Source organism: Solea senegalensis, linkage group LG8 (assembly GCF_019176455.1).
Source record: "Solea senegalensis isolate Sse05_10M linkage group LG8, IFAPA_SoseM_1, whole genome shotgun sequence".
In the NCBI taxonomy this organism is placed as follows: Eukaryota; Metazoa; Chordata; class Actinopteri; order Pleuronectiformes; family Soleidae; genus Solea; species Solea senegalensis.
Genome location: NC_058028.1, coordinates 10,743,236 through 11,031,593, shown reverse-complemented (window position 1 = coordinate 11,031,593; position 288,358 = coordinate 10,743,236). Strand labels below are relative to the sequence as shown.

At 40.8% G+C, this 288,358-nt stretch overlaps 13 protein-coding genes across 25 annotated transcripts in view; 9 read left to right on the top strand and 4 right to left on the bottom strand.

Annotated features, from left to right (window-relative positions):
* The window catches only part of ece2b (endothelin converting enzyme 2b), a 20,159-nt gene extending 4,605 nt beyond the window's left edge, over nucleotides 1-15,554 (top strand). The window contains exons 2-20 of one of the 2 annotated variants that reach the window (XM_044032463.1): nucleotides 2,457-2,543; nucleotides 3,762-3,897; nucleotides 4,458-4,673; nucleotides 4,901-5,025; nucleotides 5,715-5,861; nucleotides 6,002-6,067; nucleotides 6,157-6,345; nucleotides 9,296-9,438; nucleotides 9,707-9,821; nucleotides 10,084-10,089; nucleotides 10,881-10,991; nucleotides 11,107-11,205; nucleotides 11,411-11,488; nucleotides 11,580-11,683; nucleotides 11,819-11,929; nucleotides 12,208-12,275; nucleotides 12,459-12,649; nucleotides 12,729-12,824; nucleotides 13,586-15,554. In XM_044032463.1, coding sequence (XP_043888398.1) covers nucleotides 2,457-2,543; nucleotides 3,762-3,897; nucleotides 4,458-4,673; nucleotides 4,901-5,025; nucleotides 5,715-5,861; nucleotides 6,002-6,067; nucleotides 6,157-6,345; nucleotides 9,296-9,438; nucleotides 9,707-9,821; nucleotides 10,084-10,089; nucleotides 10,881-10,991; nucleotides 11,107-11,205; nucleotides 11,411-11,488; nucleotides 11,580-11,683; nucleotides 11,819-11,929; nucleotides 12,208-12,275; nucleotides 12,459-12,649; nucleotides 12,729-12,824; nucleotides 13,586-13,762 — 2,265 coding nt within the window. In that variant the 3' untranslated portion in view covers nucleotides 13,763-15,554. The remainder of the gene's footprint in view (nucleotides 1-2,456; nucleotides 2,544-3,761; nucleotides 3,898-4,457; nucleotides 4,674-4,900; nucleotides 5,026-5,714; nucleotides 5,862-6,001; nucleotides 6,068-6,156; nucleotides 6,346-9,295; nucleotides 9,439-9,706; nucleotides 9,822-10,083; nucleotides 10,090-10,880; nucleotides 10,992-11,106; nucleotides 11,206-11,410; nucleotides 11,489-11,579; nucleotides 11,684-11,818; nucleotides 11,930-12,207; nucleotides 12,276-12,458; nucleotides 12,650-12,728; nucleotides 12,825-13,585) is intronic. The other variant, XM_044032464.1, reaches the window with a different exon arrangement.
* Nucleotides 15,555-19,960: 4,406 nt separating this feature from the next.
* On the top strand, nucleotides 19,961-35,027 carry ano7 (anoctamin 7). The gene is made up of 24 exons (XM_044032462.1): nucleotides 19,961-20,023; nucleotides 20,819-20,918; nucleotides 21,981-22,038; nucleotides 22,257-22,384; nucleotides 23,522-23,629; nucleotides 23,714-23,850; nucleotides 24,720-24,777; nucleotides 27,046-27,156; nucleotides 27,240-27,405; nucleotides 27,612-27,702; nucleotides 27,974-28,070; nucleotides 28,190-28,333; nucleotides 28,477-28,614; nucleotides 29,298-29,396; nucleotides 29,575-29,677; nucleotides 29,784-29,895; nucleotides 30,408-30,462; nucleotides 30,552-30,649; nucleotides 31,095-31,264; nucleotides 32,072-32,277; nucleotides 32,366-32,511; nucleotides 33,231-33,321; nucleotides 33,486-33,605; nucleotides 33,724-35,027. The coding sequence occupies exons 2-24, from the start codon at nucleotides 20,847-20,849 to the stop codon at nucleotides 33,850-33,852; spliced, it is 2,637 nt and encodes an 878-aa protein (XP_043888397.1). The 5' UTR covers nucleotides 19,961-20,023; nucleotides 20,819-20,846; the 3' UTR covers nucleotides 33,853-35,027.
* Nucleotides 35,028-36,123: 1,096 nt separating this feature from the next.
* eif4h (eukaryotic translation initiation factor 4h) lies at nucleotides 36,124-47,034 on the top strand. 4 transcript variants are annotated; one of them, XM_044032484.1, is made up of 8 exons: nucleotides 36,126-36,230; nucleotides 41,614-41,804; nucleotides 41,975-42,039; nucleotides 42,244-42,337; nucleotides 43,014-43,109; nucleotides 43,685-43,858; nucleotides 44,489-44,604; nucleotides 46,567-47,034. In XM_044032484.1, exons 1-8 carry the CDS (start codon nucleotides 36,166-36,168, stop codon nucleotides 46,570-46,572), a joined length of 807 nt encoding a protein of 268 aa, XP_043888419.1. In that variant the 5' UTR covers nucleotides 36,126-36,165; the 3' UTR covers nucleotides 46,573-47,034. The 4 variants fall into 4 exon arrangements, with proteins under 4 accessions (XP_043888420.1, XP_043888418.1, XP_043888419.1 ...); XM_044032483.1 differs by lacking the exon at nucleotides 46,567-47,034 and having other exon boundaries at nucleotides 36,125-36,230; nucleotides 44,489-44,649; XM_044032487.1 differs by lacking the exon at nucleotides 43,014-43,109.
* A 946-nt stretch (nucleotides 47,035-47,980) lies between these two features.
* Nucleotides 47,981-55,661, top strand: rffl (ring finger and FYVE-like domain containing E3 ubiquitin protein ligase). Of its 3 annotated transcripts, none has more exons than XM_044032476.1 (8): nucleotides 47,981-48,204; nucleotides 49,337-49,518; nucleotides 50,756-50,953; nucleotides 51,600-51,857; nucleotides 52,315-52,519; nucleotides 52,608-52,631; nucleotides 52,813-53,012; nucleotides 54,989-55,661. In XM_044032476.1, the coding sequence occupies exons 2-7, from the start codon at nucleotides 49,339-49,341 to the stop codon at nucleotides 53,004-53,006; spliced, it is 1,059 nt and encodes a 352-aa protein (XP_043888411.1). In that variant the 5' UTR covers nucleotides 47,981-48,204; nucleotides 49,337-49,338; the 3' UTR covers nucleotides 53,007-53,012; nucleotides 54,989-55,661. The 3 variants fall into 3 exon arrangements, with proteins under 3 accessions (XP_043888411.1, XP_043888410.1, XP_043888409.1); XM_044032475.1 differs by lacking the exon at nucleotides 54,989-55,661 and adding an exon at nucleotides 53,100-54,756; XM_044032474.1 differs by lacking the exon at nucleotides 54,989-55,661 and having other exon boundaries at nucleotides 52,813-54,756.
* Nucleotides 55,662-57,483: 1,822 nt separating this feature from the next.
* wdr62 (WD repeat domain 62) lies at nucleotides 57,484-73,864 on the top strand. 4 transcript variants are annotated; one of them, XM_044032460.1, is made up of 34 exons: nucleotides 57,484-57,810; nucleotides 59,308-59,399; nucleotides 59,516-59,578; nucleotides 59,655-59,712; nucleotides 60,504-60,671; nucleotides 60,832-60,969; nucleotides 61,075-61,257; nucleotides 61,422-61,582; nucleotides 61,667-61,853; nucleotides 62,678-62,821; nucleotides 62,920-63,083; nucleotides 63,457-63,548; nucleotides 63,688-63,813; nucleotides 64,368-64,438; nucleotides 64,558-64,682; nucleotides 64,774-64,849; nucleotides 65,034-65,145; nucleotides 65,245-65,308; nucleotides 65,850-65,963; nucleotides 66,050-66,165; nucleotides 67,485-67,537; nucleotides 67,631-67,924; nucleotides 68,183-68,253; nucleotides 68,328-68,485; nucleotides 69,399-69,512; nucleotides 69,841-69,952; nucleotides 70,059-70,134; nucleotides 70,250-70,313; nucleotides 70,665-70,790; nucleotides 71,742-71,937; nucleotides 72,257-72,525; nucleotides 72,740-72,820; nucleotides 72,906-73,006; nucleotides 73,442-73,864. In XM_044032460.1, the coding sequence occupies exons 1-34, from the start codon at nucleotides 57,706-57,708 to the stop codon at nucleotides 73,667-73,669; spliced, it is 4,302 nt and encodes a 1,433-aa protein (XP_043888395.1). In that variant the 5' UTR covers nucleotides 57,484-57,705; the 3' UTR covers nucleotides 73,670-73,864. The 4 variants fall into 4 exon arrangements, with proteins under 4 accessions (XP_043888395.1, XP_043888393.1, XP_043888392.1 ...); XM_044032458.1 differs by having other exon boundaries at nucleotides 61,664-61,853; nucleotides 64,561-64,682; XM_044032457.1 differs by having other exon boundaries at nucleotides 61,664-61,853.
* Nucleotides 73,865-76,629: 2,765 nt separating this feature from the next.
* LOC122773646 (protein Atg16l2-like) lies at nucleotides 76,630-87,134 on the top strand. 2 transcript variants are annotated; one of them, XM_044032465.1, is made up of 18 exons: nucleotides 76,631-76,973; nucleotides 79,443-79,500; nucleotides 79,949-80,024; nucleotides 80,500-80,573; nucleotides 80,742-80,993; nucleotides 81,118-81,183; nucleotides 81,351-81,437; nucleotides 81,548-81,601; nucleotides 81,686-81,791; nucleotides 82,274-82,379; nucleotides 82,461-82,531; nucleotides 82,619-82,690; nucleotides 82,963-83,083; nucleotides 83,165-83,270; nucleotides 84,536-84,685; nucleotides 84,765-84,812; nucleotides 85,377-85,478; nucleotides 86,725-87,134. In XM_044032465.1, the coding sequence occupies exons 1-18, from the start codon at nucleotides 76,823-76,825 to the stop codon at nucleotides 86,816-86,818; spliced, it is 1,794 nt and encodes a 597-aa protein (XP_043888400.1). In that variant the 5' UTR covers nucleotides 76,631-76,822; the 3' UTR covers nucleotides 86,819-87,134. The 2 variants fall into 2 exon arrangements, with proteins under 2 accessions (XP_043888401.1, XP_043888400.1); XM_044032466.1 differs by lacking the exon at nucleotides 81,548-81,601 and having other exon boundaries at nucleotides 76,630-76,973.
* Nucleotides 87,135-87,366: 232 nt separating this feature from the next.
* arrb1 (arrestin, beta 1) lies at nucleotides 87,367-104,497 on the top strand. 2 transcript variants are annotated; one of them, XM_044032471.1, is made up of 16 exons: nucleotides 87,367-88,891; nucleotides 92,974-93,004; nucleotides 93,102-93,162; nucleotides 93,260-93,304; nucleotides 93,852-94,048; nucleotides 95,756-95,815; nucleotides 95,920-95,987; nucleotides 96,281-96,416; nucleotides 97,179-97,263; nucleotides 97,335-97,407; nucleotides 98,512-98,649; nucleotides 98,740-98,823; nucleotides 101,189-101,212; nucleotides 101,333-101,403; nucleotides 102,151-102,199; nucleotides 103,004-104,497. In XM_044032471.1, exons 1-16 carry the CDS (start codon nucleotides 88,872-88,874, stop codon nucleotides 103,110-103,112), a joined length of 1,251 nt encoding a protein of 416 aa, XP_043888406.1. In that variant the 5' UTR covers nucleotides 87,367-88,871; the 3' UTR covers nucleotides 103,113-104,497. The 2 variants fall into 2 exon arrangements, with proteins under 2 accessions (XP_043888406.1, XP_043888407.1); XM_044032472.1 differs by lacking the exon at nucleotides 102,151-102,199 and having other exon boundaries at nucleotides 103,004-103,121.
* A 519-nt stretch (nucleotides 104,498-105,016) lies between these two features.
* On the bottom strand, nucleotides 105,017-108,928 carry LOC122773651 (olfactory receptor 51E2-like). The gene is made up of 2 exons (XM_044032473.1): nucleotides 108,560-108,928; nucleotides 105,017-106,376 (listed from the first exon to the last, which is right to left on the bottom strand). The coding sequence occupies exons 1-2, from the start codon at nucleotides 108,585-108,587 to the stop codon at nucleotides 105,325-105,327; spliced, it is 1,080 nt and encodes a 359-aa protein (XP_043888408.1). The 5' UTR covers nucleotides 108,588-108,928; the 3' UTR covers nucleotides 105,017-105,324.
* Nucleotides 108,929-119,066: 10,138 nt separating this feature from the next.
* Nucleotides 119,067-130,708, bottom strand: LOC122773647 (serine/threonine-protein phosphatase 2A 65 kDa regulatory subunit A beta isoform). Its single transcript, XM_044032467.1, has 15 exons — nucleotides 130,586-130,708; nucleotides 129,195-129,285; nucleotides 128,890-128,990; nucleotides 128,308-128,540; nucleotides 128,033-128,180; nucleotides 127,783-127,938; nucleotides 127,219-127,333; nucleotides 127,046-127,116; nucleotides 125,638-125,772; nucleotides 124,230-124,403; nucleotides 123,994-124,054; nucleotides 121,766-121,920; nucleotides 120,885-121,027; nucleotides 120,660-120,751; nucleotides 119,067-120,558 (listed from the first exon to the last, which is right to left on the bottom strand). The coding sequence occupies exons 1-15, from the start codon at nucleotides 130,661-130,663 to the stop codon at nucleotides 120,542-120,544; spliced, it is 1,770 nt and encodes a 589-aa protein (XP_043888402.1). The 5' UTR covers nucleotides 130,664-130,708; the 3' UTR covers nucleotides 119,067-120,541.
* Nucleotides 130,709-132,189: 1,481 nt separating this feature from the next.
* On the top strand, nucleotides 132,190-134,094 carry med29 (mediator complex subunit 29). Its single transcript, XM_044032489.1, has 4 exons — nucleotides 132,190-132,376; nucleotides 132,477-132,535; nucleotides 133,009-133,093; nucleotides 133,593-134,094. The coding sequence occupies exons 1-4, from the start codon at nucleotides 132,212-132,214 to the stop codon at nucleotides 133,818-133,820; spliced, it is 537 nt and encodes a 178-aa protein (XP_043888424.1). The 5' UTR covers nucleotides 132,190-132,211; the 3' UTR covers nucleotides 133,821-134,094.
* A 1,912-nt stretch (nucleotides 134,095-136,006) lies between these two features.
* mlf1 (myeloid leukemia factor 1) lies at nucleotides 136,007-148,187 on the bottom strand. The gene is made up of 7 exons (XM_044032488.1): nucleotides 147,669-148,187; nucleotides 146,572-146,734; nucleotides 139,296-139,379; nucleotides 139,070-139,198; nucleotides 138,203-138,362; nucleotides 137,595-137,733; nucleotides 136,007-137,413 (listed from the first exon to the last, which is right to left on the bottom strand). Exons 1-7 carry the CDS (start codon nucleotides 147,713-147,715, stop codon nucleotides 137,353-137,355), a joined length of 783 nt encoding a protein of 260 aa, XP_043888423.1. The 5' UTR covers nucleotides 147,716-148,187; the 3' UTR covers nucleotides 136,007-137,352.
* A 607-nt stretch (nucleotides 148,188-148,794) lies between these two features.
* rsrc1 (arginine/serine-rich coiled-coil 1) lies at nucleotides 148,795-254,621 on the bottom strand. Its single transcript, XM_044032478.1, has 10 exons — nucleotides 254,560-254,621; nucleotides 252,853-253,044; nucleotides 250,493-250,615; nucleotides 231,686-231,919; nucleotides 214,262-214,298; nucleotides 203,362-203,413; nucleotides 170,130-170,201; nucleotides 154,655-154,761; nucleotides 151,740-151,847; nucleotides 148,795-149,121 (listed from the first exon to the last, which is right to left on the bottom strand). The coding sequence occupies exons 2-10, from the start codon at nucleotides 253,026-253,028 to the stop codon at nucleotides 149,029-149,031; spliced, it is 1,002 nt and encodes a 333-aa protein (XP_043888413.1). The 5' UTR covers nucleotides 253,029-253,044; nucleotides 254,560-254,621; the 3' UTR covers nucleotides 148,795-149,028.
* A 2,131-nt stretch (nucleotides 254,622-256,752) lies between these two features.
* Nucleotides 256,753-264,257, top strand: shox2 (short stature homeobox 2). 2 transcript variants are annotated; one of them, XM_044032480.1, is made up of 5 exons: nucleotides 256,753-257,291; nucleotides 258,744-258,952; nucleotides 261,075-261,132; nucleotides 261,341-261,429; nucleotides 263,189-264,257. In XM_044032480.1, exons 1-5 carry the CDS (start codon nucleotides 257,036-257,038, stop codon nucleotides 263,444-263,446), a joined length of 870 nt encoding a protein of 289 aa, XP_043888415.1. In that variant the 5' UTR covers nucleotides 256,753-257,035; the 3' UTR covers nucleotides 263,447-264,257. The 2 variants fall into 2 exon arrangements, with proteins under 2 accessions (XP_043888415.1, XP_043888414.1); XM_044032479.1 differs by having other exon boundaries at nucleotides 263,153-264,257.
* Nucleotides 264,258-288,358: the final 24,101 nt, after the last annotated feature.

Here is a 288,358-nt window from a genome sequence, read left to right as displayed (position 1 = left end):
ATTAACACTAATACCTTGTTAGGACTCAGTGCAGTGTGTGTGTGTGTGTTGTCGCAGGTGTCTGCTGCTGTACAGATACATTTGAATTGAACAGGATGTGTTGATGTCAGCTCCACCCTCTGCCTCTGTTTGCTGTAAACAGAGGCGCTGGCTCCAGTCGTCAGTGTTAATATAACATGACACGAGGTTTGTCTGTATGAGCTCAGTGAGGCTGCAAACACGAACACACACACTCACTGTGTCTGTTCATTTGATCTGTTGTTCATTGTAATGTGACATTTACCTGTTACAGTGGAAGATTCCTATTTAGATTCAGGTTCCCGTGTTTTACTGAATGACAGAGCTTTTGCTATTTTCAAGAAACTTTAAAGGTGATGACTGTGAATTTATCTGCAACAGCGTTGCTCCTTTTTTGTGTTGATTACTGCATTAATCCCATTTCAAAGCATTGCGTGAGTGTGGTGCAAGTAGGCAGAGCCAGACCTGAAAATGTATGCAAATAAGATGCTGCATATACAGACATCTATAATAAGTTGTCTGTTTTATTTTTATTAACATTGAACTTATTTGGTTATTTTTTGCACGTTAGCAACAGCTGGAGATTTAAAGTGTGTCTGGGTGGATAGGTAGTAGATAATTTGATAACCATGGACATAAAGACAATTAGTGGCCTACATGCATAAGACAACACCACTGACTGTAATTGATTAGATTAGATAAAATATTTGACCTCAAGGTAAAGTTGTGCAGTAGGGCTGCAAAGGGGCGGACAATGCCTGGAAAAGTCATATACCAACATAAATATAAACATTTTGTTTTGTCCTGTAGATTTTTAGGTTCAGTTCTTGGGCTGCAGCTCAGAACTGATGGAATATATCCATCTGGTTAGTGTTTACCTCAGCCTCATGCTTTACAGCCACAGTAGCAGCATCTATGTACTGTACATACTGTAGCTAGTGTCTCCTTTCAGATGCTCTGACTGTACATAAAGGGAAACTTGTACATCCACAAGACAGAAGGACACGTGTGGTCAACATGTCCTCATACTGTTTACATTGTGTGTGTGTTTGTTTTCGACAAGCTACACCAGCAGTTCCCACTCACACTGACGTCGGTTGTGGAAGAACAGATGATGTTCTGCTTGTTTAACTCTTTCTGCAAAGGCATTTGTCTGAGCCCAGTGTTTAGATTACAGACACTGTGAGGGTACAAAAGACAGAGAGACACAGAGAGAGAGAGAGAAAGACAGGCAGACAGACAGACAGACAGACAGAGGCACACAGAGAGAGACAGATCTTACATAAGCTAGTAAACTCCATTAGAGCTGAATAGAGATGATTCACACACATTATCTAATTACACACACACACACAGTGACATCACTCTCTACAGAAAGATATAACACATTCCCATTGCCTAGCAACCTTACTTGCCCACTCTCCCCTCTCTCTCTCCCCCTTTGTGCATCATCAATTAAAGACAACAGAGCCGACTGAGAGACACTGACTGACTGAAACAAAGGAGAGAGAGAGGTTTCAGAGGGTGTTGAGGAAGGAAACAGTTGGAAACCTCTGGTTTCCTGCAGGACAGAGACTCTGAGGACAGACAGGAAGACGTGTCCACCCTCCTGAGTATGACTGACACTGAGACCCAAGGTTACTTTAGACCAGGATATGAGGTAATTTCAGACCAGAAAGTTCACTGTTCACTGAAGCTGTACTGAACCTGCTTCAGACCAGGACCTGAAGCTGCAGCTGAAGAAGGCTGTCTTATATTTGAGTCCTGGAAGGATACTGAGATGCAGAGTGACTTGTCTTCATGTTAAAACTCTTGTCTCCTTGTTTATGTTTTAATTCCCAATTGATTTGGGGTTTGACTCTGACTTATTGGCCTTTAGACTCACTGTGTGGACAGAGGTACAGTTCAGTGTACGTTGGACCATGTCAGTGCTGGTTTCAAGAGGAAACCAGACGCAGCATACCCGGGGTTGAAGTGGTGAAAAGATATGAGCTCTGCTGAGAAAGCTTGTGTTTGTCTCTGCAGGGTGGAGCTGCACTGTTTATGTTTCTGCCTCACAATGAGCGAGGGAGGGAGGGAGTGAATACGGGGGGAGGGGGTGCAAACACAGTAAAAGGGAGATTTATTTGATCACAGTGAAACAAGTCCTCATGCTGAGATGCTTCTCACGTCCCTGTCTCATGAGATTAAAGCAGCTCAATAAAACCAAGCTGGGATAAACCAACACCATATCCCAGCATGCACCTGCTCCAGGTCAGATTCATGCAGATGTTTTCTCATGAACCTCTGTAAGTGTGGACATCACTGACATCAGGGACACCATTGACAGCCTCTCTCTCTCTCTCTCTCTCTCTCTCTCTCCCTCTCGCTCTCTCTCTCTCGGTCTGTCCCTCTCTCTCTCTGTCTCTGTCTGTCTATCTCTCTCTCTGTCCCTGCAGATGTCCAGCTATAAGCGAGCTACTTTGGAGGAGGAGGAAGTTTCCGATGCTCCAGCTGATGCAGCTTCGTCTCCTGACGGAGTGGAGGTCAGTGAACACAGTCACACAGTTGTTTAAGGGACAGTTCAGGTTAGTTTGCGTTAGTTTAAGTCTCCATGCAACATCTCAAGGATATGTTTGCAGCTTTTTTCAACAAGAAACTGAAGATTGCATTGCTGTGTAAATCGCTCACTCCCTTCCCACCAAAAGTCTGCAGAGAAGAGAGAGAGGCATTTTTATATAATCGCACATGGGAGTTGTTTCTGTGACTTTGGTGTTTCAGATCTTTTAATCAGGTATACAGATTATATCTTAAGAGCATGTCCGGGGCAGCCCAGAGCGAAGCGGAAAGAGAACTTGGCTTGTGACCAGGTCAACGGCTGGGGTGCCCCTGAGCAAGGTACCCAATCCCCATTGCTCACTATTAATTGGACACTTAAACTGACCACAGCCACAGGGAGAACTCCTTGTGCCAAAGTGACAGTTGCATCAGGAAGGGCATCTGGCCGTAAAGATTTCATATGTGGATCATCCGCTATGGTGACCCCCAGAGAAATCTGAAAGACAAAATATAAAATAAAACTAAAGAAATAATAAAAAAGAGCATGTTTACTGCTTTATCTTACAGCTCGACAGACATTTAAACTGCATATTCTCCTGCACCAAAACACTCCTGACCCAGAGGCTGCAGCTCTACTGTTGATTATTGTTGGAAAAAAAAGTTTACAATCTTTAAAACACCCAGTGTAAGTTACAGGCGATAATGAGTTTGTCAGTGAAACTGAGAGTGGACAGAGACTGAGTAAATGTACTTCCTGTGTCTAACTGGTCCCAGATGAAGTTTTGAATTTGAAAAAAAAGCAGGGGCCTCCTTCATGTGGGTCTACCGCACAGAGAGGAGCAGGAGCAGCAGGGGGCCTGAAGAAAATGCTGGACTTTGTACAACAGCATTAGTCAGCTGTGTATGGTGGGATGAGAGGGAGGAGGAGGCACTTTAATAAAGCTGGAGCACACTGACCTGAGGACAGAGACTGAAGCCTTGTTTATGCTTGTGTGAGGCACAGACCTCAGCAGACAGTTCACAAAGAGGCATTGAAAATACTGAATATAATTACACTGCAGTGCAGACATAACATGTAGATTGCAGAGGCTGAGCATTTGTGTTGTTCAATAGCTCCACAATTAGATAGATAGGTAAGTAGGTAGGTGGGTAGGACTTTTCTTGTCCCACTGTTCATTCCCTTCCTGTGTCTCTTCATGTCTCAGGTGGGCTTCAGAAAAGGGGGCGTGGACATCCTGGGCAGGAGGACACAGCTGGAGGTCATCCTATCTGTCCTGCTGCTCGCCACCCTGCTCGCTCTGACGGCGTGTCTGCTGGTGCTGGGACTGAGCTTTAGTTCAGGTACACACACACACACACACACACACACACCTGAGTCCTCATCTACTCCTCTGTTTCTTTCTGCTCTTTGTTTGTTTCCCTATCTCCTATCTCCATTTCTCTGCCTCCTCCTGTACACCCTTCACTAGTATGTCCTTCTTGTATCCTTTCCCACCACTTTCTTCCATTCCCTTCCTCCCATCCCTTTAATTTACCACCTCCACCTCCTTTTTCATTTTAGACCTTTGTTTCTTCCCCTTAAACCGTCTGCACCTCTCCTTTCCTATCTTCTCCTCTAAGCTCTGTGCTTACATTTCCATTGCTTTCATTTCCTCTTCTCTCCTACCATCCTGAACTCCTCCTTTCCTTCTCAGCCCATCCCTTCCTTCCCTTCACCCATTCCTTTCTTTTTGTTACCCGTCCTTTCCTTCCCCCACCCATCTGTCTCTACCATCCTTGCCTCCTCTTGTCTTTTACTCTGTCCATGGTCCACCCTCATAAGAGGTGCTGGGACGTTGGACAGGATGGGAGTCGGTGCATTAGACATGTGTCCATTCCTCTTGCCCCATTGTTTTGTGCAGACAGTGGGCGTGGCCTGTGCCTGTCAGAGGCGTGCATCACAGTGGCCAGTCAGATAGTGGAGGCAATGGACCGCAGCGTCGACCCCTGTCACGACTTCTACCAGTTCGCCTGCGGTGGCTGGATGAGGAAGAACCCACTGCCAGACGGACGCTCACGCTGGTCCACGTTCAACAGCATCTGGGAACAGAACCAAGCGCTCCTCAAACACCTGCTGGGTAAGACAGGCTGGGTGGGAGCACAGAGGGCTGGAGCCAGATAGGTGAGAGAGAGACAGGGAGACAGATGGGTAGAGACCAAGAGCTGGAGAAAGACAGGTGACTTCAGATGGGTAGAGACAGAGGTGGAGAGAGATAGGGGATAGATGAGTGTCCTTAACCTGTCCTCCATCTGTCCCCCACCTGTCCTGATATATCCTCCATCTGTATTGACACCCTATTTTTAGAGAATGGCACGTTTAACGGCAGCAGCGAAGCGGAGAAGAAGACTCAGTCCTACTACTTGTCGTGTCTCAACACACCGAGGATCGAAGAGCTGGGAGCTCAGCCTCTCACAGACCTCATCGCCAAGGTAACCCCTCACTATGCCTCGTCACCATGGCAACTCCATCGCCCAGGTAGAACACTTTCGCAGCAGGCGCCAGGGAGACTAAATAGAGGATTATCTAACCTGTTGGTCCTGACACATCCAGTGTGGGCAAACATCATACCAGAGAAACTTGCGACCGATTTGTTGAAAGATTACATACAAATGTAAACACTCTGGGTAATGGAAGACAAACAAAATGACACAAATCATGTGAAGAACTAAATTTGCATAAGTATTCGGCTAATTTTACTTTAAATATTTGAAATTAGATTCCAGTGATGCAGTGTTGCGAAAGCCAGTCAGCATTGACTCTGTATCATGTTGCTGTGTAAGTGCAACTCGAGCGAACAACACGTACTTTACTATGAACCCAGTTAGTATTTAATGCTACGTGACATTTACTATGCGTTTGGTGTGAATGCACTGTTGCAGATTTGCAGTTTCCGAGATGATTGTCCAGGAATCTGTTTGTTTTATTTCTTATAAAGCTGATGCAGTGAAATATGGTTAAAATGATAATTCTTGACTCTGCAGTTTAGGAAATAAAGTGTCAGCATCATTAAACTGATCACAGTGACAAATCACTGTTAAACTGCTGTAGCCAAACTGTGCTCTGTCATGGCGTCTGGGTGTGATCACGAACAAACACATAATATATGAACTTTGTGCAGATTGGCGGCTGGAACATGACGGGTCCCTGGGACAAAGACAACTTCATGGAGGTTCTGAAGGTAGTTTCTGGTCCATACAGAGCTCAGCCTTTCTTCAGCGTTGGAGTCAGTGCTGACCCGAAAAACTCTAACAGCAACATCATCCAAGTGAGTCGCACCATGACCCAGATCCACATCACCCAACTCTGAAATAAAACCAGACCCACACTCTGAACCACATTCAGAACTCAGAGGTCTATGATTGCTCCAAAAGTAGTAATCACTGGTTGCTTTAATCCCTTCTGCAGGTGGACCAATCAGGGCTCTTCCTGCCATCCAGGGACTATTACCTCAATAAGACAGCCAATGAGAAGGTGAGACTTTTTCCCATCAATTGTTTCAGATAATGACATCACAAAGTCTGTAGACCTGGATTGATTGCTGTGCTTCCTGCTGGTCACAGGTGCTGGTGGCGTACCTGGAGTACATGGTGGAGCTGGGGATGCTGCTGGGTGGGGAGAGGAGCACCACCCAGCACCAGATGCAACAGATTCTTGACTTTGAAACAGCGCTCGCTAACATCACCGTCCCGCAAGACCAGCGGCGGGATGAAGAGAAGATCTACCACAAGGTTACCATCTCTGAACTGCAGGTGAGCTTAACAGCGTCTGCGGGTGAGGGTGGGGTGATGTAGCTGCACATCAGCTTAAAAACAATATCATGCCTGGGCCAAACTGGATGTGTGCGCAGATGGTTGTGCTGCTGATCTCTGTTGTTTACACTGGAGGTGTATCTGCTGCAGAGCTGCCTTTGAAAACTGCCATATACAGTATATATATATACTTTAAACGTCCTGTTGTACCAGCAACCAGTACTCTGCAGCATGATGCCATCTGCTATTCCTGCAAATATTTCACATTAAAAGAAAGAAAAGAATGGATTTAGGGAAGAAAAACACAAGATTGCATTTACACAAACAAATGCAGATTATTATGTGGTTGTGACATCATGTAGACATTGAAACTGTGGTCAAAGATCATTCTCTATTTTGCTGTGGACCGAACCACAGCTCACGGAGTAAATTGCCCCTGGTGACAGTTTATGAATGTGAGTGTGAATGGGTGACCGGCAAAATTGTAGTGTTTTGAAAGGTGCTCAAGAACAGAAAGACCATTTCCTCTCACGTCCAGTGTGGCCCAGACCTCAAGTGCAGCTCAAAGGCCAAGATGGCCAACACAAATATTTGTCCAGTCTGTCTACAGGGAAAAAATGTATCACAAACAAACAGTATGAGTCTTCTTGGCTCAGCCACTGTGTTTGTGTTGGACTGGGTGTGTGTACGTGTGTGTGGATGGATGTTATGTCGTCTCTGTCCCTGCTGCAGCTCTCTGTCCTTCAGGGCTGCAGATGCTTTTGGGGTCCCCATGGCAACTGTTGCCATGAGCTGTTGCTACGTGCCTGTATCTGAGAGAGAGAGAGAGAGAGAGAGAGAGAGCGAGACAGAGGGAGAGAGGGGGAGATTAGATAACAGGTTATTATATAAACATGGAAAAGACCAATCCTGATCTTTAATTTAATTTGATTTGCTTTTCACCTGTGCTCCAGTAAAGTAAATGACAGTAAACCGATTCATATGTGATGAAAACAAAACAAAGAAGCATCAGCTGTTGTGTTAGAGGTTCTGGCTCAGAGCAACATTTATCTGCAGCCAGTGCAGGGTCTCATGCTCACGAGCAAAACTGGAGAATTTATTAAATAATCAACAATTCATTAATCAAATCACCTGTAAACACAAAAAACACACGAGAAAATTGATTAAAAACAAAGAAAACTAAAACGAGAAAGAGACACACATTATGTAAGAAGTAACTAAATACAGGTCCTTGGATACATTACTTATTTACTGGAGATAGAGCCACTTCAAATATCATCTCCACTGAATGACTTTGACAATCAATCAATAAATAATGATGTTTCCTATATTCTTTTAAGACTTTATTGATCTCTGTGGGAAGATTCACAGTAAAGATGCAACATTAAAGTGATCAATAAATGAATGCATCAGTAATATGACACTATGTTTTATATAACATCACGTGTGTTTCAAGTTGTTTTCATCTCTGTTTTATTCTATTAGCTCTTATGGACCACATATTAGCTCAAAATGTTATTGATTGTTTTAATGTTTATAGCTCAAAGTACATTGGATGCATTTCTCATTTATTTATTTATTTATTTAAGTTATTCATCCGGGGCGTTAACACAGTTAACACAGTATGTGTTATTAGTGCTTTTTCTCAAGTAATAGTTTACTTCATATTAAGCTGTCACATCTCATTAATATTCACACAGCATAAGGTTACATTAAGTGACATAACAGGTTTGATTTCTCTGCTCTTGATGTCACAGTGCGCCCTCTGCTGGATCCTCACAGGCATTAACTCTCTCACAGATGCTGTCGCCCTGTGTTTATGGCCCTTTGTGTAGCGACCTCAAGAGAGTCTGAGAGGCTGAGGTTGGGCCCGATTGTCCGACGTCAGTCAGTCAGTCATCATCTACCGCTTTATCCTCCACCAGAGGGTCGCCAATCTCAGCTACATCGGGAGATAGGCGGTGTACACCCTGGACAGTCCATCGCAGGGCCACACACAGATAGAGACAAACAACCATTCACTGATAGAGACAAACAACCATTCACTCTCACACTCACTCCTACGGTCAATTTAGAGTGTCCAAATCACCTAATACCCACATTGCATGTTTTTGGACTGTGGGAGGAAGCCGGAGAACCCGGAGAGAACCCACGCACACACGGGGAGAACATGCAAACTCCATGCACACACGGGGAGAACATGCAAACTCCATGCAGAAAGGCCCTTGTTCCAACTGGGGCTCGAACCCGGGTCTTCTTGCTGCAAGGCGAGAGTGCTAACCACTACACCACCGTGTGACCCGATAGCCCGACGTGCTCATCAAAAATAATTCGATTGGATCAAGGCATAAACTCATAATCAAAATAATCACCGTAATGAAAGAACCAACCAAAAATAGTGTGATCACAATCAAATAATTCCAAAGTGTTAATACATTGAGTTGTAAAAATGCATGCAATTTAAAACAAGATGTCCTCTGCGTTGAAACGTTTAGTTTTCAGGCTTTGGGCTAGACTACTCGTTTCCAGTGAAGAACAATCTTAAAACTTCAGCATACCAAGACATTTTGAAATTTCTTTTCTCACCCTTCTTACTTTTTCTTTCAGCTATTTGCAGCCTGAAACAGTTGTTGGGATGTGGGTGGGGGTGTGCTTTCTTTGATTATGGTTCTATCTTGTCTATCCTTGAATACGTCATTACAGGCCTTGTTCGTGTGATGTCAGGTGTCGTAGATAGTGTATGTCTCATAGGTTTTCATTCTTCTGGTTAACCTCAAAATATCAGCTTCTTTAATTTAAAACATTTTAAAACAAACATATCTTTTCCATGTATGTCACCACACCAACAGCACCTATGGATCATGGGGAATGTAGTATTTGGATTTGACCCTGTATTCCTAGGCTAGTGTCTTTGACCATTCTGTCTCTCTGTTGTGACGTCCTCTTGCAGCTCCTGGCTCCATCCGTGGACTGGTTGGACTTCCTGCTGTCCTCGCTGTCCCCATTGGAGCTGAACGACACCGAACACGTTGTCCTGTATGCCAAAGAGTACCTGCAGCAGGTGTCAGACCTCATCAACAAGACAGAACGCAGGTCAGAATCATACAGTGCAGCACTTTAACAAGGAGGCCACCTCCACATTGCTCGCCCGCCTGGCTGTCCTCATTTTCATAGTCTCAGTGGTCTTTGTCAAAGTCTGCTTAACCAGAACCAGGTCCTGACCAGGTTCAAGGTCAACCACCATCCAGTCTAATGTCCAAACACCAGCTAAAGTTCCCTGTCCCTCAGCTGGACTGTGTGCTTATATTGCTAATGTTTGCATGCTAACAGGCTAAGCTAATGTGTTTGTGCGTGTGTTCAGTCTGTTGAATAACTACATGATATGGACGCTGGTTCAGAAGAGTGTGACCAGTCTAGATCAGCGCTTCGAGAACGCTCAGGACAAACTGCTGGAGAGTCTCTTTGGAACCAAGAAGGTAGTTACACCTCAGATACTGCACTGTTAATGCTAATGTAGAGTTCATGCTAATGTTAGCACTATGTCGCTGTTGTTAGTATCACTGCTGCTATTAAAGAGATAGTTCACGTGTTTCAAGCAGTCTCTCAACACAGGGGACTAATGTTAGTATGGATACACATGTTAACTCTGTCATTACTCTTTATAGTGTTAAAAGTAGTTGTTAATGTTGTTGTTAGCACTGCTGTTATTGCTTCTCATACATTTATTTTCTGTCACAGCAGCAGGTAAATACTCCTGACAGTCACTGTGATTGGTAATCACCCTCCTTGTGTCAGAGGTTCTCAGATTTTCAGTCCTGTTGGTGAAAATGTGAACTGATGCAGCTTTAATGGGTTCTTTAATATCCCTTTCCCACTGAGTTTGGAGCCTAGTCCTAACTTGTACTAACTACTGTTGATTAGGTCTAGTTTGGATGCTGGTTCTTGATAAATATCTGCAAATCTTCTGCAACCACCTGGCTGGTTCTTCCTTGCTATGGGTATCTGGCTGTTACTGGCTCTGACTGGTTCTATCTGGATATTACTGCTTTTGGACTCCAGGAGGCTTACTGTGTTGACGATTAAAAAATACTAAGAAATAAACCTGCTGGAACTGGTTCTAACCAACTCAAAACCAAAACACATAAACCGTTCGACGCAACTATGTGGTGCACCAGCAGCACAGGCACTATAATGTCTGTGAAGGTTCTTATGTTCACAGACATTTCACAGCTACCTAGTGAAAATAAAGGAACTAAAACACTATTAAGTACTCATACCGTATTGTGACATTATTAGTGGGCAACTGGCTCTTAGTTTGATAAAACTAACAGTAACTAAACTGTTACTAAACTGTAACAGATCCTAACTGGTTCCTATAGGGTGACACTGGCTCCAGCAGGTTGTAGATGTGAAATCTATAAAAAAAAGGAACCTTTCGGTGTGAATGGGTACCTGGTCTGTTTCAATTACATTCTAACTGCCTCTCAATGGTCATCCAATTGCTTAACCTAACTTCCTGTAACTGTTTGCTGTAGTCCTGCACGCCACGCTGGCAGACCTGTATTGGGAACACTGACGACACACTGGGCTTCGCTCTTGGAGCGCTCTTTGTTAAGGCGACATTCGACAAACACAGCAAAGACATTGTGAGTCACCGTCTTTACTGCGCATGTTTACACGTGCAGAAATACGGATTTACTACAACAGGGACAGGTACACCTTCACCTAAATAATGTCTGTCTCTCTATTTTTATACTTCAGGCTGAGGAGATGATCAACGAGATCCGCTCAGCATTTAAAGAAGCTCTGGACCGACTAAGTTGGATGGACGACCAAACCAGACAGGCTGCAAAAGACAAGGTATGCACACAGGTGGACGTGTGGACATGTAAAGGTGCATTCACACCAAACATGACTACTATGAATGTTTCTAGCATTAGCTTCAGGAGAGAAGTGATTGGTTGTATCTACTTGTGTGACTGTGGTCATGTCACATTTTGCGTGAACACACCTTACAGCAAATGTCTGAACAAATCTCTTACTGTCCCTGTTTGTCCTTCGCTAGGCAGATGCGATCTATGATATGATCGGATTCCCAGAATTCATCCTGGACCCCAAAGAGTTGGACGATGTTTATGACGGGGTAAGTGGAGGCGATTGGTGTTTACTTATGCACCTGCAGACAGTGAAGCATGCCTATGATGCTGATAAGCGGCGGGTTCTGTATGTTTCAGTATGAAGTGTCAGACGACAGCTTCTTCCAGAACATGATGAGCTTCTACAACTTTTCAGCGCGAGTGATGGCCGACCAGCTGAGAAAGACACCCAACAAAGACCAGTAACTGACACACACCAAGTATTGGTGGACCGATAGGACCACAGATTAACTCCTCCTCCTCTTCCTCCTCTTGTTTTCTCACCTCTCCTACTCTCCTTGTTTCCTCTCCACCTCCCCTTGTTTTCTGTCCTCCAGGTGGAGTATGACACCTCCTACAGTTAACGCCTACTACATGCCCACAAAAAATGGCATAGTCTTTCCTGCTGGAATCCTTCAAGCTCCGTTCTATGCCCACAACCATCCCAAGTTGGTTCTCCACTAAGTCTAGCTGTCTGTCTGTCTGTCTGTCTTCCTGTTTGTTTGTCTGTACACCTGCTTGTATGTCTATACAATAGATATGTTGTTGTTTTTTTGTGAATTTATGCTTAAACTTAAAATGAATCATGATTTAATGTCATCATATGGACAAACCTTACATGCCAACTCCAGTATATGTTATGTCTTTTTGGATTGGCTGTAATGAAGACAGCAGCCTCTAGGGGGGGTCAAGAGGACTTTCTCACGTATACATTGTGTGTTTTTAGGTCACTGAACTTTGGTGGGATCGGAGTGGTGATGGGTCACGAGCTTACTCACGCCTTTGACGATCAGGGTAAGTCTGGGTCATTGGTTCTGACTTTTGTCAATTATGACGTTCTCATCCTGATTTGTCTTATTGATCATGACAAACAGTTTTGACTCATCCCTGCTCTTACATTTCATCATTCCTAATCCCTTTAATGATCCCTAATGAACCAAGTGCTTCCTTTTTACACCTCCTACTTCTACACATCAGGTCGTGAGTATGATAAAGAGGGAAACTTGAGGCCATGGTGGCAGAACTCGTCTGTGGAGGCATTTCGTCAGAGGACAGAGTGTATGGTGGACCAGTATAGCCACTACACTGTCAATGGAGAACATATTAATGGAAAACAGACACTGGGAGAAAATATTGCTGACAACGGAGGCCTGAAGGCTGCATACCATGTAAGTACCAACATTTGACCACATGACCTATGTTGGTCTGAGGTAACAAAGCATCACACCATGTTTTTCTTGTCTTCAGGCCTATCAGTCATGGGTCCAGAAAAATGGAGACGAAAAGAGACTTCCTGCTGTCAACCTGACCAATGACCAGCTCTTCTTTGTGGGATTTGCCCAGGTAAACGAACAATAGTGTGGCATTCACAGGGATCTGTACTTGGCTCACTTCTGATTCTAGTGACCCTGGTTCTCAAGCCATAAGCTGACGACTGATGATTTATATTCATGTTGTGAAATGACTCCATCGTTTAAGTCAAATCTTTTCCACTACCCAGTTTCAGCACTGTACGACTCAGCACAGCGCGACTTGTCGTCCGACACAAGAATCAAACTGAACAATACCAAACTGTAGATCAGTTAAAAAGACTTAAAAATCCTGAAGATGTGTGTTAATCTCCAACATATAGCAAAGCAATTTCTAAAATCTCAATATTTAACAGAGGAGTCTGGTATATTTAAAGACAGGACTGCTGAAAGCCGCAATCACGAGCAGCGAACCACATCACAACTGCTTTCGCTGTATTGCAGTTCAGTGGCTGTGTCAGACGACTCCGCCTATGTTGAGGAGGTACTATAGTAAAGAAAAACCATACCAAACCAGAGTAGAGTCATGCCGTGCCAAGCCGTACTGTAACTGGGTAGCAGAAAAGCGCCATGACTTTTGTGTCAAAAATGATTCCTTCAGATTCCCAAACTTAAACAAAGGTGGCAGCAGTAGCCCGTCGTCTCCTGTGTTCTCACAAATTACACTATAGAGTTTTTGTCTATGAACTTTGGCGTGAGAGAGTGAGCTGTATACAAAGGTGCTGCAGGACTTACTTTTCTTGTCTGCAGTCCTGAGTGAAACCCATAGCTCTGACTCTGTCGTGTTCCCTTCAGGTGTGGTGTTCAGTTCGGACACCCGAGAGTGCTCATGAGAGCCTGGTGACCGATCCTCACAGCCCTCCCAGGTACAGAGTCATTGGCACACTTGCCAACTCCCCAGACTTCAGTCGACACTTCAACTGTCCCACGGGGACACCAATGAACACTGGGAGACGCTGTGTGGTCTGGTAGACAGACTGAGGCTGTCTGGAATCTGTCATCGATCAACAGGTTATTTATCAGGAGTTGTACAGGGGGATACTCAGTGGACTTCACACAGGGACATGAAGGACTGATGACGACAAAGAAGCCACGTGAGGAGTTGCTGATTTCTGCTTCATCACTGTTATTGTTTTCGTTATTATTAGTGGGCTGTGGTGTGTGTGTGTGTGTGTGTGTGTGTGTGTGTGTGTTTGTGGTTGTGTTTGTGTTTGTGTTTGTGTGTGCGCGTGCGTGTGCGTGTGTCTGTGTGTTGTCAAACATGAAAGTCTCTCCGATCTGATAACATCACTGTGATGACATCTTAGAAAGTTTAATTATTACATCATAGATTGTGGTCCTGGATATGATTATGGTATGGATCTAGACTTCTCCATCGGTTATTCCAAGAATTATTCCAGTTCTCTGAAACATGAGTGAGGCAGTGAGATATTATGATGAATGTTGAAAGAGAACTGTCAGAAAATGGACCTAGATTTGTCCTTTCAGAAAGCTCTGCAGGCTTACCTGAGGCGTGGGGCACTTTTTGAGGTGTAGCGATGATTAGTTTTGTTTTTGTGACTGAAGTTAAACACTGGAACTTTCCAAAGTGGATCATTTCAGAGCAATGGAAAACATAATTTATGGTGACGACATCACACCAGAGGCAAAGGGTATTATTTTCCTGTGATGAGATTTGATACAAAGTCAGTACAAAGTTAACACAAATGATCCTGTGTCCGTACTTTTTAATAATTTGTGAAAAGTCACGTTAAATGTTAGTGTACCATGAGACACATTTGAAGGTGTGAAGTCAAACCTCAGCCAATAAGAATCCAGCTGCACTGCTGCCATGTGCCTTGTTCCATGTTTTTAAGTCACTTCTCTCCTTTTTAAACACCATTTCCCATAATTGTCAGATGCTCTGAGCTCATGTTGCCTTCAAATTCACAAGAATACATCCATCATGTGGCATTCACAAAAGCTCAGACTTCATGAGTTGTGGCCCGTTTGCTGACGTTGTCAGAAATGATAGATGTATTCCCTCTAACTTTTATACGAGCCTGCTAAATTGTTAGTCAAAGTCTTTTCTCCTTTGCCCGGTCCCGACTTCAAATGTTTCAACTGAAGCCAACAACATGTCTTCATGGATGGGATTAGCAAGATCTGCGTCACCTGGCACATTTAACATGACTAACATGACATTTGGGTCAAGTCCTGTCTTTGCACTGACTTTGTGTGTAATCACATTGTGCAAAACAATTTCATTGTACAATAAATATGGGACGTTTTGACTGAGAAAGTGCAAACCTCCACTGAGGCTGTTCAGTTTCTGTCTGTGTTAATACTCTCTAAAAAGACATTCTCATCTAAATTGGCAGTTGGTGAAGGAGGCACTGCATCTCCACCAAAATCACATCATCATTTCTTCCTCAGGCCATCGCATGCATCCCCAGAAAATTCATCAAAATGTATTTTAAACTTTGAGTCATGCTGCTCACAGACAAACTCGATCAAATCCTAACCTCAAAAAACAAACAAATAGCTATACAATATAAACAGGACTGAATTTCAATGTAAAGTTTCATTTCAGTTGATTAATAAACTGAAGTTGTAATAGATTAACTTTTTTAAATTTGATCAAAACGTAACTTTTTTAAACATTAACCTCAAAGTGATTAACCAAAAATGTGGACGTGTTTTATTCTGAGATCATTAGTTTGTGTGCACATCAAACCTACTGTAACCACCACTATACTAGTCTTATCATGTTAACCAGGAACAAGTGCGACAAAAAAACACAGGCCTTGTTAAAAAAAAAATATGGTCGTAAAAAGTGAATTTGGATAAGTTGCCTTAAAATTTTTAAGAAAAAGCCTTAAAATGTGAGTTTCAAGTGCTGATGTCACCTATTGCCATGAGAGTATAATCATTTTTTTTATAGGGTAACCTCAGAGGCTGATTTGACCTGACAGACATGGTGCAGTCAGATTAAAATGAACAGCATTTCAGAGTGAATCAAGTTTTTGTTTTGTTTTGTTTTCTAAAATACTAAAATTAGATTTTACTCTTAGGTTTGCGACTAAAACTAAAAGAAGTTTGTTTTATGGTTCATCTCTTTCATCTTGTTTTAGAATGCGTAGAAATGCGATAATTGAATTAAAGAAATAGTTTTTGTCATTTAATTCTCAGCCTCAGCCTTCGTTACCCATGATCCTTTACGCTGGACTCACATGTTCATGTTCATGTTCACTCTGAATGGAGTAGCACCAAGCGTCGCCAAACTACATTGTGGATTTGTTGCTTCACTACACTCACATTGTGTGCGGCAGAAGTTCCGAAATATTCAACTTTCTTCATGTCATCTTGAGCGTGAACCAGAAGTTGAGAAATGTTGAACTTTCCTCGCATCAGCACGGGTGCCTGCCAATCAAATCACCTGCAACACTAGCAAACACCATACAGTACAAACAGAGCTCACAGACAGGGTTGTTCTCCTCGTTATCAATGTTTTTTGCTGGACAAAATGTGCCAAACGATGGTGAATATTGCATCACCTTCACTTAGCATTAGCAACTCTTGCTACATAGTTAGCCATGGCAGATTCTGGTCTGCTAACCTCTGATAGCTACCTCCAGGGACATTCTAAGACGCTTAACATAGCTTAATGTCCGAGAACAGCAACCTATCATCACCAAATTTCTCATTGACTCATGTCAACTTTACAGACAAAACAGAAAACCCAGTATTAAAAAAGCTTAATGTCCGAGTGTGTCTGTAAGAAACAAAGATTCACAGATACTTATCCTAGAGAGCATCCATAATATTGTGAATTCCGTTTTGATTTTTGGAGAGGTGAAAGTGGACATGACTGGAGACGTCCATGAGAAATCTGGCGATGATTGATCGCTGTTTGCACGCGTTAAGCTACGTTAAGCTTTGTCACATTAAGTCCCTACCTCCAGCACCAAGAGTCACACCTGCTCACCGTCAAACGTTGACATGACATGTACATGTGAGTCCAGTGTTACGGCCTGTACATACTCATTATCTGTGTGTGTCCTTATGACAGGGGTCATGGGCATGGTCAGGATAAAAATAAAAGCAATTGGTCAGTAGGGGATATTAGCTTAAATTTATATCACAATATTTCACAACAATTCAAAATTAGTTTTGCTCTGGAACGGATGCAAAGGGTACAAAATGAATGAAAAAATACATTTTTAAAAAACCACATGTAATAACTCATAACTTGATATTAAGTTGCGGGACGCATGAAATGGATTGTGGGGCCGCATCGTGAGTTTGAGACCCCTGCTCTTTAGGAGTTCTTTCTTCTGAAGTATAAAATGTCCTGACTAGAACTAACTTTGTTAAATGTCTCTGTTCTTGCCGAGTATGTACAGGCCTTAAGTGTTCAATTCTGACAGTTGGTGGAGCTCTCAGCCTCATCTGGACTTCATCATCTAAAACAAACATTAAAGTGGGTATTGTGACAACACTGCACACTGTATGTGTGTGCGTATGTGATGTTTTTTTGTTCAGAAGAAGCTGCTTCCTGCCAAAGATGTTTCTCTGTGTGTGTGTGTGTGTTGTAGGCGATATCGTCGGTCCTAATCATGAGATTAAACCTGGCTGTAAAGTAGAGGCCTGACAGTGTGTTATGTTCGTAGAGGTCCTCACAAGTATGGAAAGACAAACATGTACGTGTGTGTGCGCTATGGGTGTCAAAGATCTGTGTTTGTCCTGTCCAGTAGACGACAGTAGATCTAGACAGGGCTTGTTGGAAGTGCCATCTCTCTGTCCTGAAGGGCCTAAGCTGCTCTGCTTGTCCAATCAGAGAGCTGTGCCGTCGACAGCTGCCTTCAGAGGTTTAATCAAATTGTGTAAAGAAAGCATGACTTGGATGTTTTCTGCAGATTTACAGAAATACTTAAAACATTAAAGATTATATGATTCACAACATGTGATTGTGTCCATTGTGTGCTTTCCTTCCAAATGTCCAAAGACCTGATGATGTGAATAAATACTCCTTCATTCATTAATCTGTATGTATACTGTAGAAAGAAATCTACATATTAAATATATTGTTAATGTTGTTGAGTAAACACATGCAAAGCATCGTTGTTAAATGGTTTTGTTTTTTTCCTATGTCTATGACAACTCAATGTGTCCATGAACTAAAACACTGACACATCATACAGTAGTTTAACATAACTGGGCACTGACGTGCATTTAATTAAACTATTGTCCTCGTCCCAGTATACAAGCATTGGCTGAAGTGTGTTCACATTTGCTCCGTGAGGACGTGAAACACTACCTTCCAGCTAGTTAGTATTAGGTGGTTTCTAGTTTAAATGATTCTTCCTACCATCTGAGAACTTAAAAATATTCAATTATCTCCTTGGAAGTCCAAAACAAGGAGACTGAGACAGGTTCTGACAGACTGAGGAGCTCACAGGGGTGTTGAGGGACATTTTTAACATCTCACTCTCCCAAGCTGTTGTATCTGTTTCTCTCGAGATGTGCACTTTTGTTCCACTTATCAAAACCTCACCTACAGTAGATGATAGCAGGTACGACTATGTGACTAGTGGTCATGAAGTGCTTTGAATGGCTGATTTTGGTCCACATAAAGAACATTATCAACGTCAAGCCGAACTCCCCTCAGTATTACAGTAAGAACTGGTCTGTGTCTGACACAGTGTCAGCTGTTGTTCACTCAGCTTTTACTTACCTGGAGAGCATGGAATTCATGAAGTTCTGCTTTTAACACCATCGTCCTGCAGACTTCAGTCGGTAAACTGCTCCAGTTTGGACCAAAACCATCTCCCTACATCTGGGTCCTTCATTGCTTGACAAACAGGCCACAGTCTGTTCAGATCCATGGCATCTTATCTTCCACCATCTAACTGAACAACACCAGCTCCCCACAAGGATGTCCTGTACATGCTACATGCTGTACATGCCTTAAGGAGACGGTCATAGACTATTTGCTGCTCTTCCACTGCTCCTCATTGGCGGAGCAGCTGGCTCTGTCAGAGATTTCTTCCTGTTAAAAGACAGTTTTTTCTCTCCACTGACGTCTAGTTCTTGCTCAAACTGTTGGAAACACTCTCCTGCACTGGTGTTCACTGAGTGTTTGGTGCTGCATTTCATGACTGACATTCTAGACGTAGACGTATGTCAGTAACTCCCGATATTTCCTTTAAATCTGCTCTAAAATAACCAGCAGCAGCCTCGCTTCCTTGGAGAACAACAAGTCTGAAGTGCAGCTTCTCCACAGAGGCTGTCAGACACATCAACTACTGCGACTGTGCACTTAGTTATGTGCAACTATGTGCTCTTTTTAAGATGAGGTTTTAGGTTATTTATTTATTCATAGAGTCTATTTTAGCAATTGTATTACTTTTGTTTAGAAACGTTAGTTCTAATGCTGCTGGACCTGGGGAACAGCTCTCATTCCTTCATGTTTTTAACGTATTTGAATTATAATAAATCTGAATCCAATTGGTCTGGATTTTGTCATTTCTCTTGCTGTTGTCCGCTTCTTCTGTTATTTCTAGGTCAAAGCCGAGCAATTCAACTCGCCATCGAATTACCCAGATGTGTCAGACTGTACATATCTAGTACAATTTGAGTTGTTTACATGTCTTTGGTTTTATCTAGACGAACACATGTAAACATACTGACTCATAACCGCTGCTATAGTAACGTCTGGCATCCACACAATTCCGGAGCATTCACACGCATAAAAACAGGACCGCTGAGGAGCTGCTGCTGCTTTGGTTTGAAAACACTGGACTTGTGAAACCAAAACAAACATCTCCATTTCTGTTCACCCAGTAGTAGAAAGTGAGACTTTTATTTATTAGGGACAAAACAAGTAACGTCTTCTAGTTTTCTAGAGAAGTTCTAGACTCCTTAAATGTATTAGTCTTTGTCTCACAGTCTTCACATTGGTGCATCTCATCTGATGTGTGGTTACCTGAGTCACCTCATGCTCACTGGATACAGTCAGTGTTGTACAAAGTAGCAGAAGCAGAAAACAAATAAACACTGAAAATAAATGAAGTCTGTGCTGTTTGTTGACCAAACTACTGTATATCAACATGAACTTTCAGAGCACGGACTGGGAGGGCGGGGCTAAGCTCTCTCTCTCTCCCTCACACACACACATACACAGCGACACACACGCAGACAGCTGTTGCGCCCCTGAACTCACCTGAGTCCCGTCATCGTCTACAAGAACAGGTGAGTGCGACTGATCCATCAGCTGTTTTTTGGTGAATCATTAAGTTCTTTAATCTGCGCGTGAGATTTAGAGTTATTTTGTTTCATAAGTTTGGAGCGCGGGCATCGAGAAGACGGTTGATACTACTGCTGCGGCGTGTGTGTGCGTGTTAAATTAATGGCCTTTTTAAGACCATTTCTGGCATAAACACGGACCTTCTCAGGACCACTAGTCCTCATGGAGACCAAAACCTGGTCCTAAGAACCTCATTTCTAAGGAACTGGTGGATTTTAGGGCTACAATTTGAGTTGTGGTTAGGCTAAGGGGTTAGGGGTTAGGATTACCCATATGCAGCTTTTAAGGCTACCCAAATGAATAGAAATCAGTAAGAGTCCGTAAGTATAGATAGCTGCATGTATGGGGGGATTGGCTCTGATCTGGCAACACAAATCTGCTGTTATGACCTTTAAAATGAAATGGTGAAATGTCAGTTTTAAACAAATGATAATAAAAAGCAAATATGATGATGATATGAGTGATTTCCATTTAGAACAGGTTAAACGACATTCTGCTTTTAAATAAACACTCTGTGAGTGTGTGTGTGAATACAATTAAGAACAAGTGAGGACATTTTGTTTGTTCCTCATACATTTAAAGGGCTTCTGAGGGTAAATGGTTGGTTAAGAATTGGGGAATTGTTTTAGAACATAGAGTATTCATAAAAACAGAATAATTGTTGCACAAAAATTCGGAAAAGTGTCAAATTAAGAAGGAAAGTCTGAAATTGAACTTGTGTGTGTGTGTTTATGCTGCAGAGGGACAGTGAGAAAGGTGGGGGGGCAAATGGAGGACGACGGCAGCTTGCTCATCGGCATGGACACCAAGCCGGGGAACAGCTACGGCAGTGTCACCACGGTAACTGCTTTCAGCTTATTCACTGCAACACTCTGACTGACTGTTGGACAACACAATCAGAAAAGATGCCAGATAAAAAGGATAGTGTGTGTGTAGACGATACTGACACACAGTTAGCAGTCGGTGTGCCGTGTGCACCCCTTGTGCTGAGAACCATCCTGACTCTCAGTCAAAACAGTAGCTCTAACAGCTTAAACAGTGGCATAAATTACACAGCAGCGCTTTCCGAGTTCTTGTCTCTAATCAGAGTTTTTGATGGCCATTGAAGGAAACAGGAAGAGTGAACTTGCACAGAACTTTATACAACACAAGATGTTTGTTCCTGGTTGCTCCTCTCATCAGTGTGCCTGTCAGAAATCTCATCAACAGCAGAAAGAGTAAAAGTCATGAAAATCACGTCTGTTGAAATGATGAGTGATGTTGAAGGAAAAAAATGTTGTGTAAGGATAATTTAAAATTCAAATGACAATAACATTCTTATTGTTCTCTCAGTAACAGGGTGGGGCACTGCCTGAGGGCCGCTGAGAGCCGCTTTGCATTGCTGCATGTGCATACATGTCTGATTTCATACTTAAACAAGCATTCTGCTCATCAGAATCAGAAACAGTTTTATTGCCAAGTTAGTGACTAACATTAGCAAAAAAAAAATTGCTTTGGCGCTCTGGAGACAACACAATATAACACTGTATAAAGACAACACATACAAAGACAACACAATAAAAAATACATCCGTACTCAAACCGTTTGAGTGGCAGCAATTTCTCACCAGGAAATCACCCTCATTTGTGTTTCCTCTCATTCTTTGAGTGCTGAGTGTGGTTACCAGCAGACCTTTCTCTTTTGACCAAAACGAGAATTTGTCTGGACTAGAAAGTGTTATGCTACAGATGGGTACACCCTGGACAGGTCGCCAGTCCATCACAGGACAATTTAGAGTGTCTAATTTGCCTAAGCCCCAAATAAGTTGGAGAACCCGGGAAAACCTACAAACACACGGGGAGAACATGCAAACTCCAGGCCTGTAAATATATTACCTGTGCTAAATCCGTTATTATTTTTCAGAATGCACCTGCTCAACCTTTAGACAGGAACGTGTTCAGTGACGGGTCGACTCGAATTGGTGAGTAAAACCAGAGACAGAGGGGACAGAAAGTTGGGTGGAGAGGATGTGTCATCAGACTTTTGTGTAAACGTAAATCTGGAGAACATATGACTGTATTAGTGATGAAATATGTGAGATTTTAATTCACTAGTTAGCTAACTTGACAGAGGTCAAAGGTCAGACTGGAGTAGAAATGTTGTCCAGATGGCATGAAGGCTGTGCTTTTCTTTGATTAGATTTCGTGCTGGTGTGGGAGGAGCCTCGCAGCTCACAGAAGGAAGGTGCAGGTGTTAACCCTGCCCACCAGAGGTGGAGAGATGAATTTCTAAGCAGACTGAGTCGCTCTGGACTGCTGCAGGAACAGGTACGCAAAACAAACAGCACCTAGAGACTGAGGGCAAGAAAATCAAGCAGTCTTAACACAATGTGATAAATTCTGTAAATCAACACGACAATGACGTTTCACTTTTCTAATGCAAGTGAAAGTTTGAGTCAGCAACTATTTTAATATTAATATTGTGACTCCAGATTATTTGTTTATTCGGGTGGAGACGGGGCCAAAATGGCTCTTTTAGTACTAAAGGTTGCAGACCCCTGCACTACACCAATTGTGTGGCCTTTTCAATAAAAAAATAAAACAAGCGAAGTGTCAAGCTTCAACAGATCAACTAGCACACAACAAAAATGTAAAAAAACAAAAAACAATGTGTTGACTTCAGGGAACAAATACTCAAATATCTCAGTTTTTGTGTGATTTTGGCAATCATTTTCCAGAGTTGTCAAGAGTTTGCATTATGCAGTCTGTTAATGTCACATGAAAGGTAAACACCAGCAAGATCCACAACAAAATCCACACATAAAAGTACATCCACACTAAATGCACACATTTAACCCACATCAGTAAACAAACTGCCAATATGCCTGGGGCAAATACAAAAGCTAACTGTAGTTATAGCATAGTGTGAGGACCATTTTAAACAAGTAACACACATATTTTTGGTGTGAGAGATGTTGCTGAGGTGAAATTATACCCCATTTAATCCAGAAAACACTGTAAGATTATCAGTGAAGGCTAGAGTTGTTTTTTCCTTCCCCTGACTTGTTTGTTTCCGGTCCATCCGTGATATCACCTCTCAAGCATGGGTGAAATAAAACCAAACACAACAGGGCAGAGAAACCCCTGTTGTCGTTTTTTTTGGTAGCTTCATTCAGATTTAGATGTTTGTGTCACCTGAAAACAATATACAGTAACTCAGGGATGAACTGTTTGGTATCATATGTTTTGCTTATGTTACCATGGTTACAGTAGATTAAAGTGTGAAACAAACAAGCTTTTGTGAATTGCTGTATGTCCTCACAATGTCGTCATATTTGACCAAGGGGAGGAGTAAAAAAAAAAGAGACAGTGAGAGGGCCAAGTATGGAGCCCTGTGGGACTCCACAGTGCAGAAGCTGACCTGGTGGACAAACATGATTTCCTTTGTTTGCCTTCTCCCCGCAGAAGAAAGTCTCTCATGCGAAGAAGAATATCTGCTTTGTCCTGCTCAGTGCTCCATGGAATGTCCTCTGTTACTACGCTGAGGACATCAGCCTGAGAGTCCCCCTGCAGGTAAAGCACATGGCTGTCTCAGCAAAGATTATTGTCCTGTGTCCTCAGCCATATCCTGACCCGTTTCTATCGTTGCTTGTGCAGGTGGTCAACTCTCCAAACATTACTGGGTCTGAACAGCTCCTGTTGAAGCTGTCCCTCCCCAACCCCATGGCCCAGGATGTACCCAACCCACCAGTTTGTTACTACACCTGTCAGTTTAGGAATAACAAGCTGGAACGGTATTACTCCATCCTTTTTACAGTATAACTTTTTAGACTAAGTTTAATTGTATGAGGTACGAAAGACTGTGCTTTCTGCATAATTTCACTATGTAAGATTTTTTAAGTGGCTCAAATCAGTTTTGCCATGTTTCCACTAAGAGACACATGCAACACAATAAGCTCTGATTATGTGTCCATAGCTATGGTTACATGGACACAAGTTAATGGAAATAAAAATATGTCATGGAAACATGCCAATCCAAAAACTCTGATCTGATGCAGCCCCTTAGGAAATGAGAGAGCTGGTACATGTATATGCCGATCATCATTTGGATCAGTGGATGTGATTATGGCTCACTGGTTTGGTGCTATCATGTGCCTGATTCTCGTAAACGTGACCTATTTCTATTTTGTTACTCCTGCTGTATTTCCATTCCAAAAGGAAACGCTAGAGGAGGGAAATAAGACGGATAACAGACAGGGCGGGGAAGTGAAACTTCTTCTGCTGCTCCTACTTCTGGGGAATTATGTCAAAACACATCATAATCAGATCATTTAATTTGAACAATACAATTGTAAATTCCCATCAAATCTTTTCGTAGTGAAGACATTTTGCACATGTGAATATAGTTAGTGCCTCATACAGCCACACTTCAATATACATGTGCTCACTAATGAGCACATCACTATGTTCAACATTTCAAAAGCTAAAAGGAGTTGAGAATAGAGAGGACAGAGCTAAGGTCTGAATTTAACTGGAAAGTCTTAGTAATTTGTGCACAATCAATGAAAGTTGTATGACTCAAATTGTATGAGTGTCAGTTGCAGAATGAGAGCAGGGAGCAGTTGAAGTGTCTAAAACAATTAATCCAGTTTGTGTTTCGCAGGTTTTTAGGCAGCAATGACAAAGAGACGTTTTTTAAAACAACTCAAAGACACCAGGTGGTGAGTTCACAAACACACAGCACGATGAACACATCGCAGGACAAATGAGCTCAGGAAACAACACAACCTGACCAGAACCAGTTAGAATAACACCATGTGACATCCATGTGATCACATGAACATATTCCCATGTTCTATTTTCTTCACAATCTTAAAATGTCCGGATATCACTCACTCTGTCCCCTGTCACACGCAGAGGTGGAAAGAGTACTGAAATATTCTACTCAAATAAAAGTATCACTATTTTTGATAAAAGTTTACTTAAGTAAAAGTACTGATCTAAAAATGCAAAGTTACCTAGGTACTTTTTTTTCAAGGTTTTTCTTGTGTTGGGCAAAAAAAAGCAAATTAAAGTGCTGACAAAATAAAATACAAATGCTTTAACTTTCTCACTCACTCAGGAACCTTAATTAGGGCCAATTCACCTGTCCTCATCACTCACCTGGCCTCGTCCTTCACCTGTCCTCGTCATTCACCAGTCCTCATCACTCACCTCTCCTCATAATCATTCACCTGTCCTCATCATCATTCACTTGTCCTCATCATTCACCTGTCCTCATCATCATTCACCTAGCCACATCATTCACCTGTCCTCTTCACTCAACTGTCCTCATCATTCACCTGTCCTCATCATTCACCTGTCCTCATCATTCACTGCAAAGGTTTCTGGTGCATGAATGTATTATTATTTTTTAATTCAGGTTGGGTTTTTTTTTACACAGTAACTGATTTAAAATGTAGCAAAATACAGTACTTGTGTCTGACTGTTGGTTAAAAAAATGTCCTTAAGTAAAAGTAAAATTAAAAAATGACTTTAAGAAGTACAAAAAACTCTCTACTCTACTAGATTTTAATTATTTACTTTTTCATTTAGTTTTTTAAAAAGACGTTATTGTTCCGATCCACACTCTCAACCTGAAAGTGACGTTAGTGCAAGCTGCCATTAAAAAAAAGGAAAAGAAAGTCTGTTAAAAACTTTCTTTAGTTTGTCAAGTGTGATAACAACATCGGTCAACAGTGTGCTGCTAATGATAGATAATCCCTTAGCGCTGACATAGCCTAATTAGCTTAAGTAAAGTGAAGAATGTGTTGTTATAAACCATGTCTTCATCTTCAGTTCTGACCTAGTTTCTTAACAACTGCATCTTTCTGCTCCAGTATTAGTTAAAAATATTCCCAGATCCTGGTCCTGGTCTTAACAGGGTGTAGGCTCCATCCTCACATTAGGTCAAAGATAAGCTTCTTTGGCGTGCAGGAAGCTTCAGTCAACATACGGACGCTGCCAACGCCTGCTCCTCAAACATACTCTAGTTAGAAAGTGCACACATCTACAAACACAACTTTGCGGCTTAAGCAGTTTTGTAAATGTTTCCGGAATACAACTGAACTACAAACTAGTGTGCAATAGAATTCAGATATAATTGTTTTACATACAAGAGTCAGTGACAGCTTGGACCAACAGGGTGGTGTGTGAAGGTGGTGTTTCCTGTGCACAGTGGAGGTTATTATACTAATAAAATAACAGAAACTAAAATTGAAAAAACATTTAAAAGTTTTAAAAATAAATAAATAAATTTAAAAAAAGCTAACCAGCTGAAACTGAAGAACAGAATAGAATAGCAGCTTTGTCATTGTTGCAAGAACAGTGAAAAACAATTTAGCACCATCTCTCTCAGCAGCACATTCAAACATAATCCTTCTGGGTTCGTATGAAGTGTATTTATTTCTTCTCTCCCGGGATTTTGACAGGTTAAAATTATAAGACACTATTGTGTCATGATATCAGTAAAGATATTCATGATCTTATTCCACAGAATTTCAAACTTAAAGTGCTTGTTTTGATGTTTCACAATAGTAACATATATACTGTATGGTGCTAAATAAATCTACTAATTGCAAAAACTGAGAACTAAATCGAAACTAAGTAAAAACTACTGTGCTAAACTGCTGTTCTTCATCCTTATTTTTATTTAAAATGTGTATTTTGCATGTTCTTTTAAAGGGTTTTATGTTAGACTGTTCCAAAATTTAACCCCCGAGAAACATGCATCATTTTTAAATTTAGTTTCCCTCTTAAATATATAGAAATGTCATGTTAGTAACTCACAAAGTCCCTCAGAGAAGCATACTGGGCCTGATTCTGTTGATATTGGACCAGGAATAACAATTACTACCAAGCAGGAAGCGCCTAGCAGAACATATATAGGACAGTATGAGTATGCACCATGCAGAGTTGTCCCTGCAGTGACAGTGTCGTTGTCCCCACAGTTGTATGAGATTCTGGCCAGGACTCCGTATGGTTCTGCGAAGAGGGGACAGGTGGGAATTGACCGAATGCTGAATGAGCAGGTCTTCACTGCCGCCTACCCGCTGCATGAGGTGAGTTTCTCACCAGAAAACAAACCCATGAAACACATGTAAATATGTAATGACCACATAACTGTAAAAATCTGTCTTTGCAGGGTGATTATATGCAGCCCACGCCCACAGTGTCCCCTCAGTCTTTGAGTACAAGACAGATACTGCACACGTACTGGGCCAAGTGGTCCTGCTGGAAAAGCTACCAACCATTGGACCACATTAGGGAGTACTTTGGAGAGAAGATAGCACTTTACTTTGCCTGGCTTGGTAATTATGACATTTTTTGGACAGACTGTGGGTTTACATTGTAACTGCATGTATCTGACTACAGGTTTCAATAGTCACGTCTGTCTGACTGTGAGTTCAAAGGATAACTATGCCTTGCTGTAGGTTACCATGGCAGCTGCGTCTGACCACAGAGTTTTTATGATGTCTGACTGAATGTTTCCATGGTAACTGTGTCTGACTTCTAGGTTTCTACACTGCTTGGCTGTTGCCAGCGTCTCTCATTGGGACTGTGATCTTCCTGAATGGATTGTGGCTCATGGCAACTGATGTTCCGGTGTAAGTAATTAGCTGTTTCATATCTAATGATATATAAAACATTGTATATATTATATATTGTGTATTTAAATGCAGTATATTTCAATAATTATGACCAACACCTTATGACTAAATACCTGTAATTCTCAATACATTTTAATAGCAAGAACAGAGGTTCCGGGATGCTTCCTTGAGGGACTCCACGTGTTACTGATTTAGCTACATGATTTAAAACTTGCTGTGTGTGTGTGTGTGTGTGTGTGTGTGTGTGTGTGTGTGTGTCTGTGTGTAGGAAGGAGGTGTGTGATACTAGAAACAACTTCCTCATGTGTCCAGCATGTAACATCTGCACTTACTGGAACTACTCCAGCATCTGTGTTACCTACAAGGTAACATGTCCCCCCAATTGACTACTCTGTCCTCTGTGTGTGTGTGTGTGTGTATTTTCTGGCATGCAGTGACCTAAGAAGAATAGCTGTGCAAACCTGTATGTGTGTGTGTGTCTCAGTTGGGCATCCTGTTTGATAATGGAGGGACAGTCTTCTTCAGTGTCTTCATGTCTCTATGGGCCGTCACCTTCCTCGAGTATTGGAAGAGAACCTGTTCAACTCTGTCTCACCGCTGGAACTGCTCCGACTTCGAGGAGATTGAGGTGACTGCCGCGCCGCGTGAACCTGTCACAAAATCTCTGACTTACTGTGAATTGCTTCATCGACAGTGAGACGCATTCACGGGCAAACTGCAGGAAACCCACCCTCTCCCTCTCTCTCTCTCTCTCTCTTCCATCATCCACAGGAGCGACCTCGCCCTGAGTTCACAGCCATGGCGCCAATGACCATGAGGAACCCTGTGACTGGAGCAGAGGAACCATATTTCCCTGAAAACAAACGGTTCAAAAGGATTTTGAGTGGCTGTATTGTCATCATAGTCTTGGTGAGTCACTCTGTGTCTTACCTTTTTAGTAAGTAAGTGTAGTAAATGTAGTTGTGTTACATAGTGACAGATAGTTAGCACTGTACCTGCAACGAGATTCATGGAGCACAACACTTCCCCGTGCAGTTGTTTGTGCTCTCATGTTTTGGCCAACGAAGAAGACTATAACCATGGATGGTTATGTGTGAGGGCCACTGGTACCCGCACTTGTACAATGCATCGCTCCGAGAATACCGAAGAAGAAGGACATACAATTGGGAGTGACCTCTTGGGGTAGAATTGTTCCTACTGAAGACACCTTTATCCATTCACTCTCTCACCCCAAAGTCGATTGAGAAAATCATTTTCATACATTTTTTGTGTCATACATCCATTGTCCACATATCCATAGAGGTCCATTATGACCTGTGCGATCAAGAACACCCGTGTTGTATGATGGAAAATTGCTACTCTTTTTGCATCTTTGTTGTGGGTGAGTGTGTTGTTTACGAACGTTCAAATTCAAATATAAAGCAGTGAATAGAATAGTTTGTGTTTCTTTGTGATCATTTGTTTGTCATTGCATTTTTAAAAAAGTGTGAGTTCTGATGGTGAAGTGCTGGCACAGAGGCCTGTACTGAAGTACATATGTGTAAGGTGGGACACAGTGGTCCTGTTTAGTGAGACATTCTCTGTGCGTGCAGATCTTTCTTGTGCTAATGTGCCTCATCGCCATCATCCTGTATCGTACCATCGTCAGCATCCTCATCCAGAAGTCTAACCTCGGCTTCATCAGCTCGTCTGTGAGTACAACACAAAAATGAAATAACGCACACAGGATGACACAATAACAGCGAAACGTGAGATGGGCCAATCATGACAAATCAGAACACGATACAGTTCATGTAAATCTCAAGCCAAGGCTACAGGCTTTTTATCCACATGATTTGTTAATGTGTGTTTGTGTGTGTTTGTGTTCAGGCTAAAAGGATAGCCAGTATTACTGGGTCAGTGCTAAACCTGTTGGTCATCCTCATTTTGTCCAGGCTCTACACCACACTGGCCCAAATCCTCACTCGCTGGGGTAAGTCACACCTTTAGTAATTGATTTGTTTAAGTAGTTAATAATGGATTTAGTGTGTGTTGCAGTGATGTTTCAGTCTCTGTCTTTCTCTGTGTGTGACTCACAGAGATGCATCGCACCCAGAATAAGTATGAGGACATGTTCATCCTCAAAGTTTTCGTCTTCCAGTTTGTCAACTTCTACTCATCTCCTATTTACATCGCCTTCTTCAAAGGAAGGTGAGAACTCCGCCAGACATTATGAGAGCGAAGGCCTTTTGTGGAGACACTCAGTTTTCAAAATTGTATTATTTTTATTTGTAAGTGTGGTATAGGAGTGAATAGCAAGAGGAGAGCAGCCACAGGGCCTCCTGCAGGCTGACAGTCATTAAAAGACAGATTTTAGACAATCATTCAGTCATAGCCTTAGTCTGACTAAATCGAGCTAGTCTTAGTCAGACTAACATACCTGAATAATGAGATTCATTGTCTGATCATAGTCTGCTCCTGCATGCATACGCTTAGTCAGACTGGAGTCAGACTTGGTGCTCTGTGCATGCACCAGAATTCCCTCCCCGACCTTTGACCCGCAGACGACGTATAGACTATAGTACCGTTGCCTGAAATCATACAGCAACCACAAGAGCCATGCTCCGTCTAATTTGTATTACAATTAACATGTACAGCAGGTAGGAAACATACCGAACCACCGAAGTTTATCTTTCTTATGCTTACTTATAATGTCTCTTCAGGTTTGTTGGTTTCCCTGGACACTACAACACACTGTTTGGAATTCGCAATGAAGATGTAAGTTATCACAAAGTATATTAGGATTGACACGTAGGGTGTAGATAAGGGGAAACGGGGGTTTATCTGTGGTTGTTTGGACGTTTCAGTGTGGAGCAGGTGGATGTCTTATTGAACTGGCTCAGGAGCTGCTCGTCATCATGGTGGGAAAACAGCTGATCAACAACATCCAGGAGTTCCTTGTCCCGTAAATACTGTTGCACAAACACACATATTTAAACTCACAGCCCAGAAGAGTAAACTCAATGTTTGGATTTTTTTGGCTACAATCTACAACGACGAAAATGCCGCCCCCTGATGGTTGGCTGCAGTATAGGTTTTACACTCCATCTCCTGGTGGATGGCTACTGGATAGTTGATAGATCTTGCCCCCTGGTGGTTGGAGTATAGGCTTCAACCTCCAGTTATTTCTCACTCACTCACTCATTCACTCACTCATTCACTCATCTCCTACCGCTTAATCCTCCATCAGAGGGTCCTGGGGGCGATGGTGCCAATCCAGAATACCAGAATAATGTTACCCAAAGTGGTAATGTCAGTCAGTAATGAACACACAGTCACACACAGTCATGTGACATGTACTGTATGACAGATGATGTTATGTCACTCTGACTGTCCCCATTCTTTGGCAGGAAGTTTAAGTCTTGGATGCAGAAGAGGAAGATGAATCCACAGCAGCAGAAGGAGAAGAATAAGGAGGAGGGAAAAGACGAGGGTCAGAAGAAGGAAGACCTTTCTCCCTGGGAGGCAGACTACCAGCTGCTGATGTGTGAGGGTCTCCTCAGCGAGTACCTGGAAATGGGTGAGTGTCTCTTTGTGGATGGGCTTGTGTGGAAAGGGTACTGACGTATTGTACTCTAAGTAAAATACCACTAAGTCACTAAAAATGTACTCAAGTTAAAGTAAAAAAGTAGCTTCTTTAAAATGTACTCAGAGTAAAAGTTACTAACAAGGATGGGGTTCTTTCTTGTGTCACAAATCCCACATGAATTGTTTTTAATAAAAGGCAAATCTTTACAAATTAAAGTGCCGACAAAAGAAAAATATGTCAACACATAATCTATCAATCAGTCAAAATGGGTCAAAGGTCACAAATGCTTTCACTTTCTCACTCACTCAAGGACCATAAATAAGTGCCAATTCACGGTGTGTGATTTTTTAAAAATGTATTTATTCATTGAATTACATTTTTAAATGTAATTCATTACTTTCCACCTCTGGTCGCAGAGGCAATAAAGAGGATTTCTGTTTTTCTCTCACGCCTGCTTCACAATTTTCAACCCACTCCACTTAACTCACTCACTGCTCACCCCAAAAAACAAAGTGGGCAACTTCCAGCACTATAATCACCAGTTGATCACCAGCTGAACATTGCAGGTGTTAATGTAATACAATTAATACAATTTAATTCACATCATACTTCATACAGTTGTTGTTGTCTCTTCCACTTGGACCTATAAGAGCAAAGTTTCTCGCTCATCCTCCTCTTCCTCACACATGCTTCAGAAGCATGGTATAAGCGAAGATGGAGCGAGTTACAGAGAGAGATAAGGTGACGCTAATGTATGCTGCTCCACACTCCAGCTGAAACCCTTCCATTCCTCCTCAGTTATTCAGTTTGGCTTCATCACCATCTTTGTGGCGGCGTGCCCTCTCGCTCCGCTCTTCTCTCTCATTAATAACTGGGTGGAGATTCGACTGGACGCTCAGAAGTTTGTGACTGAATACCGTCGCCCTGTGGTGGAGCGAGCGCAGGACATTGGTATTTGGCTCCTGATCCTGCAGTTCATCACACAGGTGGCCGTCCTAATCAATGTAAGACTCTTAATACAGAATAATGATCCTCATGAGGAGCAGTGATTTATCATCAGCCAATAGGATCTGACCTTTTCTGATCTTTTAGGCTTTCCTTATTGCGTTCACCTCGTCCTTCCTGCCTCGCCTATACTATCGCTACACCAGAGACAGCACCCTGAAAGGGTACATCAACTTCACGCTGGCCACATCTCCACAGAACTTCACCCATCACGACGAGAACACACCCTGCAGGTAGGCAACATTTCTGCAACAATACCAACATATATCCTGCAGGTCATTTACATACCGATAATATTGATACTGCTGGTATTGCTGATGCAGTGAAAGGTCGTCTTTATCCTGTCCAGTGGGAGAACTCTGTCAGTCATGAGACTTGAGCTGCTATGAGACCAGCTCCAAAGTTTATACATTTTTGTGAAACTGTTAGTTGGAAGGATCTGTTTGTGTGAGAATGCAAATGTCAATAAAACGTCTCCTCCCAGATCCCTTGTCAAATCTCCAGATAATAATGATAATGTGAGAAATGTGAGAACCCAGGAGGAAGAGCTCCAGTGAGCGGGTGACCTCCCTCTTGCAGCTTGGTGCTTGGTCTCTGCCCCTCACCTTGATTTTCTGGAGATTCTTACCCATTGACTTAACTTACATTAGACTGAACATATGCAGGTAATTAGGTTAAGTCTTCTTTGTCGTTTTTCGGTTCCTCCCTTTAGGGGTTGCCACAGCGGATCATCTGCCTCCATTTTGTCCTATCCCATGTGTCCTTTTCGGTCACACCAACTGTCCACATGTCCTCCTTCACAACATCTATTAACATTTTCTGTGGTCTTGACATATCCATTCATCCATCTATTCATCTTCTACCACTGTATCCTCCACATGAGGGTCGTGGGGGGAGATCTTAACATATAATTAAGTTAAATAATAATATACATTTATGTTGTTCTCTGCAGGTATGTGGGTTTCCGGGATGATAATGGTGACTACATCCAAGAGTACTATCACCTCCTCGCCATACGACTTTGTTTTGTCATAATCTTCGAGGTCAGTGTTACACATGTTTACTGAAGCATTTCATGCAGTGTGAAAGGTTCACCCTGTTCAACTGCTTCACCTGTGGTTAGAAACCGAATGACTGTTTGATGACAAGTCATTTGGCAAGTTTACGCTGGGACTTGATCAATGCTTCCGTTGTGTTTCTTCCTAAGCATGTAGTCTTCCTCGTTGGCCGCTTGATCGACATGATGGTCCCCGACATTCCCGAGGAGGTGGAGCTAAGGATTAAGCGGGAGCACTACATGGCCAAAGCAGCTTTAGCTGAGAATCGGGTACAGTGACAGTCATAATAACTGCCATACTTTTATGTAATTGTGATTTACTATGATGTCACTTCTACTTGGTTGTGTTTGTATTCTAGTTTGTCACAATTGTGTTCTGTGCTTCCAGTCCATGGGGAAAAACCTAATTCCTGAGCAGGATGACCAGACTACCAGCCTGCGAAGGCGTGCCGCTGAACCCTCAAAGCAAAGCAAATTCCCACCACCAGTCCTGAATAGGATCCCCAAAGGCAACTGACTGATTGGGAAAGGTGAAGCACAACGAAACTCTGTCCTGAATGATTAACAGCATGATTTTTGCAAAGATATTCAGATGCTACTATATGGTGCAGACTCTGACAGCTGTACTAGAGTTGCATGATCTCTGATAGTCATGTACAAGACCCCTGCTGGAAATCTACAAGAACTGTGCTTCAAGAACTCTGCAAGACCCTTCAGATGTTCAGGGAAGGCTTTGTTAGTTATTTTAGGTTAGTTAGACCTAAATTGTCAAGACACTCATAAGATCTCTGCAGATGGATTTCTATAATATGTCTAGTGGACAGCCACAAGTTTAATTACATTGTACAGAATCTCCACAGGTTCTAAAACCGCACTGCAAGAGGTCAGGTGTTAAGCCCATCAAGGCTTAAGCCCGTCTTACAGAAGCATCAAACCTGGATGTATGCTGGCATGACCAGAATTGTGTGAGACTACTGCCAAATGTACATGAAAAACAGTCTCCGTACAAATCTGCAGGAATTGTAACAGAACCTTGCAAGATCTGCAGAGGTAAAATTGAACCTTTAAAAACGTCCAAGTGGTGTGTAAAAATGTTTTGTACACACTGTCACTGTCAAAAATCAATCTAAATTGTCTTTCATTCGATAGTAGTGACTCAATATCAACCTTCCCATATCTATTGAACATTGTCCTATTTTGGCGTATTTTATCTTTTCTGTACATACATAAACGTTTAATTTATACTAAAATTAGGATTCATGTTTTGTTGTTGTGACCATGCTAGTCCACATTCCATTTCACTATTGTCTTCCTGGAGCATGTGCAGTCAGTGCATATGATCTGCACGGTCCTAAACATTTTGCCACGTTGTTGTTAAGAATAATCCAGTGTATCAACTGCAAAAGAATCTTCAACAAGATTTACTCCACCTATTTTTCTATTCAGAATTAGTATTATATGAGTGGTAGCTGCTGATAATAGTTACAATGTATTTTTGTTGCCATCATTTATTTCATAATACTATTTTATTTTCAGTAATCTAAAATAAAATGATTTTGTAAGTTTAATTCAATTTCTAATACAATATGTAGATGATAACAGGTATGATGTTACTGAAAATTGCTGTATGCGCTCCGTGATCGATAACTGTTGTTGAAAATAATGGAAAATAAAACTACATACTCGTGTAAATATTTAGATTTCTTCAAAGCCATATCTGATTATGCACATCTACTGTATAGAGAGTTTATTTCTTTTACAGTCCTCTTTATAGACTTTTATGGGAATTACATACACATTCCCACATTGCAAGTCGATGACATTGACGTCAAAGATAATATGAGGCAATAGACAACCTTTGTATCCTCTGCACTTTCTGTTTGGTTACTGCCATAAAGACACAGTCAAAGCTGGCAGGGACTCTGATGCTTTACCTCAGAGCTGGTGTTGTATAATGAATGGAATTATAATATAATAATATAAATGTTGCATTGTAATGTGTTTAAGACATGCACAGCATGCATTTTCTGCTGTTAAAAGTTTCTCTCATTCAAAACCATAACAAAAGACCTTGCTTGACATCAGGGAGTAATGTGGGTGCACTTTGGTCCACTGTAGTTGTAGTGCTTTACAAATAAAGTTGCTTTAGATTGGATCACAAGCTTCGGTTTACTTCTGACCATCTCTGTTTCCCTAAGTTGCTTTGTATTACATCCTTTTTGAAACTTGCATATGCTGCACAAGGATCAGTTGTTGGATTATAAGGCAAACCAAATGTAAAATATAGCAGCAACTCTGCAAAGAGGATGAATTAATGAATAAAATTGCCATTGCCTTCAAAGTAAAAATTGATTTCTATAGATTTAAAGAGAGCTGGGAACATAATGGCTAATGTAAGCAAACCACTATTCAACTTTTCTTATTTCTTTTCATTTTAATTCAGAAATGTTACATAACATCTTTTAATTAATTTTTAAAATAATTTTTGTTGATTTTTGGAAGACTGGGTGTGGGACAAACATGATATTCAGGTCAATGAGGATGTTTTAAAAGGTACAAAAACTGTTTTAGTTCTTATAGAACTGTAAAAAATTATAACTACAGAATATTTTATTGTTGTGGTTTGTTTGACAGCTAAATGAACGTGAATAAAAGGATATTAAAGCGATGAAGTTCCAACAATATATTAATCAGTTCCATTTTATGAAGTGAACCATTTAAGAACTTTTACAGCGTGTCAGTTTTCCCGGTCAGGCGCTATGTGGGCACCTAAACCCGCCTCGTGTGTGACGTGTAGGACCTCCTCCTCCTCCGACACACAGCAGCAGCAATGGCGGATTACGATAGCTACGATGATCGAGACCGGGCCTATGGCAGCTTCGGCGGCGGTAAAGGGTGAGTCTCCGCTCCGCAGTGTACTTTAACCTCATACACCGGCGGTACCGTTGCGGTGTTTGTTGTCGCTGTCTGCCTCCAGCGTGTGTGCAGGGGGTATAGGCCACGATTCCCGACCCGATAGGTGCCTGCTGAGTGTTGCGGGCCGGTAGTGAGGGGAGGCCCCGGATGCCGTCTGGGAAACACCGCGGACCCGCGGCTAAGAGGCTAAAAGATAGCCAATAGTTAGCAGGGCGCTAGCTGCGTACAAACCGCAAAACTGACTGAGCCCGGTGGGGTCGCCCACGAAGCTCCGTTGCACAGTACGTAATGTGATCAGTGCGTGGATGAACAGACCATGGCCGGAGTGAGATGGGACGCAGCGGGACAAGAGGCCTCATTCTTGTTGTAGCGGAGCCGCACCTGCAGACAGTCCGCATGGCTCCATCATGTGTCTGCAGCTCCACATTCATCCACGTTGTACACTGACAAGAGGCATCGATCAGGACCTTTGTTTATTGACGTTTTTTGACGGTGGTCGCATGTAAAGTTAGAGTCTGTGTAGCTTTCTTATCATGTGCTATTCGCTGTGTCTGTGATTGTGGTGATGATGATAATTTACCACTGCAGTTTAAGGTTCACGCCGTTTGATCAGAGCCTGCTGATGATCTACCGACCGCTCATCGTTAACCTGATTATTCCATATTTGTTTTGTATCATCACGTGTCAGTCATCACTAATCAACAAGCACAATTTTTCTGAATCTCTATCATAACAGCTTCTCTATAATGACATCGTTTGGTGCTTCTCTTACGCGCATACAGATATTACTGGGCAACAGCCCAATGTGTTTACAGCACTACACGTTCATTGCTTAGTAAACCAGTCTCTAACTATGAAGATAATGGTGAAGTAATACTGAAATGTCTGTTATATTGTCATTTGCACCTTAATGAGAGTGGAACTAAACATCAACAAACCTTTGTTTGAGGTTTGTTGAAAAACTGATCAATTATTTTGTGGATCATACAACTGTTTCATAGTCCAAATTAGGGCTGTTTTTAAGAACTACTTTTATTATCACTTAATCTCTCAATTTCTTCAATTCATTAATTTTTTTTCCTTCTTTTACCTCAAATGACGGAAGCAGAAGGCTGCACATCTTTTAGTCTGGTTCTATTTGAGACTATTAAAAGAGGTCATTGTGTGAACTGTTGGGGTTCCCCTTCTCCCAGACTCTATGTAAATGAATTCATTGTCAGTCATCATCTAACCGCTTTATCCTCCACCAGAGGGTCGCGGGGGGTGCTGTGCCAATCTCAGCTACATCGGGCTATAGGCGGGGTACACCCTGGACAGTTCGCCAGTCCATCGCAGGGCCACATACAACTAGAGACAAACAACCATTCACTCTCACACTCACTCCTACGGTCAATTTAGAGTGTCCAATTCACCTAATCCCCACATTGCATGTTTTTGGACTGTGGGAGGAAGCCGGAGAACCCGGAGAGAACCCACGCACACACGGGGAGAACATGCAAACTCCATGCAGAAAGGCCCTCGTTCCAACCGGGGCTCGAACCCGGGTCTTCTCGCTGCAAGGCGAGAGTGCTAACCACTACACCACCGTGTGGCCCATGAATTCATTGTTTTAATTAAAAATATGGTGAAAGAGCACTAGCATTAGCATCTAAAATAACACTCATCAAATCACCAGTATTAGCCAAACCTCATACTTTCAGGAAATCTATTTTGATCAATATGAGATTGATAACAATGTGTTGTGATCACATGTTTTGCCATTGCGCCTAGCCTAAGTTTAATGGGGAAAGGTTTACTTAGGTTTTTTTGTCAAAGTCAGTGTGAAGGTGCATCTGCAGGTGAACCTAAATATTTGTAGATGTTACACATTTAAGTCAGTGTTAATTGATTTGTTGATAACAACAGTGTGACTTTAGTACAATGTTTATTCACCTACTTGTTCACAAAGTGAACAGTGTGTACGCACACAGAGTAAGTATATTTAACCAAGTATAAACTTCAGCTAGTGTGTGTAAGTTGCCTCTTTTGGACATTTTCTTATATCTTTAGGTTCAAGCAGTTTTTTGGTTAGGCTACGCAGATGAATAGAAGTATCATCCTCCGTTTACAAAGGGTCAATATTGAAGGAGCAAAGTAACATTTAAGATGCTCAAACCACAGAAACACTGAAAACGTACTCATCCTATATCAAAATGGTTGCTGACGAGTAGATTGTATTTGATTTGATTTATTGTTGCTGTGTGGTAAATCTTTATGTTTTTTATCACAGTAACTGTTACACTGACAGCTAACTTTGGTAGGTGGTATGATGTCACACTGTACTGTGTGTAACTGCAAAGATAAATACTGCAGTAGGGAAAAACCAACTGCAGAGGACGATGATGATGCATTAACTTCACAGACTGCAAATGACAGGAACTTGCCTCTTTTGATAATAAAAGGTTAAACCCAGGGTTTTATGAATCAATATTGTATATTCCAAGCAAAAATATTTTTCTCTTAACCAAGCCCTATTATGTTTGCGTTTGTACATTATTGAGGAAGATGGGAAAAGCCTGAGTTTTAACTACAAAAATGAATGGCCATTGTCACAGAAATGTGAAACTGCAGTTGGCAAATGGACTAAATGGAAGAAACGGGGGTAGATATATTTATTCAATAAACATTTGAATGCTGCAAGAAGTGAACTACAGACAGCAAGATGTCTGAAACTATTAGTGATCGGTCAGTATGTAGACCTTGATGACCACTCTCTTTCCATGGTGGAAGACTTACTATTTTGTCAGCTAATGACACATCGAACCACGTTGCACTCTCAGGATATCCCTACCTGCCCTGTGTGGTGATGTCACCACACACTTTCTTTATAGGCTTGATGCATTGGTGACACATTTCTACCACAGATTTAAGGACTAGCTCAGTGACTGGATGAAGGCTTTAATGTCAAAATGTGTTGCTGCACAGCATGAACAGTGATTTGGGAAGCTTTTGAAACCATGTTTGGACATTGGGGAATAACAATGGAGAGACAGTTGTAATTATCACATTTAGTCCAATATGCCTTCTCAGTCACAGTTTGGTCATGGTTTTTATCTGCAGATGAAGCAGCCACAGGCTGTTCTGTAAAGGCTTAATATACCACGATGATGTCCATGAGTTTGTTTATAAGTTAAAGGGTTTGTTAATTTTTGTGATGTACTTTCATGTCTTTGTGCTTCACAAGAAAAATAGAGTTGTGTGTAATATGCTTGTTAGGGCAGAGTTTTACAATGTTGAATCATTAGTCTGAGCATGAACCTAAGGTCATATGGCAAAACTTACGTGTTTTTATGTGTGAAATATTAAGTTATTGTAATGTCAAGCTGTGACACTATCACTTGAACAGAGTTTTGCTACAGCTGTGTCTAGTTGGAGCGCAGTAATGAGAAATAGAATAAACTTTGTCTGTCAAAGTAAAGGCACAACATTTGCATCATCATCTGAATTTAGCACTTGTGATTGGATTGTTGTTAATATCAGTAAACTGATCTTTTTTTGAACCACACAACTAATAGAAAAACTAAGTGAAAGATCAGTTCATTTTGAAAAGGATTGTTACTGGCAGCCATAGAAGAAGTTAATTGATTAAACCAGTTTGTTGTTTGTGTGACCTGTTTGTGCTGTAAATAAATCATCAGCCTCACTGGTCATTACTCGGACCTTGATACAGATATGTTGCAGATGTAGCTTGAATTGAGGGATGCACAATATTGGACTTTTTGCTAATATCCGATGTGCTGATATATCAGGAGCGCTTGGTACGATACCATTATGTTTATATGCTTTTCCCTGTGCCCAATTGCGGAGGTCATTTAGTCTATTCTGTAAATAACATGATATTTTATACTCCTGTCGCAACAGATATAGATATTCTTTATTGTGCACAATAAAAAACTAGTTGTAGAGGGCACTAGGCAGCATAGAAGTCAAGGCTCTAGCAGCCTATTCAGCTGTATTTGACATATCGGTGATCTAGGCGTGTTTGTCTATCTGATGTGATAATACATTTTAAAGCCATTAACAGCCGTTGATGTTGTGCATTCCTTGTGACTGTGCATTAAATTGTATTGTGTGTGTTCACAGAGCAAACACTCCACCATCCACACAGACAACTACAGAAGGAAGGAATTGTTTAATTCAAGAGCCTGAAATTGATCATTTTTATCGAATATTTTGAGTTTACTTAGTTATTTCTATGGTAAACAATACTGGTGTTGTCTTTTACATTACCACCACCTGGTGGACCTGACTGGAAGTGCTTGTTGTAGCAGTATCTGTATTTGCACATGATTATGCTACTTTGCATCATCTTCACTGGTCTTTCACATTGGTGTAAACAAATACAAGAGCAATCTGCAGGAACCATTTATGGCACTTTTCCATGATTCAGTTCCAGCACTACTTGAATCGATTCCACTCGGTTTGGTATCAGTCCCTTCGTTATCCATTACTTCATAGTACCTCCTCAGTGCAGGCGGGTTGTCATAGTGTGGCTGTGCCGTTACGTTGTTTCATATGCAACACAAAAACACAATTGTAAAGCGGTTGTTTTTGGTGTACTGAATCAGTTAAAAAGATTTGCTCATCAAATTGTTCTGTACTTCCTAAAGCAAACTCAGTCAGACACAATCACTGAACTGAAATACGGCTGAACAGGTTGTGATTTGTGATGCGGCTCATGATCGCCGGCTTTCAGCAGTGCTATCACTGAATACACTAGACTCCTCGGTTAAATATTGAGATTTCAGACATGTTGCTAAATGATGGCGATGAAAGCATGTTTTCAGGATTTTTTAGATTTTATTTTCACTTTTTTAAATCTTTTACAAAAATAAGGAAAAAAAATGTAAAAAAAAGTCTTTTAACTGATCTACAAGTTTAAGTGATTAAACAGACTCAACTAATTGCCCATAATTTCCTGATTGAAGGATGTTAAAAAAATAAGAAAATAATTCTCAGTATTGCTGCACCTACTATTAACAAAAATTAAAGTGTGAATGTGAAATTTCATATTCAGTCCCAGCTTGTTCTCAAATTCATTCTGTTTCAAGGAGGCACATATCTGAATTTGGGAAGCCATTACAGAGGTGATTTATCCAAGTTCTTAATAAAGACTGCTTAAATTTCCGACTGTTTTTTCCTTGTACCACTGCTACCCACATTTAGATGATGCCATTTCAAATGAGTTATATTTGACGCTTGGCATATTTTGAAAATATCTGAAAATTTGTTCGAGGTGAATACATGTACCATTACACCCCTAAATATGAGGCCCCCATGTTACCGTTTCTCCTGATCCTCTCCGTGTCTCTGCCCTTCTCAGACCCCGTGGTGGTAGTGGCAGCGCCGGAGGCGCCAGGAAGCAGAGAGAGCTGCCAACAGAGCCGCCGTACACGGCATATGTAGGGAACCTGCCACCCTACGCTGTGCAAGGTGACATCGACGACATCTTCAAAGAACTCAAGATCCGCAGTGTCCGATTGGTCAGAGACAAAGAGACAGACAAGTTCAAAGGTCAGAGCATTTGAAAAGAGACATGGACACTTTCACAGTCATGTGTCATGAGTTAAAGCTCTAGAGCTGCTCCTTAATGGGCCTTTCTTTTTTTTCTTGAACTTGACATTCTCTTGTGGTGTCATCACTGAGAATCAGGTCATGTGATCTCTGTAAATGTTGTCTTTCAGGTTTTTGTTATGTGGAGTTTGATGATTTGGAATCTCTAAAAGAAGCTTTGTTGTATGATGGCGCCGTGAGTATTTCACCTGCATTTTGACTGGGGCTCGGGGTTTCAATAAAGTGAGCGTTCATTTTTACAACAACTTTATCCTCCACATGAGGGTTGCAGGGGACTGGAGCCAGTCCCAGCTGACATAGACATTAACAAAGAAAGCAAACTCTTTGAGAGTTGACAAGAAATATCTTGTGATGTGTAACGTGACCTTTGACCCTGCAGCTCCTTGGTGAGAAGACACTGAGGGTCGACATCGCAGAGGGGAGGAGGCAAGAACGAGGCGGCTTCAGCTTTAAGAAAGATGAAGGCAGAGGAGGTACGAGCGTCGACACGCTAACAGGACGTAGTCCCTGAGCATGTGTGTCCAAGTGAGACATTTGAATAAGCTTCACCATTCATCCATTTATCATTTCACTCCCCCACACTACACACACACACACACACAGGTAGGATGAGGTTGTTTTTTTTTTTTAAGTCTGACTGCTTCGTCTCTAACATCTCGTCTCTAATTGACTGGTGGACGACTAACAAGCTCCGCCTCTTCAGTGCTGTGCTTCCAGCTCCTTCCACCTAGAGGTGTCGCTACCTCCTCCTCTGTTTCCTCCTTGCCTTGTTTCCTTTCCTTTTTGTCTACACCCCCTCCTTGCCTACTATCTGTTCCCTCTCTCCTTGCCCCCCTTCTCCTCTCCTATGGTCTTCTCTTCTTGTTTTCTCCTCCCTTCCCCTGCGTCCTCTACTCTTTCCACTTCTCTCACATCTCTCTCCTTCATCATCTCCCTTCCTTCTTCTCCCCTCCTCTCCCCTCTGTGTTAAACTCCCCTGTCCCATCTCTACCCTTTCCCTCCTCATCTTCTCACCTTTTCCTCTCCACCTTTCTCATTTCCTCTCTCTCGTCCTCTCCTCCTGTCTCCCCCCTCCTTTTCCTCCTCTTTTGTCTTCCTTCCCCTCCCCTCATTCCTCCTCAGCGTTAAAATCCCCCTGTCCCTCTACAGGACGAGGTTTTCGAGGTAGTCGAGGAGGAGGACGTGACTCTCGGGAGGACTTTGACCGACAAGGAGGACGTGCGGTCGGAGAGTTCAGCGGCTCAGGTTGGACAACAGCAGATGGCAGCCGGCCACTCAGAACACTGCTGGCTGGGCTTCAGCCAATCAGACAGCAGAATAATGTTTTTGAACTGAAACTTGGTTCTAGAATTAACATTCTAGAACTTTGAGACAGACCTCAGTGTGCAGCAGGCTGCCTGAAGGACTTACCTGTCAGTTTGTCCTGCCGCCACAATGTTAGCATTAGTCCTTAGCTATTAGAAACAGCACCAATAGCTCTGTTGACATTAAGAGTGTTTTTTGCCACGTGCTGAGATGAAATCACAGGATTAACAAAAACTACACCATGTTTCTGAGTTGATCTTACCTTGTTTAATACGGATGACACACAAACCCTTGCTCATTTGTTTTATAGGTGTCTTGCTTCTTGTTTGTTTTTAAAATCACACAACTGTAACAGGCAGCCGCCTGCTCTGCCATGCCCCCTTTTTCCCTTCATGACTTTCACCTCAACCATCTCATGCTGTGAGTCACCTCCCAGGATCCAGATGCTGCAGGACACTGAGGGCACGTTTTCTCACCCACCTGTTTCCTCTGTGTGCACCTGTCTGTCCCTGCAGGTTTTAGAGATGATGACTACGGGCGTGGTCGGGTTGGTGGCAGTCGCCCTGGTGACAGAAGGGGAGCAGCAGCAGCAGGGGGAGGAGGAGGAGGAGGAGGTGGAGCAGGAATGGGCCGCTTTAGAGACGGACCCCCACGTGGAGGAAGTACTGATTTCCGGGAACCTTCTGAAGGTGATATCACTTCCTGTTAGCCTTCCTGTCATTCATGTTAAAGGGATAGATCCAGGTTTTCAAGTGTGGCTGTACGAGGCCCTGGCACATGTCAGTGTGAGTGCCGACTGTTCCGTGTTGGCCCTCTCCACCAGGAACTCTGAGGCTACTTCTTACTGAAAATATGGCTGTCAACCTAGTTTGCCGGGACTCAGGAGCAGCTGATCTACTGCTGTCTCATTTGGTTTGTGTTAGTAAGTTTGTGTTACTGAGGTAAATCTGAACAAAGCATTTCAAACACTGGAGTCACAGAGTAACACCTTCTTACAGAGGCAGCTGTGGATCAGCAGCTTCTGTGTGCTATGAACTTTGATGTGGCAGAGTAAGCAGCAGAGCGAAAAATTTCAGTCTCTTCAGTTGGAAAAGGCTGTCTAACAGCCAACCTGAGCTGTCCCTTTAATGTTGTTTGTGTCATTAGTCTCAGACATTGGTTAATTTTTATTTATTTTTTGATAGTTTATTGTTTTTATCCTTCTATGTATGGTATAATGCATCACGTTTTCAACTGTTGCATCAAACCTGAAGCTGCTTCAGTCCTGATGTCTCTTGTTTATTTGTTTGTTTGCTTTTTGCTCGTTGACTTTATCACAGAGGAGCGTGCACAGCGTCCTCGGCTGCAGCTGAAGCCCCGTACTGTCTCTGAGCCGCTCAACCAGGTCGCCAACCCGAACTCTGCCATCTTCGGTGGAGCCAAGCCACGAGAGGAGGTGATCTCGAGACAAACCATAAGAGACTAAAGCCTGCATGGGCTGGGGGAAAGGGGAGGGGCCAGGAGGGAAGGCGGGAGGGGATGATGGGGACGAAACAGGGTGAGGTTAATATCTACAGTTAGCATTCCTTCATGTCAGACAGACGGTAAGCGAATGGGCACTGCCCTCCTCTTCCTCCCTCACTTAGTGCTCTTCTTCCTGTTTGATTTAATTTCGAGCAGAATATTTATTCTTAGTCAGAATAAGGACGAAACACTATAAATAACAAAAACCTGTAAACACAAGCAGCTTGTGAATGCATGTCCAACCTTTAGCCCTGCCCCCTCATTGCCGCTTACTGTGATGTCACACCCATTTCATCCAGTAGCTATATCCCCTCCCTCCCTTCTTCCGTCTTTCTCCTCTGGGTGGAAGATCACCCAAAAATTGTCCCCCAGCAAAACGAAGGTGAAAGAAGCTGTAAAATTATTATTTTTATTTGTATTTTGTAGGCGTTTAGCTGAACCCCGCCCCCCCTCCCGGTTGAATTTGATTAATATTTGTTCATTTGTGCTTGTTGCCGTGGTGACTCATCAGTCATGGTTTTATTGAGCCTGAGTTTCACCTATTTTAGGGTAAACTGCCCTACTGCTCCCCCAATATTTTCAAAATGCGATGCTGGCGCCTGAAGCTTTATCATGACATCCCAGTAATGCACCAGTGAAAGCAGGTGACATGATCTGTTAAGTGCTACGGTCAGTGTCTATTGGATTTTCTTCATCACTTGGTGAACTGTGGTTATATTGCCGAGTTCAGGGGCTGAGGGCAAAACAAAATTCCTAACTAACAGGAAATTATGTCTCAGTGAAAAAGAAAGTAACGACAAAGAAAAACCTACTGTGATGGAGTCTGACGCACCCTGAATGAAGCACTGTCTCATAGCTGTCACTCTTTTGATTGGCTGTCTCTAAGACAAGGCTGTGATTGGATGTCAGTTGTTTGTCATGTTGTTATAGAGCCCAAACTGTCCTGTCCAATCTGATAAGTCTGTTCACACTGAAGGAAGTTTTCTTTTGGTCCACCCCGAGAAAGTTGAGAGACATGGAAGAAATAAAGGAAATGGCACGTTTTTATTTGAGCTGTTTCCTTGACAATGTGTGTCATCCGTGAACATAACAGCCACAAACATAAATATAGATGTCACATTTTCCCCCTGCGTTGTGAATTATCTTCACAGCCATGTTGCCACAGTTTTCCTGAATAAAAACCACTGTTGGACTTATATTCCTCAAATACTTTTTTGTTTCAAGTGACAAATTGGGGTATTTGAAGTGTGGTTGGAGAAACTGTACAAGTGTTTTGTCCTTCTATTCCCCAATAGTCTTCTTTGAGATCCATTTTGTCCCTCATCCTTTTTCTTTTCAGTTTGCTGAAAAGAAAGGGTCTTGCATTTTCACTTGTCCTTTCACTTTAATTCTCCACATTTTCATTAGTGTAAAGGTTTGACATAAATGTATGTATATATATGTGTATGTGTATATGTATGTGTGTATATATATGTTGATATATGTGTGTATATATATGTGTGTGTGTGTGTATGTATGTATGTATGTATATATATATATATATATATATATATATGTATATATATATATGTATATATATATATGTACATGTATGTATATATATATATATATATATATATATGTATTTATGTGTATATATATATATATATATGTATATATATATATATATATATATATATATATATATATATATATATACATACATATATATAGTGGTAAGGAACATCAGAATAGAAAATGAGGGAAAATGTAGAAAAGTAAAACGGTATGAAAAATGTTTATATTTCCTGAATCTTTTTAATTTACTTTTGTCCCATTGGTTTTTTGCTCCCATTTCTTCACCTTTTTGTTTCCAACTCTCCGCTCTTCTTCCTCCATCTGTCTTTGTTCACAGCACTGAGACACTTAAACACCCGACACTCTCCCGGCCAGATGATGGTGATACAACAGAAAAGAAGAAGTTTTGATTTTTTTTTTCATGCTCTCTTTCCTTCAGTGTGGATTATGTGGAGAAAATTCAGCTAAAGTGATGAAAATGTTTGAATGAACTTCAAAGCAAAAAATAATAATTGTACAAAGTTGTTGTTTTTGGTTCTAGTTTCCTGTAGTTTTCATCTTTAACCTATAGGGGGACTGTGGCCCGACACTGTCTGAATGTGAATCAGAATCATGTCTGGGTCTGTAGTGGATTTAAAGCTTCAGTGTTATGGGTCTGCATCGCTATGACAACAGTTAAACATTATGTTTATGTACCAGAATTCTCACCCGGAAACATTTTCTTATTGTACCATAGAAGAAAAACAAACAGCTGTTTTAACTTCCCCCCCAACAATGTTTATGGCAATAAAACTGTATGATCGTCCAGTGTCCACAAAATGTGTTTAATTGCAGGGGGGTTTCAGGGTTGTTGTTTTTTTCAGCTAATAATACACACAAAGAAGCTTGGTCTGTTAGCCCAGTTCATTTATTTTTATGGGACACAACATATGAAGGTGTTTTTTGTTTACCTACAGTTATCAAACTCTGGGTTCAATTTAAAAATCAAAACAATCAAACATGAATAAAATATTAGTATTTTAGTTACTTTTCTACAGTAATATTTGTACTTACCCCACCACAACTGTATCCTCTATCTTTAGCTGTATGTAGAATGGAAGAATCTCAGACTGGCTCATGAGAGGGCTCTTCATTTTCTTGAGTCCCTTGAAAGCCCACTAGTTTCCTTAGATATACTTGAATGGTACCATCCATCCGTTGCCTACCACTTTATCCTCAACATGAGGGTTGCAGGGCCAGCATGTAGAGATAAAACCATGCAAACTCCATGCAAAAATGCAATTTTACTGACTTGACTGGGTCTCAAACCTGGATCTTTTTGCTGCAGGGCAACAGCACTAACCACTGTCAATTGAGTGGTAAGGCAAATGGGCATCAGATGTCTGCTATGTGCAGTTTGACCACTAGGTGCTACTAAATCTTACAGTGGAAATTTGAAATGTAACTCAAAATATTACAACATTTAAACAAAAATATATTTAGAACTTTTGCTACTGGAGTAGAATATGTGTCGTCTGCAATTGTCGTGGTTTGACAGTTCTGATCTGATGTAGTTTTAGTCTCTTCAAGTTGAGAAACTAGCTTGTATTTTGGTATAGGGAGACATGACAGTGTGTAGACAATTATATGTATCTCCATAGGACACTGAACTTGTCAGGACCAACTTTTTGTGTCTATGGGGTAAAGAGGACCCCTTATCTGTATGTATTCCAATTCATTGTCCAATAGCTTCGCATACCTGTGCGTGCGTGCGTGCGTGCGTGTTTGTGTTTTAACACTTCCTGGTTCGCCACTCTTCCGATCTTAACTTCACTGTGAATCCAGTATCTGTACGTTTCTCCAATTTGAGAAAAACATGCTTGCAAATGCTGGTTAACCGTACGGGACCTTTAACCCGCTAGTTAGTGTGTCTTGACTAGCAGCGCCTCAGTGGTGAGTTAGCCGACTGCTAGCCGGAGGAGCACTGAAAGCACAGGTAAGACGCTGTGTTGTGTTGTTTATCGAGTTGGTGGCTCGTCAGTTAACCTCTAATGTAGTTAGTTCAACCCGACGGAACTTTGGCCATTGTTCTTTACGTTTTGAGTTTGTGTTTGTTAGTTTCTGTAAACTTACGTTTGATGTTAGCTTAGCCTGTCGTCTGTTAGCAGCACAGGATAATTCGAACACCAAACTCCATTAACATTTTACTGAATTTTAAGTCACTGTCTTCAGCGGTAAACTGACACTACTGCTGAAAGTTAATGTATTCTTTCTTACGTAGAACACATTAACCACGTTGCCATTCTGTCAACACTTCACCCATAATAGTGCATAATGTAACAATCGCAGTTAAAGTAGACTGAAGTCAACAGTTGTGGTGCTTCCACCACGGTCTTCGTCAAACCGGTTGTTGTTCTCGGTTCATAAAAGTCAGTCAGTCAGTCATCATCTAACCGCTTTATCGTCCACCAGAGGGTCGCGGGGGGTGCTGTGCCAATCTCAGCTACATCGGGCGATAGGCGGGGTACACCCTGGACAGTTCGCCAGTCCATCGCAGGGCCACACACAACTAGAGACAAACAACCATTCACTCTCACACACACGGGGAGAACATGCAAACTCCATGCAGAAAGGCCCTTGTTCCAACCGGGGCTCGAACCCGGGTCTTCTCGCTGCAAGGCGAGAGTGCTAACCACTACACCACTGTGTGTCACGGTTCATAAAAGTGTATGGCCAAAATATGTTATGCAAACAAGGTAATGTAATCTGGTCATTTTCCGTTCAAATGTCAACATATGGGAAAGAAAGTGAAACTTGTTGGATTGCACTCTGCCTTTTGGTCCTCATGGGGATATAAACACCCTTCCTGCTTCGTCATTCACATAATAACAGGAACACAAATAGTAGTTTTAACCATTAAAATACGTAGGTCTACAGTCTTTTATAGTGACATAATATTTTACAGACAGACTTCAAAACAACAAAAAGCACATTTTAACTCTGAAATTGCATATTTTGAATGCTGAAGCTTGAAACTTATGTCTGTATGTGACATACTTGTAGATGTAGATTAATTACTGATTATCAAGTGTGTCACTCTGCTTGGATGCTTTTTCTGTGACGGGCAGGTATGTGGGCTTCCTGTTGTAACGGGCTGTGTATGGACTCGGCTGATGTTGAACAGGCCGGTGAAAGTGAGTGGCGGCGCAATCAATCCTACACCAACTCTGCCTTCAACAGGCAGCCCTCTTCTCCACCTGAACATTCCTGTAAGACCTGTGGGGGGTGCCTCGACACACCTGCCAAGAAGGTAACCATTGACCATCAGATCTCCACCTGTCTGCGGGGGTCAAAGTTCACTCTCTGCTACTGACCAGAGTCATTATGCAGTGCGTTTACAATCTTTATCAATAAATCTTTTAGGAGACAGACTGTTGTCTGTTGCACACACACACATGCATTGTCCTGACTTTGGTCACATGATCAAGGTGGAGGAAATTCTCTTTGTGTTTCTCCAAAGCCATCAGACAGCTGGGCCCTCATTTACAACAGGTTAACAGGTAAAACGTGCATAAGCATCTTTTACCACAAACATCGGAATATATACGTTTGTATATATGTGTGTGTGTATATATATGTATGTATGTGTTTGTGTATATATATATATATATATATATATATATATATATATATATATATATATTTATATATATATATATATATATATATATATATATATACATATATATATATATATATATATATATATATATATATATATATATATATATATATATGTATATATATATATATATATATATATATATATATATATATATATATATATATATATATATATACATATATACATATATATATATATATATATATATATATATACATATATACAGCTTGCTCTTTGCTCCCAACACAGCATCTGAAGTAATCACTGTGTCGTCCTGCAGAGGGCGCAGTGAGTGCAGCTTGGCCTTAGTTAACACCATACTGAGTGTCACACGGAATTAATTTGCCAGTGGAGTTGAATGCTGCAGACATTTCTTTATATTTAAATGTTACACACTACAGCTTTAAGTGAATTATGGGATAAATTCTGTTTTAACTCAGTTTTTGATGTAGAAGCATGTAGGTTTATATTACATTAATTGCATAAAACTTTTTTGTTGCAGGTTTTTTAAGTTCATACATGCATATGGGGTGAGATTTACTTTCATTAAGTGCATTATATATAAAATCTGAATATTGTCAGTCACAACACAATGTATGGAAAATAACACCATTACATATAGTTACACTTGTATTGTACAGTTTATGTCACATTAAACAAGGGTTGAGGTGCCGTGGAGAGGCAGTCAGCTCAGCTGTAGTTGATCTGTATGGATCACAGCATTTTATATCTTATAATCTTTAATGTAAGATAAACAAAATTAAATTGGTGTGAAACATTTACTCAAGCTATTTGAATTAATCAGTGAGAAGGTCATCCCGTTAAGACATCACAGCTGACTCCCCACCTTTTTGTCTCTCAGCATGTGTGTGTGGATTGTAAGAAGAACTTCTGCAGTCGCTGCTCTGCCCAGCTCGAGCTCCGGCCCCGCCTCTGCCACACCTGTCAGCGTTTCTATGGCAACCTGTTGGAGCGAGCAGAGCTCATGAAGCTCAAAGTAAAGGAGCTAAGAGACTACTTGCATCTGCATGAGGTCTCCACCCACCTGTGTAGGGAGAAGGTGAGGTCCTTTTTATCTGTTTGCTCAAATCATCTCTAATGTAAAGCCAAAATTCACAGTTTATGTGCTCCCACTGTACAGTCTCATCATCAAACTACAATCCAAGTGATCACTGTTGTGCTGTTTACAGTTGTCTTAAAATATTCATTTTGAAAGCTCCCAGAAAACAAGTGAAATGTCTAACAAGGCAGGAGTGTGCTGCCTTGTTTATGTGTGCTATTTAGTGTGCCGGAACCTCAAGAAGAGGCGCTCAGTCTTCTGTATGTCAGTGTCTCGCTCCCTCTCACACACACAACATCCTGGCCTCCAGACTTATCATCCAACATTTTGTCGCCATGATTTTCAGATGCTCTGGCAGTTGTAGTGAGATAAAAGGCATGACTATGCCACAGCTGTGTCAGAGCGTGGTAGTGGCTGACCTAAATTTCTGACATGTATGTCAGAAATTCCATCTGACCATCCAGTGGCCAAACAGATGACTAGTCCTCGCTCCCCCTCTATACTGTGCAAAAATGAATGCCCAATGATTCTGAATTCAGTAAAATGAGTCAAGCCAACTCAAAGTTGGGTAAATGAACAGGCTTAAACTGTACAGCGTATACTCAGGTTTACCTGACAGTACCTGTCTGTGTTTCTTGTTCCTCAGGAGGAGTTGGTGGAGCTGGTCATTAGTCAGCAGTCATCACCATCCAGTGAATCCCCCCCGGACACTCTGACCTCTGACCTTCCGACAGTGACCACTGATCAACCGGACATCTCCACCTTGAACCCTGACCCACCTACACCCACCTTGAATTTGACCTCTGACCCTCCACCTACACAGCCTGACTCCCTGCCCCCTCCCTCAGAGACAACTCCCTCAGAGACCCCTGCTAGTGAGCAGGATGCTCAGGAAGATGACCAGGTAAAAACAGAATTCTAGTCTATTCACACTGAACGCGACACAAATGCTTGCTGGGACATGGAATTTGTGAGACATGGGGCCGTTGCTGTTTGTGTGCACCTTTAGCGGGTGAGATCAGGCGACGAAGGAGAGTGTGAGGCTAAAAGTTACTAAGTTAGTTGGAATAGCAATAGCAAGGTAACCTCTGAAAATATGTCTGACACTAATCAGTGCAATCACTGTCGTTGGTTGTCAGTAGTCTGTTAGTGCTAGCATGATCCCCAGGTAAGTTAGTCACAGGTTGTGTTTACCTGCGTGAGTAAATACAAATAATCCAGTGACCACAACCCCATGATTAACACGACTCATACAGTATGGTCTTGTGGTCATTATGAATGTATCTTTATACATCTGCAATCCTCAAGCAAGTCCTCAAAACCAGACCTGGATCTCTGATTATGTTGTATCCCCAATTCAGGCCTCAGACAGTGAGGAGCTCTCTGTACCAGGTCGCAGGGCATCTTTGTCTGACCTGAGCTGCATGGACGACATTGAGGCGCTCAGCGTCCGTCAGCTGAAGGAAATCCTTGCTAGGAACTTTGTGAACTACAAGGGCTGCTGTGAGAAGTGGGAGCTGATGGAGCGAGTGACCCGGTTATACCAGGATCACCTGAACCTTCGGGGTGAGAATTGACATGGAAACAAGCCATTTCACCATTACATTCCACCTGTTAACGCTCTCATTTTAATGGTTTGCTTTGTGTTTTTCAGCTGCAAATGCCATCAACACCTCAGGTCAGTATCCCATTTCCTCTCTAACAATGTGTGACATTGTTTTGAAAGAAAATGAGATGAATGATGTGAGTTCACACTTCATTTCTAAAGCTGAAAAGGTAATCTTTGAAACTATTTAGCCTTGTCTGAGGACTCTGAGTACCTGACGTTGCTGGATCTTTGTCTCAATGTGTCCCTGTAGAGTCCGGTGGGGGAAGCAGTGATGCCCCAAGCCCAGAAGAAAACCTCTGTAAGATTTGTATGGACTCCCCAATTGACTGTGTTCTGCTGGAATGTGGTCACATGATCACCTGCACCAAGTGCGGAAAGAGGATGAGCGAATGTCCCATCTGCCGCCAGTATGTTGTCCGAGCTGTCCATGTCTTCAGGTCCTGAACACAGGTAAAACAGAGCCAGTGTTTATCTGAGCAGCTGGTTATTTACTGTTCACAAAGAAGACGCATTACTAGTCTCTCCGTCTGTCTGTAGGACAAGAAACTTGTCTTCTTGAAGGGATCGTCTACAAACAGAAGCTTTTATTTTGGGATTTGTATTTTTGTAGTGTAAATATGTAGAAGAAGTGACCTCATGTGACCTGCTGGTCGGACACAGACGTGGATGATCTCATCTACTAATCAAAAACCAGGAAAAGTCAGAACCAAAGAGTAAAATGGCTTTCCCTTTTGAAGGTGTTTGGGGTAGTCTAAACAATACAGAGTGTGCAGGTGAAAGAGTGCATAAATGTCACTGACTCAGCAAACACATCGCTGACTCAGGAGGACCCCCCACTCAAATAAAGCCTCAGGTGACCGCAATGCAGCCTTTCAACCCCACCTCAGATGTGTTCCTGCGGACAAACCTGTTCCTCCATCAAGTTTCCATCAAGGATTATGTAGACCAGTTTCTACTCACATCTTCTATTAAAATGAAACAGTTTTTTCAGGGATCTGTGGGAATTTTGTGTTTATTTTAGTCAGAGTTCTTGCAGGGCAATAACAATTAAACTTTAACTTTTAAACGGATGTTATTCTTAATGGGCAGTACAACGCTTTTCCAGGAAACAACACTATATGGCTCCAATTTAAAAGACAACTAGAAGAAGTAAATCAGAGCTGAGAGCAAAGGATTACCCGTCATGTTGAACTAAAGATCTATAGAAACAGCAGGGGCCCCAGTGCGCTTCCCTATGGGAATCCACCAGCAGAACATAAACATCAGCACTGGTGCTCTTTTGATCTGAAGTTGCCTTTGTGTCTAGTATTTGCACTAATCTGCTAAGTTTAAGTTTCTCTAGGTTTTTACCGATTTGTTGTGGTCAAAGTTTTACTGATTTGTTGAGGTTGAAGAAAAATGACACAGGACGTATGTGTTGTTTGTGTGTGTGTGTGTGTGTGTGTGTGTGCGGTTATTCCTTAACTCTGTATGCTGTGTATGTGTTTGGTTCCTTTCCAACCCTTGGCTACATTCAGATTACCTTCGACATTGTTCAAATCGGATTTATTGCAGATCAGATTTGACAGTTCATATTCATAATTATGATACAATTGTCTTGTATGCGAATGCAACTGCCCTCTTGAACTGCACACGCATCATCGTCAACAGACAATGGGATTTTTGTGTCCATTTGATATTTGAGCAGCAAGAGCTGTTGGTGCCAGTCAGAGACGACAATTCTCAGCACATTTATACAGGCAAAAAGGCACATGAATTCTGATATGACCATTTTTATTTGTCGCATGGCCACATACTGTATAGATGTCTGATCTAGAATGATATACTGAATACAAATTAAAGTCAGACACCAGGGGGAAAAAAACAGATGGGAATCATTTCAACCTGGTAACTTGAATGTAGCCTTTGATCTGTGACTTTGTGCCTTTTAGTTGTAAGACAGGACAATTGTAACATAACAGTATGATCTGTTTCCTCTTTCCTCACTCATGTAGAGGTCCCAGCCTTTTTATGTCAACATTTTGAGCCTGGCTTTGTTCATTGTTCACATTTATGTACCGGAAATAATTAGAAGATGTTCAAAATACAATTTTAAATGTTGATTTTTGGAAAATTAAATTGTGTTTGACAGTTTATAAACTGAGAAAGTTGACCTGAAGTAACTGATTCATTAAAATGCACTTTTCTTTGTTCAGTATGAGTGAAGTCACTTCTGTCCCTAAGGGAAATGCCACATTCCTGATGCATCTTCAAGATCAGAATGACTCAAGTAAAGCCCTCCAGCGTGTGTTTGGCTTTATCACTTTCCATCCATGGAATATTATCTTCAGCAAATGGTTCCCATTTTGTCTCTGTGGTCTTCCTCTGTGGAATTTCCCTCTGTTGAATATCATGTTTACCAAGCAGTTCTTGTTTGGCCCTTTCAGGTGTTCTCTGGACTCCACTCTCCTCCTCTGACTTGAACTCTGGATCACTTACTGAGTGTGAAGGGCTGCCCAACTGTGATGTTTTCTGATGACTGAGGCTCTGTCTGATGGATCTTTAAGATCATCAACTACATACATGGCAAGCATTTTAGTAAGCATCTAGTTGTATCAGGATCTAGTACCAGGTTTGTTTAAAACACCAAGTGAGTCCACCTCTGCCTTCTCAGTCTCAATCTGTGGAGTCCTCCCCCATGGAGAATCATTTTGTCTCCTCTGCCTTTATCAGTGGAAAGTGCCCCCATCGAGTATTATTTTCAGAAAGTGGCCCCTTTTTTTTGCCTTTTCATACTGTGAAGCACGGACAGACATGCTTTCTTTGTATCGTCAAGCTGTGTAAGCTGTGAAGCTGGTGAAACCAAGACTTTTATGAAAGAATCTAGTTTTGTCTCTTTGTATTTCCATCAGGATCTACTCCAAGTTTACTTAGAATACCAAGTTGGTCAAATTCTGCTTTCTCAGTCTCAATCTGTGGTGCCTTCAGTGAAGTGCTCCTCCGGGGAGTATTATCTTTAGTAAATGGTTCCCATTTTGGTTTCTCAGTCATTCCCTGCTATGTACTAATATTGACTAATCTATGGTTTGAGTCAGACAATGAATGTTTAATTGACACAGATATTTTTCTGATTTTTATGTTTTCATATCCTTCAAATGACCTGACAGTGATGTTTTCTTACTGTTTGCGCTGATGAATATTTGAGATCACAAGCTTTGCCTCAAACAAACTCTTTCAGTGAGCATCTCTTTTAGTCATAATGTGAATCAACAGGTTCACTCAAAACACAATCAGGAAGTTCCTGTTCGGCCCTCTCATCCTCTAGGTCATCCTCTAGTAACGGCACTAAATGTCTTCATCATAATAAGTAGAATAAACAATATTGATGATGTTTTACAGGTAGAAAATGCAGTGTCAAGGCTAAGGTGGTGGTGATGGTGATTTTACAGCAGTCTACATCCACATCTGAAACCTGCATTTACACTGATTAACTCTTGGGGACTGCAGGAGGAAGCACAAGTTGCATTGATGGGGAAATATCTGATCTGTCCGCTCAGATTGTACGGCACAAATGCAAATATGTGCCGTATATCTGATTTATTTCCACATATGAATGTGGCCTGAAACTGATCTGACAATATCTGAATTCATGTGCCTCTTTCCTTATACTGTCATGGCTCATAACTGATTTGTTCCACATGGGAGGAAAACATCCAAAAAACAAACACTGTGCAGTGAAAATGCAGCCTAAAAGGTGTGATGCTGCCCTCCACTGTTTGTAGCTATCCATCATAGTTTGAAGTTGTTTATCTGCAGTTGAGTTTGAACACCTTCACTTTCATCTCAACCCACTACTTCTGTATATCCAGACCAAAATCCCAGATAATGGTTTTTGCACATTGCGCTGATAACAATCTAGCTGGTATTCTCCAGTTTGATATGTAGGGTCTCAACTCTCTTCTGGTCAATCTCAGATGACTTCAGGCCCAGAGAACTCAGGAACATTTCTGTGTAAAAATTGATATTAAAAAAAATAATATTGAAATGCTTTTACCTACATCCTGCAAACAACCTTCTGTTTGTCTTCTTCCTACTCAAACATCCAGAAATTGGTGTCAGTTTTACAAGCCTTCTACAGTTTGGTGCACAAACATTACTCTACATTATAGTTGAATAATACATATATAATTCTTATTCTTATTATTAACAATAAAGTCTTCTATAAAGGAAATTCATCCTGTTAGAAAAGAAGGATTGCCCCAAGAGGAAAGGCTTTTTGGAAAAACATTATTGATGTTTGTCAGAAGGCATGGCTTTTACCGTACATATTTTGTATTAATAACAAATAACACAATATACAGTAAATATTTGATCAACTTGCACTCCTCTAAATTCCTAGACATAGAAAACAAATGTAGTTTTTGTAACATGGAACCAGTATCTCTGGCATAATTATTCTTCTATTCTACATACTCAAAGTCTCATCTGTAAAATCATATATTGTGTAATACCCCCAAATTGTTTAAGTCTAATCAAAATAACTTTTTTAAATCTATTCATCTTATATGGTAAATTTCATATACATAAATGTAGGGTGACAAAGGTTTCTCACAACTCTTTCTATGGAGCCCCAAACATGACATGGGGGCAAAAACTCTATTAATTTTAATTACAGACACTCTAACAGTATCCGTTATATTTTATATACAAAGAGCACAGACCAGATTTTATTTATTTTGTGTGTCAATAAAGTTTGAAAAACAAAAAATAATACAAATCTGATTTGAAAAAAAGTGGCATACTTACGACAGTGATTGGTTTGTTTGTCTGCAGTGGGATCAATTGGCTGTTTGAGGGGTGAGGGTGGGATCTCGCCTTCCTATTGGCAGGTTGTGAGGGTAATGGGCGGGGTTACGTTTGAACCGGACTCCCGCCGCAGAGAGAAGTGTCAGGTTTCGTCTCAGTTAGCTTTAGTGAGCTAAGCTATTCCTCCATCATTATTACGAGGAGAGAGTTTACGACAAACGAGCCAGCCTTGGTTCAGGTCAGGGGGCCTCTATGGAACAGCGAAACGCTGTTTGAACGCGGACAGTGTTTCTCGGTCGTCGCTGTGACGTGTGAACTTTGTGGAGAACTTTATTGTAGTTAGATTAAGGCGGGGGTCATGGCAGAGGGAGCCGACTGCGGTCCCGTCACCGCCGCTAAGAGGAAACAACCAGCGGCGAGAAGGAGCCGACAGAGTCAGCTGAAGAAGAGCTCCAGCAGTCGGGTACGGTCTAATGCTAACGCAGCTAACTCTTAGCATCAACCCTACTAACTGTTCTTGGCACCGTCCGTTAACTGAGCTGCGGGAGAGTCAGAGAATCTTTACTGAGGTCTGAGGACAAACTGCAAGCGCACACAAAACAACAGAGTACTGTAAACACTCATAATTTCTACTGAAACAAATGAATTTAACTTCTCTAGAAACAGTGATTCATAGTGACAAGGCGATTCACAAAGCAGCAGCAAGTTCTGGAATAACTTGTCATTTAAAGCAAGGGGTCCCAAACAACACATATTTATCCCATGTTTACTGCTGTAACCCTGTTCTACCAGGTGTCGTAAGAATTATCTGTTTTCTAAATATTGTAATATTATAATACTAAATATTTCGGTCATTTTATTTAAAATATTATACCACTAAATTCGTATTGGGTCATTTACAAATTGCCTTTGGACTTAACAACATTTCTTTTGTAAGCAAAACTTAATCGTTTTAGCACCTTCCAAAATACACCTGTGGTGTTATACACGTATGCTGCTGGATGAAATGAAGGGCAGTCATGCTCCTCCTATTGAGTCCTTTAGATTGATAATCTTGATAATAGTGTCTTGATAATAATAATGTCTTGATAATAGTGTAAAAAACTGCTGGTTTCTAATGTTGAGCCTACTTTCACATCCCCTGCCTCTGATTGATGGACTGACCAAACTGACCGAAAAATTATCCCTACCTTTTCAAAAAGATGGTTGCAGCACGAAAATAGGCCATAACAAAACATTAGTTCCAGGTAAACTGCCTTATTGCAAGCCTCTTTGTAAATATTACTAAATATTTACATTTTGCAGACAGCTGACCTACACTTCACATCTCTGAAAAGAACTGGAGGAGTAAATGGTGTCAATTTGGTGTGTTGGAGTGAGTGGTTTACAAAGTGGCACAAACCTCAGTTTCCTGCTGTAAAAGTCTTACATCGAGATAAAGCAAGCAAGTAAATATGTTCTTCAAACGCTGGAAACCTTAGATGATGTAAGAGAGCCTTTTATTTAAGTGGGTAAAATGTGTTTTTCCTTGTGTCCCTGCTGGCAACCATGTTTTCATTTAGTAGTTCCCTGCTATGAACTATATACATACAGTAGATACAATAAAATAACAAGAAAATCAAAGGCCAAGCCGTTAAAGACATTGAGATAAACAAGTTAAACCTCCATAAAAGTGATTTACTTCTTTTCATTGCCCGGACTTTATATTTCTATTTTTTCCCCCCTGAGCGTGAGTCATGGTTAACATCACAAATGTAAACAATCAGCGTGCAACACATAACCGGAGACGGCATCTTCAAGAGAACTGAGGGTGTTAACACAGTAACACCCTTTATATTCTTAACCTCAGTTCCTCTTTCAAATTAAACTAGTCCATATCACTGTATCATACTGTCATCACCTGTGGAAAAGGAGTTCTAAATAGTGAGATTTCTGATTACAGTTTGGTGTGTCATTTCAGGTGACACTGGAGAAGGTTCTGGGCATCAGCACAGCCAGCAGCAGTGGGTTGACCTCTGACCCCAACTCTGGGCTCATCGCTTATCCTGCAGGGTAAGTTTGTTTATAACCTGACACTGATTCCCGGTGTTTTCCCAGCGTTTACCTCTGAGTCATTGTCAGTACAGGCATGGACTTGCACTGATGTGCTGTTTTATTTTCTAATTCAGGTGTGTCATTGTGTTGCTTCACCCTAAGACCAACAAACAAACTCACATCATCAACACGTCCAGGTAATTAAATGTAACCTGTTCTCAAGAACTTCGTTCACCTGTACCTGTGTTTTATTCTGTCGCTGTTCTGTTTCAGAAAACCGTTCAGTGCTCTTGCCTTCTCTCATGATGGAAAATATCTGGTCACTGGTGAGGTAAGGGCTGAGATCACACACCTTTCACACTCCTTTCTAATGAAACATCTAAGCTGAAATGGAAGTTCAGGTTTTTTTGAAGTGTGGTCCTATGAGGTACTGTCCCACAGTCGGCACTGACTTTGCTGTGAATGCCCCCCAGCTTTATCCAACCGGAAACTGAAGTTTGTGTCACTTTGTAAAGCACTCATTCACCCACATTCAAGTTCACATCTTCTCTGCCGATGCCACACAGCTTATTGTGCAATTTGGTGTCATTTATTGGATTGGATGATCGAAGTCTGACGAAACAAGATGTTTTGGCAATTTAACAATTTATTAAATTAACAAATGGGGACCTCAGTAGCATGTGGAAGAACTGTACACAAACGGCAGGCCATTCTATCATTTCCACTCCCAAATTCTGGAGGTAGTCTCTGATAAATCCAGATTTGTCTGGGTGAGTGTCGTCATCTTGGTGGCTTTGTATGGTTCTTCCACATGCTACTGTTTGTCAACAACTAGCAAAAGTGTAGTCGTAACAAGCAGAAAGGTGGCTAGTGCTTGCGACAAGAGCAAATAGTCCAATTGAACGGGATCAACAGTGCATGGAAACGTAATAACTGAGCCTCCTTATCTCAATCTGATTCTCGGCATGGGGGTGAGGTATGTATGGACTGTGTCATACATAAAACCACGCTTCAAAAAACCTGAACAATCCCTTTTAAGCAATGCATCAGAAATGAATGCTCACATTTCGACCATTCAGTGTGTGGGATTTTATAACCATCTGAATTTTGTCTTCATTCCAGAGTGGCCATGTGCCCTGTGTGCGGGTGTGGGAGGTGGGCGGAGCTCAGGTGGCCGAAGTTCAGTCTCATAAATATGGAGTTTCCTGTGTGGGATTCTCCACCAACAGCTGCTACATTGTTTCTGTTGGATATCAACACGACATGACTGTTAGCGTGTGGGACTGGAAGGTGAGTACACATACACACAGATAAGTGAAATCATATCAATCATTTCCCTTTTTTGTGCAGAATTTTGTTGTTATAAAGTATAGTGGATCAGACCGATTGATAATAACAATACTGGTCACAGATGATTATTAATGTGACTTTTTTTCTTGTCTTGGTACAGAAAGGTTCCATCATTGCCTCCAACAAAGTGTCGAGCCGAGTCTTCGCCGTCTCCGTCTCTCAGGATAACAGCTACTTCGTCACTGCGGGAAACAGACACGTCAAATTCTGGTATCTGGATGCCTCTAAAGAGCGAAGGGTAACTTTTGCCACTAATATCGCAACCAGCCAGCGGAGCAAATCACAGCTCAGTCTCAAGTTCAGATTTTATCTTAACTTTTCAACTACTTCCTTCCTTATACAGGTGAACAGCACAGTGCCTCTGATTGGTCGCTCTGGGTTGCTAGGCGAACATAAGAACAGCATCTTCAGTGGGGTGGCATGTGGGCGTGGCCTAATGGCATCCAGCACCTACTGCATCACCAGTTCTGGCTTGCTGTGTTTGTTCAACAGCAGTCGACACCTGGAGGCTTGGGTCGACCTCAAGGTCTGTGACAAGAAAAACTAAATAAGCAATAATATATACAAAATAGATATCAATTGAAGTTATATAGGAAAAAAAATAACCAAAATAAGAATAAACAAAATTAAGTCAAATACATATTTACACCATTAAAATCAAAAAGAAGACTAATCTAAACTTGTTGACAGACATCATCTGCGAGCTGTCTGGCAGTCAGCGAGGACTTTATCTTCTGTGGTTGTGCTGATGGTGTGATCCGGGTGTTCAGTCCGTCTAACCTGCAGTACATCACCACGCTGCAGAGACCACACCGGCTCGGTGTTGACATTGCTCAGAGCGTACACCATGGGTAAGATCACTGTTACCGTGCTACAGTAACACTGAGTAAATACTGCATACACTTTCTCCTTTCATCACTCTCTGTTCTCAGCAGCCTCTTACCTGCCAGTCCAGGTGCTCACTACCCCGACATGCTGGCTCTGACCTTTGACCCTGCAGCTAAACACCTGACCTGTGTGTACAATGACCACAGTGTGTATGTGTGGGACGTTAAGGATGTGAGGAATGTGGAGAAGTTGTACTCAGCCCTGTACCACAGCAGCTGTGTTTGGAGTATTGAGGTGAGCACTACTGATAATGCCAGTGCATTTTAGAAAGAAATATTACATATATGTATATTGCATTTTACGGGTGCACAGAGAACCCGACATTGTCGACAGGAATTGATGACGAAATTAATTGAAGATGAATACATTCCATACAGTGTACAACATAGTGTACAACATAGCTTTTAATGGAATGGTGTTTGAGACCTCTGACCTCAATTCTACCAGTGAGTCCTATCACTGTTTACTGCCAGGAGTGGTATGAGGCACTGACATATGATGTCAGTGATGTCAGTTTTCTGTATGATTGATGTCCACATGACTGAATCACAATCGCATATTTCCGTGCCGGGCTGCAACTCATGTCCACAGATCTCTGTCTCCTCCATGTGGAGCTATTTGTGGAAGATGATGGTCAGAGACTTGCCAAACAAACCTCGCTGTGAGTCTTTGTTTGATCAAAGCCCATGGGCCTCCCTTATTAAAGGGTGTGGTACATAAAGCCTAGCTTGGCATGATGCGTCATATGTGTGAGCACCTTTCATTGCAAATGTTGGGATTTATGAATAATTTTCTTGCAGAAAACATTGCAAGTGTCTACACTCACTCTCACGACAAGGCTTTTTTTAAGACCCAGGAATCACTGACACAAGAAGTAAAGCTCTGACCTTGCATGGGAAACTTCACAGGAATCAAACTTAAAGGAATACTTTTTTTTAGTGTGGTTGTCTGAGGTACTGTAACATGTCCATTTAACAACAGAAGAAGAGGGCAACAAAACTGTTTTACCAGAAGTACTTGATAGATTTTGATTTGAGTGTGTGTGTTTGTCTTCACAGGTGTATCCACAGGTGTCAGACATGTCTCAGTCCTGTCTGCCTCCCTCCTCCTTCCTCACCTGTTCGGCTGACAACACCATCAGACTGTGGCACACCGACAATAATGGAGCTGCCGCTGCTGCACACAGGAACCTGTACAGCAATGTAAGACACACACAGATACGACACATACGCTTAGAGACAGAGACAGAGACACACACACAGATAGGTACAGAGAGAGTATATTGTGTTGTTCCCTCCAGGACCTGTTGAAGATTCTTTACGTGGATGAGAATACGCAGCACCTGCAGACAGAGGGGGAGAGGGGGGAGGCAGCAGTGGCTGATGGGAAGTCTGGGATCAGGGTGTTGGGGATCAGTCCTGATGGACAGCACCTGGCTGCTGGAGACCGTTGTGGAAACCTGCGGTGAGACATGAACATACACACAGAAAGCATCCACTGACTTACACACTTTACACACACATACGCATTCACAAATGTATTAAAGCAGTTGAAACACTGTAGTTACCGCTTGAGTGTCTATTTTTATTCATTTTAATAATGAACAATTACAGCTATGGAAGTGTGTTCATTTGAAATCTGTAAAACTATAAACCAAAACTAAAACATATTTTTTGAATCATTGCATTTATATTGTGAATTGCACTTATTTTGCACTGGATAATTGTGAAGGGAAATTTTCATATTGCCCCATGAATAATGATAAAAACCATGGAGTTCATGTTGAATAAAGTTCAGTTATCACCCATGTGATCCTTTATTCTTCTTCTCTCTCCAGGATTTTTGGTCTTCAGTTTCTTGATGAGTTGGTGAAGATCGAGGCTCATGACTCTGAGGTGTTATGTCTGGAGTTCTCACCCTTGTCCACAGGTAACCGTTGAGAAATGTATTTCATTTGTAACCTTTGATAAAATACTTTTAAACTGTTGTTTTATTGTTATATTAATAAACACATTGTAAGCATTTGTTTGTCTGGTGTGACACATGAACTGTAACTCTGCTCTTTCAGGTGTGAAGTTGTTGGCATCAGCAAGCCGAGATCGACTGATTCACATCTTCAACCTGGAAAATAACTACAGTCTGGAACAGACTCTGAATGACCACTCTGCCTCCATCACTGCTGTCAAGTTCACAGGTGATTGAGATGAAGGTCAGAGGTGACAGAGCTCACAGTTGAAGTTATTTAAATCTGTTATATCAGAATATTTTTACACAGATTTAACTGTTTGTTTAGTCATCTGGTTCTCTCTGCCTCAGTAAATGGGGTTTGCAGATGCAGAGTGAGTTGCAAATCAATAAACGTGGATGCCATTGGAGAAGTGGCTCGTACAAGTTGCCCTCCTATCTTTAGCTTTGTCAGCACATTCAGTCATTGAATTTGAGGAAATTGTTCCTGGAAAGTCCTTTAACAGTCATTGAATTACCACAACCAAGGGGCTGGAACCCTGATTTTAGCAAAAAAAAAAAACAAGTCAAAAACACACATCAGACACTTCAACAGGCTTAACATGTGGGGAATTGTCCTCGTCTAGACTTATTACTCATTACTCTCATTAAACGTTTCCACTTAATCAGTAGTCGAGAAGTTCATGAGATACTATGAGCAAGAGGGAGTGGAACAGCAAGAGATGGGGAGCTTTTCATTTTTCAGACATGACGGTTGACTCACACCTGTGATTTGTTCGCTAGGTGAGAGTCCCGAGGTACGAATGGTGAGCTGCGGAGCAGACAAAAGCATCTACTTTCAGACAGCCGAGCAGGTTACTCATCACACGTGCTATAATCTGAAGGAATCTTTATGGAATTATTTTGGACAGTCAGGCAAAAAGTGCTAATACTCTCTGTTTCCTGTGATTCCCTTCATTTGAATGGTGGTCAGCAGGCGCTGGAGGGTCTGTCATTCTGTAGGAGTCACCATGTGGTGGAGAAGACAGCACTGTATGACATGGACCTGGATTCATCAATGAAGCACGTTGCCATTGCCTGTCAGGACAGAAATGTCAGGTAACATTGATTCGAGTGTCTGTTGTGTCCATTTGGTGTAAAAAAACAACTTTCGATCTGCTGAAACAATTTGTGTGGTTTTTTTTTAAAGAGTGTACAATGTAGAAACAGGGAAGCTGAAGAAGTGTTTGAAAGGCTCCTCCAGTGATGAAGGAGGTCTACTGAAGGTAAGCACAGTGTTTGGTTGTTGAGTTCTTCTATAGGCTTCTTATGGGTCACTGAGAAATAATATTACCGGTACACTTAATCAGTCATTTCAAATTCAAAATAAAAAAAATTTTAAAGGCAGAGGGACGTTGTCAATGCTGCAGATGTAGTGATGTGATTGACCAATACCGTCTGTCCCTGTAGATTCAGATGGACCCGTCAGGGAGTTTCTTCGCTACCAGCTGCTCAGATAAAAACATTGCTATCTTTGACTATGAGTCAGGAGAATGTGTTGCCACTCTGTTTGGGCATGCAGGTGAGTAAATCAATTCTCACCTGGAGACATGTGCAGGTACGATGTCTGTGTGTCCACTTCAGATGTTTGCTGTTTGGTCACTCGTGTCTTTTTTCTCAGACATTGTCACCTGTATGAGGTTCAGTCAGGACTGCAGACACCTCATCACCGTCTCAGGAGACAGGTAAACGGCATCTAAACGGCATTGGACAACAATTTAAATGCTTGCCAGATTTAAGATTTTAGGATCAGAATTTCAATCACAAGTTGAAAGTTTTAAAATTTAAAACTTTAAATGGTTCGTATTTAGACGCACAGAGCACTTGTAAACAGGATACATTGCAGGAGTGGTATTTGTAGCTGATCAGCTGCAAAGTCCAGTTTGAACTTTCAGAGATAGTTGACTGGAATGCATACCTTGGTTGTAACCACTGGTTACTTGAGTTACTGTCTCCTTTCTATTCTTTTTAAACCAGTCTGGTCATTCTCCTTTGACCTTGGGCATTAACAAGTCATTTTCTCCCTAGAGAAGTGCTGATGACTGGATATTTTCTTTTGTCTTTTCTTTTACCATTTATAAAACCGAGAGAAGCTTGTGCGATATTGTAAGAATTTGTATGATGCTTTTTCTCACTGTTACACAAATTCAACTGTAAGCTGCTCTGACCTCAGGGTACAGGTGAATCTGACTTTAAGTAATTAACTGTGTGTGTGTGTGCGTGTAGTTGTGTGTTTGTATGGAGGTTGGACTCTCAGATGACCACCACCATGAGGACGAGACTGGGCCTCAGACCGAAGGCTGCACCTAAAACCTGCAGTCGCCAACCGCTGAACATCAGGCAAGTTGGCTGTGAGATAATGAGCTGTAATGTCTAAGTCAATCGGAGGCACTTGAGTGCATTCAATTTTTCTCTCATTTTTTCAGGAGGGAGACCTTCATTACTGTTCCCTCCTCTCAGCTGCTGCAGAGTGAGGAAATTAAGGAGAAGGAGGAGGAAGAGGCAGAGCTTGGGACGCCAGGGAGACTGGAGTCTGATTATGGTGAGGACGAGGGACTAGCCAAGCTAGACGTAGCATCGTGTCTCTTACTGTCACTTGTTGTGTAGTGCACATCACAAAACGCTCATATTGAACTATGAAATGTGCTTACCGTATTTTCCGCACTATAAGGCGCACCGGATTATAAGGCGCACCGGATTATAAGGCGCACCGGATTATAAGGCGCACCTTCAATGAATGGCCTATTTTAAATCTTTGTCCATATATAATGCGCACTGCATTATAAGGCGCATAGAATAGACGCTACAGTAGAGGCTGGGGTTACGTTATGCATTCATTAGATGGAGCTGCGCTAAAGGGAATGTCAACAAAACAGTCATATAGGTCAGTCAAACTTTATTTATAGATTACAAACCAGCGTTCTGACAACTCCGTTTACTCCCAACATGAATAAACAGCTGTTTTATGTGATGTGGTATTTCGTTTATCTTTTAACATCAGCAGGGTATAACATGTAGTGCAACATTTATATCACATAGTGGAGGGGAACTTTTCCTGGATTCAATAAACACGTAAAAAACAGTCTGATACTGTTACGGTAAATCAAACGTTAGTGCTATCACAATATAGTAACACTCGAAATAGTGCAAAGCAATAACAATATATAAATAACTCAACGTTGCTCAAACGTTAATGTCACACAACACAACACACAAAATAAACATGTAAAGCTCACTTTATCAAGTTATTCCTCATCCGCGAATCCCTCGAATTCTTCTTCTTCAGTGTCCGAATTAAACAGTTGGGCGAATACGGGATCCAACATGCCCGGCTCCGTCTCGTCCGGATTATACGGCGCACTGTCGGCTTTTGAGAACATTTGAGGTTTTTAGGTGCGCCTTATAGTGCGGAAAATACGGTAATTAAAAACAGGAGCTGGCTTGTGGTTACTTCTATGATTTAAAAGAAAAAAGAAGCAATTGCAGTTTCACCATGGACAACTGCTCTTCATGTGTGTACTCATCTTGCTTGACTCAAAATACAATACGCAATATATGAGCTACGATAACAATAATATTTCTATTTAGCAATTCTGTGATAATCGGTTTATTACAAGACGGTCATCTCATTATTGCTGTCAACTCCCTCATCTAATTACATCCTTTCACTTTACCCTCATTCCTGTGATTAGTGCCATCGCCATGAGTCAGGGATGCTGGTCGGAAATCATTGAGTGCATGTTAAAGGGAAAATGTTGACATTCACTGCACAGATAATCCTGTCTCCCCGGGCAGGATAACGATATATTGATGTCCCAACTATCGTGTCATGTTACAGTTTCCCCTTCACCTCTGTTTCAGATGCTCAGCTGCTTCAGACCAACGGTAAACTTCCCATGTGGTTCAGAAAATTGGTCAGTCTGATGTTCACTACTCATCAATCACACCTCATAAATACACTGATAGTCATTGATAGACAACCAGGTGTGTTCTCTGGGTTTATACAGCAGGGTCAAGATGAATCCACCTCTGGCACACAATTGAATTCTGAGCCTCGTCAGGTACGTAGTCGGTGGTCAGAGCAGCTCAACCCACTGACCATCCGCTCCAACTGCTCCCCGAGTCCAACTAAGAGTCAGGAGGAGGAGCAGAGAAAAGAAGAAGAAGAAAAGAAGAAGGAAGAAGAAGAAGAAGAAGAGGAGGAGGAGGAGGAGGAAGAAGAAGACTTCCACCCTCAGAGTCTGGAGAGTTTGCTGGAAGAGGATTTGGATGAGGATGATGGAGAGGAGGAGGAGGAGGAGGTGAGCTCAGAGCAGTTTCTTCAAGCTCTGACATAGTTAATTCAGTCTGGCCTTAAACAATAGAAATAACATCAAAGAGTTATTTCATCAAAGACAATAATGTAAAGGTGACAACAGAGGAAAATGATGTGTAATAATCCATATACTTTTGGCCTGGACTTTGCTGCCATGATGACATCTGTTTTTCATCCGAGGAGGAAACTTTTCTCCTATGATACAATGCACAGGGGAAACTGACTGTGTGGTGTTGATACTCAGGTGTTACAGGCCACAGGTGAGGAGCGCAGCAGCTTTGTCCTCTACCCAGACAGCAGCAATGCTGCCAACAGGTGAGAGATGGAACAGCACAGTCACACTTTCTGGTACCTGCTGTGTTTTAACCTGCCTTTTTTTGTTTTTACAGGGAGTTAAACGTCAAAGCCACAACTGTCCCACAGTGCTCTCTGACCCAACTGGAGGTCGGCGGTCAGGTGGTGGAGCCGGTGTGGAGCACTCAGCTTAGTCCGGACTCTGCCTGCTCTGAGGGGTCAGCAGGAAGTCTGGATCAGCAGCATGACGCAGGTCAGACCCAAGCTTCATTATCATCTGAATATCAATTCAAACACGAACTGATCAAAGTTAGCTAACGTCACTTTCTGCGGAACGTGTCCTACGTCAAATCTATTTCTGCTGTTCCAACAGTGAAACACCATCCTATGGTGTAATTGATTATTTTGTGACAGTGTGTGGATCACGTAACTTAAACAATAAAGAGCAATACTAATGAGACGAAGTGAGATAATCTACATCTCAATAATGTGAATACAACTAATTATATGACTACAAATGATCAGATGATGGTCAGGATCCACAGAATCAGGACAAAAAAACATTTGAAGCAGAAATAATTAAAATCTATGGGGCAGATGTACATGTTTGAGTGTAGCAAAGATGCTGTGCTTTCTCATTTTATATTGGATGTACCAAGCCTGCAACTTATTGCATAATCAGATAGATGGCTAGATATATCTTGTAATTGCTCTATGAAACACAACAAAACTTTGTTTGTTAACAATAAATGCCAAATAGCAGCAAAGACAAAAATTAAAAGTAAAAAATATATATATTATTGCAAGTCAGTAGTGAAAGAAGCATCAGTGTTAATTACACTTGTCCTGGGGAGGTGTATGTGTGTGTAATTTGTTACATCTTTAGGACCTAAAGAGGTTTATGCCACATAAACCCTGATCTTGTCAGGATCTGTAGTCATGGAGTTTAGGGCTCAGATTTGATGCATGATGCAGTGGATTAACGTCTGGAATGTCAGTACATGTTAGTGCACCTGCTCTTAAATGTCTCTCTTTCTCTTCTCTCCCTTCTCTGTTGCGGTTGCACCTCAAGGGTACATTAAACATCTTTGTTGACTGATTCCCTGTGTGTAATTGTGTACTGCTGCTGCAGACTGAACTGAGTATCCTCTGTCTTTTGGTTTCAGACACAGACTCTTTGAGTCAGGGCAGCTCTGCAGGCAGTCTGGGTCTTGAGGACGACGATGACAGAAATGGTCTGAAGAACCATTTCGACACCCTGGCCTTCAGTCTGTGTGAAGGTGTGAACACATGATGTCACATAATTCACAACACAAAACAAGGGGATGTGATGGAGCAAAAAGTTGACTTGATGCATACAAAGCACGGCGACGTGTATTTTCATTTGCTCAAGCTGAAATTTGAGCAAAAACGTGAGAAGCAATTGCATTTGTTGGTGTTCTGTCATTCACCTAATTCCAGTTGCCTGGTGCTATTAACGAGAAATTTGCATCCATTGAAATCTCAGCATTGATTTACTCATCACATAATTTGTGTCAGGTTATATGTCATATTAGAGTAGGACATGTAGTAATGGTTTAACTTCTGTTGCTAACCATGACCTTTCAGAGAAGTTCGACACTGACATTAAGACCCTGCAGCCTCCAGAGGAAAAACACTTCCTAAATCCTCGACTCAGCATCTCTGCCCGCTTCCTTTCCCGCTTTCAGGACAGACTCAGGTCAGTTCCCAGAATTCAGGCAGAATCCTTTGATTAAGAGGAGTCACTAAGTTTTCTGGTGGTTGTGTTTAGGGTTATGATGAGTGTGTTGCTGCTGTGTCTTCAGGGTGTGGCCAGGTCGAGCTCCACCTACCGTCTCCATCCCCACCAGCATTTCAGAGGAGAACGTGGAGAGTAGTTTGGTATGAACATGAATAGATTCTGACTCCTCAACTGAATCTCACCTGAGTTACACGATGATTGACTGTGAGTATGCTGTGTTTAAATTGACAGTGATGTTTGTTCTACTGTTTTCAGGTGAACGTGGTGTCGAGGAATCATGGCGTAACGACAGAATTGACTCAGAAAGAAAACAGTGGTGGTGAGTCATTAGGTTTATTTTCTGATCATCAGATAATCATTTTAACACACCTGTAAATTTGTCACCCAGTTCTAACACAGATGTCGGATCATTTCCGTTCCTCATAATTAGAAACATGGAGGGAGCTATTGTGCAAATGAATTGGTATTTACAAAAGCTGAATGTGTGATATCATGACTATTATTGACAGTAAGTAGTTTCCTTAACACTGTATCGTTAATAATAATACTTATCGTTAATAAGAGCCGGGGCTCCAGGATGCTTACCTAAGGGACGCCACATTTCCTTTTGAAACAACAGTGCAAGGACAGGTGTGTGTGTGTGTGTGTGTTTGTGTGTGTGAGATCACAGTGAGATGCAGCCAGTCTGCCCTTCGTAGAAGAGCGTCCTGCATAATATCCCAGCAACCCGTTCGCCGCCCAACACGCAGAAGGCGACACACTACTGTGCTCGTCCAGTGCAGAGAAACAGTTGGAGGTCTGTGAATGTGTGCCTGTGTATACACTCGGGTGTTTGGTGCCATCTCCTGGTTTTCCTTCCTCTTTTCAAATTCACACGGTGTTGTCTTTGTTGTGGAACCAGGCAAGAAGTGTCTGGTTGTGGTCCTGGAATGTAATGCTGGTGGAAAGTTTAAAACATAATGCAGGACAAATGCTGTGGCTCGCTGTCTTCAGATGTAGCAACGAACCAGAATCATAATCAATAGGTCTCCAGAGAGCATAAACAATTGATCAGCAATCGACATCATTTGTCCAAACTTAAGTGGAAAATCTGACTTTAATTATTAAAACTTAAAAGTGTACCTTGTGTGTTAAGTAATCTGGTTGTATAAGATACTGATATACAATATATTGCTGACTGAGCTGTGAGCGCCCCCTGTGCAGGCTCACTCTTGGTGAAAACATGGTTGCCAGCAGGGCAAAGCAACGTCAGAATATCTTTGCTGCTTTATGTCACTTTTGGACAGCCCTTCTCAACAGGAAAATTGTGTCACTTTATAAACTGCTGAATCTACCACACCAAAATCCATAGACACATTCAGCAATTTCTACATCACAGCACACAGGATTCGTTGATCCACTGTTGCTTCCATCAATAAGTTAATGTGTTATCCTTTGTTCAGGTTTTCATCAGTGACAAAAACATATCAAACCAGGTAGCTGTAGACCAGCAGCTCCTGTTTACCCACAGGCTAGAAATGCTGATTAGATGCTTGCATATGCTTAAACTGATGTAGATTAAGTGAGCATTTCCACAGACAGAAAGCACAGTGGGCACTCTACAGCTTAGTCAGCTCTGACTATGTATTCCATACTACTTCACTTCAGAAATCATGAACATCCCTTTTGATCCATTAACAGTATTGATTTATTTTCTGTCCCTAATCCACCATTTCACTTGACTGACCTCTTTAAAAATTATAATCAGATGTTAGCTCCAGGAGCAGTGTGGTGTCTGCTGTCCAGCTGGGGGTGCCACACGTGGGATATTTGGGAACCACAGCCAGCTTCAGAGCTAAAGCAAGCCAGGACCTGCCCCCCTCCACCACCCAGGAGCAGGAGGATGTGTCAGGTCCTCAGGCTGGTCCTGACCAAATCCCCACTCCTGAAGAACAGAACAAAAGGTTAAGAATTTTTTTGTTTTATTTATCTGTGATGCTGTTGAAATTTGGAAGTGAAATCTGATATATGTCAATCAGTGCTGGGCGGATTAAATTTCTTTAATTATATGAATTTGGTGACACGAGCAAACACTCAACTTTGCTTCTCTCTCGCTGGAGCACTCATTCATGCTCATGCATAAAACAATACCATTGTATACCATGAAATTTTGAAAAATTCCATGGTTTAAATTTACACTTAATGTAATGGAATCAAAGTTATGTTTGAAATCTCACTGTAGTTATGTTTAAGTCTTAAAGGTTTTTACATTTCTTTTTTCAGTGTCACGCTAGTGAGCCAGAAGTCTCCGCCTTGCGCACCTGTGGCCAGTCCTCAAGTGTTGGTCACGCCCACTGAGGTGATGTCACTGGAAGGTGGTGGCAGGTGGAGCGCCAGCAGCAATGAGGAGACGCCAACGAATCAAAACCAAAAGTTCAGCATGAACCCTGACCCTTCCATTGTGTCCACAGCCATGCCCACCATCTGCGACACGTTAACCTCTGACTGTGACATCACTTCCTGCTCCGCCTTCAGACAGGGCTACGGTACAGGTGAGATGTAGATATTCACTGACATAATCACGTTCATTATGTCTCCCCTTAAGGTTGAATTCTATCAGTATTTATATCATAAAACTTGTTTGGATACAAAAACATTTTTTGAGTCCTTTTTCTATGAAAATGTAGGATTTCATTTCTAAATCAAAGTTTTTTGTTGTTTTTGACAATGTCATGTCTGTTTCCGATCGGTCTCCTCCTATGACAGAGTCAATTGAGACCTCAGGAGTTGATATATCCTCCTGTGCCTCATTTCCACTACCAGAAAGACTTCACTCCCCACAGACAGGTATAAGACTCCTCTAGTGCCACCCTCAGGGCAAATTACATGTGCACAGACTGAGAATAAACTGTGAGAATGTTTGTTGTTTCAGGGCAAGGTGATGCAGACAAGTCTCTCAGTGTGCAACAGTGTCAGCAGGTCGCCAACGAGCTGAGACAGGCGGCGAGACGAGCCGTACGCCTTCATCAGCAGGTTCAGTAACCGACAGTAACTTCTAAGCTTCATACTTCAAAAAATTACTTGGAAATAAAAATTAAAATCACTTAAATATTGTATCATCTTATCACTCACTCATTGTCTTTTGACAGTTTAGATTGTTTCTTAATTTCTCCTCATCTTTTGTGTACATTTTTTTTTTATAATGTTTAAAGTTTAAACCACTTTTTTCAGGTGTAAACCAGTGAATACATGTGGGTATCTAGTAATATGTCTAGATCCAGGTGCAAATCTTCATAGTTTAGTGTAAAGTATTGAAATTATACATGTGTAATTCAATAAAATTTTCACAACTTCAAAAATCAGCCTTAAAAATTTAGAACTTTTTTCAGATTTTTAAAATTTTACTGTCATGGTAACTTGCATGTATCTCAACTCTTTCTTATTTTCTTTTTCCCTAACCTCCCACAGCTCGCTGCGGCGCCCACCATTTTGGAGCGGCGTCTGCAGATGTCGTCCATCCTGCAGGAGGCACTTGATTTTGTTCACTCCGAGCTACAGGTGGTCCGGCAGGGAGAGGGGCAGGGTAACAGCAGCACCCCCTCAGGTCCTCTGGAGGACAGTGGGACAATGTCCCTGCTGGAGAAATACTCGGAGCTGCTGGTTCAGATGACACGAAACAAACTGAACCAGATCTGATCCAGAACCAGCATTCTGTGTCTCTCCGGAGGACAAAGGTGGACATATAAACTCTCTTTTAATGTCTACTCATTCAGTTCAACATCAGTATTAAACTAATGCACCTTAAGTTTGTTTTATGTGTTTTTAAATCACGTCACTGTTTGTACATAAACTGTATTGTTATGCATTTCTTAATAAATATTTTCTGTCTCATTGAAGTTATTTTTTATATCAGGCATGCTGCTGTTATTTGTAGCTGAGCAGAGAATAAAAAATAATCTTAGCTTTCTACAGAGGCTTTTGGTTGTATCTTATATGCTCATCACCAAATATTCAATAACAATGCTCAAATTACTGGATTAATAAAAATATGTAAATCACGTTTGAGATTTGGTTACAACTTTATCCTACTAGCGTTCATCTGATTTAGAAAATGTGATGACAGCCAAACTCGATTATGTTATGAAAAGTGACGTGCTAAAGATCCCAAGTTTTGTAGTGAATTTCCATAATTGGGTTAATCGTGAATGGTGAAAATCCGTGACTTCACAAAAATATGTTTTGCCACGTGGAGATTAAACTAATTTAACTGTGTAACACCGCTATAGATAGACTTTATATTTTACCGCTTCCAGTCAAGAAACGAGTTTCAGCAGGTCAAAAACAGGTTCAGAGTCCACGTTAAAGTCGACTTGAGTTGATGTTCTAACTTTATTCCTGAAATTTCGATATGTCATGATAAATCTTGTCATGGCAACAAAAAAAAACCATTTCTTTTCTTCATGTGGCCCTAATACTCTTATCATATTTAATGCTGTATAGCATGCCAGCATACACTCCCAGTGATTTTGTTTTGTCATGCTACAAGAGGGAGCATGGACCTAAAGACAAAGAAAAAAACTTTTTTATGTTGTCTTATGCCTAATCATGAAACTGTTTTTTTAATCTAAGCCAAAAATCTGATTCATGTAGCAAATAGAAAATCGAAATGGAGCCTCTGTAGCCAGTGTGATTTATACATATATATGTATATATGTATACATATATGTGTGTGTATATACATATATATATATATATATATACAGTGCTCAGCGTAAATGAGTACACCCCCTTCGAAAAGTACCATTTTAAACAATATCTCAATGAAAACAAAAACAATTTGCAAAATGTTGACAAGACTAAGTTTTATTTAACATCTGTTTAAGTTATAACTTGAAAGTAAGGATAATAATATAACTTAGAGAACAAAATTTATAGTTTTACTCAAATTGGGGTGATGCAAAAATGAGTACACCCCACTGAAAGTCTCTGTAGCAAGGCTAAATTTTAGACTACAAATGTCCAATTTAACAATAATCAACCACAGGTGAGTCTAACTATTCATCACACATGTGTCCAGCAGACAGTTGACTATAAACCCCTTCCCATTTCATGTTGTTAGCAATGGCACCACATGGAAGAGAAATGTCTCAAGATTTGAGAAAGAAAATAATTTCTTTACACCACAAAGGTGAAAGCTACAAGAAGATCAGCAAAGCTTTACTTATCAGTCAGAATACTGTAGCAAAAGTGGTAGAAAAATTTAAAAAAGATGGAACTGCAACCATCTCACAGAGACGTCCAGGTCGTCCACGGACGTTAACACCTCGACAGGAGCGTCTCCTGATGAGAAGGGTCAAAGAAAATCGGCATGCAAGTTCACTGCAGTTATCCAAGGAAGTAGAAAGCCAAACTGGGGTGACTATTTCCCGTGACACAATATGGCATACACTGCAGAGGAATGGCATGCATGGGTGCCGTCCCAACGGAAGCCTCTCCTAAAGCCCAGGCACATAAAAGCCTGCCTAGAGTTTGCCAGGGCCCATGCTGACAAAGATGAAGACTACTGGGATTCTGTACTTTGGAGTGATGAGACCAAGATAAATGTTTTTGGAACTGATGGCTTCAAAACTGTATGGCGTCGCAAAGGTGAGGAATTCAAAGAAAAATGCATGGTGCCTACAGTGAAACATGGTGGTAGCAGTGTCCTTATGTGGGGTTGCATGAGTGCTGCTGGTGTCTGGGAGCTGTGTTTCATTGATGGCATCATGAATTCACAGATGTTTTGCTCTATACTGAAAGAAAAGATGCTGCCATCACTCCGTGTCTTTGGTCGTCGTGCACTTTTCCAAAATGACAATGATCCTAAACACACATCTAAGGCCACTGTTGGATTTCTGAAGAAGAACAGGGTAAAAGTGATTCAGTGGCCAAGTATGTCTCCTGATCTGAACCCAATTGAACACCTATGGGGAATTCTGAAGAGTTGAGGATTACTCTCCATCGAGCATCCAGTCTCTAAAAGAGATAATTCTTGAATGGAAAAAGATTGATGTAGCAAAATGTTTCCAACTTGTTCATTCCATGCCTAGAAGACTTGGTGCTGTCATTAAAAATCATGGAGGCCATACAAAGTACTAGGTTTAGTCGTTTTTGTTGTGGGGTGTACTCATTTTTGCATCGCCCTTATTTCAGTAAAACTGAAAAATGTGTAATCTAAGTTATGTTATTGAACTTACTTTCATGTTTTAAGTTTAACAGATGTTATATAAACTTATATATATTCAACATTTTGAAAATAGTTTTTGTGTTCATTGAGATATTGTTTAAAATAGTACTTTTCAAAGGGGGTGTACTCATTTACGCTGAGCACTGTATATATACATATATATACATATATGTATAAATCACACTGGCTACAGAGGCTTCATTTCGATTTTCTATTTGCTACATGAATCAGATTTTTGGCTTGGTAAAAAAACAAAACAAAATAGTCTTTGTTTTTCTTTGTCTGTTGTTGAAATACAAAGTCAACACAGTGCTGGTGATTCTACTAAAAGTTGTTTTGGCACTTCGGGGCTTCCATACACCCAGCATTCCAGAAACATGCAAAACAGGAAACGCGAGAGCGAGCGGTGATTGGCTGACACCCGGCAGCTGTCAGTGTGGACGCGCGCCCCGCCCTCAAGCCCGCCTCCGCATGGACGACGAAGTTGGTGGAGAAAAAGTAAAACAAAACAAAACAAATAAACGAAACAAAATTAGGACGAAACAAGCCGCACACTACAGGTCGGAGCTTTCACGCGGAGCTGCATGTGACGTCAAGCCGGGCTCAGAGCGTCTTTCCGCATCATGGCCGCTGTGACCGTCAGCCCCCGGTCGTCGGAGCGGAGCGGCCGGGTCCTGGCTGCGGGAGGAGACACCTGGAAGAGACACATCGTCCGTCAACTGAAACACCGAGACAGGAACCAGCATGCCATGTTTCAGGACTTGATCAACTTCTGTACGAACGTCAAGTACCGGTTTGACCTGTTTGATTCTGTGAAAGTCCCGTATATACGACTCCGAAATCAAAACCAGACTCCATTCAAAAAACAGCTATTTTTACATCTCCTTTTAAGAAGCCTGAATCAAAGGTGAAACTGTGGCTGTGAGCAGAGACGGTCTGCCCGGTGTAATGCCTTTGGTATTTAATCTTAAAGTAATGTAATATATTATAGTTTAATATGGCAGGTCTGGCGGTTAAGCGAATCGTCACCCTTTTAAACCAGGGGTCTCAAACTCAAATGACGTGGGGGCCACTTGGGCTTCAAATCTTGTAAGGAGGGGGCCAGTGAAGTGGACAAAAGTCCATCTGTGGGGAAATAACTATTCAGCAGGGGCAGTAAAATTATATCACAATATACCATTATGATACTACAATCGCGACAATTGTGATGACATTTGACATAATTTCAAAATAAAAGTGTTTGTTTTGAACATTTATAATGCTAAATAAATCTATAAATATCAAAAACAAACATGAGGGGTGGGCTGCATCAAATCGACCGAGGGGCCACATGTGGCTTGCGTGCCCTGAATTTGAGACCTCTGCTTACACAGATTTTTACTGAATAAAGTTTGGTTCAGTAGCGTTCTTGGATACCTGACAGACTCACACCTGTTGCTGCACTATTTTGAAAGGGTGTGGTTACACAGGAGCTGAAGAACAATGTGTTGCTACCTGTTGCTACCTGGGACTCCATGAAAGACTAATCCTAGCCTCTTCACAAAAGGCTCACTTTTCCAACAAGAAACTTCAAACAAATAAGTCACAAAATGTGAAAATTTGACACATTTGAACTGATGGAGTGTTCCTTTTGTCTCTTCAAGCAACAAATGCTCACAATCTCATTTTGTTTTCAGTTCAAAAGCAGATGCACACATTTGCGCTTTTTAAATACAGTGCTCAACAAACCTATTAGACCACCTGTTGTAAAAACTTGTTTAAAACTAAAAATAGTTGTTTTTGTTGTTAATTTGGCAAAAAGCAAACTGAATTCTCCTTTATATGCCCAAGTTTGAGCCGGCTCACTGCACTTCTTCTCTGATAAGTCAGAAATTAGTCAAGCATAACATTTAACCACTAAAACAATTTTTCTATTGAGTGCAAGTAAATGACAAGAAATAATTTGAAATCTTAATCAGTTGTTTTAAGAGATTCTACATTCTGGTGTATTAACCATGACAGATTTTAGGGCAGCTGTGGCTTTGGGTGATTTATGTTCAAAGCATGAAATTATTTCCTGTTTCACCATTTGAGCAGTAAAGGTTTTACTTTGAACATTGATGTCAGCAAATGATGATGTCAGAAAGGGATGGGTAAGATTTTTTTCAAGCCAGCCTGAGACATGAAGGCTCAGTCTCAGTGAAAACAGATCAGTGAGGGTGAGGTTCTAAGGTTCTGTGTCTCAGGTTGTTTTCCAGTAACATTGACTCACATGCTGATATCAGCAGACTATGTATCAGTACATCATACAACTACACTTCAAAAAAGATTTCATAAGACAGAACCTGAACTTTAATCAGTGATTTGCTGAACTTGTGAGTCAACTATTTTAAAATTGAAGATGAGTCAGTCTTATTTCAGCCTTGGCTCTGCCATGCAGCAACAAGAAGTTGTCAGAAAACCGTACCACATGTTGTTTCCACTTCCTCCGAGACGTGACTCGGGTGTCTTTGTATATGTGCTGCTTTGTCATCGGATGCACATGATGCTGAAGGATGAAATGTTTCACTGCATCATCGGACATTAGAAATCACGGTTTGGTCAGATTAAGGCTGTTTGTGAATGTCAACTAAAACTAAAATAGATCTTAGAATGTTAAAACAAAGAAATGATGAGGTCTGCTCAGGTGATTTTTGTTTTCTAGGCAGGATTCTTAAACTTATCAGTGTTTGAATGGAGATTAGACCATTTGTAAAAAGTGGATGGAGACTTCCAGTTTCTATGCATCTTGCATAAATTTGAGTCAGTTTGAATGCATTTATCACCATTTATCACCAGTGTGATTGACAGCTGGTATCTTCCAGTTGGTGCCAGGTTGCTGGTGATTCCTCTAAAATTCTGGTTGCAAAACAACGGTACTGAGCAAATCATGATTCTGCAGCCTTCAAAATTCAGAGTTCAGATTCCTGTGGGTGATATCATGACTAGTTTCCACTTGGGTGTGAGACACAAACCTAATGAAACACAAATTATTATTATTATATAATTATTATATAATGTTATATGTATATATATATATATATATATATATATATATATATATAATTATTATTTTGTTATCAATTAGCACCGTAGCTAACATAATTTGCTTAAATGTAACAACTGAATCTTTTTTTTACTGTTATTTTGGTCGTCTGAGAATACGTTTACTAATCACCTGTGACATTGTCATCACTGACTGTCTCTGTTCTTCATTTTTCTTAGACACTCAGTTGTTGGACAAGGCCAGTCTGACCAAAGGTATCCTGAGCTCCTCCACTAGGTAACTCTCCTTACTCATTGCGTTTACTTTTTTCTTCATATTGTAACTGCTTTCAGAGCTGCACTGAAGTCTGGATGTGCTCCTGACATTGTCCAGAGGGTGGGGCTGAATGTGAGAACACTCCAGACATTTTCTGGAACTTCTCCTCTCCGCTTCTCAGTTAAATCTGTGGATAAACTCATGTGAGAACACAGCAGGAACAGCTGCAAATAATTCAGAGTGAGCGAGTGTCCTTCCTACTAAGGCTCAACCCGGGCTTTTGCCCCTCACTTAAATCTACTGGACATTCCCCCTGTTGTTGTGAACACATGGAACTCAGAAAATCTCTTGCTGCGTTCTCCATTATTGAGTGAATTAAAAACTGTAATATGTTCGGATTCAGTTCTCTAGAGTTCATGTGTGAATATGACTTGTGTGTTTACAGTGCGTGTTTGTTTTGTGTGTGCAGACAGCCCTGCTCTGACAGCAACTCCATCTCTGCTCTGCTGCAGCAGAAGAATCAGCTGAACAAAACTACAGGAGAGGTCAGCCAACAACATAATACAACAAGGACAACAAATATAAGCAAGATTCAACAAGAACAACTCTATGACAATATGATAACACTGCGACACGACAAAGCAACACAAGACAAATATGGCCACATCACAAAACAACACACATATGTACATCATCATCTAACCGCTTTATCCTCCACCAGAGGGTCGCGGGGGGTGCTGTGCCAATCTCAGCTACATCAGGCGATAGGCGGGGTACACCCTGGACAGTTCGCCAGTCCATCGCAGGGCCACACACACAACTAGAGACAAACAACCATTCACTCTCACACTCACTCCTATGGTCAATTTAAAGTTTCCAATTTACCTAATCCCCACATTGCATGTTTTTGGATTGTGGGAGGAAGCCAGAGAACCCGGAGAGAACCCACGCACACACGGGGAGAACATGCAAACTCCATGCAGAAAGGCCCTTGTTCACTCCAGTCTTGTTTTGTCACAGCTTGCCTATCAGGTGGTGGAGCTGCAGCAGCAGATTAAGATCAAGGAATGTGTTCTGGAGGAGCAACATGCCAGGTGAGCGACACACAAACAACTATAATGTAAACATTTGAAACTTAAGAATTGTTTTTCAGTACATTAATCTAGAGCAGAAACATTCTAAGTTTATCACTTAAAAACATGGATCAACATGGGTTTCTAGTATTGTGTGAACTGAACCTTAAACTGGACGTGTGCCTCCAGGCTGCAGGTAGTGCGGCAACGGGCTAGCAGTGCGTTTGATGCCCATCACGGGCTGCGGGAGCTGGTTGAGCAGGTTCAGAAGGAGAATGGGGCATTGAAGATGGAGTATGATGCCTTGCTGGAACGACAGAGAGAGGCAGAGTCAAGACTCAGGGAGGAGAAGTTCAAAGAGGTGCACCTGCTGGAGGACATGATTCACCAGAAACGACAGGCTGCCGCCCGTATGAACAGCCGCAACGAACGCAAGACCAAGTACCTGAATGCACCACAGCACACCTGTTCATCTCACCCGAACACCTGTTCTCCACACACGCCTTTTCTGCGACCCCTCTGATTCATCAATCTCTGTCATTCTTGTTTATATAATTGCCCTCAGAGCTCGTGAAGCGAACCTGCAGAGGGAGCTACAGTCGGCCGCCATGTCAGAGATCACCATCGACAGGTGAGAGAGTCAACTGGACTGATCTTCTTCATCTTGTGCAACTTACTGTCCTTCACCTGTCTTCTGATTCACATCTAAACAATGTGGTAGTACTGTCAGTACTGTTACTGTGACATCATCAGCTTGTGTGTGGATGCCCCTCACTGTTGAATGTTGGAATGTTACAGCGTCAGCGCTCCGAACTCTAGGTCAACATCCCCAGAGAAGGAAAACCAGGACGTGATGACAGAACAAAGACATACAAGACTTTTCAGGTGAGATGTCGTCACAGTCATTGGTGTTTGATTGTCAGTCAGTTCACTTGTGGTGAGGTGCTGTCAATGACACACCTGAGAGCACATCACAGATGTTTACGTCTCCTCAGGTCGGCATCAGCTACCTCTGTGGGGATCCTCACCTCCCTAAGAGGACTGTTTGAGTGAGTCCTCTTGTCCATGTCTCTTGTGTCTCTCAGCTGACTGACCTCACACCTGCAACTCACTGTGTGTTTGTGTGATGTCAGAAAGAAGAGGCGGGGTCACTCAGTCTGCAGTCCGGACGAGGATCGGATTTATCCTGTAGGAATCTGTATGTCAGCCCGAGTTCCTGCCAGAGCTCTGCAAGTACTGGTAATACACACACACACACACACACACACACACACTGCCCAGCCAAATAAGCCACATACATAATATTTTTGCTTAGTGCCTAACATACAAGCCTGTGGAGTGGAGTTTAATCTGGGCTGTCTTCAGTTTGTCAGGTTTACATCCAGCTATGTTGTGTGACCAATTAGGTCTACTGGCCACCTAAATATACATTATAATCAGGTTTGTCAGGCATATTCCAAGATGACAATGCCAGGACTCACTTAATAATTGTCTGGAGCCAATCAAACTGGGATTCAAACGGGCAACCTTCTTGCTGTGAGGCAACAGTGTTGGCCACTACGTCACCATGTGGCTCATGGCAAGACTCACTGGGCTCAAACTGCGAATCTTTGGGATGTACCTGTGGAGATCTTGGTGAAAAATGCTATGACATTGCTTAAGCTAAAGGTCAAAGGACAACTTTACGACTTTACGTAACATTACGGCGCCCCTTCTCTCAGGAAGCCCATGAGGAAAGCATCAACACTGTGAGGTTCAGCTCCAGTTCAGACATGGTGGCTACCGGAGGAACTGACAAAGTCATTAAGCTGTGGGACATCCAAGCAGGTAAGGCAGTGTCTGCTTACATCATCAATAACAACAACTCATTTTAGGGTTTGACGGTCAACTCAAATGTGCTGTCGCCAGGCTTGCTGACACACAGAGCTACACTGGACGGCAGCACTGAGGGCATCACCTGCGTTGAGTTTGATCCAGTGGTGGGTGATTCAACTAAGCTTTGACTCTCCTGTGCTGTGATATACCTGTGCTCCGAGTTACCTGTTCTGTGACTCTCTTTTCATCAGGGTTCCAGGGTCCTCGCAGCATCCTATGATAGGTCTGCCTTGTTGTGGCGGCTAGATGACTCTGTTCCCAAGGTAACTACACCATGCTGCGTATCTCACTTGTCTGGGGCCCCATTCAGACCTGGTATTAACAGCCATCTTTGGTGCATGTGACTCTATGCAGAGAGCTGATAGTATGACTGTTCACGCCTGGCATTAACATGCATCTTGGATGCATCTCCTGTGACCACATGAGATTGATGCCATTGAGTCAGACCAGATATTAATGTGTTTGTACGAGGAAAAAAAACACGAAAAACACAAAACTCTTTGTCTCACATGTGTGTCCCACCTGTCTGCGTCAGCTGACTCTGACAGGACATACCCGGAAGGTGACAGCAGCAAGGTTCAGCGGTTTACTTCATCAGGTGGTGACGGGAAGTGCAGACGGAACCATCAGAGTGTGGGACCTGCACAGAGCTGCCTGTGAGTCTCACTGATGACGAGGTAGTGACTGCTTAGTGGTTTGTCTGTGACTGTGTACTGAGTGGTCACCTCTGTGTGCAGGTGTGCAGGTAGTTGAAGTGTCGTCATACTGTAGTGACCTCGTCTGTGCTGAGAACTGTATCATCAGTGGACACTACGACTCTAAGATCAGAGTCTGGGACTCCAGGTAATACATCATTCATCACTTCATTTTTTTATTATTGGCACTTCATTTAACCACATCACCACTTTACTGTCTCATTGATGAGCTTGAGGATCGTGGCGGCACATAACAGTGCAGCAGCTTCTCTATTTCCGTATTTAGTTGTAGGCTGTCTTGAGACACAACTGTTGTTTTCTTCATGTGCCAACATGTTCACATTGATAATAAAGGCATCATCTCACCATCTCACTGCTTCACTATTTGGTACTTCACCATTTCACTTAATCATTTTACCACTACATGTTACTTCGTCAACACCTAATGTTACTACTACACTATTACACCACTCAATGTGAGCATGTCACTATTTCACCACTTTCCCACACCATCTTTCCTTTTCACTGCATCATTTCATCAGTTCATTTCACTGCTTCACCACTTAATTTCACCACTTTACTCCATCACCACTTCACCTATTTACAATTTAATTTAAGTTCAATGCCCTGTCTTTACCGGGTCACACGGTGGTGTAGTGGTTAGCACTCTCGCCTTGCAGCGAGAAGACCCGGGTTCGAGCCCCGGTTGGAACAAGGGCCTTTCTGCATGGAGTTTGCATGTTCTCCCCGTGTGTGCGTGGGTTCTGACTGACTGACTGGCCCTGTCTTTACCAGTTCACCCGTTGACTCCTTCACCACTTCATTTCACTACTTCACCACATTACCCTTACATTTTTATATTTTGATTGTGCCACGTCACAATTTCACTCTATTATTTAACTATTTTTCCCACTTCACCACTTCACTCCATCCGTAGAAGAGGCAGAATCACAGCAGAGTGATTTACAGTCAGTTTGCTCTGTGGCAGCGCCCTCCCTTGACTAATGAGTGTAATTTAAAACCTCACACCTTATGTATCCTCTCGGGCATCTCTGTGGCGACTCCCTGTCTTCCTCTGTTGCCTAGCAACAGCTCAGTCTGCAGAACAGAGTCTGACCCCAGATGACTGGCATCTCTCTTTACCAATCACACACTGCCAACACCCTCTCTCCCTGTTCCTGATGGGGCTGTGATTGGCCGTAATCCCAAAATGATTTATTAGGCTTCATTATAAAAGATGATGTAATCCGTTTTACTGTCTGTTTACTAATGACATAATTATCTATTTGTTCTTTGCTCGGTCAGTTCCTGTTTAACCTAAGAACAATAAAATTTAAGAAAGCACGCACTGTACAGGTGAATCACTTCTTTTCGGACTGAAACATGTCTGATGAATACATCTCTGTGATTCAGGGCGGTCAGCTGCGTCCAGGAGCTTCCCTCTCAGGGCAAAGTCACCTCCCTGGACCTGAGCTGCGACCATCGTCAGCTGCTGAGCTGTTGCCGTGACAACTGCCTCCAACTGGTTGACCTGCGGAGGTGGAGCGAGCGAGTGTGCTTCAGGTAGGGGTCTCACGTGTGTGACAACGTCTGTGTAAGAGGGAGTCGGACGAACAGCTGATGTGTGTTTTCTGTCTGTCAGAGCTGAAGGGTTCACCTGCGGCAGCGATAGCACCAAGGCCGTCATCAGGTGAGGTCACTGTGACTCAGGTGATGTCATGTACCTCATCCTGCCACAGCTTCATATGATTCATATGATCTCTCCAGTAGGTTGATTTCATTTGTTGTGAGGAAACAATGTCTCCTGAAGTAATTGTTTAATTTCACATGGGGACAAAGAGAAGTTCACAGGGTCGAAGATTAGATGTCTGAGATGGAAAGCGAGATGAGGGAAATGAGAAGCTGTGTCTTACATTTTCTGCTGTTTCCATGGTGACAGCAGGACTAGTTTGCTCTGTGTATAACTGTTCAAACATAAACATGTCTCTACAAAGAGATATGATAAGTCATTAGGCTGGATGTGAGACATTACATGGGCAACAGCTGCTCCTGTCTCAGATGTTCTTATGTTTTATGAACCTAATAATGTTAGTGCGGTGTTCCCTTGATAAGTGATCGTTAACTGTAAGTAATCCGATTAATGAAAAAGTGTCTTTATGAATAAAACCTGATGATTCATCAGCCCAAACTGAAGCTAATGTGGAAGCCGCGCCAACCCGATAAGTTAATGTTCTCTCTCTCTCTCTCTCTTTAGTCCTGATGGCTGTTTTGTGGTGGCCGGATCAGCAGACGGCGCAGTTTACATCTGGAACGTCTCTACTGGAGACTTGGAGACACGCCTACCCGATAAACACAGGTATCATCCTCAATATATAAATGCCCGATATGCACGAAGCGTCACTTGGAACCTCCACTAAAATATAAGCCAGTTCTGTTAGTTCTGGTCAGTTCATGCTACTGTGAAACCTGCACTTTTTAAGGCTTACATTACTTCTATAGCCGTTGTTGTTGTTAGCCCTGGGGGATCCAACATGGTCTAAAATGGAAAAAGTTGTTCAAATGTAAGCATCAAGAGGGGCTCACAGTTCACTAGAAATATTCGGGCTGGCTTTTCGAAAACCAGGAAGAGACCATGCATACAATCAGTCCGTGTTTTTTGTTTTATGAAATTTGACCAGACAGATTAAATTCCCTGAGGAATCTCGTGTCATCAGTGTTATGAATATTTTATCATTTAAGAAATCATTTATGTTTTTTGTTACACATACATTTAAATATAATTTTACATCACAAGTCGCACAGACTGCACTTTAAATGTTACCACTGTACACAACCACGGAGCTGGTTTTCACTTTTCAGTGGTGCCTGCAGCCTCACAGCAGCCTTCTTTCTCTTCTTCTTCTCTATTTAATTTCCTCATCCTTAGGAATGTTTAAATAAAAAGGCAGAGCTTTTCTGCATATTTCCCATCAAGGTAAGACACATTTTCAGGACAAAGAAAATCTCAAACCAGAGGCGGTCATGTAGGAGCAGGTGCAGTTACTCTGGTTTTCATATCATTATAGTATTTGAGGAGGAGGAGTTATGCTAACTATAACTACTTGAGAGAAACAGTTTTCAGTCTTTACTCCATAACTCAACAGTTTCAAATATTTTCACCTGTTCTCAGCCACTATTTTCTAACATGTACAGTGTGTGAAGAGAAGAAACTATGCATTTGCTTTACATGTTCTTTAAAATAATATCACATCCAACTACAATTAAAATCTTTTCCAGTTTAATGCACAAAACAAAATACAGGACATTTCGTTTACTTTTAATTAGTTTTCTGTGTATGTTTGTCAACTATTTCTACATTTTTGAACTGTTTAGAGTGTACTGTTTTTTTCTGTGTTGCTTAGAAAAACAGGATTAGTGTACACAGTAAGTCACTCAATACATTTTATGACTCCATGTTAACTTTGGTTGACCTCTTTAAGAAATAGCAGAGGCTCCAGGGAGCTTCCTTGAGGAACTGCATGTGTTATTTCAGGAATAAAAAAACAAACATGCAAATGTACTGTTCCTTTATTTATCTCCTTCTCCACCTTCTCTGTCTTCAGTTCGTCCATCAGTGCCGTGTCCTGGTCTCTGTCAGGCAAATACGTTGTCAGCGTGGACAAGAGTAGGCGGGCTGTCCTGTGGAGTGACTTCTGAAACAGCCAGTCCAGAAAAGAAAACAGCACCTTACAAACAAACAGTTACAGGGATATTTTTTTTATTTCCATTTTTACAAAAGGGACAAAACTTTGTTAGATTATTTTATTGTAACAGTGTATCATTAACTTTATTGTTTTATTAATTGAGAAACTGAAAGGTGACCTCTAACCCTTTTATAATTTGTGAAATAATACATGAATTATTTATTTTTATGACCTGCTTTATCTGCTCATAATTCATGCATCCACTTTCTGCCACTCGTCCAGCTCCAGCTTGAGTTTAATGATTAATAAATGATGTAATGACGAGTCGACAGATTTGTGATGCAAACGTCAATAATGCGTTCATGTGCCAGATCAATAATTCTCAGGTTTATGATTCACACTGGGTTTTATTTTGACTGAAACCCAGCAAGACAAAAGAACTTGACAAGGAGTCAGAGCAAGGAGACGGAGCAGCGCTCAGCGGTGAACTGGAGATTAAAAGTGTCTGCGGTAATCCTCTGTTTGAAGAGCGAAGTCAGAGGCTTCAAAGAGAAAAGTCGATGCTCTGATTGCATCTGAGCAGGGAGGGAGACCGGAAACACGGGATTATATCCTTTACAGGAGCAATGCATTCACTGAACATTTTTCATACTCAAAACATAAATGAGTTTACTGCCATGTTCTCATCTGAAACACACACTTTTAGAGTCGGAGTGAAATATTGTCGTTTTAAAATCCATCACTGTTGCTAAGGTTAAGAGTTTTTAATGGCCCCATTTTATTTTGGAAATGAAGGGATTTGAACCAACAGAAACTGAGACTTTTATTTTGGAAATTGCAGGCTATTATTTTAGCGTGGATGAATAGAAACTCAGACTTCTGAAAGACAAATTGAAACTGTGACTTAAATTTTGAAAACCGCAGGAGTGTGAATTAATGGAAAGAGACTTTATTTGCAGATAATTATTGTGTTTTAGATGATATCTGATACGCAGGTAAAACACTCCTCTGCAAGGAGGTTGTTTGATTTCTGTTCAGTTTTTTTTTTGTATTTGTGATGTTTCCTGTTTTTCTGTTGCCATTCATCCTGTCGTCTCTGTCCTCATCTCCTCCTTCGTTTCCTCTCTCCTGTCTTCGCTCGTCTCTGCTCATGGGCATTTCTCATCACAAACTGTCGTCCAGTTTTAAAAATACCGGGTGACAAACAGGAGCAGCTTCAGTGCTGGAGGCTGAGGTCATTAATGAGCAAACAGGAAGCAGCTGCTGCCTCCAACTAAACTCCGAAGCCACCAGTCAAGTATTTTGCCCAGTGTCATCTGTTTTGGTTTTTTTTCAAAATCACACAAAATTCATGGCCAGTATTTTGTATTTAGCCCATATTTTGGGCATAAATACATGTCCGTAGATAAATTAAAATGACGCATTTCAGTAAATGTGTCCCTCTTCTTTTTGGTCTCTATTACTTGCTGGTAACTACTAAATCAGATGCCTATTGTACACATGCAGAATTAGTTTATAGTGATAAAGTATCCATATTTTAAAATTAATAAATTATTCAATTTGTCCACACTACATGGCACAGTTGATTCTCCATACATTTACTTTATTGATGTGTGAAGTTTCTCTAAATTTAGGAGGGATGACAATGGATGGTTGATTATCATGATGATGAAGGTCAGAGTGCAGCTGCAGCCTCATTTTAATGTCACACACAAAAAGATGTCCTCTGGCTCTTTCGTGTTTTAACACTTTTTACTGCTAATGAGTCCGAGAGCAGCAGAGAGAGAGAGAGAGGGAGACACAGCCAGGCAGTGAGCGAGGAAAGGGAGGCGGGGTGAGTTAAAGAGGAGGAGCAGCAGAGTGGTGGGCTCGCTCACTCACTCACTCACTCAGTCATTTGCAGGATCACAGCTCAGATGGAGGAGAATCTGATGGGATGACGATGTTTTGCTGAGAGAGAGAGAGAAAGAGACACCCTACACTCAGTTTCCACGGTGACGGCATCCCTCCCACCGTCCTCCATCATCTCTGCATTCAGCTGCTGTAGAACAGTCTCTGTCGTCAGAATGGGAGATAAAGGAACAAGGTAAGTGTGTGTGTGTGTGTGTGTGTGTTTTACATTTCTCTGTGTGTGTGTGAAGTGCAGCTGGTTGTGTTTTACATTTCCCTCACATTGTTCTGCTGGTTCCTCTGAGGCCTTTTAAATACTGACAGCGTGTGTGTGTTATGTAACGCTCTGTCAGAACCTCCAGCAAGTGTGATGTCTGCAGGCTTCTTCTTTTTCAAATATGAGCAGTATATTTGCCTTTATTTTGAGGTGTGTGTGTGTTTGTTGTCTGTTCTCAGTTTAAAAACTAATGTCTACTGTTAATTATCTGCAGTGATGTATTTAATATTTCATTGTTCCTTCACGCCACCGCCTCACATGATGTCACCAAAACCAGTTGATCAGTCCAACATCAGCCAGTGTGGACTAGTCCTGTCCACTAGAGAACAGTAACCCCAGAAAGTAATCCACTATAGAACAGCAACCATGAGACAAGTCTATCAGAAACCAGTTCAGAACATATGGAGAGTCCTCTATCTCTCTGTCACTGTCCACTGATCTACAAAATCCAAACACTATCAGAATTCTATTTACCCACCAGTTAGAATACAACAACACACCGACCAGTCACAATAATACAACAACACACCGACCAGTCACATTAATACAAAAACACACCGACCAGAAACCAGTTCAGAACATATGGAGAGTCCAGTCACAATAATCAGTCTGTCACTGTCACAATAATCCACTGATCTACAAAATCCAAACACTATCAGAATTCTAGTCAATAATACCCACCAGTTAGAATACAACAACACACCGACCAGTCACAATAATACAACAACACACCGACCAGTCACAATAATACATCAACACACCGACCAGTCAAAATACGTCCATAAAACCAAACAATCAGAATGCATCTACATGAATGTGATTAGCACTTTAGATGATGAAATGACATGTGTCTGCATGGAGTTTGCTTGTTTTCTTCGTGCTTGTGTGAGTTTTCTCCGGGGTCTCTGATTTCTTCCCACAGTCTAAAAACATGCAGATTTGGGGATTAGGTCAATTCTAAATTGACCGTAGGTTAGAGTGTCCAGGGTGTACTCTACCTTATCGTCCTATGTCAGCTGGGGTTGACACCAGCGCCTCCCACAAGCCTCATGTGGAGGATAAAGTGATAGAAGACGGATGGAAGGACGGACATCACTTATTGTTAATATTATCTACAGCAAACCTCCTTTAGAAGGCAGAGTGTGCAGAGCTTCATTCAGAACTTCCTAGATGAAGTTTCCTTTAGTGCCACAATAATGCAGTCATTATGTGTGTTATTATGGTTTTATTATGGTTTTCTGAAGACAGGACGTGATCACAGTGAATTCAGTGCTTTATTGATGTCACACATAATATCACACTGTAACATAGAAAGAATCTTCATGTAGAAGAGAAACAAACGTGCATCAGCATTATAATGATGTATTTTAGGTTCCAATTAATGTCAGTGACTACAGACTTTTATTTCTTGTTTGACCTGGTGTCTGCTGTGGAGCTGCTGTTGTGTTCTGGGTTCAGAACACAACATCTCGTGTGTGTGTGTGTGTGTGTGTGGGTGTGTTTGCAGGCTGAATGATCCAAGTGTGTTGTGTCAGGAGCATATTAATGAGCTGAGTGTGATTGGTCGGACATACAGAGCAGCTCTGCTGCTGCTGCTGCTGAAGTAATTTCACTGAGTGAAACCATCATGTGGTCGAAGCTGATAAGAACAGTGAAGTTGTCATGGCGACAAGGGGCAGATATTTTAAAAACTCACACATTTTATTTCTGCATGGTGCAGTCTTTGTGTTGCCACTGAGGAGACAGAAAATGTAACAGTAAGATATTTTAAAGTGATTTTACAGTTTTGTGGTTGTCAGTACTGACTTTGCTGTGAGCAGAAACCACGATACAGGCAGGCACATGTTCACACAGGGACACAAAATGTACATCATTTATGATGGAGGCAGCAGTGAATGAAGCGCTGTGATGTAAAATAACTGATTTTCTTCACAGAGTTTTTGTGGTGAGAGAGTAAACAGTTTACTAAGTGACGCAAACTTCAGTGTCCTGTTGGGAAAAGCTGTTATAATTTGATGAGCCTTTGTTAAGTGGGTAAAATCCATTTTTCCACGTGCCCTCACTGGCAGCCATGTTCGCTGCGAGCATTTAAACTATCAATAACAGAAATGATATGAAATAGAGCAGAAGATTTTAATGTATCGTATTCAAAACACCATGATTTGTATAATTTTTTTAGTGATTTATTAGAGCAATGTTATGGGCCACACGGTTGGTATAGTAGTTAGCACGCTTGCATTTCCAGCACGAAGACCTGGAACAAGGGCCTTTCTGCATGGAGTTTGCATGTTCTCCCCGCGTGTGCTTGGGTTTTCTCCGGGTTCTCCAGTTTCCTCCCACAGTCCAAAAACATGCAATATGGGGATTAGGCAAATTGGACACTAGTTGTGAGAGTGGACGGTTGTTTGTCTCTATGTGGCCCTGTGATGGACTGGTGACCTGTACAGTGTGTGACCCCCGCCTATCACCCTATGTCAGCTGAGATTGGCACAGCACCCCCGCAACCCTCATGTGGAGGATAACTTAACATAGTGTCTAGTTTGGTCAGTAGGGGGAAAAAACAACATCATTTCAAAATAAAAGTGTTAATTTAGATGTAGAATGATAAATAGTTCACAATATAAATGAAATATATATTTATGATGCAAAATGAATCTATTAATAAGAAAAAAAACATACTGAACTAACTCATTATAACTTGTTATGAAGAGTTTGAGACCTCTGTGTTAAATGGCATGTTATAGCATACTGCTGTTAGCATTTAGCTCATAGTTCATGCTGATGTACAGGTAGCTGACGATTAGTGCTGACCTTTAGGACAAGAGAACAGAGAGTCAGAGAGGAAACCATAATTGTCCATTAATTACATCACTTCCTGTGAAGACTCAGAAGAAAAAGACTGAAAAAAAAAAAATCACCTGTGCCATCACAATGTCACGGAATTGGCATCAGTGTGAGTGTGTGTCGTACGCTCAGTGTCAAGGGAGTCTTCTTGTTATTGATCAGTAGGTATTTCCTCACTGTGAGAGCCTTTGAATGTTCAGCAGCAGCAACAACAGACCTGTCAGAGGAGATAACTTTTATTATTCTTCCTTCAACCTTCATCAAACACAGGTGAAACGTTGTTTATAACAAAGGTGAGAAAGGAAAAATATATGTCACTTTTTTGATCTGAAAGATTGAATAACACTTTTGTGTTCCTTCTGGAAATAAAGTGACAGGACATTAGCTCCCGTTTGATTGTCTCAGTACCGTTTCTGTGTTGGTTGTTAAACTTTAATTGGACTAATCGCAGGGATGATGGCAAGTAGGTAATTGCATGCTGAGCAAGCTCCCAGGAGTCCCAGCAGTTTCCGGGAAAACGGCGGCGTCCTGATGCTGCTGATTGATGAAGCGCCATTCAGAAGGAAGCTGAAAGCTAATGGAGCCACACAGCTAATTTATGACTGAGAGGAGGAGAGGGGGAAGTTTAGAGGAAACCACTGATGATGATTGACAGCAGGACATCCCACAGTGTCAGTCCTGGGAGGGAGACTTTTTAGTAGAAGGAAGTTTTTGGACTTCTTGTTTAATATTGTCATTTTTGTTAATCTTGGACTTTTTAGTAAAATGTACACACACACATATAATTTTAATGAAATATGAAATTTTTAAGTAAGCAATTTTAGTTGGTATTGGACACTGGTAGAGGTTTCAAAAAGAGGACGTCTTTGAAAAGAGGCAGAAGCGTTTCTTGGTTTTTGCAGAAAATATCGTCTGTAACAAACACAGTGATGATGGATGTTGGCTTCATGAATTAGGTGGAGCTGCATTCACTCGGCAGTTGCCTGTACCTGGTGGAGGTTTCATTTGAAATGCTGCTCACTCAGTTAAATGTGGAATTGTTGTGTGTTACTGAGCTGCATTGTGCATTACTTTCCTTTTGCTGCTCAAATTCCAGAGTGGAAGTGCAAGGTTTTGCCAATAAAAACGTGTTGTCTCTGCCTTCTCTTTGTTTTCAGGGTGTTTAAGAAAGCAAGTCCTAATGGAAAGGTGAGTCCTGTTCATTTTATTCTATTAAAGTACTGTACATTAACATGTGAAGACACGGTCCTGGTTGTGACTGGCTATTTTATGTACTGTCCTTCAGCTCACAGTCTACCTGGGGAAGAGAGACTTTGTGGACCATGTTGACCTCGTAGAGCCTGTTGGTGAGATTCTAAAGACAGTTCTCCTCCAGCATTTGTTGATTCAAGTCATCCTTTTTTTGCTTGTGAACTTTAACTTTTTTTTTTTTTTTTACTGCAGATGGGGTTGTCTTAATTGACCCAGAGTACCTGAAGGAGAGAAAAGGTGAGAAATGTCAACCCATTCAAATGAAAACAAATGTTTTATTTAGCTCTAAATGCAGATGGCGACAAACTGATGACATCTGAACTTTGAGTTTAATTTTGCTTTGTGTCTTGCCTCTTAATGTTGTGGATGTTCCTCCTGTGTCCTCCATCTTTGCTAAGTTATGTAGTTACTCAGTGAAGCATCCAAATATCACATTTTTTTATACCAATTACCAGCTGAGAAAATATTGAGCTCTCAATGTAACACGATTATCACCAGCGTTAAAATACAGCGGTGTAAATAGGCCGAGTAAAGACTTTTCACAGGAGCCAGATTTTATTCCCAATAAGATAATTTGGTCCCTCATCATCTTCCACTTCATCACACGCACTTCAGATCTAATCTCTTTTTTGTTATTTGTTTTATATTCTATACACTCTATACACACACTACATTTCCTCTAAGTAGGAAGCTCTCACGGTTTGAGAACCATGGCTTTAACTAATTCAGGACTGAGCCTAAATTGGCACAAGTCTAACTGACCCTCCCTTTTTTTCTTCTCCAGTGTTTGTCACTCTGACTTGTGCATTCCGTTATGGACGCGAGGACTTGGACGTCCTTGGGTTGACGTTTCGGAAGGATCTGTTTGTGGCTAACATCCAGGCATTTCCTCTGCTTCCCGAGGAGAAGAAGAATCTGACTCGGCTTCAGGAACGCCTGATTAAAAAGCTGGGAGAACATGCATACCCGTTCACCTTTGAGGTACCAAGTTTGCCAAGTTCATCCACCTTGTGCCATCAACTACATCCAGTAGTCCACAGAGAAATCTAACTTTTAATGACCCTGACATATTCTAATGTCATCTAATATAAGGAATCAGATTGTATACTTTAGCCATAAAAATGTATCAAAAAATTAACCAAAATACTGATGTTTTATTATAGCTTACGCTAATAGCAATCCATTACTTTAGAAATCATGCTGCAGCAAAACCAATGTATTATAACTTGATTTCAGCTGAATCCCCCTCCCACATCACATCTGTAATTTGTAAATACATGGAGCTGCATTTGACCGGTTTTGCTCCATTTGATTGTGATTGGTGGGAATTGTTAGGCCACACCCACCCACTGAATCTAGAAGATACCCAACATCTTAATAATAATAAGAGTGTAAATTGACATGCAAGGCTTTCGTTGAAGAACTTAAGAATGGCACCATTGCCAGTTTCAGGTTTTAAGAATTCACTGCACACTTTAAATCCAAGGAGATCCAGCAATATATCACATAACATGACAGACTAAAAATATTTCATCCTTATAATACCCCTCGGTGCTTTGCATGAGTGTGGAAACAGCCGAAGTGGACATTATTCCACACCTGCAGCATTATAACATCTTGTAATGATGCAGAAGTTGCTATCCAGATTAGCAGCTTCAGCAGTTAAGGGCAAACAGGAGACTTAACGTACAATAATAATGCCTATAAGTTTGTTAGCATGTCATAGTGTGTCTCAAAGTACAGAGAGGCTTTATGTTTTGTTCCAAGACACTTCCACATCAGTAACACGCATTTTTGTTGTAAGTTATTTCCCTGAAGTGTCCAAGTTTCCCCTTAATTGCTAACCAACTCCACTTTTTAATGAAAATAGCCACTGAAAAGACAAGTTGCCTGCCACACTGCCTGGTTTATATGCTGTTGTTTATATATGTCTAAAGTATAGATGTGAACTAGTGCCACTTCCTGTAAAAATGGTGGTGTTTTGGTTGTGTGACGTCAGTCAAATATATTTATTTCTGCTTTGAAAAAAGACAAGATGTTGAACTTTATTTTCATATTTTTGTCAACTTACAAAGTGTCACAGAAACATTAAACTTTGGAAATCTGGAAAAATTCATTCATTTTAACATGAAAACAGTTCAACAAACAAACACTTACTGGGACAAAAAAACAGAATGAAATGTAAAGTTTGTGTCCCTGAATTATTAAACATAAGATATGTAACAGTGGCTCCAAGTGTTAACTACAGTGTGTTGACATTTGACCACATTTCCCATGATCCTTTTCAGGTGGCAAATAATAATGAGGGTTGACTAAAGCAATTAAAGTGGAGGGAAATGAGCATTGATGAGTATAAGTGTTGAATATTTTCACTACTTTATACATTTATAATGTCAAATTAAGTTATGTATTAATGTACTTTATTAGTTATGATAGTAAAGTAGTAGTAGTAGTAGTAAAAAACACTTTTAGGATCACAAGATTTGTATTGCAACGTTTTTATTGAAATAATATATTTTCCAACGCTAAAAGTTTTCTAAAATGTTAAGTTGTTTTTTTTTGAAAAATATTTTTTAAAAGTTACATAGTCTCTCTTTAAGTATAATAATAAGGTCAAATCCGGCAAAGAAAATGCAAAGTGTGATGTGTTATATTGTTGAGGTATTTTTCCTTTTCATGTGTCTTCAGATTCCTCTGAATCTGCCATGCTCTGTCACGCTGCAGCCTGGACCAGAGGACACTGGGAAGGTAAAGATCTACTTTGTTAATGTTCAGTCATGTCGGTTGCATTAATTATATCATCTGTATTTAAATAAATACACAAAATCTAAAATTATTTTTCTCGTCCGCAGGCATGTGGCGTTGACTTTGAGGTGAAGGCTTTCTGTGCAGAAAATGTAGAAGAAAAGATCCACAAAAGGTAAAAGTGGTTGAGTGGCAGTCCACCCCTGAACAGAGCTTTGAGATTAATTATGAATGAAAGTGTTTGACTCGAGCATTAGAAGCTTCCTGCTGCAGGGTGATGACTTTACTGTCGACGAACACTAAACCACAATAATCCAGGTCAAGTCAGATGCGTAGCCTGAATTTAAATGTTGCTGTGGTCATAAGATCAATATGCACGTGCATACTGTCATCATCAGTCAGTGAATCGTGTCACTTCAATTAAATGGATGTATTAAGTTGAGACAGTGTGATGTGTTGATGTTGTAGGAACTCAGTGCGTCTGGTGATCAGGAAGGTGCAGTATGCTCCAGAGAAACCTGGTCCTCAACCAACTGCAGAAACCACCAGGCAGTTCCTGATGTCGGACAAACCTCTGCACCTGGAGGCCTCTCTGGACAAGGAGGTGACAACTGAGTGTACTGCAACAAACACACACACACCTCATTAAACACATACTCACACCTTGACAAACACACACACACACAGGGGCGTGATTCATCTCCTAAATGACACAAAAGGGACCTTCACCACCCTGCCTTTCACACTTTGATAAACACACCTCAAATTGAAAGTGTAAATGCCATTGATTTACAGTTCAACAAAAGTTTACAAACTACCAATTAAAACCATTAGCCTAAAGTTTCATGGTTCATTCATTGCTGCTTTGAAATTACAAAGCATTTGGCAGGTCTATTCATTAAAAAATGCAGCATTAGCTTTACCAGATAATTGGCTAACGCAGTATCGCAAAACTTACTATGGAGCATTAGCTTAATCACATAGAATTAGCTAAGGTTATATTAGTTAAATTGGACAAGTTTAATTTCATCATTACCTAATTAAGCATTAGCTTTATTGCATATTTATTAAATGCAACAGTATCTAAGATACACCATAAACCAAGACCGTAGTAGCGAAATCTTGTCAGCTATCAGAGTGTTAGTTTGACACATCTAATGCAGCGTGTCCACCTGTAAGTTAATCCATGTGTGTCCATCAAAATAAATTCCTGAGCAGAAGATTCGTCTTTTCTCATCCGTTACATAGAATCGGCTCTTAGAGCCGGCTCGTTCGCAAACAATACATCAGTAATTAGTTGTGGTTTAAGCTCATTATCATTAGCCAACTCTATGTTATACTATTTCATGTGCCTGTTCTCCCTCAGATCTATTACCATGGTGAGCCCATCAGTGTCAATGTTCACGTCACCAACAACACCAACAAGACCGTGAAGAAAATGAAGATCTCAGGTACAGTATCCTGCCTGTGCATGTGTGTGTGTGTAGTTGTGTCATTAAAACACTGCTTTGTGTGTCCACAGTGCGACAGTATGCAGACATCTGCCTCTTCAACACAGCTCAGTACAAATGTCCAGTTGCCACTGAGGAGTCAGAGTGAGTTTTATTAATTTCAGTCATTTTTGCCACTTTGTAAAATCACTTCTTTAAAGTCATGTCTAGCATTTTCTATAGGTCGTCAACTCATGAAAAAATGACAGATGGTCTATGAAGTCTGCCCCACACTAAAGGATAATTGGCTAGACTTCAGTCCGGATCTGGCCTTTCTGACAACTGTGGGTGTTGATTTGAACAGATTATCTGACCAAATGATACTATAGTGTGAGGGATTAACAGACGCAATTTTATTTTAACATCATCAGACGCATCAGAGTCTTCCCGATTTCTAATTTATAAGTTCGGTGTTTTCAATCAGATTTGAAAGTGTGGGGCAGGCTAAAACTAATTCTAGTAACATAACCTTATAAGGCTATTAGAGAAAAGAGAGGGAGTGAGGTATGTATTGACCATTTACACTGTAGGTATTTTTTTAAGAGGACGACAAGCTGTAACTGTGGTAACAGCTGTGTGACATGGATAGGGTAACACAAACTTAGCACAGTTTACATTAATTGCATCAGACTTTATAACAGAATATAAAAATGTAACTCAATGCACTTTAGTTTTAAGGCTGTAAGACATCTAAAGGCCAATTTGCAGTTTTTGTGTTCATCATTCCACTGAGGCCCGCTATGGTCCATGTGTCGCACCCATATGTTCTGCCATCCACCAAAGTCCACGTGCAACTTAAAAGGTTGTGACTATATCCGGAAATAGAGTAGAACATAGGATCAGTTACGCATGTGTGGGCATGCATTTGAGACTAGAATGCAAAAGAAACACTTACTGTGGACACGTGATGTGGTTAAGTATGGAAAAGCCTTAACACCCTTCTTTGTTGGAGTAGCACTAATGCTTTTATCAGTAGTGGAGCTCAGTTAGTCCTGTAGGTGGCAGCAGAGAAAATATGATATGCCTATTAATTAATCAAATAGGTCAATCGACTGGGGAAATGAATGAACCATTTCCCTTTAGTCAAAAAAAGGAAAACATATGAACAATACAACTGATTTTTATATATATCAATATATAAATTACCTCATTGTGAAACTGAGTCAACAAATTTTATAATTATTATAAAAAATGCTTCTACTTCTTCAGTGATGTTGTAGCTCCCAGCTCAACCTTCTGCAAAGTCTTTACCCTCACTCCATTTCTGGCCAACAACCGAGAGAAAAGAGGCCTTGCTCTGGATGGAAAATTGAAACATGAGGACACCAACCTGGCTTCCAGCACACTGTAAGTCCAACGTTAATCATGATGCTTTCCTGGCCTGTAACTGAGTTGTAAATTGCCATGTCTACATTTATTCTTCTGTGTCTTGAGCAGGTTAAGAGAAGGAGCCAATAAGGAAATCCTTGGTATTATTGTGTCATACAAAGTCAAAGTTAAGCTGGTCGTGTCTCGAGGCGGGTAAGTTCATTTAACTTTTACTCAACAAATTAAGGATTGCCCTTAAGAAGCTTTTAAGTCCAACTGAAATTAGTTTACATATTTGGTGTGTATTAATCAAGAAATAAATGACTTTAACAAGGATTTCGATTTTTCAGTGATATAGTGTTGTTCTGATTAGATGGAACATGAACAATAGAATCCATCCATTGTCAATTTCGTCTACTTCTCTAAGGTCAGGTCACGGTGGTAACAGGCTAAACAGGTTGCTCCAGATGTCCCTTTCCTCTCTGTCCCTTTCAGCTACTTCTAAGGGATCTCAACATGTTTCCAGGCCACATAGGATAATTTATCCTTCTAGGTGGTTCTGGGTTTGCACAAAGTTTCTTCTGAAAGACCTCCAATAGGAGGCACCTTGAGGGCATCTCAATCAGATGCCTGAACGACTTCAGCTGGCTCATTTCAGTGTGGTTCTAACCCTTCTGATGTTTGAACTCCTCATCCTATCTGTATTGTTGCATTTGCACTGACTGTGATGCAAATTCTTAGCAACAGAGTCACTGCACAAGACATTGGTAGGAAGGTGCTTTATAGTCATTACATATCCCTACACAATGAAATTCATTTTGTCAACAATCATCCACTTAGCAGCATTTTAAAGTACTAGCTTAAAATAAATACTAGGATAAAATGTCCTTAGGTCAGTAAATGGTCCTCTATAAAGAGAGTCCGGTTGAGCAGCTCAGAAGTGCATTCACAGCCCTGAGGAAAAAGCTGTTCCTCAGACAATTTGTTCGTGCCTTTATGGCCCTCACTCTGCCTGAAGGAAGACTGTCAAAGAGGCAGTGACACGAATCCTGCAAAGACATGAAATACGTATTGTTTCCTACAGTTTGTCAAACTGAACTATTTGAACTCAAGTGGAAAATGTGCGTGATCCAGTGTCATGAAAGCCAGTCAGCATTGTGTTTCTGCCAGTGTTTGGATGTATCAGAAATGGAGGAGGGTGGTGGGTGGGGAAGAAAGTGAGCAAGGAAGTTCCAATACTTGGTACTTTGTGAAAATAGTTGTGTGTCACCTGATTCAAGCTGTTGGTTACACTTCACCATAAATATACTAAGCTTACAGTGGCTTCAGAAGAGTAGGCGCCAGTATTGTTTAGTCCTGTTTCTTGCACTTGTAAACATGAATGATCTGGCATCCACAATCACTGGAAAAATTGCTTCATGTTCAGTGTGACTGCACCACAAGCCTCAACCCTACAGAGGAAAGTCAAAGGCCCTTTCTCAATACTCACGTACGCAAGTATGTACTTGCGTACTTGGGAAGTACATACTTGAGAAGTACGACATGAGTACATATTCGCCAAGTACGGGAGTACACAAGTATGTTATCTTCAATTGGAACAACAGCTACTTCCTTGTTCTACTGTTTGAACTTTGTTCCGGGACACAGAAAAAGATTTATTTCAGGTTTATATTTGTATTCTCTGCTGCTATGTTCCACTGAAATGCATTCTGAGATACATGGCTTTCCCAAGTACGCTCAAGTCACCACCCGATGCATACTTGGTAAAACAGGCGGAGTGAGAACACTTCTGGGTATGAGAACCGTACTCGCTGCTCGCGTACTTGAGAATTGGAACAGAACTTGGACTGAGGCTGATGACGTTTCACAAGTATGGATATTGAGAAAGGGCCATTGAGTTCATTAGCTCAAGTGAGCGTTTAAATACACAATAGATTGATGCAATTCACCTGTCAGTCTCCCATTCCATTCTCCCCTCACTCGTGATTAAGACCCCAAGTTGATTCAACTCCTCTACTTGGGGTAGCAACCACTATCTAGAGAGAGTAGCTCGACCTTTTCCAGTAGAGAACTATGACCTGATCCTCATCAAACCACCTTTTCTTGGAGATCAGGTTCCGATGAAGCCAACAGAACCACATCATGTGCAAAAAGCATAGATTCTGAGGTTCCCAAACTGGACATTCTCCTCACTGCAGCTGCAGCTTGAGTTCCAGGGTCATGAAAATCACAAATGGGTGACAAAGGGCAGCAGCAGCCCTGGCAAAGTCCAACATCCACTGCAAGTGTGTTGGACCTTTCTTTGAACAACACAGTAAAAGTTTGTAGATATTATAATGTGGATTTAAACTTGAGTTGGACGTTAAAGCGCTGAATGAATCTGCAGATTGTGTTCACCCCTCGTCATTGTGTGGTTGTGGATATTTTAGTTCTCTGCAGATGGCATTAGTGTGAGAGAACTCTGAAATCTGAAATCTGCTTGCATCCCACAACATTTCCACCATGACAGATGATGATGTTGTCAGTTGAATAGAATAGAATCACTATTCTAATGCTGTGATGTGTTTTTTGGTTTCAGGCTCCTGGGAGATCTTGCGGCGAGGTAACCTTTCATGCACTCATTCAGTTAATGTTTTTAAATACCCTTGGTTATTATTATTATTATTATTATTACTGTTAATAATAAATATTTTAATTTTTAATCCAGAAATTTGCTTTTCAGTGATGTCTCCGTGGAGCTGCCCTTCACGCTAATGCACCCAAAGCCATTAGAAGAGTTGATCTACAGAGACGGTGGGTGAAGCAGGTTTTGTTTCAAGTAATAGTTCAAGTTTTTTGAAGTACATTTGTATGAGATATTATGACTCCCTTGCAGAGAGCCAGCATAAGACGAGTATGCTTGTTGCAGGCGGGGACACCAGGAAATCTTTTATCCACATAACAAAAGGCTCATCTAATAAAACCAGTCAACTTGAGTCTACAACATTTTAACAATATGTTAACACATAATATAGTGACCCACTGCTGCCTCCATCAGTAAGTTCAAATGTGTTATTTTGTGACTCAGATTTACGACAGTGAGGTAAACTTAACAAACAAGGCAGTTGTAGACCAGCAGTGTCTCCATGAGTGACATTGGTCTTGACGAGTTTACAGTTTAGTGACACAAAAGTCTGTTTTCTGTTGGAAAAGGCCGTCTAAATGTGAGATGGAACAGTTAACACAAGATATCATTGATGCTTTATTTTAACTTTTGTTAAGTGGCTAAAATCTGTTTTTCCTGGTGTCCCTACTGGCCAACATCTATTCTCTCAGACCGAGACTTTGGCATGGGGGCGCTCACTGTGCACTCATTGCTGACTATGTGTCAGTTCCTCATGCAAACACACTTCAAAAATCTGAACTATCTCTCTAATGGAAACAAAGTTAAACCAGATGATGCTTCTCACATATCTGAGATGTCTCTTCCTCAGAAGTCTCCACTGTCTGACAATGGCTTTTCTCTCTCTCTCTCTCTCTCTCTCTCTCTCCCTTTCTCAGCTCCAGATGAAGCTCCAATCGACACAAACCTAATTGAGTTTGACACAAAGTGAGGAGCCGTCTCTCTCTCTATCTCTCTGTCTCTCTGTCTCCCGCCCTCTCTCTCTGTTGGCTCTTCCTCCTCTATGATCCTTACAGCTGAGGGTTTTGTCTTCTTCTGCTGAAGCATTAATACTGATGGCCTCAGAGATGGATGTGTCTCCAGTCTCAAGTCTTAATGTGTCCAAATGCTAATGCTGCAGCAGGAAATGGAAACTTAACAGCCTCGGAAAATCACTCTAACATCAGCTGAGGGTTTTGATTTCACACAGAAAATATTTTATCAATTGTCAGAAACTGTCAGACTGATGATTACTGACTAATAATAATCTTTCTTGGCAGTCGAATTTTGCGTAAATGCGGGACCCTCAGTTTTGAAAATAAAAATCTTATCTATTTGTCCACACTGAAATTCAACCCCACAGTTTCAAAATAAAAGTTTAAGTTCCATTTGTTCACACTAAAAGGCAACCAAGAAGTTTTCAAAATAAGTCACAGTTTCTTTTTGTCCAAAATAAGAAAAACACAACCCGCCGCTTTCATAATAAAAGTCACAGTTTCTGTTCATCCACACTTCAGCATAAACGTTGAAGTTTTCAAAATACAAGACATTTACAAAACCCTGTAATTGCGTAGATACCAGGTGCAACAACAGCAAAAACATTCAACACGTTGTTGAATTTTTAATACATCTTTTCTCTTAATCTCAGTTTTTGTTGCTAGATCATGAGTTTGTCAATTATCTAGATTTCATCCCTCAATATTGTTCTAAGTGATTAACTTCCATATCACTCTGCCTCCCTCCCGCCCTTAGCGACGATGACATCATCTTTGAAGATTTTGCCCGCCAGCGTCTGATTGGAGCAAATGACAAGGATGAGGACGAGGAGCCAGTGGACTCACCCAAACTGAACGACAGATAAAGGCGAGAAGCCTCACCTCTGCTGCTGCTGCTGATGGAGCTAATGGAGGTCTTACCACAGTCTGGATGCCCTCTAAAAACTTGGCGGTGCTGTGTATGTGTTCTTGTTCATGTTCGTCGTCTCTCTCTGCGTCCTGCCGGGGTGCCAAACCTAGAATACCACAGCCTAGACATCAGTTTAGTTTTCAGACAGTGCCATACAGCTGACGCAGTGAACTGGCGGTCAATGTGTTGTAACAACGGCTGGTAGCATGCCTCACCTTGTTCTACGTGTTTCCATTAGGGATGGAACAGGAGTACCGTTGTGTTCAGATTAGTTATGATGTGTTGTATCAGAGGGTCTTCATAAACAACAACACTGCCACCCCTGGTTGATGTGTTCACCACCACAACATGGACGTCAGCTGACAGAGCTTCAGTGTCCAAGTGGACAAAGCTGCAAAGCAAGGAGATGGGTCTGCAGGACGTCCCAACTTGCTGAGTAGACCTTAAGCTATCAAGAGAGCCACGAATCAACTCAGAGGATCCAGTGGCCTCATTTGCATGAAACATGTTAACATATGATTTTTTAAATTTAAAGATTTTTCTGCAAGTACAAGTGTCTCTGAATGCAACAGTCCCTGCTGTAATGTACATTTATTTTACAAACGCAAGTTTTATTTGAACATTTATTTGAAATGAGAATACTTTATTAGTGTTTGTGTGTGTGTGGTGGACTGAATGAATCATTATAACAAGATGAGAATAACGCCCAAAATGTCTTTATTATTTATATTGTTAGCTTTTATTTTGCCAAGGCCTTCGGGAAACTTTAGTTAAGTGCAAAACTTAATGATGTGTTTCACTGTTAAAAAGAATCTGATACTGAAACTTTTCAAAAGCTATAATAATAATTTCTACAGTGTAAAACAGACAATAACTAAAAGTTTGTACTATAGTAAAACTATGGTATTCAGGTCCAACCTATTTAAGCACATGGCCAAAATGAGATTGATGAGATTACTATGGATATTATTGATTTTTTTCATAGGCAACAGATACAACACTGGTTTGCTGCTCACGTGTTCATCTATAGTTCTGTATTTCCTGGGGTGGTTTTGTAACCCAGATGCTGTTCCGTTTGCCTGTTTTGGGTCTCGTGGTACACTGTCCCTTTAAGAGTCACGGCGGGAAACAGCAAGTGATCCGGAAGAGAGTGCGTTTGTTTTGCTCACTGGACTGAATGACGTGGCGACAGCAAACCTTTACCTGTCTGTGTCCAGATTCAACCTTCAACCTTCTCTCTCTAGTCACAACTTCGTGCGATGTTTTCCTGCTAGGTGAGCACATAATCTAGTACCCATGTGATTGTATTTATTTGAAAATAAATACATTTTTTTCTCTGTGTGACTTTTGTTTCTATGAAGCTAAAGGGCTAGCGTTTGCTAATCGCTATAACCATGTTACCACAAAACCCCTCTGAATGGCCTGCTGATGCATCTACCGATAACCCTGCAGTCGACCAGTTCTGGCTATTTCCCCCTCCACAAAAGCAGCGATTACCTCAAGTCTGCAACTCTCCTCTTCTAAAACAATAGGTTTGAATGTTACTTTTGTACTATTATTATTGTAAATTTCTGACTTTCATCTCGTAAATTTACGACTTTATTCTCGAAGTCTGTGAATTTTATTTTGTCAATGTGGCCCTTAAACTCCATCTTAGTGGAGAGACATCTGTAGGGATAAAAGCATCAGAGTATAAACACGTTGATTATTTCAATAATACTGATTCATAAATCTTCATTCATAAAACTGTGTTAAAGGGGTAGTTCAGGTTTTTTCTAGTGTGGTTGTATGAGGTACTTGACACATTGATTTTCTTTATTGATGGTGGAGGAGAGTGAGTGGTTTACAGAAAGACACAAACTTCAGTTTCCTATCTAAAAGGCTGTCTAATAGTGAGACAAAGCAGTGAACAGAGGCCATAGACAGATATCGTAGACCTAAAATGTTCTAGATTTTAATGTGTGCAATATGTAATTAATGGCTTAAATCTGTTTTTTGTTATGTCCCCAATAGCAGCGATGTTTTCGAGTGAGTGAGTGTCCGTATTTTAGCTTCGTTCTTGGTGCAGGGGCTAGCACAGCACAGTCAGTGTCAGTGCCTCTCAAACAACCTCAACAACCCCCTTAAAGTCAGTCAGCATCTGTAACCATGGAAACAGAAACAAGAGATCATGATCCACATTTATGTGTAAAAGTGACATCTTTAGTCAGAGCAGAATCTTTGTTTCCTGCAGGAGAAACTTTTATTGTCATTATTTTCTTCCCTCTGAGTTTAAAAATCCTTAAGAAACCGTTTTGAATTTCTTTGGTGCGAACTCCATAGATGACAGGGTTAATGATGGCAGGAAAAAGGATATATATGAGTCCCATGAGAGTGTTGACGCCCGTCGGTATGGGAATGTGCAGATTGTGGGACAGGAAGGTGATGCTGCCGACTAGATAGAAACACATCATGACAATCAGGTGAGTACCGCAGGTGTGGAATGCCTTCCAGCGGTCCTCGCTGGCTGCTGTCGCTCGTAGGACGACACTCAAGATCTTTATGTAGGAGAGGACGATAAGTGATATGTCCACACCCACGAAGCAGATGATCACAGCAAGGCCTGCGGCGTTGTTCTTCTCTGTGCTGTCGCATGCCAGGCTGACCAGTGCCATGTGGTCGCAGTAGTAGTGCCAGATCACGTTGGAGCCACAGAACCACAGAGAACCTGACAGGCCAACCAGTGCTGCCATGATGGTGCCACTGCGCACCAGCGTGAAGAGCAGGAGGCCCACCATCATGGATGAGTTGATAATGTCAGCATAGCGCAGTGGCTGACAGATGGCGACGTAGCGGTCCAGAGCCATTGCCAGAAGCAACGTCGACTCCACCGACGACAGAAAGTGAGTGAAGAACATCTGAGTCAAACAGCCGGCCAGAGAGATCTTGTCCCAGTCGAACAGGAGGCCTAGCAGCATCTTGGGGATAATGGTGGTGGCGACGAGGATGTCGACAATGCAGAGCATGCAGACGAGCAGGTACATGGGGATATGCAGACTCTCCACGTGGCGGATGACAAGTATGAGCAGTGAGTTTCCCAGCAGCACTGCCACGTACGACACAGCAAAGGGTAGTGCGAGCAGGCGGCTGTGTCGCTGCAGCTCTGGGAAACCTCTGAACACGAATGAGGTGTGGGAGAAATTCCTCCCCAGAGAAGCGTCCAACATGGTGCTAATGTTACCTGAACAGAGACACACCAGACAGAAACAATCACGCACAGAGAGGACAGAGGAAAAAAAGCTGTCAGTTCCATTTTTAATTTAATTAAAACTTTTTTTTTTTTTTGCAAATGTAATTGGATCACTGCCTCAAATGAGCAGAGACATGCCCCCTGAACAAGGATTAGGGTTTATTCTTTTTTGTAGGGTTAGGGTTATATTAATATTATTAGTTATGGGTTAGGGTAATTATTAGTTATATTAATATTAAGGGTTATATTTATCTAAATATTTATTTAGGTTTATTATTCTGTTCACTGAGTTAACGGCTAATGAAATGCATGTTGATGCCTATTGTCACATTTACAGAGCAAGAAAAATAAACATGAATTCAAAGACACAACTATCACATTAAAATCTACACATTGATTTCTTTATGCAAATTAAATAACATGCACATGGGTTTTGTATGGTAACATTAGTAATTGAAACTTCCTCTGTTGATTGAAAACACTGTCAGTAATAATAATAATTTACTTAATTTGTAAAACAATTTTCTTGACGAATGTTATGAAGTTCTTAACAGAGAGGAAAAAACCTATTTTAACACATCATCGATCAAAAAATAATATGAGAGAGAGAAACATGAACCAACAGCAACAAGAAGAAGAACAATCAAATAGGCAGTAGTTGTTTTAGTCGTAAGCCCTGATGGATTCAACATGGTCAAAAATGAAAAAAAAAGGCATTTTTAAATTTCAGCTCTGTTCACAGCCTCCACCCTTCATTAAAACTAAAGACTCGTCAGAAAACAAGTGTAGAAATAGCCATGCTGGGTTATGAAAAACCAAGAAGAGATCATACTGTAAATATAATACATTTCCATTTTTCACCAGTAAGCATCTGTGGATACACTGTAAAAAATTAAACAGCAGTGATGGAACATTTCACATGTAATATTTTACAATCAAACAATGTGATTACCATTCTACAAATTAGCCCAGCATTTTATTTATTTATATTTTACAAACTGTGAGACACTGTATTATTATATTACAATTACACATTGTAAAACCATTTGTTTACTATTTGACAATTACTATAACTGTAAAACAACACAATTCGTCAATGGATTTTATATGACTTTTTCAGTTCTTTTTAGATATATATGAGACATTGGTATGAAACAAAACATTTCTTTATTAATCTGTCCATGTTCTATGTTTTATGTTGTCATGGCTGGCACAATATTATTTTTATATACATGTGCAATTAAATTAAAAACCTATATTTCAAGGGCTCAAAAAGCATTCGTAACATACTGCATGAAATAAATCATTTAAATCTTTCAAAAAAAGTTAATGTTTAAGATGCATAAAATTTGAAAACACATTTCAGACACATATCAACAGGTGTCCATAAAATGAGAAATAATATATACTTGTTAGTATAAGTGTTAATATTTGTGTGTATATATTCATACATAAACTACTCAGTACAGCACTTATTAATTCTATACATTCATATTTTTTTGTGAAAGTATGAAACACAGAGTCAGCAAATTCATAATAAGTCATAATGTCACTATCATTCAATTAATCGGTTGTTAATCTAAGTTAATTGTCAACTATTTTGACAATTGATTCATAGGTTTGTTATGTTTTTTTTTTTCTGATTTTTCTGCTTCTTAAATGTGAATATTTCCTGGTTTCTTTGCTCCATATAACATATAAATAATTAAAACTGAATAATTTTGGTTTAATTTCCAGGTCTGACAAACACAGATCACCATTTTTCCAAATTTTCTTTTCTAATCAAGAAAATAATCAACAGATTAATTGATTCTAATAATGGTTAGTTGCAGCCCTAAACCATAATGATAAGCAATATATGAAATATGAAGTTGTGTAATATCAATGTAAGTAAAATAAAGTTACATACTTGCATTTTAGTATTTTCCTGGATTGGATATTCCTGATTACATTTGGATTAAGAAAAAAAAAAGATACTTGATACTTTTGTGTGACTTACTTTTATTCTAAATCACTAAATACTTAAATGATAAGATATTTGTTTGTTGATTTTCCAGTAAATATATTCATAAAACACACTCTAAATGAGGACAGTTGTTCTTTTCATTAGATTAAACAACAAATCAAACAACAATTTCTCTGTGTGATCACAGCAAACACAAATGTGTTCCTACCTGCTAGTGTCATGCTCCAGCTCATCATCAGGAACAACTCTGTTGATTCACCATAGGAGGAGGAGGGTGATGGTGGTGGTCTTTTGTAGCAGTTGACACCCAGAGTTGCATTGTTAACTTCTTCTGTATTTAATCATCCTTTACTTCCTCTATTTATAATCGTTCATTCTCTCCAGAGATTAATCAACCAGGTCACTTCCCGAGTTTGTGCATGAGGTTCATAACGATGCAGTGAATCAACAAACGACAGCTTATTGATCTGATCTTATCAGTTTATCACAGTGAATTAAACAAATTGTTTCAAATAATAACGTAATAAAAAAGCTAGTAGGCAGGTAACATAACATAATGCAATTATAAACACACACATATATATAATGTGATACTGACTTGTGACATCTGAGTGTGTGTGTGTGCGCGCGCGTGTGTGTGTGTTTCCTCTGAGGTTTAACGTGTAAAATCTAATTTGCCTTTATCTGTCAGGAGCCTCAGTGGACACTTTGTTGTCATCACTTCTCAGACTTAATTGTCCCCTGAGGTGAAGACAGCAAAGTTCATTATTTCCCTCCGAGAAGATTCATTATCTGTTCTGATAATTATCTTCAGTCTGCAGAGGGTGGAGCTGCAGCCCTAACGAGACAAGACACTTTGTAATAAGTGAAAGACAGTCTGCTTTAAAAAAGTAGACTGACCGTTTTCTTTCTGAGTCTAGACACTAAAGCTAATGTGGAAGTGCCTGAAATCTGTATTTTCTTGAATGTCTGTCAGAGAGAGACATAAGGGGAAAAAAAACTAATCCATGTCTGCTAAATAGGTATAACATGCACCCAAAATAAAAATTTGTGGCCATAGAATAAGTATAACGTGAATGTCATTCCCAACCTAAAATAAAACTCCATCACACTATAATCTCTGTCCATTGTGCAGCTTCAGCCCTATTGCGCCCCATTTCTTCTTACGCAGCTCTCAAGGTAATTCATGGAAATGATATACATATTATCAATTAGTATTTTGTGCACACATTTTACCTATCCTGTGGCCACAAATTTGAGCTCCCCACACACACACACTCTATTTACACTGGTCTTAAAAATTGTGTGTGCATTTCATTTGCTGTGAAGCACATTGTGAGTTTTATCTGTGAAAAGTGCTAATAGAAAAAAAGAACTTTGCTTGCTTTAATCAAGTGGGATTGTTTTAAATGTACAGACAGAGATACTTTTTTTTCCACTTGTTTTTTCACTTTCTTCACCGTTCACCTGTCCTCATCATTCACCTGTCTTCATCGTTCACATGTCCTCATTATTCACCTGTCTTCATCGTTCACATGTCCTCATTATTCACCTGTCCTTATCGTTCACCTGTCCTCATCATTCACATGTCCTCATCGTTCACCTGTCCTCTCCTCATTGTTCACTTGTCCTCATCGTTCACATGTCCTCATTATTCAAATGTCCTCATCGTTAACCTGTCCTCATCATTCACATGTTGTCATCGTCCACCTGTCATCATTCACATGTCCTCATCATTCACATGTCCTCAAAAAAACATGTAAAAACAAAAATAACAAACAACAAGTACAAGTACATAAAAACCCATACTCAATTGGAGTAACATTAGTAAATGTAATTCATTACTTTCAACCACTGGCTATAAGATACATTTAAAACAACAAAAATAAATTCCCAAACTTTTTTGTTGGGCCCCCCTTTGGAGGAAGAAATTTCCCGGGGGCCCAGTGACAGTTTTGCTTTAGCGATACAAATAACCTCAATATTGCTTTGTGAGACACAACACACAGAGAGGTCTTTGGTGGCATTTTCTGGTTTTGGGTTTTGGTCGTCGTGAATCATTGTTCCGTTCGGCTGACGTTGGCTTGTTGTTAGTTGCACAGTTACTCTATTATCCAAACCTTGTCACCAGTGTAGGTTTTGTTGTGGTACGTCACTTAAATGAGTCCAGCTTACAGCGAAACCAAAAGTTCCTGCAAAACTTTAGTTAGGACTTATAAAAAAAGAACTCGCGCCCCCTGGAGAGTCTCCAGCCCCAGTTTGAAAAAGGCTGCATTAATGTAACATTATAAGTGATGACGGCATAAATGATGTTGATGTGTTAGAGGTGAATTGGAAACGGAGTGACAGACTGTGTCCACCAGATAGTGCTAGTGTCTTTATTTTTACACTGTGTGTGTGTGCACGTGTTTACTTGTATTCCTTGACTATTCAGGATGTTTTCTGGAACTGACTCTCTCAGGGCCAGAAGTCCTCATGGGGACCAAAACCTGGTCCAAATGAGGCAGAACCTCATTTCAGAGGAAGCCTGTAAAATTAGAATATGAATTAATCTCAGAATTATAGTTTAGTTAATTATAAAAAATTTTTTTCAGAATGATGACATTTTTTCCTCATAATTATTACTTTAATCTCAGAATTATGTCTTTAATTTCAGAACTACGACTAATCTCAGAATGCAAATGACAGAATAAATGATGTACCAAATAAAATAAAATAAAATGATTGATTGCCATTCATTTAGTATGAAGTTAAATATGTTATTAAAGTGACATATTTAGTATTACATAATTATCATGGATCACATTCTGTTTAATGAAAACATGATCAGTTATTATTCAGATGAGGTGTTCACTTCCTCAGGGATTAGCTGTACCATTAATGTAACATTATAAGTGATGACGGTGTAAATGATGTTGATGTTTTAGAGGTAAATTGGAAAACGGAGTGACCAACTTTGTCCACTAGATGGTGCTAGTGTCTTTATTTTTACACTGTGTGTGTGTGCACGTGTTTACTTGTATTCCTTGACTATTCAGGATGTTTTCTGGCACTGACTCTCTCAGGGCCAAAAGTCCTCATGGGGACCAAAACCTGGTCCTAATGAGGCAAAACCTAATTTCTGAGGAAGCTTGAAGGTTAGAATAAGATTGGCTAAGATTTTAATTGTGGTATGGTTAAGTTTAGGGTTAGGCATTAAGTGATAACTAGTTATGGTCATAGTCATAGTGTGTGTGATGATGTCTTTTTATCATAAACGTGACTCACTAAACACGTCCTCAGTTCACTGAGCAGATGTTTCTGTGTTTGTAGCTGAACTCAATAAAGTTATTCAAGAGGTTGTGACTCTTTTTTTTCTTTCAAATTCCTATTATTTCATCTTTATTTTGTCTTTAAGTGATTTCATAGATAATGATACATATTAAAATGGAGACTTTGATACATCATGTCACTGTAATGAGCCTCAGTGGACTTTGTCCTCCTCTTCATCAGGTCCACGAGATCCCCAAGAGGCGACAATCAACGTGGGCACTGGGACTCTCCCTCTGGAGGCCGACAGAAGGCCGGTGTTTGTTTCCAACTGGGGTTGCCACGGCAACGAAACACAAACATATAACTTTCAGTTGCATCATCCAGAACGGAAAATTATTATTATTATATTATTATATGTGACCTTCAGGGGTGGAATGTAGAATAGACTGATGTTCTAATCCAGATTCTAATCCAGGTGTCCTGAGTCCCAGGCTGTTCTAATTGGTTCTCACGGTCTTATGTTCTGAACCCCAGACTGTGTATTAGCTGGTTCTGATTGTCCTTTACTCTGACCCCCAGACACTAGTTGGCTCTAAAGGTTCAAGTGTTTTAAAATTGACCAATCCCCATGATTCCGTTACTAGTCCGACATTAGTTTTGGAATGTGTGATTGTCAATCTAGCTAATTGTTACAACATGTGTTATGGTAGTTTTTAAGTGTAAAAAGTAAGTGGTTCACTTTAACCCCTTGATTTCTCTGGTCTGACTCAGTTTACCCCGAAGCTGGGGAAAAGTGAGACACAAGACAACTTTTTAAAAAACAATCATATTTTCATTGCCCTTTCTCCTGAAGACATTCTGATAATTTCCATAGCGAGGAAACATCCTGAATTAATGGGAAATTTTACTGATATATCATTTAAAATTGGCTACAGGGGAGCAAATGTAAAAAATTTATCACATTACCCCGCTCTCCCCAACTTTAGTATGTCGTCTAAATTTTGACTAAAAAGTCAAACTTTAGTATATCGTCCAAAATGTGACCGAAATGTCATACTTTAGTATGATGTCCAAAATGTGACCAAAATGTCATATTTTAGTATGTCGTCCAAATTTTGACAAAAAAAGTCATACTTTACTATGTTGTCCAAAATGTGACAAAAAAGTCATAGGTTAGTATATAGTATGTCGTCTAAAATCACTCAAAAAAGTCTTACTATAGTATGTCTTCCAAAATTACAACAAAAAGTCATACTATAGTATGTCGTTCAAAATGACACCAAAAAGTCATACTATAGCATGTCGTTCAAAATGACACAAAAAATTCATACTATAGTATGTCTTCCAAAATTACAACAAAAAGTCATACTATAGTATGTCGTTCAAAATCACCCAAAAAAGTCATACTTTAGTATGTCGTTCAAAATTACACCAAAAAGTTATACTATAGTATGTCGTCCAAAATTACAACAAAATGTCATGCTATCTCAAAATCTCAGAGAAACCATTGAAAAGTGAGTCAAAAGAACGCAGCCTTTATTTCTCATATATATCTGTGTGTTTTTGTGTGTCATACGCTACACATCAGCCAGAGGACAAACTATCTGTTGTGTTAACAGGCGGCGGGATGGATAAAATAAACTATCTATAACTGATAACTGATAAAATAAGTGAAGCCCACTGATATACTGTATAGATATATATATGTGTATATATATATATAGATAGATACTGTATGTATATATACTGATATAATTTCATTTTACCTGTCTCCAAGGCAACCATCTGTCAATGCGACAGAATGAAACGCAAAAAAACACCTTTTTTTGCGTTTCATTCAGATTCAAACAGTAGAAAAAAAAAGGAGGGGGAAAGGGAGGGAGGTTGGGGGTTTCTGTATTGAGCAAGGCTCTGATTGGCTGTTCTGAGATTTACATCAGAGAAAAGTAGCAGTGTGAAAATACATACAGTGCAAAATAGCGGGCTTCAAAATGTCTTCTGAGAGCTGAGGTGGTTACAGAGGTGGCGATCATGCTGCGAGAACACGTCAACCCAATCAGCCCACTCAGACCAGAGAACAGCTAATCCTGGTAATACAGCACCAGAACAAGGTGAGAGCGGGGAGCAGCAGCAAGAGTGGGGTGTTGTGTGTGTTGTGTTGTGTTCACAGAAAACAGGGTCTCGTGTCTTTTCCTAGGATCACACGGTGTACATGACACACTGTTGATGGCGCCACACCAATGTGTGAAACATGACATGGGTCACACCTGACCATGAAGCTCACCTCCATACACAACTGCTCAGATTTCAGTCAACACAGCCTCACAGTTTGCCTTCAATGGAACATTGATTTGATGCTGCAAAAAAAAAACAACACAAAGCCGTGAGGAGGCAGCTGCACACAGGAAACACCCATGAGAAGAACAACCAAAAACTGTTTTCTGACACAAAGCCCATGCTCTGCTATGAGAGGATAAAAAACACTGTAGGATAACATATAAAAGGTATTCTTGAAGGGCTTAAATATTACATTTCCCTAAACAACAGCAGCCATTTGCACTTAAACCTGGTTATTTTTAGAACAGTACATGTTCAGTGGCAGAGAGACCTCCAGCAGCAGCATGTGTGTGTGTGTGTGTGTGTGTGTCACTGACAAGAGGAAAGAGAAGCTTGTGCAGGGAAAACACAAAACACTAATCTTCTCTTTCTTTGTTTCGTCGTCTTCTTTTTTTTCTTCTTCTTCTTCTATCAAATATCACAATATCAGAGGTCTATTCACTCATCAGGCCAAAGTAATGACATCAATGGTTTCCATGGCGACGGGGGGAGGGTAGATGACAACATCCAACTGCGTCTCTTCGAGCAGGAGATCACAGCACTGTTCAGGAGGAAAGCTGCACACTGGCACACATGAGCTCCAGCTCTGAATGTAGAGAATGGAAGCAAAAAAAACTTTGACAAGATAACACACACACACACACACACACACACACACACACACACACACAAGGGCAAAAAATTCATAATAATATTAAAAAAGGACAACTGAGCTTAACATCACAGGCTTTGGAGCAAGACAGTGTGACGTGTGTCTAAATTCAGCTGTGAGGGAAAACTTTGGCTCAAACCCATTGTTGTGAGTACGTTTTTGTCTGTCCTTTAAATTTAAAGGACTTTTTGAAGGTTAAGATTAAGGGTAAGTCTTAGAATTAGATTTAGTTAAGGGTTAGTCATGTTGACACGTGTGTGTCTATGTGTGTGTGAGGGAGAGAGAGAGAGAGAGAAGACTGACAGCGTTCGTCCCTCGTCTCTGCTCTAAGCTCGTGCTGACCTGCAGATGGACAGAGTCAAAAATCCCCGTACAGGTGACACAAAAGTGGCTGTAAAAGCAGCAGCCACGTCCTGCAGGGACAGAGGTGCACAAGGACGTCAGGAGTCTTAACGTTGTCTCATTGGGCAGTTTTTTTTTTTAAAGCGATGCTGGATCACTGACTGAGGAAGGCAGAAAAAGAAGGGAAGGAGGGTGGTGAGGCGACAAGGTGACGAAAGGAAAAGGAGTGGGCCAGAGCTTGTCTTCTCCCCGACTGATGTTTGTCGTTTATCAGCCTGAGCGCATTTGACCTCACTGTCTCACTCTGTGTGTGTGTGTGTGTGCCATGCTGTGTGTGTGGGGGCTTTGCTTGACTCCTTTCATTATAAATGACAGTCCTGGGAGGCAGCTGCATTGACGTCAGGGGCTGCGACTGCTGAAAATCCCCCGAAATAACAGAACAGAACCTAAATAGAGAGAGAAACAGGTCCCTGCTGTTTCATTATTACCCACTCTTCGTGAATGCCTGCACATTTAAGAGGCGGAGCTTCAAGTCATCATGTCACCACTTGGAGTAATCAGTTCAAAGCTCCGGCATATTACTGTCTTTTTTAGGTCAGCAGCTTAAAGCACACTGGAGTTTTTAGAGCTACACTCTCTGACTCATGTAATAACGTTGCAGGAGAAGCAGCAGGTGTGGTCTTCTGCTGCTGTGGATCTCCTGCTGCAGCATTCACAGATGCTCTTCTTCAGATCATGGTTGTTTGAGTTACTGTCTGATCATTCTCCTGTGACCTCTGTGGCATTTCTCACCCAGAGAACTGCAGCTCACTGGATATTTGTCCTCTTTTTCAGACCATTCTCTGTAAACTCTAGAGATGGTTGTGTGTGAAAGCTCCACTGCTTCCACAGTAGGTCATCTTGACCATGTCTACATGCCCAAACACACTGAGTTGTGACCATGTGACTGGCTAATTAGATATTTGCATTAACAAGGAGTTGAACAGGGGACACGCGGCCAGTGTCGTGGTCAGCACACTTAGCCTTGCAGCAAGTAGACCTGGGTTCTCGAACCTGAATGGGACAAGGGTCTTTCTGCGTGGAGTTTGCATGTTCTCTCCATGCGTGTGTGGGTTTTATCCGGGTTCTCTGGTTTCCTCCTGTGCAGTGTTGTGAAGAATCGCTATGTGATGAATATCTTTTGGAGGCAGTCACTCCGTTTACGTCTGACACAAGACAAAAAAACAACAACTGTGAAACACAGGAAAATGTGCCCTCTATAAAATAAACATAAGAACCCAAGCACACACCACGACGCTCTACCAGAGGTAAGGACCAGGTGGGCGCCCCAAAAGGCAACTTAAAATGCAGCAGGTTTTAAAATGAATATCAGGTGTGTAATAAATTGCAGTACGTTACACATATGCTGCAGTAACTGACCCTGTTACACTACCACAGTCCGGTTGATTGTCTCTATGTGGGGATCTGTCCAGGCTGTGACCCCCGCCTTTCACCCTATATCAGCTGGGATTGGCACCAGCAACCCCTGTGACCCTCATGTGGAGGATAAAGCAGTTGAAGACGAATGTGAAGAGTTGAACAGGTGTACCTAATATCGATTCGTTAAAGTGTTTTAAATCAAAACAACGTGGATGTCAAAGTGGAATTTCAGCCTCTTAAAAGTGAAAAATAGTGTAATACTTTGATAGTGCTGCTGTTGAATGAACTCTGAGGATGGTCCCACAGCAGCACAAATATGCTGACACACAGCAACAAGCTCATATCATCCTGTGCATTCTACACGTCAGTGTATGTGTATAATGTGCTGTGGTGGGGAGGTAAACCAGTCAAAGGGCTGGGCAGAGGATTGGGAGGGCGCACAGCTCTGAGGAAGGGCTAATGGGAGATTTGAGGAGATTAAAAATGGAGGCTTGAGATTCTCATAAAGATCTCTGCCAATGTGATTTACTGCCCTAATCCTCGCTGTTGATTGCTCATGCGGGAATCAACAAAAGCAACAGTGTTTCTAAAACCTGCTGCATGTGGCAAAAACGAGGAGAGCAGTGTTAATGTTGTGACCTTGAAAACTTTGTTGTTTAAAAAGATGAAAGTGAACGTGTTTTTTCATCCCTTCAAACTCGGGGCCCAGCCCTTGTTTTGCAGCTCTTTCTCTCTCTCTCTCTCTCTGTGTGTCTCTCTCTCTCTGTGTGTGTCTCTCAGGTGTCAGCTGCAGATCCTGACCTGCTCTGCTCTGCGTGATTCACAGCACCCACGCTTTCATCTCCACAGCAGCTTCCTACCAGGTCACAGCCGACAAAACAAAAAAACAAACACGAGGAATCAATCCCACATTTCCCTGAGGTCGTAAGTGGCGTCTTAAAGGAGCAGTCTGTGAAATTTAGCGGCATATACTGGTGAAGTTGCATGATGCAGCTGAACTTCACTCACCTCACGCTTCCATTTCAAATTTGTTGGAGAGCCAATGTAGGTTTCAGTGAGCAGCATGGATCAAGGGATGTTTAGTTTAGGGTCATGGGGGGAGCTGGAGAACAGTTGCCATGTATTGGTAGTTCCCAGCTTCATCTGTTATCAAGCAGATATTTTTTCGATATGTTATTTAAAGGCAGCCTCAGTCTCAGTCGTTTGTTTGTCAGAGGACAAACTACTTTATCGCCGCAGACTTATGTTGCCATTTACCTGTAAATTCTCCTGAAACCTGACAGTTTCTGACACTTGTCTGAGAGATATTTAAAGTGAAAGAGTTAAACATCTGCGTTTGGGTCTATTTTATGACAGCCGTTTTATAGTTTTGGAACCACAATAAATAAGGCAAAGATAAAGGCACATAAGCAATAACAACAAGCAATAATACATTTGTGGATTCCAAGTGATATTTATGTGTGTGTGCAAAGTTCAATTATCAGAGATTTACTGTGTATATAACGTACTTGGTACCAAATGTCTGTCTGTTTTATGAAGTTAAATAAATGTTAAAAGCTAGTTTAAGTCCCTCTTGTGGTCATAGTGCTGAAGTTGTTTTTTTTTTTATTTAGATAGAGAGAGAGGTCACTTGTTTCTCTCTTGAGGTTTGGCAACACTGAGCTAGGGCCAATCTCAGCTGACACAGGGCATCACAGGGCCTCCACACAGAGACCTATCGTTAATTAAGAGTGTCCAACTAACCTCTGCATGTTATTGGCGTGTAGGGGGAACCAGAGGACCTGGAGTATGGTGAAAACATGGTGGCCCAAAATGGTGGGGCTGCAGGTATAAATGAAACAAGTCCAGTCAACAATTCATACAACCAGGTGGTTATTTTTATCTTGAAGTTATGACAAGTGAAAATAATTGTATCTACATTATACACACCGGTCCTTTAAATAAAATTGTTCCAAAGAGAAATGAACATCCAGTGCTTCACAGCAATCACAGAGGACATAATTAGCCCTTCTTTGATTGTGAACATCACTCACAGTCCAGTGAGTTTTTCTTACATTGTAACAAACACCATGTTTTCTAAAAACACATCATCCCCAAGACTGAGAACATGAACACGAGGAAAGCCAAGATGAATCCTCAAGGAGAACCATCAGCAGACTTTAACACGCGACTATGACCATGAAGACTATGACCCCGCATAACTGATCATAAATGAATGAATGATGTGAACTGACTTGTTCAGCTTCCTAAAACACTTCAGTGTATGGACACAAACTTCACTTCTTATTACAGCTGTAGTTTAACTCTAGTCATTTCCGCAACCCATCTGGAAATAGACATTTTGTTAACGGTTCTAAAAAACATAAACCCAGTCGTTAACTTTTAACTATAGGCAATGATCTATTTTAGTCACACCTCGTTTTTTTGTTGCTTCGTCAACACGGACTTTAAGTGTCTGGCGTTTGCAGGATCTGGATATATCAATGACTCATATTCATTAAAACAGTTCTAATTAAGTGGCTGTTTTAATAGGACCATTTCCTGTTTAGTAAATGGGTAATTACACTGTCGAGAGGCTTTTATGTATTTAAGCAGAGGATAATTATAAAAAGAGGCTACTCTCATTCCTTTGAGTTACTTTATTCAGATCAAGATACAGTAGTACAGCATCTCAACTGTGGAGAGAATTCAAAATAAAAATAAAAGCACAGTCTTTGTGATACAGAACAATCAACAATCAAGGTTTATTCAAGAGAACAAAATGGGGTTCAGGAAAAAAGTTTCTTTTATCAACACAGACATTACATTTATTCAACCGGCCCATAACCGCCCCAGTTCCCAACCCCATAATAAAACGAGATGCAGCCTGAGTACACATGCACCAAGTCCCTGATCCCTCTTTCTTTGAAAGCATGCACTTGTTGTGCAGAGATTTGTGAGCAAAAGTAGCAATGTTTGCTGACCTTATGCTTTTAAAATCTCATGGACAGTGGAGGATTTGACATGGATGTACAGGAGAACTGGGTGGCTCTAGGACAAACAATGCCATGGTTTTAATCCCCACGTCTCTGATAGCTGTAGTCAAATTAGTTTTACTGTTCCATTAACGTCCGAGTAATAAAGCGTCCCTCACGGAATAACATTTTTTTTTCACAGAGCAGGACCGGTAAAAAAAATGTTTACCCTTGCAAACTAAAAGAAAACACCACTGCTAATGAAAGTCATTGGCACAAAGATTAAGAGCAATGCTGAGAAGATATTGCAGAAAAAAGCGACGACTACTTTCCACCCTTTTACATCAACAAAATCACCAAAGATCTGAGAGGATAATTACAGGTAACACTTAAACTGAGCTGGTCTTTAACTCTGGACTGAAGTAATTCAATTGTCTGAGGAGAAGGGCAGAATAGTCAGGTAGAGCTGGGATGGACACTGGATATGATTGATTAGTACATACAATCATTGAGAGATTACATGCAGTAATTGACACCCCCACCCCATTAATGTTTTGTCATGACTTCGTACAGAAAAACCCTGTGTGGCATTTAGGACATTTAGGTTTGGTCTGGTGGAAAAATGCGAGTTCAGACCTTTCAGTTAGTTTTCTGTAGAGCCACACCAGTGTCTCGGAGGAGAGAGCTACCGAAGGGTTGATACTGGAAGGAAGCTTAGCAAAATAAACAGCTTGTTGCTCCATCTGCTTTTCTAAGTTTGTGTCTAGCACTGGGAGGGAAGTGCAGCAGCACAGAAAGAGCAAGAGCACAGCCCAAGGTGCGAGATGGCGAATGTGGACATGTGGTTAGCTGTTAAGGACTGTGGCAGAAGTACAACAGTGGCCAAAGATGGGAAAAGGGAGGAATGTGAGACGGGCTCTGGTTAGCGATGTCTAGCTTGTACAGCAGCACATTGGTCAGCATGCACCACTAAGTCAATTCATCATAGTCGGCCTTTGTTAAAGCATCCACTTACAGCAAACAGGAAGGTTAACAAAGAAGCCTGCATTATGCTTGGACATGGACTACCATTGAACAGTAAAAAAAAGAAAAAAAGGAGGATTACGGTTAAAACAATTGCTAACAGCTTTCTCTATACATTTATCAGTTGTTTCTGAACATCAATAAATATCTTGTAAAAGTGTTTGCGTTGTTGTCGTTTGGGTGGTCGTCTGGTTCAGCCGTGGTGGGTTGATTATGACAGGGCCAGAACTGCAAAAAAGAGAATTAGAAATATTTAGAAAAACACATCAGATGTGATGTGTGTGGTATTTTACAGTTCATATTTAGCGGCAGATGAGAGAAAAGCTCACCACTGATAGCTTCCTGGGCAAAGTACTTGACATCCATGTCTGTGTCTGTGGCCAGCTTCTCCAGTACTGGCTTCACTTCTGCTTGAAGGGCACTTGGGGACAAAGACAGAGGAGCAAAGTGTGAGGTCAGGCTGCACGACTGTGGCCAAAGTGATAATCACCATTATCACAAGTATTTATCGAGCAGAGACAACATCTGCTGCTACAAAGAGAGAAGCCACGTACTTGCTGTCAAGGTAGGGGCCAATCTTCTGAAGAGACTTGGCCACGTTGAAGCGGACATTGGCCACCTGGTCATTGGACATCTTGAGGACGACTGGCAGCATCTGCTTAGTGGTGATGTCCTGGCCACATGCCTGAGACAAAGCCTGAGACAACACAGCCAGTTAATATGGGTTTCAATAGTGAACACAGGGTTCCCACGTTTGACATCAAATTCAAGGGCTTTTCAGGACCTATTCCCTCAAATTCAAGGAATGAATGTGCTCACAGCTTAAAATCAGAGGGCAACTTGTAAGAGTCGCTTCACCCATGGTGTCCACTTTTATGGATTTGCAGCACGCTCTGGACAATTATTGTCCTTCGGAACTTGGGCAACACTGCAATTACTGTCTGTAATTTTCTTTAGTGAGCCAGAGATCTTGGAATTTTCATTTCCCAGGCATCACATAATTAGTTCTCTCTTGCTTAACATTACTCGCTAATTGTTCTCCATGGAATCTCACGTCAACAGCAGAGCGAGACAGTGGGCAGTGTTCACAACACTGTTAGTAATTACGACTTGACGTTTATGTAGGCCTAGTCTACGTACATCAAGCAATACAGGGCATAAAATAGTGAAACATTAGGTGGCGTTGTAACAAACAAGGGCACACCAATGGAGGGAGACATTTACCTAGATATCAACTTAACTTCTTTTTTGCACAAACACTTTCAATTACCCATGTCTATCTAGAGGGATTATCGTTCAATGATTTAAAGGATGTGATGAAGATTTATGGGTAATGGACAAATATAGTTTCAGATCCACAGTTTTAAACCTTCAATAACAACATTCAGGAAGCAGCCAGAAGGGCGTGTTATGGGAAGGTTGGCTGTTGACTCACATTGATGCAGAACAGAGTGGTCATTCTGTGGAGGTAATTGGGGTCATTGGCCATGCCCAGTACTTTGGGCACAATGGTGTTCTGAGCCCACTCAGCTCCAAATTTCTCCACCAGTTTGGTCAGATTACAGGTGGCTGCCTCACGGATGGCGTACACTGGAAGATTACAAAGGCAACATTCAACATTATTAACAACTACTGAAACCTGTGACTGCAAAACAAGATTAAAAAAAAACACAAAAAGTGTTTAAAATACGATGTAAAGACGACGTAAAACTTTTAGTTATTTCCCAATTTCATTCATCAATAACTATTATTGCCGCTTGAATGAAAGCTCAAAACTGAAGACCAAACTTATAACAAGGTAAAAAAAAAAACACAATTTCATCAGTAAAATATAAAATTAAATAGATTAAGAAGATTCTGGTGGGATTTCTATAGTCCTGTCTCTCTTTGACGTGCTTATGTAAGGGTGGTACAGCCTTTATCTCAGATAGACACATCTGAACAGAAACTCACACCAGCAACATTCCAATGATGTAACCCAGCTGGGCCTTTGTCCTCAAAAATGAGTGCATTTCTCTAAACGGATAAGTGGATGTGAGGTTGAGAATGATACACACTGAGTGAAAAACCTTTGCAGAAGACGATGCTCTAGCTTATAAAATCAAGACTAACTTTTTCATTTATGTGCACCAGCACAAAACTGAGGTACACTCATATTTGTCACCTTCAGTGCCACAATTTTCAGAGTTGCCCTTCTGTCATTTACCATTCAACAAGAATAAGGTGAAATGTGTGTCTTCAATAGAAGCACAAATATAGGGAGGTAATGTTGATACTGTGCCATATCTGTGTTTACCAATAAAGAGGGGGCTGGCAAGCTAAGGGTTAGTGTTAAGAAAGAGAGACCGAAAAAAGACCGAATCAATTTTTGACAGTCAGTGCAGATCCTGTTGCCACTGATTGATCCATGTATGGGAAAAATAGTTTGGTGCACCAACAAAAACTGAAGCACACTTAAGATTTTTGGTCACACTCCAGAGCCCTGAAAATGAATTTGTGTGTGACGGTTGGTGAGCACAAAGCTCTTCCACCATTTTAACATGACCTGCTCAAATATGAACTCAAAGGGGCAAAACTGCAGTTTTTAACTGTATTATAAACACATAGCATTGATGGTGTCTTCTTTAAAAAAATAAGGAGAGCACATGTAGGCTAAGTTATACATTCAGAAAGTATGGTGAGGTGAAGCAGAGTAACTATCCGACTGTGACACTAATCCAGACATTGTACTAGAGAATTGAGTTTTCTTTCATGAGCAGAATTACAGAGAAGACAATCCCTTACATTTTTCTAGGCAGTCAGATTGTCACAATTCACATTTAAGCACTCAGGTCAGGCCACGTGTGTGCAGTCTGTGAAGCTATGTCTGCCACACCTCTGTTCACACACAGAGCGTGTCTGCCACAAGTAGCTGCTATGTTTTGCACAGGGTTTGTCTTTGAAATTGCCATAACAATATCCAGTTAATTATGACTCTGTGCTCAACTAAATGCCTAGACTGTAAAGAATGAAGCTGAGCATAGGGCTGTTCCGCAAATATTTCACAATAGAAGCTGTGCTGAAAGAAATTAATTCAAGTGAACCTAAATTGCCTTTAATTTGAAATGGATACATAAAGGGTTATGTCATGCGACAGATAGACAGTGAAACTTTAACCAAAGATCAATTATTACGGTCCGTTTTGCTATTAGAAAAATGTAGGTAAGAAGTCTATTCTCAATGACAAGGAGCATAGGAGAATAAATCTGAATGTGAAACAGACAACATTTGAACGAACACACACACACACACATACAAGGAAAGAAGCCGTACTACCCAAACATCACCAATGGATTCTCTGCACTGGAAGTATGCGCTACCAATAATCTTTCTAGGAGCCATGTATAAATAAACCATGCAGGTAAGTCAGCCAGTACATCTCAAAGAAGGTAATATAAACATTCCCCTGCGTATCAAAGAATGAGTCGACAACCTGAAAGGTGGAATCTGATAACTTGCCCACTGCATACTTGAATGTGGAGAGTGGAGCTACTGAAAGGAGTGTTTGTTCTGTGGTTGAATTTGTTTATCAATAATCAAAAGTTCTTCCTTCACCTTTGAGCAACCACGTGGCATGGCAGCACATGCAATCAATATACTTCATTTGTTAGCAGCTGAACTTACCATGGTCAATAAGCCAGGCCATACAAAGAGTGTTGAGCTTCTCGTCAAAGAATTCCACTCCCTGAGGAAACAAAGACACTAATTAGAGTAATTTCCTGGATATCTACTGTTAAAATGGGACCTGATGAACCCTGTGAACATTGCACAGATTTCTGGGTGTGCACATGGTACTAATTACAAAAATGTTTACTGTATTTTATAATAATTTCAGCTGTCTTCCTAGACTCATGACTCACCAGCTGTCCTGCCAACAAGGGCATATACTCTATGATGGCGAGGCGGACCCTCCACTTTGCATCCTCTGCCAGTTCCACAATGGCCGGCAGCAGAGACTGGGAGAGCTGACGGATGCCAATCACTTCATTAACACAATCTAGATTAGAGATGATGTTGAGACGCACCTCAGGGCACTGTGAAAGAAAATGAAGATTAAGTTATAAGGGCCAAAATTTAGGATTCATTTCATAAGCAAATCATTTGATGATCATTCTCTCCATTAATCAATTTGTCGTTATTAATTTGTTGCATTAGAAGTTACTATGATTACAGTATCATGACATTCTACATGACAATATCTTATAAATCCTTGTATCAAATAATTACAGCACTATTGTTTATTCTCTCTTAAGTTAACAATCCTCAGCCATGAAACAAAACTGACTTCCATGCAGTTTTATCTAGAGCCATGTAACCCACATTTGCATTCAAAATAAAAATTTGGACAGGATGTTAACTGCTGTTGAACAAAACTCTTTATGGGGTATGTTATCCTTTAACTACATCATCGAAAATCCAAGAGCAGCAGCCTTAAACTGAGCTTCAAGTAAATCAGGCTCATGAATGAATGTACTCCTACAAGCTCCATTTAAAACCATCCTCAGACAGATGCACCTTGAATTACAGAAATTTGCAAATCAAAGCCAAGTCTGGACAGTAATCTCATAAGACATTTTTGATCTTGAATTTTTGCTGCGAGACACTGGGTCAACTTTAAAAAGAACTAAGGAGGATCCGACAGCCTCAAGCCGTATTTACACACCATTGCATATAACTTTACAAACACATTAATGGGCAAACCAACGTGATGTTTGCTTCATACTCATTTGACTAGATGTAATTAGGTTATCTTTGTTATAGAAGGGACCATTATGCATGAGTAAGAATGTACAAGGACATTTACCAACTAAAAACTCAGACCATAGTGACAAACAATTAAAAAGGCGTGTCTAATAGCGATAGTCAAGAATGTGAAAAGCAGACAAATGAACGATGACGCTTACGATTTGTTTAGCATAACAAGCCAAAAAGTTGCCATATTTAATCAATTCTAACCAGTAAACAACTACATTTACAACTATAAATATGGCTGAAGACATAACATATATTCAGTGTCCAGCTGACTGTTACGTCTCAGTCTCGAGACAGCTATTCAGTCTTATAATTGTAAGGTCTCAGTCTGGTTGCCAGTGGCATTAATCATCCTCCTACCCAGCCAGTTGGCAAACGGGTTCATCCGTTAGTGGCGACAAAATGGCTTTGTAGGTCTCAGATATGTTGATAATTTAAGAAGTTAAACACAATTGCCAGCTGTAGAACATATATATAAAAACTGGGTCCATGATTGCAAGTCTGCATTTCCTTTACCTCGTCCTTGAGCTGAGCCAGGAAGAGAGGCAGTAAGTGCTCTATTGTGTTGTCCTTGCCCAGGATGGTTGACAGGCCCATAATGACCGAGGCCAGTGCTGATTTCACATGTTGGTTGGTGTCTGAAACAAGTTCCTGGTCAGGGACAGGACACAGACAAGACAAAGAGATCAGCACAAATAAACAGCTGAGACAGAACATTTGTAAATGACTGTCATAGGTCACATAATTCACCCGAGTCCACAAAGGAGGAGGGTATATTTCAAGTTTAATGTAAATACACAGCAAAGTCGACTTCATTCTAATGCACAGTCAAAACAGTTATCGACAGTAAGTGGAGTTCTGATACGATGCGAACAGAACCATCATTAATAACTGAACAAACCAACAGCAAATAGAAGCCTTTAGAATTTAAAAAAATACTGACGTGTCTTTAGAAATCAAAACAAAAACACTATTCAATTGATTCAGAAATCTGCATTGCCATTACCATGGCCATGATGAATCTAACCATCAATGATGTAAGCATTTCTAAATGAGTATGGTCTACTCAGATTGCAGTAGAACAAAATACAACAGTGCCACCTGCTGTTCAAACCTTTGGGTAGGCACAGCTGGTCCTACCCAAAGGTTTTTGCAAACACCTCACAGAACATGCAGAACTGCAGCACAGAATTCACAGAGTATTATAATCCTTTTTGCCAATGGTTGGTAAACAAAAAAAAATCTGGTCAATTTGATTTTTAACAAGCCACAGAGCTGGCCAGTGCTTTCTATGGATTAAGTTGCAACTGTAGGGGAGGCTTCAATATTTCCTGAAGTGCATCATTGAATTTTCATTTCACATATGATGCAGCCAAAGCTTTTATCAAGCACATTTAGGAGGTTGCCACAGTGGATCACCTGCCTCAATCTTGCCCCATCTCTTGTGTCCTCTTCGGTTACACCAATTGTCCCCATGTCATTCACAACATCCATGAACCTTCTGTGGGCTTCCTATTTTTCTCCTGCATGGCGGCTCCATCTTCAACATCTATGGAATTCTGTTTTGTTTTTGCTAACCTCCACCTTTCCAGGCTCTCTTCAACCTGTTCCCTACTCCCAATGCTATTAAAATGTGAGCTTGCCACCTAACATCTAAGTAGGGCCTCCATCGTAACCGCAAAAATGAAACACTGTGGTAAGAAACAAGACCACATAGAGCAAATCCGTGGATTTACAGCCAATGGGACAACCACAGACGATGTCGCCTTGTATCCAGACCGATTCAGACAGAAACAATGGCAACTGCACTGGTAGCTAAACAGGTGCCACATCAGCCCTACTTGCAAGACATAGGTTGCAAACAAACTTTAATTCAAGAGGATGTCACAATATCAAATGTTTTAGGGAATGTTTTTTTTTTTACCTTGACACAGGGCAGAATGTGAGTCATGATGATTTGCTCACGATTATCCTCTGGAAGGTTCTCGCAAAATTCTGACAAAAACAAAAAGTTGTTCTCAATCAATTATGAAACCCAAAAGACAACTTGAAACACCTTAATTATGTAAAGTAAATCATTTGTACTTGTGTACTAACCTTTGACCTTATTAGCAGCAGCAGCACGGACCTCAGCTTCACAGTCCTTCAGAAGGTTCTGGAAGGCTGGGACCAAATCATTCTTGGTGATCTCTGGCCCCACTGCTTTCTGGAGCTATGATCAGAAAGCAAAATATGAGATTACCCATGCATAGTAAACAGCAATAAAAGACAAAATGGACAAGTCTTTGACACTACATGTGAGAAAGATGTAGAAAGACATGATTAATGTGTTGTTTTGTAAGTCTGTGGGTTTATTCCAGTTATGCCACAATAAACACTTAAACAGGATGCCTTCAGTCATAAACTGTCTCTACATACAGGAAATATGGCAGTTAATATCATGCCACAATCAGTATATAAGTAACACTATGTTGGGCCAAACATGGTTTTATTGTGATTATATTGGTTTAGGTTATAGCAGAAAAGTTGTAGTTCTCAAGACATTGTTTGGACTTCATGATGCTTTGAAAGTGGGCAGGTAGAAGAGAACATTTAACAGAACTTGTTGCTCATATTTAACAACAAAGGAGGTCAAGAAGGGAAAATTAGTCAGCTGCTTACTTCAGAGAACTTGTCCGCAACCATGTAGCGAACCCTCCAGGACTTGTCCTCTGCAGCTTGGCGCAAGGTTGGCATCACCAGGGTCTCCAGGTCCTCCTGAGGAAGCAGTGTGGCAATGCTCACGCAAGCCTCCACTGCCAGCAGCCGCACTGAGTCCTAATGGAGAGAAGTAATCAACCAGTCTGGCTGTCTCTGGGTTTTATAGCAACAGTGTTTATGATTGAAAGGGATAAATACAACTCGGTCATACCTGCTCATCAGAAGCCAGAGCAGTGAAGAGGGAAATAATATCACTTTTTACATAATCAAGCTCCAGGACTTTAGCAAACTCCCCCAGCTTTGATGCTGCAGCACGACGAACCATAGGTGTGTCATCTGAACACAAGGTGCGAAAATGCCTGGTGAAAAAGAACAGAAGCAAACCATGTTAGAAGACTTCAGTAATCACCACATACCTACATTAAATAGCATGCCTAACACCAAACACAATGTGCATTACTACAAGAAAGAATTCAAGCCACTTACTGGCGAATTTCAGCCTTGACAGTGCTGGACACACGAGGATAACAGACACTAAACAGGCCACAAGCAGATGTGCGAGAAGTGAACCAGTCACCACTTGCCAGCCGCTTGACCAAGGGTTCAAAGTGGACCTCCAGGTCAACTGGAGAGTGCTCCTCAGAGATCTTCCGCAGTGACTCCACAGCTTTGTCTCTGACTACTGTTTCTTCCACAGTGGCTAGGCTCTCCAGAGGAGGCTGTGTATTAAGAAGGGGTGGATAAAGTTGCCAAAGGTTTAGTTTTAGTATTAAGACATACATACATATATTCTGAAAGATCTTAATACTGTAATATTATAAGTGTAGTTCAATTTAATTTTTATCACTGGGGAATGTGACAGTAATGAAAAGCATTATGTTTGAGGGGGAAAACACCTTAGATATTCTGATAAGCACAAAATAGTCATCACAATAAAAGTGGCAGTCTATCATGTCAGCAACACTGACTTGTCAAGTGACTTGCAAGGTTTCCTATTTCTACTAGAGCACACAAATCTGTCCTTAAATAAGCACATTAATTCTTCTTATTTAGATACATGAAACTTACCAGGAGACAATGGACATATTCCGGTCCTCCCACCAACATAGTGAAATTGCCAAGCTGCTCAGCCAATGCCAAGAGTACTTCATCTTCATCGTAGATGGTGTCTAATAGATGACAAAAGGCATGAATTAAAAAAAAAAGTGTAATAAGTTCAGGAAATGCAGCATTGTAAGTTGATTTAAAGCATATAACTGGTCTCATTCAACCTGTCACTATGCAACAATCTTTATTGAAAATGACACTGTGGTCACTGAGGTGTCCTTGTGACACGTCATGGGTTTAGTGAGTAACGTGATTGATGTTATTACCTGTGAGAAAGGGAAGAAGTTCAGTACGAGTCCTCTCTACTCCAAGGGCCAGAGCAATTGTTGACAGCTTCTTAATGCTGTTCAGTCGTAACTGCAGGCAAAATGTTAACCACATTTAGGCAAATCATAATCCAAAAACCTTTTAATAATTACCATCACATTCTGTTAGCCCAAGTAGAAGTTATTAGAAAGCAGGTTTTTGGGGGGTAACAAAACATGTTTCAGCAGAAATATGTTCATCCAAACAAAAAGCCAACAAGTAATAAACATAAAACATGTAACCAACACAAAATCAAAACCTCTCTACAATAAGTCAATATTTGACAAAGAATATGAATCTTGTGAGACGATGGCTCATCATATCCATAAAACATTTACAAAATTGCAAATTATGCAAACAAGATGACCTGTTGTACGCCATTTCTTGTGTGCAAATAGCTTAAGTCTAGACAATTTTTTTTTTAATTGTTGAAATACTTTATGGTGTCAGGTAACTTAATGAATTACATATCAGCATTGTTTGACAACTGCCCTCTGAATGCAACTATTTTGACAGAGGGAACACAAAATTACCTTCTGATGCCTGGCAAGTGAAATAATCTACCAAAAACTTTATAGATTACTGTGAAATGTTTGAGAAGTTATTACAATAATAGTGATGGGACAATGTAAGACATTATCATTCAACGTGATGAAAAGCACGTACAATACGTAAAAAGTGTTGCATTTCTATTATTGAGAATCATTAATAGACATTTCTATTAGTGAGAATCATAAAAAGGATCATAAAATCATAAAAGGAGAATATTTTACGTGAGGTAATGACTCTGCCACTTTTAATAGCACCCGGTAGACTTCACTGCTCCAGGTCAATTTAATGTCAAACGTGACCCCTGACTCTGTTATAGTGCGTATCTGTGTCTTCGTTATAGGTGGCTGGCTAGTGTTAAACAGCGTTTAAAATGCCACTGGATTACATTGATGTGCGTGAATAGCCCAAGTGAAAGAGCGAACGGCTAACAGGAAAATGCATCCACTGCGGCCTTGAGCGTCCTGTTGTTGTGATTGCTAAGGTGGCGAATTAGCTTGCACACTGACGCTAGCGGTTAAACTAAAACACCATTGCCTTGACTCGTCTCACCCACTCACTATATTACGTTCGTATTTTAGTTGTTACAAGTGCTAACCGCATAAAATAATATACATTAAGTGCAACACTGAAATCAAAAAACAGCTATTTGGGACAGGGTGCGCCCGGCATACAAATCCAGATAGGCCGGGGCAGGGAACGCGAGCTTGCAGGTTTGCGAGTGAGCGTTCATACATGGAAAGTATGCAAAATTTACAACAAAACATTAAACGGCGATTAAAGGCGAAACTAGAGTTGTTACCTGGACATCTTCATTTCGCAGTTCGTCAATGAGAACGGCAATAGGGTAGAGAGAGTCGTCTCCATCAGCTCCTGCCATTTTGGATACTGTTGCAGTTACCGAATGGCGCTGCTGTGCTCAACTACGGGGTTTCTGCCAGGGAACAGCGGCTGCACGGCCCTCCCTCCTCTGCTGCTGCCTTCAAGGACCCACGGAAAAAAGAAACACCGAGAAACAACTCGGTCAACAGGCTAAAATCATAGGAGACAAATCGAAAGCATGTATTAATTAATAGTCAATTATCAAACGAACAAACGAAAATGTTGACACATATGTCATAGAAATCATCTAGCAATAAATACAATGTCTTATAATAGGATCAAAGGCAGGTGAAGTGTGAAATGATCTACCATTGCACATTAGACAGGCCTATTCCTGTTTGTTTTTAAATTTCATCTTAAAACTCACCTTTTTCATTGGCCTCTGTTTAAATTGTTGACGTTATTTCCATTTAATTTATTTTTGTTGTATGTCTTTTATTTTTTCAAGCTGTGCTTCTACGCCTTTTATCTATTGTGTCTTTTATTTATTATTCTGTACAGTACTTTGGTCCATTGTGGTTGTTTTAAAGTGCTTTACAAAAACAGTTGGATTGGATTAAAGGTGCATCCAGTCAATGTGCTCCTGATGTGCTCCAAATAAATGTGCTTTTAAAAGTAAACTTTAAAACCTTTATTTCAATTTCTTTTTATTTCAAGATTTGAAAAGGCGCCTCTATTTTGAAAAACACCACCCCGGATGTTACATTGTCTTCCGGTAGTGCGCCGGCGATATCAAAGAGAAAGAGAAATGATGTTCCTATAGTGAAGTGACTTTAAAATAAAGTTTGATCTAAATATTACAAAAGAACCTGGGGGACTGTGACATAATATTTCGTTAAACCATAGAGTTGATTGAGATAATATATATATATATGTATATATATATATATATACATATATATATATGGCATGGAGTGTGGATCAAAATGTTAACAATTCAGACAGACAGACGACTTTATTAATCCCTTTGGGAGGTTCCCTCGGGGAAATTAAAAGCTCCAACATCCACACACAGCACTGTTAGAGTCACACTTTACAGGAGACCGGAAAGAGAAACACCCCAGGTACCAAACACCATAAAATATAGAATAAAAAAGTAAAATAAAATATAAAATACAATTTAAGATAAAAATGAACTATGCTATATATATGTGTACATATATACACATACATATATACTGTATACACATACATACGTACACATATACATACACACTTACAGTTACCCCATATTGCCCAAGGTTTTATTGCACATGTTTTTATGGTTTTATTGCACATGTTATTATGAGTTTTTGTTGTAGTTATTGCACATTTCTGTGAGTTGTGATTATGGACAGTTGTTTGTTTAGTTCGTACTGTTTGTTTTGTTTCTGTTTGTTATACATATGTATTTGATATGTTTTTTTCTTTAGCAGTAGTAGAATTGCTAACATTTTGATCCACACTCCATACCAGATGGTGGCGGTAATGCACTAAATCGTTGTTTGCCAACAGCAATAAAAGCTCAAAAAAAGAAGAAGAAGAAGTCGCGTCAGTGTCGGACAAGATGGCGTCTCAGCAGCAGCAGCCCGGTGGGCCGATGTCTCAGCCTGGATTACAGCAGCCGTCACTACAACAACAACAACAGCAGCAGCAGATGAATCAACAGCAAGACTTTGACCCGGTTCACAGATTTAAGATGCTCATCCCTCAGCTAAAGGAGAGTCTGCAGGTAAACGATGCTGCTTCCAGCTAAACACTGATGTGTCCACACTGAGTAACATTTAACGTTGGTTTGGCAACGGTTTCTCATGTTACATTTTCATTTTCAGAATGTAATGAAGATCGCATCCCTGAATTTGGCCCATAACACGGCAATTGACAACGGCATGTGAGTAGCCTGGTTTGGGGACACCTTTACATCAATGGTGCTTAGCCCTGGTACACAAAGAGGGTTTAGTGCAGGGGTCTCAAGCTCAAGTGACCTGGGGGCCACATGAGCTTCAAGTCTGGTAAGGAGAGGCCAATAATGTTTATTACAACATAAAACCTATTCATGATGCAAAAATGAATTCATAAATAAATATGAATATTTGTAGCTCTGGTGGATTACAAATGGAAGCTATGATCTTTAGTCACCATTAGGATGGTACATCTGCAGGATAAAGAAGTAAGTTTAGATAGATTTTCACCTTATATGTTAGGTTTATACTATGAGGCAGAAGGAAAAAGTAAAAAATCAGGACAAATGGGTATCTAAGAGTAAATGATCATGGGTTAACTTGGATAAAGTGATCTTTCCCACCTTAGGGTTGAACCAGCTTTCGTTTTTTAAGCTTCTTTTGTCTGTTTCTTTTGTTTCAGTAAAAGCAGTGATGGCTCTGTGCAGCGCTTTGACAAAAGCTTAGAGGAGTTTTATGCCCTCTGTGATCAACTGGAGCTGTGTTTGGTAAGAGTTTAGACTTCCAATAAAACATTTATCACAAAAACAATGACATGAATAAAAACAAATGACATAATCAGGCTATACATTGTGCGGCATACATTGCACATTTAGTAAGCACTATTATTCACATATTCATTGTGAATAAATTTTATTTGTTAATTTATATTTACATACCTTTCGACAACTTTAATGTCATTACACGTCACAGGTACAAGGTAACGAAATGCAGAAGGCATATATGGTTATAATGAAACGTATAATATGGCTGTATAGATATGAGATTATATACAAAAATAAGTAGGTGAAAAACAGGCTACAAAGTGATAAGACGATAAATATGGCCATATATACAGATTGAAACAGAATATGTAAAACAAACAGGTTCTAGAATGGTATGACTATAAATAAATATGGTTAGATTTATAATTTGAGTTTGAGTTTCAGTGTTACAATTAATGACACAAGGACGGTATCTCCTGTGTGCGTGTGTGTGTGCGTGCAGCGGCTGGCATATGAATGTCTTTCCCAAAGCATCGACAGCGCCAAACATTCACCCAACCTGGTACCGACGGCCACCAAGCCTGACACGGTGCAGACGGAGTCCATGTCTTACGCCCAGTACCTCGGCATGATCAAGTCTCAGATCTCCTGTGCCAAAGATATCCACAATGCTTTGCTGGAGTGTTCCAAGAAGATCACAGGAAAAGGACAACCGCAGGGAATCATGTGAAGCCACACAGACTATTCTGACCCATTTTCACAAAGACTATGGATTTCTTGTTTGGAATGACCCCCTTACAGAGGTCTCACTTTTCCTTCAGTTCTTATATTCTACATTTTCTTCCTTTTTAAAATATACCACGTGAGAGTGTTGTGTAAATATTTCCAGCCAAGTCATGTCCTGAGATAACCAGCAGGTGGTAGCAGAGTTGCAGGAGCCACTTGAATGTTCACAGGTCTTTGGTAACTTATTTGTACTGGAACATTAAAACCTTTCTACAGATGCTGATTTCCCCTCATTATTCACGATGTACAAAAGAAGGATCGGCTTATCTAGAACATATTTAACCAGAGAAGGCAATTTCTGAGGAGATGACGGTGAGGCTGCTGCTGCTGCCTTCTGCCTGAGCTGAAGGAATCGAGCGACATCCACACTTGTGTGTGATGTCGCTCGCTGTAGCTGTGAACCTTCCACGCAATACACACCAATGTAAAAAAAAATCTGGAGTGGGCTGAAAACTGTAACTATGACGGATCTGAAAGTCATTAAACGGCTGAAGTGAAGGATGAAAGTTCCACTTTTAGTGAACGCTTTGAGGTTTATTTGTTGAATTATGTGGAAGCAGTAAGCAGTGGAGAGCTTGTGTGTCTGAAGTGCGTTTCAACTCGTTTGAGTGAGAAATTGTCTTTGAAAAAAAAGCATATTTTGGAATGTATGAAATATTCAGAAATTCTGAGTGGAGCTGAACATTTTGAAGTTTGTGGAACTGTAGTCAAAGGCTGGAAAAGTGTGCTATGGAAGAAGTTTTCATATAATTTTAACACGGGCATAAACGTGCAAGGAATGTTGAATATTTTGGAAATTATAAAATTTCCATTTAGAAAAGTACAAGTTTTTAAGTTTCTGTGTTAAAGAATGTGACTCCAGTTAACGGCCAGTATCTTGAGAAAATCTGCAGCTGAATTTGTCTAATTTGTTTGTCATTATTTGCTCAACTGTGCAGCTTAATTCAATATTTTATCTTTTAATATTTGTCTGTCTAATTAAGATTTAGATTAAGATTAAACACCAGGAGTCATAAGAACGGTAACATCAGACCGTTTTTCTGTAGAAGTGATCACGTGCGCCGATGATGAAGCTCATTGTCGTTGAGAATCCAGCACGAGGAGAATCTTATTTAACTCTTATTGAGGCTGCCGTGTCGGTTCAGTTTGGCAGGTGAATTTAAAGACGTGTTATGAAGATCCCTTTACAAAGATTATACATTTACCATTTAAGTCCCCGACAATGTTTTTTTTCCCTCTGCAAATGATGAATCCACAGTTCCTCCAGCCACATGACTGATGAATGAGATGTACATTTAAGCACAGGATACATTTTTAACACAGGGTTCTTCTGAATCATTCGTCTTCCATGATACATGTACAGAGGGCTCATTTTATTTTCACAATTGATTAATCTGTTGATTATTTTCTTGATCTTAAATGTTTTGTTTTGTCCGCATGTAGTGATTTCTTTGTTATACAGAGAAAGAAACCAGAATATGTTCACATTGAAGAAGTTGCAAAATCACAGAACTGGAGAAAAACAAAACAAAAAAACCTAATCCATTATCAAAATAGCTGCTGATTCATTTAGTAATGGATTAATCGAGTAAGCATTGCAGCCCTTTATTTACACTAATGTACACAATGTAAAACTGGGAAATTACAGTATAGCAGCAGCACACAATACACAATATACATAGAAAAGTGAGGCAAAAGTATTAATTAATCTCACATTGGCACTTCCTGCTTTACTGTACATTACTGTCCTGAATGAGGAGGCAGCGCTGACCACTCAGCCTTGTTGAGCTTCATTTTGTCAATTCCTGCGTTTTATATGTTAAATTTAAGGAAATGTGGTCTGATTAAAGAGCATGTCAGCGAGGAGCCTGGTTCACTTGCAGCTGTGTAACATCTCAGATAAATCTGAGCGACTGACAAGTGCTTAGTTCCAAAAATACAACCACGGGTTACTACCGAACAAGCACGTCACACATTCACAAACTCCCTGAGGCCTGAGTGCTTTAAGATGATCATTATCATTATTCAGCATTTTTAAAATGACACTCAACTTCCTCGATTACTTGTGGATATTAAGGTGAACCTACAGTAGTTTGGGACTAAAAACAAAACAATTCTTTGACATTATGATCATATTTTCACATTTTTTTATTTTCAGATAACACCTTGAAAAAATATACAAGAACAAATCTTGAATTATGGGAAATAATCCACACCTTGTCAAAGAGTTTGTAGTACACTGCACGGATCATTGGATGAAAAATGAGAGAATCCAAAGCAACAATATAAAAAGGTAACAGTATTATTATTATTATTATTGTTCTTTTTACAAAGATTACAGCAGAGAAAATACATAAAACTGCACCTAGAACATCAGGTAGTAGACGATCTAATTACAAAAAGAGAATTTAGACAGTGTCTAAGTGCATTAGTGGACATCTAACAGTCAATAATTATTTTGCATTATTATGCTCATTATGTGAGAAACGAGCAAAATTCTATGAATCCATTGTTGTTTTGGCTGTTTATGATAAATGCTATAAACTCCAGCCTCACATTAATGTACTCTCAGTTTATTTTTAAATATGTTCCAACGACAATAGAAATGTGAATGATCTTTAAATTTCTATAGGTGTATTAAGTATACATACTGTGGTAGTATTATACTTACACGGGGTTATAAATGATGTGTTCTACTCGTACAGTTCATGTTCCAGCATAGAACAGTGTGCTGATAGGTTTTAGTTTTCTTATCAAACTAGTCTATCATCATGTTTTTAAACTCAAATGTGCATTTTGGTAAGATTCAAAATATGCCATGGGAGAAATGAATTAATTTATTCATCTTCTACTGCTTTATCCTCCACATGAGGGTTGCGGGTGGCACTGGTGCCAATCCCAACTAACATAGGGTGAAAGGCGGGGGACACCATGGACAGATCACCAGTCCATCACAGGGACACATATAGAGACAAACAACCATTCACTCTCACACCTACAGTCAATTTAGAGTGTCCAATTTGCCTAATCCCCAAATTAGGACCAGCAGTCCTAATGGAGACCAAAACCTGGTCCTAATATGAAGTGGTTATGTTTAAAGTTATGGATTACACTTTGTTTAGGCTGTCCAAATGAATATAGGTCAATGGAATAGCTGTGTATATATGTGTTCTTGTAGGGGTGTCTTTGTGAAGACCAAAAAAACTTATAAACCTAAGGGAGTGAGGACATTTTGGCTGGTCCTCATTGTTCTGTCACCCCTAAAAGGTGCTTTTTGAGTGTTAAGGCTTGGTTTTAGTGTTAGGGTTTGAGGTTAAGGTCAGGGTTAGGGCACTAGTAATTATGGTTAAGGTTATAGTAAGTCTACAGGAAATGAATGTAAGTCTATGCAATGTCCTCTGACATCATGGAAACCAGTGTGTGTGTGTGACTGTATGATACATGAAAGGATTTAATAAGCAAATGAACAGATGGTTTTACTGCTCTGCTGAGTCTTTCAGGTTGCGTTTACCCTCCGTCTTGCCCTTTGATTGGTTTCTGACAAAGAGACAGAACAAAGTAAACAATCACAGTTCGAGTGGCTAAATTAAGTGCAGGACCATAACATGAGAATGTGTCTTCTGTCAGTCATCAGCCACTTGTTTGTCATCTGATCCTGAGCAGCAGATTTCAGTCTGTCCTCAACATGACATGCTTGACGAGCTTTTATCATACTGACCTGTGGGCCTGCTCTGGAGCAGTAAGCGCTGCCCAGTGAACAGCACGGGGCTGGGCTCCTTCTAGACGAGGCATGGGTGCAGACGGTTGGAACTTGCAAAGCTCCTGCTGCCACTCATCGTCAAAAGACTCTGCTTCAGCTGCCAGTGGAGGATCAGGTTTAATAAGGGAGAAACAGTGCTGTGACTGGTCTACATTAAAAAATAGCCACTGAACATTTATGATCTGACCAGAAACGACTCCACTGAGTCAGATTATAGAAAAGAACTGGTCATTTACCAGGACAGGAAGTCAGCTCCACGTACCACAGTAGTGGTCACTGACCTTAGTCATTTAGTGGAAGGTGAAAAATAAGCAGTGAATTCCCCTGGTTACTTCATATTCTGAATGTTTAAAACTAAGTTACCTGCACTTTAAAAGCTGATATATAATGGAATGAAGGGTCAAAAGACAAAATTTTAGAACTCCAGGGGAAAAGTTTGGGCACCACTGCTTCTAGAAATTGTCACCGATTATATGAAACTTGATTGTAAAAATGGTTTATTTTTGTATGACGTGACTGCACATGCGGTAGCTACCGAAACCAGTCGAAGCATTGGATCAACGTACATTCATCCAGGTTCTGAAAGTCTTGGTTGAACTCCTTGTCTCCTGTTTTCTTGTTGTATTTCTTTTCCACAACGTGTCCTCTGTCCTGGATGTGGTGACCGATTGCCATCTTCTCCAGGCCGCTCTCAGAGTCTTTAAGTGCTTGCCGAGTCTCTTTGATCTGGTGGTTGAAACATTAGTCAAACACATTAGACGATGATGTTGTGGTTCATATATCCTGGTGGAACATGGTCAATGTGAACAACATTTAGGGTGCTTTCATTTTTTTGTATTTGTATTTTTCGTTTTGGAACAACAAGGTAGGTATGAAAGCAGTCTTACTTGTGATGTGCATGGAAAGGCCAAGAGGAAATTAATACAATAAAAGAGAGCACAAATGTCCAAGCTCAATGTTCTGCAGTCTTGCATAAAGTATCTTAGAGGGATAAGTATATGAAAATTATTGTACTTAAGTATCAAAAGTAATTTTCTAATTAAAGTTTTAAAAAAGTGCTGAGTTAGGATTGTGCCATGGTAGCTCAGTGGTAGGCCAAATTGTCTTTCAACTGGAAGGTTGTGGGTTCAATTCCTGGCTCTGCTAGTCTATATGTGTCCTTGAGCAAGACCCATGTTGCAGCATGTGAATGGATATGAAAGATTTGTGACTGGGTGAATGGCAAAACAATAGTGTAAAGCAGCTGATCAAGACTAGAAAAGCTCTATATAAATACAGACCATTACCAACTCTTCTTCTTCTTCTGATTTTATTTGGTAGTGACGAGTAACAAACATAGGTAGAGAAAATGTAGTGTACAAAGTACAGACAGTAACAAAGTATTTGTACTTTGTTACATTACAACACTGTGGCACATCCAATGGCACACTCACCCCTCCAGGTGCACGGCGTGTCGTTGAGGTTGCCTGGAAAACCTTGGGAGGCTCATCTCCAAACTTTGAATATGTCATGAGTGATGAGGAGCTAAAGGAGTGGCTGTTTGAATCTGCGGACACGTTTTCCTGAAATACACCCATAAACAAAATGCAAGCACACGCAGTCTGAGAGAGCGGCAAACAAAAAGAGGACAACGCAAATATATCGTAGGGGAAAACTCACAAAGCTCCGGTGCATGTCCTGCATCCTGTTTCTCACGTTGGCCATCACGTTGTCAAACATGCCGAAAGGGTTCGTCATCATGTCCTGCACAAACACAAGAGGACAAGGCCAGTTGAGTTAAACAGTCAGACGCGCGTGTCTCTGCCCTGGGTGACTTAAGGGTTTAGATGAGGGGAAACTGTGGGGTTACCATCAATTCATGACAAATATGTTGGGAACTTAATTTGTGTAAAAGTGTCACATCGCATCAACATATGGAACACAATAATCCATAATAATCCATTCAGATCAACATATGATTAAACAAAATACCAGTGAATATTCACAGATTAAGTGATATTTCTGAATCAGAATGATAAGAATGTAACTAAAACTGGACTAAACATTTAAATGTCCCTTTTTAATCGTACACTATATGGACAAAGGTATTCGGACGTCTGACCATCGCACAGACAGACTTTATAAAACTCACATTGTCTACAGTCAATTACTTACTCAATATTTATAATACCAGTCATGGTCTACATTATCGCAGCTTCGTTAATCTCCTGACCCTCAAATCTCGTACCTCCTTTGGTCGCTCTTCTTTTCAGTTTTCCATTGCAAGTGACTGGAATCATGTGTATCTATGTGAATTTGTGTCAGGGGCTGATGTTGGACAAGAAGGTCTGGCTCACAATCTCTGTTCCAGTTCATCCCAAAGGTCCTGGATGGGGTTGAGATCAGGGCTCTCATCGTATATTGTACATCTCCACACATGACTCTTTCTACCGCCACTGGATCAAAAGCTCTGCTCTGTATTTCCATGTGGTGAGACACAGTTTTAGGACATACTCAGACATTACTGAGCCGAATCCAATCAGCTGTTGTGGTTTTCCCGTCTCAGGTTGGATGAACTCAGAGTTCAGGGTTCAGCGGGAATTATCAGCTCGTGAACGTCTCTATCATGTGTACAAACACACAGAGCATGCAGAGTGCAGTGTGCTAAATGTGTCCTACATATGTGGCTGCATGGAACATTGTAACCTCGACATTTACATTTTATCATATGAGCTGGTGACGCAGACAACAAAGAAACCAGAAAGTGGAAACCAAGTCTTTGTTTAGGGATTTTCCCTCACAATGCCATCTTTTTAAAGCCTGACCATGTTATTGCAAGTTGTTAAGTAAAGTTAAGTAAAACTTGTTTGAAAGGTATTGTGTGTGCATCCATGTAAAGCTACATATTTGACAAATATTATAATAATTGCCACTCAATCACAATTTGGTGACATTAGATACATCAGTATTTCAGACACACTGCAGAGCAACAAGAACCACAACAAAAAAACTTCTACAAGAGCTAAAAGATTCCCCCCCGTAATCTTTCAATTAAATATTACATTGCACAAACCTTAGAACAATAATAGTTATATTATATGATCTCTCTATAGCATGTGATTTTGAAATGTTGGCCCTAAAATGGAAGAAAACTTCATCATCATCTTGTCCTGACTTGAGGATGGACACAATAACAAGCCTAACTTGTTTGGTTCCTCAGAAAATATATATATATAAAAAACCCAATGTAAACATTTAACAACTTTTACAACAATAAATTAACATTTTGCAGATAGTATTTATCCTTCAAAATTCAAACTCGGGATGTGGATATCTGATATGCCGATATATCGGGAGTTCTTGGGCCGATAACTCATACCAATATATACATGTTTTCTAGATGTCAGAGATCAGAGGTCATTTAGTCTTTTCTTTAGTGAAATTAACTTAATATTTTTCATACTCATGTTGCAGCAGATGTAGATAAAATAAAATGTCTTCACTGTCCAAAATAAATAAGCATAAAAATAATAATAAATAGAATAAATAGAGGGCGCGAGCATAGACGTCAAGTCATTTGTCTTACTGATAGCCGATAATATATTTAAAAGCCAATATCTGCCGATGTTGTTCCGATAATATCACGCATCCCTAATTCAGACTTTTCAACAATTTACAAGATGCTTCAATTTAACGAGATTAACTTTGACAACACTTCACTTCGGGAATTTGGATAAAGGCAAATGGACTTCAATACACTGTTTGATATAGTGTAAAGAAAATGTTTTGAATTTTGAAGGATAAAATGTGAAAGGTCAAACGTCCCGTTGCCTGTATGTAAAACCCTGAGGTAAAGTGTTGTTGCCTTTCTTTAGGTAAAATATCTGTTACCTTCCAGCTAATTCTCAAGTAAATTGTGCTGTAACTGGGTTAAAATGAGGAGAAATAATACGAAATTGTGTGTGTACATTAACATGATGCTGTGACCTCTCTCCTGGCTGACGGATAACGTGTTAGAGCGTGCAGCATCATTTCAAAAGAGAAACTCATATGACAGCAAAGCACAGGAGCTGAGGACTCGACTGACTGTGCTGTCAGTTCTGCCAAAAGGCAACAATGACTGGCTCAAGTCCTGAGGATTTAAACGATATCATTTCAAAATATTTGAGCACACACACACGACATGAATCATGTTGACTTTTTGCGAGTTTACCAAGTTTGTTGCCAGTAAGTTGTTAAGTTGTCTTACATTGGTCACTAAGCTCTTACCACAGCTATGACAGGAACGCAACATGACCTCAGGTTTGATCCTTTAAGGCCATGAACTCACTGAGAGTGCGGGCACTTGAAGAGTGACAGAGAAGTGAGGAGGCAGCGGCTTCAGCCTTCACTCAGGCCAAAAAATACAGGTGTTTATGACCGTGGCCCTGGATAAACGTCTCAGCAGCCAGCGCCGTGCATGCATGTGTATTCTCTGGACGCAGTGATTCATTGGGGTATTGTGCGTAATCAGTGTGGTGTTGAATGACTTGTGTTCCATGCATAATTGGGTCGCATTGCCAGAGATTAGCGCGGCTTTAAAGCTGAAACCGAGCCTCATTCTAGGAAGGCCGTGTGGACTGGGCAGGACGGGGATATAACCGGGGGGTTGGAGTCCAAGCCTGCTCTCTCAGCTCTTTTCAAAGGTCAAGCTGATGTAAAAACACTCCTGACCAGGTTCTATGGAGTCTCACATCCAATTTTATCTCAAAGGGGCATCTATGAACTAATAAATGTCAGTTACATATCTGCTACTATTATATTTAGACTGGGGGTGCAGACTGAGCAATGATGGCAAACTGAGGCGGAAAAAGTAAGAAACATGGACGCAACGGTTTGTAACACATTATTTTAGTCGAAGGCACGACTGCAGATTGACCTTTCTTTTTTATCTCTCTCTGAGTCAGATACTGAACCTGCCACTGTGGTCTCTGAAGCAGGCTGCTGCTATGGTAGACAGGATATTCACTATTGATATCTGCAATTCAGTTTTTTTTTACTCATCAAAATGACGTCACTTTTGTCACTTTTGCCATTATGTATGGGGTTTGTCATAGTAGATATCTCTAATTCCAGATTCAGATATCTACGTCATTATAACTAGTCATACTTCAAGTTAAAGACATCTTCTATTATCCACAATTGAAGTACATTGTACTTTTAAGATATCTTGAATTAAGTTTCAGATAGTCAAAATTAAGTTGTAGATATCTCAAACCTGAATCGTGACTAGTCATAATGATGTTTAACATGACTGGCAAAAGTGACGTCATTCTGACTAGTAAAAAATGAATTGCAGATATATGTAGCTGTAGTTTTGGCTACTCAAAATGTGTTTTAATTTCAGTCAAACTTGGTGTTTAAATGTTTAAAAGTCCACCCACATGCTCCTGCTCTGTGGGGACACTTGGGTTAGGGGACATTTACCTTTTAGATGTGATTAATAAAAGTGAGGCTCTGCAACTTTTATTTTAATGTGTTAAACAACTTCTAAAATGTACAGTATTATGGGTGGTATATTCAACTTCTGCTGTTATTAACCTTCCTAAATGTTCCACACTGTACGTTTAACGACTGTGGTCTAATGCAAGGATGAGAACTTGATTCATTGTTTATAACATTTGTGTAGTGCGATGGCTTAAGTGGAACTTGCTACCTGCATTGCTTCAAATTAGGGGTGGGACGATAACACTTTTTTGTGTCTGATACCGTTATCACAAACTTGATGTTAGTCCGATACAGTCATTTTAGACCATTTATGAACTATGAAGCTGTTAACAACACATTTGTGCTGAGTCATTTCAAAGACATCATTCTCCAACTCTGGAACAAATACTGTTCTCCCAAAAAAACGAAACTAACAGCCCAAACATGACTAAGCTAAAATAGTTTTGCTGATTTTTATTTACATTTTTACAGCCTGTGCATAGTGAAAAATGTGATATATAAGATTGTATCGGATTTTACATTTTTATCTATATCCCGATCCAGCGATTTTGAACCAGTATCGGACCATTACCAATTTTCATCCCTACTTCAAATTGTGATTTTGATTAGACAACAATTAACTGTTCAGTCCTACAGTGAGGTGACGATGCAACAAAGACAATAAGGGATACTGACTGTGATTATGGTGAATAATGTTTTTAAAACTGCTTGAGGTGAATTCAGGCTTTCGAAACTGCAACTACAGAGCGACCAGTCAAGCACGAGCCCAGTACAAACAAGTACAAACAAGGAAACTATATCCAACTTGATGTAATTTGACTGTCATTTAACAGTTGTTACATAAACAAGCACAGATGTATGAGGGCAAGGCTGACATGAAGCTGGTTGTGGGTATTGGCAAGAGACAGGGAAATGTGAGCACTGGTGGCAGAATTGGAAGGTAAGAGGGGGCTTATTTTCCACTGGGAAACAAGCTAATATAAGAAGTACAAGCCTTCCAGCAGCATGTTGCCAATGTTTGTGCAAGCATGCGTGTGTGTATTCTCATGTGTATGTATGTGCATGATGCCAGTGTGCGTGATTTATTTTGTATGCATAACTTGCTCCTTAGATTATGTTTTCGTTCAGATTTTTTTTTTATTTGTGTGAGCATTTGTGTCTGTGATATTGGAGAGCAGTATGAGAGGGAGCTGTCTGTCATCTAGCTGCTAATGCACCAGCACTGCCAGGGCACATTCTGCCCAGACAGATGGACTGAGAGAGCAACAATGACAAAACAGCGTGTCCATGACATCCACACATATGCTCGTAGAAAGCCAATAACACAGCACCACAGACTCAGCCTACTGACCAGTGCTGAGCGCCACAACACTGACCCTGCTCTTCAGATGAATGTGTTAGTACTGTGATAGAAATCTGGATCTTTATCTGGTCATTCACAATCTTTGTTTTTCTGATTATTGCTCTGGACTATTAACAAAGCAGTTTGTGAGCCAACAGAAGATTACTCTGACTATTAGATCAAGTCATTTGTCTGGGTGGAAATTTTACGGTGTCATTCCATTTCACCCACGGCCAACAAGGTCATTAGTCAAGTACTCCTCAGCTAGTTAGAGGCATGGTGCTAATAAAGGGAAAACAGGTTGTTGGCTATTGAGGCTGTGGTTCTGATGAAAGTCATTAACAAGGATAAATATACAGGCAGTGGTATCAAAGCAGGTGACAGGGACTAAGCTTGAGTAAATAAGCAGCTGGGAGAGGGAGTGATCTGGGAGAGGTGAACGGGTGCAGTGTCGCAGAACTAATCTACACACCGTTTCAGTGCAAGCATGAATCATTAAAGCTGAGCCTGAAGCTGCACAGTGCAACTTTTGGTCTTCATGAATAGAAAGGATATAACATTATTTGCATGCTGTGTGAGCCACACAGTTGGTGTAGTGGTTAGCAGTCTTCTTGCTTTGCAGCAAGAACAAGGGCCGTTTGCATGTTCTCCCTGTGTGTGCATGGGTTTTCTCTGGGTTCTCCACAGTCCAAAAATGCAGATTTGGGGATTAGGTAAATTGGATGGCTGTTTTTCTCTACGTGGCCCTGTGATTGACTGGTGACCTGTCCAGGGTGTAACCCCGCCTTTCGCCCTATGTCAGCTGGGATTGGCACCAGCGTCCCCCATGACCCTCATGAGGAGGATAAAGCGGTAGAAGATGAATGCATGTTGTGTCCCTGGGCTCTGTCAAGCAATACTATCGGACCTGACTGAGGGAGCATTTGTGTGAATACCCCAGCGGTGAGAGCAGGGGCAAGTAGCTATTGAATGACTAGGTGTTTGTGAGCAGCATTCACTTCTGAAACAGTTCTTACTTCATACTTTAACCTGTAATTTCAAAACAAGTAATTTCATGTGTGCAGACAGGTGACACATGTGGAAATAGTAGGCTTAATCAGCATTGTGTGAACTCCTTTGACAAAGGTTTGAATGTGAGATTTGTTTGTATTTATAAAGTCATGCATGACAGTTTTAGTATGAAAATATCCAAGTAAACTTTCTAACCATTGTTCCTTAAACAAATATTGCAAATCCACAGCGTTATTCAACACATGTAGAGCTGCAACTAATGATTGTTTTCATAATCGGTTATTCTGTCGATTCTTTTCTCGATTAATCGAGTAATTGTTTGGGCCATAAAATGTCAGAAAATGTTGATCAGTGTTTCTCAAACCTGTAAATGATGCCATTCTAAAATGTCCTGTTTTTTTCCACAAACAAAAATTTCTATGATTTATTCTGTTAAATGGGGCAAAGAAACCAGAAAATATTCACAATTAAGAATTTCTTTTTACAACACTCAAACATATTAATCGATCATCAAAACAGTTGACGATTAATTTAGTAATTGATTAGTGATCGAGTAATTGTTTCAGCCCTCAACACATATATGAAACCAAGTATACATTTATAGAATACAGATCAAAAATAATCTGTTATCTGTTATTTTCAGCAGCAGCTCATGTTGGCAGAGCAAAAGCACATTTCTATGGAGTCCTACAGGTGTGAGTTTTCAAAGAAGTCTGCATGTGTGTTTGCAAGAAAGCAGTGTGTCAGTGGAACAATGCACTATAAATAGGGCTCCTCACGGCTAGATATAACCGTCCAGAGAGGCCAAGGGGGTTACCCTTCCTCTAAACCAGAGAATCACATGGCCCCATACTTAACTGAGTGGTGCTCCAGTTACGCTGCCAGTGGCAAGCATCCACTATAATCTTAGTAAATGTCCACTAAACAACCGTCATCTGTGGTTATAAGCCCAGGAGGATTGGACGAAGAAGAAGGTCAAAAGTGCTGGAGCAGGATCTTCAGCCAGTCATGTATATACACATACAGTATATGGCTAATGTAACTCCCTCTTGTCTTACTTGAGTCTACACGTTGAGAAAAGTTCAATAAGTGGTTCTAAAAATGAAGGTTTCTTACCCTGTAATCGTCTCTCAGTGCCAACGATGAGCTCGGATGCTCCGCCATGTTGTGACCGTGGCCTCTCCTGTCCATTATACTGGGCAGTAAGGATCCACCAAAAGGCTCAGAGAAGCTCCGCATCATCTGCCGCATGTGTTCTCTGTGAGCCCGGGCCGGCTCCCTGTTGGAGAGGAAGTGAAAAATTGATCCCACCATTTATTTATGAACTTTCAGTTACTGTGCAATATGATGCAGCGGTGGCTGCCAAATATTACAAAAGTGAGGACATTGAAAGAGAGAAGAAGCACCTCAAGATAATTACAGCCATCTTTACACTACGACTGTGAAGGTCACTGACTAACTCAGCTGGTGGTCAGTGTTACTGTTAAAGTGAGTTTATGATATACTTTGTCTTTTCTCAAGTGCTGTGTGTCTAAAGGCTTCCACTTTCTGTAAAATTATACATAAAACAAACAAACAATAATGGATGTTCCAAATTGCAACAATTTACAAATTTAGCAAACTACATGTAGTCCACTTTCAAAGACAAATCAGGCACATACCACATAATAAGTCATTTTATTTATAGAATAATGCACACACTACTTGGTAAAAAAATAAGCAGCATTGTCTTTTAAAGTTTGATGGAAGTAGGTCAATTTTCTTGTTCACCACAACCGGATGAGGCAGATGGCTTCACACCTGAGTCTGTTTCTGACTGAGTTGTCCTTGTCACTTGCGTGAACGGCTGGGTTTGTCTTTTTGTCTATGACATTGGTCAGTCTCTAAGTGTCTAAAGACAATCCTAACGTTTTAATTTCATTCATTCATTCATTTAAGAATTTTCCTTCTAAAAACTTGTTTTGTGTCCTAAAATGACACCAAAACTTATTCACTCTTTGTCCTTACAAAAGCTATTTTAACACTTTAATATCGACAATTCAGAAGAAAATTAATTCATATATTGTTTTACATAGTTTTTAAGAAACAGTGACGACACATTGTGCGTTTAGCTCAGTCTCATACCTTTTTGTTTTATTATGATTATGAACAAGTAACATTAGTTTGTGGACATATTGTGGTTTTAAATTACAGTAAACAGTTGAGTTACTCACGAGAAGAACGGGTCGTCGTCAAAGTCTCTCAGAACACTGTTGAACATTTCCACGCGGTTTGAAGGTGACAGAAAGTTCTGGAAATAATCCGTGTGTGTATGTGTGTGTGTGTGAACGCTGCAGTTGTTCACCGGCTCAGCCTCGGCAACGCTAATATGACGGAGGAGCAATTCAACTTCATTTTAGGGTCACTCTCACAGACCACGTGACCGGAACACGACCCTGGGATAGGTTGGCTATTCGCAGCGTCGAACAGGATCTGTCCATGCGCGCAGTGTGTTGTGAGTGTCTGCCATGGCAACGGCTCCCTGGGAGCTTGGTCACTCACTACCAGGTTCATGACAACAGACATATCAACAGGGTTTAAAGGAAAAGTTTACACGAAGTTATTTGGAAAGCATCACTTGAGCAGTTTGAGTCAAGACTCTTGCTCTGGTCCTGTCCCGAGACCAAAAGACAATTTCAATTTGTCAGCCTCAGTATTAGGGCCACATGTAAAAAGATTTTTTGAAAGAAAGAATTCTGATATTAAAGAAAAAGTCAGAATTATGATTTTGAAATCAGAATTCTGAAATTAAAGAAAAAGTCATAATTTCTCTCTCATCCTCCTCCTCTTCCTCACATATACTTCAACAGTTGGATTATTATTATTCTTTTGTTATTTGTTTCATTTTCCATGAAATTCCTCAGCTCCACTCTGACCATATACCCCAGTATATACAGTTGAACAGTATTTCTGTGTAAGTTGACTTATCTTTTCATTACAACCCTGACTATTTGGAGGGTATGAAGTGACACTCTGTCCCAGACTCCGTATAGATTTACCATCGGGCTGTTCCACAAGGTCTGAGTTTGTGTACACTACACTGCTTTGAATTCAGGCTCCAACTGTGACACAACACTGAATAAATAAACTGCACATCAGTGTTAGTTTAAGAAGTTCAGAGCAGGTGAAAAGATGATTACTCCAGTCTGTCCGTCAGGCCAGATGCAGAGAGATAAGGTTTCCTCAGAATGAGTCAGTCTACTTTTAGTAAGTTACTGTATGACAGTGTAACTCATACATATTATCTGCTGATATCTTATCTTTGAAATGCACCCATAAAAAACACAAATCAAGTTCCAATCAAAGAAAACCCACAGCTAGCTTTATTTAGTACAAAAGACACAACAAAAGGTATCTACATAGTAAAGTCTCATTTCACCTCACTGAAATATTTCCAGTAAAAAATAAATGACGCCCAAATAAAGAACAGGTGAGAAGTATTAGTGGAGGGTACAGTGAGAAATCATATGATGTCCTAAAACACAATAGAATAGGACTGAAAATGTCCAGGATCCTCTTGGTTCGTGGTGTGTTTCAGGGTACAGGACTTCCCATGAGCCTCTCCTGCCGCAGTGAGACCAGTCTGTTGAGCCACAGCTCTTCTGCTTTCTCCTTGTCCATGAACAACTGCAGGGCAGCATAAAGGTGATTCGTTAATAAGCACAAACTGTAAAGATAACGTTTAACTGCAGTACAGAAAAGTATTGAGATAGATTCTTATTAATCAGAGTGCCTGCTTTACAAAGCAAGCATCTATTGTTATTCTTCCGCGTTTCACAAGACTTGAGACTTTTTAAGCCTAAATCAAAGTTTTGATAGATATTAGGGTTTTTAAACAATCACAGTTTAAGTTTTATACTTTTTTGGACATTTTCAGATTTTACAATGAGTGTGTATTGCGCCGTTAGAGTGGCACACTGAGCTGAGATGGTGATGGCGATGGCGGCGCGCACTGGTGCAGCGGCTCTTAGCTCTCCGACTTGGTGCGCCCTTTTATTTCTTTTAAAATTGTTATTTATATATTTGTATTTTGCACCAAGGGAGTGGCACCCAAATTTCGTTGTCCACAAAATAACGACAATAAAGGCTATTCTGACTCTCTTCTCTTCTGATTCTGAGATCTATGAAAATAATCACAAAAATCTCTAAACAACCTGTTCCACTGCCCACAATTTACAACCTACACAGACAATTTTTTTACATAAAAATGTTGCTATGGTTGTTGTCTATCCATGTGTGTTGTTTTCACATTCATATGACTTGCAGTTATTCTTGAAATCACCTAGAAGTGCAGAGAGTTCTGGTCAAACCTCCCATTGACCCCCATGTTAAAACTCTGCTTTGGAGTTTTAAAAAAGGTGACATTTTAAACTATAATTTCTCTGTCAATTCACACCCACTTTTCATAAATTTAAATGTGGGAACTCCTGGAAGCCTCCTGACACTCACAAATTAAACATCTGATTTGGCAGGGACTGTTTACTTTAGAGCACCTTGATTTGTTTAATTAAAATATCCATATTTGCCCGGGCACATCGGTTATCGTATTGCACAAGGAAGGGCGGCGGTATATCACCAAATCGATATTTTGACCCATCACTAGCACCTACAGTGAGTGACAGTGATGCTGCTGTGAGGAGGACACGTCATCTTCAGCTGCAGTTTTGTCTCTCTCACACACACTGTCTACAAGAGTCAGGTGAACGTGCAGACCTTATCACTGTCGTCTTACCCTCTCGCTTTACAATAAGCGTACCTGTTATTCTTCTGCTTTCTGTCTGTCAGTTGTGCTGTAAAACCCGTACCTCTTTGTCACCACAGACACAAATCAAAACACCACCATACTGAGAAACAGTCTTGTGGAGCTGTTAGGCTTAATCAGCATTGTGTGAACTCACAAAATGAAACTGCAGTGTTTATGTACTGCTTAGTTATACCCTCCAAGACCTCCCGCAGCCACAAAGTCCATGAACCTGGCACGTGATTGTAAACACAGCCCCCCTGACACTCACATGACTTCAGTGTGGACGGAGTCACAGTGATGGTCTGTGGTTTATTACAACACGTCAGCTTAGTCTTTTACCACCACTTCAGTATGCACAGAAAGCTCTTTATTCTAAACACATACACAGTAACTGTAGCTCTGCGGGCCTAGAAGAGCATCATGTGACTTGCAGTTACACAGTAGCAGTACATAAGCAGCAGCAATGATATTGATTGTAAGAGTGCTATAAAAGTGCTGCAGCAAGTGTCTGATGAATGAAGGCATCTGTTTATTGGGAAGTGACACAACGACTATGAGGCACAGAGAGAAAAAACAGGGAAAATTGGAAGATTATTTCTGTATTCACTGTGTGCGTGTGTGTGTGTGTGTGAGAGAGATAATGTTGACATGCCGCCTATGTGTATATACAGTACATCTATGTGATGATACGCGTCTGTTATTATGCAGATTGTAGAGCAGCCGTGGCGACGTCGATCCTTCATTCCTAACCTATGCCGTTTACAGCAGCGCTGCATGTTATCTGTGTGTTAGATTCAACACCAGTGAGTTTTTGTCTGTTGGCCCTGCACTGGTGTCATGGTGCTAATGAGGCTGTGTGTGGGATGACAGTATCTGGGCTGGGCTAATGGGACTCATCTGTTCTAATTGGAAGTAGAGCTGGAGCTGGAGCCGGTGCCGGGGCCCGCCTGGGGCATATTGCTGCCATACATCAGCCTGTCGGAGGTTGTGTATGCGTGTGTGCATTTGAGCTGGGTGTGTGTGCATGGGGTTATCTGCATACGTCAGGACATAACTTAGTTTCCCAGAGGAGACGGATGACTGGGAAGCCCCAGGGAGCGTTATTAGAGTTTAAAGCTTTCCTTCTCGTTTTTCATCATTGGTCTACAAGTCCGGGAGGAGGTGGTGTTAGGGAGGCTATAATCTGCTATACTGCAGTGTCCTTTACGATGCGATACACACTATCAGAATACGAAGGTGTGGTGTAAACCGTCATGGTGTTTTTGATAGATGCAGAGGGCGAAAAAGAGTTTAAAAAGTTTGTCCACAAGTCAACACGAGCACTCATAAAACAAGATTGTCCCAGAAGATAAAATGGCAAGAAGATGAACTTGAGCAACACCTGAGGGTTGGAGAGTGCTAAAAAGTCCGTGTTACAGAACTTCAGGACAACTTGGTGTGATACTGAACAAACAGAAACATCTAAATCTACAGGGAAATGCTTTGCTGGATAAGAACTTACACTGGGATGGGCGAGTGTGTCACTGTCGTTATAGACTATGGACGTGGGCAAAGTGATGTCCTGAGAATCTGCACTGTCTGGTTCCTGCTTCACCACAGCTGCTTCAGTCTGCAACAAAAACACATTTTAATAAAATAAATATATGCATTTTAAAGAACTAGCATATTCAAGTCATAAAATAGGTTTAAAATCCCAAAACACAAACTGATACATAAATCAGATTAAACACAAGTTAAGCAAAATTATACTGGTGTGCCAAGACAAAGACAATATGTTGTATGTATTTCAATTCTATACTGCAGAACAGGGCAAAGTAGGGAGTCATAATTTAAGACTACTGATTGTATTTTATGAGTCTGTGTGCTGGTTGTCCCACCATGCAAAATGACAGAGAGAAACTCATTATGGCTGCAAAATGTGAATAATTGTGAGCAGCTCAAAAAAGATCTGTGAGGAGAAATATTGTAAAAATTATGCCGCTTTTCAAAACTGTTGAAGCGTGTTGAAGTGACAGGCTACTGCACCTTAGGTGCGATATGAAAAGACTAACGTCCAGCTCTATATAATCATCATTGTTTTTATATACATGTTTATTTACATCTCTTTTTTTGTCTGTTGTGATTTTCATACTTTTATGTGTGTACTTCTGCTGTAGAACACAGCTGCCAGAAACTTACATTTCTACTTTCTATCTATCCATCTAGTGATTTATCTAAATTGCTTGATAATTTGTTGGTATAAACCATGAACGTAAGCCTACTGCAAAGTTATGATGAGCATGCTGTAGATTAAATATTGTTTGAAATTAGGCTATTAGGCTAGATGGAGACACAGGCAAGAGTTGTATAAGGCAATGTGACATTTGTCCAGCAGGTGGCAGTGAATGACTGATAATATTGACACCAACATACTGTAGCTCCTGTATTTCATGTCTTCCACCTTATATTTTTGTGTATGTGAGTCTGCAGTATAGGAATCCCGGCTTCAAATAATAAATAAATAATATTTCTGAAGGTAAAACTTAATGTAGATATCGCAATATTCAATCACTTTGCAGTGTCAGACTACAACCAAAGATAATAATGATTATAATGAACTTTAGGCACATTGCAAAATGCTTAATGTTCAAAACAAATCCAATCAAACTTTATTTGTACAGTGGCAAATCACAAAATACTTCTACTACACATTCTACTACACATTTACTCATTGAGCAAATACGTACTGTATTTGCTCAATGAGTAAATGTGCAGTCTCTATCTGTAGAGTCAAAGTTAACAGCAGGAAATATGAGACTCTGAATGACTCCATCTCTGGAGGTGTGACTTAAAGCTATAATAAGCCCCATATTTGGACACATGGCTTGCTCTCCTTGTTGTACTTGATGAAGAAAAGCAAAAAAACAAACAAAATGAATACCATGCCAAGTCCATTCATGTTTCAACCAGTGCTAAAAGCAGCCCAAGAGCAAATGTTTACTCCGTTGGAAAGATCTATTTAAAATTCATTTGGCAGGACCAAAAAGTGAGTGTGACATAGAACAGTCTTGCTAATTAAGTATGGTGACGAGTATCAGATAACCTAACTGCTCATTACATCTGAATGTACTTTTCTCATGAATGCAGCTTGAAATAGAAAGTCGTGAACGATATACCGTGGCACATGTTAAAGAAGGTTTAACTATGATTCCCCTCATTAACAGTGGGTGAAAAACTATTCACTTACAAATTCTGAATTACTGATACTAAAACCAAGTACATTGTAATATCGCATACAGTATTCTCAGACAATAACATGTTCAGGTAGGAAAGTGTACTTTGTGTATTTTGGCTCACTTTTGTTTAAAATTTCAAACATTTAAGAGCAGTCAAGTGCTTAAATGTTTATTAAGATGTTATTCTTTTTGGCTACATATGTGTTTACAAAGCAGATAGGGAAAAAACAACAACACTGTGGCAACCACTATGGGAGCAGCTGAAAGAAGTAGTATTTTAGCAAAAACAATTATGTTCCAAAGCAAATATGAGATGTCAAGATAAGTTAACATTACATGACTAACAGTGAGGATGACACCTAGAAGTGTAATGTAAAACAAGTGAGGAGCTACTATAAAAACTGTTTAAAGTTAAATTAGTGAGTAATAAAACAAGGAGAAACTGTACTGAATCCTGCAAAAATGTTTTATGGGATGATGTTTAAACATAAATCTAACTCTAAACAAACTTGATTAGATGTACAGCAGGAGATCTCTGTAGCTGTGAATAATGAGAGCTGCTGCCTGACTTTATCGAGTAAAGTTGAGGGAAATATGTGAGAATGAGGCTTTAAACTCAAAGAAAGGGAAGGCCTAGTCTACTCTGTGTGTAGTGTGCAATCTGCACAATCTGTCCTGGCCAGGACAGATTGTCTCTGCCCGGTCCAAGCTGCGGCCACATGGGTGTTGACCTTTGTCAGACTCAGCAAGGCGCGTCCCACAAGTCTGTAGGTTCGCTGACACATGTTATCATCTATCGTTTCAAACCAGCCATGAGCCCCAGCAAATCTAATACCTGCTCCTTCAGAGACAGCAACATTTCAATAATGACGTCTGTGTTTTGTCTGCATCTGCACAACCGGAGGGGGAGAAAGAAAGAGAGAAAGAAAAAGAGGGGGAGGAAGAGAGGGAGAAAAAGCGGATGGCTGTTGCCTGGTGTGGCTTTTGTGTGGGTGCTGCCGCTTTGGAAGAGAGCGAACACTGGAGCGTCTGATGAAACTGTCTCAGGTTGGAACAAACGGCACTGAATGGGAATGTTTGATTTGGTCTGGGCTGTCTCTGGACAGACGGCACAGCATTGCAGAGAGGGAAATTCAATAAGAGACAGAGTGAAAAGATCCAGAGAGTGAGGGGCAGCAGGAGATGGAGAGACAGAACGCACCTTTATATCATCCCTGGATGATTTGAAAGCCTGAGGAACAAAGGAATCACTCTCAATGGCCTCTATGTCCTTTATCCTTCGCACTTGCTCCTCCAGAGAAGTTCCCTCTGAAACACATGTTACACAGACAGGAGCTTTGAGCAAAAGCATGCACAGTACACACACACACAAACACAGACGCACACAGAGGGTCGCTCGTTCCCTGTCATGTTATGAAAAGCACCAGATTTCATTTGGCCTGGGCTTAGTTGATTGCATGTTCTCTCTTTTTTGTAATTCTCTTTGACACTTACAATATAAAATATTTGATGTTCTCCTATTTGTATTTCGCCTCCATGAAAAAAAGGACTCTTGTGAAGGCAAGGGCATAGAATAAGTACAAAAGGTAAATGGGAAAAAATACTAACAGGATAATAGCCAGACAGTGAATTACACTCAGATAATGCATTTTAAAATAATCAGAATATGAACGCAAACTCACTCCAAAGGAATTTCATTATGGAGACTAAATGTAATTAGGTTTCATACAGTTTTCATGTATCAGAAAGTATTTTGCGCTGGCTGGGGCACTCAAACAAAAAGACAGAAAGGGTTTCCAGTAAATTACTCTGGGATATAAACACATCAGAATTCTGCATATCAGATAATAACTCATTTCAAGAATTCAAGAGCAGTCTTCATAGCGTAGGAGGGTAAAAATAGGTGTGCCAGGAAAGTTAGCAACAAGAAAAAAAGAAGACAGTCTGAATGCTCCTATTATTCTCAGGCTGTCAATCTTTCCACTGATCAGTCAATATTCATCCCTCTCTCCCCCATCCATCCATCCTCTCCTGCACTCTCCCATCTCTCTATCTGTCAATCTAGCAGACATCCATGTTTCTCTGCTACACTGATGTAGGCTGTGTCATGAAAACAAGCACACTCACATGCACAGAAAGAGAGAGTAAGAAAACAGCAGCATACAAGTACTCCCACATGTGCACATGTGTTTGCAAACTTACATACTTTACACTCATGCCCCATATAAATCTGTATATCAGCATGCACGCACACACACAGGACTGGGTGATATTGTTTAAGTTAAAAATATAATCATGATACTTGAAGGTGATAATGATGCTATTTCAAACTGAATTTCAAAATAAAAGCATATGTTTTACATGGAACAATATACTATTAACATTAAGCAAAATAAACATGTTATAAAGATGCTAAATTAAATTATATATATATATATATATATATACATATATATATATATATATATATATATATATATATATGTATAAAATGGACAAATTAAATAGAATTGAAAATCTGTTAACTAAGTGAAAACCACATCACCAAGCATCTGTCTTCCCTTTTTTTTTTACTTCAATTAATTCATTCCACAATGTCAGGTGCAGCTGTATGCCCATTTTGTATGTAGGTTTTGTTTTTTTTTTTTAAAAAAGTTTACAAAGTGAAAATAAAATATTAAAAAAAACATGTCACCAAAAAAAGTATATATTATTTAATGTTGGGGAAACATGGCGTCATCACGCAGCTATATTGTTTATATATTGCAAAACAGAATTTTCTAACCACATAAAAAATGATCTGAACTGGCATTGCAGTGAACAATATGCTATGGCACATATACACACAAACTTAGAAATAATTAATTTCCTAGCACCTTCACCTTAACCATCACAACGAACTAATTACCAAGAATTTCCCAGTTTTTAATAATTTTCCACTTTTGGTGTAAATACAGTGAGTCTATATATCTATGTAATTATTAATCCATCCCTAACCTTAACACTAAAAAAGCACTTCACCCAAATTTCCCATCACTTCCTATGATCTACAAGTCTGTTGGTCCTCACAGACACATACATACAAGTACACCAACGCAACTGGAGTTAATAGCAGGAATTAATTTAATCCATTAGCAGCTAAAGAACGGGTGTCACAACAGATCTTCATGGCCATGGTGTTTAATGAATAAATGAATATTTGTTCCGGTTTTCAAAGCAGTGCCTCACGAGCACACACACACACACAGACATACACACATTTAGAGTTCATAACAGCACTCAAACAATCTCGGTTTTTGATTTGAATGCAATGCAGACGTGGACAACTGAGCGACATGTGGAATTAAGCCTTCGTATGTGACAGACTCTGAGCTTGTCAAGCGTGAAGATGTGAGCAGAGGCGCATTTCTGAGTGGCTCCAAAAATAGTCATTATCTTCACTGGGCTGGTAGATGAAGTCTGCACAACACTGTCCCTAATATCCTCCTGAAGACTGTGGTCTGTCCTTCATATCACCATCACCTGCACTCACGGCACTGCTGCATGAACCTGCAAGTGTTTGACTGAAAACTAAAGCCTTTTAGTTTGTACATTTTTCAGTTTTTAGTCAGATAGTGGTACATCTCCACCCCTAACAATTAACTGGCTTTTTTAATATGACCCCTCCCTTGCTTTGCATTTAGCGTGAACGTCCTACACAAAGAGCTGCCACACAAACAGTATCCACTCACAAACACACAGACACACACACACCCCATATCTGCTCGCATATCCTTGGCAGGCCCGTCTGTTGCTGGGCTGTCCGTATGCATTGCAGGGATCCATTAAGAACTCAGACTTTTTGACAAACACATTATTGGTAGATAAAATGACTTCCATATGCTGTTTGTCAGATGTCAGCAGGAAAAGATATGTATTTCATGAAAAAAATCAAGAATAATGGACTTTGAGTGTGGGCATTGCGAGCTTAGCAGCAGACAAAAATCAATACTCTCGCCGAGCAAGTGCACTCTGCAGCATGGAGAGGTCAAAGTTGATATTTAATATTGACACATTATCTGGCAAATTAATTTAACAGGTTGACTGAATTGTCACCGCATTTGGAACACTTCTCCGTCAGTGATGAGGGGCAGATAAAGTGAAAGATGAGACAGAAAAATGGCAGAGAGCAAGACGGAAAGGAGAAAAGAATCAAACATTGACTTGATTAAATATATATATTATTTATACACATGTTGTTTGGATTAGATTTTCTCACTTGAGTCAGGATGCTGAGATTAAATATCAAGATATACTGTAGAAAACACAATCAAACTCAATCAATAAACTTGTATTACAACAAGAATGGTCCTGTGTTGGACAGGAAATCTGTCCAGGGTGTCCCCTGCCTTTCACCCTATGTCAGCTGGGATTGGCTCCGAGCCACGACCCTCGTGTGCAGGATAAAGCAGTAGAAAATGGATGGATGCAACAAGAATAATGGATCCTGACGGAGCAATGTTAACATTAATGCTTGTGTCCTTGCATGTTTACGCCTGCATGTGCGTATGTGTGTGTGTGTGTGTGTGTGTGTGTGTGTGTGTGTGTGTGTGTGTGTGTGTGAGTCACTTGCCATGTCATTACTGAAATTAGTTGGACAGACAGCGGTGCTGATGAGTGCCTCAGAATCAATAGGCTATTGTTCTCTCTAAATACCTGTTTGTCCACTTCATTGATTAAGACCAGAAGACGGGGAGAGAAAATCAAACCAGCCAATAGAAACAGATTTCAGCTCATCTCCTTCAGCCTTGTTCACCAGTTACACGTCGCTGGCAGAAGAGGGAGCTGTTCAACAACAAAAACTAGCACACAGGCCTAGGGCTGTGGCAGTGTTGTCTTTGTAAACTTGACTTTGGTCTACTGTTTGTCAATCAAGAGCAGCCGAGCTGAATATATTGCCGCCACTGATTAATTCCAGTAATTGAGTGCACTAGCGTGCCAACTAAATTACTGCAGCACTTGTGTGGAGAAAAATAAATAAAAGAAAAATGAACTGCTTGTTTTATTGAGGTCTCGCAAATTTAGGCAAATCTTTGACAGTGTTATAGAATTATATGGCACACATTTAATGAATGTATTAAACAAATGAGTAGCAAAGAAAAGGCAAACTGTGCTGCTGTATTAATGTCGGTTAGTGTGACTCTGGCACAGCGAGTACAAGAAATATCTGTCACAGCTCATGTCAGAATAACGGTGACTCTGATTTTAAGGTGGCTTTTTTAAATCAAGTAATACGTTTGATTGAAAGAGGAAGATTACAATTAAAAGATTTGTTTTGTATTTGTGTGCTTTTGTCAGTGCAGCACCGCCATACTCCTGCAAACGACACAGACCACAAACACAAGGACAAACATTCAGAGTTTTCTATTCCATGTCAAGCTTTCACATGGACTAACAGAATCTCCTGGTATCCCAGGTTTCAGTAATGTGTCTTCTCCTCCCCTCTGCCCTCCACCACCCCACTCCCTGCACCGCAGCAACCATGTGTAATTCAATGCTCAATTTAGGCCCGTCTCTGTGGAGATTTCTTTTGCCTGCTAATTGATAGAAATTAAGCCATTAATCAAGCCACTAGCCATCATTCAACCCAGAGAAGATGAATACAAACTTTCATAATAACCACCTTCCCCATTTTAGCCCTCATTAGCATTAATTTTTAATGTAATTATGCTATTCTTTTACACTGAGCTCATAAATTACTGCTCTTTTGTTGCTGGCTGGCCTTGTAAAATCCAAAGCAATGCTTTGTAGTCTGATCTTTAAGGCAATTACTGGCTTCTTCACTCTTTTATCTCAGTGCATTTCCAATAACCTGCTCTCTAATGATTTATCTCCGCAGAACCCCCCCACCCCCACCCTCTCCCGTCTACACCAGCGGCCAACTGCCCCGGTGCCAGCATCCGCCTCCAATCCCCCCCTTCCGCCCACATTCTCCCCATCATCTTACAGTAGCCACAGACACATGAGGGATGCACACAAACATACGCACCAATGTTTGCCTCCACCAACTTAACAACATGAACACACATACATGAGTGTATATAATGTGTGTGTGAGTGTGTGCATGTGTAACTTTGTTTACTATCTCCTTTGGTCATTTTTCTGCTCGTCCTTCATTAGTGAATATCCAGCTCCAGAAATGGTGACAACACCTGGGGAAAGCCAAGGTAAGAAATTGATACTCCATCTCATCCTCTCTCTTGGCCAGTCTCCTGTGGGTCTTACCTGTAGGCAAACTGCTCTTGTTTATGTAACCCCTTAGCACAATAAATAAACACACACACACATGCATGCACACACACTCACAGAGCTTGGCATCAAACAGCTGAGTTAAGCTTAGCAGGACTGTGTGCTAGGGGCGATAGAAGGGCGCCAGTCTGGCCCTGTTCTCAGCAGCAGCATCCCGGCTGCATCAAAGTCTTTACTGTACGATTCTCCAGGCCCAAACAACAGGCTGCTCCAACGCATGCCTGGGAATTGGACTCAACAACAACAGAAAAAAATAATAATATCTGACAATAGGTTACTTATTTAAATCGAACTAATGAGATTTCATTATCAGCACCAAATGACTCTGTGAGGCATTCTGTTATGCAGATGAGGATTTCAGTTTGCAGCAAATAAATTAAGAAGCCTAATGTGTGTGTGAATGTTGCTACAAGAGAGATATTTTGTTGATAAAACAGAGAAGTTCACGGCGGCTGTTGTGCTCAGGCCCAGAACCATGGAGTAACTTAGAAAGGTGTCTGGTGTGGGCCTTGGTTAGATAATACTTCTAGACGGTATTGATTAGTAGCTGCTGACAGGTTCTGATGTCAGCCCTGGAAATGCATCAAGTGGCTAATGAGCAGCTATTAGGCCCATCGATTTGCTGATTTCAATTGATAGCTAGCAGGCCAAAGCGGCATGTCAATATTTGCATAACTAATACCCTGCAGCTTTAGGTATTGGAAAATGAGACCTCACTGAGTAAGAAAAGGAAAGTGATAGAACAGAGCAAAGGGAATGCACACAGGTAGCGGGGAGATGATCATAATGACAGCAGACAAAAGGAACCTAGGAACCCCGAAATATGGAAACAAGCAGAAAACACCTGGACTGTCAGAACCATCTACATGCCCAACACAGCAAAGCAGCCACCTGTTTCCTCTCCCCTATGTGTGAAGGATGCAAACCACCAATCACAGCGTTGCAACAATGACAAGATGTGACGCCGATGCTCGCCTGACGCCAGTGGCAGCCTGGGTCAACAGGTCACCAAAAAAAGGGGAAATTCTGACAGGCTGAGCCAGATGTCCTGGGTGTGTCCCCAAGGAGTGTGTGTGTGTGTGAGTGTGTGTTTGTCAGTGCATGTATGAGCAGGGCGATGTCCAGTGACAGAGCAGGTGGCTAAGCCAGTCTAATGTGCATTCCCTAAAGACCCCCCTCCCCCCAAATAAATATATATAAAAGCCACCTTCCTGAAAAAACACACATGTCTCTTAAACCAATGTCTTCCAACAATGCACCTTCCACAGACACACACATACACGCAGGCCAAGTGATCCCCTGTGGTGATCACCTTGTTATCATGGTGTCAACTGCTCTCTGTGGAGTTTACCGTCCTGTTGACTCCTGGCAATGTCACCAGCAGACTGTCACACATCACTAATGCTCAGGTGTCTCCCTGAAACAATCAGGCCCATAGTCTCTTAACGGAACGTAATGAGAAAAAACATATAGAATCACATTCTTTGGGGAAAATGGGCAGTGTGGCTTTTACTATCATTTGACCTGAGCAGATATGCTCTGTGACATGTTTATGTGATATCTTATGCGATATCTATTTAGCATCAGGAAATGAAGAGCAGCTGGTGCCTGAAGTGTCACACACACACACACGCTCGGCCAGTGTCTCCTAGTGATAGTGATCTCTTGCTCTCCAGTCAATAAAGGCCTGAATGATGAATTAAAAACCCAAACAACTTGCTAATGACAGGATGACATGGCAGCCACGCGGCAGGCTCGGCTATCTCCTTCCACATCTCCTCTCTTTCCCTATGACGACTCACCACTCCACTTTCTCCCGTCATTCAAACCGGTTTTGCACGTCCTCACCTTGACTGACCCTGGTTCGACTGTAACCACAGCCGATTCATTCACATTCTGCGATCAAATGCACGTGTTTCGCCTCTTTAGGCGTCCGTCATCATTAAATCATGGCGATGACTTACCGAATGTCCTCAGTCTGTTGTTTCGGCAGACTGCGATTGTTTGATTCTGCCATCAAAGCCGCTCTGACACTATTTGTTTACTCACACGTGGGCCATGCAAACCTGAGACATAACTGATGATGCAACTCACATGATATGTTTCTGGTTTTCGAATGCACGGTTTGCATTTACTTGTAATTGGCTCAGATGGAGAATTTAACCATTCGTCAGTGGATGACAGGTTTATTGTTGCCCTGCTAACACTGCACCCATTGCGGGTATGAATAATGCATTCATTTCTAAAAACAAAGGTCTACCTTTCAGCAAAAATTGTTTAAAAGCATCTACTGTATATCCACTGCATATACAGTATATCAACTATTTGTCAGAAATTCTGGGTAAGATTCGACTGCTCCTGCTGACCTGACAGCACGATGCTAACTGCAAACTAGAACCAGGTGTTTCCTTGTGTGTGTGTGTGTGTGTGTGCGTATGTGTGAGAGAGAGAGACAGAGAGACAGAGCAGTATGAGTGTTTGCTGATGTCCTGTGCCTGGGCAGTGTCACAGAATCTCATTAAATAGTGAAGCTTTCACAGGCTGAGTGGTGAGATCTTCAAGATCACAGCCACTTTCTCTGTCTGAGAGTTTGAAAGGAGACTTCTGGCATTTCTGAAATGATGTCTTAAATTTAGTTTCCTTATACTTTATTACATGATGTAATTTTCTGCTTGGGTTAGTCTTTCGGGATCTTGTCAGCATGTTACAAGAAGAATAAATCAGTAGAATGTCACTTTAGGTAGAGGATAAACTTTGGCATTTTAAAATGTTTACGTAGATACTCGTCCGTAACGGCTCGTTATTACCTCCATCAGTAAGGTTATGTTTTTGGTCACATTTGACTGTCTGCAAGCAGGACAACTCAAAAAGAAGAGTTGTCCTGACATGGAGGAAGAAATTATCAGATTTTGGTGGCGATACAAATATTTTTATTTTTGTGAAGGTTGTGAGAGAGCAGTTTGCAGCCGACCCTCTCTCAGGGCACTCTCTTTTTCTAATTCTACAAATAATATTGAAGTACACCTTTTAGTTCTAGAAATAAAGACAAGTGCTTTAAATAAGGTAATGGCTAATTGTAAAAAAATGCATATATAGGAATATACATCTTAAATGTCTCATGTATTAAACTGTAAGTGCTCAGTATGATAAGAGCATGGCTGTCTGTGAGAGTCAAGGAGCTCTTTATTAAGCACAGCGCTGTTTTAGTGTGATTAGAATACAGAGTCCTGCCCTGCCCTTTACCAGAAATAACAAGCATTTGACAGAATTAACCTGAAATTGAACTAGGCTGTGTGCATGTGCAGGAGAAAGTGCAGTGGTCTCCGTTTTCTGATCCCAGGCTGGTCAGCAGCTCTTTTATGAACTCTATAATTAGAAAAACACCAAGCAACTAATTACTTAATTGGAGCAAGGTCTTTAAATTGAAAGTGATGTAATCTGAATCCAGGAAATGGGTGCTTGATTCTCACAAACACTAACACATAAACATCTACACACAAACAGGCACACACACACACACACACACACACACCTCATGACCTACAGTCCTCCTGACAAGCAACCATCAAGAAACCAACTCTGTCCCTTTAGTTGGGTTGTAATAGATTATCTCTTCTACTCTGCTGACAGTGTGTGTCTGTCTGTGTGTGTGTGTGTGTGTGTGTATATGTGTATATGTATGTGTATAAGTTTAGGACTAAAATTTTAATTGTGGTTAGGTTGGGCATTAACTGGTTATGGTTATGGTTAGGGATAGTGCTTTGTTTAGGCCGTTCAAATGAATGGAAGTCAATTTGTTGTCCCAAGAAGAATAGCTGTGCAAACCTATGTGTGTATGTGTGTTAGTGATGAAGAAAAAGGGGGTAGAGAGAGAGGTGGTCTGCTACAAACTGTATTAGTAAAGGTCATGGCCGTGTGTGTGTGTTTTTGAGTAGTAATTAATAAGTCAAATGTCCCCCAAACCCTCCTCCTTCTCTGACCTCAGTTGTAGACTAATAAGCTTGGAACTGCGTAATATATTATCCTTCGTTTTTTTCCTCATGCATTCTGCCTTATTGGAGGAAATCATGCGAAAAATAACTAAAACCAGGATGACATTATCATTTACATGTAAATCAAAATTCCTTAGAGTAGATTGTTTTCCCTGATGGCCTAAATTGCAGGAAGGAAATTAATAGTTGACCAGTCACTCCTGTTATGTTTGATTTCTTTCAGCTGTAGTGGTGTATTAGTGTGTGTGTGTGTGTAAATGTATGTGTATGTAAAAAGCAATGCTATATGCCGAGGTCACTAACTGCGAGTAATTATTATTAGTTTCATTTTTTTTTGTTTTTTTTATTGACATTCATCAAAAATTCAATGCAACTAATCTGCCCTAATCCACACACGCAACTCTACCAAAAAACATGCAAAAATTATGCAACACCATTCTGACGTCCAGCAAAAAAAACCCCTTAAAGCAGCCTACCACATTACCAGAGACACCCAGGATGCCAGCACTTTGGCCTGCAACAGCCAGTGAGTCTCATAACTGTAGTTTGACAACAATAAACACACGGCTGCTGCGTCTGATCATATCCAGACATACAGTGAGATCCATTAGTCTGAATAATGTGTGTGTGTTTTTGTGTGTACATTCAAGAGTGACAAACTACTGCTTTACTAGTTTATATTATAATATAGTATTATGCAGTCGTTTCAGAGTTGTTTATGACAAAAAAACTATTTTATTTTCCAAACATTATTATTATTATTATTATTTGTACTGTTATTATGATTATCTTAAAATTACATTTCCAACAAATCTGCCTGATACTATCCTCAAGCGAGGGAAAAAAATACATCAGCCTGATGACTCAACACACAGTTGCTGAATTGTACATTGGTCTAAAGGCAGTAGGTTAATTGATAAGGTGAACCCAAGAAACGATTACAAATCACAGAGGGTAAAAGGGTACTGTCAATCATGTGTCCACTTGACCTGAGAGAACACAGGTTGAAACTGCACAGTCGATTCTTGTGTAATCCGGCCTATGGCAGAGATAGCTTAGCTTTGGCAGATATCCTTATACAGATTATTAAGATATCTGCTCCATAGCTGCAGAAGGGACAGCCACACCACGCAGCATCAGCATCCCATTACCCCCGGCACAACATAGGGTTGCACGAGGTTAGCAGAATTGGGCATTTGCCTCCACTCATTCAGGGCACTAGCAGCTCCTACTAGGACAGAGGGTCACCTGATCACTTTGCTGAGACGTTTCCGAGTGAGAAAGTGGGGAAGCAAGAGGAAGGGAGGAAAAAAAATCAACTTTAAATCTGCAGTGATGAAAAATCAATAAAGAAGTAATTGCTTGGCTTATCACCTTGCAATGAAACAAATTGGGAAGAGAAGGAAGGCAAGGGAGAGGGGCTGGCGTCCATGTTTCACACCAGGGTTTTTTTGGCTGCAGCATGTGGGGCTGAGCAAAGCACGGGAGAAAGCAGGGAGAGGAGTTTTGGCTTCAGTGGGCCAAGGCAAGGAAGAAAAAAGGTCTCCTCGTGATAATTAAATCTTCTCACACTGATTTTCTGCCAAATTTATTTCCCCAGGGACCATAACTGTGATTTAGTGCTTACAAGCCTTGCATAACTAATCATTTCAATGTGGGGGAACCACAAACCTGAATGAATAGGGAGGAGAGAGGCTAAAAAAAAATGGGGAGACTAAATCTGTGGCACTATTTGTATCTAAATCAATTATTGCGGCAGGACAACAATCAGAAATGAGGGAGGAGTGTTCTTCTGTAAGATTCTGTTTGAAACAGACTTTAAAAATGAAGATGTAATTGACTGTCATTGTGCTCTCTTTTAAACTTCCACTGTGGTGCTATGTGGGCAGAAAACATCCTTTAATTCCTGGAACAAATAGAACCCATGAAGCCAATGAAGTGTCGGTTCAATATTCCTTTGACTGTTCCTGGCATGATTGTGTTGAACATAATAACACAACAAATAAGGCCATTTATCTGAAGTAACGACAGGAGATGGGGCTAACTCCACTAATCAATACGGAATCAATACAAACCAGATTTTCTTACATCAAAATCACTGAGACAGATCTTCCTTCAGTGCAGAGTGCACAAGAGCAATACTGCGTCTCCCTCGAGTCCTAAGGTAGATCATATAACCGGTGGAAAGAACACAGTTTTATAAAACAGTATTATGGTCTACACTGAGTGACAATGCTGGGAACTATAATTATAGCTTGGTATAATTCTGACACTCTCCTTATTGAATCTTCATGTTTTAGTTAATGTGATGAGATCAATGACACCAGATCATTCGTGTTTACCAGCGGATGAATTTCACCGCTTGTCCTTCAAGTGGCAGCTTGAGCGGTGCTGATGGTGCTCGGCGAGGTAGTGTGGCACGCCACACCATGGCCTCAGTAATTAAAACATTTAAAGCAAAGCCAGCCCCCCTGTGCTCCCGGGGTGTGATATGAGGGTCACGCGCCTGTAGATTCTAATTTGCGCACCATTTGTATTCATGACAGGCACGTGCTAAATATTTAACAGCAGCCCGGCAGGAGTTTTGTATTGTTAGGCTTTCCAGGTCAAATAATTTGATTTCAAGGCAGATTACATTAAGCGTCAATGTCCAAGCCACCACTCTCACTTGCCTCTCATTTCCTGTCTTTTATTACAACTAAGATAGGCCACAACTGAAGGTATATGGCTTTGGGTTATACAAGAGCTTGTTATCCATGGATTAGTTATCATTTTCAATTAGAAAAGGGATCACATCATTTATTACAGATCCACACACCCACAGAGGCACCGCACATGGACGCTTGCATGCAAAACGGAAATTTCAGCTGACTTACAAATTGTTTAGCGGAGCGTGTAATCACACCTACCAAGAGAAATATTATTTCACACAAATGATGAGCGGGCACATCCACCATTAATGATAATTGATTGTCCTTCACTACAGCTTGTAGGGATTTGTGTTCACACTCACTGTCTTTTTCCTTATGTTGAACAAGTTCGGCAAGGAACCAAATCCATTTTGTTTCAGACGAGGCCCTGGTGATGATTGACAACAGGGCTAGTTAAACGGTGATGAGGCGTTAATGGATGCTAGGTCCAGGAAGTAAAAAGGGGGTTGGAGATGGAGGGGGCATGCAGCTGAATATTTAATGGTCATATAATTCCTGAACACAGACACACACACAGACAGGTACACACCCAACCCGTGACCTGTCCTACACACTGCGTAATTAGGGAAACAGTCCTTTCGTTTAACTGCCAAAAGAGCAAACGGTAGGTATATATTCCCCTAATGATATGGGTTAAAGAGCTATTATACGTCTCATTAAAATATATGATCTCCCAATCTGGTGGTGGTTTGAGGTAATGAGGAAAGAGCAGCACAGAGTGTAAAATACCATCTGCAGCAATAGACAAGTGTCAAATCCATAACTACATAACTCTGCGTGCCAGAGAGTGTCTGCACAAAAGATGTCTCCAGTGTCTCATAAACAACACACAGGACCCAAAATATTGCCACTACAGTGTTTCATATGCGCGTTACAGCGAGCAGTGTGTGTGAGTGAGTGGAAATAAAGTGGGGTTATGAAGCACTTGACACCAGTTTTAAAGCAAAATATGAGACGAGTGACATCAAGAAAAGCAGGATTTAAGTCATATTTTTGACAAACTGAACTTCACGTGTTCATTTTTTACGTACTTTTTAACTTCTCGTCATAAAAGCTTTGATATTCTCGGATATTCTCGGAACTGCCTACTGTACTTCTGGACTAAATTTGTTACTCAATGAAATAATACGAAACTAAGTGCTCGGGATGAACTTGAAACTGTATTAAAATAAATGATAAATTATTTAGTGGATCAAATGAAAATTAATCGGGATCTCTTCTAAAAATCAATTTGAGGCTTTAATGCTTTTTCCTTGTCATAAATCTCTGATTTATTTTGGATGTGTAAGTTTAGGTCAGTAAGAGATTTATACTCTAGTTAATTTGATATTTGGTTAATTGTCCAGAATACATTACTGACACCCACACTCTGCCCATATATGTGGCCTTCAGTAAAGTAGCAGCTGACACTATGGTGCAAACAAACAGACTGTTACACTGACAGTCACTTCTTCTTATTATAGCTGGACATACTATGTTCAGTAAAAGCCTCTTGGGCAAACAAACAATATCTCTCAGCTTTAATAGCCTAAACAAGGCATGCAACTGACAAAGGAATCATCCTCTCCTCTCACTCTCACACACTTTCATATCACATTTCCTTTTTCAACCACTAGCATCATCTGGCTGCCCTTAACCAAAGAGCCAAACGCTCCTTTTATGTGGAGACTACTTTGTTAACTGATGACCACGGGGCCAGTTATTGATCCTCTCCTTTCTCTATCTCAGTAAACCCTGCTGATAACTCCCCTCTCTCCTTGCAGGGCTCTGCAGTGTGCAGCTACAGTTCGCTACAATAATAGCTTGCATATCATAGCATCCACATGAATCAGATCTCAGTAGTTTCGATTAGAGCTGAACTAACAAAAACACTGCCAGTCTAGGATGTGAATCTATTTATGAACAGAGAGTGTAGGTGGTAGTGTTCTTCACTCTTCCCCTCCATTTTCTTAAAAGGTTTTATCATTTCACTTGACCTAAGGGTTTGAGTGTAAACATTCTACTTGTGTTGACCTCTCAGTGGCCCTGCAGGGAATAAGAAGGACTACCTCCTCCATTTTGGTTGCACTGGGAGGACGGCCAGAGAATGGAGCTGGCTGACTCTGCCTGTGTGTGTCTATGTGTATATTGTGACAGTGTGCCAGTGGCTTTCCTCACTACCAAGGGCAAGTCATCGGGGCCACTTTGTCGAGCCTCTCTGATCTGACTTCATGTATCTCAGTGTAGAGTGAGGAATAAAAATGATTGCCCTTAAAGGCAACGCCTGCACAGCATGTCGTGCTCCGCCATTCCACCACACAATTAAGAAAAACACCTTATTTCACACAGAAGGAACAGCTGGAGTGAGGCTCTGAGCAAAGAGGAGAAAGAGTCAACCGATCCCTAAGTGTGAACTTTGTTTAAAAAAGCTGTTTGACTGGGAGCTTTGCTCCGCTGCCCAGAGCAAGGCACTTAGTCACCACTTTGGCAATGCTTCCACACAGAGAAGAGGTTAGGAGAGAGGTGGAAATGGTTGATAAGTACAAATGGAGGTGGGAGGAAAGAGTGTATGTAAGACAGAGAGTAGGAGGAGAAATCAGAAAGGAAAGGGAGAAGGCACTAAAACCAAGAGAAAATTAGTACCATTAATGTGAGAACAGCAGAGAGGCCAAGCAACAACAACAACAAAAATATATAAAGAAAACAAAAATGGGTGAAAGATAAAGAACAAAAGGAGGAGAAAAATGTAGAACCGGAGGACCAAAGCAAAAGTGCAGGGCTAATTAGATTCTGAGGGCTGGACTTTCATTCAGCTAAAAGGTCAACTAACTTTAAAAGGTCACACTGACATGCCAGCTCGATATAAACACAAAAAAATCACACACAAAAGGAAGACAGAGAGGGAGAGAGACAGACAGTCCAACAAATTAAAAAAATGACACACTAGACCAAATTATATTACCACACATATACACTTGTGTGTGTGCATACACATGCACACACACAACAAGTTTAGTATTCTCATTTATGTCATGCTCTGGACAGAGCAGGCACCAGCGTCATTAATCCATATAAGGACTTTTATTACTTCTAGCAGATCCACTGCAAATTACTCTTGACTTTATTTAAATGTGTCGCAGATAATCTTTGTGTGTACAGTGTATGTGTGTGTCGGCATTGTTATATGTTGGTGGTGGTGGGGTGGGATAAAAAATTTACTACCTGCGATGCTAAGCACATTTCTGCCTTACACATCTACTATGCATTTTTATGTGGACTGCAGCTGTCTAAATAAAAAAAAAGTGTGTCAGCATCTCTGAGTTCATGTTTTTGCAAATTGAACATCCAATAGTGAAACGCAATGGTCATTTAAGATATACACATGCATAAGTCAAATTAACCATATGTTAAAATGTGTAAAACCACTTATGTTACAGCAATGAAGACAAGTGAAGTGTAGATGTCAGTCTTCAGTGTTATTCAGTGTTGCTTCCACTCAATCACAAAATTAAAGGCTATTTAATGGAGAGGAAAATAAAAAAAAGAAACAATACCAGCCAGCCTGCATTATTTCAACTGCTAACTTGCCAACATCTTTACTTTTGTAATTAGTTAAAAATTTCAGACGCTGTGATCCACATGTTGGATCTATGATCGACAGAGACACACACACAAACACACACACACACACACACATATAACTCACCTTGCTCTAATTTCTTTAGGGCCTCCTCCTCTCTCTTAGCTACTTTGGCCCTCAGCACCTCATCCGTCTTAGCTGAGAAGAAAAAAGAAAGACGACAGAGTCAGGAGCGAAGCACAACCACTCGTGTTCTTCTTTTATTGTGGACAGTTGCATATAAATTGTGGCATTCATAATTTTTTAAATCGTTACTCATGATATATGATTGTAATATATCGGAAATGATATAACAAATGTATTAATTTAAACAAATCTTTTTTTTTTTTCAAAGCCCTGTTGTTAACACCATTTTAAAAAACAATCTATTTGAGTTATTTCTGTGCTATAAGGTGCTGACATTTGAAACAAATTGATACTCATCACAGAGAATGCAGGAAATTACCAGAGGACACTTTACCAGATGAACACTTAGTGTACAGATCAATAAAAATATAATTTAATGTCTTCTCTGTTCCCCGCCAAGCAGAGCCATGCTCGGATTCTTCCTTAACGCTTGTGAAAAAGTCAACGTGTTTACCTGAAAGGTGTACATACCGTTTCACCGTAATGAAAAGCTTAAGAGAAAGTGAGGTAGCGGGAGTAAACACTCGTCAGGACATTTTAAGCATCTTTCACCATCAGCAGTGTTGTCTGAACTTCCTATTCCTCTACCTTTCCCCCTGAATAATCAAGATGTTAAGCCACATTAAAAAATATAATGCTGTGTATGGCAGGACTATCAATATTGCCTCTAAATTAATTACATTTCCGTTGCGGCACATCATTTATTTTGCAGCGTTAGGGCCTCAGTGGAGCCATTCGCCTTTATTGCTATCTCACTTGGTTGATGAGTGAGCTATGTAAAATTGAGTCTCCAATATCATTACACTTAATGAGTTTAAACTTTGAAGAGAAAAAAGTAAGGGAGAGAAACAGAAGAAGAGAGCAAGTGGAGAGGAGAGAAGGACGGGTGGGGGGGGTGAGATCTCTGTACTGTTTTGGGGAAGTTAATACAATATGAGAGTGGGTGTAAGTGTTTGTGAGCACTTAGAGAACGTTTGTTTTAGGGCACAGCTGTGGGTGTCCAAATGTGGTTTATTGCACAACTTGAGATGCTTGAGTGTTTGGTGTGTGCTTGGGATTTTGTGTCTGATTACACTTGCACTGCAAGCATGTTTCATAAAAATGCATGTATACCAATGTGTGTGTGTTTGGATGTAGAAGGCCATGGGTTGTGCGAGTCTCTGTGTGACTGCGCTGCTGTTTTTGTTCAGTAATTGGCATAGACAAAGAACCCGTCACACTGTTGTTACGGCTGGTTAAGTCTAGAGGTTCCGCATCTTTACCAACAATGACTTTACATGGATGACTGAACCCTACTCTACCTCCCTCAGCTCGGGTGTGTGCGTGTGTGTGTGTGTGTATTTGTGTGTGTGTGTGCATGTGCTGACGTGTGTGGGAGTGTGTGCCTGAACCGAACCTACAACATCTCTTTTCTCTTTGCTGAAACAGTCATTATTTTGTATGTTTGTGTGTACGAGTGCGCTAAAAGCCAAACCATGGGCTCCATCATCTTTATTCTCTATGCAACTACACTGGAGTTTTGTTTGTATGCACATTTTTTTTGTCTCTGTGTGTTTGTGTGTGTGTGTGTGTCTCTGTGTTCTTCAGTCTGCTATTTGCTCTAGGCTACCAGGAGGCAGGTAGGAGACAGAGTGGTAGTGGTGGTGTGATGCAGCGGGAGGGAGTTAGTGATGAAGGGGAGATAAACAGAGAGATCGGGGCCATGTAGGAAAAAAAAGAACCGACAGTGAGGGAAACAGGCAAAGCAGAAATAAGAGAAAATGCTTTGCCTGTGTGCACACAAACATGTGAACACAAACAACAGGAATGATTTGTCGCTTCTTTTTGTTTGCATGTTTATCCTCCACCTCTATCCCTTCATCCCACCCCCAACAGGTTTGCTTATCCTCTCTCTCTCTCTCTTCTCTCCTTCTGCTTTGCCCTCTTCCATCCCATCCCGGTTTTATGCTTTCTCTTCCTTCTCTTGCTCATCTCTCCAGTACACTGTGCCTGGGGGCAATAGCAGCAAATCAAACTGTTTATCCATCTCTCATCAGTGTACTGCCTCACGGGGCTCCTGCCCCCTCAAAACAATGAAAGAAGGCCTGTGTGCTGAGCCAAGGATACAATTTAATTACATCAATAAGGAGTTACACTTAAAAAAAAACATGAAATACACAAAAAGACACATTGCTGCTGTATTATTTTGTAAAGCTTGTTAACATTAAAATCAAGAATAAGCTGTGACAGACTGGAAATACAGACACACCTGTGTGCAGATGCTGCATTATGTGAAGTACAGAACTCAGTGGCTGCAGGTCATTCTTTGGATAATTCTGGGATGAGACTTTTATTAAAGTGCATAAATAAATGGCTGGGTGTTGAGGAGAGGAGAGTCCTTTCACTTAATTTAGACCTCGTACAGTCTTGGCTGCAGAGGTGGAGGGGTGGCAGTGGGAAGGGGCGGAGAGCGTCAGTGAAATCACATTGTGATTATGTGTATATAATTGTAGCTCAGGGGCCCGGGGGCCATGTAGCTCTGATGGCGCTAAAGGATGTTTTATGCACAGCAACAGAGAGGAAGAACGTGTGAAAGAGAAAAAGAGAGAGAGAGTGGGAGGGAGAGGCAGGCTGCCAGGATGTTTGCTTCTCTTTTTTTCTTTTTCTTTTTTACTTTATACAATCTCCTCTTCTATCTCCTTTTTCCTCCCTTCTTTTTCTCCTTTTCTGCTCCTCCTTCACTGAACACCCTCCCTCGCTCTCCTCTGCTACTCGTTTCTGTCCTCCTCTCTTCTCTCCTGTCCTCCTCCCTTGGCAGGATTAGCTGGGTCTCGTTAGAGGGGAAATGTAATAATGCTCCTACCAGGTGGAATCGGGCCCGCTCCATTATCAGCCGGGAGATGGATGGGCCATGTAGGGCCGGCGGGGGCCACGCGCGCACGCAATTTAGATTCAATAAACTGGCAAAGCAAGACCCCCAATCTGATTTATCTTTTACACGCCGCCAATGCTTGCTGCTACGATGCTGATTCCCTATTACCGCTCAGAGAAGGACTATTCATTGGATGTAAGGCACGGCAGTCAGAGAGGCTTGTCGGGCCCCCGGGACGGCAGCAAAACAGATACAGCAGAGGGTTAATACGTTTACACACAGATAAGCAATTAAATCTAAGGCTGAGGTGAGTTATAGAGTTATTAAGGAGTGATTGGGATGGGGGGGGAGAAGAGAGGGACAGGGGGTGGGAAAAAAGAAGAAGAGAGATGTTATTCAATGTAAGAGGGTAGTAGAAGCTTTGGCCTTAGGCCGAGTATTAGAAGTGAGAAAGGCTATCATATTTAGCAGCACATAAGGTGAGAGAAGAACAGAGAAAAATCAGTCTGCACATGTTGTTCAATAACCTCAACCGTTACAAAACAGCTTGTGAGAAACAACAGTTATCCACTCAGTCTGTTTGTGCATACTGGTGCTGTATGTTTGTACACAAAAGTGGGCATGTGTTGGCGTAACAGGTATATTCATATCCGCTGTACACCGGACTGTGAATATGCAGAGCATCACATTTGAGCGTGAGCCAGTGAGCGCACATGTGTTTACAGTGTTGGTAGTGGTGGGTGTCATTACATCCAGCCGCCAATCAAAGTGAATCTGAATGTCAGCAGGAGAGAGGGCGTGATAAATCAGCCACACACCCAACGACAAACAAAATATTAGAGGCTGCGCAGCACCATTGGAAAAATGTCCCTTCTAATCAGCCAAACACTTTACAGTGAAGCTCGGCAGCTGGGCCTGCAACCAACGCTGAATACCAGAGAGACAAATAGAACGATAAATAAATAAAAGACAGGTTGGAAGACAGACAGACAGACATGTTGGCACGCTGACAAGTAAGAGTTCTGACAGACAGAAAGATGGGACAAAGACACTTAAGCACAAAACGGGGCTCAAGGACAGACAAGTAAGACAATAGATGTGACAGGGTATGAGACAAGGCAGACAGACAGGTGGGAAGACAGACAGAAAAAGTGCAGAATGGCATTGTGATTTAAATACTATGCATGTCTCCCACCATACAAATTTCAATTGAGCAATTTTGAAGATTATTATTATTAATTTATCGTAAGTTATTGCAACAATTGGTTTTGCTAATAAAAACAATTACCAACATGCCATAAGATATTTACATTTTTTATGTGAAGTCAAACCAGTATCTATTCATGTGTTATTTGTACATTGTGAAAAGGTTTCAAATATGACAAGGAAATAATGGACTGACTCTGACCAACGTTTAACCCATAGACATGAAAGACTATCAGAATGCTTTGATTCCAAGGATGCCTTGCCTTGACAAAAGTTCAATTGAAACATGGATTAATGGATGAAAGTTCAAGTTTCAATTAACAGACCAATAAGAAGTTTCACTTCAGTGATAAATTATTTCCCACAGAAATTGTTCAGTAGGATGCAGGATAGACAAAGGATAGTTTCCAACACACTGATGAGAGGAGACAGTGATGCACCGTGGAATGGGGGACACTTCCTTATCATCCTTGGTTTTTCAAAATTACAGAACAAAAACAAGGAGTGAAGAGATAACAGCTTTCTGATTTAACATTTCCCAAACAAATAGACAGACTCCATGTTTTGTCAGTGTTAACTGATTTACAATTTCCCTGTGAATTTAAAGAGACCACTGCATTTAAACTGATAAATGTTCTTCATTAAGACCAGGCACTAATTACTGAGAGTGGCTTAAGCTAACAAAGATTCTTTCATATTGTTTTGGACACGCCAGGTAACAAAACATTCTATTCTGGCATTTACAACAGGTGTAGACATTAAATGCATCACAAGAGGGAGCAACATTCAAAGCAACCACTAGGTGGCACAGAACAGCAAAAGTGTGAGTCTTCAACCAGGCCTCACTTTTGTGTGTGTGTGTGTGTGTGTGTGTGTTTAAATGCTGGTATCTGTGTGTGCAGGCCCCTCTAATAACAACTCACTAATGTAGACCTTGTGAACTCTAATTTGACAGGGGACATATAACAAATGCTCCGATATCCTGAATGCACGGGCAGACAAAAGCAGATAAAACAGGAAGTGTTTTAAATATTTAGCAGGAGCACGCATAGCCATGCTGTTGTGCAACCTGTGTGAGAACTGTGAACTCCCATGCCACGCAGAAATCACAAATGTGCAATTAATTCACTAAAGTGCCGTATATGAGTCAGCATCACTACATGGAAACTGGACTGAGTAAAAATCCTTTGGGCAGAAAACCGGAGAGCTAAACTTGAGTGATCTTCAGCGGAGGATGCCCTCTGTATCTGTCATCAGGCTGATTTAACGACACCCATGAAATATTTACAAACCAAACAATTAGAGAGAGATATCTTACAAAATCAATCAATTATTCATTGCCAATCGTCTGAAGAGCTTTTTTCTTTTGTTTCACAGCTATATTCTGATGCTGGGGAGTGCATCAATTAAGGCTCAAACTCCCGTGGTGTTATGGATGCTTCAGAGAGGAAAGATTTCCTAAATGAAGGAGCCGGATGTAAGTTGCCAGCAACTGAATGATGACACTGTTGTGGCAGATGAGTTTGATAAAGTGACGTGCCAATCTCTGGCTGGGATACATGAAGTCAGGGACGATTCGGAACATTCACCTAAATATGTGAATGAATGAGACGTTCAGCCACAGTGTGTAAAAACCTCTTGCAACACTGGTTCTATTAATTTTTAAAACAGCCTCTTAACTGCAGACCCTGCGGCTCCATGCTTTTATTATTTAATTTCACTGCAACAGTCCAATTCAAAGAGGTGAGGAATTAAGAAAAGGTTGATTTAAAAAAAAAAAGACTTCCTTTCTGCTTAACTCCAAATTCAGACAATAAGTCTTTTTATAGACATATCGTTTCACTATGGCCAGTAAAATAAAACTCCTTTGCTTTTCTTCCTTTATATATCACTGTTGTACTTCTACATTAGACAAAGGTCAGTTTACTTAACCCTAAATGTAAACAGTAATGCAGTGAGATCTGTTAAAGGGGAGAAACAGCTAATCATCTAAAATCAAATGTAATGATAAATCTTAATTTTTTGCTGGCACAAACATTCGGCTTTTCTTAAATTTCTTCCACTATTTTCATTACATTTTTGTCACAGCAGAGACGTGACTGCAGTTTCATCCACATACAGACCACACAAACACCAAATTGGCTTAAAGTTTCTTGATACATAACGTCTTCAGTGGTTTAGCACATTGTTTCACTGTATAAAACATATTTTCAACACTGAATAATAAGGAAGACCAACCTCTAAATTCAACTTGAAAACATATTAGTCTTATTTGTTTTTACAAGAGCTCTGAGGTTGACAACAGGTCACCAATAAGTAGCTGAGATGTGCTGCCTTTGAGATGCATGTGGACAGTCATGGCTCAGCACCCCAACCTAAGGAGCCAAAGGCATAGATACCCCGTGACTCTGGAAGTGCAAGAGTGCACTCAGAGAGAAGAGAAGACGAAAGCAGGGCCCGGACCTTGGGCCCAGCAAGAAGAATTGCTGAAAATGTGAGGAGAAGCAGAGGCCTCCAGCGGTCAGAGATCAGAGATGGAGGTTACTCTGAGGACCACGCACTGCCATGGGGTGCATGCACCCACATGCACTCACATGCACAAACAACCACACCTGAGGAACACACACACACAGACATCCACACACTCACATAACGCATAAGAGCGCTACACACACACACAAATGCATATCACAGAAGCCTGAGGGAAATAAATGCAACAACAAAGCTTCATAGTAGAGCATCTAGGTCATTCAAAGGTCAAGCTCAACGCCTTTCTATGGAAATATTACATATTTACTGTAAATGTTCTCGCCTTTTAGGGGGAGAACATATAGATATTAAAACATCACTTATCATTAGTGTGGGTTTGTTTGTGTATGTGTGCTGTGAAATTTAAGTAATTTTCTTGGTTTGTTAGAGGGCAAAAATGCCTTTTATTTAAATAGTAAAAGTTCCGCCATGTACACTTTACTGTGATGAGCATGTAAATGTGTAACGGAGGTCTTGAGAGGGCAATCAGATCAAATCTATAATGCAGGCACCCTACGGTGAAATATTAAGCATCCCCGGGGCCTTTGAATGACATCTCACCCTCAACTTCAACCTTGTCTCATCTCCACATGTCTCTTTCATATTCTTCCCTATTTTACCCCCCTTTTACTTCCCCTCTTACCTTTTTCCTAACCCAATTCTCTTTGAACACTCTCCTGTTTCTCTGCGTACTTTTCGATCATGTAACTTTTCGATACGGTGACACAATCATACAATACAATCATAGTAATGTTGATCGATTACAGTGTTTGCATGCTCCTAGAAAAGCAGTGTGAAGGCACAAAGAGAAGTTTGCTTTAATAATACTAACAATAATACTCTGATACCATATGTTTAAAATGATAGTAACTCAGGTGTGTCAGCAAGTTACTGCCTTGTGATGTCAGACAGGATTTTTATGTAAGTCCACAAAGCAAAGACAGTTGTTAAAACATAATTTTAAATGACTATAGCATGCATCAATGTGCACTATAATGTTCATGTCTAGAACATAGGACTGGGCAATAATTAAATAACAATACACATTTCTTCAATAGCAACAAAACAAAAGTAGCACAAAAGTATAAAGTATTTTTGTGCAAACATAAATGTTATGAATGTGTTAACTCAGATGCATAAAATGTATTAAGTGTTTGCCATTTTCTATCTATAAATCTACATTACATTACATTAAATTTGTGCTTAAAACCATAAATAACTGGTTTCTGTCACACAAGAGCACAAATCAATCTTTAATTGTCTGACATTGACCTCAATAATTAATAATATTGATAATCTTTTATTGTGATGAAAGGTTTTGGCCACATCCTCCAGCCCTTCTAGAATGTTATTTGCATTACATATACATTTTTGTTTGCTATATAAAAAACATCAACAAATGTGTTTTACATTTTAGTCAAAAAGGAGCAGACTGAAGACATGACATCAACAGAAGACATGTTACAACAGAGCAACATAAGGTCATACATGCACCCTTCATTTGGCCTTTAATACATGAGATCTGACATCTCTCTGCCAGCTGTTTGCGTTACCGTGTGATGATTCACTCTCTGTTCTTACTGTTTCGCAGTGCTCATTTGAAAACCAACTAAGTATTGGCTGTTTAGGTTTTGTAGCACTGTTTGATTGCACAGTTAAGGCAGAGCTATGCCTCTCCATCAAGATGTTCCTGCCAACCCACCATACACGTCTCCTGTAGGGGAACTGGTGTATTAGTTGGGTTTAAGGTTTCAACAACACCACAGCATTTTATCCTTCACATTAGGGTCGAAGGGGCAGAAGCCAATCCCAGCTGATATAGGTTGAAAAGGCTGAGTACATCCTGGACAGGTCGCCTGTCCATCGCAGGGAAACCATTGACTTTCACACCTACGGTCAAATTCCGATTGTCCAATTAACCTAATCTGCATGTTTTTGGACTGTGTGAGGAAACCCGAAGGACCCGGGAAAACCTGAGTGCACACAGGGAGAACATGCAAACTCCACACAGAAAGTCTTGTTGTGAGGTGACTCACTCTGTGGCAAAGCATCACAATTGAAAAGATTCGGTAGTTTGCACGGATGATAGAGCACTACAGCATACATTACACACAAAAAAAATTTCCATTACAATGTCCATTCCTCTATGATGTTCCAATGGCCACTATATCCACTGACATTCAGATTCAGAAACTGACCTTTAGTGGTTTTCACTTATTTATGAAACTTGGATATTTCTCTGTCATTTTAAGCCACAATAAAACACAAACCTAACTCAGTGTAACGTTATGTGCAGTAATACACCTATGTATTGCAATGTCAACGCAAAAATATGTGTGTATGTGTGTGCGTCTGCACATTTATTCCAGTGTGAATGCACTTGAGCGTGATGTTGAATGGTAAAGAATAGACTCTGGTTCCCCTGCTGAAAGCCTGTTGGATGCCATTGTGATGGCACACCACTGAGTGTGTGACTCATGTGTGCGTGGTGGTGGATGCAGTAGTGGGGGAGACGGGACTAAGTCTATCTGGACCCCCGCACATGAAAGGTAAACTAGAGCCGCTAATCGCAGTTGTGACACAAGGAGGTTCAGAAGGGCGCCCACTTAGAAAAGAAAAGCAGGAGAGCCGGGACCCTGGACGATTCAATGGGGCTCAGCACAACTGACCACATTACAGGAACAAACACACACTGCAGAATGGACACACATACTTGGTGGTCTCTGCAAGTTCTTGCCTGCTATTTGGTGTGGACTTCACGGATGGTGAGTAGAGCTTCAAGGAGCTTGTGGATTTCTCCAAAAGACTGTTCATGTAAATTGCCAATGATGCACTTTAATAAAATGTTAAAATTCCTTTTTTTTTCTTAAAGTATTTACAAGTGAAACCAAAAATCACATATTCTGAGGGACAGGGTGTTAAACACTTGTCTGATAACAAGGCTCACAACAGAACTGCAGGTGAGCAAGAATAAATATGTAAAACAAAGTGTTTCAAAATGAATGCAAGTTCAGGGACATATTTGGCAATTAACGCTAAAATGTCAGCTCATAAAATATAATGAAGGGAAATAGAGAGAGAAAATGTATAGGGCAGATTGTAAGTGGCACCAGGGAGTGATGGAAGGGGGGAGACGGGTGAGACAGCCTGGTTGCCAGAGGAGTCGAAGTGCAAAGGAGTGGAGGAGACCGGACAAATGACAGCCTCCCTCCAAGGTAGTGCAGTGCACTCCCTTCTCTCTTTCTCATCTCTTAATGCTTATTTTCATCACTTTGCTTAAAATATTGATAATCAATTAGCACTACGTCTGTTTTGCTACAAAATCTGTGTCACGGTCTATCACTCTGTCAGAGCCAATTCGCCGCTCATTCAAAGTTCATTTTTCCTTGGCGGCTCTGTGCCTTTGGAGGAGTCATTACGCGTGGAACATAGCCCGGGGTGCAATCACCTATTCTCTTTCATTACTGGGGAGATGGAGAAGGTGAGAGAGATTATTAGAACTTTGGAATGATCACAAAGCTCCACGCCGCCTGTCAGATCCCCCCTACGTGTAATTCATCTGGCCTCTGCTGCCTCCCCCTCCACCCCCTTCCCTTCCTCTCTCCCTCCATCCCTCCTCCCCCAGCCTCAGCCAGGGGTTTGGCCACAGACATTATTCATGAACATCTGCAGCGTGCTGAATATTCCACAACCTCCGCCGTGATGAAAAGGGAGCTGCCCCTTTGACTTGAAAATTAACATGCCGGCACAGAGATTACGGATGTGTCGTTTCGTTCCAAGCTGAGCTGGGCCACACTGAGACGGGCCAAGCTGATAGCCCAGCCTCGGCTGAGCGTGGAAGGATAAAGGAAAGTGGGTGGAGAATATGCTCTTTGTAAGGGTCAGGTGTCTGTTTCAGTGGGCAACCGGGGTCAAGTGACCAGTGGAGACTTACAAGTCCTTGCAGTCACTTACAAATCTTAAAACTCCAACGTTCATCATTGCCACAGGTATATGATCGAAGAATAACAAGTGTAACGGTTTAGTCAATTATGAATTAAGAAAACGTATTTTCCTGATTATCCACTAACTTGATTCATTTTGTTTTATCCAAACAATAATTCCAAATATCAATCCACCAGAGGACCGGTGCTACACAGGGATGGGTATCATGACTGATTTCCTAAACTGATCTGATTCTACTTGATTCCTTGTAAATTCATTGAGATATATTACTTATAAAAGACATTTTCACAGATTTCTCTAATCTGGCACATCATTAAAATATGTATGTTCACATTAAAAATGTAATCCAAAGTAGCACAGTGAAGTTATACATGTATTTCTGCTTGTGAACCATAGATGGCAAAGTAATAAATAAATCTGCAGACTCAGCTGTTAGCTTAGCTGTCAACTCACAGTTAGGTGAGACTTGAACCCGACAGTCTTGTGAGATTTGTGCAGAGGATACAAGAAATGGCAAGAGTGATCAAATGATTTTATGAATCAATATTGAATATTTCATATCAAGATTGATATGAATCTTGAAAATGAATTTGTTTCTAAACCCATTCAGTATTCAATCAGAAGCCAAGCTGAAAAGTGTCATCGTGAACATCTCATTGCACCCTCTCCTCACCTCTGTGCATCTCTTTCTTCCATCCACTCCCGGGTGTCTCAACATAAAAGATCAGAGCCTGAGAATGACATACCGGTCTCTCTCATGTGTCTGTGTGCTATTGCTCACCAAGTCTGTGTCCTCACAGACCTTATGCTCCTGACTTTGTGACTGAGACGTACTCAAAAAACATGGCAACATTTTTATTAAGTTCATGAATTTGAGATCCCTGCATAGTGGTAAAGTCGCTGCTCACCGGTGTTATCTAAAGTAGCCTGAATGATGAAAATAACCCGCTTGTCTGTGATGTCTGTTTGATTCCTTGTATATCATCAATTGCCTGTCAAAGATTTGACAAACACTGAAAACGACTCTGTTCTCTACATGCAAACACAAGCACATTCTCATACTAGAGCAGCCTTTGTTCAACTTTTGTCAGTGGCCCCAATTTAAAATCTGAAAACTGCAGCAAGACTTTGACTCCCAACACTGATCACACATGACTGTACGTGTATTCCCATAGTATTCCATCCAGTATTTACATACATAACATTTGAACTTTAACTCAAAACACTACTTTACATTATCTATAAAAAAATATCCATGAATGTTGCACATTTACTAAACAACATTGTATTTATTTATTTTAAATGGCCTCTCATGGTCCACACTTAGGGAATCACTGTACCACGGCAAGTGGAGGCCAAGAGATTTTCCCTGAAGGCTATCTATAGGCTAACTACAACTTTTTTTTATCAGAAATGTACAAGTAAATGTACACTCTCACATTGTGACTGCAGACTTCACTTGACTATCAAAAGAGCATTTTTAATTCTTATCATATATCTATATCTTAGGTATTTAATGTATATAGACTGATAAGATGTGAAAACAAACACAGTCAAACACAGGAAAAGAGGATGAAAACACAACTAGAAACAAACAATACCAAGTAGGACAGTACAGTAAGAATATTTGTGTTTTAGCCACCACATTTATGTCAGATATGAACACCTCTAATTACTGTTGGCAGTGTTGAGACAGAAAGAATGAAGAAGAAAAAGAAAAGAAGAAAGGAATATAAGAAGATAAACAAAGGGTGAAGAAAGAAATATAAACTTTAATACATCTAAAAGGGGGAGAACTTCTGACACAGGCTCGAGTGGGACTTGTTGCTTCCTCTTCTTGATTGTAAATGGCAGAACAAGTTTACTCTGGCAGTTGGAGCAAAAATGGAGCCTGACAGCCTTGTCAGACAGTTTGAGTGGCTGAGTAGCAGAGCAGGAATCGGGATGATTTCATCCCTTTCATCTCCAAATCGTCGACGGACGAGGTGAAACCTCAACATTCATTTTTGGAAAAAAAAATACAATAAAGAAATAAATGAATACAATTTAAACGACCTTGTGAAAATGGAACAGAGACAAAAAATGAGAAAAAAAAAAGAATAAGAAGAAAAGTAGAGCTGGACGCAGAACAAACATGTCAGGAGACATTAGAGCTTTCTCCAAAAAAAACAACACACCAGTCTCTATAATCCTTGCACTCATTTCTACCTTTTCTCTTTATTTCTCTTTATGAATTATTGCACAAGAGATTGGTGCAACAAAACCCACTCAACATCTTGCCCTCTTGTGTTTTCTTACTACAACCTCAACGTTATTCTGCCCGCCTCTGCAACCTTTGGCACTATATGAGAATCTAGACTGTAAGAACATTGGCAGCAATTTTGCATGCACTCCGGGCCATTTCATTTCATAAACAGTCTTCCCTCTAAAACTCTTTACCTTTCTTCAGGAAGAGTCTGAGAAGTGACAGTGAGAAATGCAGAGACAAGTCTATAACATGTGTATGAGAGGCGGGATTAGCAGAATGGCTGCTTTGTTGTGTTACTCTGCCATAGATTTATCCCTCTGCTCCCCCTCTACCTCAATCTCCTTGTTTCATTTTTATCTTTTCAATTTACAGGATTTGTTTCTGTGTGAACAGCGAGGAGGATAAGGTATAAAATTCATCTTTATCCCAGGTTTTGTTGTGCTTCCTCCACCTTAACAATGTGTGTCAGTAATTAGCTGGCCAGTTTGGTTCCAGGCTTTTCGATGGGTGCCTCCATTTGCCAACTTTCGCCTTTTGTTCTTGCCACACAATGCCGCCCACTCGCCCTCGGTGTGACTCTCCCTCTCTATCCTCTGCGCTCCCTGTCTCACACCCACACAGGGCGTTACACAATTTATCCAAATGTGCTTCGCTTTAAAACCCCATTACTCAGCCCATGTTGTTTTGTTCAACACAATTATAAGAACAGGCCATTGGTAAGAATTCTTTTGGTTCTACATTGGCCGCAGAGTTACAGTAAACAGGCCAGCTTAGGTACCCTTATTCCCTGGGTTTTGTTTGCATATAAGCTTAGGTTTTGTTTCAGACAACTCAATACCATGCCTCATTCCATGGCAGCAACCAGTGAGCAACTTTGAAGACCACTCCGCCAAATGGATACACACACAGAGAGCTGAAGAGCCTAACAAGGTTAAAGGGCCAAGCATTGTTATCTCTCTAAGTAGTGACACACTTCAAAAGGGTGAAAAAAACATGTAATGACTACCTAGACAGGCTTTGGCAGAGGGTCTGGTGGTAATTTCAGGCTCTGACCTTGTGTGTAAGCCCTGGAGGGTGGACTTAGTTCAAAGCAAAGCCAGGTAAATGAGAGAGAAGGCTGCTGGTCAGCCATGACCACAAGGTCACTGTCAGGGAAGATTGGAGAGGGAATATTAATGTCTATTGTATGAGTCAAACAAGCATCAAGTCTAAAATAAATCTCTAATGAGATTTGTGCACCAGACATGTAAAACTAGAAATGTGGAACTTGGAATTCAAACCAGTGGATCAATCACACAACAACAAAATTTAAACAGAAAAAGAATCAGTAACTATTTTGACCATTTTACTAGTCTCAAGTTACACTAAACTTCTGTCTGTGAGTTTTGGACTGATTTTTACTTTGTTTTTTCACTAGATTCTAGATTTTATAGTTGAAAAGATTGTTGAATCAATAATTTACAATACATATTTATCAGTATTGAAAATAATGAGGCTAAAATTATGACAAACTATTAAAGTAATATGTTTTTGCATGATGATTCCTGGTTAGTTGAACTTAATAGTGTATCAGATATAAAAAAAAACAAAACAAAACAAAACAAAAAGTCTTACAATCTACATTCATGAAAACATTTTTTTTAATGACTTGCAGACAGCTGCTGTTTTTGACTCACTAATTAAAAAACACTGAAGACAAAGGTCTCACTGTGCTGAACACTTTAGAATTTTCACACCAGGAAGAGCTCATTTGATTAATCTGAACATTTACTCGGCACAATATGCCAGCACAGATTAAAGCAATCAGCTTAATGCTGGGTCATTGTTGCTTTAGTTAAACGCCTCAGTGAAAATTATGTCATGAAGTTTACTAACACCATCTGAAACTCAACACAGCACAAGGACACACACGGTGTAAGGCTCTGGGAGTTGCCTCGTGCTGTAGACAGCTCTATAATTATATTCACACTAAATGATTTAAGGAAAAGAAAAACACACATAATGGTTTAAAATACCACAGTTCAATCATGCATACAATGCAGCCTGGCAGTGACGTCTGTGATACGCTTATACAATTATGATTCTGTTCTTAATCAACATCCAGCTCAAATTTACCACTTAATCAAAAGATGAATAAAACCTGATTTTAAAAGGAAAATGTTCAACATCAGTTGAAGTTGTTTAGGGGATGATTTTAATTGTAACTAAATATAGTTATCAAGCCGGTTCCAACTGCTTTGGGTTAAAAATACTAAATAAGAACCGGGTTGCTTGGTAAATACAGCTCACCCAAAACACACAACAGTGGGCACACACTCTCCTGTACGTGTTCATGTGTAACCCTCTGTGAGAGCTGATATTGATCTTTCTTTAATGCTCCTCAATAATAACCCCCCCAGTAAACACAGTCGGATAGGAGCACAAAACAAGAGCACTGGTTTAAAACCACTAATTACATCAGCGCTGAAAGGAAATCATTGATCAGTGGCATTATGGGAAATTAAACTGCCCCCCAAAACCAGATCAAAGTGAATGAAGTGGCTTAGTAGGGTTTCAGTGGGGCTCTGCAGACAGATTATCACTCCTGAACACACACGCACACGCACACGCACACACACACAGTTACTGATGATGAGTTTCAAGGCTCTTCACAGCTTTCAATCAAAGTCATCAATCAAAGTCATTCAAACACTTGACTTTGTTTTGACTATTACCAATTTGTCCTCCCTAAAAATAACCATTTATAATTCAGCCCTGGACTAATGTGAGCAGTCCTCATGTCCCCAACCTGTGGAAGGGTCCACTGGGGGAATGAATAAAAGAAAGGGGCCCCTGCTGGTTCATCGGGCCATCTATTGGTGCCCCGAGACTGACATAATCTGTTCCCTCCCATCCCACCAGCTCCACCACTGGCCCCTTAGGGCTGCTGGCCGACTGCTACGGGAACCCTTATGTGTAACTAACAGCTCCCCAGCTATAACACACAAACAAAAGACCAACTGTGAAAAACTCTGAGAATAAAGTAATGTACTGAGCTTGTTCTGATCAGACAGGGAGGAGACCTGAGAATGGTTTGTGGAGACTGCAAACAGTCAGTGTCAGACTTATTTACAGGTGGAGACACGCAGTACTAGACAAAAATACACAGATCGCCAGTCCATCACAGAGCCACATAGAGATTTAGACTGTCCAATTTACCTAATCCCCAAATCATTCAAAGCAAATCTAAGGTAAGGACCTCATTTGACCAGTTCAGGTTGGTGTGTTTCACAACTTTTATTGTGATAAATGATCATTAGAAGCAGCAACAACAGATTTATATATATATAAATAATAATGATAATAATAATAATAATATATATACAGACCATGACCAAGACCTTGTTCTAACCTGCAACCACCTTTCCCACAACAGACAGATCATCAGGTATTGCACACTATATCAGTTATTTTTATTACTGGTAGAGTTCTTATGGTAAAACACTGGCTGCACACCTGGAAGATAAACTGACGAGCAAAATTGTTAAGGCATTGCCGTATAACTGCGCAGAAATTATATGTGTGTATGTGTTTCTGATTGAACAAAAACTGGTTTGAACGACTGAAAAATTATTCAGGCTCATAAACCATCACAGCACACAAGGTAAAACTAAAGTAACATTCAGTAACCCAGTTTCTTCTGAGAAAAATATAATTTGTGGGGTGATTTACTGGCAGTATTGCTTGGATACAATGGTTGGCTTTTTAGGCCTATATAATTGAAAATTCAAATTGAAAAAAATCAAAAATATTTTTTGTTTGACACAATAGAAACTGTTGGAGACTCACAAATGCAACCTCCAGGCTGTAGACAAAAATCAGCCCTTACTAAGACACAGGAAGCTAACACCTAATACTAAGTTAGCTACATCAACTCCACTTGTACTTACATTGTGCCCCAATCTACTTACATTGGCAAATCCAAGGCTTACATTACACTGAAATAAGCAGAGGATATTGGCAGAATGGGCTTACGCAGACATTGTTCTAACTGGGCTTTTCTGAGGGAATTTTCTGGCCAACTGTTAAAGAAAGAAAATACTGTGAAGAAGAATTAAGTATTTGTTGGCCGGCATCTTCAGGAGAAGTTGTTCATGGATTCAGGAGGGCGTTAAGATGATTTGTAGGCCTTTTCTCCGATCAGATCATCTAAAATGTGAGTGATTACGCTGGTAATCAGCTGCAAGCTGACATTGGCACAGTCCGTGTTTAAGGGATAAAGGGTGAGAGACAGAGATAAGAATGTGACGGGAGAGAAAGAGAGAGAGACCGACCTGTAAGAGACACAAGAGAAACAAGAAGAAGAGGAGGAGGAGGAGGAGGAAGGTGGCAGATTATTTCTCAACATTATCACACGCCAAGTTGTCCATTCTCCCTCTCTTTTCTTTCTCACTGTGTCTCTCACATATACACTGTTTCTATTCAGAGATCCGTTTGTCCATGGCCAAACAAATAGCTGACACTGCTTCTTCAAAGCTTTAGATTTGCAGCCCAGGCCAAGTGGTGCTGTTGACAAGCGAGGGCAGTGAAAGCAGAGGAGGAGAGGACAGAGCAAGACGGAGAGACAGACAAGAGAAATCCCTACCGTAATTCCCTAAAATGTAATCCACTGGGTTTAATGCTGTGTGTATGTGTGTGTATGGGATTATACATTTATCATCAATACTCATCCCTATGTGTGTGTGTGTGTGTGTAGTAAAGCCAGCTTGTATAGGTGGACCAACAATGGCGAGTGAGGGATTTAAACCCTCACTCTCTATCATATAACCACATATCCTGGCTAGTACAGAATAACGACTAGCCTATTCACTGTGGCTGCTGATCCCACCGATTAGTCCTGATCTGGAGGACCCCCGCCCTACCCCACAAAAGGAGAGGAAAAACACATTCTCACACACACACACACACACACACACACACACACACACACACACACACACACACACACACACACACACACACACACACACACACACACACACACACACTTTGACACTTGTCAAAGACACTGTATAGTCTCATGTTGTCATGTATCTGTGAGTCTTCTGTTTCTTCCAGGTGGCAAAAAATGGTCCCAGCAAGAGCAATCAAGACTTCCCACAAGATTTCCTGTGGAAGTAAACTCTATCAACTCAAGGTCAAAGGTCAAACCTGGTTCAGTGAAACCCTGTCTGGTTTTGACACAAACCTGGGATTTAAAGGTTGGTCTCCATTAGAAATCAAGATTACACACCTAATTCACTACTGCTAGCCAGCTAATCTCAGATATAAAGATTGCGCAGAGATCACACGTCTGTCTGCGCTCTCTCCCTCATACACAAGGTAAAATGGACAGAGCAAACCGGAGGTTGACAGATATAATACAGGTATGAAGAGTATTTTATATAATGTAGGTGCTAGGGGTGGGTAAAAAATATTGATTTGGTGATATATCACAGTCTGTCCTCGTGCAGTACGTTAATCGATACGCTAAGGGCAAATATTGATATTTAAATTAACAAATTAAGGCGCTCTAAAGTAAACAGTCCCTGCCAGTTTCACTCGCCAGACATAGCTACTTCTTCAAGTCTCCATGCGGTGGCGCTGCTCAAATGAATGAGGAGAAACTTAAACGGAAGTTACCTGGCAAAAGAAGAGGGAGTTTACAGCGGGACAATGGCAGAGAAAGCTATGTCAAGAGATGCACCATCCACGTTCAAAACATAGACTTTATGCATAGACTCTATGTTGTGACAGTGAGACAGATATCGCTGTATAATTGTCTTGCAATATATTGATTATCACATTATCACAGAATCTTTATAGTAAGGATGCATCAATACGATAGTGAACAACAGCCTAAGGTTAGTTGTAAACACACCATCAGATCAGATACTGGCAAACTTTGAAGTTACAAAATGATTTATGGAAAGAGACATCCTTGTCAAATTAGACTTTGGTTTTGGTTCTTGGTTTTGGATAGGCATACCAAATAAATTGGCAACCACATGTAGATTTTGAAGAATAACAAACATCGATCTTTGAATTTAATGCTTCAAGTAATAATGCAACATGACCTCTATAATCCAAAGACATCATCACAACAAAATTGTAATGTCAACATTTGTCTGACCACAGGAATACAATGTAATGAAGACATATCATTAACTTAGTCACTTTTTTTTTTAACTAGGCTGCAGTCAAACCAATAGTTGGTCTTGTGTGAAAAGAATTTATTTGCTTTTGTGCATTTGCTGCACGTACATAAATATGGGATTTGAAATTATCCTGAATTGTTTTTGTCCAAAGCAGTTCCATGTGCACGTCTGGCAAGATGAGTTTATTTTGGGTATGAAAAGAGCAAAACACATCGGCCTCTACACTGGCGTCTGCAGCTTGGATTGGCTTTATATTTGTCCATTGGTTAAAAAGGGGACATGAATCAAATTGAGAAAGAGTTATTACACTTTGATAACAATGAGGGATCAGACATCAGAAAAACACGCTTTCAGCATCAGCAGATAAAGGTCCGGACATCTTTCTTTTAAGCTAACACACTAATTCATGGTGCACAGACACTAATGTAAACGTACATTTACTGAACATGTGTTTTGCAGATGTAGTAGCTCTGAAAATGGGCCTGTTCTCTGTGTGTGTGTATATGAGTGGGCAAAAGAGAGAGAGAGAGAGATGGAAACACGGACAGACAAGAAATACCTGAAGAATGCAAATATATGAGCAGAAGAAAGAAGGGAAATTAAATGAACATTAATTCTCCCACAGTAATTCCCTCTTCTCAGAACAAGGAGATGAAAGACGAGCAATGTACTTTTTGCTATTTATTTCTCCTTAAGCAGAAGACTTTCTGCTCTGGAAGTCGGGCCCTGGATGGGAGGAGACAGGTACCCAGGGGCCCCTTATTACCTTTTTTACTAATTAGGCAAAATTTGCAAGACTAAGCCAATAGAAAGTTAATTAACAGTTTGTTTTTCTTCACTCCTCTGTTGGAAGCATCATGTTTGGGTTGGCGGATGCAGATGGAAAGAGGAAGAAAGGAGAACAGTGTTGGGTGTGGCGTCTTGAACAAATGAGCAATTTAGATTGGTGTAAATAATGTGTGTGAATGTGTGCGTGTGGCGTTCTGTAAATAATGTGGCAGTGCCGCCCTTTTGAATGAGTGTGGGTGGATGTTTCTGTCATCGGCCCTGTGTTCCACACAGAGGGGAGCTGTTTAAATTGTTATGACTGAGTGAGGTTAGTTAATCCAACACCAAGAGTGAGCGCAGAAGACGTGAAGGAAACGGTGAGGCAGGAAGGAAAGTGGTGATGAGGACCTTTGATGTCCGGGGACACACGACTTATTCAGTCTCAAAGTACAAGTGTGAGACAGGTTATGACACAGACATTTGAACGTTTTCATCCTATGTCCATGGTCTCCAAGTGGAAAAAGACTGAAAAAGAAAGCAGGAGACTGAGTAGTAGATGGCCTAGACAGAAGCATGTGAGTAGAGAGCAGATAAATAACACACAGAGTGTGTGAGTTAGATGAGGCAGGGTAACAGGGCAACCTTTACAGAATTAGGACTGCATTAGAAGTTTGAAACAACTCATGACTTCCATCTGTTCCTAAAGCCTTGCAACATGAGATTGGAGACGACAGGTGTCTAAATGTTTATTAGTCCTGCTGCGTTTATTCCTGTGTGTCTCAGTTAGGGAGGAAAAATTGCCCACACTGATCTAATTCAAACTAACATTCACTCTGAAAGGTTGCTGGTGTGGCAGGAACAAAACACATGCTGTTCAAAACCACCACACTCGGTACTGTATGTCCTCAACATGTACAAGTGAACTCTTCAGCCCCATGAGAATAAATACAAGTGTAAGCATGTGCATGAACACACGCACACACACATCAATCTTAGAGAACAAAGTCATTATATATGACTAACATGTAAATAATGAGGGTATTAAAAGTATGATAAAGCTCATGTCATTCCAAATCTAACATCAATAGCATGCTGAAAATAAGTTATTCCAAACAAAAGCCAAACGTATAACAATAACAATAATAATTCTAATAATAACTTCACCTCTGAACCAGGTGGATTCATTTGTGTGTCTTCGAAATTTGGTAACAGATTTGATTTGATTTACCAATCATTTTAGTAAAGTTGATAAATTCCATATATAGTGTGCACATTTCATTCATTGTCAATCTGGTTAAGATCAGCCACAAAGACAAACAACAAATTTAGTGGCAAGTGAAGTAAGGGCCACTGCAAGCATACACAGAAATCTGCACACTGCCATTTGCACTGGTTGTCAATGGATTAAAAATCTGCAGTAGTTTTACACACTGACCACAAGTGCATGTGGACTCTCAGTCAATTCACTGATATGTGAAAGATTCCTGTGTCGAATAGAGACACTTACTTTTTACTACTTGTTTCCCTAGATTTACCTACTTCTTGTGAAGCACGTTATGATATCTGACCTTTAAACCTGTAGTGTGTTCAAACCACTGTCATATGAGTTCATACCATGCTGAAAAAAACCTAAATTCACATGAATGGCAGCATACAAATAATTGTATGTAAGAAGAGGTAGAATAATCAACTAACCAGACAAGCTTTACAAGTTGGCAAATTCAAATAAAAGCAGCAGTTCATGACCAATTTCATATCAAAAATAGATGTGAATGGTCAGTATGTTACTGAAAACTAATACAGAATTAACGCCTTTTCCTAACACCATATAATATCAGTCTATGCCTTAAAATCTAGTGGCTGTATCTTCATCTGCCCACCAATGATTTTCCACCCCTTCATTCTCCCTGACCTGTAATACAGTCCCAATCCCTGATCAACCTCCATATTTCACCTCCTGAGGGAAGGCAATCGCTCAGCGTTGAGGTGTTTTACACAGATATGTTGCCAATTTGTTGCTTTCTGGTGGAAAAAGTAAATGTAATAATGAGGGGGAAGAAATTCATTAAACATGTGTATGGAATACTTTTCAAGTGCGAGAGGAGGATTCATTGGGATGTTCACACGACGCATAATCATGCCTCCGTCTGCTCAGCCTGCGATGGCATGAAACATTTAATCTGGGATGAACACTTTCTGTCGCTTCCCCCTCCTCTCTCTCTCTCTCTTTCTTAGGACCCCCTCCTCCCTCAACCCCCACTACCGTCTATCTTCCTTTCTCTCCCTCTCTCCATCTCTCTCTGTGACTGCCAGAAACCACAATCATAAAATTATTAAAATGCTGTTTGGCTGCCATTAATCAGTGGTGGTGATAAATTCTTGTGTGGGAAGTGACAGAGCATTAGTCACATACCTCTTGGCCTCAACAGACAGAGAGTAATGAGCCACGAGCCAGACCGGGTCAATCATAAACTCATCAAATGCGTCATTTAATTTCTTCATTTAGACAAACACAATTTGTTTATGGGAAAGATATCAGGTGTTGTGGAATGAGAAACGGCGCTGAAACGCTGGTACATTAATCAGGGCTTGATTACACGCGACTCTGCGGTTGTTTATCCTAATTTCATTCATTTCCATCAACAAAGCAAACACAGATGAACACAGCCATTAGCAATGGTTGGGGATGGCACAATTACAGACTCGTATTAAATAAAGTGATGATGAATGGTCCAATACAAACTAAAACAAAGGGGTTTTTATTACTTCAATTCCATCCCAGCCCTCGCCCTTCTGTGTGTCTGTGGAGCCGTGCGTTGGTGTGAGAGGAGAGAAGACAAAAATAACAAACTTTAAGAGGAGTACAGCCTCCTTTAAAAAAGCAGTTGGTTATTCGCGACAGCGAAATACAACCTTGAAAATACAACATGAAAACTTTTCTTATAGTTACATTTCCAATTGAAACCAGTGGGTGAGCTTGTTATAGAAGCCGCTAAACCCATGACAGTACGCACACATCTATTCCATTAACCTACATGTACACACACACACACACACGCACAGTAGAGTTGGCCACACAGCCGACAGAAGCTGATTAAGATGGAAAAAAAACTAACAGTAAAGTCAGATATTTTTCTTGATCATGTAAGGCTTCAAGAGGCTAACCAGTGTGTTTGCAGCTTGTTGATGTGGTGCCGTGTGAAGGCCTCAGAACTGCACAGGGTGTCTGTGTTTTTCTCTGTGTCACTGACCAATAGCCCTGATCACATCCAGCACTGCCTTCAACACAGCTGTCAAATTAATCATCGTGTATTTGCATAAAGTGACATTCATTCCCACAACATTCTAATTATTTGAGACATGCACAACATCGCACTGCACGTCACTGTGTGTGTGCATACATGTCAGGTCGTCAGATTGTGTTGTGCCAGAAAAAGCACAAAATTGTGATCACAGAGAAGTACAATTATTTTATTTTTTTTGGAAAACAGAGCTACAATTAGACACATTACAACTGACCCCACACAAAGTCCTTTCACCCTGAAACCCTTGACCTTGATTGATGATCTTGCCTACATTTTAATGTATTTTTTTTGTTTTTATGTCTTTTTATGGCAGATGCAATATCCATCGCATTATTCTGTCTTCTGTAATTGCATTTTTCAAATTGTGTTTCCTCTGTAGGCTGTTTATTGTAGTGCTTTTGCCAAAAAAAACTATTTTCTTGTGGGAACAACAAAGTATATCTGATGTGATTGATTTACGTGCTTCAGTCTGATCCTATTAAATCATGGGAACCTATATCTGTGGTTTGATGCTAATAAAAAAAAAATGATTATGAGCTTTGATCCTCTGTGAACTGTTTCACATACTTTACCACTGTTATCAATCCTCTTAACTACCCTTGCAAACATAAATGAATGACCACAGCTTTCTTTTGTTTGCCTGTCCGTTAAAGTGAATGAATACTGTCTATTTAAAATATATAGTCAATTCAGGAAACCAAGTGTATTCAATTGCTTTCTAACATTCCAAACCTGTGGGATGGAAGCATGTTTGGCCAATGATTAGGTGCAATCAGTTTAATATAAATTACTTCTTGCTCTGCCTGAGAACACAAGAAGTGTCCTATAAACCTCATTACTTGGTGTGTTTACAACACATTAGTTGCACATTCATAATGTGTACATTAATATATCACTCACACACAAACATTCATGCATCAGTGGTTGCAGAGTTACCAAACAAGGCCCCGTGGCCTTGAACTGCTCAGTTTGGAATTTAGTTATTCACTTGGGGGTTATTTTAATACATTTTCCTCAATGGAGTTAAACCACCAACCTTTCCATTTACCCTTCTACTAACTGAACAAGCATCACCTGTGTCCCGCAACAAATGAACATTCTTCCATTATTCATAGGAAACACTGCACTGTCATTCATGGCATGGATGAATGGCGTTCTTAATCATGCATGGATGTAAGCAGTAATCAGTTTCTGGTGCTGTTAAAAAAAAAAGTAAAGTTAATACAAAATTAATGGAACCAAAAGTTCCTGATAGATAAATATTTCATATAGTCTACGTAATTCTAAAAAAAAAAAGCACCTCAAATTGGTTGTCGTTTTGTCCTCTGAAGCAATAAAATCACTTTAATCACCAAAAGAGACATTAGAGGAATCCAGCGTGATGAATGTACGAAGGCCAAGGTTGCTGCAGCAACACATCCTCACCCAGAATAACAGGGACGCTAAACATCCATCCATCCATCCATTTTCTATATCTTCTAATTCAATATTCGTTCCCAGGGTCACGGGGTGTGGGTGTGAGGACAAGCTGTCAGTCTATCACAGCACACAAACATACATTCACACCTAGTGTATGAACCATTTGAAATTCTAAATGCACCCCCCACACAAGCAAAATCTACACATTATATATGCACATATAAGACTTCTAATACCAAGTGGCTGTACCAGTGACTATTCGATCATGTCCTATAATTTCTTACAATAACAAAGTTGTAATCCATTTAGACCACATTATAAAAAAGGGTTATGTTTATTAATATCACAAAAGTTGGATCACATCTACTCTTGCTGGGCTTTATGAAACAATAAAACGCGAGGCGAAGTTCTGAACCGAGGAGCGTCTCACATGTAGCCTCACACTCTGAATTCCTATATTACTGGATATTCACTGAGACTAACAGTCATGATTAACAACCATGACCACAGTATTAGGGAAAATGTGATTGCATTTTGTCATAATTGTGCAGCCGTGGCCTTAACATGAAGAATAGTGTGTCAGAGGGCAGAAATTATTACAACTCATGAAGGCAGGAATGCACAGGTCTACACTTTGCTGCAATCCATTTACGTCTACTCCAGGGCCAATTGGACAGCTACATCCATTAAAGCCTTGCACAAATAGTTACAAATACACAAACTTAAGAGATGCGCTTCCAACACTAAAAGACACATGATGTAACAGGACGTCTTCCCTGTCTTTCTCTTGAGGTACACCCAGCATGAAAACCCTTCTACAGCACGACCACCAACAGTACACGGTGGAAATTCAATAATTACTCTTACCTTCTCATCTCTCTCTCACTCTACATTCTTTGCATTCACCCTCCTCCCCCACTTCTTCCTACACCTCCCAAAAATCCCTGAACGACTGCCAGCGGTCCATAGTAATTAAATTACTTAGCAAAGTTTACTTAACAGTAAATGGTTAGCAAAATTTAAGGCAAATTTGCTTTCATTTCACTTCAATGGTTGGCCTGTTTAAGGCTGGTCTGCAAATAATTAGCACATACATTTGCATCAAAATCGTTTATACCATATGTTGCAGAATTATGGCAAGCAGCAAATTAAAAATATTCTTTTTCTGTTATGGAAATGTCTACATGTGGAGAGGAGAGAGCGAGGGAGGGAGAGAAACAGGCACAGAGAGAGGGAGGAGATACCACCATGTGTCTTAAAACACCAACAAGGGGGAGAGAAAGAGGAGAGAGGAGGAGGGAGGGCACAAAAATGATTCAGTTTGGACTTGAACATACTCATAATGGTCTTTTTAAAGAGCTCACCAGATGCTGTTTGAAATCTGCCCACAGAAGAAAAACAAAGCCTTCTCCATCTCTCACTCTCCCTGTCTTTCTCACACACATACACGGAGCCAGGGAATTTCCTCTAAGTGGCTGACATCCTCTCTCTAATATGGTATATATTGTTCCCCGAAGCAAGGCAAAGAAATTGTACACTAATTTGAGTACTTTTCGACCCAAGATCCCCAATATTAGAAAAAAAATGCTGAAGCAACATATCGATTCGTTTAGTCAAGGAAATACCAAAATACAATGGAAAATGCCAAACAAGATGTCTTGTCTGTCAAAGAACCCCACCATATATTCAAATTATAATATTATAAAAACTGAGAAATAGACTACATAATAATTTGTAAGACGTTTTAGAGTAAGAGTCAAGGTTTAGGATTCCCACTCCCAATGATTATTGTACATATTCAAAATATTTAACACCAAAAAGCTTAAAACACGCCTCATTCATGACCAGAGGACGTGCTAAGGTGTCCTGAAAAGCAAAATATTGTTTTCTTCACTCCATGCAAGTATCTTTTATACAATGACTGCAAAGCTTTGTGTAAGCTTGTTCACAGAAACTTTATCAGGCTAAAACAAATGGGCAAAATAACTGATTGTGTGTGTCCGTGTGATTCGCAGGTATACACCGTATACACTGTATACACACTACAGAAGGACCAGGGTACAAATGCACAAATGATACGAATCAACACATTTCTTTTGTTGACAGAACCGGCACTCAATAAATGATGCAATATAATTTTCAAAAACAAGGAATTAACTACAATAAAATGCATCATGTGCGCACTGTTTAAACGACACCACTAAAACCAATCACACCCATCGTTCAAGCTGATGCCAATGACGTTAAGATCAGATTTCCTTATGTCCTCAAGTTTGAAGAAAACCTAGTTGTTTTAAGGTAGAGGCTATATATGATGTATGACAGATGATGATCATGATGTCATGAAGCTAAAGCACTAGAAGGTGGGAGGACGATGGGTTGAGGAAGGGAAGAAGCAAGATGGCGGGCGGGCGGGGGGGTTGTTAATCTCAAGCCCTACTACGGCAAAGGAAAAACGGGGCGTAGCAGGACTTGTGTTTATTATACTCATAAAGCAAACCAAAAATCAATTGCACATAAACCTAAAATCAATGCAGTCCTTATGTCACTCGGGCCGTCCCACCACTGACAGTCACCTTTGAACTGAAAGACTCATTTCTTGCTGAAATAAATAAAAAATGTGGTTGGAGGGACAACGGAGCACTGTTTTTGAAAACAGGTTTTCTTTAAAGTCACATTTAAAGCACTAAAATACTTCTTTTGAGAGAGTGAGAATAACAACTTGACACGAAGGGCTCGTTCTATGAAGATGTGGCTCTCTGAGTTTGACAAACACATCCATCTCTCCATCCATCCATCTCTCCTTTCATCCATCCAGTGTCAATCTGCCACTAAGTGGGCAGTGGCAGGAGCTGATTGACTAAAGCTTATTCAGGTATTTGGACCGTGTGTTACTGCGGGCCCTGCTCTGCCTCTCTCTCTCTGCAAGACATAATTACAACTGTTGACTGGAACAGTGAGGTAATGGCACATAAATCCAGCTGATCAATGGTTACAGAGACTAAATTACAGGACACCCCTCTGTGCCATTATCCTGCCAAAGAACAACAAGAGACGCATTCCAACACAGATGCAAAGGGGGTTTCTCTGTTGCACTTGCGTTATTGTTATGTTTATGTTAATATGGCGGAAGGTATATCAATTCAAACAAACATGGAAGCCAATGCGAGTATCCCACTAAATCTCAACCATGTATCAAGCATCTTGGCTGTGAAGGGACTGGAATTTTAAACTTCTTTAGAGAACAAGCTGTTCTAACAATTAAACTATTTTGAGCCGATTTATTCTGTGGATCTTAGACCAAGTCTTTAACTCTTCTGTCACCGACAGGATTTGGCATGCGTACTTCTCATTACCTTAACTGCTAGACCGTTTGTGATATCTAAGATTGACACAGCACCCTCCGTGATCCTCATGTAGAGGAATAAAGAGGAGGAAGATGGATGGATGGATACCGAAAAGCAGAGAAATAGAGCTTTGTGCCCTTACACTTGTCATTACGTAGCCCTCAGGACTTCCACAGAACCATCGGCCAATCACAGACAAGATTCACCAGTGTGTCACACGTTTGTGAAGTCAGCTTTTCAGTACCATATTCCTATATGGTTGAATAACTGCCAGATATCGATAGTGAAATTTATCTTGGAAAATCTAAAGAAATACAGACAGCCTGATTATCATGATGGTCATAAGAGGGTTAACACAAAATAAGAAAATCAGGTACACACTAACATTATAAATAAAAATCCCAGGTCAAAATCATTTTTAAAAAAATGTAGTAACCATCTTGTGACCCAGACCTTATCTACAAAAATAACCCTCACTTCAATTCAACCTGCTCACAGTAAAGGAGAGACATGCTGCCACTGTCAGGCCAAGTACACACTTAGCATAGGGAACAGGTAGTTACAAGATATTACTGGGTAATTCTCTTGAGAAAATCCCCTTTGAGATGAAAGAGGCCACTGCTGACATGGTGTTTGTGACAATCACCTGAGCCACGTCACAAAAAGTGGTGCTACATCCAGACTGATGGACGATGTGTGAAAAGTTTGATTCACTACCCAAAAAGTCCTGCACTGCATTCCAGTGCTGAATGCCAAATGTTAGGAAGATGACATTAAAAGAGGTAGAATTATGAGAATGAAAGGAAATAAATAAATCAATTTATAATGAAATATATATGTCTCGACAGTCCAGGAAAACAATGAGAGTGATTTGGGTCTTGTAAAGAACTAGGGTCTTGTCCACCATTCATATCTTATGCTGGCAGAACAAAGGGCAGCAGCCGCCTAAATGTGGCACATTAGCTCTTTAATTCCAGAGGGGGTAAGGTGACACCCTCCTCCATGTATGTGGTCTGTTCAGCGCACATCTGTCAGGGCCTAAGGGGATGTGCTATGGCGATGGGAGGGGCTACGGGTATTGGAAGCACAAGGAAGACGGAGAAAAGAAGCAGTGAGCGCCAAGAGAAAGGGTTTGTTCGTATGTGTGTCTTCAGGACCCCTGCTGTGACAGAGAAGCCTAATACCCCTTATTTACTGTGGAAGAATTAGTCTTAGCATGATGCTGCTAAGCTTGGCTGGTCACAGTCCGCTCTGCCTCTTTATGTCTGTCACTCAAACAGACAGCAAATATAAATATACAGAAAAACAAAAACATGCACCTTAAACAAACTGGAATAAAATAAATCATTATAAATAATGATAAATGTGTGGGTGGGCCAGCAGTTAGCAAACTATTCTGGAGCTGCAGGGCTTTTTTTTATGCCTACTTTGAAGATATTTGACTTTAAGATCAAAGGTTCAAGGAGAAAACAGTTTCTTTACCTCCTGGTATTTACATGTAGATGCATTGCACTAATTTAAACAAAGCAACTTTGGTATCAGAAGATGACAGAACAGAAAATACTAAAGGAGTGCAAACTGTCACCAAGGCCGCTCAATTTCCTACTCGGTAACAATTATTGTGTGCTTTTTTAAAATCATGAAATCTGATCGGCAGTAAAATCTAATGATTCTTCCTTGGGCTACAACCGATATCCTCAGCAAATTGAATCCACACAATATGCTGCAAAACCTTCCTTGGCGAAGGTAATCAGATTGGGTTGAATAAATCTTTGTTTGCAATAATTGCATCAAGCTTTAGTTACAAAGCAAATTCAGATAACTGCTCACAAGGAAAATAAAGTAAATCTTCCTTCATACTCAAGCCAGTTGTTAATAATGGCAAATCGACGGCAAAACTTCATTCACACCAATGGGCACCTGCCAAGTTCAAGCCTCTGATGAGATCTTAAGGACTGTTTGTTTTTGCTGCTGTCAAAGGTTCAAATGGGGAGAAGACGGTTTTGATGACCCTTGGCCCTACGGTCCTTGGTGGGTGTTCTGCAAACACTCCCTATTGATGTGTGGATAAGGAGAGGCCCACTGCCGTGCACAGCACTCATGCTCATTTGAGTGGAAATGGACACCGCTATGAAAGGAGCCAAGAACGAAGCAAGTGGCTGAAAAGAAAAGAGTATTACACCCGTATTAGGGTGGCATGGTTGTGATGTGTGCATGTGCGTGAGTATGTATTATTAATTAAATAACAGTATTTTCCTCTGTGTGAGTGCTTTAAGTGTGAAAGTAGGACAATTGCTACAGTACATGTATATTTGTGACAGATCTGAATAAAGAGTGTGTGACAGAAGACAACAATAATGTTGTGAAATAACAACATGCTAGCGGCAAACAGTTATAGATGTCTGCCTGGCAGTAGGTGCTCATTTTATAGTTCAGAAGACAGCAGAACCAAACACACAACTGCTTTTTTTTATCATAAAATACAATAAACAACAACAAAAAAAAACAACTCCATGATGGGGTAAGGTAAACTGAAGGTAAGCTGAGCAGGAACATGCAATAAAACAAAATCAGACCAGAACACTTTCTATAATCCTTTATGTTGGACAGTCGACACGTTTGAGGGTCAAATTATTTCAGAACAAAGGATATTATTTTGTATATGTATACACTATTGTGATTAATATTTGATCACAATTGTGTGAGAAATATCTGCATTTAAATCATACATCTTATAAACCATTATAACCCTTATAAAGTCACATATATTTATATACTGTACATACATATATCATTTCTTTGTGTATACACAAAAGGGGCTGCCTATTTTTCAATCTATCCTTAAAACGCATCTTTTACTTGGCTTTTAATACAGTGAAAGATGCTGCTTTTATGCATTTTTTTCTGACACTTGTTTATACCTTTTATGTGTGTTATACGTTTATGTCTTTACCTGTTTTATTATCTTTTATGGATATACGTACAGCACTTTGGTAAGCAATGTTGTTTTTAAAAGTTCTTTATGAATAAAATTAGATGGGATTGGAAATATTGAAATAATCTTATTATTGATGAAATTAATCTGTAATCTTCTCTTGGAAATATGGCCTGTAGTTTGCAACTGTGTGTGTGGGTTTAATATGTAGGCCAGGCAGGAAGTGACCCATAAACATATCCATCCAACTCTTTCATTGGGGGCCAGTGGTACACTCCTCCTCAACTCGCTCCCCTCACACACACACACACGCAAGCACACACACAGACACACACACAAAGCCCCCAGTGAGCACTAAGCAGGCCAGCGGGCCAGCCGAGGGGGCTCATTACAGGTCCACAGAGCCCCCCAACACAAAAGCCTGAGCCGCTTTAGCCATGGGATGATCTGCTCTCTACTGACTAGAGAGAGTCCATAGACGGACAAAAGGAGCGAGAGAGGGAGGGGATGGGAGAGAAAGAGGTAGAGGAGAGCAGAGGAGAGAAGAGGAGAGCCGCGGGCTTCAAGGATGTCAGGAGACCCCGAGAGAGAAAGCCTGGCGGGCGCTCAGAGAGGAACGCGGGGAAAGAAGGAGGAGGAGGCTTAAGCTCCACGGCTACGTCAGGACATTAACATTCACACAACCTCCCAACATCTGCTGCTTGCTTCTCGCCCTCCATCCCTCCCTCTCTCCATCCCTATCTTACGCTGTCCGCTAACAACCCTGGAACAAAGACAGTATCATGATTGGTACAGATACACAGAGAGGGACAAGAGAAAAAAAATTGCAAAATAATGAGTGAGACAGATGAAATGAGAGGATTTGGTGGCAAGGGACTTCACTACCGCAGGGTCAGAGATATCCTAAAATATTTTTAATTATTCAACCACGATTTAAATTAGTGAGGCACTCAATGATTACTCATTAATCAGAGGAACATAACAGCAAAAAAAAAAAAATTTCCAACCATACACGGCTGTGTGTTGTATTTTACTGTGGGGCATTATTAGTGATATGATCACAGGCTCCTAAAGGCCTGATAGACGCAGACCTGGGCTTTCTGGTGGAGACAATCTTTGACTGAGCCATAAACCTGTTCTTTTGGAAGCCTCCAGGAAAAAGAGAGGAAAACCAGAGACATGTTGTCCAACACATTAAACCTTCTCCTCTGGCTCTGCCTCTGGCTCTGGTCCTGGGTGTGCAACAGTCTGGCCGGCTGCACTCAAAGCCACATGCTAAATTTTATGATGCCTCACCACTATTAGTACAACATTTGCCTTCAGGTGGCAGGGCAGGGAGTGCAAGGTCTGTATACATATGAAAGCATATTTAAGAGAAAAGAAAACTTTGTTCAAGATCTATTTCATTCAAAAATATGATATTGTATGGAAAATGTGCTTTGCGAAGTTTAAATAAGTGAAATTACAGCACGGGATTGCAGTGCTGTTCATTGGCCTTGAGTAAGATTGAACAAGTCTTATGAGGTAAGTGTGTATCTGCGGGGTGGGTTATAGATGATGTATAGATGCCTGGTTCTTTCATATATTTCCTGTGGTGAAATTAGAACCCGGTTCTAAAGTGCTGGGCCGTGTGTGTGTGTGTGTGCGTGCATGACTGTAAACATGAAGACATCTTTCTTCACAGTCAATCTCTGCCTGTCACATCTGGCTCGCAACTCTACCCCTCGAATACACACTGGAATATATACACCACGTGCATGTTGACATCTATGACTTATGTACTGGGAGGAGTGTTTGAAATTAAGCTGCAGTGAATATGAGCCCAGAAGCACTCAAAGCTGGGTGTGTGTGTGTGTGTGTGTGTGTGTGTGTGTCTTTGTGAGGGCTGCTTAGATTATGTGTAGGAAAACAACCCCAAAAAAAACCCATCCAAGTCCATAAAGATGTGTACATGTATATATACTAATGAGTAACGTTAAATAAGGTAACTTAATTGTAAAGACCCTCTGAGGAAAATCTGCAAATATCATAGAATAATAGTTATATATTTTGTGATCATTATATGATTCTCCATATGCGCTGTTAGGTCCATAACTCATTTATGAAAAAAGAGCTCAAAGAGGCTGCGGTAAAACTTTCTGCAAATGTGAATGTCTCAAATCTCAGTGTCATTATCCACCTTTATAAAACTTTGGCTGAAGAAACGATAACTTTGTGTGATTGGATAAAAATAAACATGTGAGAAAGCCAAATGAAAATAAGTGGTGGACTGACTTCCTTTGAGACATGACAGTGACAGTGCTATGACAGTGCAGCAGACTATACACGGAGTCTTACATCACCCACAAGTTATCAGTGGCCCCAACAAGGAAGTGTCTTGTTGTCAAGTGAGTGACTCTTGTTCTGAGTCACACTAGAGAAGCTAAACTTATCATTCACTTACCCGCAGCCTGCAGAACCATGTGCATCCGAACTTTAGCCTGCTCTGCTGGAGTCTGCAGGGGACAGACAGAAAAAGAAATTAGTAAACGATAATGCAGTTTCTTATTTTTCCTGGTCAGTGGAAAGGGGAAGTTAGAAAACAGAATATAAACATGCTCATTATATCGAGTGAGGGCACACTAAACGGACAAATACTTGTCAATTTTCAAAATATTCCTCTTAAAAGAACTTGTTTACTCTTCGGCCTGAGATCACAAAGCACAGTTCATGACAGGACAAAATAGCCTACACTTAACTTTTAGTGTATTCTAACTCTTACACTGCTGCGCCCTTTAGGTGGAAATATATTTTACCCATGATAATCTTTAACAGCAATCATTAAAGTGAATGTTCTCTTAAACTGTCCTCATGGAGCACCGGGGGACAACTTTGCTGAGCTGCTAGTCTAGTTGTCTCTAAAAACCCTGCTAGTAAAAAACAGAAAGCAACAACATCCCTGACACACCAGGGAGAATCATTGAGGAAGAGATGAAGAGAAATTTAAAGACAAAGGGAGACAGAGAGAGAGAGAGAGGGAGGGAGAAGGGAGAGAAGAAGAGAAAACAAAAGCTGCTGTAACAAGTCTTTGGAGAGTTGGATAAGAGGGCACAGAGAGCACATTTTTACAAAGATCACAGCCAGAGACTCAACATATTCCCCTTCCCATCGTGTGCGTGTGTGTGTGTGTGTGTGTTATGTGTGTGCATCAGAAATGCTTAGCGGGCATCATCAGGGGGAGAGCCTTGTGCTTTGACAGCTGTATTGGGAGGAGCAGCCCTTTTTTTCTGACATGCCCTCAAAAGGGCCTTGCTGTAATTCCAATATCACTGCTATTAGATTTGAGGGTCTTAATTGTCAAGGAAGAATGATGGCTACAACGGGGCGTGGAGCTATAAAAGGCGAGAGTACATTGCAGATTGCTGTCTGAGGTTTTTTTTTCTTGCCACTGCTGTGGCACAGCGGCCCTCGTTACAATGCAGCGGCGGAGACTGTGTAGGATTAGAGAGAAATTAAATGCTAATGGGGATGGGATCTGAATCCGCTGCCTAGGAGCATCATTTAGACAATAGGGCCGAGGCGTCGCTGACAGGCAGTGCTTCCTCCCACCATTCCTTCGCACGACTCCCCACCCCACCCACGCCAAAAAAATCTGATTTATCAAACTGTAAACTTGTCACTTTGTAAAAATGTCACTTTTCGATGGCAGTCAGGGAAATATAATGACCCTCTTTAATGTAGCGGTGTCAGGGTGCTGTATCCTAGATGGAACGCACATCAAGGCACTGCACAGACACAGACTGACACACACTTAATGCAACATGGGGTGTGCTTGCGCGTGTGTGTGTGTGTGTGTGTGTGTGTGTGTGTGTGTGTGTGTGTGTGTCGGCTCCGTGAATGTGTGTGTGTGTGTGCAGCAGGTGACATAGTGGATCACGCTTACACTGATTCTCAATGCTCGACAGCTGAAATTACCAATCACTATTATGCTGGAGGAGGGGAAAACCACTTGACACACACACATACACACACTACACATTTCAGTATTTTTTTCTTTTGCTTTTTGGCATTTCTGTCCTTACATGGGTTAAGGGATTACATGCTAAAAAAAAAAACTGAACCACGTGAAATGATTTAGGACTTAGCCTGTTGAACAATTAGCATGAAACTGAAATCCGTCTTGGTATAGGCAGTCATTTTAAGCAATAACAAATCACAGCTTAACTAACCTGTGAGTGCTGTGCAATCATCTTAGTTACAGTTTATTACGACGCCCCCCTCAGTAATTACATTAGCATTTGTTTACATTGGCCTTGAGGCATGTTTAAGTCCATGCATCTTAAATACACACACGCACACACACACACACAGCTCCCAGGTCTTTGAGGAGAATACTGCTGCTTTTAGGCTACGTGCTGCTTTACAGAACTAATATATGATGTCATAGCAATGCGTTTGTCACCTGCAACAGGAGAAAACACCTGACTTAACATCCATGATTGGAGTGAAGTTTCAGTGGAGAATCTTGTTTTTTCTTTTATTTTGATTTACACTAACTAACCTTTATATGCCTACAATCAGTTTCATCATCAGTAAATCTGCAGATCATTTCTTTCAACTGACCAATCACTAACCAAACAAAACTGGAAAAAACCTTTCTTGTATTAACGTTATTGACTCGTAGTGACCAACAATCTAAATTTCACTAGATGTTTGATGAGCAAAATAATTCCACTGTCAAAACTGTCAGTTCCATGTCAACATTGTTTCAAACCATTACAGTTTTATTCTCTTTCAATAAATGGGGATAAATATGTAATTATGGATGCCAAGACTGATAAATTTAATTATTAACACCAGTAATGAAAAAGGTACTTAAAAGTCAGCCCACAATTAAGCAACCCCATAAACAAATGCACACAAGGCAAGGTTTTTTTTTCTCTCTTCCTGATATACTGATGTATTTTTCACTCTAATTCACACGTGCACGCCTGCCTACGCTGTGTGTAATTCATTAGTAAACAATAAAAAGGCGTTAATTGTGCTCCCCAGAGGCAGATCTGTGCTCCCCCCCGCTGGGAGAGCGGCACCCGCTGCATCTGATGTAGCTTCACCCCACAATGAGAAACGTGGCTTTTCGACACACACAAACAAACATGACTGTGTGTGTGTGTGTGTGTATGTGTGTGTGAGGGGGAATATAATAATATGGAAAAAACATTTGTTTTGTTCAGAGCGTAGGAAATAAGACCGACAAGAATAAAAAAAAAACGTAAAGCAAAAAAATTAAAAGAAGAAAAACAGAAGATGACAAACAGGATGCACCATAGAGAGAGATGTTTTTATTGTTTGGTTGTTTGTTTAAAGTCATTTAAAAAGTAAATGCACTGTGTTTACTGTAAATTATACTTTGACTCACTGTGAATCACTTTCCCTAAGTTGAACTGAACTGAAAATATTTTGTCATGAAAGAACCCTAACAAGTTGCTGTCAACATGTGACCAGCACTTCAGCTGCAGCATAGAAACACATCACATGTTGCCGCCTGTCGGAATATCAGGCAATGAGTAATTGAAGCTTTATGTATCCAGACTCTCACACGACACAATGAGCTGTTGGGCTAAAACAGTTGATACGAACAGCCACCCTTTTTATGAAATACAACCAGTCATGGAAGTAATCTCTCTATCACCAAGTGTAAAGTAACCCTCTCCTCCTTTTCAAGTAGCTGCCAAAGACTCTACTATTAGTGGGCTATTAATGCCAAGCACTGAAACCGACACCTGCTTGAATCAGGCTAACTCTAACCCTAAATGTGACAGGAAGCAAAGTGCGCTTGCAGTCGCCCCGCTCGTTCACTTACTTCGCCACAGTGACGACAGACATACAGCGACGTGCTCAGCTGAGCCTAAGTGCCCAGCGTCCGTCCCATTAGTCAAAAATAAACACATCCTATTAGAAAAATAAATAACCCTCACTCCACTTGGTTAAAACAATGCCACACTGCCTATAATGAGGCACTGCACGCAGCACATTTTGTCTATTTGTAGCCATGCTCTGGACCAAAGGACTGTTATTATCATTATTATTGGGCCTGAGGCCGGCCAGACAAAGCAAAGTATGGTGGGCTGACAGATGAATAAATGCCTGTTAGTGCAGACACGGAAAAGTCGAACAAAGGTCAGTTAGGCCATCTCTGGCCAGACTGTGGTCAGATGGTCAGACCTGTCTCTCTGAAGAGTTTACTCCCTTGTTTCAACAGGTCAGTCAGTACGATAGAGAGGTAAAAAACAGAAAAGGATAAAACCCATTTAGACTTTGAAAAGGTTCGCTATTTAATGGCAACACGTGCATACATTTCTGTGCTTTACTTTTTGGTCATCTTATCCTTACATGATTCGTCTGTAGCTATAGTATATTTGATATAATCATAGTATCTATACTGTCCGTAGGACAGGTGAGAAATCGTGGGAAAAGACCAAAGGGAGAGAGGAAGACAATGAAGCCGTGAAGAGGCTGACAGAGACTGTGGGTCAGGAAGTGACCGCAAAAGTAAGAGAGATCATCAAGAACTACAGTTCTTCTTGATGAGTAGTTGATCTGTGGAAATGGCAGCAGTCAACCCATCTCCACAACAATTTTATACAAGTCAACAGAACATGACACGTTTTCAACACTTTAAGTTTTAAATAAAACACTGATTTAAGACCAGAAGGTGTCTCATTATAAACCTGCACTCATTTATTAAAAGAACATATGATTAAATAAATAATAGCCATGTAGTCAAGTCTATTTATAAAGATAATAACCAGATGAGATATTTACAGTATCTGTTCCTGTTATTTTATAAACCTCCAACTTAAGCACATCAGTTTTCTTGTGTCCCATATAATTTTGACACTATTAAAGAAATATCACTATCACTATTATTACAATCACTTAACGTTTCAATGCCCTTAATACTGAAATGAGATACATTTCTTAAATATTACTCGGGGATACAGTTGATGCATGTTTGGGTGTTTGTATGGAGGGACAAATAAAATCCTGACAGACTGGTGCATTCATCTCTTCCTCTATCCATAAGTCTATGCCCCCACTCTTTGTCAAGCACATTTGGCATTTTTATGAAAACGGCCATCTGACTAATGTCCCTATCAATTATAAAACAGGTGTTTCACTGAAAACATCAGCAACATTGTAGCTTTAAACAAGACTCCTGGACTGTTGTCACATGTTTTCACATTTGTCCTGCTTCCCATGTTTGACCGGAGAGTAAATAATTCAAAAACACTCGTTTTATGATTTCAAAGAATATCAATGACCTCATCAGTCCAACGACTACGATATAAATCTTAACTGCACTACTGTATTATGTGTCAATAAACAGTTTCAATATATACACAAATATAAATACACACACACACACCTCGGGAAAAACTCTCTCCACGCCGGAGTTGAAATGCTCAATATTCATCTCATTATATTTTTAAAGTCTTCATCTGTTTCCATTTTCTTTTATTTGTTGCATTTCACTCAGGCTTCCTCTGCATCTCCTCCTCTTGCTCCTGTCCCCTCCCCGCAGCCCCCGCCTCCTCCCAAACAAACACACATATACGGTAGATCCCATACCCAAAAAAAGACAGGGGGAAAATAGAGTTCCTAGAAAATGCAATATTTCTGTTTTTAATATCGAAGTCTATAAGATCAGGGCAGAGATGGGTTCCATGGCAATATGTTTATTTATATATTTTATAAGGAGGGAGAAGAAATCTGCCTATCAGTGTATGTATTTGGGGGGCCTGGGCCACCGCATCCAAGCTCATCTTATATGAAAAATAATGTTGTGTATGGCTATACTTTTATATATAATGGCAATATGGGATCAGGGCTCTTTTACAATGTGCCATACTTCAGGCTAGGGCTAACAGCATTTTATGGCCCGCCAGCAGTTCATCTTCATGTCTGAGGCAGGCAGGAGCACTGCATAATAATGTCGTTTCCTGCCCCCAAATGCTATTTCACAGGCCGGGGCTCATTTCTCAAACTTCACCACTTTTACAATTTCCCAAACTTTTATTCCCGTCATTATTACCAACAAGATTTCATTACGTATTTAGAATGTAAACAAGTCTGAGTAATGACACTCCCCCGTCTCCCTGGAATCATTCCCGCTGATGGCTCTGCTGCTGCTGCTGCTGCTGCTGCTGCTGCTGCTGCTGCTGCTGCTGCTGCTACTGCTGCTGCTACTATCTCAGGCGCACGTATTCATACAGACACACACACACACGAGTACAAACACACAGACGAAGCCGCATGCACACGCACACAAATACACAAATACACAAAAACACGTGCACTGCAGTTTGCCCACAAACAACCACACTCGCGTTAACTGCCCCGGCCGAGATACAACTCAAAGGCAGTAATTTACTACTCCATGTGCATATGTGTGCGCGTGGGTGCGTATGCATGTATGTGTCTCTGATAAAGGGGGATGTGGTGGGGGTGAAGGGGGGGAGAGAGTTTTATACTCAACTCACATAAATCATGTAGAAGAAAAATGAGCAAATGTGCAGGCTAACTCATCTTCTCCCCATCCTGAGAAAATGAAATTCACTGGAATACCTATCAAAACTGCAATCATCCAGAGATAATATCTTCTTTGGTCTATCTGCACTTTCCGATTTAATTTCCTCCATGCCCTTGACATCCAGCGATACCATTAAGATGAAGCACATACAGTAAGGGAGTAGTTCTCACGTTTTGATATATGAGATCTCCGTGCTTAATGTAATATCATCATTTGAAAATTAATGCAATCTTTCTTTTGTTTGGGGGGTGTTTCTTTTTTTGGGAATCACTCGAGGAGTGAGCCACGGCGAGACAGTGATGGGGACAAATAAAAAAGAGAGGCACAGAAAGAAGAGGAGAAAGGGGAGATTTTGTGAATACCCCCCCCCACTCCCTGCCAGAATGACATGCAATTACTTCTGGGCCTGCCCCATGTCAGAGGTCACTCAAATTACTCCATCATTTAGCCGTGCTGTCGAGATTAGAGAGACAGAGAAAGAGACCCCATTCCCTCCACCTATGCCTGCACACACCCCCAACGCTACATCAAATATCATGAAATCACGAGTGCAATAAGCATGGAAATCTTTTTGCTGATTATCAGACCCCCCTTTTGTTCGTTATCTGTCCAGAATCTGTCCTTTCTCTGGCTATTTACACCTCTTTATCCTTTACAATTATATTAGAGAGGAAGGAATACAAAGAAAGAGAAATAAACTCAAAAATTGATAAAGTCTTTGATGAATCTACGACAGTTTGACAACTGAGACAAAGCAACACTAAATAAAAGAATCAATTATTTCTCTTTCTGAGCTGTGAACTCTCCCCTCAACTTCTTGTCTTCACAGTCATCTCAGTGCCATATTCAGTAATGTCGGGTTTGTCCTAACTACAGCTGTTGGTCCATGTCTGTCAAACTATTCGCCTCAGTAAACTCTTCACCTCTCCGAGGGACACTCGGAGGACATCTGCCATCCCTGAAGTGAGGCGTCTGGTGATGCGTCAACAATAGCAACGGCAGAATTCCTTCTCTATCACGTAACAAAAGCCAAACTTCTAAGTGATGCACTGAGACAATTTAAAAATAAATTGTTGACGCTACAATATTTCTTCAATAAAGTGCAAAGGAGAGGGCAGATCCTCTGCTCATAGACACATTTTCTTGTGTACTTTTGGAGGGACTTGTGAAAACAATAACAAATACAGAAGAATAAAAGTTGAATAATCTGTGGGAGTAAAGAAATCTGATTTTTTTAATTCATTTTTTTATTTATTTTTAATGATCATTAAAACTACAGAATTGAGGGATGTTGTTTTCTGAGGGTAAAGCAATGTCACTGGTTTCTTTATCAAAATGTTACCTGTGTACCAGTAAAATGACATAACTCCACAACAAAAGGGGACATTTAAGGGCATATACTTGCATCACGTGTCTAAATTGACTCAAATCAACAAAGTGATATCTTGTGAGGCTGGTGTTAGAAACAAATCTGGCCAGAAAAAACAAACTTGAAACACTTTTAATTACCGATGTAAACTCATCAGATATGTCAAAGTTGTTTAACTCCCAATGCACTCATTATAGTTTTTAAAAAGACAACGTTAAAATATGAAATTTTAACACTTTGTAACTAAAATGTCCCATTCTCCCTCTCACCCCTGTTGTTCTTCCTTTACCCCTCTCTTCTCTCATCCTTTCCCTGGACAGAGTGTGTGTGTGTGTGTGTGTGTGATGGAACGATGAGTACAGTTGCAGGTTGAGCCAATAATCCTGATGAGGCTGATTCTTCATGTATTGATTGAGCTGCTGGCTTTCTTCTACTTTGCTCTAAGAAGCTGTGCATCTGGACTGATTGGCTGCTGTAGGCCACCTCTTTCACTTTAACTCCATTCCTCCCTGAGCGAGGAATCGTTCAATTCAAATAGAGGTGCATGTGTGTGTGTGTGTGTGTGTGTGTGTGCGCGAGCGTGCATGCATACAATAACAGAGCACTGGGAGCAATTAACTTCAGTCTTTTTCTCTGCATTGCTACTGATCATGAGATTCAGTCAATCTGCTGAAATACGAAAACAAAACAAACATGAACAATAAAACAACCCTCAGACCACATAAATCTTAATTGCCTACCTAATTACTGCACCAGTCAATCATTTGTGCCGTTACCTTAACAGCAGGAGGTAATGTTGATGTTCATCATGAAAAATCAAGCAGAATAATCTGAACACAAGTTCAATTGTCACATCAGTATGATGATTCGGGGAGATATTTCTGTTTCTTATGAGTAAACAGTGGAACACTTTCTGACAACTACTGCAATTGGTTTAAATTAATAGAAGCAAATCATCATTACTTTTGAAATAGAAAGTGAGTTCTTCATGGAGAGCAGGTACAGGCTGGCAACACCAGTCTTAGAGCAGTTCATCAGCAGAGAGTCATAAATAACTGTTTAGAAATCCACAGAATTACACTGTATGTGAGGCAAAGATGGGGAGCAACATTTCCTACATCCCTGCAAACTCTAACTCAGAGGGGGATGAGCTCCATTATTTACACTCATCTGTCCCGAATCGTAATCAGAGTCTTGCACTCCCCAGGCAGCCAACGACTGGGGTGCAATCTCCCCATGAGCATAAACACACCCATAAATTCACTCAGTATTGTGGTATTTAAAATTCCCTGAGAAAAATACTTTGTTCAAGAAAATGCACTGTTTAACATGTTTGTGTGTTTCTCCCTCTGTGTGTGTGTGTGTGTGTGTGTGTGTGTACATATGTAAGGTTTAGCTCCTGAGCTATCCTGATGAGTATAAAGACACAGCAGTAAATAAGAATCAAACACAAAAATGCTATAATCTGTCCCTATAGGTCCACTTAGTGTAAAAACTACAAAAATAAAAGCAAACGGAAACCGGCTGCACTGACCCCTGCTAAGAATCCTGACATTAACAATTTGTTTTGGTTTGTAGAAAACCTTACAAAGAACATCTATACAAAATACAGATCCAGTTTTCTTCTCGATACATATCATTTCAATGAATTAGTATAAAATGGTGCATCTACAACTCAAGCTAAATCTGAGCCTGAAAAACAAATGAGTGCACTCATTGGTGATTGCACTTGTGTACACAGTAAAGTTAGTTTGCATTCCTCCATTCGCCTTTGACAAGAAGACTCATCTCAACTCGCAACAGAAGCTAATGTAATGTTTGCCACAATATAACTGCCCATACACATATTGATTAATGCCTTATATGTATGTGACCCTCTCCTGAATAATTCACTACACCTTTTATGGAGTACCGCATCCATCACACCTCTATACCCACCTATAGACTCCTCTAAACCCAAACTGCAGCACTTCTGCACCGTGCTCTATGTTGATGTTGGTCACTGAAATATATGAATTGTGTTAACAGTGGAAATAACGTGTAACTGGAGTGACACTACTTTTTGTTAGTTCCGCCATCAGAATTTACCAGCGTTTACGTGTGTAAACAACCACTGTGTGTCTACCTAACATCACAAACTCTCAAAGCACAGCTCAGTGCTTTAAAATCAATTATTAATAGCTGTATTATAACGTTAATGTAACACATATAATATGCAACCGCAAAACAGCAATGATACAAACAATAATCAACACATTCAGTCCACGCATGGACAAGTTTTTCTTCAACTTGACTAGATTCAATTATAACATTAAGGAATAAATCCTGCGACTACAGTGAAATGTGAGGTCAACTCTGATCTGCTGCTCGCTGAAGAGGAGAGAAGAGTTCAGTACAAGAGCTGCTTGAATTTCAGGGTCAGTCATTTGTGCGGGATATTCAGGGTCATTTGCGTAGCACAGAGTGGAGCGGGGGGTCATTTGCGTAGAGGGTGCTGGGACCTGCAGTTTAGCATGCAGTGAGGCAAGGGAGGGTGGCCATGTGACATCCACAGAGAGCCAGGACCCTCACTGACCCCTGTCTATAATTCATCCCCTGGAATAGGAGGCACATCAAACCATGGTTCATTCCCACCCAAAAAGAAAAAAAAGAACCTCTTCACATTGTTGCATGGAACTCTGACCCCGTATTAAAGCAAGTAGCAGGAGAAACGGTGACTATTAAATTTTTTAGGGCCGTCCCAGGAGAGTCTCCAGCAGGCCCTCGACTCATGGTTGAGAGAAGAGTTGAGGAAAGGCCCCATGCTGACAGGTAGAGAGGGAGGGTGTGCGCGGGCTCCAAGAGTTATGTGCGAGGCTACATCCAAACGTTTCCATATAAAACCAGCGTTCTGGAATAAAAATGATCTCCGCACAAATGAGCGTTTTAGCTCAATTTAAGAAGTATTCCATGTACACAACAACACAGCTAAAAATGGGTATCATGTGGTGCAGGAACTCGATTCTCTCTTCTGCAGTTGTTTGCTGAGGTTCAAAGAGAATTACCAGCAAGAAACACCAATGGTGAAAAGTAAAACAAAGATTAACAAAAAAATATCAACAAACAAATGTTAAACAGGGGGAGAACCGAGTGGACAACTGGTGTAAAACGGGATGAGTGAAACACTGATATAAAAGTCATAGCAGGCCCTGGGGGAGACGCAACCCTCCCCTCTATCCCTGTTCGCTCTGTTTTCTCTCTCTCTCCCTGTAAGCTGTGAGTATTCAGCTCCAATTCCGGAGGTTACATTAGGAATGCAGATATCAAAGTGTGTGAGTGAGTGTGCATGTGTTTATATGCACGTGTGTGTGTGTCTGTGTGTACATGTGGCGGACAAAAGGGGGGGAGTCAAATAGAACTTACCAGATGTTCTAATCTGCCTTTGATGTTCCCGGCGTCCCTGCAACACAACAACACATTTCCCCACTGTAAATAAAGAAGGGCCAACACAAAAAGTCATTTACCAAAGAAAATGCTTTTTTTCTTTCTTTTTTTTTTAGACATACACACACAAGGAAAAGACACACGACACAGAGGAACATGTTTCTGAAGTACTGTCTGAATATTTTAACACATTTACCTGGAACGTTACCTGTGGAAAAATTATTATTGAATCTATTTAACTTAATGCATTGTTTCTAATGTCAGAACTTTTCTTACATTAAAAAAAAAGTATTACAATTTTTAAATTTTGGTGAAACTATTTGACTCCATTTAACCAAACAGTTGCAGATTAATGGCTCTAGCTAATTTGAAATGGTGAGGGAGAGACTGATCTTGATGACATCAAAAAGACTTTGTTTGATCAAAAGGGGGAGGGGGGGGCACATAATAAGTAATGATGAGATTGTTAACCTTTCAGACCCATGTGCTGTGTGTGTTTGCATCAACACCAGACAGCTAATATCGTCGCTACACTGTCGACCGCCATAATATTAATTTCTGACAACAAAGAAAGAAGTGGGAGCTTATTATGTGTGAATTAATACAAAATATGAGTATGTATGATTATCAGGGTAGTGACAGCAGAATGGTGAGCCGAGGAAGTGGAGGGGGAGGAGGAAGAGGAGGAGGAGGGGAGCAGTCGGTTTTAAAAAGAGCAAATTGGCAGTAAATAATAGATGCAATTTTGGCACATTTAAAATTTGCAGCAGTGGAAATCAAAAGATCAAGAGAACACAAACAGCCCCCGTTCCCGATCCCAGCAGCCCCCCTCCCCATCCAACTCTGGCCCCCATTACTGACAACTCCACCCTGGCCATGGCGTATCACTCTGTATGTGTGTGTGTGTGTGTGTGTGTGTGTGTGTGTGTTGAGAGGAAAGAAAGCTTATCGACAGGCAGTTGCTAATGCAGCCAGCAGCATCACAGTGTAAATCTACACCATCTCTAAAATTACATACTGTCTAATCCATCCCATCCTCCACCTTCCTCCTCCCCCCATTCCTCTATCCATCCATCAAGCCATGCCTAATGTGACCACAAAACTAAGCCATTGCCCAATAATTCTAATAATTTCACAACAACCAGGAGTTAGAAGGAGAAACATTCTAAAAAGAAGAAACAATTATAAAAGTGAAGAAGGATGTTTGCTTGTTTGTTCTGTGCTCCATCAGTGAGCCACATGCAGACAAGTCAACCACTTAAGGCAAACTTCATCTAGCTGTAATTACATTACATTCTGACAAACACCCCGCCATATTCATTATACATGATGGGCGCCCGGCAACCAGACAGCAAGACATTTGTAACCGTGGTGACAGTGTGTGTAATCCGCTAATGAAGCGCAATTAGTGAGAAACAATCTAACACAGGGGAGACGCAGCGCACAATCCCTCCTACTCCTCCACTCTTTTCTCTTAGCTTTCCTCTTCACCCCCGCACTCCCCTCCATAACCACTTTTTTGTCTTTTCTTTTTGTGATTCAACCTTTATTAAGCTCTTCAGCTGCATTTAATCTTGCACTCTTTCATCTACTGTCCTGACTTCATCAAGGGCAAGCTGTCCAGCGCTGTCCACACCGGGGCCAAAGGGAACGCTCTCTATCCATTAGACACATTTGGCTCACGCACACACACACACACACACACACACACACACACACACACACACACAGCACACACACACTATTTTACATCCTCATCTCTTTTCAAAACATCATGTAATCTGCTGAGGTCTTCAGGGACACAGCTTTCCTCTTCTCCTTATCTCTCTTTCCCTCCCTCTCTCAGTACTCTGGGCCTTCAACTCAGAGGCAGCATCGATTTCTGAATTACGCCACAATATTAAATAATTAATATACTTGCCATGATTGATGTTTTGCATTAGGCCAATATTAGGTTATCAATCAAAATCCACTTGGTTTAATGTAATAATATTGAAAATGTGTCAGTGCCTGTTCATCCAATTTGTAGTGGAGGCAGGCCAGATAGTAATGGCGGTGTAGCACAAGGCCTCAGAAGACACTGTGGCCTGCTTACTACAACCACACAAGCACATTATAGCCCTGACACACAGCAGGAGGGATGGAGGAATGAGGGGACTGAGGGAGGGTGTGATGAAGGAATGAAGCAGATGACGGGGTTGACGTGTCGAGAGGGCGTGTTAATGATGTCACACATCTTAGTGTATCTTAAACGAAGAAACTAACCTTGCACTGCACTACATTCATTCATTCATCTGACATAGGGTGAAAGGCAGGGTTGAGAGTACTTTCAGAGTACAGCACCTCCAGAATATGTTCCCACTTTAGGCACTATCAACATTATTATTCTGTCCCACAGGTTGACTCTTATGCTGTGTTTTCATCATGGTACAGTTCGATTTGGTACAGTATGGCACAGTTTGGAACGGTAAAGCCCCTGGGTCAGGCTTGCATTTCCACTGAGAACAGTATCTTTACTTGGTCGTCAGGGTGTGGAATTTATCCAGTAGTCATGTAGCGTAAAGTGTGAAATGACTATAAAAGAAAACTGGTTTGAACATTTGTATATCAATTCCCATGTAGACTGAGGGGCAGGACCAATACATTTGCAAACAAACAAAAAACTAGCATGTATACATATTGTAAGGTCTTAAAAAAAACAAAAAAAACAGCTGAAATGCTGCATCGTTACACTTTTGCAAACTTGCAATATTTTGCGTGTGGAATACTGCCCTTTTGAAATAGTTAGAAGGCAGAGGGTCAGAGAATCTGACAGAAAGACAAGTGGAGGACAGAGACAGTGACAAAGTAATGTACTGCTTTTCCAGGAAACCGCAATTATTCTCCAAGGTTAATTAAGTAAAATTGGACAAACAAGTATGAGTGTTACACAGAGTAAGGTCAATACCGACCAATTTGACATAATCACTGGATCCATCACACTGTCGGCGCTCATTCCAGCTCTTTTTTCCCTCCTCCTCCTCCTTTTATCAAATTCAATCACATTTCTTTCCCTCACGTCGTCTCTTCCGTAATTCTCTCTGCCTCCATCACTTGCTCTGTTTCTCCATGTCTTTTGCACTCCAACAAGGATCTTTAAACTGTTGCTTCATCTTACCTCATCTCCCTTCCTGTGTCTCTCCTCCTCACCTGTCATTTTGCCCTCTAACAATCACACGCCTGTCTCTCTTTCTCTCCTCTCTCTCCCTCACCCTGACACTCACCCTCTCAAACCTCTGTGCTCCTGCTAGCAGACAATTAATTACAGAGCCAGCACCCGATGAGTTGTCATTTGTGGTGAAGTTTCTGATAATTGCATTAGGTCGTCGGGTTCTTCTAAGATGCCCTGCCCTCCTTTCCCTCATCCTCTCTCTTCTTCCCCACCCTCTCTTAACTTGTACCCCCCCACCCCGCACCCCTTGACACGGCTGAGATGAATATCTTTAGTCAGTCAATGGAGGCGACAGAGGAACTTAAAATGCAGAGGCAGTCATTTGATTTCCAGCTGACAGAGCTGCCCATTAGCCCAGCACTCATCAGCCATGCATTACCTCTCTGGCCCGCTGTCCTGTGTGCAGAAGCTTTAACCCTTTCACAATCCACCATTGGCCATGTTTACCACATAATATCAGGTTTATATTGATAGACTCTGGTCCGATGGCCATATTATACCTCACTAACTGTCCCATATGAGTGACCACAGCAGCATAGTGTGACAGCAGGCTTACAGGTCAATTAGAATGATACTATAAGTTTCCCTTTTCTGGAATAAGCATTTTCACATCCAAGTTCTGGACAACAATTAATATTTTAATAGCTTTGACTTATTTTAATAAGCCAAATTCTCCTCTGAGATGTGGGGACAGGTAAATGTAATAACCACATTTTGTACTGAAGTGTGATGTGGTGCTTCAAGCATCAGCCCCATAAATATTTGCACATTTAGACAAACAACTGTAGGCTTCATGTGCTTAAAAGCCACTAACACATGCTGCACAAGTTAACACCTGCAAGTCCAAGTGTCAAAGTAGCAGACAGTCAAGTCCGATGAAATTTTAAACCAGAACACTATTTTCACAATTATAACTAAAAAGTGATTCATCTGTTTTTCTGTTTTTCAAGAATTAAGTTGGACAACATATAACTTTTTTAACTGAGGGAAATAAAAAAAAAACAATGACTGTGGATTTTCTTTTCTTCTTAAAAAGCTCCTCCCATTTTATTGGGAATTAAAAAAAAAACACCTTCAACAGCTTCTCAGACCTCAACATGATATTAGTCACAGATATTGAGGAGAGGAGCAGGAAAGAGAGACATCAGAGGGAAGACACTGTAATACTGTGATACAGACATTTCTAAGAGAGTGAATGTGTGTGTGTGTGTGTGTTCCATTATTCCACAGTTGCATGCCTTGTCAAGCGTGTCACTGAGCATTCGCATGTTGTTTGATAGAATGGCAGGCATATTTATTAAAGAGTCAATGTGATGGGGACACCCGAGCGAGCAGGCATACTCACACTCACTCTTAAAACACACAATGCACTAACACACAGTCCACATCAGAGACATCTGCCTGTTTAACTAATAGAAGGCAAAAGCTTGATATTAAGCAGTTGAGGGATGGGGGTGTGCGTGCGTGGGGGTACGCACACACATGCACACGAGCGCACGCACACACACACACACACACACACACACACACATAATACAGGGATTTCTGCTCTCCTACAGGCCTGATTGCCATCTCCATAGCTCCTTTTTAACAGGGCTGCCAATTGAAATTGAAATTGTATTTTTTTGTGTGTGTACTATCAGAGCTACCTTTCAGGGTTTTATGCAGCTATGAGGATTTGGAGAGACGCACACACACACACACACACACACACACACGTACACACACATAAAGGGATAATGGAGGGAAGTCAGGGGCTGTCACTCTTCCATGCACAGCACAGAGGGGAACTAAACACAGACTTATGCGTCTATGCTTTCTATGTAATTCGGCATGTGAATACACAGACACACAATCTGCCCCTCTCTCCAGTTAAGGGGGCCATACTTAGGCATAATCCCAAAATGGCAAAGACATGCAGTCCATTAAAAATGGGGCTAACAAATTCTGCACTTTATGTTTCACTGAGGGAGGGTTAAGTGCAGTCAATAAAAAAGTCAGAAAAGGAGGAATAGTAAAGGGTGAAGCTGATTTACGTCTACCTTTCTGTTTCTCTCTTTGAGAAACACACGCACACAGACACACTTTATCACACACCTGTTCACATGTGGGCCAGATCAGACACTTTGACATGGATGAGTCAAACTAAATGCACACGGATACTTTGAAACTGCTCACATTCTGTACCCACTTACTAGTAAAACATGACAATAATAAATAAACATCATCACCAACTATAAAGTGTAATGCTGCATGAGTTACTGTTTAAACAACATGGTCTTACAAAGTGAAGGACCACCATTGTTCCATTGAAAGTATAGTCGTGAAGTCAGAGATTATAGAGTAACATGGAGTTAAAAATCTAATGGTTTATGTAAAGTAATAAAAAAACTTGTGACGATTTAATTTTTTTCTGAAAATCTACAAAAATCTACAAAAAAAAGTGAAAATTCTCTGATGTCACAAAGAACACAAATAAAAAATGGCACAAATGTGGGTTATAGCCGTGACGGACCCCTCTTTAATTAATTTTGAGCCAGGAAAATCATTCACTCAGACACTCAAACAGGTATTTAAACACAGGAAAAACATCACAGACTGAGCGTGTCTCCCTGTGGACACCCCATATCTGCCTCTTCTCTGCCTATATGCACTAACTCGGTACTGAACGGAATTAAATCCTGGGGCCAAGTTTTGAAGAAAATTGACTTCTTTTTAGTGTTACATAGTGGCAGAGTGGGACAAAGACAGAAAGAGAAAAAGCAAAAGGGAGACATGGAGAGCAATCAATTTCCCCACGGTTTCTTCAATAGCCAGCGGTCCTTTTCATAGCTCCCAATTAGAAGCTTTCCTAATCAGAGAAATACCTCTCCATTATTGAGATGGAGACAATGACACTCTTCAACATTTCCGCCTGCTCCAAAACTCTGTAGATTGCAGTACTGGTACACAAAGAATAAAGCACTGGGCTATAAGGCAGGGGGGACACTTGTGTTAAAATCACATGTGGAAATCTTTTGGCTCCTCTTGCAGCCCCAGAAAAACTGATGGGGAACAATGGCAACCCAGCACAGCATCTGTCATGGCACAATATAAAAAGATGATCTTGGCACAGAATGGACAAAAAAAGAACGAGAAAGAGGAGGGGAGGAGAAGGGGAGGGCCGGGCGAGAGGTAATTCATTTGCAAATCAGGCCCTGGCTCTCAGGTCTATTTCAAGCTGCCAGTGGGTGCCAGGAGTTAACAAGGTAATCAGTTTCAATCCTGCCCTTCAATTGTACATCACACCCTCATCCAGAGAATACCCGGGCCTTTCTATAGGGGCAGAGGGGGAAATAGCAATCTGCCTGCTGGCTTTCTGCACACACAACACACACACACACACACACACACGCACACACCTGAAGACAAGTGTTTACACATATACAGGAAGCAATGTATTTACACACACGGACAGATAAATATGAGGCATGTATCGGCACCACCTTCTTGCATGCATTCAAACATAGGTAACAATTAGATCGGTTTTCGGTTCCACTGGTTCCACACATGAGGATTTACAGCCTTGTTTTGTGTTTTGTATGATTTTAACTTTAAGTTTTGGACTTGTTAATTTGAGTTCAGGACTGTTAGTACATATGAAGACTCAGCTTCTGTAACTATTTTGAGCTTGAAATCGAAGGATTGTTCGATAATGCCACTTAATCACAGTCCTCTTTACTTAGGCCTAACATAATACTCAGTTCTTCAAAGCCTATATACTGTACATATGTTGCTGTGTAACTGTTTTCTACATATCCATGTGTCACAGCAACACATAGCTGAACATATTGAGAGCACAACTTCAAAAATGTAATTCCTGTTTGTTACTAATAGGATAACTTATAAGGGGGGAAAACGTCAGCTAGTTAACAAGATACACTTCCTCTTGCAAACATTCTCCGAACTCTACCACCAGCCTCAACATGGCTGGGTGATAAGGCCAAAAATCAGACTCTATCGATTATTATCACCATAAATGTCAGATAGTTTAAGAATGACTTTTGCTCCTGAGTCAAAGTTAAACAAACCACTTAGTTGTGGTTTTTCACGTCTCCATGGACTAAAAAACAACAACAGACACTTTGTTATTAGATTATTGTCCAGCATCAACCTTAGTGAGTGAGGACAAAGCTGCTCTGAACCTAAAAGTGGTCCATGCAAAAAGGTAAAAATTAAACAGAGAGCTAATCCTCTCTTCCTCTCCCTGCATCCCTCTCTTCAGCCTGTGTCAGCTGTAGCCGGCTGGCCAAGAGGCAGTTAGTGCCTCATCTGCATAATCAATATGACAACCTTATTTTTCTGATGCAAACAGGCTTTTGCTGCTGAGCTGTGTGTGTGTGTGTGTGTGTGTGTCACATGCCCAGTCTGCTTCTGGCCAGCCTCAGTCATGGCCCTCTTTAGCGTTAATTAGATTAGGTGCGATTATCCCGGCTCTACCTTGCAAGTGTACAGGCGGGATAAAATGGCCACAAAGGCCAGCCTGTCACAGGGACTAGGTCCTGGTCTGTGGGTTATCAGGGTCCAGGGAGACACGCCGCGTACATTGTTATTCATGTCATCTACACAACGTTTTCTATACGGTGCCTTTTTCACTTCTCTCCGTGCACTGAACCCCACGGCCCTACCCCCACCACCTCCATGTCTGTGGTATCAAACTGACGTAATCACTGGCCAGGGTAAATCTCTCTTTTTTTCTCTCTTTGTGCCTGTCCATCAGAAGACAAAACAACATGGCCCCAAGCGCTCTGAAATCTGGCCTACAGGGAAAGATATCAAGCCTGTGTGTGAGTCAGTTGACTTCAAGGAAAAGTGGTACAAAGACAAGTTAACCTAAGTCTCACACTAATACAAATTATCCAAAGACCACAGTAAAGAATAATATGCACACACAGGTGCCTCGGACTGAGACTTTGACACCTTGCAAACAACTCTGAAGGCCTGGCACTAATCCCTTCAACCAAACAATGAGGGTGGCTGTCAAAACTCATCACCTTTTTTTAAGTCCCAAACTAAATGTGTCAGAAACTTCAAAGATCATTAAACATCTAAAGTTGCCTTGAATGTATATTGTTTAAATTCCAAAACTGGTTTACTGTACTGTGAACATATAAGAAAAAATACAGATAATTTTTTGGCATCTTTTACAAAATGGAGAAACAAGATTTGAGAAAAAATAATTAGTCATTGCATTCATTCCGTGATGCCAACATGTAACTTGACCACACAGAAACTTCTCCACTCAAACACACACTCAGCATTCAGTAATTGTGGCTTGTGTATACCTGCAAAAAACTGCTTGCCATAACATTGGGTCCAATAGCACTATTCACTCTGATTAATGTGTTTGGAAATATAACGCAAAGATTTGTTCTCTTTCTCATTTTGTGAAAGACCATTTCCTTCTAAAAACTTTTTTTTTTCCCACACAGAGCCCAGCACTGACAGATTTCAGTCGGTTTGCATGGATGAGTGTGTACATAAAGAAAAGGAAGTGAATTATTTCACTGTGCTGATTAGACAGCACTGCCCGAGATATGTATACATAACTGAACAGAGTTTCCATGCACTCAGCTGTGGCGTATAAAGAGGCAAAGACACAGAGGCAAAGACGCAGAGGCAAGGTGCGAGCAGGGGGAGAAAAGAAAGGCTGAATGATACTGAGTGATGATCACTCAGAATGAATGATACCGAAATAGATGGTGAGGAAAAAATGTGCAAGACTTAATAAGTTGGTAAAGGCAAATAAAAATGAATCATTCTGTTTTTTATTGTGACACAGTGATGTTAAAGGTGGCTTATACCATATCACTGAAGCTCAAAAGGAAAATTAGTAAGACACAAGGTCAAATCCATTCTCCATTAGAGAAGACTGAGTCAAGAGAACATGACAGTGAACGTAAATGACAAAGAGCAAGAGTGAGAGAGAGTACAGCTAAATTAAACATTGGCCCTAAGAGCTAAATTTCTGCTGAAAAAGTGTCAGACTACATGGGAGGAAGCGAAGAAAAAACGCACGAAAAAATACTAAAAATGCAGCAGCAATAGTTTTGAGCTGTGATTTGCAGGTGAGGAGAGAATCCAAGTTTCTGATTGTGGGAGAGCATTGCAGAGGTGTGGGCCTGAGAAGCTGCAGCCTCTCGACCACATGGTGGTCAGATGAGTGGTTGGGAGGGTGACTGTATGGAAGAAGATGACAACCCGAGTGTACGAGTGGGTGTGCTGATGTGGGGGGGGGTTTGGCGAGGGGCGAGGTTGTTAATGATTTTAAAAGTGAGGAGCTGGATCTTATATTTACTTATACATACATACTGTAATACAGAATTTGACAGGAGCCAGTGGAGTATTTGACCAGTTGCAGGTTAAGGGTGGATTTATCAGGTAAACCAAACAAGTTGACCAGGGTGTGAACCAGGATAGTAGTAGTGTGAGGGACAGACTGAGGCCATGGGTCTGATTTCCTGACAGTCAGAGAGGCAGGTGGGAGTGTGGAAGTGGTTTTGGTGGAGAGGTAGAGCTGGGTGTCTTCCACATAGAAGTGGAACTGAATGGTATATTTACCGAATATGTGGCCAAGAAGGAGGAGATACATAATTAACATCAGAGGCTCAAGGATAGAGTCTTGATAGAGTCTTGGGGAACACCAGAAGAGATGGGGGGGATGAAAAAAACTTGAATAAACTGAGAGATCGAAGACAAACTAATCCAAGGGTGTGTTTGATATACCAGTGGAGGCTAGTCTATCGATGAGTATGGTGTGGAGGATTGTGTCTGTGGCTGCACTCAGATCAAGGAGGATGAGGATGGTAAGTAATCAGAGGGAAGTTTGAAGCTAGAAAGTGGACGGGAGAAAGAGGTTCAGATGGCACTGACTCTTCAGTCATCATGTTCACGCATACACATTGTATGATTCGTACCTCTTATAACTATTGTTTAATCAGATTTTTTGTCCGAAAAAAATGGCTGCTGATTGTATACTCTCCATGGAGATTGATTATCATATGCTCCTCACAAGCAATAATTTCTTCCACAACTGAGTCATGGTACTTAACTGAACGTCTGGAATCCTGCTTAGCCCATCTGACAGAGGTATTCTTGTAATGATCAATGCCATTAGGCGAGACCTGCAGAGCTGTATTTCTGTCTCAGAGCAACAGAGGCCAAATGCATGACAGACTGCTCTCCACTATCTGAAAACTGTCCCCTGCACTTCGTCCTGTCTTTCTTCATCTTCTCTATGTTACTTTGTCTACTGTCTCCAAAAAGAACATCTCTTTCTCTATAATGTATTCTCACGCTCAGCCTTTCTCATAAAGACTTCAGTCAACACTTTTCCTTGCCCCTGGTGCAGCACTGGAGCCTGGAGAAAATTAAACATTAATGGTGTGTCTCTTTTACACATCATTCTCCATAACAATCTTCTCTCCTCACTGCCTTCAACACCACTCTGTTTCCCCCAAAACCAAAACTACCCAGCTTTTCCAGCGAGAGAGAAAATACTCAGGGCAGAAAAACATATCCTGCCGACAGGCACATTTACATAACCCTCCTAAATCGGAGCTGGCCTGTCATGTTTGCTGCTCATAACCTGCTGCTTATAATCCTTCTTCCGTACTCTTCTGATCCATAAAGCAGAGCAGCCAGCTACTTCAGCAGCAGCCAGGACTGCCATCAGTACCTCCTCCTAAGACAGGTCCGTAAAAAGAGGAGAGGAGGGGGGAGAGGAGGGGAGGAGAGAATAAAAGAGAGGAACAGGGTAATTGGATTGGGTGGATCTTCTATTTGGCCAGGTCTGTTCTCTGTCATCACGCTCCAGGCCTGGCTTCTCTCAGTGCCTACAGCAGCTCTCAAACACATCAACACACACACACACACACACACACACAACTCCACTGTGTTAACACTGAATTGCTACCCAGTTTGGAAGGCACACTGTCCTGTGCACCACTAAAGCCTGCAGATCTTCTAATGTGTTTGCACACTTTTAACAACTCGCTAAATGGTTAAACAGATTACAGAGCGCACTAAGTGGATTGTCACAGTTCTCTATCGCTCAGCCGGGCTGTCTCTGCTGTGATTAAAAGTGGCCAGATTTTCTCCCTCTTTTTGGACACACTCACAGACAGGCAGGCATGCAAGCATGCACGCACGCACGCACGCACGCACATGCACACGCACGCACACACACACACTCACACTCACACACATGTTAGCCCACCTTGCATTGACTTCCATTAATTTGAACAGCCTAAATAAATTGCTATCCCACAAGTAGTTAACACCTGACCCTAACCTCAACCTAACCACGATTTATTCAAATCTTACTACTAAAATTAAAATGCTCCATAGAAATAAGGTTTTGCCTCATTGGGACCAGGTTTTGGTTTCAATGAGGACTTCTGGTGTTGACAAAGTCATTGATTATGGCAGAAAAGATCCTAGAGAGGTAACAAATAAAATACACACACAAATTTGCTCACATAAACGGAGGTTGTTCTTAGGAAGGAGACGCATGCAAAATAAATGGACAGTTTGAAAATGTATTCTAAAAATATTACACAAAATGCATAGTAAATGCAAAGTTTTCATATGACAGCCAACTCCAGTTTTAATTTCTGTTTAATATCCCTTAACATTTTGTGTGTTTATACTACCGTGTACCAAATGTTAGGAGGCTTACCAATGTCTAGACAAACTCTACTGAATTGCTTGAGACTTTTAACATTTAAAAAAACAAAAACAAAAAAAGTGCTTTACTGCATCACTATACACTGGGTAATTTTTATGTCTTTTGTGTGCATGTATAGATTTCCTTCAAGTGAAGATCGGGTTCATATGGTCGGGCTGTTTTCCATCCAAGTCTAAGCTCATTATCGGTGAGCAAAAAGCAACTAATGACTACAAACAGCCATGGGCCAAGAAACACTACAGCTGCACTACTTGTTGTGTCCATGTGTTGGTCTACTGAGACTTGTTGTGTGTGTGTGTGCTCTGTCCACACTTTGCATGTAGGCATCACTCCTATTTCACCCAGTCTCAAACAACAACCCCAAGCCCTCACCCAAACCGACAGACACACAGATGCATGCACACACTGACTTCTTCAGCTTCATCTATGTCTGGTCATGCTCCTAGCAACTCAGCTACCCCCCTTGATGCACACACAAATAAAACACACACTTACAGCTCATTGATTTAAGTCAATACGAGTGTATCCTAACCTTCCAAGGACGCTGTTTGAATTCCCTGTTACCTCCCCAGACCCACTTCCAGAGCCAGACACAGCCTAGAGTCCTGCAAGAGTACAGACAACCACAAACACACACACACACACACACACAGAGGCAGGCAGCCAGTGGTCCCAACCACACCACCCATAAACACACTCCCAACAGGCTGAGAGGATGCCACAGGCAGAGGCTACTTATGTGAAAGCACACACAATCACACTTACTTCTTTGTGTATTACTAACACTAACGAGCTGATAGATGTTCAACAGAGGCAAAGAAGTACACAGTCATTTCCTCAGACTGAGACAAGCAGGGAGAGAAAAGCAGCAGCGGTGAGGGTGAAGGGGCGTGTGTGTGTGTGTGTGTGTCTAGGGTTTTATTTTCTGCCTCACAGCATATCGGCCACTAGGGGTTAAAGTGGAGCGATGGAACACAGCAAGTCAAACTGAGGCCTGTACGTCCTGCCAGGATCCCTGATGTGAGGCTGGGTCAGGGGAAACATGGTAATGAGAGGATTTACTAAACAATCACATCTCAGAAAAACAGACAGGAAAATATATATAGAAAATAAAAAACAAGCTGTACATTAAAGGCTATAAAGTAATTAAAAGGTTTGTAATTTGTGCTGCCTCTCAATTACAATAATAATGATGATGACGGCAGGAAGTAGCATGGAATTGTTTGCGTGGGGATTGTTGTCAAGGGTAGAGAATGCACAGCAAATGGCAACGAGTTGCGATCAATTACAGACAATACAATAACATTAAAAATACACTGGCTATTGGATATACCAAATATTTCTTCCTCACTCTGATATTAGGTGTACAGTATTTGCTGTACATGTTGTTGCCTGCTCTGGCTCTCATTAAAGTTCTGTAAAGCCTCCTCTGTCATTTCACAACATAAGAAATTAGAAAAGCAGATGACTTCATTAAAAGCTGACCAAAATGAAACGGCCCATTACCTTGAGCACATACATGGATTTCTATGGATTATGGCCAACGTAAATATACATATTATATTTTACCTCCACACTCATTTAATAAGCTGCTTGACAAGTGCTAACAATGGATGGAGTTGAAGTAATAACTTTTGCTAGAAGGGGGGAAAAAAAATGCTGAATGTGAATTAATTCACAGACAAAGACATCAATGAGGCTTTAATGAAATGTAGACAGTAATTTTATACCGACTTCAGTTTTACATGCACAGGGAAAAGACGGCATCAGCTGCCATGAGAGGTCTCCACTCTGCTGAGTAAACCTCTGCTCATCTCTCACTCAAATGACATAAAATTGAGTCAGATAGACCAGCACGTCTCCTGTGATTGGGACCAGACAAGGGGTTTGTCCTAACTGGCCTGGGCTCTCTGATTGAGGATGATTAAGGCAGCCTGCCCACATTCCTCCACTACTTCAGTGATTGGTTACAAAGGAAAGCACAGAGGTCCACACCTCACCAAGACCAATTTTGAAAGGCAGAAAAAAACTGAGTCTGAATATCTGTGTGTACCTGTGCATCGACATTATGACCAAAGCCAAAACAGAAAACTTGGTCCTGATTGTACCTCTAACTTCAAGATCTTCAAGTCTGATCATACCTGAACCACAATAGCAATTAATGCCTTTTCAAACATTAACATGAGATTAAAGATATTTTTGAAAACCTGTCGCTTTGTGTCGCTCTGTGTGGAGAAAGAGCCATCTGTTAAACGTAGATTGTGCATTGCTGTTCATTAATCGCAGGTGGGAATTAGGTTGAAACATCAGGTGAAAAATGACATTTCTTACAAATTACACTACTGTCAATGATCTGCCAGGGGGCATGTGAACACAACACAGTGATTGTTTCTCCTGCTCTAATTTAGGAAAAGAAAACATACCAAGTTGGGTCAATGGTTTTGATTAATACACACTGCTATGATAATTGCTTCTGAGTGCACCTTTGTAAATTGTCCATGGCATATTAATGTAAATCCCAAAGACATCATGAACAGTAGTTTATGCTATAATTTAATTAGAATGTGGTTTAAAATATCCACACATTTGTGTATAGTTGTCCACATATATATATATATATATATAAAAATCACAATTTGGTGTCAGGTTCATATTCAACTTTATAGATAATACTGTATATTTATTTAGAAGGCGTAATTGATCACACTGGACTGATATGTGAGGGCACAAATATCAAAGTGTGAGAAACACTGCGTATTAACTGTCTTATCAATTTATCTATGAGACAGGTAGGTATTTGTTTATCGTTAAATACTCAGCAAACAGCTGGTTCAATTCTATCTGCAAATAGAAGCCAGAGGATTACACAGAATAAAGCTGACCCACTGACCCTGTACACTAGCCTGGGTAAATACAGACACACACTCACACTCACACACACACTCACACTCACACACACTCACACTCACACACACACACACACACACACACACACAGGCAGGCAGAGAGACATAACCCGACAATCACCCACTTACCCTTTGCCACTAGTGAAAGGCAACAAGATCTCTTAACAACAGCTCGTCTTTTTCAATAAATTTTGCATGAAAACATGCTGCCGGAGCACCAAGTTGCCTGCTGTCATACTAGAGGAGTGTTAAATGTTTAATGACGACAACACCACACACACGCGCGCTCACACACAGTCGGTGTCAGGGTGCCGCACACCGAGGAGCCCCTCTTTCATCCTGACAGACACTATAAAGCTCCTCTTCGCCACCCCACCCAGTCATCAACATCGCACTGCTTCGCTCCTCTTGCACCACCCAGCGAGAAAACCAGGATGTAAATGAGGGTGGAGGGTTACTGGGAGTGTGTGTGTGTGTTTGTGTGTAAGAAGTGAGAATAGGGGGGCTGTAATAAAGACCCTAACCCCCCACATCACCATTGAGAGAAGAAGATGAAGAAGAGTAGAAGATGGAAAAAGATGTCACACTGCAGAAAGCTGTGTTTTACATATTCCTGAAACGTCTCAAAGCTTTTGCTTTTCTTCTACCGAAGGAGAACTTGTTAGACACCTGGAAATCCTTGTCAGGAAGGTTTTGGACAGTGATGAAATATTATCAAGCTGAACAAAATGAGAATAGCTTAATATTCATTAAGCTGGTGTCATTTCACTTCAAGTGCAGGGATTTAAATGAAGATCCCATTATTCTGCCCCAGTGGATAGTAATTTAATATTAAAATTACAAAAAACATTTTTAAACTATCAAGCTCATCCAACACTGTGTTTTTTTCTCAAAATTATTAATTGTGATTCCATTCAGCAATGACCAAAAGAAACACACACACACATATATATATACACATATACATATATACACATATACATATATACACATATACATATACATATATACACACACATACATATATATATGTATATATATCAGCAGCAGCACATGGTTTAGAGAAGATTATCACACCGCCTTCAGTAATTTTTAAGTATGGACAGTTTTAAATGTAATATTGCTGCCACAGGTGGAAATGCGCACAATGCACACACAAATCAACAAACGTGTGTATTTGATGTGTGCACACAGACGATCTAAAAGGGAGGTCAGAGATAAAAGTGGAGATTTCTATCTATGCTGAAGGATATTGAAGCCTTAATAAGAAAATAGATATAGTCTGCTTGGCCTTATATTTCACTGTTAGCTTTATTTGTTTTCCTGATACAAATCTAAGAAAGGCAATATGTAATAGCTTCAAATAAATCGACACTTCTCCGTTAAAAGCAAAGCGCCATATTCTGCTCACAAGGTTTTCAGCAATGACCAACACGACTAACTGTTAAATAGAAATGTTCAGGCTAATGACTATATTAGCCTGGACAATGACTTTATTTTCTTCTGCCAGATAAACCAAAAATAATTACAGCATATTTATTTTTTCTGTTTTTTTTTTATCGATTTCTCCTTGACAAGTTTTGGTGAGTTTGTTTAAACTATATCGAATGGCAGCTTTATTAATACCCACATTTGCATTTCAATCACAAACTGATTTTTACACAGGCACCTACTTGTAAAGTTAGCTGTTGAATAACTTGGACCAATAAAGCCTGTATGTACCCCAAGTTTAAATACAGTTTACCTGGGGGGGTCACTAAAATTGATGTGCAGCTCAGAGGATGTTCTGCACCCCTCCTGGGATACCTGCACACATCTGTGCCATTCAATATGACACACAACAACCGGGTACCAGTCAAATTACAATGGGCCCCAATCACATTAGAGTGTGAAGAACTGGGGAGGGATTGACAGTGCTATTCTGGTAGAGGCAAAGACAGGCCTCTAAGGTAGTTAGGAGCATTCTGGAGTGCACCACTGCCAAAATATGACCCACACTGAACCCGTTTGTGGTGTGCATACAGCCGTAACAAGGCATAAGCTTCCAAGATGTAATTTACCACCTTTCCTCACCTTAACAAGGAGTTCTCATTTTGCTGGCATGAGCATTGGAGATGCATATGATCTTGTTATGTTTCTGGACTTATTGCAGGTGGGACCAAAGGGTGCAATCAGAGTAAAAGACATCAAAAATCATCCGGTGACAAAATGTGCAACTTTCCCACCAACCAGCTTTTCTTATAACAACATGACGTCACCTCATGCAAGAGGGAATCATATCGCATTACAAGTCTGGTGCTGCCACATGCTTTATTTCAGAGAGAAATGGAGAAAGAAAGGGGTTGATGGGTTGATGGATGGAAGGACCGAGTGATGGATGGACAGATGGAGGAGTTGAGACTGAACTCCATATTTAAGTCTGTATTATACTGATCAAAATATTCTGTCCTTCTGTGGAGGCAGGGGTCTAGATTGAGCTGGGCCGACCTAACCCTTGTGTTTTTGGCTTCCTGTGTTTGTACAGTGTGCTTCCATGTACAGAGCCATTCATCACTTACCCCTTTTTGTCAGCCTTGTCTTTACTCTTGTCCTTGTCCTTGTCTTTGTCTTTGTCCTTGTCTCTGTTTCTTCCTCTGTCCCTCTCCTTCTCTTTCTCACTCTCCCGGTCACGGCCCTTGCGCCGGCTGCGGTCCCGCTCTCTGCTGTGGCTGCGACTCCTCCGATGACTGCGACTTCCTCGCCGGCTGCGGCTGCCACTCCGACTGCGCGACCTTCGGTGGCGAGAATGAGACCTGAAATAAGAAAGTAAACTATTATTTATTTTCTCAATAAACAGGAGATGAGATTAAAGTAGTTTTTGTAGATTTAAATATTATACTTGCATTGTTTGCTACTGTACTGTTAATGTCTGTTTATATGTTTGTATAAGAATACTACTGAGACTGTTTCATGGAGCTGTCTGTTATGCATGTGTGTGTCAACAGTGATAGGAAACAGAAATAGTACAGATAAGGTTTCCACTGAGAAAAACACTTCCTGTGGACGCATTGTAGTGCAGGTGCTAAGATTGTATTCAAAAAAAGTCCTAACACTGACAAAGAAGTTATGCAAAGTTATCAAATACTAATATTCTACACAATCCCCTTTTTTATGTGCCAGCTGAAAATATTGAAAATGTTCATATGCAAAGCACATAATATCACATAAATAAACACTGGAATCAAATTCCCAAACACAACAAGTCAAAAAGGCAAACAAAAAAAAAGCAGTAGCTTCATATTAGAACAAACAAAATGCATGTGTTTACAAGACAAGAAAATGAAACTCTCTGGAATCCTGTTTTCCTAAATGGGGCAAATTCATCCTTCACAGGATGGCAATAGGAAATAGTTCTATAGTGTGCATTCAACATTACAGACAACACACACACACACACACATACACAGAGGAAATCAAGCCACTTAGGGGTGGGCTCTAAGGAAGGCCTGTCCTCAGTATTGATCCTGACACTGGCCTTCTGGTCTAAAAAAGATTTACAGTGGGAGATTTACTCTGTTAGTTATGACAAACAAACATAAACACACACACACACACACACAGAAAAAAAGAGAATTGAAAGAGTAACTTGTATCTCAACAAAGAAACAAATTACTAAAATATAACCACTTTTTTATGCGACACTACACATGATTTTATCAATGCAGGAAAAACCCTTTGACATGTGAAAGCATGTGTGTGTGAGAGAGAGAGATTGTATTTTTTTATGGAGACCAAAACATGGTCCTAATGCGGCAAAACATAATTTCTGGGGAACTGGTTAAATTTGGGGTTAAGATTTGAATTGTGGATAGATTAAGGTTAGGCTTAAGTGGTGATGGTTAATGTCAGTGATAATGCTTTCTTTAGGCTGTCCAAAGGAATGGAAGTCAAGGCAGAGTCCTAAAAAGAATAGCTATGTGTGTGTGTTTGTGTCGGACCATTTATTGAAACCCCAGTAGAAATCGGCATCTAAGATGCCGTTATTTTCCATCATCTATCACTTTATTGATTTGTCTATAAAAACAGTCAAACCTGCTGTGCACGAGCTTTATTGCTTTCCCCCCTTTATTAGTTTGCAGTTTGGGACATCCAGAGCTGTCTCTCTCCTGACAGAAAACTAATCATTTTCTTCAGACGCCTGTCACCATCTTAAAAGACAACACTCTGACAACTGTTGCAATCAATTAGGCTGGGGCTGTCCTGATCTCTGGAGAGTTAGCTGCGCTACTTCCACGTCTCTGAAAATCTCTTTGGGAAACAGAAAATATTACATGAAGTTTGGTTTTCAGACTCGACACACAGTGAAAGTATTTTTAAGATTTGGGAACGGACGTCTAGATAGACAGGACTTTCAACTAAATCTGCCAACTTCCATGTTCACTTCACATAATTCTGCAAATAAAGTATTGCATTTGGGACACCATCAATAAACCATCTAATCACAATTAACCACTAACCATAACCACAATCCTTTCCCCACAATAAATGATTTCTCATTCTACTGAGAATGGTACACTAAAGCAGAGTGATAATCATAAATGATCATCATGGTATTTGATTCAGTACTTTTTTGTTATAGTCAGAGAATCACAGCTAATGAAAAAAGACAAACGTTGGCATTTAGGGGTGTGAGGATCTCCAGGCGAGGAAATCTATCAATGGCCCAAACAGACCATGGAATTAGTGAATCTATGTGTTGACAATGTCTGTGTTTGTTTGTAATAGTACAAGAGGGGAAATTCAACAGAGTAGCAGTGTTCCAAGTTTAAGTCTTATATTTACAGCCAAACAAACTGTGGCCAGACACAGCAGATGCAATATACTCCCCCTCTCTCTTCCTTTCTCTCCCTCTGTTTCTGCCTCCCTCTCCCTTTTTCTCTCTGATGGCAAAGAAAACAGCCCACTTCTGGGGTGTGCAGCAAATTAAATTTACTGTAGTTAATAGAGTGAGCCTATGCTGCTAAATGTCAATTTCCTGACCAAGTCCTTCCCCTTGGAGAATGATTAGCTAATTTGAGGCAGTGGATAAATGGACTAATGCAGGACACACACAGATAAACAGCCACAGTCGGACCTCATGCCAAGCCCTTCCCCTGCTTTACATTTCATTGGCCTTATTATCTCCAGGGAAAATGGGTCCCCCTATGGCCTAAACATATTTTCATTTCTAATAAAATACAACCCCCCCCAACCCCAGACATACACACACTCTCTGCACCCTCATGCTCTCTTTTCTCCATTCCTTCCTCATTTCACTGTCCAGTCCATTAAATTGGAGCTCTGCAATTGGCTGGGACCATTTTCCTGGTGAATTATCAATAGAGTAATTATGCTGCATGTTGGGAGTTGGGCTGAAGCTTATCACCACTGACCTCCCGCTGCGAGCCAGGATATGATCCCTCACCACAGCCCATTGGGGTAATTATGTGACCGGGTGTGAAGCTGGATGGTGTGTTAACCTTATCAGTCTGCATTCTATTTCTGTTTTCACAGAAAATTGGACATTAATGGCAGCTACACAATACCTCTCGTGCCAGATACAGGTGAACATCACCAAAGGAATCTGACCCTAGTTAAATCATTATTCATACACCGCAGTGCAGGGAAGGGGGAAATATGAACACACACACACACACACACAGAACAATTCCTACTGCTTACTTTAACTTATCTTACCTTTATTCAAGCAGCGGCAACAAATATTCATATTGTTTTGGTCATTTAGCCAAACATTATGCTCTCTCTGTGCGATGAAAAAAAAAAGTTTATGTACATGTTACTTTACTAAACCCAAGGCCAAAACAATCGCATCATAACTACTGAGAATATAAGAGATGTTCTCGGTGACGCCTCGAGCAGCATCGGTGTCCATTAGTCCATACGTGAATAATGACCGAGTAACTTTAACCCTATCACATTTCAGTGGATGCTGGAGACAATGACCCCAGTTTGACCAGTTGTTCTCGCCAACAATAGAGTAAACGCCAGAAAAGACTACTCCCAGGACAAAATCTCAATATCCCGGATGGAAATTGTCTTCATAATAAGGACTTTAAATAAGTAATGTGAGTGTTAAATCGGAATAGTATAGAGTCCATGTAGAAGGCCGATGTCTCGCTCCACTTTCAAATTAGCCTGCAGGTCGTCCCCTGTGCCACTACAATCTACATTACAGTGCATTTGCCTTTTTTCATTAATCTTTCTGAACAGCTGAAATGTGACTCCACAGTTATCTGTGCATTTTCTATTTTAAGCTAAAAGGCTATCTGGTAGAGCACATGCTATTAGAATTTAAGCACTTTATCATTTTGACAAAGACACAACAAAATGATTTGGTTAACTGCTATAACATTTGTAGGTCTAAGGCACATGTGTACAACATTTGTAAAATAGATAGCAAGTCAGATTCCATAAAGTACAAGTAAAGAGTTAGACACCCATTATGCTTAAAATAGTTCACTAAAAAAACAACCTTGTATTGGCTTTTAGGTTTTCAAAAAGAGAGAGGAAAAGTAGAGGAAAAAAAACAACAAAAGCCAGAGAAACCGAAGCAGTCACCAGGTGCTGTAACACTGATTCAATAATTAGTAATAAAATCACAAGAATTAAAAACACAACTTGCCTTTTAAGCATCATTTCAATAAAGTTGGACTGACCAGAGATGGTGACGTACAAAACGCAATTTATTCAAAAGAAAAGGTGACCTAAACTGGCCAAGAATACATGATGAAAAAAGAAACAGTTTCGTTATTAGTTTGTTCCAAAATAAAGTGTTTCTGTCAGCAATGTGGAGGAATTTTGAAATCTCTCAATTTGTTCAAAATCTTTGGTATTTATTCTTTGAATCTAGAACAAGACCCAAGCATACACACTACAAAAAGCTTGCCGGTCGACTTTTTCAAGCAACACACAGACTGAAGACTGGCCTATTGAGTATGAAAATCCATATTTGAAGAACTTCATTAATGCGCTGTTCCCTGCCGAGTTATTTCCAGTGACAGAGCACACAGCAGCAGCTTCATGTTCAAGTTAAAAGTCACTTTTCCTTTTTTCCTGCCATCTCAATGTGTTTAAAAGCACCTTGAATGAGAAATGTGCATTTCCTGCTGCCAAAAGACGTGGAAAACAGCTGTTCCTCCCCGATGCTGCCTGCTGAATGGAATGCAAATATGTTAACCATCCAGAATTTATTACTTTTGAGTGCTCTTCAAACACAACGGCAGACACAAGTTTAATTTATGATATTCCTCTAATTATGATTGCTGTTGAAATCATTTCCCAAGCTGCTTCCTCCTTCCAAGCAGCCACATTATCTGTTCCCTTGGTTCACAGTACACACACACAGTACACACACACAGTACACACACACACAGACACACACACACACACAATTAACACAGCAAAGACAGAGCATGAAATATCCACAGATATGTTTTTCTCCCCCCATCATAAAAGCCTTGTTTAGATTTGTCATAATCATCAGTTTGCTTTTAATTTAGCCGTCATCGACACCACGTCTGCTATGCCCTGCTATGCTGTGAAGCAGAAATGAGACCCCATGCAGGCCACCCACTCGTTGCACCCCCATACCCACCCAAACACACACACAGTTACAGCCACAAGCCACAAGGTCAAGCCATTTAGCAGAGTTCAAAGGCCTTCAAAGACCCTCAGATCTATATGAACCTACAATGGCCAGCCAACGATGAAGGAAAAGATAACTTTCTGCAGCAAGATGTGGTTTCAATGTGTGTGCATGTGTGTATACAATGTGCATGGCTTTGTGTGTGTGTCACTATGCAAGTGTCTTCATTGGCACATATGCCCAGTGTCACTCAGCCTCCTCATCGCAATCCTAAACTTGGCCGTCTGGTGAGTACTGGCAACCTTTGACCTCCATGCAGCCGCAGCTCGACATGACACCCATTAACAGCTGGAGCTAAGGGGGGCCCGGGCTCAGCCACTCAGCCCTGACACAAGGTCAAGTGGAGGTCACATACAGACTAGGTGCTAACTTGCCAACTCGCTCGCAGCAACTCATGCAATCGAAACCCTCGTTTTCCATCCATCATGGCACAGAATAATTAGTTAGTTCGAGTTAGGAGAGAGTTGTTTTGGTTGTGATTGCCTCCATCTGGAACGAGGTGGAACACAGGGAGGTAAAAATTGTGGAAGGACAGAGGAGGCAAAAGAAAAGGAGAGGGAGGGACGACAAAGATGAGGGGAGACAATAGGTGAAGGACAGCGTTATGAAGGAAAAAGAAGATAAAGACAAAAAAAGGTTTTAAAGATTGGGAATAAAGAGTAAAAAAAACTGGGAGAGGGTGAAAAAGAAAAAAGATTGAGACTCACGGAGAAGACGGAGCAGACGGCCGTGCTTCACATAAAGCTGGCTCCAATTAGCAGGTGTGCTCTTAGACACTCGCTCTCCCTCTCTCTCTGGTCAGAGAAGATGTATATTTCTGCCTTTCATACGCATGTATTTATGAAGTGGTGGGAGATCTGAGGGCCTTTAACATAACAGCCTTTTATTGTTTAAATGTGGCTGCTCGGCCCCGTGTGTTTAAGTGATTTAGGAACCTCACAACTCCAGTATAAGAAAAATCATAAACGCTGAGACAAACCATGTGGGTGGACTGTAAAAGGCACCGAGGAATGGGCCGACAAAAAGCAGACACACATTCCACTACTAAAGGGAAACTACACTTAATTAAACACCCAAGACAAAACTGGTATAGTGCCCTGTAAAAAACATAGCTTCGGTGAAATAACATAAAGTTGTCTTCTCACACAGCGGCTTGTCTCATGAGTTTCTAAAAATTATTTTTTCATCAACTGCTGTCAAGAGTGAACAAGGGGAAGGGGAGCGAGTCAGACAAGCCCTAAAAGATAAATCAAAAAAATTGAATAGAAAGAGAAAACACTCCACCTTTTGGAAAAGAAAGGTTCTCCCTTACAGTACATCTGTCACTTCTCATAGTCTACATGTCCAATGCACAGAACAAGAAATTGCCCGTGAATACGGCAACATTTTACCTTGTTTTTTTTAAACAGTAACAATTCACAGGAAGGGCATATAGCTGAGAAGTATGGACATAAATGACAAACATATTTAAAAAAATGGCAGACATTTCTGCATATAAAACGCCCCCCGAGACAAGTGGGATGACATTTGATCTTATAGACACTATAGACAATGCTTGTTAATTCAATATGCTTTTCAAAAATAATGTGATTATGTTATTATGGACAAAAAGGATCACTAAAAAAAATCTGTTAAGAGTAACATTCTTGGATGTAGTTCTTAGTTTGTAGGTGGTGATGTGGGTGTTTTTGTCTCTGGTGGGTGGGCGACACAGAGTCGACTTTTTGTCCAGTGTTTGGATGCTTGTTTCCACTATCTCTGAAAGAGTCTGATATAAATATGGGATGGCATTTTTTGGCGTCTTTCCAATCTCTTCATGCCAAACACTCAAGTGAAAGAGTCAAAGGTGCTATGCACCATCACATTACACATGTGACAGAGATGGAATTAATGCAACTCATTACAAATCTGCAGCAGCACATGAGAGACGAGGAGAACACTCTTATCTCATGTTTTCATCAATCTCCCGCTGAGTTTACAGATACATTTGGCAAATTTCCACTCTCACAAAACTGTTGACAATATTTAAAATAATTGCATTTTTCCTGCTTTGAATTGAAGCCAGAATAATAATAATTCAACCAGTCAGATACGTTATCTGCTCTTTGTTCAGTCATATGACAGCTGGCCACATATCGTTTAACCAATATACACTCCTGATCAAAAATGTAAGACCAGTTGAAAAATTGCAAGAATTTACATTTTGCACTGTTGGATCTTAAGAAGGTTCTAAGTTGTGTTTCAAAACGCAAAAAGAAAAATGGGAGTGAGACAAAAAAAGAATTTGAGTAAGCAATTTATTGCAAACAACCATTAAACTGAAATAGGCTGTTCATCAGCTGATCAAAAGTTTAAGACTGCAGCCTTTAAAAGCCTAAATCTTCGTAAAAATTTGTATTCGGTGCCATTTTCTGTCAGGTATCGACACTGTCATGACCTCCTGATGGCAAAGGCAAAAAAGCTTTCTCTCTTTGAACGCAGTCAGATTGTTGAGCTGCATCAACAAGGCTTCTCGCAGTGTGCCATTGCTGCTGATGTTGGACGCAGTAAGACATTTTAAACTTCTTAAAAGATTCTGAGGATTATGGAACAAAAAAGTGGTAGACCCAAAAGAATTTGAGAGCGATGTTATTTCTCTGGAAGAAGTAATTGGCAGGCGGGCATTGTGAACTGCAGCGCTGTCCTGTCCTGAAAAACCCAGTCATTACCACATAGACGATGGCCTTCAGTCACGAGGGATGCCCCCTGCAACATCTCCACATAGCCAGCTGCAGTTTGACGCCTCTGCACAACCTGAAGCTCCATTGTTCCATTGAAGGAAAAAGCCCCCCAGATTATGATGGCGCCTCCTCCACTGTGCCGTGTAGAAAACATCTCAGGTGGGATCTCCTTGTCATGCCAGTAACGTTGGAAGCCATCAGGACTGTCAAGGTTAAATTTTTTCTCATCAGAGAATACAACTTTCTTACACCTTTCAATGTCCGATGTTTGGTGCTCTCGTTCAAACTCCAAACGGGCAATTTTGAGGCCTTTGAAGACGTTTTCTGTTCTTAAAACCCTTCTCTCGCAGATGCCGTCTAATGGTTATGGGACTGCAGTTGGCACCAGTGACAAGCTTAATATGGACCAAGGATCGATCCGTGTCTTGACGGATAGCCATTTGGATCCTCCGGCACAGGGCCTGTGACTTTTTTTCCATAACCCTCAGGATTTTTTAAGAAGTTTAAAATGACTGTCTTACTGCATCCAACCTCAGCAGCAATGGCACGCTGCGAGAGGCCTTGTTGATGCAGCTCAACAATCCGACCGTGTTCAAAGAGAGACAGCTTTTTGGCCTTTGCCATCAGGAGGTCATGACAGTGTGGCTACCTGACAGAAAATGGCACTGAATCTACATTTTTGCAAAGATGTAGGCTTTTAAAGGCAGTGGTCTTAAACTTTTGATCAACTGATGAACAGCCTATTTCAGTTTAATGGTTGTCTGCAATAAATTGCTTACTCAAATTTTTTCATTCAATTTCTTCTTTTTGCATTTTGAAGCACTACTTAGAACCTTCTTAAGATCCAACAGTGCAAATTGTAAATTCTTGCAATTTTTCAACTGGTCATAAAATTTTGATCAGGAGTGTATCTCTATACTTCCTCCTCATGTCCTCAACTCCAAAAACCCAAATGGAAACAAAGAAAACACAAAGAAAAAATCTAAAATACAAAACCTTGAGCGCGTACTGGGAAAGTGTTTCATGACTGTTGAGGTTTCAGTAAAGACGCGGATAATCCTCGTTTAATTTCTTTGCTGTTCTCTCTCATTTTTCGCTTTGTTTTCAACAAATGTATTAATAAACATGTGAGTGAAACCACATGCTTGTGAATGTGTGTTCATGTGTGTCGGGGTGTGTGGTTGTGTGAGTCAAAGGTGAACTGACAAGTGCAAGACGTGGTTCCATTAGCTGGCAATTTGCTCTCAGGTTGTCTGGGGGGAGTGGAGAAATGACAGAGGGTTTTTTTGGCAGGACAACACACATGGCTCTGCTTAGGACGAGTTAAGTGAGGTTCTCACACACATAATCCGAGACCATTATTCAAACACTCTCATAACACACACACAAACGCTTACACACTCAGACATGGAGATGAAGATCAATGCCTAAAACAATGAAAACACTCACTCATTTTCTTTCACTTTAACCTCCAAGTGAGTGTTGCGGGGAACTGGAGTCAATCCCAGCTGACATAGGGCAAAAGTCAGGGTACAGTCCATCACAGAGCCAACATACAGAAACGAACAACCATTCCCTCTCACATTCACATACAGGCAATATGGAGTGTCCAATTAACCTCTGCAAGTGTTTGGACAGTCGGAGGAAGCCAGAGAACCCAGAGAGAACCCACACAGAAAGGCTCTTGGACGAACCAGGATTCAAACAGGCGACCATCTGCCCCGCCATGTGGCCCACAGTGAAAGCATTTTATTGTAAATGAAGACACAATTACTTAGTGAAGACTTACAATTACTTAAAATAACATTGTGACAAATTTGTGATGTGAAGTCATCATCAGTTCCTAATATGTGCAGAGGTCGACCTGCATGGGATTTTCTGTGGATGTTGTTACTGCAAAAAGGGCAGCAGGTGGCAAATATATGATGATATATGATGTTGTTTTTGTTATACAGTATATATTTGGTCAATATAATTAATATAATTGCTCTACTTAAATCAACCTTTTTATTGAACAATATGTAGGGTCCGTGTCTTCCCAATCTGCATTTTGCATCTGCACTGCAGTGCACTTATATATTGAATAATATACAAACTAAATATTACAAACAATAATCAACCTAGCAGCATTTATGAGAACAAAAATTTCTAAGTTTACAATAATAATACAATTATTATTAATTACTTATTTAAAACTGGCAAAACTATATACTGTATGAGTCCACTGAGTCCCATAGAATGATGGGATCCATATGGTTTGAGCAAGAGAATAACTAGAGAACAAGTAAACACGGTTGACTAAGGTTTATCCATATATGCTCTCTCAGCTCAGGTCTCCATGGACTGGCTCAAAAAAAACTGGCCACTGAATCACACACAGCACATAAACACAACTCCCTCCTTCCTTCTCCTATGGGTGTGTATGTGGTATGTTTAAGAGTAAAAAGAACTGTGGACAGACGGTTGCATTTATCTGTGCATAAATTACAGTAGCAAAAGCTGTTAATTAAAAGGGGGAAAAAATAAGAGCAGATAGAATAAAACTTTGCTAAATTGGCTACTTGGCAAGGTGACCTCTCGGTGCACCTGCCGTCATTCTAGGACCTGCTGTCCTGCTGGGCGAATGACATGGGGGGCCAATATGCAGGTCTGGCAATAAGCAGCAGGCAACTGGTCGAGGCCCCCCTGCCCTTCTTACTCTTACTCTCTCTCTCTGTGCATCATGGTCTCTCTATCTCTCCCTCTCTCTCTCCCACCCGCGCCTCTCCGCCCACAGCGTTATTAGACCCAGGGCTCCGCTGCGGCTCCAAACAGCTCAATGACAACACACAGGGCCTGCCAATTAGAAATAATTAGACAGTCATTTCAGTGGCAAGTCTTTTTAAGTGCATATATAACGATGCAATGATGCTTATTAGCCGGCCTGAGCCAGAGAGGACCAGGGCCTCAAACGCTTTGGTGCTGGAGAAAATAATTATGCCAGTGATCACAAAGCGAGCTGCACATCTCTGTACTTCACCTCCACACGTTTCAAAAATCCACTTCATTAGCTTCTGTAATTAATCCTCCATTAATTGCAGGAAAAGCCCAGTTTACCTCCCTTCGTTTCTAATTATCATCTTATAAATAGTTATGGTTATAATTAATGTGTTCATTAGGCAGGATATTTCTCTCAAAGCCTTGCTGGGAGCCAAAGGTCCGACTTGGCTCTCTCTGAAGCCTAACCAGCCAGAAGGTGAGGCCATCCTGCCTGCATTTGCTTTTATTTTACCACATTCAACCTCCTAATTGGCATTTAAAACCCAATTTGGAAGAACTTCAAGAAGCTTAAATAGGAAAGAGAGACAGAGAGAAGGCAGAAAGAAGAGAAGAGAGATACATTTGGTGTTCATTTTCCTATGCCAGAGCTGAAAGCATTTCTCTCTGTGTCTTTCCCTGGTCTGGCCAGAAGGACGAGCCTTTTGTTTTCTGCATCGTAAAAGTGAAGACAATGATGGGCTGATTACATGATTTTAGTCTGTGGCATTATATGGGCTTTATTTGCAAAACAGTGCGAGGGTTTTTCTACCAGACGAGTAAACAAGGGAGTGTTACACTTGAGTTTGGGTTTCCATCATCAAACACACATTTTTTTGTTGTCTTTCTTGTATATTTAAATTAACTTGTCTGGTTTCTATGATACTTGGAATAATCACAAACATAACCATTGTTTCAAAGAGATTTTTTAAGGGAAACATTTTAGTAGAAATACTCAATTATTAAAATTGTTAACTTAAAAAACTTTTGGCAAATTCCAAAACCTACAGGACTTTGACTTGAAGAGTTTACATTGAATTAATAATTGATGTTATTTATGTACAGTTATTTTGGTGAAAACAGACTTTTATTATTATTAAAATTATTATTTCACTGTTTTAAGGACACAATGATAAAATGATAATGATGAGGATATTTGTTAGTGGTGTTATTGATTATTACACAACTGTTCCTGGTCTCCATCTCTCCTCAATCTTCTCTCATTTCCACACTTCTTTTAACCCACCTCTCCTTTACTAACCCCCTTCCCTTCCCCCTTCTTTCTCTCCTCTCTCCTACCCCAACTGGCCGAGGTAGATGGCCGTGCAGTCCGAGTCTAGTTCTATCAGAGATTTCTTCCTGTTTAAAGGAAGGAGGTTTTTTTCTCTGCACTGTTGCAAGTGCTTGCTCACTGTGTTTCTGTTGGGTTTCTCTTTTATACTTGTAAGGTCTTGAACCTGACCATGTAAGATAATGTATATTATGAATTGACGCTATACCAACAAAACTGAACTGAATTAAATGTTATCAGTTACAATTCGTACCTATGACTTTACTGTCTGTTTTTTATTCTATGAGTGTAATAAATTAAACAGATATAAAATATTAGTGAGGACAAAATATGTATTAAATAATCTAAAACATAGAAAACATGACTTACACCACAGACCTTTTCGCGAATAAAGGATTAGTATTCCACATTCAAAAGTAAATACAACAAAATAGAGAGAAAACAAAGACTTTCAAATGTTTTGCATTTCAAGAGCCACTATGTGCAACCTACCAGTATTTACTTCTGTTTGAACAGGTAGACTGAGGATTATGGTAAATACAGTATTACATCACTTTATACACATATTAATGGGGATGCTGTTATCTCATTTCACTTTTTCTGTTTTCTAATATTTAAACACAAATCAGTGACTGACACATCACTGATGGCCCAACAATTCGTCCCTTTCCTTTATTCTAAAATAAATAAGAATTCAAAACCTGATTTCAAACCCACGTTTTATCCATCACAGCTCCCTGTTTGCTAAACATATGGATAATAAAAAGGAAGAGAGACAACTCTTTAATGTAACGGTAGTCTGAGTTTGAGACCATCGGACTCATTTGATCATCTATGAGAGACAACTGGTGTGATGCCTTTTGTGAGGTGTGCGTTTGTTACTCAATGCAGACTCTACAGCTAGGCTGCTACCCAGGGGAGTGGGCTAGTGTGTTTTGAGGCTGCACAATTGAGGGGGGCAGTGGAGTGGGGTGTGTGGTTGGACTGGCTTGGCAGAAGTGAGGGTTGGGGGGTTAGGGGTGGGGGGGTTCCTCTGGTGGTAGAGGGGAACACTGCTCGCGGCGAGGCAGGGATGAAAGAGACTGTCTGTGTCAGTCACTTATTTCTCCCTTTGGTAAATAAAGGTTTCTGACAACAAAGCTGAGCAGCGCTTGACTGGCCTTTACAGCGGATAAATAAAAAAGACAACAGAGAGAGAGAGAGAGAGACAGAGAGAGAGACAGAGAGAAACACAACAACAAACGCTTTCAGATCTCACGACTGGAAGCATGTTGATTTTTATGGAGTAGAGAAGACGCAGCCGAACTAAACCAGGTCATCTTTCAGTTTAAATCAACACTCTGCAAGTCTGGTAATAGGGGAAGAAGGACGAAAGAACAAAATGTCATTCTGTGAAAGAGGGTGCAGGAAAGATGTGTGAAGACCATGGAATAACAGACAGATGAAAACAATCGGTTTAACACAGTCTAGACTAACATAAGATAGCAGCAAAAGTGTAATAACACAATGTGTTTTAGTGATCGTTTGCTTTCTTCCTCGTCTTATTTTCTATCCATCGGTACAATAAATCATGCTTTAAGGTTCTATCATCATGGCAACATCTCGGCAGTTAGCCAAGGAAACCAAATTTTACTTGTCATGTCTAGAAAACACACTCTGGACCATTTCCCTTATGAAGCCAGCAACACCCTAAACCACCTGCGACATTGTGGATTAAAATACGTCTCCCACCCTGCTTCTTGACAGGGATATTGCTGATCCAGATGCAATGAGAAGCAGTGTGGCCACACTCTCACTGCTCACCCATAATAAACTCAACTGATTTTTCTACCTCCACCTCTGTCTTGTTGCACTTAGCTAACCCACCTTCCTTTCCTGTCCTTTCTTCCCTACTGACCTCAGCCCTCCCTGTTCCACAGCTGTCTGCATGACCTTGTGCACGCTCCGTGTTAGTGCGAGGCAGGATAAGCTATCTAGCAGATGTACAACACCTCATCTGATACTCGGGGAAAATTGCTGTGCGAAATAAATACCAGGTCGTTGCTCACCACTTCACACACATGCATGTGCACATGCACTGGACTGGAGTCAGGCTGATCTCCAGTCCAGAAAGCAAAGTTTATGTTGTTCAACTCCAGCATACAGAGAACAGTGTTCTAGCAGCCACAAACACACAGTGGGGTGGCAGAGTGGTTAGAGGAGTCAAGCTGTAACTCCTTCAATGCTTCTGACCAAGACACTGAAACTCTCTGCTCTGGGCACTGATTTTTACTCATCCCTGACCTCTGGTCTCTCTGAAGGAGACAGGAGAATGTCCCTAAGGGTGTCACTTAAGTGTCTCATTATCATTATTATTACATCCTATGTTTCATGTCAGCGGCCTTAAAGAAATAACTTGACATTTGGAAGACAAATTCACTCCTTTCATGGTAACATTCTGATGACAGTCTGACATCTGTATAGTAAATATGAAGCTACCACTTGCAGCCAAATTTAGCAATAGGGATAAAAAAAGGGAGCCTAGCTCTGTCTACATCTAGCCAATAGGACACTAAATAAAATATATCTAAGTTGTTCAATCTGTTATTTAAAAAATGTTTGAAAACAGCAAGTTTTATGAAAAAGATAACAAAACTATGCATTAACCAACAAAGAAACTGCCTTAAAATGAAACCCATTTGAAGTCACCTCACTTTACTAGCACAACGTTGCAATTTCCACCTTAAGTCTAAATATAAAACAAATTACTTCCTGTGTGCAGCGCAGAAATGTCACTCAGCAACACAAGTTCTAAACACCTCTATACTGAGAAACAGTATGGAAGTGACTCTGAGAGAGTCGTGTAGAGCTGATGGTCTTAATAACCATTGTGTGAACTCATTTGACAGTGGTTTGAATGTAATGGCCATTTGTTAATATTTAAAAGTTAAAAATCTAGATACAAAAACACATGTAATAAGAACAAGAAACAAATCCAAAAACAGATGGCACATTAAAAGACTGCTAAGATGAATTAACAATGACTTAAAAAATGAGGATTTTACATGACCATTGACATGTTGTCCAACCCACAGTCCTTTCCACAAGCTTTGACCATTCTGGATTCATCCTGACCTCTGTGGCTCCACTATGACTGAGATAATCTCGACTCTGGACAGCTATTCACGATTGCTGGGTGATGGGTTTAGTTACGTTTATCTCCTCTGCGGTTAAAAGCAGATAATTAGAGGTCTCACTCTCTTTCATGTCATGACAGTATCCCAGTGATGAAACCTCCCCAGTGTTAGCAGGGCTAAACCCTGACGCTAGCACTCTGCCCTGCTAACTCAACACCACGCAACCCTGAAATATTAATGAGGAAAATGTAAGCGTTTGTGTGTACCTGCAGTTTATGCTCACTTATCTGTGCGTGCATGTGTGAACACCCAACTACCGATTTAATGCTCAGCTTCTGTTTGATGGGTCAAGTGGTGGGCTTGTCACACCTGCCAGTCCTGTGTGTCTTCCAACAGTGGCTCTAAAGCTGTTGAGTCAGTCAAGGTCTGACAGAATGACTGACTGAGCCACACACATTTAACCCCTGCTGCGTCTGCCCACAGAAGCCAAGCACTACACCGTTCCACCGAGCTCACCTAAAGATCTGCCTGTGATCCAGCAGTGATGAGAGGCCGTGTCGTCTTTGTTGGACTGGGTACACATCAAATCACTGTACGCTGCTGCCACTGTGCTCCACTTCGCTCTCCCCCAGTGGACTGGTCCATGACACCCCCCTTCCCCATGAACATGCATTCACACAAATTTGCACATACATGCATACGCTCATTCAACCTCATACACACTCTCACACACACACACACACACACACACACACACACACACACACACACACACACACACACACACACACACACACACACACACACACACACACACACACACACACACACACACACACACACACACACACACACACACACACACACACACAGCTTGATATGCCTGCTCACATCAAAGAGAATAAACATTAATGGCAAATAGGTAATCTGCTCCTCTTGTCTGTTTTACATTTCAGGGCAAGATTGACTGCCTCTGGGGGACCTAGCCCTTCTCTGATTGAGGGCAGGAAAAAAATGGAGAAAGAGAGAGGGAGGAAGCAGCGATAGATGTAAACACATGATAGAGAGCATTATTCTTATTTCATTTGTGTCTTTATTTTTTATTTAGACACGAGAGATTGAAAATAAGGTGATAATATTCTCTCCCTTCAACCCACAAGGGCCCTAATCTTCTCCCCCTGCAATATTCTGATGCAGGCGTTATTATTCCCATTTCTACTGAATAATTTGCTCGCTTTTGTCTTTCCTCTTCATTTTGCTCCATAAGGACCTTCTCTGCCCCTGCCCTGCACTAACTCAACCTATTCTATCCCGACTTTCCCATTCTCTTCCAACTTTTCATCTTATTTATCTCTGAACATTGCACGTGCTCTCTCTCTCTCATTTTGAAGCCACATTGGTGTGGCCGGGGGGGCCTCATATCCCATCTGCGTATAAATCATGAGGTCCTGTCCACTCAATCCGCCTCTGATCCATCAGCCAGCATCTCAGCCAGCTCAGGCAACCTCATCCAGACTCGCACACAACTGACTAATGACCGTCAGAGCACCTGTGCACCGTACACACCAACCTGCTTTCATTCCACGACTTCGGCAGGTGCAGAATATGCAGTAATCCCCCCACAAACACACACACACAGAATAGCACAGAGCAAGATTATAATAGTGTTCCACTGTGCTGAAGAAAACACTGAAAACCTTGAGGCAGGAAAGGCAGTTTCTCTTAATTCATCTTACTTTGTGCGTCATAAAGCAATTCTCATTACTATTTGTCAATCTGCTCATCATTTTGCTAATTAATGTTCGGGCTTCACAATTGAGAAGCTAAAACAAGAGAATGCCTCACTTTTTGCTCATTTCTTGACTGATAATTCATAAATTAGTTTAAAAAAAAATCAAACACTGATCAATTAATTGACTTATCGTTTCAGCTAAAGATCCACACACCACAAAATTCTCACTTGACTGATGTAAAGCTGAAAGAGGAACACATGTGGCCACAAACAACTCACTTTTGGAGACACAAATTGCGACTGCCATCACATAACTGCATAAATGTTGTCATCAATGTCATCATTTTGCTCATCACCGCCTCCATCACCGCCTCCTCCTCCTAACACCCCACCACGCAAACCCGCCAATGCCAGCCCAACCCACCTGCTCCTCGCTTACCACTAAGCCGATTATGCAACGCAGCCCTGCTAATCACAGGGCATTGTTTGTAAACACCAATGTCATCGACTGTAGTTCTAAATCTCCCAAATCCCCTCCACCTTTTATCTCACACCCACACGAGCGCCGCTGTTTTCAACTGATGCTTTAATCACCATTGCCGTTGTACCGCAGAGAGAGAGTGTGACAGAGAATGTGTGAAAACGGTTCAGCCAATAACTGTTTCAGTTCAACACTCAGTACTTTTACATGACATTAGGAAAAAACAAAACAAATGATAGTGTTAATCTGGAATACAGGACTACAGTTGGACTAAAGATGGCCAGAGCGCTCTGTGCATTCACCATAGTTCCCACCCCCGACTAATAGTTGGAAATCATAGAAGAAGCCAGTACACAGAAGAAAAAAAACATGGCACAATTTAGGCCAGTAAATTTTTTTGAATCAATGAGGAGATTCATTCCATGCTGTCTTCTTAAATTATTGGATATAATATAAGTTAACAGTGAGAAGGAAGACATCTCTGACGCAACTGACACCGACTCATTCTTTCACACATAAAAAATATTAAAACTATCCGTTTTTGTTTCTTTGTGGTTAAAATGTCTGCTCTAACCTGCAACCATACACAAGCAAACAAAGGGCCTTGCTCATGCATTTATCAAAATAACTATTTCTGCAATTGTGCATCTGTGCATGTGCCTGTGTATCAAAGTGTGTGTGAGGGATTTAAAAACAGCAGTTTACTGGTTCATTAGCACCAGATTAGCTATGCTAATGACAGGGACCACCACACAGAGAGACTTTGCTTTTATGTTTCTGAAAGGATACACAACCGATTATGGGTGCATGTGAGCATGGCTGAGTGTGTGTGTGTGTGTGTGTGTGTTTGTGTATGTGTGTGAGTAGTGTGCTGCAGGTGTGTACACATCGGTCTTGCATGAATAACTTAGTCCCTTGCTACATCAATAACAATCACAATTTAACATAGTTTGTATGGGTAATGGTGCTTTAATTGCATTAATGAGTGAAAGGAGAAATGCTGCCAGAAGAGCTTTGGGATGACTGGACAGTTGTTGCATTTGACCTGCTGTGTCTCTGGGTCGCTCTTTCATTAAAACCCACATAATAAAATCAGATAGCTGGAGTTTACTGAGTACATACACATGTGATATGTCAATCCACACGTAAGATGCAAGTTTCCATGTGGCTCCAATGATGACAGGAGGCATAAATATAAAATGATGTGTTTGTGTATGCTACAGTAAACTTCCAAAATTCCTTTTCCTTATTTAATAAGAAAAGTATGCAATGGCACTGTAGCTACTGATTTGTACTACAGAAAAAAAATGTTACAAGTCTTTCCTCCATCTCAAGATACATGATGCATGCTTTTTAAAATAATGTACACCATCATTATACCATGAAACTCTGCTGGAAAAACTATGTAGGAAAAATCCAGACTCTTGCATTTTTCCAAAATTAATTGAAACCAGATAGTATTAAAAAAGAAATAAAATAAGCCAAGCAAACAAAGCATTAACTTCGCAAAAGGAAAACATAACAATGGTTAGGTGATGGCATTACCTCCTGTCTCGGCTGCGTGACCTGTGAGCACGATGGCTCCTCCCTTTGTCCCTCCCTCCACTGCGACTCCTCCTCTTGTGAGATGAACTGTGGGAGGAACTGCTGCTGGAACGCCGTCTTCTCCTGGAGCAAACGGACACAAATGCATAAATGTAATTTGGCAGGATTCTTAAAATAAATCATCATTCACACAGCAGGTATTTTAGCGATACGAATTGTGAACAAGTGAGGTCCAAACATCCGAGTCCATACTCCAATTCAAGTGAATGGGAATTTATACACATTTGAAAGTAAGCAATTAGCATTCAGCTTAATTCACGCACACAATATTGGTCTATAAATTAACCAGTTTACAGCAGCTGAGACATCATCTAGAATTCATCTCTCTTCTGTACAAGTCAATACTGTATATGTAATTTGTTTTTTGTTCAACTCAAGAGCAAACATGTCCTAATGTTCACAACAAACTCACCTATGAGCAGTGCTGGTGGCTACTTTGCATCAGTGAACACATCTGCCTATGGCCCAAAGCAACAGAGCCGTGCAGGCTGCCCTACAGTTCCTCTTTAATGTGGCTACAACACAGTGTGCGTGTGTGTGTGTGTAGTATCTATTTTCAAAACATCACTCACACCATATTTCTATTGATATCCTGTACCAGGAGGTATTTATAGGGGTGAATGTAAATGCAGAAGCCCCCATTCTCTATTCAAACAGTTTGAGCAATATTCATTATTTAAAATCTCTTCTTTTGTTTAACCCAAATCTTTTAGCACACACAAAAACACACACTCCTATGGGAGCAGTGTGCAAGATAGAAGGGAAGAAAAAGGAAAAGCAATACAAATAACACAGAGGATGAACTATCAAACCAGATTTGTACTGCTTAGAGTAGCACAGCAAAGATCCATTAGTATGCTAAAGGATGGATCCCATGAGTGGAACCTTATGAAATCATTTTCACAGCCCTCATAAAACCACTTCATACACTACACAGAGGAAACACACGGTAGTGAGCTGTGGGTTTTTGGAACGTAGCGTTAAATCACCAAATTCAAAGAAGTCGTGGGCAATGTAACGTTGAAAAAAAAATGGCTCCAACACATGCCAGTGTGCAATGGTTAACACAGAAGCCTGGGTTGCTATCATGCACTGTACTGTTTTATGTGTTGCTACTTTATCGATGTGGTTCTGTACTGCACTTTGGTCAACCTCGGTTGTTTTAAACCTGCTCTATAAAATATTGAAAAAATGGAGTTCAGTTGAGTTGAGTACACACACATCAATTGACTCAATTACTCTCTTTGCCCATAGACATTAATTATGTGGTCATTATGTCATGGGCCAAGAGCGTAAGTGCCCTTCTGTTTTTCCACATGTGAGGTCTCGCTATAACATATGTATGAATGCAGGTTAAAAATTCTTCACAGTGTTGTATTTCAGATGAGCCCTTTAAAGGGACTAGTTTATCCCTCTCTCTCACACACACATGCACACACACAGTCTTGGTTAATTGATCAAAACGTTTGGCTAATAGATGAGAGACCATGGTCCCAGGGTTTACACTGCCCACCGAGCCCCACCCTGTGCAGACAGGCAATGACTTCCCATCAGCAGTAATGGACCTTGACCAAGCTTCATAAATAATTACCATCAACTGGCCTTGTCTGAACAGCTACACACAGCCAGTGGCAGGAATGGATGGATGATGAATGGAAGAGGCCATGTCCAGCCACTGGCACAGCCACATGTCAAGATATCTGATTATTACTGAGCGTCTTGTGTGACATGATGTAAACTTTGTATGCTGTGTTACTTAATAAATACAATACCAAGGTTTTCTATCCTTTTTTCTAGATAATCAAGATACTGTATGAGGAATCTGCCTCATGTAATGACAGCCCTTTGCCTTTGGCTGAAGAAAATGATACATTAATGTTGATTATTAATCAATCAATCAATATTAATCAACTACAGATTTATTGTAATTTTTTTTACAAACTCTCTGATCTTTCAGCTTGTTAAATGTGAATATTTTCTGGTTTCTTTGCTCTGCGTAACAAAGGAATCATTAAAACTGAAAAATTGTGGTTTGTGGACAAAACAATATATTTGAGAACGCCAGCATTTCAAGGTTTGGGAAACACCATTCAACCAAACAAGCAATTGATTAATCAAGAAAATAAAAGACACATTTCCCGGAAAGTCAGAGATCAAACTTTTCCTTCCATAAGCAGCCAGTTCTACAGAAAATCAATCTCACTCTGTACTGTTCAAGGACACATCGGTAGGACAGTCGTCATCATCTCAGAGTTCAATGCTGCTCCCTCTGTTTCATACAGACAGGCGTGTTTTCTTACCGTCTGTCTTTGGAGCGAGATCGACTCCGGCGACTGGACCTGCGGCTGCGGCTGCTGGTCACTCTGCTGCCGGAGGACGAGGACGAAGACGAGGATGAAGAGGACGAGCGGCGGCGCTGTTTTCTTTTCTTTCTGCTCCGACTGTCATCTTCACTGTCAGTAGAGCGTCGTCCCATCCCGAGTGATTCTCAGCTGGCAAAACACACAAGCCTTTTAATTTAATCACCAAGTTTGACTATCTGGAATTACGATACCAGATATCTGTGACGTCATACTTTGTGACTAGTATGAATTGTAGTAGTAGATATCTCTGACGTCATTCTTACTAGTCAAAACTCTTTTACTAGTCAGAATGATGTCATTTTTGCCATTCATGTGTAGGGGGTTTGTCCTTATAGATATCTACAATTCAGTTGCAGATATCTATAACGGAATTGTAGATATCTCAATTCCAGTTTTAGACATCTACTACGTCATTAGGCCTAGTCACAATTGAAGTTCAAGATATCTACAACTTCATTCTTACTATCTGAAACTTAATTCAGGATTGTTCTCTCCTCCTTGAGTGCCTGTCTCTGTGTGACGGTGTGATGCAGGTGTGTCTCTGACTGTCAGTCTCTCAGGTGGTTGTCAGCAAACAAGGTGGCACACTGTGAGTGGTTTATCCAAGGAAGACTTGGCTTAAAGTGAGTGGAAGAAGTGATGGGGGGCATGTACGATAAAAAACCCTCCTCAATCTGCACTCTGGGCATCCTGCTCAATCATTCCAAACAAATCCTTGGTCTCTATAATTGAAATTGATAGTAGTATTATTTAGTTATAGGTAGGTTTGGTGTGTTAGGCTAAGTTAGGTAAGTCATTTTGTGTATGGTATCTTGAGAGTGTTGTGAAAACAGTGTTAGCCACTTTTTCTTTAGTTTTTCAGGTCATTCTTAAATTTAACATTATTTAAAGGTAGCAGTAGTAGTTTCAAACATGTTTGTTTAGCAGACGCTTTTATCCAAAGCGACTTACAATGAAATTGAGTACAATCAGCCAGCCCTTCATCTTCTCTATATCTTGAAAATGTAGTATTTTCAAGCATTTCCTAAAAACTAATAGTTCTGCTTTTTTTCCGGCTCTGGACTTTGCAAACAGTGAATCGATAGTGACTATCCTATATTAGATGTTAAAACCGCTAGCCATAGGAGCAGGAGAGAGCTATCTCTCTCTCCCCCTCCCTCTCTCTGACTTAAACACATCAGCATAAACAAATGAAGGAGCATCGACGTAGCCAAGTCAAACGATTCCATTAAGGCAGCAATAGGTATATTTATAAGTCTATCTCACATTTAAATGGTATATTAAAATAGTGTAGCCACGTTAGCCGTAGAAATGTGAGGGGACATTTAGTATATAGAACTAGTAGTTAAGCTAATCAACAACACTATAGAAAGCGACAGTTGTCATTTAATACACCGTATGCGTCATAACATACATGCCCTGCCAGGACAGATAGAAAGGAGGATATTTTTAAAATAACGTGTTTTTATGGAGACTAGCTAACGGGCTAGCTGTGCCAGCTAAACATCACTTTAGCTGCAGTCGTCGTCGTGACTGTCGACTCATGTATGTGTCTAGCAAACGACTCAGGAGACAAAAGTGTGTGTGAGAAAAGGGAAACGAGGTTATAAGCGGAAAAGAGACAACGATAATCCCGCTCCTCACCTTTAAAATCGTCCCGGAGCTTCCAAATACACCGTGCACTGAGCACAAGACCAGGCGCGTCAAACCGGAGAACGTCGATTGAGAGCAGACAAGCAAAATCAAACGCAGAGCAATCGATGCTCTCGTTTAATATGCGTTTGGTTTGGTTTGGATTTTATCACGAACGAGTGAAAATTTAAAATAAAAATAAAAAAAAAACATTTTATTATATTCACTTTGGACATATAATAAGAGCCAACATTAACAAAATGGCTCCAAGTTTATTTTCAATTAATTTGCAGCTAAAGACTTGAATTTCCTTGAGATGTTTGATGAAGAAGGTGAAGGTTTTCGCAGTGTTTTACATATATATTATCGCCGAAATTATTATAATAATAATCATAATAATCATTATGATTATTATTATTAATTGTGTTGTTATTGCAGTTAAAATACATACATACTTTACATCACAAGTTGAGTTTATTATTCACATATTTTAGGATATAAAATATATATAATATATACAGTATATATAAACCACAGATCACATGACAACAGCAGCATGTGTGAGCTGGTAACTTGTCATTTGCATGACGTTATCGTCTCATATGAAGGCTGAATATAATAAAGATGACGCACAAAGGTGACCCAAGGTGAAACGAACACTATCACAGTGAATCAATATACGGGACGGCTCACATGAAACAGAATTTACATGTATTTAATTGTTTGTTGTTGTTGTTTTTATACTTTAAATGTGCAGGGGAGCTCGATCAGTAAGGTGCAGCAGAAATAACAGTAATTAATGCCTCAGGTTCAAGTTGAAACATCGTTAATATTTAATTAGGGGAATTGTTAGAGCGTGGAATTAGGGCTTTACATAGATTATCAATAAACACACTTAATTTTGTATCAAATTCATCCCTACGTTTTTTCCACTAAATCCCACTGTATCCTGTTACATGCCTGCGCCTCCCCTCCTGTCCTCTCTTAATTGCTCTCTTCCACTTATACTTTCACCGCATTTGAATCGCTGTTTATTTATTTTGGCAAATATAGGCAGTCATTTCAGTGGAGGTGGAGGTGTGAGGGGGGGACAGGCGAGTGTAGAAAGCCGTTAATTAGTGAGCCCAATGGCAATAACGCAGCGCGAGAGGCGCCGTAATTAAACGTTTAGCTGCTGTTTAACATCCTAATGGTTTAAAAAAAAAAAAAGAAAGGAAGAAAAAAAAGTCCTCTGAGAATTAATATTAAGCGGTATAGCCGCACTAATGATGATAATTCAAAATACATAATGGCTGATTAGAAACATAAACCAACACATGGTTAGAGGAGAAACAGTTGTCCCAAACTTTCAGTCCAGGAATTATATTATTGTATGCATGTTATTTATGTCACATCTGCCCAATACTACTACTACTGCTACTACTACTACTACTATTATTATTATTATTATTATTATTATTATAATAACAGTACAATATGTTTTTCTTTTAAATACATTTTCGTTTCAAAACTCAATCAAAAGTGACAACGTAGCCTCCAGAAACAGGCCGAAAAGTTGTGGATCATTTTGACTGGGCCTAAAGCCAACTGTATATGCAACTGGGGCTGAAGCCAAATATGTTCACTGGGGCTTCTCCTCCTTCTTCTCCTTCTCTCTCTCCCAGCTGCTCCGCTCTTTTACCTCCCTTTCTCTCCCATGTCATCGCTGTCTAATGCCCCCTTCATTCCATCCTTCCCTCCCTGCGTCCACAGATCACAGAGATAGAGTGAGGAAGAACTCCTCAACCATGTGCTTCCCTCCCTCTCTCTCTCTTGTCATTTTCAGATTCTTTTAAGCCACACCCCTGCAGAGTGAGAGAGAGAGAGAGAGAAGGAGAGGGAGAGACATACTCATCCCCCGAGTGTTTAAAAAACTAACTCAGGACAATAGCAGCGAATGAGCGCTTAATTAAATTAATTAGTCCTTCTTGTCAATCTCGGATTAATGACCAATAGCGACTGTGCTGCTTAATGATTTCTCTCTCGCTCTCTCTCGCTCTCTCTCTATCAGTGAAGGGAAAGAAGAAGAAGAGGAGGAGGAGGAGGAGGATGGGGGGTGGAGGGGGGTCTCATCCCGGTTTCCTGAGGGGAGGTAATTTGCACGGATCAAGGGGGCAAGGCGCCGCAAAGTATAAATAGTGTGACTTCAATCGAGGATCAGCAGCAGGTTCACAGCTCCGCCACCAAAAGCAGGAGGAATTGGCTGAGAAGATTTATTGTTAAAGCTCATGCATGTTTATTTTCTAACCTCTCTCCAGAGTTGTTGGCAGCAGCAGCAGCAGCAGCAGCAGCATCTCCTCGTATCATTTTCAATGGGTTCGACTTTAAACCGAGCTTCACACCATTGATGTCTTAAGCTGTCGTGGAGCGAATTAAGGGAAGGAGAGAGAGAGAGCGCGAGAGAGTGTGTGTGAGAGAGAGATTTTTTTTTAAAGGAGAGGAAGCAGTGATGGAAGAGCTCACCGCTTTCGTGTCTAAGTCTTTCGACCAGAAAGTGAAGGAGAAGAAGGAGGTGATCACCTACAGGGAGGTGCTGGAGACCGGTTCGACGCGAGCACTGAGCAGGGAGTCTTTATCCTCGGAGCCGGGGAGCCGAGAAGAGGCGGCCGCCATCACCCGGAGCGCTGCGCTCTCGCCGGGCAGGGACACGGACATGCTCGGCCCGGAGAGGATACGAGACGCCGGGAGCCCCAAACTCATAGACGGTAGGAACGACCGCATGTTCTCCTGTGGAAGTCTTTTACCACAATCACCTGACACAGTCATCACACACACACACACACACACACACATGCTTTTATTCATCAAATAATAAAGAAAATATATTAGAAGAAAAACACAGTTTATGTTTAACATTTGATCCAACCAAACTTGAAGTTACAGGATAATAAAGACGCTCACATACACTCTAACTATAACTGTTGCTTTTTTTTCCAAACTGACATTTTTGTTCACATGATGTTGAGGTTGATGTTGCACCGATCAATGATAAGCATTAAAGACTTTTTATTAGCGCTCATAACTAAGCACTGGAGTTTAAAAACGTTCAAGCCACAAAATAAACGCACCAGAACAAAAAATATGAATATGAATATATCTGTCAAATATATTTAAAACTGTAATATGACAGATATTAAAGCAAATATCTTGATGTCCAGTGGATTTTTTTTGTCACAAATAATCCTTCAGACTGATTAGAAACTTTTTCTTATTTTATTTTATATTTATTAAACCACCAAACTATATTTACAGCTCTTATTATCAGAGATATTAATTGGGTTTATGTACACATATTTTATATATATGTAGGTGTATCATAAACTGGCTGAAAACACACACTCACAGACTCACACACACACACATCTGTTTTAAGACATGAGAGAAGAAATATGAAATTGTGTGAAATATTAAATCATAGCAATGGGTGAAAACGTGATTTTCGCGGCTGTGCTCAATAATTCGTCATTAGAAAAAAATAATTTATAAATTATATTGCACATAGAGAATATTTAAATAACAATAATAATGATGATAGTGATCATTTCTAACAAATCAATTCCCACTTATGTATCTGTGTGTGTGCCTTTTAAGAAAAGTGATTTCGGTGTGAATGAAAGAATGAATGGATGAATGGTCGCTGTGTGGATTTTAAAGCCAAGAACAAAATGTGACAACACTTAGGACATCATTATTATTATCATTATTATCATTATTTTAATAACTTGGGGGAAAAGAAAAGAAGACATGTGTTCGTCACGGGCAGCGTGGTTAAAAGCGGAACTGCGATACGCGTGAATCAGACATCAACAGTGGGCACAGCGATGCATATTTATAAGCAGTTAATAATTAAAGAGCTTTATGTAGCTCTACAAAACATCCGAGGTCTGATGGCTCTGTGATATCTGAGGGCTGGGAGGGCATGTCTTCTTTTCTCCTCTCTTCTTTTCTTTTCTTTTCTTGATTCCATAAGATTTCATTCACTTATTTGCTGTAGACTTTTTGTTATGTTGAAGAGCATGCGCATGTCAAAACATGAACATAAATAAATGTGATGATATTTGGAGGCCAGAGGTGACCACCACACCACAGGTTGGAGGTCAGAGTCCATTTGATGCTCATGTGTCCATCTCCTCCTCATCATCATCATCATCATGCAGGCATCACGGATGTGAAGGAGAGGAAAGAGGACTCGAAGCCCATGGAGGACGAGGCACAGACTAAAATCAAACAGAGGAGAAGTCGGACTAACTTCACGTTGGAGCAGCTCAACGAGCTGGAGCGACTCTTCGACGAGACCCACTACCCGGACGCCTTCATGCGGGAGGAGCTGAGTCAGCGACTGGGACTGTCAGAGGCCCGAGTGCAGGTAGAGGCAGTCAACTGGAAATACTAATACTACTCATAATAACAACAATAATATAATAATATTAATAATAACAGTAATAATAATGGGTCGCTGGGGAAAATAATGTAAATATATGATGTGATTGTGTCACTTGTATTGAATGTTTTTTGTTGGACCCCCTCGAAAATGAGATGGTTCATCTCAAGGGACTGTCCATTCATTTGTATATACTCACACACACATATATATATTATCAAAAAATAATACAATTATTTTTTAAGAAAAATAAGTTGTTGGTGGTGTTATTGCTCTTATTCTTATTATCATTGTTGTTATTATTATCAATCATATTCATTTAATCTTCTATATAAACACTGTCTGGGATTAATTCAGTTTTTATTGTTTTAATGATTTTTGTTTGTTTGTTTTATGTTGCTTCAAAAATAAGGCCTGAATTCAGATGAACAAAATTAGTAATTTGCATGTTTATGTTTTTTTGGTAAAATGGTATATTCCCAGTTTTTTTCCCCCTCCTTGATGAAGTCAGTTGTTTCCCCCCTGCTATAATATGCGCTAATCCTCTCAAATAGTCCCTGCTTTGTCACGAGAGTCGTAACACGCGGACACAAATTATCCTGCAAATATTTATTTGTCTGTGCAGTTTGTGGCTGTATATGTTACCATCAGGGCCTTGTTTGTCAGAGCTGCTGCTGGGACAGAACCATCTGCACAGGCAGAGAAAGAAGAGAGGAGAGGAGGGGAGGGATGATTTGGGACACACACACACAGAGACATGTATGTGTTGTGTAACGGGACAGAGACAGTGGACATGTAGTCAACTCTTCATCTGATTTATCCAAACCATATAATACACTACTTTCATCTTGTACTGAGAGGAGGACTACCCAAAAACTTACCCTCCACTCACTCCTCCAGACAAAAGTTAAAGCTTTTTTTTTTTTTTTACCGTTAACCCCCCAGCCTGAACTGGAATCCCACCAATAGGACGTATTGTGTCCCAAACAAGGAGCACAGCTCAGGGATTTGCATACATTATGTATTATTTTCAAGAACCTCTTTCTCCCTTTTCTGCCACAGTATATTAAACCTATCATTATTATTATTATTATTGTTGTTATTATTATTATCACTATTATTATTATTTACCAGTTGCAGCGACATGTAGGACCCACACGTTTATTTTAAATCCCCACCAATCAATAATAGTAGAGCATTTGCTTTTATCATCGCAATAAATGACCTGAAGGCTGCACAAAATGACTTCCGATTGACACTCACTCTGTGGTCAATAAATGAAGCCAGCTGACAGCACAATCAATATAATCATGCTTCCACGGTGTGTGTGTGTGTGTGTGTGTGCGTGGGTTTAATGTGAGAGAGATTACACAGTGACACGTTGTAATGTGGGCTAATTTACTCCCAGTTCAGTGTGTGTGTGTGTGTGTGTGTTTAATCTGCGTTTCCCTTAGATTAAAGGCTGTTGGTGCTGCTGAAATCAGGAGTCTTTGAAGCGTTTTTTTATTATGAATTTATTGTTACTGTGGCGTGGATTAGAGGCACATTAAACGGCTCCTCTGACATGGATTTTCTGCAGATAAGGGTAATTAATTTCAGCGGTCATTTAATAAGAGGGAGATGAGGAGAAGGAGAAGAGGGAGATGCTCTCAGATCGCTTTGCTCTGATGTCCAAAACCGTAACAGCATTTTCTGCTATTCGATATCTGAGGGTCCGCTCATCTCTTCGGGGACACTGATCCATACAGGAAGACGAAACCAACGCCGACAAGGTTATTTATTACAACCCAGCAGCGGCTGCACGTCCTCAACAAGAGTGCTCCTCTGTTCATATCATTTTTAATGTCCCCATTTTGGCAAAAAAAAGAAAAAAAAAATACACACTCTTCCAGTGTTTCTGTTTCCCCCTCTCTCTGCTCCACACTCACATCCTTGTAGGCTATAATGTAATAATTAAAATCCAGGGTTAAGCAGTGTCATTAATATTTCAGCGCTCCTCCTCGGGGATATTGTTTTTCTGCGGTTGTTGTCACTTTCAGAGGAATTACACGTGGCCTTACAAGCAGCTGCCAATCAGCAGGTCTCTAATTAATTCCTGTCCCCGCAGGTTTGGTTCCAGAACAGAAGAGCCAAATGCAGAAAACAGGAGAACCAGCTACATAAAGGTAAACGCTTTAATCCCGCATGCTCCAAATATATAAGACTGGCTTTTATTTGATTCCATGACAAGGCATCCTTCATCTTTACGCAGCGCCACTAAATAGTGCCGCGGTTCCATGTCCAGTTAGTTACAGTGATGTCTTCACTTGACTGTTTATCTTGGAGGTTTATTAAACTTGAGAATTTCTGTTTTTGTTTTATTTTTTGTCGCAGGAGTCCTGATTGGAGCAGCGAATCAGTTTGAAGCCTGTCGTGTAGCGCCATATGTCAACGTGGGAGCTTTACGGATGCCATTCCAACAGGCAAGTTACTCTGAAGCATGGAGTCTTAAAACCAGAACCATCTCCGGACTGCTGTCCTGGCACAGGCTATGCCCCATGTGCTATGTAGCGAGTCCAGTCCCAGTGAAGAGCAGTGGACTCTTGTGTCTCATGTGCCAGGTCCCTCAACGAGGACAGTCATAAATCAAAATCATAATCACTTTTATTGCCAAGTAGTTTTTTTTTTCTTTTTTAAAGAAATTTGCTTTGGTGTTTTGGTGCACAACAGACATTATTATACAGACAAAGATATGAGTTGTAGCTCTATAATAAAATAGCAGAGGCCAATTCTGAATATTTTATAATTAGGCTTTTGTTCAGGTACATCCTGTTTTTGTTACATTACACTGCAGCACCTGTATGGGCCAAATATGATGTGCGAGAATCAGAATCAGGAAAAGCAGCACAGCATAAACCAGGGGTGTCAAACTCATTTTAGTTTTAGAGTGCAATTTTATCTCAAGTGGGCTGGAACAGTAAAATAATAGCATATTAACCTATATACAACAAGAACGCCAAATGTTTACTTTTGTTTAATCAAGTAACATATTATGAACAACCTGAAATTTCTTGAGAAAAATTAGTGCAATTTCAACAATATTATGCCTCAGTTTTTACTGTATTTACTGTTGCATTACAATCTGCAGATCACAGTGGATCTACAGAGGCACAAAACATGTAGTCACAGGTATCTGGAACAGAGAAAAATATAGTATATATCATTATTTCTATAATCAATCAATCTATAAACAAAATCATCCCACAGGCCCGATTTGACCCTCTGGTGGGCCGGTTCTGGCCCACGGGCCGTATGTTTGGCCCACCTGGTGTAAACTCAAGTAAAGCCAGATAAGCGCAGTATAAAACAAGCCAGTGTGGAATAAAGTGTGCAGAGGCTTTAGTCAAATCAAGTAAACAAAAATAATAATTGTTTATGTTAAGTCTAGGTTTAGTTCAGTCCTCACATGGCAAAGGCCCAGGAAACTGAAAAGCAATGACAATTTGAACTGAGATTAGATTTCACGGCTATTGATGTTCAAAAAAAAATTGACCTTTGATTCTCAAGAGTTACAGTGTAGTCAACAATGCAGTCCCACAAAGTGATCACTCACTGAGTGATGGCCTCTCTCATCAAAGCGGCTCACGCCAGTTCACACACAGCTGAGTCACACCTGCAGCTGCAGCAGCAGGGGCATGCGCAGACATTTCAGGGGGCGCAGGGGCTCAAGTGCCAAAAAAAGGGCACCACACACATCATGGGGTATTAATTACTAACTGAGATATTTATTTCTTTGTTTATTTATTGAGGCCTTTCTGCAGGTTGCAGTCTCATGTCACCCTTCCCTTCTAAGTTTGTAGTGGAACATATGGCAGCCTTCAGTGATTATTAAAAAGTCAAAGGGTGTTTGAGTTTTGCCCTTTAAAAACATGGTGGTCCGACCTGCTGCTCCTGCCAAATTCATTCTGGGAATACAAATGTTTATGTGCCATTTCAGCCAAATGGAAATCTTATACAGCTGATGCTATTAAAATATGTATTAAATTAGAACAATTAATAGATTAAATGTGTTTAAATGGGAGGTGGGGTGTTGTATGAGCCACACTACAGTGAAATGACCCTTCAGAAAACCCACTCTGCAAAGTTAACGCATGTTCTCCCCCCCTTCTCTCCCCCCCTCATCCATCCGTGCGTCCTGTCCCGTAGGATAGTCATTGCAACGTGCCGCCCTTCTCCTTTCAGGTGCAGGCGCAGCTGCAGCTGGACAGCGCCGTGGCCCACGCGCAGCACCACCTGCACTCTCACCTGGCGGCGCACGCGCCCTACATGATGTTCCCCGCGCCGCCGTTCGGGCTGCCGCTGGCGACGCTCGCGGCCGAGTCCGCGTCCGCCGCGTCGGTGGTGGCCGCCGCCGCCGCCGCCAAGAACACCAGCAAGAACTCGAGCATCGCGGACCTGAGACTGAAGGCCAAGAAGCACACGGCCGCGCTGGGACTGTGACGCCAGGACGACGCGTGGGCGCGAGGCGTGCACGCGCTCTTTGGCACGTGCTCGCGACACGGAAAGAGACACTGATATCACGAACGCTTATAAAGTGGGAGAGAGAGAGAGAAAAATTATCCATGGACCGTATTTATGTTTTCGTTTTTGTTTTTTCAAAAAAATGAAGGACAACGAGTATACGTATAAAAATATAGGCTATTTATGTGATGAAGACAAAAAAGACAGACTGTGACGTGAAATAGCCTACACAGACATGATGATTTTTGGACATCAAAAAATAATAATAATAAAATCTGCCGGAATGGACAACGAGTCTTCCCGTGCAGCCACGTGGCTGAGGAAGGAGGAGGAGGAGGAGGCAGCAGCTGAGCTGGGACGGTTGATATACTTTGCCAAACCATGTTTTTTGTTCTGTTTTAATATTATATTATTATTATTGTTCTGCTTTTGTTTTTGAACCTATACTATAGAGGCTGGCCTCGTTATATTTCACCAACACGTTCTCTGTGAAAGGGCAGAGCGGGAATTCTTTGACAAAATAGAGACACAACAACAACAGAAAAAGACTTTTTTTTTTTTGTTTATTCCAAATTGAAAATGCCTCAGCAGTGTTTGCATGAGTTTGTCTTCACGGGTGAAGTGAGATGATGTGAGATTGTCTCTCTCCCTCTTTCCTCTCACTTGAATGTTTGGCCTTTGTTTGACCTTGAGTGGACCTCCTGTGGTGAGAAGGTGAAACACACCAGAAATGTGAGATTATAATATTTATGTGTGTGGGTGGGGGTGCGTGCGTGTGTGTGTGTGTGAGAGAGAGAGAGGGAGAGAGAGAGAGAGAGAGAGAGAGGCTCTGCTGAACATTTTTATTTTTGTCAGTGTCCATATTTTAAAAATGTGGTGACTTTTGCCCCGTTTTGAAGGAGAGTGTTATGTCATGAACACCAACAGAGTAAACACGCCAACAAATGAGAATGACAGTGACACACACACACACACTGTATGTGAACCGGTACAGACACGTGTAAAATATGTTTATAACACAAGAAAACATGCATTATTTTTTATGATTTCGTGGCTTCTAGAATGCCTTGTGGGGGAAACTTGTTCAGTTTTGTATTTTACTTTATTAGTGTATTAAAAAAAAAACACACTCACGTGCTTTTTCTGTATGTAATTTTGATGTTTTTATAACAGTGGACGTGAGTGAGCTTAACCCGAGGCAAGGGTTTGTAAGAGAGAAAAAAAAGAAGAATATTCATGAAAATGTTTTATTTTTTCTCCATCACACATGTGAAACGTGAATCCACCGAAAGAAATTTCGTTCAATAAATTAAAGTTTCTTTAATGACTTGACATTATTTTAACTTATCATTATTATTATCATTACTATTATTATCATTGTTGTTGTTGTTGCTGGTAAAGCTTTGAGGGCAGCAGATTTGTTTTAATAATTCATGCCAGTAGCTGTAGGTCTTTTGATAACGTCACAGTTGTGACAGGCCCGTTTAGTCAGGAACATGGTGTCTGTTGCTGCCAAAGCGATGCATTATTCATAGTTTGGTTATGGAGCAGTTGGAGAAGAGGACTGGTAATTTCCAGTACAAGCGAGAAAAAAAAGTAGAGATAAAAGAAAAAAACTCAGTTTTCTTCCAAAATAGGATTTGATGATTGATTTGATATTTTATAGGACACAAGCCTGTATGTAAAAGTATTTTTTATGTAATTTCATCATTTTATGTAATATGTAATAATATTATAAGTGTTTATATATATATATATATACATATATATATATATATATGTAAAGCTATATAGGGAAATTCAGTGTGATTCACTTCTGCCCATCTCCAAAATATATGGCCTGAATTTATATAATTTATATATAAATATACATATATACACACACATATAGGCAGCTTCACAGTGTAAAATAAAGCCATGGTTTGAGTGTGTGCAACAAAAAGGGGGAAAAAAGGGTTCCTTATCGCCTGCCTCACTTGACTTACAAATTTGCCTGATTCATTTCCTGACATCTTAACCGCCTCTTATTGAACATTTAATAAACACCTGACACTGGAGCCTGTAATTATAGGAATCCAGATCGCATTATCCTTCCGATATTTTCCCCACAAAACAGAATGTCTTTAGCTATTAATTAATAGTGATCTCACAGACTCTGCGCCGATAGAGTCTGCACTGTTTGTGTATGTCGACGTTTGGGGCAGGAGCTCGACGCCAAAACTATTGAATTATTGATTGCGAGCCTCGCCAGTAATGGAGGAGACGGAACTGGGAAACTGCTGAGTCGGGGGCGCGCACTGCTGCCCGACCTCGGAGGCGCGCATGCCCTGCGACGGTCCCCTTTAATGTTAAAACAAACCTTAAAACTTAAGTGTGTGTGTGTGTGTGACCAGTCACATTTATTATTATAATATACAGTTATTAAGGAAAAACATATTAGTGTGATATGTCATTAAAAAAGTGTCACTACTTTAACAGTCATTATTCAGTGCACCACAAGGACGTGTTCTGTGCTGTGTAATGAAAACTACACAGTGCATTTGTGAAGGGGATAATTAATTTCCAGCATCAGCCTGAAGGACTTATCAGCTGCCCATGCATTCATCCCCACATACCTCTCCACTACTGACAGTCCACAGTCTTGCATGTCTGTGGTTAGTGGTCCAGCAGCTGTATCAGCATGTCCTGAGGTGTAGCTGTAGAGTGGGGGGTTCTTCAGGAAGAGAGAGGGTTCTCCTGATTAGACATGGAGACGACCAGCGCTCTCACTCTGCTCTCAACACACTCTTTTACACACACACACACACACACACACACACACACACACACACACACAGCCAGCCGGGAGCCAGCCACACAGGCTCTCTCTCTCTCTCTCTCTGGCTTCACCTCACTGTCTCTCCCTCTCACTCGCTCCCTGCTGGACTTTCCCCCCTATCTTCACTAACTCATGTACACTCACTTTCTCTCTCTCTGTCTCTCTTGCAGTGGATGATCATACAGTGAGTCAGATTGAGGAGTGGGCACACACACACACACACACACACACACACAGATAGATAGAGAGAGAGAGACATACAGAAAAATATAAAGATTTGAACAATAAGATTTTACTTCCAAACATTCCTGCCATGGCGGTTTCCATGACTTCAGAGGAGATTGCATCCTGAAGACGTACTCTAATCTTCCATAACTACTACTGGCCTAATCCTAACGCTGACCCCTAAACTTAACCTAACCCTGACCCCAACCTTTTTTTTCAACTTTAAAACACGTCTTCACCTTAAAATGTACCTTAATAGTAATTTATTGACTGTATAACAACATTTAGGACCCCACTACGTATACCAGGCACACACACCCTTTTAAAAGCTCAACACTACGAAAAGCCTCAATTTTACCCCTTAATTTGATTTTTGATGAATTCATTGAGAATGAAGGCCTGCACATGCGAACTGTGAATGGGTGTGATGAAGAGTAAAGAAAGTATAGAAAGGTATTTTAAGTTTTGTAAAAATATGATTTTACTACCACACATTCCTGTCATGGCTTTTCTTTCTCACACACACACACACACACACACACACACACACACACACACACACACACACACACACACACACACACACACACACACACACACACACACACACACACACACACACACACACACACACACACACACACACACACACACACACACACACACACACACACACCAAAGCTTAGTGGTGAGTCAGAACACCACTCCACACCATCCTTCATATCAACTGGTGCTGTCTTGTTGCTATATTTACCCCACTACAACCCCGGAGACAAATACACTACATTCTCATTTCCCACACTTGGCCCTTTATCAAATTAGGGCAAGTTTAAACAATCGCACGGAGCAGTTTTCACTGACAGTGAAGAGCAACCGGCTGTGGATAAGTGTGATAATATCCAGCGCGTCTACCACGCTTGGTTTATGTATATGCATTTATACGAGTACAAGTATACGTGAGACAAAGAAATCTGCTCTTTCTCTTCTCGAGGGCTCACATTTTGTTACATGTATAAGTATATCGTGCTCAAAGAGCAGGACGCACAAGGCACTGCACCAAAGACAACAGCCATCAGGAGCAGCGGCAGATAAAAGAGCAACTTCAAAGGCATCAAACGGAGCGAAAGTGAAAAAGAAACCTGCTGAAAACTCCCTCAAATAGCACTCAGGCCAGCAATTAGGACACTGTATCGCTGCCTCTTATCATATGCGTGTGCCGCACAGGCCTGGGTGGCTGACTGCAGCACTCAGTGTGGGCTGCAGTCAGCAGAGGATTACAGCGTTCACGGAGCTCCGGCTGTAACGCTGTATTTAATTTCACTGTAGGATGAAAAGTGGGTGTTCACGCAGATTCTGACCCCTGCTATGACCAGGGAGGTTTAACCATGGTGATTACAGACGCAGAGAAAACAAAAGACTCCAGATCTCCAGCTCCTTCTTTTCAGCCGCTAAGTAGAACAAAACAAAAGAGAGGTCAGAACAAAACAAGAAGTCTAATTGTTTCACTGTTTCCTGTTTGGCTGCCCCAGGGCAATCTACACATTTTTATGCACTGGCTGCATTTTATTTGTTATTAATTTGTTTCCAGTTGCAGCTGGTTTGCAGATTAGGGAGATAACATAATGTATAACTCACTGCCCTGGGAAGAAGACATAACAAGGCTGTTTGTGCTGAAACCTGTGGGCATTAGTAGCTAACAGGGGATTTTATTGTTTCCATTGAAAAAAAAAAGAGAGAAAAAAAGAAGGTGATATTCGGTGCAGTGTGGAGGCACCGAGGACTGGGTTTATGTGAGCGCTGATAGAGTGTGAGAACAAAATGAACGCTAAGACAGAGAGAGACGCTTGGTAAATACTGTACACTGCTCTGTATTTACAAGCTGCTGAGATCCAATCATCTGTGTGCGAGTATAATCGAGTACTTGCTTTTCAATCATCAGATGTTTGTACACAGACTCTTAAATTACAAAAAGCCTCTTGGAAACACAGGCTTAACTCATCTCATATTGATTGTATTCACGCTGTCTGGAGTTTACAGAATGTCATTTTAAAAATGTCATGAAATGACAAAAGAGGCCGACAAATCGCCCAATATTTGTATCAGGATGCTCAAGTGTCTTTTTATTGTGGGTAAATCCAGGGAGGTCCGGGATCATTCATTCTGGGGTCAAAGCGCTTTTCAAACATCCCGTCTAAGGAACCATTTATAACCATTTATTTATCTGTTGACCGCATTCAAATGCTTTCTGAACTCATGACAGACATGTGGGTGAAGGCAGAGTTTGGATGTGATGGAAAATAAGAGCCTGGTTCTCAGTGAGCATCAATCACCTGTGTAGTGTAAATGTTATACTCATGAAGCTGCTCGCTGATTTCACATCGCCATAAATCCATGTACGTGCGTGACGGTGATCAGTGCGGCACACGGATGTTAGAACACATACAACTCAAACAGGAACATTAAAAATATGTTATTTTGTTTACATGACAAAAGTTATATTATGAAGATGATGATGCAATTTCACATGTTTTCATTTGAAACAAAAGGATAGGGACGTGTTTTGTTCTCTGCGTCTATTTAACTTAAGATATAAAGGCATTGAAATCATATTGTTATTCTGTTCAAAACATAAAGTAAAACCAGAAATGCTTATTGCATAAGCATGTATTCACTCAGCGTTGCATGTAAATGGTGCTTGCCATTCACCCATTCACGCCCATTCACTCACACATTCACACTCAGCACATCCTGGTTCTTTCATACATATTTCACTCACAGCTGTGCCCACGGACACATAAGCATGTACGTTAGCTAAGCTGGGAATCAAACCCCTCGCATTGAAAGACGACTGACTCTACCACTGAACCACTGTGATCTTTAGACAATATATTATATAAACGTTACTGTGTTTAGTCACAAATGATGATACAAATCACAGAAGGTAGCCCATGGCCAAGTGGAAAGGGAACTTGGCTCCTAACCAGAGGGTTGCCAGTTTGAGTCCCCATCAGGTCAAAGGGCTGGAATACCCCTGAGCAAGGTACCCAACCCTCATTGCTCAGTGGCTGCCCACTGCTCCTAATTCTAGTAAGGTTTCTAGTATAGGACGGGTTAAATGCGGAGAAGGAAATCCCCCAAAGGGATTAATAAAGTATAAAATACAATAAATATAATTCTATCAGATGAAGAGGAAATATTCAGATACTACATGGAGAAAACATTAAATGTTGCCATTATTCTCTTGGATTCTTTTTGACTGGTGCACTTGTAAGTATTTTAATAATGTAGTTGGTCTCAGTGTCAGTTGAGGCTAAGTTAGATTGTAGTTTCATCTATGAAAGTGCCCGTCACTATTCATTTAACTCATCGTGTAATTCGTACATTAACCACTACTTTGGGTCAATGTACTTTTATTCCACGAGTGAATTGGAACGGATACTTTGAATGTTAATATATAATATATAATATCAGGTTGTCACAGAGACGAGCACAACATTAACATCAGCACAACATTAACAAGTTTGAGTCCACCTTTGCTGGCAAATGGAGAGAATCAGAGACAAATGCTGTATCTTTCATGTAGAACACTGTTTTAACTTTAATTTTTCTCATTATTATTATATAGGATTGTGTGATTATCAAAAGCCCTATTCTCTGAGATTAGTTCTACATGGGGAGCAGGTGTAGTCAAGTCAAGTCAAGTCAACTTTATTTCTAGAGCACATTTAAAAACAACCAAGATTTAACAAAATGCTTTACAGATTTAAAGGCACAGCAACATAAAAACTATACAAAATATAAACAATTAAAACAGTGACCACAGGGCATTTGTAATATTAATGGCCAATTCACACAGGATAAGAAATCTCATCCCGCGGCAAGTAAATCCCAGACCCTGGAACTCTGTGATACCGGACCTGGTACCAGCTACGCGCAAACAACTTCACCATGACTTCCCAGAGGTCAATCCCCGCCATCACTACTTCTTTATATCACAAGTGCAAAGAAACATCAACAAATCGCTTGGTTCATGCTTGTAAATCGCACAGGATTAGTATTACTTGAGGTAATTATTCCAGACCTTTTTAACCACGGGTAAAAGTCACCGTAATATTTATTGACACTGTCCAGTAATGTTTACTAACATGGCACATTTGGACGGGACTAAAATGACTGAGAAGCTCTGGTAATAACTACTTTACTCCACCTAATCCCATCAAGGCAAACCATTCCCCAAACCTCGCTAGATGTTAGCCTCCCTATTCCTCCCATATTGAGGCTAGGGGGCGCTACATAGGGTTCTTCTTCTTACTCACATTCTCACATGCTTCAGGCTTTTTTATGCCTTGTGCATATTAATAAGAGTTTGGGGGCAGCAGAATATGGGATCAAGAGGTCAAGTGCTTTGGACGTAATAGAATTTCAAACCAGGACAGTGTCTGTCATCCAGGACGTCTTACTCAGGTGCTTTCATTGATCCTGCCACTTGTATCCCCTCATTGATACAGCAGTATTGACAGCTGTATAGCTATGGTAATTTACTCCTCAGGCGAGTGCATGTAAGCCACTGTCCCCGGGCTGCGAGATAAAGACACACGAGAAGCACACACAAACATGTTCACGTGTCATATTATGGGCTAATAGGATGAGTATGAATGGTGATGTATAATGTTGCAGGCTCATGTCAGGTCCAACTGGGAGCAGTGGGTTGAGTGGGCCGTGTGAGTCACTGGTGGAATGATTGCATCTTGTTTTAATGCAGGCTAATGTAAATTGATGTCACAAGCTGAGGGAAGGGCAGGGAAAATGCGAAGAGCTGACTGAGCTGCATTACGGAGGCCAAGGAGGCGTCGGAGGAGGCAGGACCCCGCAGTGGTGCGACGTTCTATTGGATTACCGTGTTGGCTCAACAATCTGCCAACGTCTAATTAAATAGGCCTGCATTAGCTTCCTGCACAGCGGGGGAGTGTGAGAGACGGACACTATCTCATTCTGAAATGGATGTAAAAATAGATCTCGCAAGTTAGCCCTCACTTACCCGTGATATCACTACTTCTCAGTGTGTGACCGTCCCTTTATGTCTCTCCAAATTTGTCACACTTGTTTTTCAGACTCGGAAATATCATTCTCCCTGATAGGACCTGACCAAAAGAGCTGACGGTTTGAGTTTGTCACTGTTGTTTAAAGCCGGTGTATTTAGTGGTTTCCTCTTTAGAGGTTTTACTCGTTGAAACACTGGACAGCAGTGTGTCTGTGTGTGTGTGTGTGTGTGTGTGTGTGTGTGTGTGTGTGTGTGTGTGCAGACATTTCCCTCCCTCCCTTTTTCGCAGAGATGGGAGTAAGTCACACACAAGCCTCAACCTTCAAGTCTCAAGCAAGTTCTTCTTGTAAGAATCAAGTCAAGTCTTATGAATATAGAAGATGAAATTGATTTCCCAGATATTCCACATTTAAATATGTAAAAAAAAAAAGACAAACATTTTGAACGTCTCAGAGTTTTATCTGTAACAGAAAACACTGTGTTGCTCGTCATGTCAATAAAATGAAAATAACTAAAATTGCAGAGCTTAAAATGTAAAGAACACTGACATAGGGCCTACATTAAACCATGTTTCCATTAACTCCTCAAATTTAAGACAATTTAATTTTACAGTGGACATAAAGTCAAAGAAGTGACTTATTAAGTGTGTATTGAGAGGGTAAATCACACCCATTCCTGAAACAGCAGATAAATAATTGTTTGTGTGATGGAAAGAAAAGAAGCAAAGTGATTTAAAACCACCATGTCTCTCAACTGGCAGCAACATTCAACAGTGAGATTTTACACTGTGACCTGAATCCGTTTTGAAAATCCCTGCGCTCTCAGCTGACTGACTGACTGACTGACTGACTGACAGACATTGATTTTGGACTTCAGTGAACTTAAGAGTGTGGAATGTGGAGGGGGAGGAACAGAGACAAAGTCCTAGAGAAAGCAGAGTCAGGAGGACAAGGGCAGTGATATGAGCAGAGCAGATAGAGACAGAGAGGAGCATGTACTGTAGCAGAAGCTTGACGGAGGTGCCAAAGACATGAGTGCGCCAAAGAGGAAGCACTTTGTTGAACTAAAGCGCGCTTGAGAGACTGCCTCTTATCTTAATGATGACAGGGACCCTTTTAAGGGGTCACATGTAAACGCTCTCCTGTAAAAGATCACCTTTGTCATACTGGGGACAGAAGTTTACTCATTAAGTTTTCTTTCTCAGCTTGAAACATTCACTTAAATATGATTTCATTGATTTATTTGTTGTGGTTTGTTTGTTTCCCATAAACAAAATGGCAGATGGAAGTGCTTGATGGAAATGATACATTTGAATCCCTTTGTTTTCCCTCTCTAATGAAGAGATAGATGAGAAAATTAATATAGCAATGTCTGGGAATTAACGCTTTAACACCAAGCATATCGCAAGTGCACTTTGCATTACTATAATTACGCGACGGTTTGCGACGGTTTGAAAAATTCCAACGGTTTCTGAAAGCTGCAAAGTTGCACTTCACAGTCAACATTATGAAAACGGTAATTTCATCCACGCTGTTGCAGGAAGCCGGAGAATCAGTGTCTTTGTCACCAGAGAAGAAAGAGTCAAAAACTCAAACAAACGTTATTTTAACTTACTGTTACAAAATCTGGTGTTCATGTATAACTACAGTGTATTTTCTTTTTTTTGATAAACATTTTTGATCTTGTTTGATTTTAAATTGTTAACACACTATTTTAACATGCAGTAAAGCCAGAAGTGTTAAAGGGTTACATATGAGGCTATTGTCACAGAATAAGGGGCCATTGTTTGGTACAATGGAATTAAGCCAGTCATATTTTTTACGAAAGCATGAAGATTTAGTTGGTTGTCTACATTGCAGTGAACATGGACAGAAACGCAACCGACTCCTCGCTCTTGAAGAAGTACTAAAAAATGGTGGTAAGTTGCATGAAAAAACAACCATGTATATACATACATACATATATATATATATATATATATATATATATATACATATATATATATATAAAGAGAGCGGCACCACTTCTAATAAAAGCATCACTATAATCTTTGTTGTAGTAACTTGGTTTGAGACCCAGTTTAACATGTTCTTTGTGCAAAATTGAAAATTCTAAACGACAAAGATTATATAGTGTGATTGTTTTTCTTTGGAGCCTGACATGTACACAAGAAACAAATGCACTCAGAGGCTTTTCCCAGTAACATGCAGCATTTTTTTTCTCTGATATCAGCCTTTACGAGGTATATTTGTGAGCTTTGTGCCGCTGCTAACGTCAACACTTCTTCATATTAGTTACATTTGTGTAATTTATTCCCTAAAAGCCATTTTTCTTTTTGTGAGTGGGCTGGATAAATATAGCGCTGCCTCTCCGAGAGTGGTTTTACAGGCTTGTGATGGAGCAAATGTAATGGACGTTTATCATATTTCCTCTGGGTGATATTTGCAATCCCAACACTCATATCACAGTGATTTTAAATACTATTAGAAATAATTTGGGGAAACAGCAACATACTGGAGTAAGTGAACTTCTCATAACTGCTCACTCAATTGGCTCAATGACCAAAATGTGAAATGAAAACCTGAGCCGAGAGCCTGCAGACCACAGAGAGAAAGTGTAGTATGGTCTGGAGGGGGTGTGTGTGGACGCTGAAGAGAATCCCAGCACTGTAAAAACACATCCCTCCGGCACCATTATATAAGCATACATATGGGACAGTAAAAATGGAAGACGACACTTTAAATGACATTATTATAAAATGCAATACTCCTGGAATGATCCCTTATTAAATTAGGCCCTATGATCCAAGATGAATTTCCCGCTTCTCTAATCCATCAAGAGGGAAATATTAAAAGATAGGCCTCAACTGGCATTAGAAGCTCACTCCGTCTTGACTTTCATTATTCTGCATTAGGGTGCTGCTGGGGGAGAGCCTCTTAATGAGAATTACAATGATTCACTGGCCCCGGCTCCACTTCTGACAAGTCAAATATTAACTCCTCAGTCACAGCTGTCGGAATTAAAATACTTTGTACCCGTGGACGCGCTAAATTAAATTGGCCTTTTATGTTCCTTACATGGCTGACCCCCGTGGGGCTCCACCACCTCAGTCACCACTGAGACGACTGTGACAGAGCAAGAGGAAAAGAGTATGCAGACACTTTTTAACACACACACACACAGACAGACAGGCTCACACAAAAACAAACATCTCTGTCCCCCGTGTGTCATTCTGTCATCCTCTCCCCGCTATCGCTCTCTTCTTCCCCCCGTCTTCCCTTCATTCTCCGTCTCACACCAGAGGCTGCTTCCTTGGCAGACATCTTCTCTGTGCCGTTTGTTTGATAGTCGGTGTCAGCTACTGTCGACTACTGTCTGTGTTTCACCACAGTCTCTCTCTATTAGCGGGGGCCACAGACGCATGAAGGATGCTCACCTGTTGCTCGCCCTTCATGTTTAACAGCCAAACGGATTAGCATAACAGAGAAGCCCTTTTTCAAACACCACGGGAACTTTGTTCTAATGTGATTGCGGTTCTTGAGTGTGTGGACAACAAACCAAATTTATATTGACATATTGAAAAGTTTTATTCCGGTTAATTTGCACTCACTTAAGCAGAGGACTAGGGTTCACCGAGCCAAGCTCCACTCTGCCTTCCAAATTCCTCTGTGCGTGCATCAGTGTCTGCTGGGCGGTTCCCCTGCTCGCCCGCTCACCAGCTCGTTCTGGCCCCAAGGTCATGTGCAGTGACAAGAGCGAGAGAGGGGAGGTTTGCTGCCTTTTTCTTTGCCTACCTTCCCCAGCAGCATTTCTGTTTTTATTTGCGTTGCCAGCAGAGCCCTGAATCCTTCTCCCGCTCTGTTTGAGCTCTGTACAAACAAACGATCGATTTCACAAGGAGAGAGAAAGAGTGAGAGAGAGAGAGAGAGAGAGAGAGAGAGAGAGAGAGAGAGAGAGAGAGAGAGAGAGAGAGAGAGAGAGAGAGAGGGAGAGAGAGAGGGAGAGAGAGAGGGAGAGGGAGGGAGAGAAGAGGGAAAGTATAACTGCCGGTGACCCTGCAGTCTGCAAATGCTGCACTTGAAATCGCTGAATTAAAAAAAGAAGAATTCACAGATGCCCCAGGACATGTCACCTCTCGCCTTTCAAAAGTCAACCGAATGAATAAAGAAATGGAGAGAGCTGATAAAGAAAACAAAAAAATGGCCAAATGGAAGAGAGTGGAGGATTAATTCAGTGGGCAGATGGGTCTTGGTGTCAATTTGAGCTATTCTGATCCACTGAATTGAAACCGGAGCTTCAACCAAGCCCCAAACACATCACCTTTGACCTTCATGACAGACATAATAGCGATACTCTATATTCATTGAGTTCCTCTGCATGTTTTGTTTGGACTAAAACCACTTTTCCTTTTACTGCTCTGGCCTCATACTTTGAGACTCTGCACCTTTGGTCAAGTCATTAGCATAAGGCAGCGCATGATGCACTGTAACGGACAGCTCGTCCAATGTTAGCTTTAAGCTACATTTGGTGGTGAACTAACAATGTTTTAGACTCCATATAAAAAATGGATGAAATGTTCTAGTTTGAAAAGTGAAAGTCCAAGACGTAGGAGGGAAGTTGCAGTCAGCCACCAGGGGGCGACATCTCTGCTACCTATACCATTTATAATACAGTAAACATAAATAACTTATGTTCCCATTTAGATTAGGCAAATTGGACACTCTTAATTGTGGCTTAGGGCTGAACAATAAATCAGATCTGCACAAATATCACACAGTAAATGGAATGAAAATGAGAATGATGATGTAAAAATTACCATTCCCTTTAATATCGCAATTGATATTTATCCTACTAGTGTGTACGGTTGTTTGTTTCTACGTGTCCCTGCGATGGACTGGGTACCTCGCCTTTCGCCCTATGTCAGCTGGGATTGGCACCAGCGCCCACCATGCAGAAGAGTAAAGCACTAGAAGATGGATGGATGCTCCCATTTAGAGGAAACCAGATGATAAAGCACAGCACATATGAGTGGACGCTAGTGTGACTGACAGCTCGTATCGATCTATAGGTGCCTGGTTGCAGCCGGTAACGTCTGTGAATTTCCGGTTGCAAAACTGTCATGACAGTGGTCCAATCGCAAATCTCAAGTCTTCACAATTGGCGATCATTTTGCAAACACAAGACTGTCTAGATTTCCATGTCGTCTATATTTGCACTACTTTGTAGCACTTTAAATAACTTTCAACTTGTAAATTAAAAGTATCCATACACTCGTGACCCAGGTTTGCCATTAAGGTTATTAATTACCACCCAGAAAGTAATTACCTCGTGTTGAAAGCATATTTTGTTTGGTATTGAGTTTCTCAGAGCCTTTGGGAAAATGCATACCCTCTTATGTAAGCTATTGGAGTTAAAAACTGTTCTGACCTTAAGATTTAATAGCGAACATTTTCATGGTTCTCATTATCCGGCTATAATTAGCTTCAAGTGTGAGAAGTAACATTCACACATGGAGAAGCAAAGAGAACATGAGGTTATGGTAAAATCCACAAAATCAATGTTTCTTGCAGGGATGTGCAAAAAAAAAAGAAGAAGACTGTGCTTAGAGAGGCTTCAGTGGCGAGTGATTTAGACGACACACGTGCGGTGGACCATCAGTCACTCTTTTAGAGTTAAATAAGCCATGTGAAGGACCGTTATCCTTACTGGATTAAGCCCCCATTAATCAGTCCACTTCACCTGTCAATACAGCCACTGGCTTCCAATCAAACAACCATTACAGCTGAGAGCATCCCAATAAAGGAGATCTTTGTTTGTTATTGAGTTAATCACCCGGCGCACACTCACACTGAGCGCTCATCAGACTGGAACTGGCAGTGTATATTCCTCTCCTCATGTGTGGGGGGAGTGCAGGGGTCAAACTTAATACGGGTTGCGACTTGGAATGCGGAGGCGTAGGATGATATAATGAAATCACTCATTTACTCATCGCAAGTGGCATTTTCTGCAAAGTTAGGATTTATATACGAACTGTGTGTCGGTAGTGAATGGAGCGGAGAGGAAGAAGGATTGGGCCGCAGCGACATGATGGACTGATGTGTCATCCACGGCCTGAGTTGGAGGATGTAGCTCTGAGCAGGTGGGAGTCAACGACCCACTGACAGCCCTTTTCAAAATGACAAAATCCATCCTTCCGTATTGATCAGTTATTCTTCTGTCTTTCAGTGGGCATCTTCAGACACTCCCTCCCTCTCTCTGCCTCCCCCCACCTGCCCAGCCGCTCCCTATTGATCCTCGCTGGTGATTGGTTGAGCTGTAATTTGAGATGGACATTGACTGATGAGTGGAAACTGTTTTTCTTTCTCTTTCTTCCTCTCCTCTTAGGGGTGATGAAGTCATAATGCTTGTGACAGAGCCAAACAGGGACCAACTGCAATGGAGTGTTGGCCTGAGTAACCTTTAGATGTACCGGTGCAGCAGGTCTCCTGGTCTGTCGCACTGTCCCCCGGTCACCAGACTCATTAATGGTTCCAGCCAGAAACAAGACTGCGGTTCTGTATGAGAGTTACCTGGATGAGTAATATTTTAGATCCTTTTGCTTCATGTGTGCACTTCAACCAGTAGGAAGGAAGGAAGGAAGGAAGCAAAGGATCTTTATTGTCAATTCACAACCAAAACTGCGAGGTCAGATGACTAAGGGACAACCTGACCAAATGTGTCTAACACCATCAAACTATAACATTCATGCATAGTTTGATGGTGGGAGGAAACTGGAGAGCCTGGAGAAAACCCACGCAGACATGGAAGGAACATCCCCCACCTCTCCTCTACACCCTTCCTTTCACCACAACCTGTCGTGGCAGATGGCCGCACATCTTTGAGTCTGGTTCTGTCAGAGATTTCTTCCTGTTAAAAGGGAGTTTATTTTCTCTCCACTGATGCCTAGTGCTTGGTCATTGTGTGTTGTAAAGGTTTTTGCCTTACTATGTACACTGCCTTGGGATAATGTATGCTGTGATTTGAACTGAAATTTTAAACTTCGAAAGGTCCCAGACCTGGGAATCAACCCAGCACCTTCTTGCTGTGAGGCAACAGTGCTATCCACTACTAACCACTATGCCACCATGCTATCCACTTTCATTTACTGTTACTATTACGTAAATGGAATAGTTGTAAGCTGTATGATATTAGTCATAGGTATAATCACATTAAATAAAATAAAAAAGGTTTTTGTAGTCTTAGAATAAGCCTTTATATGTATTTAATTCCTTGTTTTCTACAGCAGCCGGAATGGAAAAACAAGCCAATTCTACATTTGGCACTGTGAGCCTTACTCTCTGTCAGTGAAGGCCACTGTAGTTCCCTGACAGGCTGGAGTGAGCCACGGAGTCCTGTGTTTGTTACAATCTGCAGTCTCATCATTGGATTAGTCACAACTTTAATATGTGTGTGCTTTGCTATTTTATTTATGTCAATATACCGTAATCCTGACTAAGTGTGATAGGATATTAATGACGATTATTGACTGCTTAATGACTCCCCCGTGGTGGCACACAGCACAGACTGAGGGTCATGAAAACAGTGCGGTTAACTGGCAGAAGTAGACGTTTATAGTGGAATAACGGCAAACAGCAGTGTAAAGAATGTAACTCTTCCAGTTTCTGCACATGACCTTTACAGGGGCAGATGTTTTCCTTCAGTTTACATAGATACTGCAACTCATTATATGATATCAATCATCACAGAATCACTGTATTGTGATATTGTTGTTATCGGGATGCGTACATTGCACTCCACCCCTAGTTTTAGGCTTTCATCATGTATAGACATGACATAACAGCTATATAGCCCCACAAATAATAAGCTCAAATGAACACAAAGTCAAGAATATTATAACCTTCACAGCTCAATGTTTTTTTTTTTCATCTATACCTCATAAACTGGCAGAAGAAAAGAAGTGACCTTATCCCCTCACTCCACCACTTAATTTGGAGGCAGAAAATAAAGTGCTGTAAGAATAAAAGACACGTTGGTCTTGTCTTGACCAGTGCTCTTACTCTTCAAGGCGAACAGTCACTCATGATCAGCACTTGTGGTAAATAACCGGCCAATTAGGATAGGAGCAGACGCACTGACAGAGAAACACGGCAGAAGCAAAGATCCCAGACACACACACACATATAACGCCGTGCAGGAATAACTCGAGAAATGGCTCGAGAAGATAATAATAAGACAAAGAAAAATAAGAAATGAAGCAGTTGGTATCTGCCCACATACCCTCTGGTTTGTACTTGAAACATTGTTTAGTTTTATCGCCCTAACCTGTTTACTGCTGTAGTAAAATATACGAATCAATTCCTTAAAGTGTGGCATGTCTTATAATGGAGCTCTTCTTTCTGTGATTACAGCCTGACATCCCGCTTTAACAGCGTCCCTGTCTCTGTAATTGTATGCATATTGGATTTTAATAACGGTGCAGAATATTTTCAGACAGTGAACATGCTGATAACCAGCCTTGTGCTTTGACTAGCTGACAAGTCAATTGTTCACTGCCATTTACTCATGCCTAATGCCATTACACACGCATAAGACAGAGGAGGAGAGATGGCTACATTTGGAAAAGAAATCATTGTTTGACTGCGTGTCATACCTTCTATTTCTTATTTCCTTCATTTTTCAACAGTCTTCTTCATTTCATTCAACCCGTGTGACCACACGGCGCTACAGCGATCACTCTTCTGTAAAGAACTGCTCGTGCCACTGGTTAAACGGTAGACATTTTGATTAATATTTTCCATTTGTTTAGCAAGCTTTGAGCTAAAATTAGACGGCCACCTCTTCCCTCGGCAGGACAGCGGTGACTTTGGTTTCCCCCGCCAGGCCAGACCAACGCGCACAACACCAGTTCCAGAGAGGAGAGGAGGGGAAGGAAGGGAGGGAGGTAGGGAGAGAGGGAGGGAGGGCTGGCGCGGGAGTAATTTCAGTGGATTGTGAGCGGACAGTAGCTCCGCTGGGAGAGCTGGCAATCATGGGGGAAACAATGTTTACATCGATCAGCTGTCAGGAAGATTTATGGCCTCATTTTGCTGTAATGGAGAATTAGTGGGGAGATTATCAGCGACTCAACACCACCGCTTGTTACCCATGTCCAGGCCTGGCAATTTGTCTCTCCCCAGGAGCAGCCCAAACACTTGTGACAGCACCAGCACTTGCCCTAATTCAATCATGAGAAAATGTTGGAATTAATTTGTTACAAGAAAATTTAAATATGTTCCAGCTGAGCAGTGGCCTATAGTCACTTGAAAAAGCAAAGAGGAAAAGAGAGAAGCAGAGAGAAAGCGTCTGATTTATTGTGGTGGGCAAGATATTGATCCAGTTCGATCCTGGCCTGCGCACAGAGGGTTTAATGTGTAATAATTTCCAATTTAAAGCTCCTTCTCAAGATCATGGCTGTAAGGAGAGGAGAGGAGAAGGCAGGCTGGGGCTGCGCAGCCAGCCCACTGATTAAGGAGCCTGTTGCTAAGGCTTTGTCAAAAGCTCCGTTTGAATGTAAATGTGGGGTTATCTGTCCCAGCATCTCCTGTGAGCCGAACACAGACGATATTTGTCTGTCAGGCTGGTGACAGGCGTGAAGACGGGGTGTAACGCTCAGCCCATGTAAGATCCCACCAGTGCGAATAATTCAAGGTGGCCTGTCTGTGTCGAGCAATTTCAAGGATCATAGAGGTGAAATACAAACGACGGTCAAGGATAAACACAACGGGCCGTGTTTCCATCATGGTACAGTTAGGTTTGGTACAGTAGGGTGTGGTCTGGAACGGCAAAAGCCCTGGGTCAGGCTGGCGTTTTGACTGAGAACAGTACCTTTACTTGGTAGGTGGGGCCAACAGACAACAATGGAGGACATCCAGCAGCAATTTTCTTCTCTTTTCTGCTCAGTTTGTGGCTGTTAGTCTCAACAAGACGTCAAAGCTTTGTTTGAGAACAGACTGCGGGTGTTGAAGAAACATCAAAAACACCAAATTTATTTTCTTTTTGTTCATAAAAACAAGCCAAGCGAACTTTGAAATGTGACGTATTTCCAAATTTTCACAAATTCAATCTGATTAAACATTTTGGGTGCTTTTTGCTAAGGTGTGATTATATAGTTGGTGAAAATGAAAAAAAAGTTTCATCAGATCGCCTAGGCCGTGCTGAAAAAAAGGACATAAGACACTCTATATTGCACATTCTTATAGCATCTGTATATACTGTACGTTTTAACATAGTAATGGAAAAAAAGCAGCCTCTGTGTTCTAAGGGTTAAAAACATTAACAGGCAGAAAGAGAGAAGCAACTTCCTCACTTTCTTTTTTTGTCGCCCCCTGGTGTCTATTCAGCACATTTTTACTTCCGGATTGGCGTCTTCAAGAGAAACAGCTGACTTTATCCTCTTCTCTTTTTCTTTTTTTTACGGACAGAGCATGTTGCTACATAGATTAGACTAAACCCGTTTGCAGCAAGCTGGAATAGCAACAACTGTGAGTTCAGAAAAGGTGGTTGGGGTTAGAGTTTGGTGTTAAGTGCATGTTCTGTGGCTTCTGTTCATCCTACTTAGGTGCCTCTGGTGTCCGCGGGACACATGATCACCCTTAACCATACCCCCTTCCTCAACCCACCCGGTCTCTTCCTCCTCCACCAGCACCCCGAGGACTCCTGTCAGCACGCTGACCTATTGATCAAGCTGTCTGTGCGCCACAAAGAGTCCTCAATTTGAGCAGGCTAAGGTTAACAGAACACAGCGAGATAACCATCATACACATCAGCAGTCGGATGACACAGGGCATGTTACTCGATGCTGGATGCTGGATTTTATTCTAGGCAACATCTTTTGCTCCGGTCTGTGCTTATCTTCATTTTTTTAACCCCACATTCAGATACTCAGATTACACAGACAAAAAAAAATGGTGAGGAATATTGAGGAATATGTGAACAAATGCATGAAGCGGTACATGCTATTCAACTCCTCCTTTATCTTTCTCTGCTCGGGTTTCATAACCCCTTGAGTTAAAGCAGGCAACCTCGTGTTCTTTGCTGTTGCAGCAGCTACATAATCCACTGTTAACACAAGAGCGATTGGAAACCTTCTAGCAAAAGAGAGCATTGAGATGGAGGAAACACACACACACACACACACACACACACACTTTCTCTGAACTCTACCTTTGGGGGTTCCCTGCCGAACCAGCAGCCTGTTAAAAGTGAAACAACAAATAAACGCCTCACTTCCCTTTCCTCTCCCTCCATCTCTCCCTCAGTCCCTCTCTCCGTCTTTCTATGAATACATGTGCATGCATGTGTGTGTATGTGTGTGTGTGTGTGTATGTACGTAGCTTGCAGGCCATTCCTGACCATGGACATACAGTAGTTAAATGAAGTGGAGAAGCTGGCTCCAGCGCTGTGACCTCTGCAGGCCACAGTCTCCTCCTCCTCTAGCTTTGTTTATTACCATCTCAAGGTTTCTCTCTCTATTCTGCTCTGATTTCTTATTTTTCTCTGTCTATAAGAAAAATAGCCGACAAGACATTGTCTGTTCCCCGACTGTTGACGTTTCTGTGAAACAGTTTTTACAAATTAGTTAACAGACGGGCTCTTAAAAAAGCTCAATGCACACACATTAGCATGAGTTAATTGATGCCTAATTAATTTCTGCTGCCATGCATAAATTTGGGCTCCTTTCCCCGACTGCCACAGGAGACCAAGACAAGGGCGATGATTTCCAGGCTTCCCATAAATAAATGAATAAACATCGAGACGGGCCAGAGAGAAGCTGGTATTGCAGACTAGCCAGGTGTGCAAGGTTAAAGACCAACTATGTGGGCGTACACACGGTCCCCCACACAAACATGGCACACACACACACACACACACAGCACAGCAGGAGCAGGTGCAAATACAAATGATCTTTGAAACCCACTGGAGGTGCCAGGATGAAGCACCAAGGCACAACACTAAGTGCACGCTAAAGCAACACATTACAGCATCCTCTCTGAACGTCGCAAGTCCAGAAATTCAAAATGCATGTCACTGTCACAATTCCGCTCCCCACCCCCCACACACACATACACCTCTGTTCTTGTTATTTATTCTACCTGAGCACCACACTACATCCAAATCCCACAGAAGAGTGTGTGGAGTGGATGATAGTAGTGGCCTCTCTCTCGCCTAATTTGTAGTAATTGGTAGCTCATTAGGTGAAGCAGGTCAGTGTCACTGAGAGCAGGCTGTCAGGGCGCGAGGTTAATGACAGAGAGGAGACGCAGACAGGCAGATTAAAAACTCTGTCGTCTGCCATGCCTCTCCTCTGCTGGCGTGTCTCTAGCCAAAGGTCCAGCTGTCCACCATATGCAGAGTTCTGACTATATCTGTCCCACAACTCGATGGAAAAGTTCACTGTAACGCGTCTGCTGTATGATGACATGATGGTAAGACAAAAAGACCAATTACGCTTTCCCACTATGCAGTTCTAGCACGGCTCGGGCTCTATCTGTTTTTTTTTTGGTGGTTTTCCATTAGTGATAGTACCCGCTGCTTTTTTTTTAGCACCCGGTGAGGTACCAAGCGAGCTGAGACGATAAAATGTGACGTCAACAGACTGCCGGCCACTGACTGGTCAGAGAGTGTCTTCATGGGAAGAGTCATGAGCGCGTCGTCCGACGCAAGAATCAAAAGAATAAAAAGACTCAGTTTGAAAAAGCCTGAAAACGTGCGTTAATCTGCAACATTTAGCAAATACATTTCTAAAATCTCTATATTTAACAGAGGAGTCTTGTGTATTTAGCAACAGCATTGCCGAAAAGTGGTGATCTTGAGCTGAATCACAACCGGTTCGGCTGTATTTTAGTTCAGTGACCGTGTCAGACGGAGTCACGCAGTCCGGTCACGCAGGAAGTACTGAACGATTCTGTGAACTAATCTTGTAAACGAATTGACGAACTGATTCTAATGATTCAGTACACAGAAAACAACTGCTTTGCTCGTCACTAGTTTGTGTGTGTCACGTGTAAAACATCGTCGCGACAGAGAGGACTAACTTCCTTTCATTTCCCTTCATCGCCCTTTAGTCCACCCACAGACACGTGTGTTTGAGAAAAGCTTCAGTCAGCCAAACACTGACACACACATCCTGACTGGGAAAGAACCAGAGATACAAACAGAATGTGACTCTGTGATATAAGAGTGGAGTGTATTGAATGTCACTGCATATGTGATGCTCAGACAGTGAGTGACAGGTATTCTTTATCAGCCAGTGTGTAACAGCATATTGTTGTTTTTTCTCTCTAGTTCTGGTGTGGAGTAAGCAAACATGGAGAAAGCATTTGATACTTTGCTTTTTAGGGAGCTTATACTGAAACATCAGGCCATGGACTGCAGGTGAAAATTCACAGGCATGTTTATAAAAGGGTTAGAGGTTTGTGAAAATTAGGGAAAATAGGCCTCTTTTTAATTTTGATTTTTTTACAAATGTTAGCAGACGTGGTTACAAGATTACTTTCTAATCAAACAGTCAAAATATTATATTCCATGGGATATTCATGAGGGCATTACCAGAATAATACTTTTAAAACTGAAAGTCACTTTTATTTATAAAGCCCATCGTCACAAACACACAGTGTTTGCCTCACAGTGACACAGGTGTCAAGTACAAAAGCTTTGTTTTTCATGTTTGTGTGCGTATATGAATGCAGTACTAGCACAATAGTCGGCGGATTTATTCCCTCACGGAAATAGGATTGTGTTATTTTATCTTTCAGACAGTTGTTATGGCCTTTCTTTTATTTTTTTTTATCAGAACAGTTAAAACTCACAGGGCCTGTCAAAAGACAACAACATTGAGTTACAGGAAGCGAGGGCTGTCACGGTGAGTCGCCGCTGTTTGAGACACAGCGAGTGGGTTTTTTGGGCGCTGCTGCTATTTATTTCTCCGGCAATGACCACAGGATGCATTTAGTGAGATCTGTGAGGTCGACAGAGCAGCGTTAATGTGATAGTGATACGACAGCGAGACATACGACGGACCTGCGGATGCACTTAGCAGGTGGTCAGAGAGGAGAGCGGACGGCACTGCCACAGCCACATCCAGGTGGTTTGAACTTGAGACAAACTCCTGTCAGTCCAGCAGGCAAACGTGACTCTGTGTGTGTGTGTGTGTGTGTGTGTGCGGAGAGAACAGCACCTAATGGATCACATAAAGAGAAAAAGTGTGTAACTTAAGAGTGACGGCTAACTGAGTGAAACTGAGATTGTAAGAGCTCTTAAGGTTATGTAAATCTAACCCAAGAATCGTCTTTTATTCATGCACCTTACATAGGCTTTTTCCCATCATTACGTGGAATGGATTACTGTACCCAATTTAGATCGTGTTTCATCAATTTTCTTTTTTTCGCAGAGACTCCAAACCCGTGGCATGAATTGTGAGTAATTATCAGCTGCCAGTTTGCCCAGACATAATCGGGGGACTTTTGACAGGTGAGTTATTAAAGTGTCCTTTGTACCTGATAAACATATTAATTTATTTCAAGATAGATAATTTCATCAATGCAGCAGTCACATCATATATGGGCTGGATGATACCCTCTCCGTTTTAATTATACAAATATCACAGTCGTCAAAATGACAGATTTTTTAGACATTTAGAACCCGCAGCGCCTTTTCTCCTCCGTGAAGGTTTGATTAAAATAGAGCGCCATCAACTCTCGCAAAAGTATTGTTTGTTCACACACTCAATTGAAAGCTGTAATTGTTGTGTTTTATTCACATTTCATGAGAAAAACTTCTATTATCCAGTCTCTGTTATTCACAGGAATAATTTAGCCTTCAGCCAGCCCTCACTGATAATAATAATAATAATAATAATAAAAAAGCTCTTATAAGATCATCAATACTGTTCTCAAACATGAGTCTGCATCAATTTTAACTTCCTATGGCAAATAATTACATTACTATAATAAATAAAGGAATAATATATAATAATATATAATATATTTCTATATTTCTATCCAAAAATTCATAGATAAAGACATGTAAGGAAGTGCTGTGAAGCTGTAAACTCTGAATTACTCCAATTCTGAATTATGGATCATGTTTTTTTTTCTCCCTCCATTAGCTGTTTATTGATTTGTTGCTTCTTTTACTTACAGTATTTGTTGACAAATGTTAGTGAATGTTTTGTGAAAATTTAGTAAAAGATCACTTCTAGCTCCAAATCAATATGAGAGCACTTTTCATTTTCACATCATTTACTACATAAAATCAAATACATTTTGTTTTTTAATCACTGATTGGCCAAAATGTATAATAACAGTTAAAGATACAGTAAATTTTTCAGTTCACGTCAACATTTTCATGTGTAAAAATTACACTGATTGTAGCCTATGAAAATTCTCATTACTAAGCTATTACCTGGATATTATATAACATGGTATTACGATAACATTAACTCTATAATAGTTGTAAATGATATTACCATATTGTCATTGTATTGTAATGTAAAGTGTTACCTAAAGTAGCTTAAACGTGATGTTTCATGTCACTGATCAGAACTCATGAAATAATTTTAAACCTCATTAAATCAAATCAATCATAATAATTAAAAGAAAAACAAAAAAAACTATTACTTATTACTTAAGTATAAAGTTGTAGCAGAGCAGATTTTGTTGTAGTTCTTGTATTTGTTTACTGGCATAAACACTGACCTTGTCAAGACCAGTAGTTCTCATGGGTACCAAAACCTGGTCCTAATAAGGCAGAGGAAGGACTGGTTAAGCTTAGGGCTAACATTTGATTTGCGGTTAAGTGATGTCCACATCTATGAGGCTAAAATTTGAAAACGAGTGTTCCGTCTCCAGAACACCACAGCACGCCTCCTCATTCACTCATTCACACACATTCATTACCATGACCATGTCACTCCTGTTCATCAAGAACTGCACTGGCTTCCTGTACTATATATCATATACACCACCCCCCAAAAATAACACACCTACATGCTCCACCACCACACCACCTCATGTAGACTCTGCTCCTCTGATGTCAATCACCTACACCTAGGATCCTCCCTCTGGAACTCCCTCCTAAACACATCCATGCCTGTGCTGAGCCATCCATCTCCATGGTACATGTGTGGCTACCAGCAGCAGACTATACCTCATTTACCCTCAAGCATGTTTCCATGGTAATTGTCTTCTTTTTTTGACCAAAACAAGAGCGTGTCACCAACAGGACTGGAAAGTGTCGTGCTTAAGGGAGCACGTGTAGTCGGAATGGTCCGTGTGGAAAAACAAAATGTCAACGTCATGCAGACCGTGGCAGAAAGTATGACCTGACCACTGACCAGTAAGTTCAGAGAAGGTTAGTGAGTTATATTGTTGGGTTTAAGATTTTCAAGCCAATTTCTCTTTTCAATGTGAAAGGCACTTTCTTTGAAAGGTCAACAAGACAAAGTGCTGTATTAATACACTATTTACCATTTACATCCCATAATAACACACTAACAGTTAAAAAAACAAAAAACAACCTCCAATACAAGAAAACAGAGATTAAAATATGAAATCCTGACACAATATTTGATTTTAACAGTGTTTTCACTGGAAGATCAGGTGTCATATATTGTCTGCCAACAAGCCAGCGTGTCAGTCCATCACTGCGCTCTGGGGAATTTAATCATTTGCTGATTTTGTTTGTTAACACAATGCAGTACGCTGCCAAATTCTTATTTAGGCTTCACTCCATCCAAAAGTCTGTCTAACTTGAAGGTCTGGGGTTTGGG

Excerpts from the sequence above, each read along its gene's own strand:
- eif4h (XM_044032483.1), top strand. The coding sequence starts at position 36,166 with ATGGCGGATTACGATAGCTACGATGATCGAGACCGGGCCTATGGCAGC. Across the intron at positions 36,231-41,613 it reads AGCTTCGGCGGCGGTAAAGG|ACCCCGTGGTGGTAGTGGCA; the intron begins GTGAGTCTCCGC and ends TGCCCTTCTCAG. Across the intron at positions 41,805-41,974 it reads AGAGACAGACAAGTTCAAAG|GTTTTTGTTATGTGGAGTTT; the intron begins GTCAGAGCATTT and ends GTTGTCTTTCAG.
- ano7 (XM_044032462.1), top strand. The coding sequence starts at position 20,847 with ATGGAGGACGACGGCAGCTTGCTCATCGGCATGGACACCAAGCCGGGG. Across the intron at positions 22,039-22,256 it reads TGACGGGTCGACTCGAATTG|ATTTCGTGCTGGTGTGGGAG; the intron begins GTGAGTAAAACC and ends TTCTTTGATTAG. Across the intron at positions 30,650-31,094 it reads ATCCAGGAGTTCCTTGTCCC|GAAGTTTAAGTCTTGGATGC; the intron begins GTAAATACTGTT and ends ATTCTTTGGCAG.
- LOC122773647 (XM_044032467.1), bottom strand. The coding sequence starts at position 130,663 with ATGGCAGGAGCTGATGGAGACGACTCTCTCTACCCTATTGCCGTTCTC. Across the intron at positions 124,404-125,637 it reads TGGCTCAGCTCAAGGACGAG|TGCCCTGAGGTGCGTCTCAA; the intron begins GTAAAGGAAATG and ends TTTCTTTCACAG. Across the intron at positions 121,921-123,993 it reads GGCCTGGCTTATTGACCATG|TGTACGCCATCCGTGAGGCA; the intron begins GTAAGTTCAGCT and ends GTAATCTTCCAG.
- wdr62 (XM_044032457.1), top strand. The coding sequence starts at position 57,706 with ATGGCAGAGGGAGCCGACTGCGGTCCCGTCACCGCCGCTAAGAGGAAA. Across the intron at positions 64,439-64,557 it reads ACTTTCAGACAGCCGAGCAG|CAGGCGCTGGAGGGTCTGTC; the intron begins GTTACTCATCAC and ends AATGGTGGTCAG. Across the intron at positions 66,166-67,484 it reads GAGACTGGAGTCTGATTATG|ATGCTCAGCTGCTTCAGACC; the intron begins GTGAGGACGAGG and ends CCTCTGTTTCAG.
- shox2 (XM_044032479.1), top strand. The coding sequence starts at position 257,036 with ATGGAAGAGCTCACCGCTTTCGTGTCTAAGTCTTTCGACCAGAAAGTG. Across the intron at positions 261,133-261,340 it reads GGAGAACCAGCTACATAAAG|GAGTCCTGATTGGAGCAGCG; the intron begins GTAAACGCTTTA and ends TTTTTGTCGCAG. Across the intron at positions 261,430-263,152 it reads TACGGATGCCATTCCAACAG|GATAGTCATTGCAACGTGCC; the intron begins GCAAGTTACTCT and ends CCTGTCCCGTAG.
- mlf1 (XM_044032488.1), bottom strand. The coding sequence starts at position 147,715 with ATGTTCAACAGTGTTCTGAGAGACTTTGACGACGACCCGTTCTTCTC. Across the intron at positions 146,735-147,668 it reads GACGACGACCCGTTCTTCTC|GGAGCCGGCCCGGGCTCACA; the intron begins GTGAGTAACTCA and ends CCTCTCCAACAG. Across the intron at positions 139,199-139,295 it reads AGGACATGCACCGGAGCTTT|GAAAACGTGTCCGCAGATTC; the intron begins GTGAGTTTTCCC and ends GGTGTATTTCAG.
- LOC122773651 (XM_044032473.1), bottom strand. The coding sequence starts at position 108,587 with ATGATGAGCTGGAGCATGACACTAGCAG. Across the intron at positions 106,377-108,559 it reads CTGGAGCATGACACTAGCAG|GTAACATTAGCACCATGTTG; the intron begins GTAGGAACACAT and ends GTCTCTGTTCAG.
- med29 (XM_044032489.1), top strand. The coding sequence starts at position 132,212 with ATGGCGTCTCAGCAGCAGCAGCCCGGTGGGCCGATGTCTCAGCCTGGA. Across the intron at positions 132,377-132,476 it reads AGCTAAAGGAGAGTCTGCAG|AATGTAATGAAGATCGCATC; the intron begins GTAAACGATGCT and ends TTTCATTTTCAG. Across the intron at positions 132,536-133,008 it reads ACGGCAATTGACAACGGCAT|TAAAAGCAGTGATGGCTCTG; the intron begins GTGAGTAGCCTG and ends CTTTTGTTTCAG.
- rsrc1 (XM_044032478.1), bottom strand. The coding sequence starts at position 253,028 with ATGGGACGACGCTCTACTGACAGTGAAGATGACAGTCGGAGCAGAAAG. Across the intron at positions 231,920-250,492 it reads TCACGCAGCCGAGACAGGAG|GTCTCATTCTCGCCACCGAA; the intron begins GTAATGCCATCA and ends TTCTTATTTCAG. Across the intron at positions 154,762-170,129 it reads CCTAAAGAAATTAGAGCAAG|AGGGAACTTCTCTGGAGGAG; the intron begins GTGAGTTATATG and ends CATGTGTTTCAG.
- arrb1 (XM_044032471.1), top strand. The coding sequence starts at position 88,872 with ATGGGAGATAAAGGAACAAG. Across the intron at positions 96,417-97,178 it reads AGGCCTCTCTGGACAAGGAG|ATCTATTACCATGGTGAGCC; the intron begins GTGACAACTGAG and ends GTTCTCCCTCAG. Across the intron at positions 98,650-98,739 it reads AACCTGGCTTCCAGCACACT|GTTAAGAGAAGGAGCCAATA; the intron begins GTAAGTCCAACG and ends TGTCTTGAGCAG.
- rffl (XM_044032476.1), top strand. The coding sequence starts at position 49,339 with ATGTGGGCTTCCTGTTGTAACGGGCTGTGTATGGACTCGGCTGATGTT. Across the intron at positions 51,858-52,314 it reads ATGCTCAGGAAGATGACCAG|GCCTCAGACAGTGAGGAGCT; the intron begins GTAAAAACAGAA and ends TCCCCAATTCAG. Across the intron at positions 52,520-52,607 it reads GGATCACCTGAACCTTCGGG|CTGCAAATGCCATCAACACC; the intron begins GTGAGAATTGAC and ends TGTGTTTTTCAG.
- LOC122773646 (XM_044032465.1), top strand. The coding sequence starts at position 76,823 with ATGGCCGCTGTGACCGTCAGCCCCCGGTCGTCGGAGCGGAGCGGCCGG. Across the intron at positions 80,574-80,741 it reads CTGGAGGAGCAACATGCCAG|GCTGCAGGTAGTGCGGCAAC; the intron begins GTGAGCGACACA and ends GTGTGCCTCCAG. Across the intron at positions 81,602-81,685 it reads TCCCTAAGAGGACTGTTTGA|AAAGAAGAGGCGGGGTCACT; the intron begins GTGAGTCCTCTT and ends GTGTGATGTCAG.